General features: G+C 30.7%; 16 protein-coding genes and 2 non-coding genes across 26 annotated transcripts; 14 read left to right on the top strand and 4 right to left on the bottom strand.

Annotated features, from left to right (window-relative positions):
• The first annotated feature begins 57090 nt into the window (after positions 1-57090).
• Positions 57091-60610, top strand: LOC114181777 (cytokinin hydroxylase-like). Its single transcript, XM_028068327.1, has 4 exons — positions 57091-57424; positions 57553-57782; positions 58263-58877; positions 60012-60610. Exons 1-4 carry the CDS (start codon positions 57145-57147, stop codon positions 60438-60440), a joined length of 1554 nt encoding a protein of 517 aa, XP_027924128.1. The 5' UTR covers positions 57091-57144; the 3' UTR covers positions 60441-60610.
• A 25063-nt stretch (positions 60611-85673) lies between these two features.
• LOC114180988 (tripeptidyl-peptidase 2-like) lies at positions 85674-105085 on the bottom strand. 2 transcript variants are annotated; one of them, XM_028067295.1, is made up of 34 exons: positions 104707-105085; positions 103551-103629; positions 103380-103453; positions 102527-102636; positions 102342-102422; positions 101800-101886; positions 101318-101460; positions 100373-100523; positions 100173-100295; positions 99915-99998; positions 99627-99814; positions 99333-99507; positions 99114-99235; positions 98939-99018; positions 98155-98213; positions 97199-97353; positions 94235-94413; positions 93721-93833; positions 93484-93654; positions 92864-92989; positions 92646-92746; positions 92453-92570; positions 91915-91994; positions 91166-91238; positions 90614-90699; positions 90491-90542; positions 90280-90414; positions 90072-90143; positions 89356-89448; positions 89062-89157; positions 88816-88914; positions 87779-87871; positions 86894-87130; positions 85674-86114 (listed from the first exon to the last, which is right to left on the bottom strand). In XM_028067295.1, exons 1-34 carry the CDS (start codon positions 104918-104920, stop codon positions 85956-85958), a joined length of 4008 nt encoding a protein of 1335 aa, XP_027923096.1. In that variant the 5' UTR covers positions 104921-105085; the 3' UTR covers positions 85674-85955. The 2 variants fall into 2 exon arrangements, with proteins under 2 accessions (XP_027923096.1, XP_027923097.1); XM_028067296.1 differs by having other exon boundaries at positions 86894-87097.
• A 1613-nt stretch (positions 105086-106698) lies between these two features.
• On the bottom strand, positions 106699-106772 carry TRNAI-AAU. Its single transcript has one exon. It is a non-coding gene; the product is annotated as a tRNA-Ile (tRNA).
• Positions 106773-123326: 16554 nt separating this feature from the next.
• Positions 123327-128520, top strand: LOC114181756 (protein NLP6-like). Its single transcript, XM_028068302.1, has 5 exons — positions 123327-123692; positions 124431-125005; positions 125780-125827; positions 126002-126938; positions 127235-128520. Exons 1-5 carry the CDS (start codon positions 123452-123454, stop codon positions 128401-128403), a joined length of 2970 nt encoding a protein of 989 aa, XP_027924103.1. The 5' UTR covers positions 123327-123451; the 3' UTR covers positions 128404-128520.
• Positions 128521-129318: 798 nt separating this feature from the next.
• On the bottom strand, positions 129319-140116 carry LOC114182335 (cleavage and polyadenylation specificity factor subunit 2). The gene is made up of 18 exons (XM_028069195.1): positions 139859-140116; positions 139239-139407; positions 138952-139048; positions 137773-137899; positions 137574-137689; positions 137234-137328; positions 136987-137138; positions 136635-136692; positions 136454-136561; positions 135262-135511; positions 134531-134715; positions 133955-134047; positions 133154-133252; positions 130722-130853; positions 130596-130640; positions 130335-130502; positions 130069-130143; positions 129319-129936 (listed from the first exon to the last, which is right to left on the bottom strand). The coding sequence occupies exons 1-18, from the start codon at positions 140005-140007 to the stop codon at positions 129835-129837; spliced, it is 2220 nt and encodes a 739-aa protein (XP_027924996.1). The 5' UTR covers positions 140008-140116; the 3' UTR covers positions 129319-129834.
• A 15073-nt stretch (positions 140117-155189) lies between these two features.
• LOC114181821 lies at positions 155190-163140 on the top strand. 3 transcript variants are annotated; one of them, XM_028068398.1, is made up of 11 exons: positions 155191-155549; positions 156483-156569; positions 156706-156834; positions 156922-157766; positions 157887-157975; positions 158082-158185; positions 158274-158373; positions 158600-158675; positions 158780-158894; positions 159051-159582; positions 162220-163140. In XM_028068398.1, the coding sequence occupies exons 1-11, from the start codon at positions 155303-155305 to the stop codon at positions 162722-162724; spliced, it is 2829 nt and encodes a 942-aa protein (XP_027924199.1). In that variant the 5' UTR covers positions 155191-155302; the 3' UTR covers positions 162725-163140. The 3 variants fall into 3 exon arrangements, with proteins under 3 accessions (XP_027924198.1, XP_027924199.1, XP_027924200.1); XM_028068399.1 differs by having other exon boundaries at positions 155192-155549; positions 157189-157766; XM_028068397.1 differs by having other exon boundaries at positions 155190-155549; positions 156706-157766.
• A 5905-nt stretch (positions 163141-169045) lies between these two features.
• Positions 169046-173425, top strand: LOC114182240. Its single transcript, XM_028069054.1, has 5 exons — positions 169046-170603; positions 171481-171539; positions 171950-172078; positions 172258-172393; positions 172874-173425. Exons 1-5 carry the CDS (start codon positions 169899-169901, stop codon positions 173177-173179), a joined length of 1335 nt encoding a protein of 444 aa, XP_027924855.1. The 5' UTR covers positions 169046-169898; the 3' UTR covers positions 173180-173425.
• Positions 173426-174286: 861 nt separating this feature from the next.
• On the top strand, positions 174287-178108 carry LOC114181196 (probable prolyl 4-hydroxylase 12). 2 transcript variants are annotated; one of them, XM_028067573.1, is made up of 7 exons: positions 174287-174569; positions 175788-175901; positions 176060-176117; positions 176216-176272; positions 177037-177094; positions 177187-177359; positions 177436-178108. In XM_028067573.1, exons 1-7 carry the CDS (start codon positions 174502-174504, stop codon positions 177787-177789), a joined length of 882 nt encoding a protein of 293 aa, XP_027923374.1. In that variant the 5' UTR covers positions 174287-174501; the 3' UTR covers positions 177790-178108. The 2 variants fall into 2 exon arrangements, with proteins under 2 accessions (XP_027923374.1, XP_027923375.1); XM_028067574.1 differs by having other exon boundaries at positions 175788-175906; positions 176077-176117.
• Positions 178109-179578: 1470 nt separating this feature from the next.
• On the top strand, positions 179579-179651 carry TRNAR-UCU. The gene has a single exon. It is a non-coding gene; the product is annotated as a tRNA-Arg (tRNA).
• Positions 179652-195842: 16191 nt separating this feature from the next.
• Positions 195843-213439, top strand: LOC114181685 (protein MOR1-like). The gene is made up of 44 exons (XM_028068207.1): positions 195843-196132; positions 196299-196404; positions 196502-196625; positions 198118-198197; positions 198286-198463; positions 198557-198621; positions 198917-198999; positions 199114-199199; positions 199307-199420; positions 201426-201545; positions 201956-202058; positions 202361-202497; positions 203169-203234; positions 203328-203450; positions 204272-204343; positions 204427-204534; positions 204641-204746; positions 205146-205258; positions 205352-205439; positions 205525-205625; positions 206252-206359; positions 206446-206551; positions 206618-206697; positions 206776-206922; positions 208361-208436; positions 208563-208687; positions 208769-208879; positions 208959-209108; positions 209234-209308; positions 209400-209481; positions 209567-209676; positions 209756-209854; positions 209928-210002; positions 210070-210165; positions 210242-210343; positions 210447-210548; positions 210904-211098; positions 211170-211249; positions 211744-211803; positions 211916-212042; positions 212164-212286; positions 212366-212443; positions 212831-212986; positions 213084-213439. The coding sequence occupies exons 1-44, from the start codon at positions 195973-195975 to the stop codon at positions 213243-213245; spliced, it is 4758 nt and encodes a 1585-aa protein (XP_027924008.1). The 5' UTR covers positions 195843-195972; the 3' UTR covers positions 213246-213439.
• Positions 213440-215656: 2217 nt separating this feature from the next.
• Positions 215657-221126, top strand: LOC114181212 (kinesin-like protein KIN-10C). 3 transcript variants are annotated; one of them, XM_028067601.1, is made up of 18 exons: positions 215657-215735; positions 215894-216091; positions 217356-217512; positions 217645-217845; positions 217967-218138; positions 218244-218449; positions 218563-218753; positions 218842-218887; positions 219299-219331; positions 219410-219556; positions 219654-219710; positions 219845-219935; positions 220036-220262; positions 220341-220387; positions 220490-220511; positions 220588-220656; positions 220748-220786; positions 220900-221054. In XM_028067601.1, exons 2-18 carry the CDS (start codon positions 215916-215918, stop codon positions 220948-220950), a joined length of 1932 nt encoding a protein of 643 aa, XP_027923402.1. In that variant the 5' UTR covers positions 215657-215735; positions 215894-215915; the 3' UTR covers positions 220951-221054. The 3 variants fall into 3 exon arrangements, with proteins under 3 accessions (XP_027923402.1, XP_027923403.1, XP_027923404.1); XM_028067602.1 differs by having other exon boundaries at positions 215707-215768; XM_028067603.1 differs by lacking the exon at positions 215657-215735 and having other exon boundaries at positions 215785-216091; positions 220900-221126.
• A 4908-nt stretch (positions 221127-226034) lies between these two features.
• LOC114180860 lies at positions 226035-229460 on the top strand. The gene is made up of 3 exons (XM_028067152.1): positions 226035-226904; positions 227351-228236; positions 228319-229460. Exons 1-3 carry the CDS (start codon positions 226035-226037, stop codon positions 229458-229460), a joined length of 2898 nt encoding a protein of 965 aa, XP_027922953.1.
• A 2566-nt stretch (positions 229461-232026) lies between these two features.
• Positions 232027-235696, top strand: LOC114180859 (DNA ligase 1-like). Its single transcript, XM_028067151.1, has 9 exons — positions 232027-232159; positions 232553-232680; positions 232814-232864; positions 232948-233001; positions 233651-233755; positions 233859-234062; positions 234396-234481; positions 234699-235447; positions 235529-235696. The coding sequence occupies exons 1-9, from the start codon at positions 232027-232029 to the stop codon at positions 235618-235620; spliced, it is 1602 nt and encodes a 533-aa protein (XP_027922952.1). The 3' UTR covers positions 235621-235696.
• Positions 235697-238032: 2336 nt separating this feature from the next.
• Positions 238033-240352, top strand: LOC114182553. Its single transcript, XM_028069443.1, has one exon. It carries the CDS (start codon positions 238403-238405, stop codon positions 239147-239149), a length of 747 nt encoding a protein of 248 aa, XP_027925244.1. The 5' UTR covers positions 238033-238402; the 3' UTR covers positions 239150-240352.
• Positions 240353-241085: 733 nt separating this feature from the next.
• LOC114182318 (SKP1-like protein 21) lies at positions 241086-248941 on the bottom strand. Of its 3 annotated transcripts, none has more exons than XM_028069171.1 (11): positions 248736-248941; positions 246617-246840; positions 245495-245716; positions 245037-245228; positions 244833-244943; positions 244623-244701; positions 243733-243830; positions 243403-243584; positions 242041-242171; positions 241548-241743; positions 241086-241298 (listed from the first exon to the last, which is right to left on the bottom strand). In XM_028069171.1, the coding sequence occupies exons 2-10, from the start codon at positions 246635-246637 to the stop codon at positions 241733-241735; spliced, it is 1047 nt and encodes a 348-aa protein (XP_027924972.1). In that variant the 5' UTR covers positions 246638-246840; positions 248736-248941; the 3' UTR covers positions 241086-241298; positions 241548-241732. The 3 variants fall into 3 exon arrangements, with proteins under 3 accessions (XP_027924972.1, XP_027924971.1, XP_027924970.1); XM_028069170.1 differs by having other exon boundaries at positions 241388-241743; positions 246617-246854; positions 248736-248928; XM_028069169.1 differs by having other exon boundaries at positions 246617-246854; positions 248736-248928.
• A 5048-nt stretch (positions 248942-253989) lies between these two features.
• On the top strand, positions 253990-259212 carry LOC114181576 (short-chain dehydrogenase TIC 32, chloroplastic-like). The gene is made up of 8 exons (XM_028068067.1): positions 253990-254197; positions 256994-257225; positions 257460-257539; positions 257641-257794; positions 258142-258220; positions 258476-258569; positions 258734-258780; positions 258893-259212. The coding sequence occupies exons 1-8, from the start codon at positions 254110-254112 to the stop codon at positions 259049-259051; spliced, it is 933 nt and encodes a 310-aa protein (XP_027923868.1). The 5' UTR covers positions 253990-254109; the 3' UTR covers positions 259052-259212.
• Positions 259213-262917: 3705 nt separating this feature from the next.
• Positions 262918-269495, top strand: LOC114181011 (short-chain dehydrogenase TIC 32, chloroplastic-like). Its single transcript, XM_028067322.1, has 8 exons — positions 262918-263222; positions 263695-263926; positions 264011-264090; positions 266135-266282; positions 267154-267232; positions 268275-268359; positions 268898-268944; positions 269252-269495. Exons 1-8 carry the CDS (start codon positions 263114-263116, stop codon positions 269408-269410), a joined length of 939 nt encoding a protein of 312 aa, XP_027923123.1. The 5' UTR covers positions 262918-263113; the 3' UTR covers positions 269411-269495.
• A 5515-nt stretch (positions 269496-275010) lies between these two features.
• Positions 275011-280890, top strand: LOC114181231 (short-chain dehydrogenase TIC 32, chloroplastic-like). The gene is made up of 9 exons (XM_028067626.1): positions 275011-275121; positions 277898-278029; positions 278711-278942; positions 279107-279186; positions 279510-279663; positions 279750-279828; positions 279966-280047; positions 280168-280223; positions 280610-280890. The coding sequence occupies exons 2-9, from the start codon at positions 277933-277935 to the stop codon at positions 280766-280768; spliced, it is 939 nt and encodes a 312-aa protein (XP_027923427.1). The 5' UTR covers positions 275011-275121; positions 277898-277932; the 3' UTR covers positions 280769-280890.
• Positions 280891-288358: the final 7468 nt, after the last annotated feature.

Raw genomic sequence — 288358 nt, 5'->3', positions numbered from 1 at the left:
TTTTTCTTAGGTAGATATCTCTTCTTTAGAAGTTGAGGCAATGGCAATTTAATTTTTTTTTCTAACCTTTTGAAACAATGAAATCGTGAAGTTGTTATAGGTTCCAAAATAAATAATATTTCAGATGTGGTAATTGACTCTAATAATGTATCAACGTACTTGAAATCAAAACTTTAGTACTCGAGTTTCAAAGATGAACATTTATTCCCCTCTGATCTTGACTAAGAGTTTGTTTGTAATAGTTCTATATTGTTTAAAATTAAGGTCAAGGACAATTTACATCTTCTTTATCCAATTTTTGAGACTCTTTTTTAGAACAAAACCTTAACAAAATTTCAGACTTCAAAATAGACAATACCTCAAATATAGTAATTAACTTTGACGCTATATATTATCTCAATATACTTGAAGTCGGAACAAAAACAATTGCTCATGCATTTACAATATGTTTGCATCTTTTAAAAGCAAAGTTATATCTATGACTATAATTTAAAACCTTGGATCGAATCTATTCAATTCTTATGCAAAGATTTCATGATAGTTTCTTAACTAACATTGAAACGAAGATGTGTCATTATATAAACAACTCAAATGGTATCATGAAATGGTAAACGTTAAATAAACTTAACAAAATTTGATTAAAATGACTAAATTCATGCGATTATAAAATTAGGGAATTAAATTAGATAAAAGTTTCAAACAATGACTAATTTCAATTATGACCGGAAGTTGAAGGAGTAAAAATATATTTAATCATATAATTTAAAACCTCGCAATAGAACTATTGAATTCCCATGAGAGGTTTTGAAATACAAATAAGTTATTTTATATTTTTGTTATTTAATTAGTCTCTTTCAATTTCAAATGTCTGGATTTCAAATTTGTCACAATATTAACGTATATAAAGTGATGTGAGTTATGACTTATGAAATGAGAACCAGCTATTTTTTTTGTGGTCGTGCAAAGATCTGATACAGTTGCTGATGTGTGCAATGTAACCACCACCATGATTGGTATGAACCAGTCTATTCTTAAATTAAAGCTTTTCTGTCTTTCATCTCTCATTAATTCACTCAATTGTTCTACTTCATTATATACTTGTATCTGCAGTTTATAACCAACAAGTTTAATTTTGAAGTCAAACTTCTATTTACTATAGCTTCTCATCTAATAAATGTGTACATTTTTATAACAATTTTTTCATTGATTCTGTTAATTTTGTTCACCCAAACAATGAATATATTTTTTAATAACATGTTTTCTTCATGTAGATCAGCCCCTCTCAAAAACACATTTTTTGAAAGAAAAAAAAAACAAAATAGTACAAAAAAAAAAAAAACATGTCTTTTAAAACTAAATTTATGACACTAAACAATGGGTAGGAAACAAAACTAACTAGGATCAACTTTTGTTAATCATTTCATGAGTTCAGCAAAGTATACAGATGTTAGCATAATGGAAAAGTGAACAATAATTGGTTCTGGTAAAAATGAAAGATTTAAAATTGTGGGGACATGATGGTTTATCTTTGTGTTGAAAAGCAATTACACTATGATAAAGAGGGTGTAAATTGTTTTAAGAAAGATGAAAATCATGTTCGAGGTTGGAATTAAGGTTAGAGTATCGTGCAAGTAATTTGTTGCTTCGAAGTTGGTGTTTCTCATGCAAGAAAAATTATAGTAATACACAAAGCACAATTAGTAACAAAGGAAAAGTGCTTATAAGGAAAGGGAAAAGTGGGAACTTATGTTATTTCCTTCGAAAATTAACTTTTTTTAACTTTTTTTTTCCTAGTAGCCTTAGTTTCACCGACCTTTAATCAATAAAAAATAATTTATTTCAGTGACAACTCAACCCTTACACAAATTTAATGTATTCATTTTTTTTATTATTTAGGTTTGTATAGGTTATTAGGACATTAATTCAATTATTATTTATTTAAAATTATAAAAATATTTTACCATTTTATTATAACATCATAATATAAATAAATTTTAATTCATTTTTGTTTATATATTGATTTGTTTATATAAACAAGTTTTAAAAAAACCGGGGATTAACTGCCACAAAATAGTGTTGGTTAAAAAAGGAATTCTATTATTGTTGGTCAAACCTATAGATGTAATATAGGTATTATTGTTTATTATATAATTCTTTAAGTGTTAATATACTTCGTAGTAAATATATTACATATTATTAAGTTAAAACTTTATATAGATTGAAAGTATCTATAATAATACATGTAAGTTTTCTTCTAATGGTAGTCCTTCCAATTTAGGAAACAAAGGAAGAAGATGTAAATGGTGACCTATAAGTAAAATACTAAAATATGTTTCTTTACACGTTACTTTACTTTAACAAGAATATTTTTTATTTAACAATATCATATTACTTTTTTTTGGATAAATAATCCATAATGTCATTTCACTTTTTAATTTTTTTTTTTTTTTTACATTACTTTCGCTTTCTTTTTTTCTCAAACAAACATACATCACTAGTATTTGATGATGTTTCAAGAAAATATATATTTAAAGAACAAAAGATGTGAGAAGAAAGAAAGCATAATATTTATGGTGAAACTAATTTAATAAATACAGGAATTTAAAGGCAAAGTTATTGAAATGAATAAGCAAGCAAGCAACCCTAATGAATAGGGTTTGATGGTTAGTGGAAGTAGAGAGAATGGAGACACATGAGATGATGGAAGGAACAAAAATTTATGTGAGTGTTATCAACCGACATGTTAGATTGATGGGCTTGTCCATTGGGCCACTTGTGTTGGGGGTTGATGTGATCAAAATCTACCTCACACATGGGCCCCTCCCAACACACATTTTGTTTTTTCTCTCCCTAAAGGGAATCTCATGTCAATTCACTTCTCATATTTAATGTGTGTTTCCTTCCACATTTTCAATCTCAATTCATCCAAAACTTATATTACTTCAACTAATTTTAGTTATTATTTCTCATTTCTTAAATAAATTTGATTTGCAACAAAAAAAATCAAATTATATGGTCACATTCATTAAGACATGTTGGACAAAATAATATACAATTTATCTATTTTATTTGATTTTCTTACTAATTGTTCATTTTTTATACCTATTTATTGATAAGGCAAAAAAATATCTGTGTATTGTGAACAATAAATGAACCAACAGAATATGAATTTATATTAGTGACATTGAAAGATGGAGAGTGAAATTAATAAAAATAATAGTAGTAGTTAATTATATAAAGAGAAATAAAAAAAAATAAGTTTATTAAAATTGTAAAATATTTTATATTAAATATATTTCTTTCTTCAAAATTCTGCCTTATAATAATAGAGGTAGGAGGGAGTATAGATAGTACTAAGTTTGTTAATTTATATGATAATTACTTTAAAAAGTTACATGAAAATTAGTTTTTAGTTAGGATATTGGATTAACATTGACATTAAAGCATACAAATTTTATAACTTTTAAGAGACTTTATCTAAGTGATCGAGATATCTCTATAGAATGATCAAGTTGTATACTATTCTCACAAGTTTGATCGTATATTATGAATATTGTGAACCTTATATATTTAAATAAATAAAATTTAGCCTATTCTTCTGAAATGAAAATTTCTGTACCTTTTTTAAAAAAAATTAAATATATATTTGGAATATTGTGCTTTGACTTTTCTTGTTACAGTATAAGGACAATATATAATTTAATTACACATATACAAAATATTGGGCTAATTTAAAATGTTTGTGGAGACATCTTATAACTTGGATTTGTTCCTGGGTATTAGCCTATAGTTTTCGGAAGTAAAAAAAAGAAATCTAAAAGAATTTAAAGTGGGAACAAAAACTATAAATAAAGGAATATGAATATGAATAACAAATTCGTTTGAAAATAATATAATATTGTTGCACCGTTATTTAAAATAGTAAAATGATTGGACAATTGACAATTCCTAAGAGACTGAAACCTGCGGCAAACAACTGAGGCAAACCACGAGAACGTGATAACTTTAACCTAAAAATATAATTGCCGAGGAATTAATTAAGAACTTTATGCCATGTGCGTGAGAAGTTTCGTGCTTTTTTTTTTCCCACAATAAATCCATCATAATTTCTTTTTAAATTGACATGTGTTAATATTAACTAAATTTATTTATTATTTATGTTGAGAATTTAATTTGTCATCGGAAAATTAGTTTGGAAAACCAAGTACTCTCCAAAATTCAATTTTCTAAAGATTAAATTATAACCACCGATAACTTTTCAGATATTAAATATTAAATTTTCAGACACAGATAATGTTATTTTATACAGTAAATTTTATTATTTAAAAAGTAAATTTCTGATATTAGGTGAAATAAAATGTCTGTAAAATAAATTTTAATTTGTTAAAAGTCGATTTTAAAGTTTAATTCAATTCCATAAAATTAATTTTGTACTTATATATTATGAAATTGTCTTATGTTGTGAGACTTCTAACATAATGAAATGAAATGATGTATTTTAGTACATAATGTTAAAAAAAATTATAGAATTCTAAATTTCACAACTACAAAGTTTCGTGAATATTATCCCAAAGAAAGTTCCATGTGAAATTCATTGTTCAGTACAAAATGAATATGTAAGATATGTTCCTTCATGTGAACGTTAAAGCTCAAAGTTAAAGAGAAAAGGAAAGAAATTTATGAAGAAGGTCCAAATAAGGGTCCCCAGTATGGCCATCATCACTTTATTTTCCTTAATAATTCACTCTACACAAAATACTTTACGTCTCTTTTCAATAATATAGATTTAGCTTAAATAAGACACTACACTGAATATCAGTTTTACCAATATTTTTTTAAGAATAAATAACATATGTGTATTTATAGTACTTTTTCACTGTTATATAATTGTAAATAATCATATAATAAAACTATTAATTTTTTAAATAATTATCTTAGAAGTGTTAAAATACCAACTTTTTACTCATCAATAATATACATAATTTTATATTGAAACTGATGGTATATATGCAAATTAAATTCCTAAATGAATTATGTTTGCTAAGATATTAGTAACACAACATTTATCAAACAAATTACTTGTTTTTTTTTTCCTCTCTTGTGTATTTAACTTTCTACTGATTTTAAGTGGGAAAAAATGAAAATAGTCCTGAAATGGAGTTTTATTTATTTTAATTATGGAAATAAATAAGACATATATAGAGTGATATTACTTTTTGTTGGCAAGTATAGAACTACTGGGAATATGTATGTTTGCTACTGATAGTAATATAAATATTTTGCAACATCTATCAAACAAAATATTTACTTATTTTGCTTCTTCTGTGTATTTGCTTTTTATAGAATTCTTCTTTTTATTTTCTTCCAAGGATGTGACATATTTTCCATAATACATGCTTCAAAATACTCATTTATTGACTAAAAATTATTAAAAATTACAAAACTGTATAAATTTCACTGATGGTTTCAATAAACTTCACTTGTACTTTTATTTATACTTTAAATTTTCAAATAGAATAAGTATGATTCTATCTGTCAAACTTTCTGTAAATCCTAGATGAATCTTCCTTTCTGCTCCTTCTTCCCCGTGAATGAAAAGTTCATATTCTTACTTTTTTATTGAAAAAAAATTAATATTGCTGCGAAATGATATTATGCCATGCACAAAACTAAAGAAAGAACATAAGAAAGAACAAAGAGGAACATATATAATATGGATAGCTCTGCAAAAGCAAGATCTGACAGTAGAAACTGCAGAAAGCTGTTAGCTGTGATGAAATCAGCAAAATCAATGATTTAAGAAAGAACTTGTTAAGAACATCATCAACCATTACAATGACTACATATTTTTATGTCTAAGATTAATCAAGACATGAATATCATCATCTTCAAACCATGGACAAAGAAAAAAGCTAAGGCAGTTTAACATAAGTTACAAACCAAGCAGTGTCAGAAAACAAAAATCTAACAAACTTCAGATGATGAAACATATATTTCATCAGACAGAGAAGGAAGATGAAACATGTAGCTTGATGATTCAGTTTACCTCATCAAAAGGATGATGATGAACAAAAGTTAAAGTTAGAGTCGATGGAAAGTTCCTAAGGGATCGCATGATCTGATGATAAGGGAACCTGGGAAGCAAATTCTGCAGAATCTACCCACAAGAATCAGATCAATGCGATCCCTTTGGAACTCTCCACCCACAATAAGGCAGAGAAAAAGTTGATATTTTTGGTGTGAGGTTTAGAGGGGGTGGTTGTGGTGTGTGTGTGTGGGGTGGTCCAAAAAGTGGTTGTGGGTTGGTTTGTGATTTATAGAATGAGAAGAGAAAGGTGGGGTGAGCTATGTGATTGTGAAGTTTGTTTGGATTCACATATTCACATTCACTTGGTGTGACATGAAGAAAATGTAGATGAATGAGTATGCAATGTGTGTGTGAGTGTGTGTTTCTGAAATTACTGAAGTAGAGCTTTCAGTGGTATTTATGTGAATGTGAAACATTCTTCTACTGCGTGCTTTATCTTGTCTCTTCAGGCTTTGCTTAAATACCAACCATCTAACATATACCTCCACACTTACCACCTACTTTATCATTATTATCTTCAAATTAAACTCACTTTCATCTTTTTCTTTATTAATTAATTATATCACTAATCAAGTTTCTTTTGTTTGCTTATAGACATACTAGTTATTTGCATATTTTCTAGTCCTGTCTAGTTAAACACACAAAACTCTTATTCTGTTTAAATATACGATACAATTGCCTACTTAAAATATATATATATATATATATATATATATATATATATATATATATATTTAAGCTCAAATATGTAGAATTAGAATTCATCTCTATTTCAAATTTTGAAATAATTTGGTCTTTAAATTTTGAAAATTAGTGGATAGACATTTCAATCTAATTGCGTGAAACTTTTTGTATCTGTTAAATTGTACTTCAGATTATTTTAACTATTTCTACAATTTGACATGTTACAACTCAAATGTTAAAAAATGTCAACTTAAAATATTGTTTAAAATGTAAAAAAAATAAAAAATAATATTATTGGATTAAAAAGATAATATTTACCTATCAAAATTTGAAATATATACGAAATTTAATTTCATATCCACAAAAACACATATTCCTAAAGGTGAAAACTTAGATATATAATTGAAGATTTTGAGTGAAGTAAAAATAATGTATATTGTAATATATAAGTGGAGTTTAATTTTTGTAAATGAGTTATTAAATATTGAATATGTATAAACACATGTTCTCAAAATGATATTAAAGTTATTCAGAATTTATTCTAATAAATTGATTGAGACTATTGTACCATTAATATTGGACTCAAATAAAAATATAATTTATGTGTTGTATACATAAATTAAAATAAAAAGTATAACGTATGTATTACATATATTTAAATATTGAAATAATTAAATTTTAACTTTTTTGTATAAATCTAAGTATTTTTAATTACTACGTCTTTATTAATTTTTTTAACATACCAAATATTCAAGAATTATATATTTTTTATTTGAATATATGTATTGTTTAATATTTGTTTTCATTAATGAGTGATGTAATTCCTCTAACACAAATATCTGATTTCTCATTCATTTATGTTCATTATTCACCATATAATTTATGGTATGAATTTTCATAAATAATATATTCAATTTATGGTATGAAGTATATATAAGCTAAAAAAAAAGGTGTAGAATATTCTTTTGAAAAGCTTGGAGAAAACCTATATTTAAGGCATTGTTTCAACAACTTTTTATTTGTGTGGTGGATTCTTATGAGCCGTTGTGGAGGCATCAATCATCACATCCAACTGATTAAATACTAAACGTCTATTCAACGAATAATCTTCTCATTTCAAGAATAAAAGACAAGAACACACTCGTGTGGACCCAATTATACTCTTTTTAAAAAAAAAAATTAATATATTAATATTCTGTCTAAACAATGGTATAATATGTTATACATTGTACAGTATGATCTCGTAGATCGTGTTTAAAATTATGATATTTAAAACAAAAGTTTATGGTTGATACCGAGTTTAATACTACTCATTAAGTCTTACTTTAATTTTCTATGTTTAAATATATTTTTGTTCGTTAGTTTTCGGCGAATTTTAGAATTAGTCCATTTTAAAACTTTGAATCAATTTAGTCCTTCATCTTTCGAAATAAGTAAATTTAGTTTTTTTAATTAAATTTTGTTAAGTTTATTTGATGTTTCATACACATCTCAGGATTGTATTTGAGTTGTTTATACTATTTGACACATTTTTATTTTAATATTAAGTCAAATACTATTATGAAACGCATTTGAAATGTCAAATAAACTTATCAAAATTTGATTAAAATGACTAAATTCACGTATTTTGAGAGATGGATGACTAAATTGGTTCAAAAATGGATTAATTTCAAAATTCATTGAAAGTTAAGGAATCAAAATCATATTTAACCCATTTTCTATTTATGACATAATTTCAAACAAAACTATAAGTTTAATAATCGAATAGTTCTATATCAAAATTTCAATAGATAATCTAATTCATTTGATCTTAAAATATATACAATTAGTCTAAAAGATTAAGTGTCCAATAATAAATAATACCTAAAAAAAATCTAGAAGTAAAGAATACACAAATAGTTGTGATATGTCACAAAACTGACATTTTATAATGACACATCATATTGTAAGAGAAAGTTGTCAAAATTTAGTAGTCAAAATATCATTGTCCTTTATAATATAACTAAAGTAGAAACTTACTTCTTTATTGTAGGACCCAATGCACACTTAAATCTTAAAGTGGACCTTTAACTCTATTTGTGGCTACTTGCTAATACTATACACATATATATAAATATTCAAACTCTTATTATCATGGATTACTTAATTGAAAGCAAATATAATTATTGATTTACAATAGAAAATAGAAAAGAGAAACACTTTTGGTTTTGTTGACCTAATAGATAGGTCCATTAATAATGAGAAGGTTTAGCATTTAACCTAATTATATATTTTCCCACCAATCCACACATGATAGCCGACAAGAAGTTTTTGAATCTTTTTAAGATTCAACCCACAATCTAAATACTATAATTTTATATAAACATACTTCACAATTCCTTTTACTAAGGTTCCCTTGGTCTAGTCAGATCATAGATCGATGTGGAAATCCCACCCAAAGATTTCGTTCATATCTTAGATTTTTTTTTCTTAACTTTGAGTTTGTTTGATAGAAGATTTCCACTTTAACAATTTGACAATTTATTTGGATTTAAATCAATTTATTTTTTTAATTGAAATATAAACATACATTACAAATTTTGTTGAGAAAATTTTCTTTTTCAAGAAATTGCTACCAATTTTCTTGCAAAATATTTGTATAAAACACTTTTCACAACAAATTTTGTAAGAAATACTTGCAAATTTTATAATTTTATAAGAAATAATTACCCACGAAGGAATCACTTGCCAATTAAAATTCTTAGAAAAAATAGCAGAAAAAAGTATTTTCTTGCAAATTTTTTTAACAAATTTGAAAAAAAAATTCATGTAATATGAGAATTTATAGTAGTGTCTGACTCAGTTGCAAAATATCTCATATCTTTTTTTTTTTATAATTTTATATTCTTAATATGATTAGGACTTGAAGTATGAATTGGAAGTTTTATACAATGAGAAAGTTAAATAACATATTAAAAACTAATTCAAAATATATTTTAAGATTTTGATTAGAATTAATATCATAATTTTTAAATCGGTTTGATCATAATTTATTAGTGTAGAATTTCAATAGTATCAAGTTGGTATAAATCCGTTGTGATAAAAACTAACTCACATTTGGTCATAACCCGTTAATCTTAATTAAATCTCTCCAATATTTCCCATAGAAAACCGAGAAAATGTGTTAAGATAGTTAGAATTTCAAATCTAAATCAAAAGTTGAAGGATAAAAGTAATAATTTATTTAAGCCCGAAACGACCTTTAATTTAATATATATATATATATATATATATATATATATATATATATATATATATATATATATATATATATATATATATATATATATATATATAACTTTTTCATAACAACATCTCAAATGCACGTAGGCCCAATAAAAAAATTCATTTCTTGATGATAATTATACCCTTCTCCATAAAATGTGGGAGCACACTTGTGAGTTAAGCTATCAAGTAGTCAAATGGTCAGTAAAACTTCAGAGAAAAGTGAATTAAATTAAAAAAAAAATTAAGAACAAATTTGTAAATCATTAATAAATGTTATCTATGCATTTTGTGAGAGAACTTTAAATAATCACACTTCATGAACTTCAGTTATACTAGTTTTAGTTAAGTTTTAAATAAGTGGTACTTTTAGTTTGAGTTACAAAGTTATTATCTTATGTTTTTTAAGTTTGGAAGGTTTTGATTGAAGAATAATCTAAAAATAAGTTTACAATTCCTTTTTAATATAAAAAAAAATTAAAGATTTTGGAAGTTATCATGAAATAAATAAAAGAAAAATGAAAACTTTTTCTAAATATAAGCAATAATCTATTTGTAGACAACTTTGATATTATGCTGATAATTTTTGGAACATTAGAAACCCTGTACGTACATCTATATTATAAGATATTTTATGTTGATTAGAGATAAAGTGAACTTTCATTAAATAAGTCTGTATCAATTTTGTTTTACACATTGATTTTATAAGATTAAATTAACTTTTTCAAATAATTTCAGAATTATTTAAAATTTATTCTAATAAAATTGTTATTTATTGCACTTATCGTATGAATCGTTACTTGACCGTTATGAGATCATTATATAAACTTCATTTTCCAAATAATTTTATAAAAGCTTGAATTAGATAAAATTCACTTCTTTAATATATAATTAAAAATTCTTTCCATTGACAACACATATTTAATCAATAAAATAACCGCGCGAAATTCAAAGAAACATAGTAGAAAGATCAAAATCTAGAAAATAGTGTTCACCAAGATTTAGAGTAATTCATCTTCAAATTATAATTTACAAATGATTATAATATACTATATACACATCAACGATAAACTTATACAACCAAATTTTGCTTGATAATGAAAATACTTTTTTCATAGAAAACCAATAATTAAAAAAAGATATATTATATGTTTTTTCTAGATTAAAATATCTTATAAAAATCATGTTGCATTATCACATGCTAATCTAGAAAAATACAAATAGTTATGTTCTTAGAGATACATTTAAATAAAATAGAACAAAATATATGATATTGGAAAATAAATAATTGTCTAAATATATATATTATATTCATAACTAATTATATATCATGTATAATAGGGGTGAGCAAGGGTCGGTTTGGGTCAGATTCGGGTTCAATCATCTCGATCCGACTCGATCTGAATTTGAAAATTTAAAATCATAACTAACCGATTAATGTCTCGGATTTATCAGATTCGGATTATTCGGGTACGGTTATATTCGGATGCATGTATCGGGTTATCCAAATAAAAGAATTTTTTTTTAAAGAAAATGAAGAAGAACGATAACAGAGAACAACAAGCTCATGCAGTGTAGAGGTCATGATTGACTACATCTTTGTTGCACTCCTTCTCAGATCCTCAAAGTTTCATTCCTTAATCTATAATTTTCGTTTTTCCTAAACAAAAGAGGAACAAAGCAACCACATGTAGCCACACATTAAAGAAATAAACAGACAAAAAGGAACCAAAGCAACAATGGCCATCAAGTGGGGAAAACCCTAACGTCTTCCACCACGGCGGCACCGACAGCAGTAGCGTCACTACTGTCTCCCACAACATCAACAGTAACGACAACACCAATAACCAAAAAAATTCGACACCAAGAACATCCTTCAGAGTGACGAAGGGCGTGAAAGAAAAATGAAGGAGGAGAGGGAAGGAGTGAGGCCTGCCTTCAAAGTGACAAAGGGCATGAAAAAAAAAAACGAAGGAGGAGAAGGAAGCAGTGCGGCGGCATAGAATTAGGTTAAAATAAAAAGTTGAACTTTTATATGCAGCTGATTCGGGTCGGGTCGGGTATTATGAAATTAAAAATTAAAAATCATATCTGACCGTAACCGACCGTAACAATCCGTTTTTATCCGAATTTTGTTATTCATTATAACCCGACCCGTTTAAAACCAATCCATTAACATTTTTTTTTCGGGTCGGGCGGATTCGGACAGGCCCACATAATATGCTCAGGCCTAATGTATAAAGTGTTGGAAGTCCTACATCAACAATAGATATGATTAATTTATTGTATAAGTGTCTGCAAACCTTACTTTACAAGTCAATTTTATAAGGTTGAGTTAGACTTAAATACACTTTTTAACATGATATCAAAATCATGAGTTAAAACCTATCCTAGCAAAATATTGTAAATGAGTGCAAACCTTACTTTTCAAGCTTATTTTCTGAGCTTGAGTTAGACCTAAAATTCATTTTTTAAAGTACACTTTTTGACATGATATGAAAACCATAAAGTTAAAACCTATCTTAACAAAGTATTGCAAATGAGTGCAAGCATTACCTTTCAAGCAAGTTTATTTTTTGAGGTTGAGTTAGACCTAAAATTTATTTTTAATAAAGAAACTAAATAATTACCTTGGGAAAATATTTTGCATAACCATATAAATCAATATTTTTTTTCCATTTTGATCGATATTGATGGATCATTATTGCATGATTTTGAATATAAATTCCCTTATACATGTATAATCCCCATTGATCTTATGAAAGAAATTAAAGGATCATAGAATATCTTAGAGAATAAACAGAACATATCGAGTTACACTAACTATTACACCTACATTCTCAATAAAATATAAAATACGTTTTTATTGATGTAACTAAATTATATTTATATCTAATTATTTGTATTAAATTTATAAACAATGACAAAAACAATTAAAATAGTTCATGTTAAGGGTTGCAAAATGGGTCGTGATCCATGGATCAGTTTGTGAGCCCATCAAAACAGTCCAGGCTGAATTGAAATTTTCAACCTGTCAACCTATTGGGCCTAACTTGCCAAATTGGCAGGCCTGCTTATCTCGATTTGCTAACTCATTTTATTTTTTACTTTTTAATTTTTATTTTTTTAAATTATAAATTAAAATAAAATAATTTATATTGTAATTTCAGTTGTTAATATTTACAAATTAAATTTCAATTATTAGTTATAATACAGTAATTTAATATGTAAATATAATAATTATTTAAATTTATCTAATTAAAAATACTAATTAGTTGATAAAAAGTTTATAAAATATTTATATGATCAAATATACTTTTAATGTTTAATTATATATATAAAAAAGTTTAAAAGTTAAAAAATTAAAAAAAATAAAATAAAAGAGTGACATGACTTGTTCACCTTGTGATAGGATGAGTTGGAATATCTGATCCATTTTTTTTTTGAGTTAGACTGGCCTAACCCGACCCGTTTTGATAGGTAAGGGTCGGACGGGCTAAAACTTAGCCCATTTTGTCACTCTTCATGTCATTTTTAAATACATAAATATTGTGTGAAATAGTTTATAAGATCAATAAAATGTTCTACAATTGTGATGTAAATAAAAGAAAATATATATCAATAGATATTTGTTAAGAAGTGAATTTTAAATTTAACTCTGTCTCATACAATTACAAATATAATTTGTAGAGTGAAGTTTGCAAATATTTTGTAAATTGATTTTATTTATAGTTGATATTTTGTAACAATATTTATTTAAATTGAGATAATAACATATTTGGTAGGGATATATTTTTAATTTTTATTTTCATAGTTTGATAGTATAAGAGTTGGTACTAAATAAATTGACCTCACATCTTTGTGTGTCTATACTACACACATACTCAGCATGCAACAATGGGTCCTTTAATGTGCAGTGGAGATTGTTATTAATTATGGGGACCAACAAGATAAAGAAAGATTATATGTGTTTGAGGGAAGATGAAGGTTTCAATCAAACATAAAATGGTGTTGGAGACAACATAGACATCCTCTATTTCTGATTATGACATATTACTTATCATTAACGCTTTTAACATCACATTTAAACCCTAATTCACACCTTCTCGTTAGCTTTACTTCATTCGGTGCTTTCAAAACTTAAATCAAATCTTGTTTTCATTTGTATAAGGACCAAGATCTTTTTTTGGATCGATACTTGAAGCATGTACATCAATTGGGTCATATACTCTTCTTTAGGGTGTGGCAGGGGGAATTTATGGAGGTGCAGGAGGAAGAAGCACCCTAGAATGGGTTTCTTTTGGACCTTGATTTGGGTTTCTTTTGGACAAAGATTGAAAACTAGAGTAAGGTCTTTATTTTTGTATAGGGAAGAAATTATGAAAGAGAAAAACGAAAATGTTTGTAAGCTTCTATTGCAAAATTTTCTTTTCTGACTGATGATATGCTTATGACATTATTAATTAAGAATTATATTTTAAATATAATTTTAAATTATTTCATCTAAAATACTATTTTGAATTATAAAATTTAAAATGTAGCTAATTCAAAATAATATTCTATAATTATAACCATATTTCGAATTTCTTAAATTTTTTTATTTCTTAGTATAAAACTATATCCTTATTTCTTCATCTAGAATCTAAAAAGAAGAAGTGATGTTCTTTATTTAGATAGTAGATAGGCTGTTTTAATAAATGCAATAAATGACTTATAATTAGGCTTCTGCTTCCAGTACCATTAGAATTTTTAACTACACCCTCCAAATTTTTAAAATGCCTATTTATCCTTCATAATGGTAGTTTTTGGACTATTTATTCCAGAAATATTTTGTAACAACTTTTTCAGATTTTAAGAATATAATTTCTGGAATAAAATTTTTGGAAGCAAATTTCTAAAATATATATATATATGAAATGCGTTCTCGGAAAAAAGTTGTTTGGAATCAACTTTCCGAAATATAAGAGATATTTTCCAAAATGGACTTTCCGAATCGAGTTTTCCAAAACAAACTTTTCAATGTGTAATAGATCTATTTTGGAACAGTATTTGTAGAACAATATTTTCAGAATTAGCTTTCCAGAACTACTAGAATAACATTTTTGAAACAAAATTTTCCAAAAGACAATTTATGGAATGAAATTTTCAAAATAAGATTTTCGAAATAAATTTCCCAGAATACATATAGTAAATTCTGGAATGAATTTCTCAGAATACTTCTATATAAAATATGTTTCAGAATTTCCAGAACACGTGAAATATTTTCTGATTTTCTTTTTCTAGGATGAGTTCTTTTAACATTTTATTTTTTCTTCTTTGCGATCTGGTCGTAGTGGCATCAACGGCGACGATGAAAATGGTGATGTAATATTATGGTGAAAGATATTTGAGTATTTTTCTTAGTACTGTAAAATACAGGAAGAAATTTAATCAGGTACAAGAAGTAATTGGTTCTGAAAAATTGTCATACTTAATTTTTCAAACCATTTATTACGTCAATTTTGAACTTGTATACATTCATATTCTTGGCTACTAAAACTTTTAGATGCGTTAAACATCCTTAGGATATGTTTTTGTTGAGAATATTACTTAATATTTTTTTTTATTTAAATTAGTTTTTAGAAAATATTTCAGTTTTAGAGACATGTTTCAGTTGTAGAAATTTATTATTATTTTAGATTAGGAGTGAGATATTTTAAATATTTTATACTTGATATTTGTTATATTTTGCTCTATATATAGAGTATATCAATAAAATACAAAAACATGTTCCTCCGTATAACATATACATATATCTCTCATATATCTCATATCTCTCATCTCTTCAAAAACCCTAAAAATCCCAACAGTTTTGTCCCTTAGCATTTATTAAATTTTGGAATTAGTTCATTTCAAAACTTTAAATTAATTTAGTCATTCAAGTCATTTATCTTTCGATATACGTGGATTTAGTCATTTTAATCAAATTTTGTTAAGTTTATTTGACATTTTAAGCATGTTTCATGATAATATTTGACTTAGCATTAAAACAAAATGTGTTAAAGAGTATAAACAACTCAAATACAATCCTAAAATGCATACGAAACATCAAATAAACCTAATAAAATTTGATTAAAAGGACTAAAATCCACGTATTTCAAAAGATGAAGGACTAAATTGGTCCAAAGTTTCGAAATAGACTAATTTCAAAATTTACTGAAAATTAAGGGACAAAAACATATTTAACACATATCCTTTCACACAAATTATCGGTTCTTTCTAAAACTTCATTAAATTGTATATTTAGTTGTCAAATCTCATCACATTTTATGCACTAAAACATTTTCCTAACGAAACATAGTGCAATCAAGTATTAATTCACAAAAATATTCCACTTTAGTGTTCTTAGTGATAAGAGGTTTGAATTGTTTTCATGGTCATAAATGTAAACGTTGTTACTGTTGTGCATAAAAAAGTTTTAAAACATATTTAATACAACAGAAAGTTAAGAAAATTAGAAATTGACCCGGAAAAAATTGTTTAATTTATTTAGAAATTGACCTGATCACAAGTGTTAGCTTTAAAGAACAGAACCATTTCAAAATTGAAAATATTAGTGTAGAATATCTGCATGAAACAGAATTTTTCTAAAAGATAATATCTATTATTTTTTGAATTTAATCTAAAACGCCTTTAAGATAAATAAAGTACAAAGATTATGAATTTTGTGTCTGGTAGGAGGAGAGGGTTTAATAATTTCATTTGAAGTTAGGCTAAAAACTCTTTATACAATTGTTTTTTTTATTTCAATATGATGATTTTTTTCGTTAATCTCAACACACTTTTTAAACTGTGGAAATAACGAGGAAAAAAGTGAAAACAATCAAAAGCATTATTTTGACAAAAAAAATGCGAGAATAAAGATGAGTAACTTACCATTTTCTTCAAACAAATATGCACAAAAATTTATGAAATGTGTTTTTTCGACACAATATAATCAATTATTTCATGTTGCAAAACATGTTAATAGTTGTTTTAGCTCTTTCGAATCTATTCTATATGACTTTTCATAATTGGTTATGAGTATTTTTCATTTTTATTATTATAATAATTAATAATTAAAGTCATGATAATAAAAACATAATAATAAAATTTATACATTGTGTGAATTTTGTGTATTTTGTGATACATTGATGATATATTGAAGGCAGTTTTGTGAGTTGACACGTTGGTTAAGTGTATATATACAACATGAATATGAAGTCTGACCTTATTATATGGCCGGTTGGTCAACGTGTATATCATTTACCATATATAGATAAGAAAACACGATATACTTATGCCAAATAAAGAAATTAAATACATTGAATTTCCAAAAGATATTATATATATATATATATATATATATATATATATATATATGAAATTTAATTAAATGCAATTTTTTTTCTATATGTTTTAGATTACCATACATGATGTGATTTTGAGTTATGTAGCTTTTATTTAAAAAAAATAAACTTTGAAGGTGATTTTTTATATTTAATTTATTTTAATATTGTTATATTAAGTTAATTTTAGTTCTCTCATGTTCAGGTTTTCTTTTCTATAATTTTTTGTGATGACAATGCCCTATTAGTGTCAATGTGGATTGAGATTTGTTATTGTTTTTAGATTTAATTATGTTTCTAGTATTTAATTTTATGTGTGAAATTCAAATTTATTTTTTTAAAATATTTTAGTTTTTAAATTTTAAAAATGATTGAACATAGTTCTTTTAATCTAATGACGTCTTTAGAACTTTTTAAATCGTATTACAGACTAACATTGAATTGGAACGTGTCAAAATAGTATAAATAGTTGAAACACTATCATAAAATGTGTCAAATACGTCAACGAACTTTAATAAATTTGAGTTAAAAAGACTATATCTTATATATTTAAAGTTTAGAAATAAAAATAAATCAAAATTTAATACATATGAACAAATTTTATTTTCGCTAAGGATTGTTTCAAGACAATCGAGTTAATATAGGTACTTTTTCTCTCCAAATTTAAGTGGCATAAAATGAATGTTAGTTATGTTATGTTGTGATTAGTGGTAATATAATGCTAAAATGGTTCACATACGCTGAACATGTAGTTATTATTTATAGTTTTGGCTTAATTAAAATTTAAATTTGTTTAATTTAAATATTTCTAATTTAGTTCTTATTAAATTTTGATCTATAGAGTATTTAATTTTTTTTATTTTTAATTGAATTTTTGTCTTTTACTTCTTCATTAACTATTTTGTGTTCAATTATTGCTTGTCTTCATATATTTAGAAATACGAAATTTTATAATTAATATAAAAATATATTGCAGTTAATATGAAACAATTTCGAGTTAAAATAAAAATTTATGAAAATTTTATAACTTAATTAAACTTATAAATTTAATTATAAAAATATCTTACTAATTTATATTTATATTATTTTAGATAATTGTAAGAAGAAAATCTATGCTATAAGTACTGTTGCTACTATTACTTTTACATTTTTTTCTGGGAATTTATCGTACCTTCGATTTATTATATGTGTGATTAATTGCTAATTAATTAATATAAATTGCAATCGGTATAAATATTAGTTCATCACGAGAACTTTTATATCTTTATTACGTGTATGCTATATACACTTTCTTTGTATAATATGATAAATATAATTTTCATTTTCTTATAAATGAAAGTAATGTTAAGAGAGAACAAATCACACTCAAACAATACAAAGAAATTTTACTAGGGTTTCACTATAAGGTTATCAGAACACTTGTCTCAGACCCACTGAAAGTATATTTTCTAATAGCGAATATTGAATTAGATTGGGTGTTAATGAACAAATGTAATTAATTAATTAATTAATTAATTTTTATTTCAATCAAATTAAATTGAAGAGAAAAAAATTCAATTATCTAAATGGCTAGTCAGGATATGAATACCCATCTACCAGGTACAAGGTATTTATTAAGCAAAAGAGAAAAACAGTATTTTAGCATCCTCTTTTGACAAAAACAACAACATTACAATTACTTTCAATAAAATATTTTGTTAAAACATAAATTATATTATTTTAATAAAAAGATATTAAAAAATAGTTGTGAAGTGGGTGAAAAGAATTTGATAACGGTAAACAGGTCATCGCCCGATCCTGAAAGGACTAAAACAATTTATATATTGAAGTCTCACGGTGATCAGAGATAAGACAATTTTATAGTATGTTAGTGAGGTATAAATATTTTTTTATAAATTGATTTTGTAAGGTTGAATTAGACTTAAAATCCACTCCTAACAATATATTTGGATGTTCTAAAACACGTTAAACTCAATTTCTGAAATAAAAGATATATATATATATATATATATATATATATATATATATATATATATATATATATATATATATATATATATATATATATATAACGAAATATTCATCTACGTTTAACATTAAGAGTTTTAGGTATAGAAAGATTAAGATCATAAAAGAAAAATGATATACTTTCCTTAATCTTCCAATATTTAAAACAATTTATTTTTCAGACATCATCATCATTATTTAGGATGCAAAATGTCACTTTGGAGTCCTCAAGCTTAATTTATAAATTATAATGAGAAACCATTATTGAAAGAAAATGTACGAGTGCAAAATTCTAATCGTAAAATTGGAAATGTATCATAATTGTACTGATTACAGATTTATAAAATAGCAATACTTTAAAAATAGATGGATGAATAAATTAGTTTATGCTTTATTGATTTAACTCTAATTGAAATATAGTTGAATTTATGATAATTAAATGTATATTTTTAAACTTACATCTATAATTATTAATAAAGGAAATTGCTTTTACGTAATCGTTTTTTATTGTACATTTCGGTATCCATTTATTTCAGCATAAATTATCTTATAAATCATTCTATCCTTTTTATATTTTGTAACAATTTTTTTTATAATTTTTGTAACAATCTTATAAATCATTCTATCCTTCATAAATTAATTTTTATCTATTATCATTAGATAAATGGACATGTGGTTCCACTAATTAAATTAAATAATAAAATAAATATAAAAGAAGTTAGGTAAATTAATTTTCGCTATCACTTTTACCAATTTTGAATCAATTAAATGAACTATTTTTTGTCAATTTCCTTTTTTTAATATTTTTAGGTTGTTTGACCTAATTACTCATTTATATTTTTGTTGAACTAGCTACTCCAACAAGTCTACTTTTGCATCTATAAAAGGTAGCAAAACAAATGTCATGTCTTTCTCAAATATCAATATCATCCTCCATTGAAAATGGCTTGTCAAAAAAAATAAATAATAATAACAATAAAAAATTAATTCAAATTCTATTGAAAATGGTAATACGGAATGCATCAAGTTGAATGTCTTTTAACAACATATAATTGAATATACACCACAAAAGTTCTTTGAATTAACAGAAACAAAATTTGTCAATAAAATTTAATTACCAGACAGATTTTACTACAAATTTTAAAATTTAATTATTTTATCAGCGAATTTTAAAATTTTAATTATTGATAAATTTTTTATTTGGAGAAATTCATCAATAATTACATATCTTAAAATTCATTCCATTAATAATTGAAAATTTCTATTACCAACTATTCGTATATCGGTAAATCCATCAGTAACAAAAGTATCAAATTTCTCAACCAGATCTAACGATAAATATATTATATATTAAGTGGGTGGGTGATATGAAGAATAGAAGAAGAAGAAGGTGGAGGTAGAGAACGAACTTGAGTGTTTGCAGTGGTGTCACGTGATGTAGGTGGTTGTGCATGGTAATTGTCTATGGTGGGAGAAGGTTATGGCTTGTGAGGGGGAACAAGAAGATAAAATGAAGAAGAAGAAGGATGGAGGAGAAAGAAGATGAACTAGATCATAATATTTACTGACGAATTTTATCAATAAATTTTATTGATGATTTATTTTTTTGATAATTACTGACATAATTTCTATTTCGTCTGTAAAAAATACTGATGAGAATTTTATCAACAAATTTTTTATCGTTATTAGTCAATAATTTAAATTTACTAACATATTTTAAGTAATACTTATGAATTTTGATCTTTGGTAATATTGATTTTTCTTATAGTAATAGTATATTTGTAAAATAAAGATTCTCTACACCTATATACTTTAATTTAATTTTATTTCTAACTGATGTAAGATCTTTAACATATCATATCATGTCGAGACATTGATATTTAAAGTATGAGATTAAATTTTTTTTATGTAGACTAATAACACATGATACAATATTAAATCTAACAAACCTTGTTAAAATGAATTTTGATATTGTAATTGATATCTCTAATTAATATAGAATTCCCACCCGTCTCGATTAAAAGTCTTAAGTTGCAAACCAAAATTTAGCACTAATCATGACAAAAGAGTATTTTTATAACAAGATGTTCGATAGTTTGGATAAAACTAAAACGTCTGAAACTCATGAAATGAAACATAGAATGGACAGAGAAAACTCATGAAATAAAAGGTCTGAAACTCATGAAATGAAATGAACATAGAAACATAGGTGAATAATGAAATAAAATTTGAACAGCTCTTAAAAATTTCTCTTGTAATTAAAGCATCCTTTGGGCAAGTAATTTTTGCGTTAACCTAGGGTGATCGAACTATAATGAAAAAAAAAAAACATAAATGTCAAACTGATTTCTAACATAGTCAGTTCTGGATTGGTCGTATTCAGTTTCGTTGATTTTTGAAAGCACTACCTGACTAGTTCCTCCTTCAGCAGTCAAACTTATCGGTCTTCAAAAGTTTTCATGTTTATCATTCATATCACATATATATTATTGGGTTAAGATTTATATAGTGGTAAAAGAATCACATGTTACGTCTTTTACTCAGTAAATAAAACTTGGTTTTTAGTAAACATTTGAAGGCAGAATCCAGAGTTTTAAATCATGCAACTTTATTCAAGAAGCTTTATTAAATAAAATGATTATTCTGAAAAAACTATGAATGGTATGTTTTCTATTTAATGATGTGATGATAATTAATATATATAGTTGATATTATGGCAGGAGTAGATAAATTTAATGAAGCACGGTTTCCATATTTTAAAATTACAATGATTATAATGTATCTGTTCCAAGAACATGGGCAAGTTTAGTGGAGCTGAAAGGATTTAGAAGCATGCATTTGCATTTTGTGCAACACGATGAATCACGTTTAGGGATCATCATTATTAGACTTTGGGTTTGGACGTGCAAGAGAAGGCGGAAAATTGCGGCACGTAAGGAAAATTAAAACATAGGCAGCACAAAAAACTTTATAATCATAATATCATAATATTAATGAAAAACTAACTTTTGTGGAAGTCTTGGTTTCGGCCAACCCCACAATAGGATTTCACTGTTCTTAATTAAGATCCTCTCTCTCTCATAGGGAGGGGTGCATATGTTTCATGTCTATTGCATGTTTTGTAGGGTACCTTCTGGGCAGAGACCTAACGATACCTTACTGGCTCATATAGGACACACATATATATATATATATATATATATATATATATATATATATATATATATATATATATATATATTCTACTTTTTATTTTTTATAATTATTTGGTTTGTCATGAAACTCATTTGCATTTGTAATATATTTTTCAATTATGTAATTATGTTAAAATGGTGTATGTTAATTAAAAAAAATTATGTCTCACATTTGAATATTTCTATTATTTTTTAATATTTTTATTTATTGTATACTTTCCTTTCACAAGAAAATGTTTAATACTCTAAATTTAAGTATTTAATAGCATAAATCTTTCATTTACTAGGTAATATAAAAATAATATTTACTTATTATTATTAATTTTTGTTTTATTTGAATAATTCTTTTGTTTCGCTAAAACAATTTTTGTTATTTCTCAACCATTGAGTATATATGTTGGTATTTTAAAAATTTTCTTAGATTTCTAAGGTATTTTTCATCTTATCATACCCTTAATTATACATTTATTTTCTTTTGTGTGATTTCTTTCAATAGTCTCTCAAATTGTTCATAAGACTCACAGTTTTTAGTTTTTTAATATTTTTTTATTTGTTGTTTATTTTCATCATGTAAAATACTATTTCGATATATTTTATCTATTTTATATTTTATTTTCTAACTCATTATCAATCATACTATAATATTTTCATTATAATTGTATAAATAAATTTTATTTACTATAATATAAAAATTTTTAATGTAATTGTCATGAATATTTTTTATCACCATCCAACGAAATTCAAAAGATACAAGATTTATATTAAAATTTTATTATTATGTTTATTATTTGTTCTTTGCGTCATTTTGATCAAGTAATGTATTATAACTTTTATTAGTGTATAAAAAAGAGATTGATTAGAATTTAAAAACTTGAAATAAACAAACATTTAAAATATATTTTAATTTGAACATTTGTTTTCCTTTTATATTGTTTAAAAAATATTTTTAAATTTTATCAATTAGGTAACATTAATGTTTGCAAATTTAATAAATGTTTTGGTTCTTATGAAATTTTATTTGGTATTCTAATCTAAAATGTAAACAATTATAGTTTAGTTCAAAGTATTTGACATCGAAGAAACAACTATCCTTCTAATATTGAATATTTGATAATATTATGTTTCTTTTACCGTAATTTTTTAGTATTTTATAAAAATGAATTAAAATTAATATTGAAGTAGTAAGAAAACGGGTTCGGGTATGAGTACGATATTATACCCGTTACTCAGTAGGGATGAGGATGAGACAAAAGTTTGATATCCGTTAGATTTGGGTATAGGGATGGAGATGAATTTTTTTACGGATATGGGTATGGGATAGTGAAACTCGTCCCTGCCCCGCTTAGTTGTCAACCCTAATACCGTGTGTGGAGGGTGGGGTGGTGTTGCATGGATATTTGTGGGTTGTATTCTTCTTATGCTTTTTTTAGACAAGGTTTATAATTTATTAATAAAACTTCCATTAATTTGGAACTTCACTAATTTTCTTTTTAATTATTTTTATTCATTGATTTTTGTATTTTTTTTTATTTCCTTGCATCCGTGTTCGCAAGTTCTTGAACTCATCCTCCAATAGTCTATAAATTCGAAATGAAGACTTTCTTTTGTCTATACCTTATTCATTACATGTTTCTTATATGTTGGGTTGGGTCTTTTGAAAGAGGATTACTAGGGAAATACATCATCAATGAGACATATGAGTCCAAACCATAAAAGATTGATATCACATCTAACCAAAACTTTAAGGCGTTTCACTCGTTTTAGGAAGACTAAGCCAAAGGGGTCCAATCCAATGAGTTGCATAATGTTGGGTATATCAAGAGGGTTGGTTCTTTCGAGGAAGAATCACTAGAGAGATTCATCACCAATCAGACATGAGCCCAAACCACACATAAGGGATTGACACCACCTATAACATAAAATCTTAGGACAATAGGTTTATGGATATTTATTTTTATATAACACTCAACTTTTACATTTTTACTCGAGATTTAAACTCACATTTTATTCTCAACAACATATACTTATATTTACCATGTTTCTATTGGAATATGAAGTCATTACAACTTGCTTTCCCATTTATCATTGAAAAAAATATACATTAATGACAATGTTATAGCATTCATCAGTTGACAAAGAGTGAAGAAATGGAGTATGGTTTGAATGGCACCAAAAGAAAATAATAATAAAGTGAATATGAGAAGGTACATAATAAGACTAAAAAAAAGTTATTAAGACATTTTTGAAGCATCAATGCTTTTGGAGGAGCCGAGAAAGTGTACAAATAATGACAATGGTTATCATTTGATTACATTACATGACAAAACTAAGTGAAAGAGAAACTAAACTGTAATGTATTGAGCCTATGCTGAGTTATTAAAACGGTCCGTTTTACTGTTTTTGCAATTTAATAAAATCTTTTGTTTTTAACTATCCATTTAAACCGTATAGTTTTACTTCTTTTATAATTAGATGGATTCAAAATCTCAAATCTATTATTAGCAGCTAGTTTTTACTTATTTATATTTGAAGTTTTATTTTTTATTATATATTTTTTATGTTAATATATATTTTAATTATGTAAACTTTAATTGATTAATAATATTTTTATCTATACTTTTACATATCCTTTCTGTAACATCCCGTTTTCATAGTTTTTAAACTATTAAACAAAACATTTAAATTTTTAATAATTCAGAAGCAAATGATGATAGAGGCCAATATAATGTAATACAGTCATCCTCAAAATAACCATACATACCGCCTACGCTAAACCAAGGGTTACAAAACACCCTAAGTATCTACTATAGGAACATGTAACTACTACTGCTGGAAAACGTCCTGTAAACCCATTCAACGCCTGTCTAAGAAGGGTGTATCTTGGCCTGCATTTTTATCTGCTCACGCCATTCAATAAGGACGATCATAGCAAAAGTAGAAGACACACAGAACACCATAAAAACTAGAAGGGTAAGCTAACTTGAACAAAGAGCAAATCATGCAAATTTTTATTCTAAAACAGAAAACAGACTTTTATTACAAAATCGATTAAATCATCAAATTAATCCTGATCACAACACCACACATCATTCCAGACTCGATATCCGGATTATGTAAGCGGCATTGGAGCTCTTGGTGACTTGCACTTGAGATGGTTCCTAAACTCTGCAGAGTTTTAGGCACAAGGGGTATTCACCCAACCACTCTCAAGGTAAATCCCATCACCTCTATGATGGATCGGAATCATAGACCAGGACCTCCTGCTACTCCCCCCGACGTAATCCATCATACTCTACTTGAGTCTTAATGGTTACTAGGAGTGTCAGGATGCCACCAATCTAAACCCTAAACCCTAAACCCTAAACCCTAAACCCTAAGCCCTTACATTCCCTAAAACCACATTCCTTAGGATTCCCCTTGAAACCCTATCTCCAACATGTTCTTAATCATACCAATTTCACACTCAATTCCATCACACTGACCATCATGCATAAGAATTACATACAGAACTAGCCATTATCAGATTCATGCAAGTAGTACAGTATCAATTAGTAAAAAACAATGAAAGGAGCAAACTTCTGCAGGGAATCTCGCTTAGGCTAGAGAGTCTCGCCTAAGCCAGAGAGGTTGTCTCGCTTAGGCAGGCTACTCTCGCCTGGGCGAGAGCCCTTACAGTGGCAAAAATGAAATCCTGGACGAACTCTCGCTCAGGCTAAACTGGCTCGCCTAGACGAGAAGTTATCTCGCTCAGGCGACTCCAGCTCGCCTAGGCGAGATTTCGTGCAGTGGCAGAGGTGATCCTCTGGTATTTTCGCTCAGGCTAGAGCTGCTCGCCTAGGCAAAAATACCAGGATTCCTCATCTGTTCCACGCATGCATCCTCGCCCAGAATCATCTCATACTCAAAAATCACACCCAAACAGGTCCAAGCATCAATTAAACACAGAACAAACAATTCTACCACTCAAGAACACATCTCCTACGAAATTGAGCTAAATGTCATCTTCCCTTACCTAGTTAATGGAGAACGCCTTGGATGAGAGCAACGTAGAGAGGAGGAGCAGAATTCTTTAATTTAACCTAGCAATTTCATCATTCCGACATGGATGAGGGAGGAACACTCAATTAGACTCAGAATAGAAGCAAGATTTCTTTATGAAATCTGGAATTGGACCTCAAAACGAAATTGGAGCTTACCTGGAGGAAGAAAGGCTAGAGATGGAGGTAGCTTGAGGATTTGTCGGGGTCACTTCTCTAGCATCTGATTCAGAAGCAGAAGAAATTTGGTTAGGTGTGAAGGTAGCAGTGCAGGGGATGATGGTGGAGTAGAGAGAGTGGAGAGTTCAGTGTTGGAATGAGGGGAAGGAAGAAACTGAAAATAAAAGGGTTATCACAATCTCCCCAACTTCAAAAATTTTCGACCCGAAAATTGGGACTTACCAGAGAACAAGTGTGGATATGACTTCCTGACCTCTCCTTCCAATTTCCAAGTGGAATCACCTGTCCTCTTGTCCCAGATGACCTGGACTAGTCTGATGGATTTTCCTCTGAGCTGTCTCATCTGAACATCTCCTAAACCAACGGGCTGAACCTCTACTGTAAGATCTCCCATGATCTGTAGATCTTCCATCTCAAGTACATGGGAAGGGTCGGGAACATATTTCCTGAGCTGAGAAACATGGAACACTGAGTGGAGGTTGGCCAGAGGAGGAGGAGGTAGGGCAATCTCATATGCCACTGGTCCAACTCTTCTCAGAATCTGATATGGACCGACGAACCTAGGGGACAACTTCTTCTGGCGGATGGCTCTTCCCACACCAGTAGTCGGGGTAATTCTCAAGAAAACATGGTCCCCTGGTTCGAACTCTAAAGGTCGTCTCCTCTGATCAGCATATGATTTATGTTTGCTTTGAGATGCTTTCATCCTTTCTTGTATGAGTTTGACCTTTTCAGTAGTCTGTTTCAGAAGCTCTGGTCCCACTACCACTGATTCCCCATCCTGATACCAGCATAAAGGCATCCTACATCTCCTGCCATAGAGGGCCTCATAAGGTGCCATGCCAATACTGGTGTGAAAGTTGTTATTATATGTAAACTCTACCAAAGGTAGGACCTCATCCCACGCACCAGATGGTCTAGTACACACGTCCGTAAGAGGTCCTCAAGAGACTGGATGGTTCTCTCGGACTGCCCATCGGTCTGAGGGTGATACGCGGAGCTCATAGCCAACCTACTACTCATAGCATCCTGCAGCGTCTTCCAGAAGCAGGAGGTGAATCGTGGGTCTCTATCAGAGACTATACTCGATGGCACACCATGTAACCTCACGATCTCACTGATATACAACTGTGCTAGTTTCGCCATAGACATCCTCAAGTTTACTGCTACGAAGTGGGCACTCTTGGTGAGACGGTCTACTATCACCCATATAGCATCGTGGTTCTTCACGGTCCGAGGCAAATGGGTGACAAAATCCATAGCAATGCTATCTCATTTCCACTCGGGTATCTCAAGTTGCTGAAGCATTCCCCCCGGTCTCTGGTGTTCTATCTTAGCCTTCTGACAGGTTAAACATGACGATATATATCGAGCGACATCTTGCTTCATGCCCGACCACCAGAACGATTCTTTCAGATCATGATACATTTTAGTCATGCCTGGGTGCATGCTAAAACAGCTCTTGTGCCCTTCCTCAAATATCATACCTTTCAGCTCTAAATCTTCAGGTATGCAAACCCTGCCTCTGAATCTCAGTACCCCATCATCTCCCATCAAGAAATCTTTGGCCTTCTCATTGCCAAGTAACTCTACTGTCCTCTGTAGCTTGGGGTCCGATGGTTGTTTCTCCTTTATCAAATTAAGGAAATCATTAGACACAGTGAGATGGTTACACCTAATGACTCTTTCATCCAAAACCACCTGCAACTGCATATCTCTAAACTGCTCCACCAAATCCAACTCCCTGACCATCATGAGAGATGCGTGAACTGCCTTTCTGCTTAAGGCGTCAACCACCACGTTCGCCTTCCCCGGGTGATACAACAACTCAAAGTCAAAGTCTTTTAGAAACTCCATTCACCGCCTCTGCCTCATGTTTAACTCCTTCTGGTCAAACAGATACTTCAAAATCTTATGGTCACTGAAAACCTGAAATTGTGCACCATACAGATAGTGTCTCCAGATCTTTAGTGCGAACACCATTGCTGCTAACTCCAAGTCGTGCGTGGGGTAGTTCTTCTCATGATTCTTCAACTGTCGTGAGGCGTAGGCCACCACTCTCCGTTCTTGCATCAGAACACATCCCAATCCCTGATGAGAAGCATCACAGTAAACTTCAAAGGATTTACCGGTATCAGGAATCACTAACATTGGAGCGCTAGTCAACTTTTGCTTTAGCCTTAGAAAGCTCTCTTCATACCTGTCGGTCCAAGCAAAAGGTTGATCCTTGCGGGTTAACTGGGTCAAGGGTGCTGCTATCTTGGAGAATCCTTCAATGAATCTCCTATAGTAACCTGCCAACCCCAAAAAGCTCCTTATTTTAGTCACTGACTTAGGGCGCTCCCAACTTAGCACAGCTTCTACTTTGGACGGATCTACTGCTATGCCCTGAGCCGATATCATGTGCCCCAAGAACTGAACTGAAGTCATCCAGAACTCGCATTTTGACCGCTTTGCATACAATTGCTTCTCCCTCAGTATGCTCAGAACTATCTTCAGATGCTCCGCATGCTCCTCCGGAGTCCGTGAGTAAATCAAGATATCATCTATGAAAACCACCACGAACTTGTCCAGGAATTGCCTGAAGATTCGGTTCATGTAGTCCATGAACAAAGCGAGGGCGTTAGTCACACCAAACGGCATCACCACATACTCGTAGTGTATGTACCTAGATCTGAAAGCGGTCTTCTGTACATCATCAGACTTGACTCAAATCTGATGGTATCCTGATCTAAGATCAATCTTGGAGAACACTGCCGCACCGTGCAACTGATCCATCAAGTCGTCAATTATTGGCAGAGGGTACTTATTCTTGATGGTTAGCTTATTCAGCTGCCTGTAATCTACACAGAGTCTGGAACTACCGTCCTTCTTTTTAACCAGCAACACCGGCGCTCCCCAAGGCGACACACTCGGCCTGATGAACTGTTTCTCTAGCAGCTCTTCAATTTTTTTCTTCAACTCCACTAGTTCAGCAGGAGCCATTCTGTAGGGTGCTATGGACACTGGCCCTGCTCCTGGCACCAGGTCAATGGAGAACTCTATCTCCCTAGTAGGGGGTAGACCAGGCACATCCTCAGGAAACACATATGAGAAATCCCCCACTACTGGCGCCTCCAAGGGTCCAGTCTTAGTCTCAACAGACAACTGAGTCACAATCAAGAAGCATTGAGACCCTTCCTTCATTGCCTGGTCCACCTGCTGTGAGGACACCAATAGTTCTTCGTCTTCTAGGCTAGGAAACAACATTTTCCTTTCGTTGCAGTCAATGAGAATGTGATTGGCAGATAGCCAATCCATCCCCAAGATGACATCTAGTCCCACCAAGGGTAAACAGATGAGATTTACCCTGTTCTTGCGCCCCTCGACCTCGATCTTACACCTAGCACACACGGTCGAGGTTCTGACTAACCCAGAAGCAGGTGTGGACACCACCAGGTCATACTGGAGCTCCTTCACTGGAAGACCCAACTCCACCACTCTAGATTTCGACACAAAAGAATGTGTCGCCCCCGAATCAAACAGAACATGTAAGCTCCTACCAGCTATTGCACAAGACCCGATGATGAGGTTACCTGATCCAGCTGCCTCAGTACCAGTGACAGCGTACACCCGACCCGCCGCCTGTGGTCTCGCACCTCCCCTCGACGGCTGTGATTGAGGCTGTGATTGAGGCTGTGGCGAAGGCCTCGGTACTGTGCTCCTCTCAACTGGGCAATCCTTGATGAAGTGGCCCACCCGGTCGCACCTATGGCATGTCCTCCTGTCAGAAAGCTGGGCTCCTCAGATGGGGCCCCCTACAGTGGAAGCACTGTGGCCTAAAAGGCTGGGGCTGCTAGGACTGATGTGAGAACCTCCTGGGCCCCTGGGGCTGAGGCCTAGAATATGATTTCCTCCTGTCATCGTGTATGCTTGTGGACCTAGATGGTCCTCCCACCTTCAGCTGAGACCCTTGCTGAGCTTCAACTTCAGCCTTAAGCTTCTCCATCACTCTTACCTTCTCTACCAAGGCAGGGAATTCCTTGATAGAGAGCGGAGCCACCATGAGCTTGAGGTCACCTCTCAGCCCATTCTCAAGCTTTCTACACTGCCAGTCCTCTGCCATCTTCAGGGTGTGAAATATACCCAAGTGTTTGAACTTTTCAGCGTACTCCGACACTGACATATCTTTTTGCATCAGCTGCAAGAACTCAACCTCCTTCGCATACCTCACACTATCTGGGAAGAACTCAGCATAGAACTTCTTCTTAAACAGTTCCCAGGTGATGGTCTCGTGGTTATCCTCCAACATTATCTTCATGCTGGACCACCAATGCACGGCCTCTCCAGCAAGAAGATACTCAGTGTATGCAAGCCTGTTCTCTGCAGGACATCTCTTAGCATCAAAGATTCGTTCCATGTCCCGCATCCACTGATCAGCTCCATCCGGGCTAACCTCGCCATCAAATCGGGATGGATGGTGTTGTAGGAAATCCTCCAAATTCCACTCTTGCACTCGTGGCAGTGAAGCTTGGGAAGAGCCAGCGGCTGAACGGTTTTCCCCTATCTGATGCAGGGCTTCCAAGTGCCTCTGCTGAGTCGCTTCTGCTGCTAGTCTTGCAGACTCCATCTGTTGCAAGGCTAGATTCTGCTGATTCACCATGTTAGCATTCTGTTGCTGCATGGCTGCAATCATCGCCTCAATTGCTCCCACCAAATGAGGATTATCTGGGTTTGGAACAGGAGGTGGGGGAGGTCTAGGTGCCATAGCTCTGATCACACAAGAAGGAACCATAAAATTAGTCGACAGGTACAACAACTTATACCAAACACGCTACGAGAAACACACAACAGAAGCTAAGCAAGCTCACACCTACAGATCCTAAAGGAATCACTGCTCTGATACCAAAATTGTAACATCCCGTTTTCATAGTTTTTAAACTATTAAACAAAACATTTAAATTTTTAATAATTCAGAAGCAAATGATGACATAGGCCAGTATAATGTAATACAGTCATCCTCAAAATAACCATACATACCGCCTACGCTAAACCAAGGGTTACAAAACACCCTAAGTATCTACTATAGGAACATGTAACTACTACTGCTGGAAAACGTCCTGTAAACCCATTCAACGCCTGTCTAAGAAGGGTGTATCTTCGCCTGTATTTTTATCTGCTCACACCATTCAATAAGGACGATCATAGCAAAAGTAGAAGACACACAGAACACCATAAAAACTAGAAGGGTAAGCTAACTTGAACAAAGAGCAAATCATGCAAATTTTTATACTAAAACAGAAAATAGACTTTTATTACACAATCGATTAAATCATCAAATTAATCCTAATCACAACACCACACATCATTCTAGACTAGATATCCGGATTATGTAAGCGGCATTGGAGCTCTTGGTGACTTGCACTTGAGATGGTTCCTAAACTCTGCAGAGTTTTAGGCACAAGGGGTATTCATCCAACCACTCTCAAGGTAAATCCCATCACCTCTATGATGGATCGGAATCATAGACCAGGACCTCCTGCTACTCCCCCCGACGTAATCCATCATACTCTACTTGAGTCTTAATGGTTACTAGGAGCGTCAGGATGCCACCAATCTGAGTCCTCATGCCCTTACATTCCCTAAAACCACATTCCTTAGGATTCCCCTTGAAACCCTATCTCCAACATGTTCTTAATCATACCAATTTCACACTCAATTCCATCACACTGACCATCATGCATAAGAATTACATACAGAACTAGCCATTATCAGATTCATGCAAGTAGTACAATATCAATTAGTAAAAAACAATGAAAGGAGCAAACTTCTGCAGGGAATCTCGCTTAGGCTAGAGAGTCTCGCCTAAGCCAGAGAGGTTGTCTCGCTTAGGCGGGCTACTCTCGCCTGGGCGAGAGCCCTTACAGTGGCAAAAATGAAATCCTGGACGAACTCTCGCTCAGGCTAAACTGGCTCGCCTAGACGAGAAGTTATCTCGCTCAGGCAACTCCAGCTCGCCTATGCGAGATTTCGTGCAGTGGCAGAGGTGATCCTCTGGTATTTTCGCTCAGGCGAGAGCTGCTCGCCTAGGCGAAAATACCAGGATTCCTCATTTGTTCCACGCATGCATCCTCGCCCAGAATCATCTCATACTCAAAAATCACACCCAAATAGGTCCAAGCATCAATTAAACACAAAACAAACAATTCTACCACTCAAGAACACATCTCCTACGAAATTGAGCTAAAGGTCAGCTTCCCTTACCTAGTTAATGGAGAACGCCTTGGATGAGAGCAACGTAGAGAGGAGGAGCAGAATTCTTTAATTTATCCTAGCAATTTCATCATTCCGACATGGATGAGGGAGGAACACTCAATTAGACTCAGAATAGAAGCAAGATTTCTTGATGAAATCTGGAATTGGACCTCAAAACGAAATTGGAGCTTACCTGGAGGAAGAAAGGCTAGAGATGGAGGTAGCTTGAGGATTTGTCGGGGTCACTTCTCTAGCATCTGATTCAGAAGCAGAAGAAATTTGATTAGGTGTGAAGGTAGCAGTGCAGGGGATGATGGTTGAGTAGAGAGAGTGGAGAGTTCAGTGTTGGAATGAGGGGAAGGAAGAGACTGAAAATAAAAGGGTTATCACACTTTCATTAATATATACTTTTTAATTTTATGATAAAAATAGTTATCTTAGTCTTATTGATAAAATAAAACACATAATTTTTATTTTATTTATTTTTACAGTTAAATTCGTGTTTAAATGTAATAAATTTAATCATACATGTTATAAATATTTGTTATTTTTATTAAAATATTAATTTTTTTAAATATAGTTTTTTCTTTCTTTTATTGGAGGATTTATAATTAAGAGAACATATAATTTCTTTTTAATATTTTTAATTTTTATGTTTTAAAACTTGATGTTTGAATTTTAGTACTTGTTATTTAATATATTATTTTTAAATAAAATAAAAGTAAAATTTATTAACCGTCTTGTAATAATTAAAATAAATGTAATTTTTGTTTTAATAAAAAATCTTAAAGTTATAAAAAGCATCTATTTTAAAATTAGAGAAGGTGTGATCATGATCTTAGAATAAATAAATGTAGCATTTTTTAAAATTTATTAATTACTTTGTGAAATGGTTAGGCTGAAAGACCGACTCACGTCAAATTTGAATCATTCTAATTTTGTAATGTAATAGTAAAAATACAATTAATTATACAAATATTTTTTAGATTTAATATTATTAATTAAATAAATTATAAATTATTTTTTATATATTTTAAATTAATAATTTAAATCTTATTTAGTAATTGAAACCTAATTTTAAGTATTATCGATTGAAATTATAATTTATTATATAATGATAAAACAAAATTATTTTTATTCTATAAATTAGTTTTAATACTATATAATATAATATTACAAGAATAGTGACGGGACAAAAGAGACCGAAAATAAAACAATCGACTAAATAATAAAGAGGAATAGACTATGTCGTTTAAATGCATAGTTAAAAACAAAATATTTTTATTAAGTTGAAAAACAGGTATCGTGTTAATAATACAGCAGAGGCATGTTTATTCCAACAGGGAAACCACACTCATAGTTGTCTCTGTATAACCGCATAAAATAATTTTATAAACTTAAGTATCTTTTAAACTTTTTTATATTAAGTATTTTTTTTTTACCTTGGTTTTCAATAATATCTTTGTAATAATATACAAATATTATTAAGAGGTAAATTTTAAATTTAATTTCTAACATATTAATCTCATTTTCTAACACATTGATCTCATGTTAAAATATATATATATATTTTGAACATGAAATTAAATTGACGATGATTCGATAACAGATAAAATAATATATTTAATAAATAATAAACTTTATTAAGATAAATTTTAGATGATTTTTATATCATCTTAAAAGGAGAATTTGTAAATTAAAGTTTATATTTACTTAAATATTTTAGATTAACTTTATCATTAATCAATATAAAACTTTTGATGTATTATAAAACTTTTAACATACATTACAAGTATCTTGTAACTTGTAAGTTAGAGACTAATACTTTTTAACGTAAACATTAGTTATGAGTTTTGTCTATTTAATATTTTCTAAATACATACAAAAAAGAAAATGAAAGTTACGTATTTAAACAACACAGATATACCTAGCGTGGAATTTTAGCATATTTGTACATATTTGGATACTGAACTACGAAGATGTTATGAAACTACATTATGTGTGTTATTTGAGGATAGTGTCGTGTGAAAATCTACAAATATTTAATGTTTTGTCCAATGAAATGTTCACACCCGACATTTCTTACACGGAACATGTAACCTGTATTCTGAACAGGATGTTGTTACCTGTATTGCTACCAAAACTGATAAATACGAAAAAAAGTAAAAGAGTCAACTTATTTTCTTACTTCTTTTTCTGTCTTTAGAAAAAAAAAATAAGTAAAAGGTAGAAAAAACTAATGACAGACAAATACATTTTAAAAATTAAAGATAATATTGCAAAAAATAATTTAAAGATAGTAAAAAAGATTAATCTACCAAGAGTGATATAATAAGTTTTACTTTTTTATATAAAATTAAATTATTAGAGTTAAAATTGGATGAAAGAAATGAATGAATAAGATTAAAGACAAATTACGTCTTTAAAATTTAAAAAGAAAAAGTATATAAAAGTACACATTAAATTTTAAATCTAACTCAACCCTATAAAATTAATAAAATTAATTTGTAAGATAAAGATTATATTCTTATTTATAAATTGTAAATTAATATTATTAATAGTCGACGTGGACTTCCAACTGTATTTAAGCTTTTAATTATTTTTTTGTTTTTATTTTTATTTTACATATTCAATTTCTCGTCTTTAGTTTTCACTTGAATGTTCAGATTGTTTATATTTGCTTCCACAATGGGAAAAAGAACCATTGGACAATGAAAGTGTATGTAGGTTTATCAGAACACTATTTCAACATAAATGTGCCGCTAAATTAACTGGTTTCATACTGTGTTATATTTATAATTTTCTTTTCTTTTCAAAATTTGAATTCAAAGGATATACCTTATTATAAAAAAAAACTTTCAAATTTTTAAAATAAAAATAATTATTTTCATTTTGTTTTGTCCAAACAAACTATAAAAGAATACTAAAATATCTGTTTGTTTGTTGACGAGAAGATATAAGTATCAAGATATTTAATTCATGAATATTTACTATTCATCAATCATTATTAATACATTTTATTTAAATATTTTTAAAAAATCAAAGAATTAAATTAAAATTATTATTAAAATAAATATTATTCAAGAAAGAATTATTTAAAATTTAATTTTATATAATTATATTTTTTATTTAAATTTGAAATTATTTTTGAAATGTTAATTTTAAAAACTTTTACTTTAAGCATATTTTATTTACATTTTAAAATTAATTTTTTATCTGAATTTATATTTTAAAATTTTATTTCGAATACTTTCATTTAAAATTAAAAAATAAAAAACATTCATTCATGGTATAAATGAATACACACAAGCATGTTATGACATGTACGACTGGGGACGAATTTTCCTACATCGAATGCATAGCAGACACGCACTCTCCTCCGTTATTTATAAAAGGTTGTTGTAGGAAAATAAAAGGTTGTTGTACGGATACATGTATATTTTGTCTGTCTTTTAATACCTATTTAAATGTCCTGCTTTCATCTTTATTCCATCTAAATTATTAAATTATTTATAATTTATTATAATTTATTAAATAAACTAAAAGATTTATATATATATATATTTTTTTTTTTTTCTTTTTCACTGCATATTTTTTTATTGTATGTTTAAATATAATTATATCTTTAATGTATTCTCCCTTTTATCACATTTTAATTACATTTTTTGTGTAATTAATATTTAAATTATTTATTATCAATTTTTGTGAGTCTAAGTTTTGGATTCCAAATTCAATTATTTTAACTTCTTTTTAGTTTTTTTATTTATTATATTTTTTACTTGAAAATGTTTGACTCTTTCAAAGCGTTTAATCGTGTAAATCTTTCATTTACTTTATAATATAAAAATTTTATCTTCTTTGTTCTCTTTAATCCTTATTTATTTATTTTTCATTTAAATAACTTAATAAGTTATTGTTTTGTTCAAATAATTTTCATTATTTTACATGACTCTTTAAATATTTAAAAAATTTGATCAAATTCTTAAGATAATTTTCGTTTTATCAAACTCTTAATTATACATTTTTTTGCAATTTCGTTCAATTGTATCAAATCGTATTTGAGATATACATTTGATCATTTTATCATAAACCTTAAACCTTAAATGTAATTTCACCATCACAATTATATAAAGACATTTAATTTACTATAATGTACAAAATTTAATGTCATTGTGATGAAGTTCAAATGATAAAATATTTATGTCTAAATTCAAATTATTTGTAATTAAATATTTTTTCTAAGTGTAATTTAATTTAAGTAGTGTGTTATAATCTTTATTAGTAGATAAAAAAAGATTTTATTATAATTTAGAGAAAGAAAAAAATGAGATATTTGAAATATTTTTAAACTTCAACATTTTTTTTTTATAATTTAAAAAAAACATTGTAACTTTATCTACTTTGTTTCATTAATTTTGTTTCATTGACATTTTCAAAGTCAATAGATATTTTGATTTAATCTGATATTTTATTTATGTGTAATCGCATAATATTTTATATAATTTTTATTTTATTCGATTGTTACATAGTACTCCAATTTAAAATTATACCATTATCATTTCTTTAATAAATATTTGACATTAAACCTATTTTTTCATATTGAATTTTGGTAATTCTATATTTTCTTTTTTGTATTTTTTATTTCTTTATAAAAGTAAATTAATTAGTACTTTAACAATAAGTAAATAAGTATAAATATGAATATAAATATATCCTTTAGGAAGAATGAGATGAAATAACAAAATTTATACCACTAAATATAAAAGAAGAAAATGAGGCTTTATTTCAAAAATAAAATAGATAATAAAACCGTTGTCATCCCTATCCTGTCTTACTATTTTAGTAAATTTCTTTCTGATTACAAAAGTGAAAGGGAACAAGAACAACCTCCCCATGAGTACTAAATGCCTTTAATTTTTTATTTTTCTAAAGAGAAACAAATATGAAGAAAGTAATAGTGAATATAATACTTTATTTTAAAATAATAGTAAATATAGTTTTTGTTTCTCAATTCCAATGTGAACTCACCTTAAAAGAGCTAAATTTGCACTAATTTTAGTTATAAATTCTTAGTTCCATCAATAAAGTCTTTTTATTTTATAGTTTTGTATATCATTATTCCATAGAATGCTTCAGAAATTTTATTGAATGACATATACCCAATTAATTTTTGTTATTGAGAATTTTTGTCAAACCCAATATTAATTAATTTACAGAAAAATTGAAGACACAGTGAACAGTAAATTAAAGTAAGAAAGAAAAGTCCAAATTGATTTCTAACACAGAACAGTGTAATGGTTCTTTAACTACATTGCACTCAGAATAAAGTTATTTCACAGTAACTTTAAAGTTAAATTCGACCAATAATATGTTTTAACGTTCCATTCTGTTTATAAAACGAATAAGTTGAAAAAATTACAGAACAATTTTGACTTTCTCGATCTTATTAAGACTTTCAAGCTACTTTTATTTTAATTTTCAAAAGCTCTCGCAGAAAGAAAAATAAATAAAAAATTGCAACTTCCCCATTTTGATGCATTTTAAAGTTTAAACTTATACATATTCAAGGTTACATTAACGACCGTCAGAAGACGTTCATAAACCACCCTCCAATGTAGTTCGAGAGTATCTAGTGGGTTCTTTTACAAAAAGCGATGGTTTTGACCTATTTATTATAAAAATGGGTTAATTTATTAATTAATTATATAATAGAATCACCTTTTTTAATGATTTGATTAATTTTTTTACAAAATTAAATAATTTTAATTTATTTATTATAAAAATGGATCAGTTTACTAAATAATTATATCACAGATTTGACGATTTGATTTTTCTTTATTTTTTTAGTTTTTATAATAATTTCTAAAGTTATATATATATATATATATATATATAACTATATATTTAAATAATTTTTTAATAATTTGATTAAAAATATTTTAAATAAAATTTTATGATTGTAAATTTTATAATAAAATGAAATAATAAAATTTAAAATATAAGTTTTAAAATATCAAAATTTATATAAAATTTTATTTAAAATATTTTTAATCAAATTTTATTATTGTAATTTTTATAATAAAATGTAATAATAAAATCTAAAATATTAAGTTTTAAAATATCAAAATTTTAATAATTTTTTTAAATATTTTTAATCAAATTTTATAATAAAATGTAATAATAAAATTTAAAATATAAAGTTTTAAAATATCAAAATTTTAATAAAATTTTATTTAAAATATTTTTAATCAAATTATCAAAGATTTATTTTTTTAAAAATATATAAAACTTTAGAAATTATATAAAAATTAAAAATAAATAAAGAGAAGTCAAATCATTAATAAACTGATCATGTCATGTAATTAATTAGTAAACTGACCCATTTTTATAATAAAGAAGTCAAAATGACCCACTTTTGTAAAAGAACCGTATCTCAAAATAAATATTTGCTCTAAATATATTTTAAAATATTTTAAATAAATGAATATTTTTTAAAAATGTACAAAAATGATTTACGTTGACTTTCTCTCATTAATTTATTATTATTTTATATAATTTTTGATAAATAATTGATTTAGTATAATCAATATTGACGTATTTCATTTTCAATATAATAAAAAAAGTATTGCTTTAATACAACAAGTTTTTTCCTGTTAATTTTGTTTGAATTCCATCAATATTTAAGTTAATTTTTTTAATTCCATTAATATTTAAGTTAATGGAACATGTGTTTAATCTTTAGCAATTTCCATGCAGGTTAATGTTAACAATTCCTGAAATCATTATGAATTTTAAATTTACAAAGCAAAAGAGTAAAGAATAAAAATCTCAATTTACTTATTGATATTAATTTTTCTTCTAATTACAATTCTTAAAAGTCAAAATATATGTTCAATTACCTTAAATATTAATAAAAATGAATAAAATTAATTGTTTTGTACTAAGACTGTAAGTTTTTTCCTTATTGTATTAAAAATAAAATATGTCGATATTTGTTGTATTGAACCGGTTATTTTCTTATACTTTGCTTTTAGTATAGCATAAGTGTAACGTCCTAAAATAATTTAATTATCAACTATATTATAAACAAGGTATAATTATTCGCAACGTACCCAGTTTCGTTTCAATGTGTCTAAATGGTACCCGCTTTTAACTTTGCATCTATTTAGTACCCAAATTAGTTAATTTGCATCAATTTGGTCCCTTTTAGTTGACTCCGTTAAATGACTTAACGTCTGACCATGTTGACTACTTAAGTGGAAAAAAAAAAGGTTACGTGGCACTATCAGGTGTGTGATGTGGAACAGTGGTTAGAAAAATTGAAATTGAAAATTAAAAAGGGGACGTGAGAGGAACGAATCAGAAGAGTGTGTTGGAGTGAGAGGAGACGTGGTGAACTTAGGTTTTTATCGAATTGGTTCCTTCGAGCGTTGCAGAGGAAATTGAAGCTGAAATTGACATCAAAGTGGCAAGTTTTTTGGATTCCAGGTGCGCGAATCACGTAAATTTGGTGTTTCATTGATTTCATTGTTTTTTGAATGGTGGGGTTTAGGGTTTGGTTTATTTAATTGTTTTATGCGGTGATGTTTCAATTTTTTATTATGTCTTTGATGGTGGTTGTCCTTCTTTATGATTCCGTTGACGGTGGTGGTCCATGAAGTGTGTTTGTGGGCACGAGCAGTGGTCCCCCATTATGCTTTTGTCTTTTTACTCGCTTTTGTCTATTTTAATGGTTTTGTCGGTCTTATAGTGGTATGAAATTGTAATTTGTGTTGCTTTGTTTGGGTCAAATGGGATTTCGCAGGGTAGTATTTATATGTTATTGTTGGTATGGACGACCATTTCGAAGTTGTTTTTCATCATGGTGGGAGGTTTGAGAGCAATGGGTCACTGCAATATGTTGGACAATTAAGTACTTTGGCATGTGACCCAGATAGATGGAGCTATTTCGAGATTTTGGGTATTCTGAAGGAGATGGGTTATGCAAATGTGAAGGAGATGTGGTATGCAGTGGGTGGAGGATCTGTTTTGGAGGGTAGATTGGAATTGTTGTCTGATGACCGAGGGGTATGTCATATGGTGAATATTGCCACTCTTAATGGTCAAGTACATCTATATGTGGTTCACAAAGTAGATGAAGCTGAGGTAGTGAATCTGTTAGAATATCATCCTGTTGTGGAAGAGGATGATGTGAGGGAGGGTGTCCAGTTTCAAAATGAGGATGATGGAGGAGAGGTTGATGAGGGCGTACAGGTTCAAAGTGAAGAGGATGGAGGTCAGGTTGATGTGCCTGTAGAAGTTGTAATTGAGGAACATGGAGGTGAGGTTCATGTACCTGCAGAAATTATAATTGATGAACATGGAGGTCAGGTTCATGTGCAGGTGGATGTTGAACATGATGGAGGTGTTCAGAATGAAGTATAAAAAGTTGGAGGTGAGGTTGGTGGGCAGATGGAAGTTGAAAATGATGGAGGTGTTGAGAATGAATTAGAAAAAGATGGAGGTGAGGTTGGTGGGCAGGAGGAAGTTGAAAATGATGGAGGTGTTGAGAATGAATTAGACAAAGATGGAGGTGTACAAAATGAAGAACACAAAGATGGAGGTGAAGAAGATGTAGATAAGGATGATGTAAGTAGCTGTAGTGATATGCCCAGGTTATGTACTCAGCACATGATATTTAGTTCTATTGTAATGAATGTATTTTCATCCATCTTTACTGTTATGGTTCAGCATGTATATTCATCCAATTATTTACAGCAGATTAACTTTAAAAATGTATGACCACAATTTCAACACACTTTTCATCACCAACAATTTCACTTCCAATTCATTTAATAATCATTCATTACAACTTCATCGAACACAAAGTACATAGCCAAATACAAACCATATTTAACCATTGAAACAGTGAAGGATCACAATTAATAATACAAACAGACAATACAAACAGAAGGTCCATCCTATTTTTTTAACAATACAAACAGAAGAAGGATCACAATTAAACCCAACAACCCTATTATCCTAAACAAGTACATCATCCACTTCTCAGAATCAATCAAATCTTTCTCCAGTTGACGTATTCTTTGACTCTGTCTAGCAATGGTTGCATCTCTTTCATCCCCATTATCATCTGTGCACCATTTGAAGTAGTTGCAGGCTTTGAAATCTTCACCAACACTCCGCTATTCACAAAAAACAAAGCAAACATGATTTTCCACAAAAAAACTCAGCCCAAAAAAAAAATAGAAGGAGCAAATCAAACCTTGTAGTGAGGGCACCCCCAAAATTGTTTCCCACAATTCTTCGCTGTTCTTGCAACTCTTAACACTGCAATCTCCCCGCAATGGCAATGTGGTGTTCCACTCACTGACCCAGATACAGTACCAGGAGAAGAAACACTGTGATTACGTGACCCACACGAACAAGACGACAATGGATGACTAAAACCACGCGACATTTCCCTATGACCAAGCGACTTCACCACTGCAGCAACTCAGCTTCACGGTCACTGCAATAATGGACCAACGAAGAAGAAGATGAACATGGGAGTGGGAAATTAGGGTTTTTTTGGTGGGGAAAATGAATTGAAATAGGGCATGACACGTTACCCAGCCATTGCCACTGTACAATTTTCCTGATTGACACGTATCCATTCCACAATGCCAGATCACTGTTCCGTTAACGGCGTTTTTGAAAATTTAACGGGATGGACCAAATTGATGCAAATTAACTAATTTGGGTACTAAATAGATGCAAAGTTAAAAGCGGGTACCATTTAGACACATTGGAACGAAACTAAGTACGTTGCGAATAATTATACCTATAAACAAAGACAAAGTTTATATCAATACAAAATACAACCTAAAACATACAAAAATATATAAATGTAAATATTTAGTCAAGTAAAAAAAAAATGTTTTTAATCTCTTCCAAATGTTCTTTTCGCACTTGTACCTATATCTGTTTAGGTATATAATACGGTCATCACAATTCATAACATAAACAACACATGCAAGTTTGAAACAATTTTAAAAAAAATTTAAATTGATGAGGCAGTGCTGTGAAATCTTTTTTGTGTGTCACCTCTTTTTTTTTCGAAGATTAAATATAAAAAGTTTAATTATTAAAGTAAATGATATTTAAATGCTAAAATATTATTATAAAAAAATTATAATTTTATGGTAGATAATTTTGTTATCGTTTAAGTAAATTTTTATTCAAGATAGTAATTGACTTTAAAAAATTACAAAATATAAAAAATCACATGATAAGAATTTATCTACACAAAAAAATAATTAAGACGGAATTTTTTTTATTAAAGTTAAAAGTATTGGTAAGAAAATAATATTAATAATGATGATTACATTAGTAAATGATAATCACTCTTAATATTTATGTCTAATATGAGTTTTATTTATGCCTAATATGAGCTTTACCGGAAATCATTCTTAATATTGAGATAGTTTACTTTCATTTATTCTTTTTAATTTTAAAATATAATTAAAAATAAAATAAAAATATTGAATATGTATTTCTATTACAAATTATTATACAGTCTTATTTTTTAATTTTAAAATGTAATTAATTCTAAAATAAAAAAATTAATGTAAATAGTCCTTTGTGTATTGTTATATTATAGATAATATATTTTAATTTTAAAAGATTAAGAAAAACAAATAAATATTTAAGCATTGTTTTTCTTACGTACCAACGAAAATACAAGCGCGACAGGTGTGTTTGTATTTTGTAATTTTTATAAAAATTTGAGTTAATATTAATAAAGAATATATAATTAATTTTTAAAAAGTTGGTAAACGTAAAATTAAAAAAATAAAATATGAATATAAAAGAAATTTTCAAAATAATTATTAAAGACAAGAAAGTTTGTAGGATAAAAGAGGTTTGTGGAATAACGGTAAATGATAAAATATTTATAAAATAATTAATTTTTAAAATAATAATTAAATATAAAAATGAGAAAATAAGATGTGAACAAAAAAGATGTCATCTTTATATATAAAATAATAATTAAAAATAAAATTGGAAAAATAAAATGTAGACAAAATTAATAAACTCCAAATTTCTCTAATTCTCGATTTTTGTAAAAGATGTATTTTTTTGTTTTATTTATAAGAACTTATTCATACGTATAAATGACTTCTTGCAAATTATTATTTGTAACCGCAAACGTCATAGAAATCAAATTCATTATTTAAATCCTAAATCAATTCCTTTACGAATTAAATTTTGAATGTCCAATAAAAGTATGTTACCTCTTTTCACATTCACATGTATTTTTTAATGTTAGTTTTTTCTCAAATACATTATGTAATTCAAATACTAATATAATATAAATATTATTATTTTCTAAATCATAAAATATTTTTTATCATAAATATCCCTTATTTGATTCTAACTACTATTATCATTGGTTTGATTCACTATAGAAAGTATCATGGACTCAAATTTAATTGACCTAGAACGAGTCATCTTACTAAATAGTTATTGATTATTTATTTAGTTTCTTTTTATATGAAATTTATACACCCTTATTTCTTCTCTCTTTCTTTCTATATATTTATTACTTTTATCTTTTTAAAAAATATCACCTCTGTCTTAGATTCCTCTTGTAATGGAATCACCCTGGTTTCGGATTATGTTGAAAAATAAAATTATTGATGCATACTATTTTTTTTTTCTTTTCCCTTCTTCAATTAATTTAAGTTATTTAAATAAAAATAAATTAAATGAAAAAAATTAAATTTTATTCATTTGAATAAAAAATAGTGGAACATTTAGAGATGTAGACAATGAAGTTAATATTTAGATCAAAAGGTGTTAGAATTCCATGTATTTTGTAACGTCCCATTTAATTTAATACGTAAAATTAAAGGAAACGTCACGTGATGAAAGCATAACAACGTCGTCCTGGGGTCCTTAACATTACCCCTACAAAGCTAGGCACACCACGATGCCGATAACGGGAAACAGGATACGAATACATCGTAGAAAGAAGCGTAGAAATACGGAAAGAAATACATGGGCCGTGGCCCTAAATAAACACTAAGAAGGCTCCAGCCCAGATGGCTAAGCTACTGGATCACCGCTCCCTTGCTGACCACGAGGACCTCGCCCGTCTGCTCCCATCAACCGAGTTGATGATCATCGCAAGAAAAACAACCACATACAACATAGACATACAACAAACGGGTAAGCTAGAGCTAACAACATAAATCATGCAGCCAAACATATTTTTATCATCTCATATCCACATAGCAATCAAACGTGTTATGACTCTTCATTCAATACACTACGACTCGACTCGACTCATCCGGATACGTATAACTTGGTCGGATTCAGCGGATGCTTGCACTTGTGTGGTTACCCCTGCTCGAACCTGAGCTGCTCGATCCTGAGCCATGTATTACCAGTGTTACAATGAAACAAATCTCTCCCACCACAAGGTTAGCCCTTAGTGAGTTTCAGGCCTCCTGCTACTCCCACCACAGGAGTCAGTCCGCTCTAAGTGAGACTAACTGGCTCCTCGGAGTGTCAGAATACATCCTTACCTTGAATCCTTACCTAGTTATACAGATGGGGCACCACCATGAACACCCACTAACAGGGGCCATGGAATTACGTCCCGACCACTGAAGCGCGCCCTCGGAGGTCTCACCTAGAGACCCCAAGGAATTATACGCTGACACGGACTAACATTCAGAAATCAACAATTAAGAGGAAATTAAATTACGTCCTTCATTTTCACGTCAACCCATGAATTTAAGTCCTCATATGTGTCACCTCTCAATTCCATACCCCTGATCAATTACCACCCCAATGTGTCTAGGGTCTCATCTCATGACAACACCATGTTCCATTTAATTTCAAACCACCATTTATTCCTCATGCCAAGACCACACCCAACCCGTCATACGTCATTCATAATTCATGCCAAGCATACCAAGTACTCTTTACATACATGTTAATCATCACACGAACATTCTCAACCAAAACAGATCACTCGGGAACATCCAAAAGTCCAATACATAACCCACCCTCGCCCAGCATCTCGCCCAGGCTGAGGGGTCTCGCTCAGGCGAGATGTCTCGCTCAGGCGAGCCTCCCCTCGCCTAGGCGAGAGCACAAAAACCAGGGGTGTGGCAATTACGGGATCTCGCTTAAGCGAGATCCCTCTCGCCTGGGCGAGTGGCCAGCTCGCTCAAAAGGTGAGCGAGTCGCCTGGGCGAGATCTCGTGCAGAGATCTCCCTATTTCATCTCGCCTAGGCGAGATTGACTCGCCTGGGCGAGATTTACAGGCCTCGCCACTGTTCATCACTGTAACAGTAAGGAAAACGAACCAAACCACACATGCAAGCCATTTTTACACATCAAAACAACAGATTCAACCGCAAAATCAACAAATAACTCAACACAGTTCAGGAAACATGACTCGAAGCTAAAACCCTAACTTCCCGTACCTGGAAAGGAGCTAACGAAACTTTGACGCGGAACTTCGGGGGCACAGTAGCTCGAGTGATGGTCCTAGAACTGGCGGAACAACGGTGGATACAATTATTTTCGGACTTAAACGGTGGAAAACGAATGTAAAGCTTTAGGAGGTGAGCACGAGAGGTTTAAGTTACTTACGTGAGAGTCGAACGGAGCCCTGGCGGAAAGGGATGACGGCTGCAGCTCCAAGCAAGGACAATGTGCCTCTGAAAAGTAGGGTACCCTAGGGTTTTAGGGCAGACTCAAAGCTTATATAGGCTGGGCCAACCATCAGGCCCACTTAGGGGCAGCCCACTAAACTTTAGGGCTGGAAAATGGAAAATGGGGCCTTACATTCTCCCCAACAAGAAAATTTTCGACCTCGAAAATAAAGACTCACCAGGTAAACAGATGTGGATGTGATTTTCTCATGTCCTCCTCTAACTCCCAAGTCGAGTCACCTGTCCTCCGATCCCAGATGACCTTGACAAGACTGACGGTCTTTCCACGACGTTCCTCCACCTTGCTATCCTCAAGAGCGATGGGTGGTACTTCCACTGTGAGGTCTTCCCTGATCTGTATATCTTCGGCTTCCAACACATGAGCTGGGTCGAACACGTACTTCCTCAGCTGTGACACATGAAACACTGGATGAAGGTTCGCCAACTGCGGGGGTAAAGCTATCTCATAAGCCACTGGTCCAATCCTCCTCGTGATCTGATATGGGCCAAGGAATTTGGGTGAAAGCTTCCTTGAGCGGAGAGCCCTTCCCACGCCCGTGGTTCGGGTCACCCTCAAGAATACATGGTCTCCCGCTGCAAATTCCAAAGGCCTCCTCCTACGATCTGCATAGGCCTTCTGCCTACTCTGCGAAGCCAACATCCTATCTCTCACCATCCTCACCTTCTCGGTGGTCTGTGCTAACAACTCCGGTCCAACCAACACTGCCTCTCCATCCTGATACCAACAGAGAGGAGTCCTACACCTCCTGCCATAAAGAGCCTCGTATGGCGCCATGCCAATGCTCGCATGAAAGCTGTTGTTGTAGGTGAACTCTATCAAAGGCAATACTTCGTCCCAAGCACCCAGATGATCCAGTATGCAAGTCCTCAACAAATCCTCTAATGACTGGATCGTCCTCTCAGACTGACCGTCGGTCTGAGGGTGATAAGCTGAACTCATGGTGAGCTTGCTACCCATAGCACTCTGCAGTGTCTGCCAAAACCGGGATGTGAACCGTGGGTCTCTGTCGGAAACTATGCTCGAGGGCACTCCATGAAGTCTTACTATCTCCTTAATGTACAACTGGGCTAGCTTGGCCATAGACATCCTCAAGTTCATCGCCAAAAAGTGAGCACTCTTTGTCAACCGGTCCACTATCACCCAGATGGTGTCATGTCCCCTAAAAGTCCGTGGGAGATGAGTCACGAAATCCATGGAGATGCTGTCCCATTTCCACACCGGTACCTCCAACGACTGTAGAACGCCACCGGGTCTCTGATGCTCCACCTTCGCCTTCTGACACGTCAGACAAGCGGATACAAACTGAGCCACATCCTTCTTCATTCCCTGCCACCAGAAAGTTTCCTTGAGATCTTGGTACATCTTAGTCATGCCAGGATGCAAGCTAAGACGACTCTTGTGTCCTTCCTCAAGGATCAACTTTCTCAACCCAGCGTCATCCGGTATACATACTCTGCCTCGAAACCTCAGTATGCCATCATCACTCACAGCAAAGTCTCTAGCCTCATCTGTTCCAAGCTGTTCTCTAACCCTGTTCAGACTAGCATCCAACAACTGTCTCTCTCTGATCGAACCCAAGAAGTCACTAGATATAGTAAGGGCACTACACCTAATGGACTCGGACCCCAACTCCACTTGTATCCTCATATCTCTGAACTTCTCTAGTAGCTCTGCCTCTTTTATCATGAGATGTGCTGTGTGTACCGTCTTCCTACTCAAAGCATCTGCCACTACATTTGCCTTCCCTGGATGATATAGAAGCTCGAAGTCGTAGTCCTTCAGGAATTCCATCCACCTCCTTTGCCTCATATTCAGCTCCTTCTGATCAAACAAGTACTTTAAACTTTTGTGGTCGCTGAACACCCGAAACTGAGCACCATACAGATAGTGCCTCCAGATCTTCAAGGCAAAAACTATGGCCGCCAACTCCAGGTCATGAGTGGGATAGTTACGCTCATGCACCTTAAGCTGTCGCGAAGCATACGCCACTGCCTTCTTTTCTTGCATCAAAACACATCCAAGTCCAAGGCGGGAGGCGTCACAGTAGACCTCAAACGGCTTTCCGACATCCGGAATCACGAGTATCGGTGCACTGGTCAGTCTCTTCTTCAGTTCCTGGAAACTCTCCTCACACTTATCCGTCCAGATGAAGGGTTGATCCTTCCGAGTAAGCAAAGTCAAAGGTGCCACAATCTTGGAGAATCCCTCTATGAACCTCCTGTAGTATCCTGCTAACCCCACAAAGCTCCTGATCTCTGTGGCTGATTTAGGGCTTTCCCATTTCACCACTGCCTCAACCTTCGTCGGATCCACCGCAATCCCCTGTGCTGATATCACATGCCCCAAAAACTGAACTTCGTCCAACCAGAACTCACACTTGGATAGCTTGGCGTACAACTGCTTCTCCCTCAAAACACCGAGCACCAACCTCAGGTGTTCTGCATGTTCCTCCTGGGTCCTGGAATAGATAAGGATGTCGTCTATGAAGACCACGACAAACCTATCTAGGAAAGGTCGGAAGATCCTGTTCATGTAGTCCATGAACACTGCTGGAGCGTTGGTCACACCAAACGGCATAACCACATACTCATAGTGGCCATACCTCGACCTGAAGGCTGTCTTCTGTACATCATCATCCTTTACCAAAATCTGGTGGTACCCTGATCGCAGATCTATCTTCGAAAACACCGATGACCCATGCAACTGATCCATCAAGTCGTCAATCCTCGGGAGCGGGTACTTGTTCTTGATAGTCATCTTGTTCAGCTGCCTGTAATCCACACACAAGCGTGAACTCCCGTCCTTCTTCTTCACCAACAACACTGGTGCTCCCCAAGGTGAAGTGCTGGGTCGGATGAACTGTTTTTCCATCAGGTCTTCTATCTGTTTCTTGAGCTCTACCAACTCTGCCGGAGCCATGCGATATGGGGCCATCGAGACCGGGCCCGTTCCTGGGACTAGATCAATAGAGAACTCCACCTCTCTACTGGGAGGCAATCCTGGTACCTCCTCTGGAAACACATCCACGAAGTCCTGGACGACTGGTATCGCTGACGTCGTCTCTCCTCTCTCCACCCCCATGTGCGTGAAGATCACGTAGCACTGCGCGCCGTCCTTTAGCTCTCTCATAACTCCCTGGGAGGAAACCAACTCACGCTCCTCCGAGTCGGGAAACAACAGCTTCTTCTCCCGACAATCTATCAGAATGCGATTGGCAGAGAGCCAATCCATCCCTAAGATCACCTCCAACTCCTGTAGAGGTAGGCAGATTAAGTTCACCTTGTACCTGCGTCCCTCTACCTCCACTGAACACCGAGCACACAAGGACGACGTCGTGACCAATCTCGACGCCGGAGAAGACACCGCGAGCTCGCACTGTAGCTCGCTTACCGGCAAACCCAGACGTTCCACACAAGCAAAAGACACAAAAGAGTGTGTCGCTCCAGAATCATATAGCACACAACAAGCAGAACCAGCTATCATGCAACTACCCATAACCAAGTTACCTGAGCCTGATGCCTCCGTTCCTGACATGGCGTGCACTCTGCCCGTCGCCTGAGGCCTGTTGCCTCTGTCTCTCCCCTGATGCTGATGGGGTGCCTGAACTGGAGGGCGTGTCGCTGCCCTAGCAAGGTTGGGACAATCTCTCCCAAAGTGGCCTTCCTTGCCACAGTTGTTGCACCGACGGTAACCCTCCATACGCGGGCAAGCACTCCTCAGATGAGGGCCTCCACATATATAGCACTGTACTCGACCCTGCTGGCGAGGAAGACCCCTAGACCCCTGAGGCTGATGGTGAGGCCTGTCATATGGTCTCCTCCGCTCCTCATGTCTGGGTCTGGACCCAGATGGTCCACCAATCCTCTGCGACGGCTGTGGCTGCTGTGAGCGCTGGCTTTCCACCTCGCGCTTCATCTTCTCCATTACCCTGGCCTTCTCTACCAGAGTAGCAAAATCCTTGATGGACAAGGGTGCCACCATCAAGCGAAGGTCTCCCCTGAGGCCGTTCTCAAACTTACGGCATCTCCACTCCTCGTCAAGCGGCAGCGTGTAGAAACGGCTGAGGTGTTTAAACCTCTCAGCATACTCGGTGACAGTCTTCCCTCCCTGGGTCAGCTGGAGGAACTCCACCTCCTTGGCATATCGGATGCTGTCTGGGAAGTACTCGGAGAGGAATCTCTCCCTGAAGGTTTCCCACGTCACTAGCTCATCCCTCTCCTCCAGGATGGATCTGGTACTGCTCCACCAATGCTCTGCCTCTCCAGTAAGCATGTAAACCGAGAACGCCAACCTGTCCTCTGCAGGGCACATCTTGGCGTCGTAGATACGCTCCAGGTCCTTCAGCCATTGGTCTGCGGCGTCAGGACTAGCCTTCCCATCAAACTTTGCTGGGTGGTGCTTCAAAAAGTCCTCCAAGCTCCACTCCCTGACCGCAGGTCGTGGCTCAGGACCAACCACAGGTGTCGCCGTCCTGCTCTCCTCCATCTGGCGGAGGGCCTCCATATGCTGCCTATGAGCATCCTCAGCAGCTACCCTCGCAGCCTCCATCTGCTGCATCACTGCCTGCTGCTGCTCAAGCGATGCTGCCTGTCGCTGCATAGATGCCTCGTGCTGTTGCATCATCGCAGCACTCTGCTGCGTCATAGCTGCTACCATCGCCTCTATAGCTCTGGCGATATCTGATGGGTCCCCCTGAGATGACTGAGAAGCTCGGCGAGGAGGTGCCATAATCCACTGGCACACAGAAAATCACTTGGTTAGACTCGATAAAGGCATGAATTTAACTAAGAATACTCAGAAGACACACAGAGAAGCTAAGCGGACATCCAAGTCCACAGACCTAAGGAATGATCGCTCTGATACCATAAATGTAACGTCCCATTTAATTTAATACGTAAAATTAAAGGAAACGTCACGTGATGAAAGCATAACAACGTCGTCCTGGGGTCCTTAACATTACCCCTACAAAGCTAGGCACACCACGATGCCGATAACGGGAAACAGGATACGAATACATCGTAGAAAGAAGCGTAGAAATACGGAAAGAAATACATGGGCCGTGGCCCTAAATAAACACTAAGAAGGCTCCAGCCCAGATGGCTAAGCTACTGGATCACCGCTCCCTTGCTGACCACGAGGACCTCGCCCGTCTGCTCCCATCAACCGAGTTGATGATCATCGCAAGAAAAACAACCACATACAACATAGACATACAACAAACGGGTAAGCTAGAGCTAACAACATAAATCATGCAGCCAAACATATTTTTATCATCTCATATCCACATAGCAATCAAACGTGTTATGACTCTTCATTCAATACACTACGACTCGACTCGACTCATCCGGATACGTATAACTTGGTCGGATTCAGCGGATGCTTGCACTTGTGTGGTTACCCCTGCTCGAACCTGAGCTGCTCGATCCTGAGCCATGTATTACCAGTGTTACAATGAAACAAATCTCTCCCACCACAAGGTTAGCCCTTAGTGAGTTTCAGGCCTCCTGCTACTCCCACCACAGGAGTCAGTCCGCTCTAAGTGAGACTAACTGGCTCCTCGGAGTGTCAGAATACATCCTTACCTTGAATCCTTACCTAGTTATACAGATGGGGCACCACCATGAACACCCACTAACAGGGGCCATGGAATTACGTCCCGACCACTGAAGCGCGCCCTCGGAGGTCTCACCTAGAGACCCCAAGGAATTATACGCTGACACGGACTAACATTCAGAAATCAACAATTAAGAGGAAATTAAATTACGTCCTTCATTTTCACGTCAACCCATGAATTTAAGTCCTCATATGTGTCACCTCTCAATTCCATACCCCTGATCAATTACCACCCCAATGTGTCTAGGGTCTCATCTCATGACAACACCATGTTCCATTTAATTTCAAACCACCATTTATTCCTCATGCCAAGACCACACCCAACCCGTCATACGTCATTCATAATTCATGCCAAGCATACCAAGTACTCTTTACATACATGTTAATCATCACACGAACATTCTCAACCAAAACAGATCACTCGGGAACATCCAAAAGTCCAATACATAACCCACCCTCGCCCAGCATCTCGCCCAGGCTGAGGGGTCTCGCTCAGGCGAGATGTCTCGCTCAGGCGAGCCTCCCCTCGCCTAGGCGAGAGCACAAAAACCAGGGGTGTGGCAATTACGGGATCTCGCTTAAGCGAGATCCCTCTCGCCTGGGCGAGTGGCCAGCTCGCTCAAAAGGTGAGCGAGTCGCCTGGGCGAGATCTCGTGCAGAGATCTCCCTATTTCATCTCGCCTAGGCGAGATTGACTCGCCTGGGCGAGATTTACAGGCCTCGCCACTGTTCATCACTGTAACAGTAAGGAAAACGAACCAAACCACACATGCAAGCCATTTTTACACATCAAAACAACAGATTCAACCGCAAAATCAACAAATAACTCAACACAGTTCAGGAAACATGACTCGAAGCTAAAACCCTAACTTCCCGTACCTGGAAAGGAGCTAACGAAACTTTGACGCGGAACTTCGGGGGCACAGTAGCTCGAGTGATGGTCCTAGAACTGGCGGAACAACGGTGGATACAATTATTTTCGGACTTAAACGGTGGAAAACGAATGTAAAGCTTTAGGAGGTGAGCACGAGAGGTTTAAGTTACTTACGTGAGAGTCGAACGGAGCCCTGGCGGAAAGGGATGACGGCTGCAGCTCCAAGCAAGGACAATGTGCCTCTGAAAAGTAGGGTACCCTAGGGTTTTAGGGCAGACTCAAAGCTTATATAGGCTGGGCCAACCATCAGGCCCACTTAGGGGCAGCCCACTAAACTTTAGGGCTGGAAAATGGAAAATGGGGCCTTACATATTTGATTAAGGTTTAGCCATTAATCTATATATGAGTATGAAATAAGTTATATAAAAAATGTTTCATAATGACATTATAAATGAGTTATGATAATAAATAAGTATACTGCAATTTTAATTAAGAAAACATATTCTTATGATAGGGTGGTGAAATTTTGTTGGACAAAGTCTCATTTTTAAGTTAGTGGAGCTTTTAAAGTTGAATTCGAGTTGTCAAATCCAAATATCGAATAGAAGTCTACTTTGCCCTATACTCGATGCTAAGTTAATTAAAACTTTATAATAATAAAGAAAAAACATTAAGTGTATACTTTGGTAGACATAGAAAGCATTTCCAAAAATTAAATATTTAATTCAAATAATTTGAATACTACTATTCTTAATTTTTGTGATAAAATTTTAAGTGGGAAAGAGTAACTATCATCTTAAATTTGGCGGTTTTATTGGAAGCTAGCATGTTTGCAATTTATTTCCAATACAACAAAACGTGGTAGAGAATTATATGCTTATAAAAAATGTGATATTAATGTTATTTGGTATAGGCAAAAGGAGGACAAATATTCTATGATCTGTCTTGCCTTTTTAGGAGGAGACACTTTCTTTGTGTACTAAAACACATTTGTTCAATTACTAGGTCAACATTAATTTATGTATATAATTATTATACCTAAATTAAATTAACATTCAATAATATAATTTAAAGTTTTAAAATTTGTGTTTTTTATTTTATTTTATATATTTTTAAATTTCCAAAACAAATTGTTCTAACATAAAATCATACTAAAGCAAAAAATTACGGCATAAAAAGAATAAATGAGACCCATTTTATATAAATGTTTTAGGTAGTTTATTGGTGACTTGGACAACTCTAAGTTTGGAGCAACAACCCACATGGATGATCCAACTCAAAATTGTGGATACAAAGGTGCTTTGTTGCATATTCTTGTGCCTCACATTTGTCACTTATAAAAATATATAATACAATTCGACCAATTCATGCTTTTATTTATATAGCTACTTTTGTGGACACATTTTCTCCTTTAAAGTGCAAAATAATGTTGATTTAAAAATTAAAGGTGATTTCCAAAAGTTATCTAGAAGATAAAATATAATTTTAGATCGTGATAAAATGGAATACATATTTAACAAATCTAAAATTAATTATATCGTTAGTGATTAATAAAATAGTCAGGATAATCGTTATGGTATTTTATGTTAAGTATATTTTTCTTTAAATTATTATAAAAATTCGTGTTTCATCCCCTAAACTAAGTTACAAAGTATTCCATGAGGTAATGTCAATATAACATTATCGAGTTTATATTGTAATTTGTTATAGAACTCTATTATCTTTGTTTGGATAATATTCTCCTATGGATTCCTGAAAAATAAATAAATAATAAACATCAATTATTATGTACCAAGTATTTTTATTTTGATTTTCTAATTTGACAATGAGCATACCATAAACGTCACTACCTATATAGGGTTTGATGTATATGTTCAATTTCAAAGAAAGGAAAGAGAAGAATGTCAAAGGGTTTACCTAGAAAAAGACAAGGTACCAATACTTAAAATTGGAAGAATGAATACAGAAGACAAGACAAGATGTGCAGCTTAGAAAAAATTAGGTCAGAATGTTTTTTACTAATATATATATATATATGAGGGTATGTTTGTGAATTAAAGTTTAGCGGGTACGAGTATCCACAGGTACGAATATTATGATACCCGTACCTGCCCCGAAAACATGTAGGTATAAAAAATACCCGTACCCGCGAGTAGCAGGTATCCATTTTTAATATCTGTTTCCTACCTGTTACGAGTTTTATTCACGGATACCCGCATGTACGGATTTTGTTGACATCCCTAATTGAAACTTAAGGCAGATTAAATATTTTTTTTCTCACTCTTTGAGAGGTCATTTAAGGATAAAACCGACAAAGTATATATTTCAAAAACAAATAATACCTCGAATGTACATTGATTTGACCGTGATTCTATCATCGAATTTAATATCAAAACACTATTATATATATATCAAAACACTTTTATATATCAAAACATTTTATACCTTAATCATTCATTTCAATTATACACTTGATTTTCCTTTTCTCACTATTTCATATCTTGTCGATTACATTTTAGACACACATGGGTTTTAAAAACAATATGATACTTTTAAGTGATTAAGTAACTATAAAAACCTTTTTGATTTTGATCATTCATATAGTAGGTCTAAAATAAGTGAATATATTTTATGTGAAAATAAAACATAATTAAATCTACTTTGATCATTATATAACTAGATTTATTCTCTCATAGTTATATATATAAAAAACTCTCATATCACATTATAAATACATATGCATGCTATTTTATTTTATTATTGGTGATTATACTTTTAGTCACTCAAATATTGGGTGAGATTTTTCTAGAAAAAAAAACTTTTAGAAAATATAGTTATTAAGTTTTTTAAAATGCTCGTTCAAAATTTTCAAATGTTTGTTTATATTCTATATGTAATCGAGTTGTATCATAAAAAAATAAAATTAAAAAAATAGTAAAAAAAGTTAATATTTTAAATATAAACTATTTTCTAATAATTTATTTAATAACCAATTAATTAGAATTTATAAAATGATAGATTAAAAATGGAAAAATAGTATTGAAAAGAGAAATTAATATTTTAACTTTAAGGTATTATTTAATAATTTTGTTAAATGATTAAATAATTAGAAATTATAAAAAGATAAATTCAAAAATAAAAAAATAGTACAAAAAATTTAATACTTATAAGTCAAGAATTTATTAAATGATCAATTAATTAAAATTATAAAAAGATAAAATTAACACTAAAAAAATAATATAGAAATATATTTTCACTTTTTAGACAAATCAATTTAAAAATAAAATAACTTCTATGTTGATGTTACATAAATAAATATAAATACAAGGAAAATTAACTACGTTGCATTTACACTTCATATATATTAAATTTGTAAGATTAAAACGTTTTAATGGAAACTGAAATAAAATAAAAATCACGGGAAACAAACACAATAAAAATAAAAATAAAAAAGAGAAAACTCAAACGAAAAGTACTTTACATTAATTAATCACAAAAGTTATTTAATTATCGATATAATCACAAGTGTGTAAATGGAACAGTATTTTAGTGAAAGGGAATTAAACGAGCATTATTCTAAAATATTTTGTACTCCGACCAAGTTAGATGCGTCCAGAAAAGGACAAAGAGTGAGAAACACAAGATCAGTCTAAAAGGTCTAGCCGAGAATCCTCGGAAAATGTTCAAACTTAGCTTTGGTCTTCTTCATTGGTCAAAAAACCCAAAACCCACGCATTTTTTGCTTCTGCCACCCAACTTCGCACTATAAATACCACATTACTTTTGCATACCCATCATCACATACACAGATTCTGCCATAACCATTCATTCATAGCTTCACTTCCAAAACCTTAAAACACAAACCAAAACATGGAGATCTTGGGTTTACCTGGAACACTTGTTTTCTTCGCCATGTTACCTCTTCTTTTGCTCCTGAAACTCGCGTTTTCTTGGTGGATTTCTCCCATCCATACTCATTTTAAGCTCAAAAGATGTGGATTTGGAGGACCAACCCCAAGTTTTCCTCTTGGGAACATTCAAGAGATGAAAAACAACAACACTGTTAGTTCTTCACCGGTGCCCTCTAACCTCATCCATGATATACACTCCACTGTGTTCCCCTACTTTTCTCGCTGGCAAAACTCTCACGGTATGCATGCTTTTCATAGCACTATAATTCATAACTCTAGTCACGAACGAAAACTATAGCATAAACGTGTTTTTAATATATACATGAACTTACTTGTATATGTATGACTCTTACTTTTCTTTGTACAGGGAAGGTGTTTATCTACTGGTTGGGGACAGAACCGTTTTTGTACATTGCTGATCCCGAGTTTCTTAAAAAAATGTCCACAGAGGTTTTAGCCAAGAAATGGGGAAAACCTAGAGTGTTCAGACATGACAGAGACCCTTTGTTTGGAAATGGTTTGGTTATGGTTGAAGGCAATGAATGGGTTCGTCACCGACATGTTATAGCACCAGCATTTTCTCCTCTTAACCTCAAGGTTCAGTTCTCTCTCTGTTTCTGTAGCTTCTATATATAATACTAATTAACCTAATTTCAACATTCCATCGTTGCATGACTTCAATTTCAACAATCAATTTAGACCATTCTGGCATGCTAGGGAAAGTTGTCTACACGGAATCATGAAGTTTGAAATATTTGTATACGTTTTTACTTGGTGTTTCTCCTTCTTACGATCTTCATCATTTGCATGCTAAATATAGAAATGCTACCTAATTTCGTTGCTTAACTTTAAGACTGCTTTACCACAAACTTAAATAAATAACCTACCCACGACTACTAGGCCACACAGCTTTCAAGAAAAAAAAAAATTCCATTTTACCTCATCCCACCAAGTTATTCCCTTCTTTTATTTAATTAAATAAAATCAAAAAGAGAAATCATTGTAACAATCCATTTCATGCATTTTAGTTTTTAAATATAAGATAAAATAATTAATAACTATTTATATATGTGATAGGCAATGGCAAGCATGATGAGTGAGTCTACAAATGAAATGATAGAAAGGTGGATTGCACAAATAAACTCGGGTAACTCAGAAATCGATGTGGAAAAAGAGGTTGTCGAAACCGCCGGAGAAATCATTGCAAAAACAAGCTTTGGCATGAAGGGGAAATATGCAAAGGAAGTGTCTGAAAAACTACGTGCCCTACAAATGACACTTTTCAGGACAACAAGATACGTAGGGGTCCCATTTGGGGAGTGTTTCAACGTGAAAAAAACCCTAAAGGCCAAGGAACTTGGGAAAGAGATCGATGAACTTTTGTTGTCGGTCATAACATCTCGCATGAAATCGATCAAAAGACAAACTCAAGAAGACTTGTTGGGGTTGTTGTTGCAGGGAAATCATCATGAAGGTGATGGAAAGGTAGGGAAGACATTCACCACAAGAGATTTGTTGGATGAGTGCAAAACTTTCTTCTTTGCTGGCCATGAAACTACTGCATTGGCCATCTCATGGACCTTGTTGCTTCTTGCTATGCATCAAGATTGGCAAAACCAGTTACGAGATGAGATCAGAGAAGTGGTCGGTGATAGAGAACTTGATATCAACGTGCTTGCTGGCTTGAAAAAGGTAACACAAAAACTAAACCTAATCTCATTTCTTCATTCATTCATTCATCACTTTTTACACATCATAGAAAATGTTGATAATTTGGCAAGTTTTTACTTTTTTTTGGTTAATTACGTTTTGCATTTTAAAATTTAAAATACAATGGATAAAATTTTCTACCATTGACCACAAAAGTTATACATTTTTTTTTCGGCAACCCCCAAAAAATTATACTACTATGCCATTGTTTTATAAATCTAAATAGACTTATGCTCTTGGGTTAGATGACAATACATGCAAAGAACGAGAAGGGGTCTAATTGACTTAATATGGATTCTTACTTTGATCATTGACCATATATGTTTCAGACATGGAATTAATGTAAATTTAACATTAAATCCAGAATGTTCATAAACTGCTTGGATGACTGTGTTTAAAACGTTATGTTACATTCAAAGTCTTGTGTTAATTACCGGATAATGGGTTTATTAAATATTAAAATAAATTCAAACACTCGAATAAAAAATAAATAAACTATATGTTTTCAAAATTACTTAACCTAAATTACAACGAAATTAATAGCTGTAGAATTTGAATGTGTGTTTTACGATTTACATTTAGTACGTGTTTTGTTCGTGGGTTGAACGACACTAATAACTTGGTCAATGTTCATATCTGATATCTGAGTGGGTTATGTTGATGTGCCACGAGGCAATAACAACACAATAATTCAGATGTGTTAAATTAAAAAATTGGATGGCCCCACAATAAAAAAAAAAATGAAGTTGCAAAATCCGTGTCTTGTGCATGTTTTGCCAGGTGACTAAATCCTCGCCACTTTATATATAGATAGATGTACGTATAATTATGTAGCATGAAACAAAATATCACTTTACACATGGCACTTTGTCAATGTGTTGACTTTGAACCTTCTCTATTTCTTTTCATTTCTTTCATTTTTTTTATCATAAAAATAAATATATTAAATAGGGACAAATGGATTCTCCCAACCCATATAAAAAAGAAAAAAAAGTTCTTGATCATTTTTTTATTTATATATTGTTCCTCGAAGAGCAACCAAAGACAAGTTTTTAAGATTTGATTGTACTAAATAAATTCTTAATTAACATGAGGTTGTTATTGTGTGCCATGTAGATGAAGTGGGTGATGAATGAAGTTCTAAGGCTGTACCCAACAGCACCAAATGTGCAAAGACAAGCAAGAGAAGACATTCAAGTTGATAATTTAAGGATCCCCAATGGCACCAACATGTGGATCGATGTTGTCGCAATGCACCATGATGAAGCATTGTGGGGAAAAGATGCGAATGAGTTTAGACCAGAAAGGTTCATGAATGATGTCAATGGTGGATGCAACCACAAAATGGGGTATTTACCATTTGGGTTTGGAGGAAGAACCTGTGTCGGAAGAAACTTGAGCTTCATGGAGTATAAGATTGTCCTAACCCTACTTCTCTCTAGATTTAGCTTCAAAGTTTCACCTGGTTATAACCATTCACCCTCTATCATGCTCTCCCTTAGGCCAACCTATGGTCTTCATCTCTTAGTTCAACCCCTTAATTAAACCTTTGCTGCCTTCAAAAACTTTTATTTGTAATAAGGAAAAGAAAATAAATATTTTTTTCATAACTTAATATTAATTTATGGATAAGTTAAAAGAGAAATCAACTTATACATAAATTAATTTTAACTCAGGAAAAAAAAATCTTATTTTCTTTTCTTATAGACACCCACTTATATCCATACAAACTCTTATTTGTATTTAGAGTTTTGAATCTTAGTATCTCGATTTCGATGTTTGATATATAATTGATATGTACGATTACAATGTAAGAACATAATTGGCTATGATGTTTTGAACTTTATTCTATTTCACACATGGGTTGTTGTTGTCTGACATAATCAAAATCCTGCAACTTTCTAACCCTAGATTTTGAATTTGACGATCTGCATAACCAAAACGAGTAAGCTAGCTTGCAATGTGTGAAATCTGAAGCAAAATGAACAGCGTTCTACGGTTGTCTTTGTCGCATGTATCAAACTTCGAGACAAGTACATGATTCAGTACGAATATGTTGCAATGGAGTGTGTGGATTCACTGTTGTTAGTCTTGGATTCACATGATGGATAATTTGGTCACCAAGAGTGTGTGATTTTGACATTGTTGCACCATCTTCGACACCAATGGCTATTGCAGTTAGTGGCACCCCTAGAGTTAGATCACTTCACTTTCAATGTCTTTATAATTACGAAGACAAATTTTGCAACTTTATATTATTTATGAGGGGTTTTAATCAAAGGGTAATAAAATAACCTTAATCATTGTAAACATTAATGATGGGTAGATCAAGAAAAGTACTAGGAGTCATCTCTATAATTAACATCAAGTTCTTACTGGTCTTTAATTTGGTGAGGATTTATGGAACTTTAAGAGAATAATTAATTGGGTATGTATTATTAATTATTATTTCTTATTTTAGACAACCAAAAATTGATATTTGATTTCACGTTTTGCATGTTAGTGTATATAGACTCGTCTGGATGTAAGTTTTAATGTCTCCTATATAAAGTAGAGTTGTCAAAACGGGTAACTCGGGCTGACCCGGCTCGACCCACCACGGGTTGATGATTTAGTGAGTCAACCCAACCCGACTCACTTTTTAGCAAGCCAAAAACATTTGAATTTGGCCCGATCCACCACGAGTTGACGGGTTAAACGGGTTGGCTCATGGGTTCACTTAATTAAAAAAAAAAAATTTTTTTAATTTTTTTTCAGTCAAAACTAAATTGTAATTCTAATTAAAATCTAAATAAATTTTAATACAATCCAAATACAAACCAAAATAAAAAAATACAAATTATTTATGTGTTGGATAAAAAAACAACCTAACATGACCCAAATGTAAAGCCTAACTTAATAAAAAAAAATAAAAAACACTTGTGTGACCCTTTTATCTACGAGTTGATGAGCCAACCCGGCTCACCACGGGTTCAACTCGGGTGAGTCGGGTCAAAAATCAATCCATATTGAAATTTGTAAAAAAATTTCAACCCAACCCGAACCTGTGATAAGCCAGATTGGCTCGCAGATTTCAACCCATTTTGACAACTCCAATACAAAGTACGTGACTTGATAAATAAATTAGTAAATAAATAAAAAATAAAGTAGGACAATTCGATAAGATAATTACTATTTGATGAAAGCAGTTTTAAGGGTTAATATCTATCAAAAAAAGTCTCATTTTTTAATGGTAATTGATTCTCTCCAAATTCTGTCCGTTGAAAAAAAAAAGTAAAGAACAATTAAAAGAGAGTCACTCCAAAAAACAAAAAGATACATGCAGTAATTATTGATTATTTGTAGAATAGTTAATTTTAATATTTTATCAGTTTTTTTATTTTCATATGCGAATATGTGGTGCAAAAATCATACACCATTATCACCGTACCTTTTTTCTTTAATTAGATGAACCCTAATTTATAAAATTGGAATTTTTGTTCTTTCCCTGCGGTTATTATCAGTGTTACTGTATGACACTAGTGAAAAAGAAATTGCGGTGTGTTGATTGGACAGTGGAAAAGTTATTTGAATTATGGTTTTTGAATTGGATTTTACATTCCGTTTGTGCAATGTGATGTACACCGTTGCCTAAAATATTTATTCTTGTTTTCGTTGAAATTCAAGGACTCCTGTGGGAATTTCGCTCACGTTAACGTGTGTTGATAAAATAATTTATATAAACTCAAAAGATATTTAATGTGTTTTCCTTCGTCAGATAATAATTTTATGTTTGCTAGAATATTTTTACCATAATGGATGAAATTGATATATTAACTTTTGTGGGGTGTTCAAAAGTAAAATAGAGTCATAAGGAGTATTTAGAGTCAAAACGTCTCATTTTTCTTTTTATCTTTTTCTTGTACAACGTTAGAGCATTACAAATATTTTAATTAACACAATTCTTTGTCTATTGAAAAAAATAGTTGAGTTGTCACAATGAGATATATTTGTTTGAACACTAAATCAATTTTAGCTTTAATATAATTGTTCAATTTTTTTTATTTGGATTAACTTGAAAGATTGATCACTTTAAGGTATGAATTGTTTATATAATAGTTTTAACACCACTTCAACATAAAATTTTAAGATTTAATATTTATGGATCGTGTTGATTTTTTTTATGGATCATCTTGATTTTTTTTAAGCAAGTTCAAGATCGAGTATTACACAATTTTTTTTTAAAAATATCATAAGTTAAAATTACTTGTGTATTAATAAAAATACAAATTTGAAAAATTACAAAATAATTATATAGTATGGGTTATATCTACTGAGATGTCATACTCAAGATGAGGTTACAAAATGTTGGTACTTCCAATCCACCATAATGTTTTCATTAAACAAAAACTTCTTTTTACGTGTTTCAACGAGGTGATGCACTTAACAAGAACTTCCAAATATTTTACCATTATGTTTCCTTTTTCTTTTTGACCATGGGATGAAATGAATAATTCAAAACCTAAGAACAAAATATTATGATGGCATTTAATACAAACGTTACCTTCTAAGTTTTTTTATATTAAACATGCTGAACTTTTTAATATTAAATATGTTGAAATAATGAGTAGATTAGCATTGTTTGTAACTATCCTAAAAATTGTTATTGTTATTATTATATACAATTTACAATAATAATTATAACTTGTATATGATCTAGCATAGCTCTCTAAAGTAAATGCATATTGCAACTCTCCATATATCAAGAACTCACTAACACGTCTTAGTAGATTGTACATCAACTCTTGACTCTACTCAATCTTTCACACAACTAATAAATTATGAGCATCAACCCCTAATTTTACTTTTCCTCACATCATTTACCTTATAAGTACACAATTATCTAATAATGTTCAAAAATACCTAAAAAATCATATCTCTTTTTTTTTTTTTTATCGGCAAAGTATAAGTGTTATATATATAGTAGAGCATTTGGGGGTACTCCAACCCGTATAAAAAAATATATGTAGTGTTCCTGATCATTCAAGCCTTATATGTCAAGGTTAATGACTTCTACATTTGATATCAATGATCTAAAAAATCAGATTGATTTTCACTTGAAGGAGAGATTCTCGCTCGTGCATAAATAAATTCTAGAGTAAGTTGAATTTCTACTTTATTTTCACTAAAGCAAAAATTTCATTACTAAAGTGAAAATTTTATCATTAAAGCGAAAATTTCATTACTAAAGTGAAATTTCATCACTAGAGTGAATTCTATCACTACTTTCACTTAAACAAAAATTTGAAACACCAAAATTTTTGCTTCACTAGAAAACTCGCCACCTCATTGGGCCACATCAACACCATCACACTTTTGCTTGAGCGAAAATAGATTAAGGAGGAAAGGAAACCTTCATTTTCACCAAACAATGGTTTAAACATCCAAAATATTACAAAAATAATGTTTCACACAAACATAACACATTACAATCATTATAATATTTTCATAGCACACATCTCATTTATTATATTTGAATGTTAACTTTTCTAAGATGGATTATGTCATGGCCTAGAAAATGGCAGCAGAAGATTATGACAGTGCAGCAACCAAAGTGAGCAGCCCAATAGCAGGGAGCAGGCCCAAACGTAACAACACCAAACCTAAACATCTAAATGACTATGACTGCAGTGTTAAAGGCAGAAGGAAGTAAATGTTTTGAGTCTAAGGGCAAACTAGTATTTTCTCAGGTTGTTAGAATCTTTCATAGATATCTTTCTCTGTTATGGAAGCATATGGAGAGCACTATATGTATGATAGGTTCTTCATAAATAAAAGGGAGAATTATCCAGCATTGCTTTTTTCCTTATTTTGTTTTCTGCAGGAGGAAGCCTAACCTGCAAAATAGGCATTGCATTTGGTGCTTTCATTGAGAGCGCTCATGGCACCATCAAAGAGCGAGGAAAAAATGGATGCCATTCTTCAACTGCTTGAGAGCCAGAAAGCATTTCAGGAAGCAATGAGTATTCGTATGGCCAATTTGGAAGCACAAGTTGCGATTCGAAACGCATCTGGAGATTCCGCAACAAATGACTCTACCCTTCAACCCTTTACTCGAACCTCTCTGAAATTAGATATGCCCCGATTTGATGGCTCTGAACCATTAGCTTGGATCTTCAAAATCAAACAGTTTTTTGACTATCATAGGACTCCAGAAGATCAAAGACTTTAAATGGTTGCTTTTTCCATGGAAGGAGAAGCCCTTTCTTGGTTCCAGTGGATGCATGATAACAAACTCATATCAACTTGGCAGAATTTTCTTTATGCTTTGGAGGTTCGATTTGCATCGTCACATTACGAAGACCCAAGGGGAGCCTTGTTCAAGCTTTGCCAAACTTCTACTGTCCGTGAATATCAAAATCAGTTTGAATCTCTAGCAAACCGGATCGTGGGGTTACCCCCTCCGTTTTTCCTCAGTTGTTTTGTGTCGGGACTTAAACCTGAAATCCGACGAGAGGTGCAAGCCTTCCAACCGATTTCACTGTCTCAGGCCATAAGTCTGGCAAAATTGCAAGAAGAAAAGTTCATCGAAGCTTCACCCACAAACCGTTATTCCCAACCTTCCGCCTCCACCACGAAACCCACAACCAACACCAACCCATTCTCTTACACCACCCAGAGCGTAAACTCTTTACCCATCAAACCCAAATCGAACCCTAATTTAGTTGCCGTCAAACGACTCTCTCCTGCGGAGCTCCAAAGTCGTCGTGAGAAGAACCTATGTTATTATTGCGATGAGCGGTATCGACCTGGTCACAAATGCAAACGAGAATTCATGTTGTTGATTGCTGAACCGGACGACCCGGCAATGGATGAGCTTGACTTGAGTCTCCTCCATATAGATGACCCAACCCCTAATAACCCACCCGAACCTCCGGATACAACAGCGGCCCAAATCAGTTTACATGCATTGATGGGCCACTCAATTCCCCAAACTCTCAAAGTGTTGGGCCACGTTAATGCGTCCCAAATTGCAGTACTGGTGGATAGTGGAAGCACGCATAACTTCATCCAAGCTCGCATAGCAAAATTTTTGGGCCTCCAAGTGACTCCAGCTCAAGGATTTCACGTCTTGGTAGGAAATGGAGAGGAGCTAGCATGTTCAACCGTTTGTAAACGGGTATCATTACAATTGGGCCCTCACCAATTTTTGGTTGATTTGTTTGTGTTACCCTTAAGTGGAGCTGAGATCGTATTAGGGGTACAATGGCTCACGACATTGGGGCCAGTCTTGACTGATTATGAACATCTAACTATGAAGTTCATCAAAGAAGGGAAAGTAGTGGAACTAAAAGGCCAACACCGGACAACGCCACAAGAAGCAACTATACATCAAATCAAGAGGATGATTTCTACTGATGGCATAGTAGAATATTTTCAATTAAAATTGCTCTCCCAATCAGAGGGGCTTCCTAAACCTTCTGCTGTACCAGAAATTGAGAAAATGTTGAACAGATATTCCCAATTGTTCAAGGAACCACGAGGCCTTCCTCCTGTTCGAGCAACCGATCACCACATTCCCCTGTTGGAAGGGTCAAATCCGGTGAATGTCAGACCCTACAAATATCCATACTTTCAAAAACAGGAGATTGAACGTCAGATCAAAGAGATGATGGCTGAAGGAATTATACAACGAAGTAATAGTGCGTTCTCCTCCCCGGTCTTGCTAGTGCGAAAGAAAGATGGATCAAAGAGGTTCTGTGTTGATTATAGAGCTCTCAACGGAATTACAGTAAAAGATCGATTCCCTATTCCCTCCATTGAAGAACTGCTAGATGAGCTCTATGGGTCACAGTGGTTTTCAAAGCTAGACTTACGCTCTGGGTACCACCAGATCCGATTGAACGTAGGTGACATTTCAAAAACTGCCTTTCACACGCACGAGGGACACTATGAATTTTTAGTAATGCCCTTCGGGCTGTGTAATGCACCTGCTTCGTTTCAGTCGACTATGAACATACTGTTTCAGTCTTATTTGCGTAAGTTTGTGATAATCTTCTTTGATGACATACTAGTATATAGTAAGTCATTAGAAGATCATATTTCTCACTTGGATATTGTTTTTCAATGTCTCTTGACTAACCAATTTTTTCTCAAGCGAAACAAATGCTTCTTTGCCCAGGAATCAATAGAATATTTGGGCCATATAATATCCAGGGAGGGCGTTGGTCCAGATCCAGAAAAAATTCGTGCAATGCTTGCTTGGCCAAAACCTACCACTATTAAACAGTTGCGTGGGTTTTTGGGACTGACTGGTTTTTATAGAAAGTTTGTTCAGCACTATGCTTCAATAGCTGCTCCTCTCACCAACTTGCTCAAGAAAGATTCTTTTATTTGGTCCGAAGAAGCACAACAAGCTTTCGATAAATTAAAGAAAGCTATGACCCGTACTCCAGTGTTAACATTGCCTGACTTTCAGAAGGATTTCATAATAGAAACGGATGCGTCGGGTCAAGGAATGGGAGCTGTCTTGATGCAGAATAACCATCCCATTTGTTATTTTAGTAAAAAATTTTGCTCAAAGCTTCTCTCATCTTCGACTTATGTGAGAGAATTACATGCAATCATTGCTGCGGTAAAAAGGTGGCGCACTTACCTCTTGGGCAGAAAATTCATAATTCATACAGATCAGAGGAGCCTTCGAGAATTGATGACCCAAGTGGTGCAAACGCCTGAACAACAATATTACTTGTCAAAGTTACTCGGCTACACTTATGAAATTGTGTATAAACCCGGGGCAGCTAATAGGGTAGCCGACGCCTTGAGTAGGGTCAATGAAAGTTCACCACAGATGATGGGATTGACAGTACCACAATGTGAGTTGGTTGCAAAAATACAAGAGGCTTACAATTCAGATTCAACTCTTAAACAATTGTACCAAAGTGTGCTTTACTGGCCAGAGGAGCATCCAGGATTTAAAATTGTTAAAGGAATCCTACTCTATCACGACAAGATTTATATTTCTGACCATTCCCCTCTTAAACAAGTTCTTTTGGAGGAATTCCATGCCACACCAATTGCTGGTCATGTTGGAATACATAAAACCTATGGGCGCCTAAGTGATAATTTTTTTTGGAAAGGAATGAAGAAAGACGTGACTGAATTCGTTAAGGGGTGTGTCGTGTGCCAACAAATCAAGTCACCCACACAACTGCCATATGGATTACTACAACCTATTTCTCCTCCTACTGCCGTTTGGGAGGATATATCCCTTAATTTTGTCATAGGGCTCCCTTCTTTCCAAACGTATAGAGTGATTTTGGTGGTTGTTGACAGGTTCTCAAAAGCAGCACATTTTGGCATGCTTCCAACAAATTTTTCTGCTGTTAAGGTTGCTGAATTATTTGCTTCTATGGTGTGCAAGCTACATGGCATGCCTAAAAGCATAATTTCTGACAGGGATCCCATCTTTATGAGTAATTTTTGGAAAGAACTCTTCCGAATGAGTGGAACAAAGCTGAGAATGTCTTCCGCTTATCATCCACAAAGTGACGGACAAACGGAGGCAGTTAACAAGATGTTGGAGCAATACTTAAGAGCTTTTGTCCATGCTGAAACAAAGTTGTGGGGGAAATATTTACACTGGGCAGAATGGCACTATAATTCAGCCAAACATTCTTCTACTGGGGTGACTCCTTATGAGGTTGTGTACAGCCAGCCACCACCTTCGTTACCTCAATATGTCACAGGAGCTAGTCGCAATGAAGCTGTGAATGCAGATTTGACAAAACGCCAAGAAATATTGGATAAGTTGCGCTCTAAGTTGCGCTCTAAGTTGCTCAAAGCACAATCTGTTATGAAGTATTATGCTGATAAAAGAAGAATGCCTCATCCCTTCAAAATAGGCGATCAAGTTCTAATCAAGCTGCGACTGTATAGGCAAGTGACTGCACGCAACACTAGAATATCAAAGTTGTCCCAAAGATTTTATGGGCCTTTCCGCATCGTCAGACAAATTGGAGAAGTGGCTTTTGAACTAGATTTACCTCTAGGAGCTCAAATTCATCCAGTTTTCCATGCTTCGAAGTTGAAACCATTCAACAATCAAGCTGAGACACCTAAATTGGAACTGCCACCAACAACTTTCAATAATCAGCCAAAGTTGCAACCTCTAGCAGTACTTGATTGGCGTACTTCTGCAGATTCTGGTGCAGCAGAAGCACTTGTTCAATGGCAAGGACTATACCCCGAAGATGCAACTTGGGAGAACCTGGACACACTGTTAAAAGACTATCCAACACTGCACCTTGAGGACAAGGTGTTTGTTGATGGAGAAGGGGATGTCATGGCCCAGAAAATGGCAGCAGAAGATTATGACAGTGCAACAACCAAAGTGAGCAGCCCAATAGCAGGGAGCAGGCCCAAACATAACAACACCAAACCTAAACATCTAAATGACTATGACTGCAGTGTTAAAGGCAGAAGGAAGTAAATGTTTTGAGTCTAAGGGCAAACTAGTATTTTCTCAGGTTGTTAGAATCTTTCATAGATATCTTTCTCTGTTATGGAAGCATATGGAGAGCACTATATGTATGATAGGTTCTTCATAAATAAAAGGGAGAATTATCCAGCATTGCTTTTTTCCTTATTCTGTTTTCTGCAGGAGGAAGCCTAACCTGCAAAATAGGCATTGCAGATTATTTTGGCTCCTTCTCTCAAACAAGAAGTTGTGACCAAAATTTAGCTCCTTTTTATCCTAAAATCCTAGACAACATTACTACATATATAGAATCTATTAGGAAAATCTTTAGAATCCAAAAGTCCTTTGCAAAAAAGTTATTTGGGAATAATAAACTTTGGCTTATCCATTCACGAATATGATGACATAAAGTTTCTCCTTTTATTGTCAACTTCTCGATGGTTTTATTAGATCTAAAAATCGACGAAGTTTCAATTTGTTTATCTTAGAAAGAATTAAGGAAAAATTATGTTAGAAAAATTAATACTTTTTTAAATGAACTATCTAACTATCTTATTTACATAGTTTAATTATGTTTTGTAGAAAAAACACATTGAAATTTATGTTTGCCATTACAATTTATGTTGATTTCTTATGGATTTATATTAATAATTTAATATACTATATTATCACTTAAATTATAAAAATATATTTACTTTTTTAAATAAGTAAACTTATTCACTATCTATTAATATCACATAATGTTAATATCAAAATATAATTTGAAATAATATTTTAATTTTCATTAAACACTAAGATAAAATATATATTTAGTCTCAGTCAAAAGTTGATATTGACATTTATAAGTAAAAATTCACCCTAAATAATTGTTAATGTCGGACTTACATTGCATATGCATGTCACTCTAAATCATAGACGCAAATTTGTTAACATCGACCTATAAGTCCAAACTTAATCGGTGTTAACTCATCACTAATTTTTAAATTGTTTTTTTTTTATAAAATCAATTTAGCATCGGCTAATGACGATAAATTAAATAAAAATAATTCTCATACAGTACTTCCATATTCAATAAATATAAACAAACAAAAAAATAAATAGAAAAAGTTATAATAGATGAGAGTGTATTAGAAAGATGAATGTGGATGGAAGAAATGAGTATATGTGAAGGAAGTATATGAGGAGAAGAACGTGAAAAAGGAGATGAGGAAAAAATATAGATGAACATGTATAGATGAAAAATATAATATGGTTGAACGAGATGAATGTTGATGGAAGATATGACTATGAGAAAATTGATGAATACAAGTGAAGAAGATGAGTGTGATGAGATTTATATATAAAATAAAAGAAGAAAATTATAAATAAGAAATTTGTCATCTTTAAATTTGAGCTATTAGATTAAAAATAATATATGCTTTATATTTGATGAGAAAAACATATACGAATTCATAATTTATATATATATATATATATATATATATATATATATATATATATATATAATTTAGTGTAATAAATAAGATTAACAACTGCTAAGTTTACGCTAACTATCTTAGAGTTATTAAACTGACATTAATAATGTCACATTTTAGCCGATGCTAATTTTTATAATTTAAATTTATATTCTTATCCCACCGTGAAAACAAAAAATTGTGTAAGATATTTATTGGTCGCAGCGTATCTTTTACGATTTAATAAACATAGTTAGTAATATTATATAAAACTTTATATAGTTAAATGGTATCTACAATCAGTTTTTAAATTAAGTAAATTATATTAATTTCTCTGAAGTGTAACTTTTTTCGGTAGGTAAAAAATTTATTACATAAATTTTAAAATAATTTATTAAATAATAATAATAATAATAAGTAATAACAATAATACTATTACTAATAATAATAATAATGATAAATAAATAAATAAAAGGTAGGTAAACTATTTCTTACTTTTTCGTGTAAGACAGCATTGAACACTGTCGTCTATGATCAACACGCGGATCCAATGAGTTAACACTTTCCTTCCTACATGAAACACAACACAGACAAATCATAAATAAATCAATATATTCATTCAAAAATCAAGTTTACTTTCCTTAAACAAAACACCATTTGTTTAATAAAAACAAAACAATATTTAATAACGTTTTATTGATTCAAATAATTTTGGATTTACATATATTAAAATTATTACATTCAAATATTATATATAAAAAATACGTTTTAGAACAATTAAATAGATAATTAGTAAAAAACTTATAATATAAATTAGGATTAAATATGTTTTTGGTCCTTTAACTTTCAATGGATTTAAAATTAGTCTATTTTGAATCTTTGGACCAATTTAATCCTTCATCTTTCGAAATACATGGATTTAGTCCTTTTAATCAAATTTTGTTAAATTTATTTGACATTTCAAGCACGTTTTATAATAGTAGTTGACTTAATATTAAAACAAAAATATGTAAATAAAAATATAATATGATATGTGTACGAAATATCAAATAAACCTAACAAAATTTGATTAAAATGATTAAATTTATGTAATAACTAAATTGATTCAAAATTTTGAAATGGATTAATTTTAAATTTAACTTAAGGCACGAATAATATATTTAATCCTAGAAATTAATCATTATAAAACTGACAAACATGTCCTACCAATAATATCTTAACCATAGAATATTGTATCTAGCACACTATCACATAGACTTGGGTAATAATAACAAAATAATAAGATTTTATTATATAATTTTATTCATTTTTTTTTCTATTTTCGTCTGTTGTCAACATTTTTAATCAATTAATTTTATTATTATTTTATTTTCATTCTATTTTTATTTTTCCTACCTATTCTCAACAAAGTATAACCTTTCTTTCTTCTCTTTCGATCATTAAAGTCTCATAAATCAGTGATAATTATTTTATTGATAATTAATAATATATATATATATATATATATATATATATATTATTCAAGAAACATGTGTTTTAATTTTTTTTTTATAATTTAAATAGGATAAAAAATTTAATAAAATTTTATTCATTTTTAATATGTTTGGATAAATTATTAATAATATATAATGTGATCGATCGTAAAGACCTATGAAATAGTCTGGAAGTAGTAGTAGATTTTTAGGATTATATTCGAATATTTTTTAATAAAATACTAAGACTACGAATAAATTTTTTATTAATTGACTTTTATTTTATAAAAAACCAAAATCTCTCTATAACTTCTATCTAAACTTTCCTTCAACTTCTTTCTATAATTTTGACTTTATTTTTCATTCTTTTGAATACAATTGCTCCTAACAAGAGAATTTTACAAATTCATCTGATTAAAATTAAGAATAGAGTAACTTCAATTTTTGCTCTAATTTTAGGTTAATAAAAATTTTGGGTTGCATGTGATTTAAGAATCAACGCATATGACTCAAAATAGTTTAAAGTGAATATGTGTTTGTTTATGATCATAAGAATATATTTGGATCTTTTATTGGGTTTTAATTGTATAGTTAAATCATCATGTGAAAAATAAAGTTCTAAGAAGCAGTTGTGAACTGGAGAGTTTTCTATCTCAGATAAGGAAGCTAGTATTATTTTATTTTATTTTGATTTATATGGTCCAATGGAATGTATGTTAATCTATTATTGAATTATTGAGTTGTTAGAGTTTAAATTGTTTGATTTGGTTTATGTGTTGAACCTAGTTGTGTAGAATTTGTATATAAATTGTGAAGCTGAGAGTGAATATATTAGGTCGTATATCTGGCTTCTAATGTTAACTGAATTGGTATTGATTTTGATTTAGATAGAGGCTAAAAACACCCATTAGAGCCAAGGGTACCATTTGATATACAAATTTATGTGTAAGGTTTATGCATACCCGTTGGGTTATCCAAACTTTCGTTGAGCGAACGTCAAAAATAAAATCACAAAGAGCATCACGACCTTTCACTTGTTGGGTGAGTCAGAGCTCGTTATGTGAGCTTGATTAAATCAGCTCCCAAGGTCTGAGTTGCTAAGCGAGGGAATGAGTTGTTGAGTGAAGGTGAAATTCAAATTTGGTAGAGAGGCAAATGAGGTTGATCCTTGACTGAGTATATCCTCACTAGGCGTATTTATCTATATTTTGCTCCAGTGCCTTGCCCGTTGGGCAGGTCACCTAATCACTGAGGAAGTATATTCCTAGTATAGTAACTCGTTAAATGAGTAAGTGGACTCACTGAGCGAGTATGTGTTTTTAATTTATATGGTGCATTGTTTGAATTGTGGAAATTTTAGTGAAGATTATCAATGTTGTTGAATGGTTATAGTTTCAAGAGATTGAAAGTATATTAGAAATAATGAATTGATTGGGATATAGATAATGTGTGAATTGTATGAGTATGATTTTGTTAAGGAAGAATGTCATATTGTTACTATTATCCATTGAGTAGTAGTCAATATTGTGAAGTTATTCCAACTCTACTAAACTCACGAACTTATATAGAGAATAAAGTTTATGTGACGAGAGTTGAAGGAGATTCCTATATCGGGATTTGAGTAAGAGAACCCAATTTTTGTGATGCTATAAGTGAATTAATTTTGTCATTAGGGTTTGGAACCTGGTAAATTTTGGGTCAATCATGACAACTTTTATCACAATTACATAAAAGATGCATGACTTCAAGTACTTGACTCAATGCATAAATATTCCATATTTCAATCTAGAATAGACTATGCTAAAATTATACATGTGATGAATTGATAATGTATGTTATATTGTGAAATTTGTGGATTGACAACTCTTTTACATGACATGGTTTGATAATATTGTTGGATAAAATACTACTAGCTTATCCTGTTGTCACTGTTTGGTTTTATGCATGAGCATGAAATGGTTCAAGTGAGTGGAGACTAGCCGTAGGATGAACTTGTGAATAGAAGGTGAAATAATCTTAGTAGCTCATTTACTATTATTTTCAAAAAAAATAAATATTTTGAAAAATCACATTGCACGTTTAATTAAAGGTACCATCTTAGGACTCTCGGACCCAAAATCTAATTATTCCAAAATAAACTATGGTTACGACTTCATAGATTGTTTTTTTTTTTTAATTTCTTTTGATTCGTTGTCCCATCACATTTTGGAGAGTTGATATGATAACTCGACTAGAAGTACAATACTTTAAATCAGGATGTTACTTCGATTGTGGTTGAAAATTTGATTTAGTGAAAGCATGCAGGAGAAATAAAAAGGGAGAACATGAATGAAAGAATTGAAATTATAATATCAAAAAAACCTTCGAAATATTTTAATTTTTCATTTTTAAAAATACAAAAGAGATATTCCTTTTATAATACTCTTCCTGGTATTTTATTTTACTAACACCCAAATATTCTTTCTAAAATACTCGTATTATTAATCTCATTAAACGAAAAGCATAAATGATAATATACGATGTTAATTTAAATTAGAGTGTTTTAGAAAAAAAAAAAGAAGAAGACAACATTAAACGAAGTAGGAACTGAAATTTAGTTATATTTGATAATAAAAACGTGTATTTATTGTTTCTTATTGTAAATGAAAACAGAAAGTATTAGTTTTGGAAAACAGTCTCAAAAAACACTTTTATAAAGTAACTTTTCATTAAATCAATATAAAAAAAATTATTCATACCAAAACATTAAAAAAATTGCATAGTTTATATTTTAATTTTCAAAAAACTTAAAATTTAATTCACATCAAATATGAAATACCATGTTTATTCTGTCAATGGGTAAGAGTATATTTTAACAATTTCATATCGTTTTGTCAACTATATGTTTTCCAACAAAAATATTGTTAGAACTATGTTCTGTCAACTATGTTTCTATATCTTCTTAATTATAAAATTAAAACTGAAGAAAAGAAATAAAAATTGGTACCAAAAAAAGTTTAGGGGATCTCATACACGTGTGCATGTTCATTCTTTGTTTGCGGCACCACATTTGCTACGGTTTTTTAAACCAAAATTATTGAAATTAAATGATAATTGTCATTGTCGTGAAAACTGTGGTTTCAACATTTTCAGAATACACGTGAAAAGTTTAGGTGCCGTCCTTAGAAACTTGAGAAGAAACGTTGAAAAAAGAAGACAAGTTTTACATTTACAAATATTTTAAATAATATTGATCTTTAAGTCCTCTAATTAGAAATGGACATATATTTTAAAAACTAGTTTAGACATTAATTTAATCGAGACACAATGTTAATGAATAGACCTAATTATATATTAAAAATAAAAATATATTATATCTCATGTATTTTTATATATTTAATTTTTTCTATAGTAAAAATATTATTACTGTAAACTAGTATTTAAAATAAGTTTATGTGATAACAACATAAAGTTATAAGAAAAAAGTAAAGCATACAACTTCAAGTTTAGAAGAAACATATTATATTATATTATTATAAATTATATATTAAAAAATAGATTGACTAATTTTAGAAGACAGTATCGCAGCAAAAAGAGAATGATGTATATAATAAAAGAATAGGTATAGAAAAACACGACTTTAATTAAAATAAATGTAAAATATGAAAACGGCAATAGTTGAATCTTGATGTTTGTCTCTCGTGTTATTTATTTTATTTGTGTGTGTATCCCTTTGAGATTTTTGTTTAAAAAGTATCACGAAAAAATTGACCTGCATGTAAAGCAAATTCGATTTTTGAATTATAGCACAATAAAACTAGTTTTCCACATCATATCATCAAACATAAATTATTTTTTTTAAAAAAGCTATATTTGTTTTTTAGCATATCATTCAACTGTGTCATTCTCTTGCACATGGTCCCATTAGCGAATCAATGTATATTCTTTTATCATAATTTAATCATTTTTTTTCTTAGTGAAAAATCAAAGATTTTGACTAAGAATGTACTAAATAAATGCTAATAATAATTTTTTATTAGTTTAAATTCATTAAAATTCATGAAAATCGTGATAATAATCCATGACACCTATTTAGGAACTTATGCATAAGATTTAGAATTATGATGTAAAATTTTGGGGTTAAGATGATGTTTGATATTATGATAAGACATAATGTATTTTTTTATTTTTCTGTGTATATATTCTGTATTGAATAAATTAAAATAATTTAATTATTCTTATTTAATGTATTTGTTATTATTAATAAAAGAATTTTTTATATAAAAAAGTAAATTCGCTAAAGTTAATAATATTTCACTAGCTTATTCATATTAAAAGAAATATACATATCTTTATTATCTCTCATTTTTATCATATTATGTCATAATCTTCTTCAATAAATTAAATAACTAGTATAAATCTGACTTTCCTTTTTTAAAAGTCAAAATATATGTTTACTCTCAATATTAGTGGATATGAAATTTATATCAACATGATATAAACAAAATTTCAATGTCAAAGATTATATTTTTTTTCAAAAATCATAAAAATTTAAAACCAAATATCAACTAAACTGAAAAATATTTCAAAATAATTCCAAAAAGAAGTGGCATAAAGTCAACTATTATCTACAGCATACTGGTACCAATTATTTCGGATCTATTTTTCATGAGTTTGAAGAATATTTTTAAATATACATATTTTTGCAGCCTTCGTCCTTATTTATTATTATTTTATGATTTTTTTCTTTTTACATTCAACCGCCATTAATCTTGAACAATGGAATCTGCAGTGCTCTTTTTTATAAACATTACGTCACTTTGACTTTCTGTACACTTCATATTATGAAATGAAATTTCACACTGATCACAATTATTTGTTATAACTTACACGTAATATATAATAATAATAATAATAATAATGAGTCATTCTTAAAATATAAAATATGCAAGGTTTAATGTTTAGGTAATGATGTTGGAATTTAAAAATTATAGAAAGCTGTGATCTAAACAGAATATAAAAGTGTTTTCAAAAAGAACAAATTTAAAATTGTGATGAGTTGGTGCAGCTTTGAAGAAAGAGATTAAGCAGCCACTTTTCTTGCTAAATCTCTCGTCACTGTTCAAACTCCACAATGTAAACATCCACACTTCCCAAAACATATATAAGCTCCACAATAAATAAATACAATTTTATACGTCTAATTTATCTCTTTTCAACTCTCTTTTACACTTAATATATTTATACAGTTTTATTCATAAAATATTAACTATAGGCTTAATACTTTTTTCATTTATAGTAATTATTTAATGTTTTTATTCAATTTGTATTCAATGTGATCCTAATATTTATTATGAAAATTAATATTATCTCTTTTATTAGATTAACATTAAATCGTTAAATATGATGATTTAATAGAATTATATGAACATTTTTTTCTCAAATATAGAAGTATTATTTTGTTAAAGAATCACATTGACTTCTTTTTTAACAAATAACAGGATCAAATTAGATATAAAAAATTAAAAAATTGTTATAAAAATTAAGATAAAAAATGGTATTAAACTTTAACTGTATGTTAAATTTTTGTGCGTGTTATAAATATGTTAAATTTAAATTTTCTTTAGTAGGTCAAGTTTTTCTCTTCGTGATTAAGCCAAACTTCAATTCAGTATAAAAAAATATTTAAATTATTTTAGTGATGAAAATTATTAATTATTACAGTAACTAATTTAAATAATAATTTATAAAATAAAATGGTTATTAAAATAGTTATTATTATGAATTAAAAATTATAATCGATCAATTGATCAATAATTGATTAGAAATTAATTTTTTTGATAACAAAAATATTGGTAATTAACGTTTAGTGATCAATTTATAAACTAATTTTTTTAGTTAAAACTTTGATGATTAAATTTTAAAGACTAATTTAAAAGTTAATTATAATTTTTTATTCATAATAAAAATTATTTTAGTAATTAATAATTTTTATATTGTGAAATTGACTATCGTAACTAATAATTTTTGTAATTAAAATTAGTTGACAAGGAGATATGTTTTTTGTAGTGATTTATGTGATAGATTTGTAAAGACTCCAATGCTTTAAGGCATTGCCTTGAAAACAAAAGTAAGATTACAAAAGTTAAAAGTTAACATTCTTACTGTTAATGTTTGCTATTAATGTTGTGTTTTAAAGTATTATTAGTTCTGATCTTTTTAACAAAAATCCAATTATTGTTGCACACAAATATCAAATTAATGTTGCATTAATACATGATACCATACTTTACATGAAACAAAGTCTTAGATCTACACCTCAATGTAATTTTTTAGGTTAAGTCATATACAAGCTACGACTTTAACGTAATTATCTTTTAATTAAGATCGTGGATCTAATCATGAATTCAACCTTTACTTTAATTATAGGTACACATCTAAGCTCGATTTTTATATAATTTTCTTGACAATTAAAATTGTACATTCTAACACGCCATCTTATGTAACTTTAAAATTTAATTATAGTAAAATCATATTTTATAATATAACTTTGATTTACTTGTTAAAGGAAGTTAAAAGTCATGACTTAAAAAAGGACTTCTACTCTCAACATGTGCAATAAATTTTTAAGACGATATTTTCGTAAGTTTGATGTAGATTATTCTAATTGATATGGTAAATTTTGTTGGATTTTATTTTATAAGACATGGAAACGTGTGCAAGTGAATATCGAGATTTTCATTATATGTTTCTTAAGATGTTGATGTCAAATAATATCTCCTTCTCATACCGCTAGATATTTAAATTTAATTTATATGAATTAAGAAATATTGTTTTTATATTTGATGATTGTATATCACTAGTTATGAGTATTAGTTGTAAATATTAAATAAAAGATGTATTTAGAAGAATGAATGCAATGTCCAAAAAATAAAACTTTCATATAAAGGAGTTAGATTTAGATTATATATAACATAAGGTCTTGCTCTTATGCCATTTCAAACGTTCTTCTCAATGTGAATCAAGAGTTTGTATCTACTTTTTGCTCATATTTAACACATTTATAAATACAAAATGGTAAACTATCACATATAATTGAAATGAAATTCATAATATATTAATTAGTGATTAATTTGAACACTAATTTCTTTGATAGTCAAAACTTTGATAGCTAGTATTAGTGACCAATTTAGAGTCTAATTAATCAATAATTATAATTTTATATTCGTGCTAGTGACTATTTTTTAGACCAATAATTTTTATTTTATAAATTAGTATCTAAATTAATCACTATAGTGACCAATTATTTTTTGTCTCTAAAATTAATTGTTATTTAAGAATTTTCTAACTACGTAAACATTCTTGACTAGAGATTTATACCTGATCCATTTTAGGACTTTGGGTAAATGTAACCTTGACGACATGGATCAATGTGGGTTTAAAGTATATCATTAACCAGATTACAACATGTGTTCAAATTCACTCTTTCAAACTCTAATGTGTGATCAATCAATATAATAAATCTTTCTTTGGTCTCTCACCACTAGAAGTTTTACTCTACTTCACTTAGACGATTAGGGAAGTTATGGAATCTTTATTGCAACATAGATTCTCTACTTAATATTGGAATGACTCAAATGATGCATTCGCTTAAATGCATTTGTTTTCGCTTGAGCGAGGGTGTCAAAGGATCACTAATGCATATTTTACTTTCTAACTCAGACTTTATGCCTCGGTCATAGAGGAAATAAGGCATTTAAACAAGCGGTAGCAATTTTGAAATTTACACATCCTTTTATGCCTCGATTACCTTTACACTCGAGGCAGAAACTCGGTTCCTACACACCCGAGTCCTGATGGCTCTCAGAATTTTCCCCATTTCTACTATTTTGAATTTCTAAATTTGAACGAAAAGAGTTTTGCCTTGGTTGGGGAGGACCCGAGGCATAAACTGGTTATCTACTTCGATTTTGTGTGAACTTGAGATAGATAAACTTATGCAGTCAAAAAAGTAATTTGTTTTTTAATTTTTTTATACACTTTATGGCCTCAATTTTCTTGGAACCGAGGCAAAATAGGGTGTTATGCCTTAGTCATGTGTTAATCGAGGCAGAAAAATTTGTTATGCCTTAGTTTTTAATTCAACCGAGGCAGAATGGTTAGGGTAGAAAAACCCTAAATCAGAAATAAACTGCACTTAGTCTCCTTCCTTGCGCAAGAGGGACTTCTTCTTCTCCATTTTCTCTGCACTTTGTCTTCGTCTTTCACCACCACAACACATAATGGGTCTTCTTCCTCCCGTCTTCTTCTTCTCCCTCGAGCCAGCCACTACATTGTGTGTCCGCCATTGCTTCTACGCGTCTTCTTCCTCGTATCATGTCTGCCATTGTGTGTCTTCTTCCTCGTATCACGTCTGCCATTGTGTGTCTTCTTCCTTGCATCAAGTCCGTCAATCTGCACTTGTGCCTAGTGTCGTCGCTGCTCTTATTGTGGCATCATGTTGTAGCCGCTGCTACACTCGAAGACCACCATTGGTGCATCGACATTGGTGAGAAGGAGGGAGGTTGTTGTAGTTGTGCCACTATTGTCGTTGTAGTTAATGCTGGTTGCCCCCATAATTGAGGCGGAAAGATGATTCCACTTTATTTATTTTTTAAAATTTTTAATGCCTTTTAGGCCTCGATTGTCACTAAAATCGAAGCAGTAAAGGATGAATATGCTTCGGTTCATAACCAAGACAGAAAGGTCAACCTTTTTTACTTCGACGGGATATACCTCAAGTCTTAAAACGAAGCAAAATAGTTTAAATAATAGCAGCCAAAACTCTTTCCTACACTGGTGTCTCACTTAAACGACTCAAATTAAACCATCATTTAAGTGAATTTGTTTGACATAAAACACTTATTGAAGCAACTTAAATGATACTCTCATAAACAGAGGTTCCAGACTTAACCTGCTCAAAAGAAATGTCAGAAACATGTGTAAGTGACGTTACCTAACCTCTATGTTTTACTAGAGAACATTAAATGAACAGAAAAAAAAATCTTCAATTTTGCATTGACTAGAGAACATGTCAATGCAACAAATTGTTTTCGCTAACATGTCTCTGAAGAACACTAGACACAATTGAACTTGACATCCTTCAAATTCTATAAATGATGTTCTTCGATTTTTCATTGAGAACTTTAATCTTGCATGCAACCTCAAAACCTCAAACATAAGACTAAACATGCAAACCAAAAGCCCTAAAATCAACATGCAATGGAAGATAATGCAATGAAATCCCCCCAAAAATGCAGAATTCTACTATAAACCTACTAACTAAAGCTTCATCTTACTTTAATTATTCTTTTCCTCTGATATGCTTTCCGTTCACATAAGAGGTTGCTAGACACTTGAAGCTCCATTTGGAGAACAATTCTACTAAAAACAATACTGGGCTGGTAAAGAAGGGTGAGATTAAGCCGGTAAAGATAAAGAGAAGATAAAGAATTTTTTTTAGAAAGAAGGAAATAGAATTATTTATAATGTTAAAATGTCTAAAATTATAAAAAAAGCTCGCATTTGATGACTTGGCATTGGCATGCAACGAGAACTTATTGACCCTATGAGTCTTATAGACCAATTATTTGATAAGTGTATTGTCTTTATTTTTTAGTTTGAAGTGAAGTATACTTAAACAAACCTTTTTTTAATAAGGATATTTATAATATTAAAATAAAAGAAAACAAATATAATGATTTACTATAAATTAAAATTTCTTTATACATAAAGTTTAAAAAATATTAATTTAAAAAAGTTATACGATAAAGTTTTTATAAACTAATTTATGCATAAATTATTTTTAATTTATAGAGAAACTCATTTATTTATATATTAAATTTTTGTATTTTTCTCTAAACATACCTTAAATTTTCTAGGAGGTACGTAGAATAAATAAACCAAAATTTATGTTAAATTTATTAATATTTACATCCAATTTAAGTTGGAAATAGAGTGTAAATGATGTTTTGATCTATGCATTGTTCTAATTAAAGTGTAAAACCTTAGGATTAGATCCAATTATCTTTTCTTTTTTTCACATTCTTCGTCTAGATTTTTATCTCTTTTCATACATCCTTTCTCTTTTACTTTCCTTCGCTCTTGTTCTTTTAAATTTTAATTCATTTTTTTTATCTTTTTAAGAATCAAATATTCTGAACAATTTTTTTTAGTGTTTTGAACTCTTTATGGTTTAGATAATAGAGAAAAGTGATTTTTCCAACTAGTTTAACCTATGACTCAAGTTTGATCAATTTAGAAGCTTGAGTTATATTTCTTCTCACTTAAGTTAAGAGTCAAAATTTGAGGAAAAGAGAGGTATGAAAACTCCTCTCTTATATGAAAGCTTCTCGCACAAGTAATGAAGTTATACTGTTTATGTTAGTCTCCTATTTATTTTTTTAAGTAAGGTAAATGAGTATGTTCAATTATTACTATGAAATATATTGCTTGAGAAACCTAAGCTCAACACTACACAAGTTGAGTGAGGAGACTCCAATAACATATTTTCATTATATTAAATGTTATGGTTTAAAGTGAATGTTTCTGGGTAATATTCATAAATGATATGAATTTAGTGGAGGTCACAAACCTACAATGATATGTGAATTATTGTTTGGACGTGTGTATTAAGTACAAACACATTTGTTTAAATTATGTAGATTAAAATATTAGGTGGTGAGAAATTGATTCATAATTTATTGCATATTAGAAGAAACGCATGTGTCTAAATATTTGATCACTTAAACATACCATGATTTAGGAGTTGAGGTTATATTCTCCATGATGTTAGTTGAATTTTTGAGATACTTGGATCCATATGTTGATCTATAGTTAAAAATAATATATTAGATGGTGAAATGTGTTTTTATTATAATCATGTGTATTTTTGTGAGTTTTACTTATGAATAATTATTTTATAATTGGTGGTACTTTTATATATATATATATATATATATATATATATATATATATATATATATATATATATAAATGAAAAGATCCTCTTTTTTTTAAATTGCTATGAACTTTTGTAAACTTTCTTTTAAATCACAATAATTTTATTATAATTATATGTGTGTAAAAATTTGTTTAATAAAATCTAGTTTTGGTTATTAAGTCATCTAACTTTATCAAATTGTTCGCTTGAAGATATGCGTGCATTTACTTAGTGAGTTGAGTAAAATTCATTATGTAAGATAAAAGCTTTGGTTTGATCAAAAAATTTAGAGGGTCCAAAATAATATAATTCTTTGATCATTAGATTGTTGAATCATTAATATAATGTTTCCAAAAATGGTTTTAACTAAACAATTTGATCATTAGTATAATGTTGTGAAGAAATATACTTTATATGTTTTCATCTTCACGAATAGCTTCCCTATTATCACTTGTAAACAATGAATCCATTCTTTCATTCTTCATCAATATGTCTATTTTTTTAAATAATATTAAAAATAATTTATCATAATCTAATAAAAGATTAAGAAATGTAATTATTAAAAGAAAAATATATTATAATTAAGTCACAATTAAAAATTAGTTATGAAAAAACACATAATAAATTATTTTTTCTTCTATATCCATAAAAACTGAATATACAAAAGGTTCATGAGATAAGAAAAAAAAAACAATGTTAACTATTAAATTAATATTTCATTATGAAATAAGATAAAAGAAAGTTGCCTTTTTTGCTTAAAAAAAATAGGACAAATGAGAAATAAGAGTAAAAATAATAAGTTTATATCTAATTTCCTTTTTTTTTCTTTTAAAAAGAAAAAAAAATATGAGAGTGAGAGATGAGTACAATTTGTATAAAACTAACAAAGACAATGTGAAAGAAAAAAAATTATTAATAAGTATTTGGTTTAATTACTCTTGTGGTGTTCAAAAATGTTAAGTTGGTCATCTAATTTTTTTTAGTCTGAATTTGATTCTAAATTTTGAAAACTGATACAATTTGATCATTTTCGTTAAATTTCGATGATTTATTTTGCTCGTGTAATTAACATAATCCTAATGTCAATTTTGACGAAAAGTCTTGATCTTGCTTCAATAAATTTAACGAAAATGACCAAATTACATCAAATTTTCAAAAGTTTGAAAAAACTTGAGGATCAACTTGACATTTTTGGATGAAAAAAGTGACCAAAAGATTAGTTAAACCTAAATATTTTTATTCTTTATTATATTTAATTTTATGTTTTATTATCTATTAAACATTAAATTGTATTTTATAAAATAATAGAAAGACAAACAATTTAATTTTCATTAATTTCTAAAATATACTACCTATAATTTAAAAAAATTCAAAATTTTTAAAAAATTTCAAAACTATATATATAATTTAAAAAAAAATTCAAAAATATTTGGGGGTCCATGCCTCCCTGCCTTATAATGATCGACCGATGGTTATAATGTATGCATGCATAATGAATTTTATTGTATATATAAATTGAAATTCTGTAATACCTAAATTAAATCATGTTACTTTTTCAAATGATTCTTTTATTTTGTTTTTTTTTACCTTCATTTATCCTCTACCGTTTCATTTGGAGTCGCACTTTCATAAATTTTTGTTTCAAAATTTATAATTTCAATTATAATTTTTATATTTAAAATTCTACATTTCAAAATACAAAAAATTGTATATTAAATTGTACATTTTAAAATACAAAATAAAAAATGAATTTTTAATTATACATTCTAAAACGCAAAATTTATATTTTAAATTGTTCAATCTAAAATATAATTAAATTATTCAATCTAAAATAAAATAATTTATGGGTATGTAGGAAAAAATCTTCGTAGATGTACAAGAAGAAATTGCCCCAGTTTAATATGCAAACTCAGCTACAACCATTGAGGCCATAGACCAGTTTCTGATTGGCCATGGTTGACTCTGGCTGGACATAGACCACCAATGTGAGCGTAAAGACTCACAAAGTATAGAATAAAGATGCACAATTATTAATAATATAAACTAAAATAGTAGTTTTTTATTTTTGTTTAACCATATAGTTTTAAACTCCATTTCTTCTTCTGTGCATTAACCACTTCTATTTCTACCATTTTTCATTTATTTCCTTGCTCTCTCTATCAATCACAGCATGAAGGGGGCCATAAGGAAAAATGGGTCATCTGTGTTTGCTTTTCTTCAGTGACCCCAAAGTATAAAAACCATTAAACCCAACAAAAATGATAGTAGATGGAAGTAAGATTCCATCCTCCTGGCTCTACAATTTTGTTGAGAACTCCATCAATTTCAGATTGAACTTTTTAGAATGCAAAGGCGAAGAAATAAATACTCTCCAAGAAAACTACTAATAGTTCCAGATTGAAAAGAAAAAGGTATAGGGAACAAAATCAACAGGATATGCAAAAACTCTTTATTTAGTTATTATAAGTAAATCGGATATACGGTACCTTTGATATGGCAGCAACATTGAAGACATGGCAATAAACTTAAATGGCAAAGCTCCCGTGTCATGTTTGAAATACCCAATGTCCACATGGCCACAAAAAGAAAAAAGATAGGTCACACAGTGAAAGGAGTAATGTTACATAAATTATCCTCAAATGCTAAATATTGAGGGAAAGGACATAGTTCCAAACTCCTAACATTGCTGTTGAGAACCCTACATAAGGGAATGTCCTAGAAAAGAGGCAAGCTTGGAGGGAAACGCACATGCATCCACTGTCTCTCATATGTAGCTAAATGTGTCCACCCAATCTCATCAAGCAAAGAAAGTTTCAGATCGAAGAATTTCTTTTTGGCAGGCTCTGCATCATCTTGAATTATGTCACACAGTACCTGAATCGAGGGGACAAGAGATTCAGAAGCTGTTAGTGATTTACCAGTCCCTTTACCCTTTTAACCTATGATCAACAAAATAAAACCACACTTGCATTGAAGACACGCAAGAGTTACTTCATGATTTTAGATTCCCTAATTATAAATTATAATGAGCTATCTCATTAAGTTTTTGTGACTTGGAATCATTAATCACGTTACAATACGAAATGATGAAAAGGACTGATCATACCAGTCAATTTCACCCAAGACCTATAAACTGAGTCTCCTGAGTGTCCGATTCATACCATCAAAAAAACAGACGACATCCTTTTGAGCTTTTATTTTTTTTTCTCTTTTCAAAGGATATCGTCCGTAAAATCAGAAGACATTCTTTCTACTTTTTGCCTTTTTTTTTTCAAAAGGACTGGCTAATATCGTTTTAAAACATGTTTGAACTCATTTTAAGGTATGTTCCTGTTCATGATTAAATATAAATGTGTTCCTTTATTAATATATCAGTTTATTATTGTAATATAAAATAAAATTAAAAATATTTATATTGCACTAGTTTAACTATGGTTAAACCATTGATATCCCTTTGCTATTCGACAACTAGTCCAGTTTTAAAATACTGATAATGCGTGACTGACTACTTAATAAATCTCACCTAGGATCAAACAATAGTGCCGGGTCTACGCACCCAAGTAGACACAGTCCATAAGATATTATTAGTTAGCTAGTAATTAATAAATTGACGAGTTATATGCAGCAACCAATGCAAGACTTGCAAAAAATACCTTCAATGCTGTCCCAAGTCTTTGAGCTCGCCTCTCTCGTGTTACTAAGAGGATTCCATATTTAGGTGACTTCACATCAACCCATTTCTTCAGTTCTTTAAAATTCTCTTCAAACAAATCTCTGCGATCATCTGAGGATTGTTTTTTGTCCAAGCCTCCTTTTGCCCCTTCTGTTGCAGCCGAAGTTGGGGACTTATCTCCGTCCTTTGACAATATACACCAAGTCAAGTCTGCCAACTTTTATTGGTAAAAAAATAATTAAATGTTACCACTATCATAATGGAACTGTGACGCATTTAAGGAGGGTCTCCACATTTTCATCACAAGAATAGTGCGGATGACTCAACGTAAACTTACCAAGAAGAATGTATGTGAAAATGCGGGTAATAAAATTCCATAAATATCATGCCCGTGAGTATTGTAGTCATACAAAAGATAATGAATTTAACTAGTATCCATAGAAAGTGAAAAGTTTTACATAGACATTCCATGGGATTTAATCATTTTATTCGACCATAATGTCCTATATTAATATGTCCTATATTAATATGATGCGGCGGTGACACAGGGAAATACAACTGGATATCTAAATATTTGATACGCACAAAAGAAAAATACTGAAGTTGTCACCTCACATTAAAGGATATTTCCAATTCTTGGGTATATTTTCAATAATTGTATAAGATAGCACTATTGCTTCAAATAGCTACTGGGATAAAATAAAACAACCTCTCCATTAGCCTAATATGACAAATGGAACAGATTTCTGTAATAATATCTGGCATGTTTCTTCACTTAGTTTAGCGTGTATTTAAATTATTGATGAAAATGTACAATAATTGCTTTAAAGAGCCTGACCAGAAAAAATAATAAAGAAGCACAAACCTTTAAAGACTCAATCTCTGCCAGCGCAAGCCCCTTTTGGTATAGTGCCTCTGCCAATTGGTCTCGGGTTAACTCCATCTTTTTTCGGATATTCTGCAGCGAGAATGAAAGATCATTAAATGCCAACAAGTTGCAAATAGACACTGATGGAAATGATAATATATATACTTAGGAAATAATAGGAATTTATCAAGCATTGACTATTAGAAAAAAACCCACATCTTTTTTATTCTTGTAAATATAAGCTATATTATTTTTGTTCACGCATGCAAATATCAGGATGCTGAGTGCTATGTGCACTCGAGCATTCACAGAAACCTCTCTTGAAATGTAGCTTCAGTACCACAATGCAGAGTGAAATAGTGAAGAATTTATTTATCAACATAGAATAAACTTCCCTCGAGCATTCACTGAAATCTCTCTTGAAATGTATTCTTCAGTACCACAATGCAGAGTGGAGGTAGTGAAGAATTTATTTATCAACATAGATAGAATAAACTTCCATAATAAATTTGGTAAAGAACAATGTTAACATTTGATTCCATCACTGTATTGAAATTACACCATAAAAATTTATACAATGTTTGCGTTTAAAGTAATCTACAGAAATGTATCTATTTAGAGTCTTTTCAACAGAGTCCCCATATCATACTATTTGAGAACTTCCGAGTATGAACACATTTCATATGTAATTATATATCCATACTTAATTAAACAGTTAACATAAATAACAGTATTTTGAAGTTCCATAAAGTAGAACCCAGTGTAACCGAAGGATTTAGCACATGTTAATAATTGTTGGTTTCAGTATATATAAAGTAGCTGTAGGACAACTGTCCTCAAGACACTGTAATTAGCTGATGGGCTACAATTAGTTCATTGAGACCTGTAATTGCTCCCTTAATTTACTGTCCTTGTTGTATTAATATATTATATGCATGCAATAACATACAGGATTTCTGCCTGTCTTCTATTCTTTAGGAACAATTTCAGAATGGGCGATGGAAATAGCAATTATTAAAGACAAGATTGTGAACCTCTGCTTCTTCCTCTTCAGGATCATTTTTTAGTGCAAAAAATTTTGCCAGCTCTTCTTTATCAATACTGTCAATCACCTCATCGGCAGCGCCAATCACCTGAAAATTGCAATCATATTTATAGTTTTATTGACAACAGCACAAACTTCAATAGGATAAATTTTCCATATAAGCCTATTAGGATTCAAACCATTACCAAGATAACTAAGGTAGCAAATGGGATTATGAAGTGACATAGTCAAGTACCTCTTCATCATGATTAATTTTGTCTTTGACATTACTCCTAGAAACTAGACCTTCCAAAATGGTTGCAAGTAATGGAGTGTACTTTGGATATTCTGACTGCAAGAAATTATAACATATTCATGTACTAGTTAATGGACAACTGATGAAATTTATCAGAAAATATAGAAACAATTACAATTTGAAAAACATAAAAGAAAAAAAAAATCTTGCAAAAGAATATAATCCAATTACTGTGGGACTACAAAAATATAATGAAGGCAAAAAACAAATTTGGACAAAATTGTATGTACTGACTTTGAGCAAGGCAGATAGCTCTTTCCACTCCGAGCGCTCTTCACAAGTTTCTTGTTTTAAGCTTGCTAGAACTTTTATTTTAGTATCTCTTACCTGATGGACAAGTAAAATTAAAGAACCACCAAAACATGAGATAAACATTCTATCAAATTTGAGGCATAATTAAAGTATAAAGGATTTTTACAATCATCTGTTTCATAACTTGTATAATATACAATATAAATACATGCTCCACTTAAATGGTAAAGGCATTTAAATGACCATAAAAGAAAGAAGTGTATATATCATTCACTCATTTCAGTCAAGATTTTTCATTTTTATAATTATTAAATAAACTGGGTGAATAACCAATTTATAATTTAATATTTAAGATAATGGAATATTCTAAAATACGGGCTTTCAAATACAGTATCAACAAGTAGAAAATACTCTATAAAATGCCATTGATTTGAATCAAGAAAGGGGAACTTCAGTAATAAAATAGTCAGTCATAGGCGTACTAGTAAACTTCAGTTCTAGAAGAAACTGAGAAATCCTCGTTCACATCCATTTACTAATATTTCAAATGCTGAATTTTGAAAAGGTGCAAATATGGAATAGAACACAATTGCCTTAAGAAAAGTTATTCAAAAAGAGCATGAATTGAACCTTAGGTAAAAACAGGAAACAAATAACCAAAGGAAGTTCTTCTGCTAATGTATGACTTTTCTTAGTACCTCTTCGTTTAAGCGTTCTGAAACATTCTTCTTGGAAGATAAGGAAGAACCTTTTCCCTTGTCCTCGTCAATCTTTCAAAAGAAAACATGTAATTAGACATTAGCTTTAGTTACATATGATATGATAGTTGATTCAACAACAGCACAGTTCAATGCTTGCTCAAATAGTTATGAGGATGGGATGTGAAAGTAACTTTAAGGCAGACACCTTATTTGGGGGAACTATATAAGAAATTGTATACGAAGCAGGGTGCTTTTCAGGATTTGTATTTTCTCCCTGACCAGCAAATGATAGCTTCCCATATGAAATTGTCCCTAGCAATACAGATCCGAGTGGAGAATTCTGCAGAAATTTTACAAACACCGTTATATACTGTCAGTAGCAATATCCGAAATGTTGACAGGGGATACTAATGTACCTTGGGAAGCTTTTCTTTTTGTGGTGGACCAATATACAGTCCTTCTTTTATACTGCCAATAAGAAAAAGTCAACACAATTACACGAAGAAATTTAAACCAAGGCTACAAAACTACTCACATACCCTGGAACTAGTGATGAGGACTTAAAGGAACCATTTCCCATCAGGGGGCCATCAGGTTGAGAGAAAAAGCTTAACCGAATTACATCCTAAAACAATCAAAACATAAAAAAGAAAATCAGTAAACAGATAGAAAGAATACTTATAATCTAAATTCTAGTGGTCCATACAGAATTTTTTACAGTTAGACAGCAGAAGCACTCTTTGATAAAGGCATCTACAAACAAATTATTCTCAAACACAAAGTGTCAAACATTTGGAGAATTACAAATCTTCGAGAATCCAGGCAAAAGCTTCTTCAATTTGGGTATGTCTAACCCAACAGCATCATCTGATTTGTGTAATACAGCTGCCACGTGATTTATTAAAATACCATTTAGTAATATTTTCAAAACTCTCCCTTCGATAAGATTTATGATGCCTCGACCCCAATTTTATCATAAGTTACATTCTCAAAGCTACTTCAAAAACCTTCAATCATAGTTGAAAAGCTCTTCTAGACTTCAGTAGCAATTGTCCATTTGTGAAATACTTTTAATTGATATGATAAACTACCTTCTCTTCCAAATTTCGCTCAATGAATAACACCAAATGCCTCATCTTTTCCAAAATCTGCACATTGTCATGCCTGAAACAAATAAATTATAAACTATTATGAATGCAAGTGATGGGAACCAATAAGAACAATCGTGAAAACTAATGTTTTATTAGATACAACAAGTGTAATGATAACTCTCATTTTTGCATTTATTGGTAGAAAATAGGAGCTAATTTATTATTAGAATAGGTTTAATCATAAGTATCATAGCAGCTATGTATTGTTAGAATATGTTCAATAATAACCGTCATGTTGACAATGTACGACAAAGTAAGTTGAAGTTCAATGCTATTAAATGTATGTATAAGGGGGAATATAGATAAAAGTGCCTGTTTTGTTTGCTCATACTTCAGATAGTAAATACTGCCGTATTGTATGTATTTTGTGAGATTTAAGAATTCAGCTCAACTGGTATTCTATCAGTAAGGGACTAAGTTGAATGATCTTTTATGCATAAATATTTTATGAATCAAGAAACATTCAAATTGTGCTATGCTGGTTTCTTATTAGAAGTATAATAAATAAATCAAACTTTCAAGTTCTCTTACCAGTATTAGTTCACTACTAGCATTCAACCGCCACCAATGAATTGAAATATATTTCAAAATTTACAAAGTAATGCCATCAGGTCTATTCAAAGCATCAACGGGAACAAAGAAGTATGTCCATTCTCATCACGGGTTTATGCTAAGAAAAAGACATGTACCTCAAATATAACTGTAAAGTATATTCTCCTTTGGGAAGATTAGAAGAACTTGGATAGACATCTCCACTTGAATATATGCGCTATAAATCAGAACAGAAAAAGCAAGAGATATAAAATATATCATGAACAGACATGGTATACATTATTTTAGAGAAATGAACATTTTTTTTCCCATCTTTCTCCAGGAGCTAAAGAAAAATATGCGATAATTTCCTTGGAGAAAAGTATTTCGAAACATGTGAAAGAGCTACCCAAATAGAAAAGATGTTGGAATACACCCAAAAAAAAAAAATATCATGTAGCAAAGCCCATTACAGACTTACACTGGCATTCTCACCCAATAGGTTATAAATCCCACTACTTTATAACCTGACTATTAGTAAATTGTAATTAGTCCGAAAAAATTGCAAAAATTAAAACTCATAATTTCTATATAAGAACCCAAGCTAAATGCATCTTATTATTCATAATAATGAGCAAAAGAATATCTAACCTAAATAATTTATACTTTCTAGAAGGTAATTAAATATTAATATACCTTGTTTGAGTCAGAAATCATGTAAAATTGGGACTCAAATTTAGTGTCATATATCCGGTCATTTAACAATGGTATGTGAGGTTTTATTTGAGCTCCATCTTCCAATTTGATCTTGTAGCTGCAAAATCAGGATACTGAGAAAAGGCCATTCACATTATCTAAAGACAAATGACACAAAATTTATATAGCTCACGTCAAAGTCAGTGCCAGTATCTGCTGTCCAGAAGGAAGTTTGTCACGATCTGTTGAAAGTGCACTAATCTTAGAATCTATTGGTCGATATGGTACCCTAATCTGAAAGTTTCGTACACATTGGGAAACAAGTAAATCTTATTTGTATTTCAAATCAACAGCATAGCATAACAGGATATTATAAATATAAGGACAGAAAAGTAGCTTTAAAAAGATAACCTTGTTCAGAATTGCCACAGGTGCAAGTTCCTCAGATACCAGTAGTGTTTCAGTGTCAATCCTAACTGGTGCATCACTACCATCAAGTATAACATCCTGATTGACTTTTATCCCGTGAAACACAACCTGGAATTTTGTGTACACAGTAGAATTGTATCTTCAGTGCAGAATGAAATAACTCACCATCATATCCCATTTTATAAAAGAAATCACACATGAAGCCCAAACAATCATTCATGAAAGAGATCCAATTATGCTTTCTTCATAGACTTCAATATATGAAAGGGCAAAAGAAATACTGTATCAAGACGAAGGAAAAAAGTCATGTTTATTCATGAGATATTTCAACAGCCTTCACCTTTTAACTGTTGTTAATTAAGTTCCTGATTTGTTGTATAGATGAAAAATGAAAAATATCAACCATCATCACACAAATACAAGCAAGGTGATATTAAAGAAATGAAATGCATCTAACATCAACTACCAAAAGTAATAGGAAAAATCATCATGTGTCATACAATTCAAAATGTAGAAGATTACTCATTTTCTCATAAAAGAAACAGCTAGTCTATCCAAATATCAGAGAGCGGGAAAATTCATCTTCATAAGGATTCTATTACCTCAAAATCCACACTCGCAGACTCATGACTTCCTATGCCACTTGACCAAAACTGAGAAATGACTAGTTCCAATGTCTGACCACTTACTACCCTAAAGGCAAAGCTTTTCGCAGCAGGAGAAGGAAAAATTACAGCACTCTCCCATTTCAAAGGTCTTTGCAGTGGGCACAGCTGGGATAGAATTATGTGTCAACAAGATTACCATAATCTGACGAAGTTTCAAGCCACAAGTCATACCTGAACAGCATCCACATAAAATCTTCTTGCTGTGTCGAAATCTGATGTTTTCATTGTTGCTTCAGCCCAAGTTGCACCATGCGGCACTTCGATGTATCTTCTTTCTATATGGCCTAGTAAAGCAAGAAACAAAAAGTAAATAACTGAAAGTTTTATGCACTTCCTTTTTTGGTCTACGATTAGTTTATGGATTAGGCCATTGTGTGTAGGAGCATCTCCTTCCTAAGTCTCGCCCACTGGTGGCTATGCATTATGTAAAACTATAGGGAAAAAGGAATCAATACCATTAATAGTGGAAATTTAATATCCTCTAATTAACAAAAGCATGATAAGAGACTAAATAAAAATGTTCGAAATAATACATATATAATCTAGATATTCCTTATTATATAGGATCAACTCCTTATTTTATTTTTATAATTATAACACATTACATGTAGATCCCAGATTTAAAACCTTAGTAGGACACCAACGAAGAGAAGCATGAAGATAAAGTTGATCAACTAATGCCCACCTGGCTGGAATAATAACTTTGAAAAAGAAATTTGTGGAGGCAGGTTAGTTACAGCCTTAGGCTTTGTTATGGTGATTGGAATTCTGAAAAGAGGACCACGCCATGGAGCTTTGTAGTCAATACCATAGACCTCAAAATAATGAAGACCATCCGAAAGATTGGAAGGATCGACCAATACACTGAAAACGGGAGGAAAAAAATTTTCATTAAGAAAACAGAACTACAAATTAACATTATAAAACAAAAACTCAGCCAAATAACCATTAAAAAAAGGATATCTGTCCTAATTATATTTTAGTTCAACACAGTTAATTTTCCTTCAGGATGAAGTTGTAAACATGATATTGTCTTTTTGAAGTTGTTGTAAACTACTTTTAACAGACTGCTAATTCTATAGTTTCAATTGAATTTCTATTGTTTGGTTAAACTTTAGACCTTTTTAATTAAAAAATAATTATTTTCCATTAAAACACTCATGGATTGCTTGTCCTGTGCCAATTATACTAAGTAGAAATTAGTAACTTCTACATCGCAAGCACTTTTTGCTTTCAGGTAATCAACGTGTTAGTAACTATGCGTTTTCGCTCTCCAATATTCTTCATGCTCTCTGTTAAAAGTGAGCTTTAAGCCTAACTCAACCCCACAAAACCGGCTTGTAAGATGAGGTTTGCACCTCACTTGTATATTATGAATTGACCTTATCTCTAATCGATGTGGGACTTCCAACACACCCCCTCATGCCGAGGTATATTCATCTCGTGCGTGGGACAAGAAATTAGTGGGTGGTCCGTTAGCAGCCCGATATCGGGTGGAACAAAATGTCCAAGAAAGTTCGTTAGGATAGGCTCTAACTTAGCTCTGATACCATGTTAGAAGTGGGCTTTAAGCCTAACTCAACCCCACAAAACCGGCTTGTAAGGTGAGGTTTGCACCTCACTTATATATTGTGAATTGGCCTTATCTCTAATCGATGTGGGACTTCCAACACCCTCCGACTATTTTTAACATGTTTGACTCAATAATATGTTCCAGCTTAAGGGAGGGTGTTAAAAACATGATTTGAAAGGACAAAACTTATTGAAGATTGATTGTCAATTTGACCAAGACAAAGTCATGTCCAGGAAATGTCTACTAATTTTGCCATTATTTATTTTGTCAGCTCCAGCAACTAATTAGCTGACAAGTTTACTATGTCCTCAAGGTCTCATGTTGATGACAATAGTAAAAAGCTTGTCTCATATGATACGTATACTTCAACTTGAGGGGGATTTGATGAGATATGATTTGATTATGTTGAATATATGATTTAATACATTAAATAAGGAGATATGAAATGATTTGATATAGAAATATCTTGCAAATATTTCACATTATTATATATCAATTTTGTTCCTTGTTATGATATCTCTTCTCTATTATAATAAGAAAGCTCGTGTATATAGACCTCACAGAATTCATCATATGCTGTCTTAATTTCTCTTTTCTCAACATGGTACCAAAAAGTACCATCTTCCATGACTTGTTTTGCACCAATTCTTTTAGCATATCTCTTAGAATTTACTTTATTTTTTATATCTTTCTTATTTAATTAGATCTTTGTAGTTACAGGAATACCTTATTAGAATATGATTTTTAAGTATACCATATCATGTATTTATTGTCATCTGCGTATAGAAAATGGAATTTTTTTGTTTAGTAATACACAATTTTCAGCATCTCTTCCATCTATGTCTCTCCCTTTCAACAATGTTCACATGGGAAACTTCAATATTTAGGTTGCACTAACATTTTAGAAGTTCTATAAGCTAGTACTTCTAGAAGTGTACCACTATTTTGGAAAAGGTATAAAATCAATTAAATGTTGCTAAAAGAGGAATGCTAGTAACAAACTTTTATAATTGACTGAAACTTCTTGAAAATCACAAAACTGTGTGCCTATCATTGTATTTTACAAAACCCACTTATAGTTTCATAGTTTCTAATAAATTTTCAACCAATACTAGTGAGTTAGAACGTGCTGCTAACACTTCTCTCGTTGAAATCCTAGGAAATTTTAAGGGGCCTCTTTTTCACTCCCAAGTTAGTTGGGTGCTGGTTATTGATCTTTGAAGCTCGCATTATTTGGATGAGCTTGTGGTCATCTTGGTTAGATGAAAATCACAACTAAGATTGTGCAAGGAAGTAAAGTGACCACTTCAAAATCATTATACAAGTACTTGAGATTAAAACAGAGAAATATGTTTTCAGAAGGCTTGAAAGATCCTTCTCATGTTCATATATTTATATTGAGTAGGAGCTAGTACAATAGAAAGATGAAAAGCTAAGAGACTGGCCTAGACTGCTGTACAATGATTAGAGATAACTCAACACTCAACTCCCTACTAAAGTCCTACTGACTACACTAGCAGAAATAATTATTTCAACACAAGTAATGTTGTACATGAAATGGTTATAATTGATTGATTGAGCAACATGCCGTGAACAAAATTATGATAACAAAAACACAATTGCTTCACAAATGCAAAGGAAGTGTTTCCAAGCGAGCAGGAAGGATTGACAGAACACAGGCAAAGTAAGAAAATCATTTCAATTTCTCACAGAATCCATACATCAAATTATTAGCATAGAGATAAACCAAGAGAAAGAAAGGTGTTTACATCTTGTTCAAAAAACTTTGCTCACAACTTCATTAAGGAAAAGCAGTACAAAATTTAAATATTAACACATAAAGCTAAAGACACAGAACGGAAACAATTTAATCAACAGAAACATTAGTACATATCTCATAAATTATATTAATTAATATTGAAATAACAAATCAGGAGTGTATTAATTTCTGTTTATCACAAAAAACAGAAGACAAGAGCAAAGACCATTCTATCAATACATTCAATGCAAAATTACGTAAAATTATGGCAATATGTGCAAACAAATGAAAATAACGGCAAAGTAGAGGACACTAACTTGAAGCTGCGACCATTATTAGTGAGCAAAAGATAGTCGGGGGACTTCACAACTGTTTCTTCTGTAGAATGTAATTCAATGTACTCCTCAAATGGAACCAAATCCTCTAAGTTGTCAGCATCTTCATGAAATTTTGGATTAACTTGCACTGTCCACTGTGAATATGTTCAACCAAAAGTTTAAAACAATTACTTACTGAAATCAGAGGACCAGAAGTAAAACATACAAGTAGCTAATGAGAATATTAGAAATTTAGGAAATAGAAATGACATAAGAAGTAGAAATGACAAGAGAAGACATTTGCAAAAGTTGCAGGATGTAATATATCGGTCAAAAACTTATTCCACGGTAAGTCAGCCAAATTAATTGGGTGACAATTATGTTTGGCATATTGACAACTGTAAAAGCTGATAGGTCATTATTATTGTTTTCAAAAACAATTCTGAGCTTTCTAACATTTGTTAATAAGTCTGTATCCTGACTTGAAGAAAACAGAAAGAGAATAACAAGACATGTCTCTAGGTGTTTCTACTTTCTGTTTGTGAAAAAAGAAACTGTTAGCTTTGAAAACAACTTTCAAAACTTAAGACATTTTTCAATACGAAATTGATAGCAACATATTGTGGAATTGTATTAAAAAATAAATTTATACAAAAAAAAAAAAACTCAGAGGGGTATCAGACGTACAATTCCTCATCAACTTTTTACCAACAGACAAGACACAGACAATAATTTTTTATTTCATTTTCATTTACTAGTATAGTATCATTGTTAACTCTTCAATTTCTCATCATTGGTACAATTCCTGTATCAGTTAATCAATATTGGATCGAAGTACAAATCATCAGTAATTGGTTTTCCCGTCTTTAATTTCACTCTACAACTTTCAAAAGATCTGACTCAATAATTGTGATCAACAATGCAGTGATGCACAACAAATTGATCAATGATCTCACCTCGGTAGATTGAGTGCAAGCACTAGCCTCCCTAAGGTAGATGCCCCTTGATGAAGGATCTGCCATTAGTAATCATAAAAAAGTATCAGATATTTGTCTACCATCTAGCTTTTCCTCCAAGCCAAGTTTTGTGTAAACTTTCTTAATTTCAATTCAAATTTCTTTAATCCTAATAGAGCATCAAGTTGTCTAAGTAATTAGATTATTTATCCATGGGCATGAACCAACAATCTATTAGGTGAAAGCATGCGAATGATTCTATGTTAACACACCCCTCACTTGAGAACCCTTAGTCACACATGGTAGGCTAGGCCCCAGACTCTTATTAAAAGAATGACAATTGAACTCAGATCTGATATCATTTAATGAGCGACCCATTGGGAAGTCCCACATCACCTGCCTCAAGTCTTGGAACGTGGCTTATATACATGTTAGGCTACTTCACTAAATGACAATTGGTTTTAAGAGGAAATCCAACATGGTGTCATAGTCTATAGCTAACCTTGGAGGGGAAGTGTTGGAAAAGTAACTTCGCCTGCCCCAGGTCTTGAAGTGCCAGCTTATATATTTGTCAGACAACTTTACTTAATGTCAATTGGTCTTAAAATGAAATCTGACACCAACTATCCCGTAAGCTTAAGACGCATGAATGATTTTAATCTTATGTACACAAATGACACACTACACTTTCTACGGTCACAAATATAAGGGAAAAACAATAGATAATATATTTCCTTTATTTGGTCAAATAAGGAGAAGGTAAAATGTAATGATAGAGACTCACTACTTTTTCCAGATTGCTGGATTTTTATTTGATACCAAACACATGGAACATTTTGACACTTCTGTATATATTCAAAAGCCCTGTCAAGGAGTGTATGATTGAAGTCAATAAATGTCAAATAACTACCATTTTAATAAAATGTCCATTGAAGTAAAAATTGGGAAAATTATTTAACTTGTCAACTTGCATAAGCCCTTGTCCAGTGGATAATTTATCCTCGGGTAGATCACCTATGGGGACTGCAGTATTTTCAAGTGCTATCCTCACACTGTATGGACTCACAGGAATTCCCTCAGCCTGCGTGCAAATCAATTCACATTCCAAAAACTAGAGATATATGTGCAAATAAAGACAACTACATAAGAAAAGCTACAAAAGAACCACATGCAAGAACCTTCATTGCACTTATGACCAATGCAATTCCTCCACAGGCTGATGGTGATGCCATTGATGTCCCATTCATGAGCATACGCCGTTGCAGAGTCCATGTGGGAACAGGAGCAACAGCACCACCCGGAGCACTCACACAAACACCAAGGTCTCCATCAGCTGTTGGTCCTCTGCTAGACCTGTATCCATAAAAAATATACAATGATAATGATGCTAAAAAATAAGTAACAGCAGTAAAGATGAAGGATATAAGAAGTCATCCAATTAGGAAGATTTCAGGGAACCGAAGCAAATATACCAAGTGTATTCAAGCCCATCAGAAGGAGGCTCAACAACACAATGAGCACCAGCAGCCATAGCAGGAGATACATATGCGCCAACACCTATGATACTTGAGGAAGTACCACCAGGTGCACCAACGGTGCTCAATCCCGGTCCACTGTTACCAGCACTGCTCACAAATATCAAACGATGCTTGTTCACCACCTAGAAGAAATCAACCAGAATATCAAATACTTAAGAAAATACAAAAGTGACATGCAAATGATATCGATGGGCAACTAAAATCACAAGTCTAAGAAAATACTTCATTCACAAGGTCAACAAAGCGCCCATAGTCTGGTAGTAATGTTCCTTCACCATAACTCATGTTGATAAGGTCACACTTATGCTGAAAAGGAAACGTAGAACGTCCATCATTAAAACTCTTCTTTATGCAAGATGTTATGTTATAACATCCAAAAACAAACTCAGTTCATCAAAAACGCAAAAATCAAAGGCAAATCATATTTCTCTTGTCAGAATATCCAGGATAATCAGCTAAAGAAAGAAACTTTTGAAGCACCTCCACAGCTGCTATCAGTGCGCGAGTTAAGCCGGTTCCTGTTTCCATTGAACCTAAGCGAGAATCCCCAATTTTACAAGATATTATTTGTGCGCCAGGTGCAACTCCATTCAACAAGGGCTCCTAAAAACAATTTGTATATCAAAAGGCTATTCTTCGTAAGAATATTGCACTATGTGGATAAAATTATATATCTGTACCTTTGGGTGGAAAGCAGTAGCTATACCAGCAACATGGGTGGCATGTGGAGAACTGTCTGTTACGATACTCAAGACATTCCCATCATTATAGACATTAGCAACAAATGTACAAGCATCTAATTTGCTGAAGACACCATACTTCCTCTCTATTCTGAAAAAATGGGCGGTCACAATTAGCATTGGAACCATATATGAATTCAATGTGTACCCCACTTAATAGAAACAAAAATGACAATAATTGCTTCAATAGATAAACAGCATAAGTTTATTTTCTTCAATGACAAAGAAAATTAACTCAAAAACATATTAAATATAGTCAAGGTGGGAACCAAGCTCTTCCAATTCACTTGTTAAGTTGCTCCTTTTTTAGTTTCTAGGAAAATTGTCTATTTGACATTTTTTTCTGTAAGACATAAACAGTAAAACATGTATAAACCCCAAAAGAAGAACCAAATATATTTAGAAGCAGTATTTGCAGAATGGAATCTAAATTGTTTTAATGTAAAAAAAAAATATTGTTTTAATATGATCACATAAAAGTAAAGGGTCAAACTGTTTTAAAATAAATTTCCAAAACAGAACATGGAAACTTCAACCCCATTCACCAACTCATTTCACATTTTACTTTATATTTAAAGGATGACATCATTTTTTCATATATACAACATTTGTAGTAGCATTTTGTTGTAGTAGAAATATATCAGGAAATCAAGGTTGGAATCAATAGAACAAGGTTTCCAAACCAAGGGCTGCATGCAGTGACAATCAAACAGAGGGTCCTTTGTGGTAGGAAATTTGTTGCCAAAAAAAAAAATTATCTGCCAATTTCATGAGACATCTCCAGACAAAAGCTATCAAATTAGATTAAGATTTATATTATAATAAATATTAACACAACTAAGGTTAAGATTTATAATAAATATTAACACTGGGAACTAAATGTACCTATAATTAGTTAAAGGCACAAAATCAACAAGCTTTCCACTATTTGGATCATCCTCCAGACTCTGTGTGTCAAGGGCAACCCTCCAAACCTCTCCGTCATGCCAGACAACGGCGTCTATGACAGGCCCTCTATCATCATAGCTCTAAAACATGAAACAGCATCACCTTTTTCAAATCCAGGAATTTCAATTGACAAAAATCACGGTGGGAGCACAAATACAATACAAGTATAAATGTTTCTCTTTATTTGAGTAGACAAGTGAGATAGAGAACAATAAGAGTTTCATTATCTGTGAGCAGGGTGAAAAAGATTTTTCCAATATTATTTCATACAGTAACAATCATTGTATCATCCTCATTCCACCATTTATGAGTGTCCTATAACACTTTAAAATCAAATCAATCATTTATTTTCTATTTCAAGCACAGGAAAAGGCAGATTACCAAAGAGAAACAAGAAAGATTACGTGCTCAGCACTCACCTCAGATTGTTTTCTCAGAATATCAAGTCTATTTTGGATATCTTCCCTGGCCCTTTTAAGACGTACATCCTCTACCTTGATGTGTTGCTAGAAAACGTATCATGTTTGAGTTATATAGAAAGAAAATGATATACAAAAATAAAAACAAACATATCATATCTAGCGTAGCAAGATAGCTATCCATAAAATTAACAGTATCATCTATAAAGTCATCTAGTTATTAGAAAAAAACAGCAGCCACTCAACAGATTTCAATCATTAAATAAGCATCCAGAAGGAAAAAAAAATTAAAGCATCATCTGTTCATAATAGACAATGGCACACAAAAGCACTACTGATGAGTACATCCAGTAGAAACATTAAGAGAATACATCAATGCAGCACACAAGTAGGAAGGTGCAATAACAAAAGGAGAAGATGTAAACAGCTTGACCCTACAATATGCATTGCCTACTAAACAAAATGTTTAAGTCTTTTGAGTACATCATACGTAATTAAAGGTTCTACAGTCCTGGTAAGAATCAATAAAATTTCCAATGAACCTGATCAAAGTCAGCAAGTTGTTTTACAGTCTTAGCAATTTCCTCCTGGTTTTTCTCATCCCATATTTTCTTTCTTTCTTTCTGCCAATAGAAAATTCAAAAGAAGAAAACAGAAATTAGATCTAATAACCAGAGGCATGAAGCCTAAAGAAAAACTAAAATATTTCATAAAATTGCAATACAACCTTCAAACGAGAAGTCAAAGTTTCCGTGAATAGCTCATAAACCAATTTATAGCCCACATGCCATTCACCAGAAGGATTCTTCCATGATGTATTGATAACCAATGATGCCCCTGTAAAATATTTTTTCATAAAGATTGAACCATAGACACGAGCTTAATAATTCAATGGTTCATTTCCCTTGAGTAACACGATTGATTAAACAGAAAAGGGAAGAAACAAGCACCAGAGTAGGGGATCCATGCATTCACACAAAAACAGCAATCAGAAAACAGAAGAAAACAAGAAAAACAAAATGCTTCATCAGATTTGTTGGAGCAGGAAACTTTAAGGGCATGTTTGGTTTCTGTTTTCAGTAAGAGTCTTTTGACTGAAATAATAAAGAATCAATGAAACATCACAGACAAGTGTTTACTTATTTTAATATATGACAAGGTAGGAACTTCAAAACCAAGAAAACAAAAGAGTTCAAAGATAGTATTCAAATTATTATTCTGTAAGCATAAAAAAAATCATTATCCTGTAAATAATAAAAAAAAATGGAACACTGCCTCATCAACAGAAGGCTGTAATTAAACATGATATTCTATAACTACTCTAGGAAAAAATTATCTAAACAGATTTTTATGATTACTATTTTCTTCAAAACGGTTTCAGAATAATATTTTACAGAACTGAAATCCAAATCAATAGAACAAGATCAAAACCAATCCGGCCATTGTATTCGAACTTTGTCTCTTAGCTAGGGTATCCTATAAATCATTTCGTTAATGTATATGCAATCAAGAGTATCAAATTGCTTTCAGGCTGACCTAGTCACTGTAATAATTGTCTAGCTTCATCCAAAAGCACTAACCTGAAGCCCCACAAATATGACCGTCAGCATCAGCCTTCACCACCTTTGAGGTATCAATATCACCACTCCCTGTGCTGAGGAAACAAAAAGTACCGGTATATGTATTGAGAAACCAGTACACAATTAAAAGAATTATCAGATAAAATCTAACATGAAGTACTTTCTGTTTACCAATCAATGACATCGAGAACTTTTGGCTTCCCATCTGAGGTAATCTGTAATCCATCAGCAGCTGGGTCTACACCAGAATCTGTAAACATGCAAATCTAATTATTGAACAAATTTGGCATATATAGAGTTAACACATGCAGTCATAGTATAAGAAAAACATGCATAAGAATACAAGCAACATAATCATTTTCTAAAAGGCATTCTAGTAGCATCAGCAGATTAGATGGGCAGCTAGCCAACAAAAAAACAAAGTGCAGGTTACTTTCATTACTTTGCAGTCTAGACGGAACATCGAAGAAGTAACGCACTTTCCATTAAAAAACAAGAAAAGTGGATCCAGACATAACCAAAATAGAAAATATGCAAACATAGCTTGGGACGAACACAGCGTTTATCTTCATCACTAAATCCTAGCAAAAAAACAATTAAAGATTCAAAGACAACAACAAATCCCCGACATATAAATGCTGACCCAACACAAAATCTTAATCACCAACACTCCTTACAAACAAAACATTCTTAAAGCACTGAAAAACACTTCATTAGCCCAACCAATCCAACATGGTTACCACAACAGGTTCTCTCGTCAGTCAGCAGTCTTCAACGGGTTCTCTGTGGGTTTTTCAAGAGGATTGAGATTCAATAGCAATGAGACACAAGTCAAACCCATATAAAGGATAGACACCAACTTCAACTCATAACGTATGGATTTACGAGTTTTCTTCTAAGTTGTTCAACGTTCTCATTTCTATCAAAATCGCACATGGATTCCTAACACTACCTAACCAAAAGCCAAACCACAGAAATGAACATAACTAAATCCAATCGCTTCCATTCCAAAACAAACAAATTCCAACAATTTCAGCATCTCTTCAATTTATTTTCATCAAGTCCACGACAAATGCAAACCAAACACAAAATTAATCCGAAAACAAAACTCCGAAACGCATCTTAGTTTTTATTAGCTCCACTCTCAAAACTTCAATATAATATAATACATACTAATCACACAAGAAAACTCAAACACAGTCCTCAACTCGAGATTATTTCCGATTGTTCACTTCCAAACATTTCAACATCCGAATTTTAAAACAGTTCAAAAAAAAAAATCGACGAAGAACGCATAGTGGAGCAAAAGTCAACGGCGCAAGAGTACCGAAGATGGCGATGAGAGCGCCGCGACCGTCGTACTCGGGATGAGCGTCGAGGAAACGATCGACGCCAATCTCCTTCTTAGGCATGAGCGAAGCAAGGAAAGTGGATTCGTTCAGCTTGAACTCGCGCAGAGAGGAAGAACCATCTCTATTCTTGTTACTGCTGTTGCTGCTTTTATCGCCGGTGATGGTGGAAATGGATGAAGAGCACGGCATTGACCTGTGCAAGATACGGCGGCGTTTCGATGCAAAGCTCTCCAAGCTCGAAGCTCTTCGTGTATCTGAGTATGCGAGAGCGATCGGTATATGTATTGTATGAGAGTCAGAGCCTCAGGAGTGATGAAAATGGAGATGGTGATGAGAGTGTTGATTGCGTCGTGTCGGGCGTTGGTTTTGTTGCGATGAAGAGACAGTGAGGGTGTTTGGGTAATTTTGCATAAATATCTGACGTGGCGTATTTTGTGCAATACAGAAACATAAGAAACATGTATACGGGTATATTTTCACCAAGTGTTACATTTAGGATAATACAGTGCAAACTCAATAAGCACTCTCATGAAAGTAAAAAATTCAGATTTATTAAATAAATAAGAATATTAAAAGTTGAAATTTTTGAATTGTTGTTGTGTATATAATGTTGGTAGAATAGAATTATGGTGATCTCAACAGAACGTTTTTTTTACATTAAATAAAAGTAAATTAAATTAAATATTTACAGAATAGATTAAGGTGGTTAGAGATATAGAATCATGATGATTCTATAATGGTATAATTGAATCATGGTAATCTCAACTGAACCGATCATTAAATAAAAATAAATCAAATTAAACATTTTTACAAAATAGATTAAAGTGGTTAGAGACATAGAATCAAATCAGATGGATTCCATAATTATAAAATGAATTGTTATCGTCTCAACATTAATTTAAATCATTATAATGCATCTAGTGGATGAGATTAAAAGACAAATTGTCATGAAAAGTAAAAAATTCAGAGTTACTAAATAAAAAAAGAGTATTAAAGGTTGAAATTTTTGAAATTGAAAAAGAAATGGATAAATAAGTTAATTTTACACTTTCAATTATTGCTTTGTGTATTATGTTGGTAGAATATAATCATGGTGATCTCAACTGAACCAATATTTTTGGCATTAAATAAAAGTAAATTAAATTAAATATTTTTACAAAATAGATTAAAGTGGTTAGAGACATAGAATCAAATCAGATGGATTCCATAACTATAAAGTGAAGTGTTATGGTTTCAACATTAATTTATATCATTATAACGCATCTGGTGAATGAGATTAAGAGACAAATTCTCATGAATAGTAAAAAATTCAGAGTAACTAATTAAAAAAAGTATTAAAAGTTGAAATTTTTGAAATTGAAAAGAAAATGGATAAATAAGTTAATTTTACACATTCAATTATTGTTTTGCATATTATATTGGTAAAATAGAATTATGGTGATCTCAATCGAACGTTATTTTTTGGCATTAAATAAAAGTAAATTAAATTAAACATTTACAAAATAGATTAAAGTGGTCTGAGTAATCAAATCAGATGGATTACATAATTATATAATGAAGTATTATTGTTTTAATAATAATTTAAATCATTATAACCCATTTAATGGATGAGATTAAATGAAAAATTAATATAAAAAAATTAAAAGGATATATTTCGATTTAAGCTATTACAAATTGTAAGACAAAAATAACATCAGATGTACAAATTCCAAACATGAAATGTAATTATACAGTGAAGTATTATTGTTTTAATAATAATTTAAATCATTATAACCCATTTAGTGGATGAGATTAAATGACAAATTTATATAAAAATAATAAAAAACGTACCCATGCTGGTCTCGAACGTGCAACCTTGATGTATTAAGGTCAAACTTTAAACAACTGAGCTAATGTATCACTATTAACTCTACATTGTAAGTAAAATATAAAACAAAATGTTCACATTGCAAAACAAGAAAAATTCTTGGCCCATGCAGGTCTCGAACCTGCGACCTTGGCGTTATTAGCACCACGCTCTAACCAACTGAGCTAATAGGCCTTTGTTGATTATTGTTCATTTTAATGTTATATAAAATAATGAAGAATGTTTACTAATTCATTTTAGTTTAATTTGTGCTTCGAATATTTTCACTACCTTGATTTATGCAAAAAAAAAAAAAAGCGTTAACTTTGAGACATTTTGTCATTAGACTCACCAATAAAATTTACTTTAGCTAGTTTTCATTTTAATTTTCAATTTATATACCACATGAAAGGAAAGTAAATCTAAGAAAAATATTTATCATTTATAAAAAACAAAATACTACATTAATAGTTCAAAACAATCACTTCGTATTAATATATTAACATCTTATATTAAAGATAACACTTCATATCAATACATTAATGTTTATATTTTAATAAAAAAAATTAAAAAACCATATTTGAAACAGTTTAAACTTCAAAATATTAAATCATGAATAATTTAGTTTTTTTTAATAATATATTATTAATTGAATGATTATAAAAATTCATAATTTTAAACATTTCAATACAAAATTTAAATTTTAAATATAAAAAATCGCTAATTTGTAAACACTATAAAATATTTATAATGTTCTACCTTATAATGTAAAGCATGAAGAGATAAACTCAAAGTAGATATTTAGTTCACTACTTTTGTCACTTCCATCATCACCGTTGCTGCAAAGGAAGAAAAAAAAAGAAAAATAAAATGTGTAAAGGAAGAAGACAAGAAAAAAGGCAGAAAAAAACTCGTTCAAGTTTTTCTCAAAACACATTTCACGAATTCTGCCAAACTTTTTCTATAACATATTTCATGTATGAATATTTCAAAAAAACTCATTTCGGAAGGCATTATACTATATACATTTCAGAATGTTTGTTGCGAAAATTTTGTTCCAAAAGTTTTATTCCAGAAATTTCGTTCCAATCTGGTATTTTCAGTAATAATGCCATTTTAAAAATGGTTTAATTAATTGAATCGTAGCTATTTTTGTTTAAATGTGTCGGTATTTGATTTTAAAAAGGTGTTAATTGAATTTTAATTTTTTAAAATGTGTTTCAATTATATTATTTTAAAAAAAATATTAATATCATTAAAGGTATGGATATTTAAAATAATTTACAAAATTAAGTATTGATATTTATATTAAAATTTAGTAATAAAAGTCATGAATAAAGCTAACAGTGTTAATAATTTTTGTCTGAAAGGAACTCAATTGAAACACTTATTTAAAAGTTGAGACTCGATTGACATTTTCTTAAAAATAGATATCAAACTTACACAACGAAAATGAATATCATCCGACTAATTAAACTTTAAAATTTGGGGGTTTGTGAAAAAATTGTAGGGTGCAGGAAGTAAACACTCGGTTAGTTTTGTCCAACTTTTATTTCACCCACGCCCAAATTATCTCATTTTCAATTAACGATTATATATAATGTTTTAGTTTGAAGTTATATTTTACTACTGTGAGATATTTTAAGAATACTTTTATATTAAATTGTTTTGCTTAATCATACAATATATAGGCTTTCTAACCTTTTCTGGGCATTTTTCAAAACCGTTTTAACTTTATTTTTCATTTTCTCAAAGTATTCATTATTTTATTATTATATATATAGCTTTAAATGAATTTAAATATATGGGATGTAAAAAATGATTCAGTGGAAATATTAATATAAAAAATATCAAAATTATTCATTTAAATTTATGAATACATAATAAATTGTTAATATAAAAAAAATTACTGCATCGTTTAATCATAAAGTGTCCTTTATAGTTTATTCGCTCTTATAATAATTATCTTTAAAAATTATATGAGAAAAAAATTTGTGTTTAGCGACTATGAAATTCCGAATTTATTATCATTAGTAATTTGTGTTGTAAGACGAATAATTTAGCATGTATGTTTTAATACAGTTAATAGAATATTTGTATTTTATTTAATAATTGATCAATGTTTTTCAAAAAATATATTTTTCATTGTATATTTTTGTTAACTTTTCTTACAATGACGAGTTTTTTAAAATATTATAATTTAAAATATTTTACTAAAAATCCAAAAAAAATAAAATATAGAGTTTTTATAACATAGTCATACGTTCAAGGTGTTAGGCAAACCATAAAGATGTTATAGCAAAAAAGAATGGAAAAAGAATGGACAGCATTCAAAAGTGCTCTATCATCTTCCTCCTCCCCCAAGGTTTTCATTTATATCCATTTTTTTTATCTCTTGATTTCCTTTCTTTCTTTCGATCTTTATCAAATTTCTTTATTTAATTTATGTCTCTTATTATGTCTTAAATAGTTACCTGAATTATCAACTTTAAACTCCTCATTTGTTAATTCATATCCTATAAAAATGGTAATTCGGGGTGGACCAAGCGGGCTCGCAAAAAAAAAAAACACAGGACAAAATGGAAAGTTAGATCTAATGGCCCGCATAGGCCTGTCTTGCACATGCCCGTAACCCGAACGGGCTTAAGGCGGGATGAGACGGGTTGGCTCGCTGGCCCGTTTACAAAATTAAATATTCTCCTTTTTCAATCCCCACACCATTCATCACGATGTTTTTATAAATTCCTTGTAAGTTCATTTTATTATTATTATTATTATTATTATTATTATTATTATTATTATTATTATTATTATTATTATTATGTATAATCATTGTATATAAGATAATGATGTTAGTTATTGAACATGGGATATTTTTTTACACAATTTTAGGTTAACAAATTTGTACATGTCTTGTAAAGTGACATGTTACTATTGTACTTTAACTATAATTATGGTTGTTATTGTTTATTGTCTTTGGTTAATTAAACTAATTGGAATTATTTTGATAGGAAATGAATGTCAATCATTATGGAAAAATAAAAAGTTTTTATTTTGCTCATTACAAATGCATGCCAACCAGCGAGCTAGGTCGGACTAGAAAAGTAAACATGTTTTTGAACTGTGGGGCGGGCCAAATCGGGTGGGGTTGGCCCGCTTTGTCATCCCTACTTATAATGATCCCATGACATTAGGTTAAAGACTAGATATGCCTCGGGCCTAACAACTAATCAGGCTTTGGGTAGTTAAAGACTAGATTGGCCTTGAGCAATTAAAGATTGCATAATATGTTATGTTATATACATTCAACCATCACTTAAAAGCTTCTGCTAAGACCATCCACCCTATGGTCTACCCTCGTTCCTACCTATAGGCTCATCTGCTCACGATATTATGGCATTCATTGCAAAAGAAAGACATGAACAAATATAGGATGTCAAAACAGGTCAGCCCGACCCATTTCTAACTTGTCAAAATCGGGTCGGTTGGGTCAACCCGACATCTGAAAGAGAGCACAAGAGACAACAAGATTTATACTGGTTTGATTCAGATGAATCTACATTCAGTCTCTAGTTTTCCTCACTAGAAATTTCACTATATCAACAAGAGAAGGAATAAACACCTATGCAATTCCTAAACTCTAAAACCACACTTTCTTGAAAACACCCATTCAAGAAATGTGCAAATTGTAATGCTCCAAGCAATTACACACAATTACCACAATCACAGTGATAACACACAAAATTTTCATATTCAAGAAACTACAAGAAACTGATACAAAAACAGTGACAGTAATGGAACAATAACACCTAATTTAGTACACAACTTTAGTGTCAATATTACACTTTCTTCATTTGATATTGATGATCATTCTTGATGAACACTTAAGCCCTTGCTGCAGAATTTGCTCCAAGAAGATTTTCAGCACTCTTTTCTCTTTCTTTTTGGTTGAAAACGTTGCTTTCAGAAGGTGCAAGGATCTGTTTTTATCCAGCAGCTGCTGTCAGGACGAGTCTAGTCGACTAGATTAGTTGGCTAGTCAACTACATTATGACAAGACCCAAATCCAAGTTCCAGAACTAACCTAGTTAACTAGATTAGTAGCCTAGTCGACTATCAAGACAACATATTAACATTTTCAGATTATCACATACATATATTTATGTCTTGTTCTAATTCCAATCATTTTCATGTTAGTATGGACATAATAAAAAACATTACAGATACACTTAATCAACAACAATTCTGAATGTTGGTATTTTTTTGGAGTTAAAAATGATTAAATAACATCATTCTTTTTCACAATATCAGTGAAACATATCTTATGTATGAGATTGTGCTTAATAAATTATATCAAGATTTCATAGTTAGTTGGAATAAAAAATCAACCTTTGACAATACTTGAATCCTTCTTATATTTTCTCGTGTCAAATTGAATATGGATGGAGTCTTGCAAACTATGATATAACAAAGGCAATTAGATATTTGTCTTTTATAAATTTGTAAACCTGGGAATGCTTGTTGTTAATGGAATTGGAAACTATAAGAATATTTTTTCATGAAATTTGATATTTGGTGGATTCTACGATTTTGTGGTGGACCCTATAGGGAGCCTTTGCTGGAGCCTATGATTCAGCCTATTATGGTACATTCTCTTGTGATGCCATATATTGCTAAGTCCCAACTTAAGCCAAATCATGATAATGATTTTATTGTGCATAGATCTTATATTATTAATTAAGAATCTTGATGTTTTTACTAGTGGTGGTGTACCAATGGATTTTTATTCCTTGCATGATATGTCTTTTTTGGAGGATGTCATTTCTATTGTTGATAGTTTACAGAGTTTACAATACTTAGATGTACCTCGTTGTAGTTATAAGACAATTCCTAATATTTGACATCTAAAAGAAATCATTTTGTAGAGGAACCGAAAATAGTCTCTAAATTGGCTAATATACTTAATAAGAGGGAAGATTCTAATTTTGAGGAAGATGATGAGTTCGTTGAAACTACAAGGAAACTTTGTCAAGCTATGCAACAAAAAGTTAATACTAAATCTTCCAAAGCAAAGATTTCTAAAAAACAATAATGATTTTTAAATTTTGTGGATTGTAAGTGTGTCAGTTAATGATAAATATCTTAGTATGATGAGGAATTTGATTATTAAGCTTTAGTTTCCTATTGGTGTTGCATTGATTTACTTTTTTCCATTTGTGTAATTACTTAATTTTTTTCATAATATGTATTTTGTGCCTATGTACGATGTATTTTAATCATGGATTTGATATAGTATCCCATGTTTTTTTTTCTCTTAATAAAATCTTCATGTTTTGGTAGTGATGTATAACATGAGCATATTTAGAAATTTGATATTTCGTAGGTCATTTACTTTAAGCTATTGAGGCATAGGAAGAAAATATGGATGTGTAGGAAGAAATAGCCTATTATTATTATTGGCAGACCTAAAAAGACCCGATAAATATGAGATCCAAACATGATATTTGTATGAATTATTAACACTCCTACAATCAGGAAAGGATGATATTTATGATAATATAACCAACATCTAGGTTATGGTAAATTGGGTCCATTTATTATATAACGGAAGATGAATATTTTGAATCAAATGTATGTTAATAAAACGGAAGATGAATATTTTGCAGATAATATGATTATTTACATCGAAAAAAGTTAACTGAAAAATCTAATTATAATCAATTTCCATGAGTTCAAAAATATGACAAAAACGATAGACATTCCTTTAGATTGTGTAATTTCTTTGATAATTATATATGTACTAGATTATGTATTCATTTTTATTGAATTAGTCACAAAAATATTAAATATATAAATTTTGAGTATATTATTTTGGCTCCCCCAAAAATTTTGGTGAAGATCCGTCATTGCAAACCGGCTCATTTTTCGGTAAGAACAAAACTTAATCTTACTCCATATGTGTTCTCTTCATCCAACTCCTAAAACCTTCTATTGCAAGACTGAAGAAACTTCTAATGAAGATTGTGTTAGAACCTAGTATGTTCACAAGGCAAGATTTTAGAATAAGAGAAATTTACTATGTATTCACGAGTCATATTATCTATAACAATATATAAAGAGGATATAATCTTTTGTGTTTATATTTTATTATTCCAGTTTTACCTTTATTTATTATTTTAAAAATTCAGTTTTACCCTTAATTATTATTTTAAAAATTAATTATTTTATAAATAGTTTATCTTTAATCGTTATTTTAAAAACATCTTTTGTTTTTAACAATTATTTAAAAAAATTTATTTTGTGTATATATCTTATTTTTCTAATCTTATATTTAATAACTATTTTAAAATTTGTTATGAAAATTAAAAAATGCGACAGTTGACATTACCATATTATTACGATATTTATTTTATGACAGTTTTTTTTACAATGATAGTGTTCATTATCATTATAATTTGACTATGGTGCTCGTCACTGTCACCTTACAACAACATGCCTGATCTTACTTAAAAGAAAGAAAGAAGAAAAAAAGATTCGGAAATATGATGACAAAGTCTCACTGTCGAATCGATACACAAATGTTTAAATATTTACAGACTCATTAATGTCTATATTGTTAAATTTGACTTAGAGTTCATAATTTTTAATCAATTAAATATTTATTTTGTCGTTGATTAATCGGTGGGATTCCTTTATCAGAAAACCATATTGTCCTGCACATAACCGTGGTTAGGTGAGAACTGTTTAATGTTGACGAAGCCTTGATTATTTACACAACAATGTAACTAGTATAGTAGTATGTACCAGTGTAGTTTATTATTGAAAATGTCTCCAATTTATTTAACTTATATATTAAATATATTACGTGCAATTACAATTTTGAATATTTTAATAATTAATTTACGATTTTAGTTTCTTTATATTTTTGTCATTTTAGTTTTATCGTTTTTCCGTTTTAGATATGTTTTAGTCATGTATGACATTGTGTAATGTATTTTAGTTTTTCTAACATCCTATATATATATATATATATATATATATATATATATATATATATATATATATATATATATATATATATGTATGTATATATATATATATATATATACATATATATATATATATAAAATAAGAAAAAGATTAATTAATAATTTATTTTAATTATTAATTTAGAGAACAATTATAATTTTTTGAAATTATTTTAATCATCAATAAATTTTAATTTATAAATTGATATTTAAATTGATCACTATAATAACTAACTATTTTTAGTCATTAAATTTTATCACCATTCAAATATTTTTTTGTAGTGATATATGTAACATTCCATTTAATAGTTTTTATACTACTAAATAAAATATTCACATTATGATTCAACAAAGCAGGCAATATGGATAAACAGTTATAAAGTGCTGATACAGTCATCCAAAACTAACCATATTAAAAACTCTAAGGTAGAAGTGCAGCTTATACAAAATAGAGTCAGTTAATACAACTTAAAACTTCAAAGATCTAACTCAAAAAGGCACTACTACTACTATTCCAAGTCAAGCTCAGCTCCTGTCTAGGAGAGGGGTGTCTGCATCTGGATTTGGCTTTACTCACACCAATAATAAGTGATCATTGCAAAGGAGACCACACAAGGAAACAAACATAAACAAGGAGGGTAAGCTAACTGAAATGAACGAAAAGTAATACAGTTCACAGAGTAAAATCATTCACAACATATAACTCAAACAGATAATTCTAGACTCGATATCCGGATTGTGTAAGTGAGATTGGAGCTCTTGGTGGTTTGCACCTGTGAAGGTTCCCAAACTCTGCAAAGTTTGAGCACAAGGGGTTATCACCCAACCACTCATAGGGTAAGTCCCCTTCGCGTCTAAGACTTAATCAAGTCCAAAGACTAGGACCTCCTGCTACTCCTCACGACATAATCCATTCTACTCTATCTGAGCATGAATGATTATTGGAGTTTCAGGATACCAACCAATACGGATTCCTCATGTCCTTACACACACACACACACACACACACACACTAACATTCTCTTCAGAATTTCCCTTGAAATTCTATCTCAACCACATCTTCTCATAGTTCATGTTCATCATATTCACCATAAATAGCATTAGCAACACATACCATTCACAAAGGAAGTTAATTGCACATAATCTCTTTCAAACATGTAAATTCATCCTTTAAAGTATAACATCACATACCCCACTACAGGATCTTTCGCTCAAGCTAGTCAATCTAGCTTAGGCGAGAGACCATCTCGCTTAGGCGAGTCAATCTCGCCTGGGCGAGGCCCTAACAGTGGCAAAACTCAAAAACCTGGGCGAACTCTCGCTCAGGCTAAAATGGGTCGCTTAGACGAAGATGTCTCTCGCTTAAGTGACCTCAGCTCGCCTAAGCAAGGCTTTGCGCATGAACAACAGTGGGTTTCCTGGTAGTTTCGCTCAGGCGAGAGCCACTCACCCAGGCGAAAATACCAGGTTACAAACCTGTTCCCACATGCAAAAACCCAGATTTTTCCACACAAACAATTGTACAGTTCAAGCATCAATTCATCACTTAATCAAGCCATCTAAAGTCATCCGAACAGATTTCTTTACGAATTTAAGACAATGGTTAGCTTCCCTTACCTTTCTATGGTGTTTGAGCTTGGTAAGATACTTTCTCAACAATTGGGGCTCAGGATTTCAGTTCAACCTAGAGAATTTAGCCATTACAACACAAGATTACAAGGACGTTTGATTAATTCCAGAAAAGAGGTTGAATTTTGAATTCAGAGCAAAACAAGATTAGACTTGGAAGGATTGACTTACTGTGAGGGAGAGAGTTGGAAGCAAAGTCAGTGGGGAGCTCTGCAAGGATTTCTCTTCCAGGAACTGAATTTGCAGAAGAAAAGGGGATTAGAATTTTGGAGAGTGTGGGGGTTTGAGAGGAGAAGACTGAAGAGAATTTGTGAAGTGTGTTTTGTTCAGTGTGGTGAGCTAATGCACTTAAACTTGGCGAGGAGAGATAACTTAGAGAAATAAGAGAAAGTGGGTTTCACAAAATATATATATATATATATATATATATATATATATATATATATATATATATATATATATATATATATATATATATATAACACATTTATATATATTTTTGTTATTTTATGAAAATTTTCCACTTTTGAATTATTTTTTAGAATCAGCTGCTTGTAATATTTTATTAATAATAAAAATTATATTAAATATCAATAACTTTTAATTTATAGAGTGATGTCTGACTTAGATATAATGGTTAACTATTATTGGTCTTTATATTTAGTTATTATTTAATAATTTTCTTATATGATGAAATATATGATGTAAGCAGTGGCGGAACCCAATTACTTTTTAATACAAAAAAATATTTATAAATAATATATATATATATATATATATATATATATATATATATATATATTATATGCATTTGAAATTTAATTTAATATTTTCTTATGTTGGTATATTTTATCCCAATAAATTTTACTATTTGGAATCCTTGGCAAGATTTATAATAATTTTGAAAGTCCACTTCTACCACGAGAGCCCAAATAAACACGGGTGAATTTGTTTTTCACAGTTTTTTGCTTATGGTTTGAAGCCTCTAACGCAAAAGAAGTTCAATCATTTAATCTATTCAATTCCTTATTTTTTAAAAATAAAAACAATTAGATAAACATTTGTAGTGCAATTTGATAAATTATTTTTTAATGTTAAACTTTATTTTCTTAAAATATATATATATATATATATATATATATATATATATATATTCATGAAAAATAAAATAATAAATTATCTTTTAAAAGTAATATAAAGAAAATTACACGTTAAGATGAAAATAAAATAAATTCAATTTCTTCACATATTTTTAACTTCACATATCTTTTAAATATGATATTAATAATTCAATTGTTTTATTACATAATCTTTTATAAATTCAAAAAGTTATAAATGAAAATTTTCATATTAATTACGTAATCAAATATTTTCTAAAAGATTAGAAAATAATCACCCAAATTGTTTTAAAACTTTTGTTTTCTTAAATAATGAATCAACTATAATATATATATTTGGTATAAGTTATTCTTAGTTGATAATATATGTTGATTATGAGTTCTCTATAATGATGTTCTAAATGTATTTTATAACTTAATTATATGTTTTATTATATTAGTTCACTTTTAAAAAAAGAGTCTTCTTTAACCCTGTTGATGAAAAGGTACTTTTATTTGTTAAATTATTTATTAACATTTTTCCTCTTTTTTAATTCATGTATTAACAATATAAACTACTTTTATAGTATCGTATGTAATTATAAGTTATATATATATATATATATATATATATATATATATATATATATATATATAGTTTCAGTAGTTATTATCTTAAAAAATATATCATACACAAATTTTCATCGACTAAAATTTTCATCAACTAAAAGTTTTATCCTTATAATATATTTATTAAAAAAAATCCTAAAGTTGATGGTAAATACTTCTCATTCTCTCTATCCTCCTTTTTAATGTACAATGTGCTGAAAAACACAACAAAAGTTTGAGATTGATGGTCGCTGCTGGTTGGACACTAATTTTTGCTCCTCGCCACCACCCAACACTCACATCAATGTTTGTGGATAATGATGAATTAAAAATTAGAAGAAACAAACTATAAAAGATAAAAAGGTTAACTTTTTTACTCGTTCAATACAGTATAAGCATATACACAATCAACTATATATTGTTACTTAAAATCATCTCAATTGTTAAATCCTTGAAGTGTTATATTAGGGTTACAATCTTTTTTTTCCAACTTGAAATGGAAGGTACTAATATATAATAGACATATAACATATATCATCCCTTTAGATTTAATATTTTATTATAATTGGTTATTCAATAGATGCACATCATGTAAATTATTTTTGGTTAAAATATTTTTTATCTTAATTTTCGTTAAGTTTTGTCAAATCAATCATAATTTTGTTTTTTACTCAAATAGGTCTCAATTTTCGTTAATTTTATTCAATTTGATTTTATTTTGCAAATACCCTTTAAATCATTAAATTGTAATGAACAGTGATCACGTGTCACTTCTTTGTTTTTTTTTAATATTTATTTTTTTAATTTTTTTAAATATTCATGTGTCAACCTAGTCATGTGCCACGTATCAGACTCACTGTTTTATATTCGATTTAATATCTATATTTATTTATTTTTATTTAATGTAGTCATAATAATTTTGTTTAAAATTGAGCAATTATGTACCTTTCGAAATTGAGACCAAAATTAATTTTTATATTAAAGTTATAATTATGTTTTTGTTAAAATTCACATTTTTATTAAATATTTTGGTTTAAGGTTACAATTAGTTTAAGGTTATAAAAACTAAATTTTGTCACAATTTCTACATAAACGAAATTGCTAAATTTTAAACAAAATTAGAACTAAATTGAATAAAATTAACGAATATAAGAACTAAATTGAATATAAAACATTAACTCGTGACACGCTGCTGGATGATACATGGATATTTAAATATATATATATATATATATATATATATATATATATATATATATATATATAAATTAAAAAAATAAAAATCACTGAGTGACATATAATAGTCGTAGTTCATTACCATTAATGAGTCAGATGTTAGAAAAAAAAAAAACTAAATTGAATAAAATTGAAAAAAAATTGGATCAATTTAAGTAAAAAAATAAAATTAGGACTAATTTAACAAAATTAACAAAATTGAGGAAAAAAATTAGCCATTATTTTTATATATTGCAAGGTTCTTAGATATAATTGAAATAATATCATTGTTTTTAAGGGTGAGAACAATGACGATGTTGAGAAGAACACCGACAATCACACCAAAGAAAGAGAAGACCAAAAGTTTGCATACATTCTTATGAGTTTGTTTTTTGCTCTCATGATTGTGTATTCTTTATTATTTTTTATATTTTAATAATATTTGTTATGTGATAACAAATAATAAATGTGATCTGAAATGTTTGTTGAGACGTCAAATTATATAGAAATGTCTAACCTAAGTATTGAAAAACAAAGGACTATTTGAATTCAATATCAATTAATCTTTAAACCAGGTAGAAGACAAATTATTTGAATATATTGAAACTCATTATATCCTCTTTATAATATGAAATATAAAAACAAAACACTTTTTTATTTATTTTAACTTATCAAAAGTCATCATATTGCTAGAAAAAAAAGAGGATAAATACGGTACGTTATAGGGACTCTTAACGAAACCAAGAGTGAAGGTGTAAAATGAGAATATAGTGTATTAACAAAAAATTGTTTCTTCATGTGCTATTACCATATATGATGTGGCTCCAAGAAATATTCATTCCTTTACAAATAATATTCATGTGCTATTACCATATATGGATGTGGCTTCAAGAAATCTTCATTCCTTTATATTAATATAGAAATAATATAGGATTAAATATGTTTATGTCCATGACTTGCAGTGAAAATTAAAGTTAGTTTCTGTTGAAATTTTGGACTAATTTAGTCTCTCAATATTAGAAATTCGTGAATTTAATACTTTTAACCAAATTTTGAAGTTTATTTGACATTTTCAACGTATTTTATGATAGTAGTTGAACTATTTACAATGTTTCACACATTTATATTTCAATGTTAGTTGGAAAACACGTTTAAAACGTTAGATAAACTTAATAAAATTTAGTTAAAATGACTAAATTCACGTATTTATAATTATGAATGACTAAATTGGTTCAAAGTTTAAAAGGGGCACTGATTCTAATTCTTACTATAAGAAAAGAGACTAAAAACATATTTAACTCAATGATATATTTTAGTAGGATGAAGTATATATTTATTTTTTTATTTTTCTTTGGGTTAATTTATTTTAAAAAATTCAATTTAATTTTATGTTTTAAAAGTGTTCAAATGATCATTTCTGATTTGTAAATTGTGTTTTGATTAGGGATGACAACTGGTCGGGTTGAGCACAGATAGTGCCTACCCGCAACCCGATTCGCAAAAAAAATATCCACCCGCTACCTGTCCATTTACTCGCTAGGTACTCGTTTAAAAAATATCGGCAGATTTTTTTAAAATCCACAAATACCCATGGATACTCACATACCCGCAAATATTTAAAAAAAAATTATAATTTTTTAAATAAAATTTAAATAAAAATATAAACAAATAAAATATAAATTAAATTTTAATTTTAATTAAATCTAACCTAATAAAATATAAATTTATTTTTATTTTTATTTTTTTCGGGTAACGAATATCTGTAGAGACGAATAGTATGATACCCGCATTCGACTTGTTTATAAGCAAATATTAAAATATCTGTTATCCACTAGTACTAATCATTTGTCTGTTCCAAATTTTTTATACGCAAATATACCCACGAGTGCGGATATATTTGTCATCCTAGTTTTGGTGGGGTTTGATATATATTACAAAAATTAGTTACGCATTTATTAGTCACTCTTTTATACCCTAAATTCGTCCTAGTAAATTTGTTTCATTGCCGACCTCTGAATTTATCCATCCTTTTCCCTATCATGAGTTGATAAAGATTCCACTAATGTATCAATAGAATATGAATTGGATTTTCACTACCATCACAAAGTTTTTCAATGATAGATTTTATTACTAGTGATTATATTAAGTCTTAAAATGAACGTAGAATGAATTATTAACGTTATTTATATCAAATACTGACAGAATTAGTCAAAAGAATCAACGTAAAATTAAAAAAGAAGAAGATAAAAATCAATTGTAAGAAAATATTCTGGAATTTTAAATAAATATAAGTAGGAGTATAGTTTTTATTATAAATTATTTCTCTATCGAAAGCATGGAAGGAACGTTGAAACAAGTAATGACAACAAATTTTGTAATAATAAAAGAGACAATTAATTGAATAATATTTTCTGACAGATTTGGTGATGAGGACAATTGTTTATTCCAAATTAAGTAATTAAGAAACTTACTTTTGAATAAACAAATTACTAATTAGTGTCACTAATGACCCATTAAACCATAATGAAACAAGAATTGCCATATCTGACTCGTTTTTTTTTTCTTCTTTTCATGTTTTGAATGTGCAATCCATAAAATAATCCTTCAGTTGCATGTCGTAAGCAAACATTGTTCTTAATTAAACAAAAAACTATCCACTTATTTGGATGCATTGTAGTATCACATTGACTTTCATATATGTTGTATTATTATTTCATTGAACAAAATATATTTTTTTGTTCTTAAAGTAAATTTGTTGAATCAAAATATGAGATTAACTTTTACTAGTCATGTGTATTTCCCATATTACATGAATATTTTAAAATACTTAAAACTAAAATATGTAAGAAAAATATTTTACTAACAATAAAAATAGTAATTATAACATATAACGTGTATGGAATTCTTAACTCTAAATTAGATTAAAAACTATTTTAGTTGATGAAATATTGCTTTAATGACGATTTATGAACATTTCACTACATTCCATATTGATTGAAAAAAAATCCGCTATTAATAGAAATAGTTAAAGAAATCATTTTGCTCAACTAGTCAATTAAAAAAAAATGCTACTTTGATGTGATATATAGGTTCATACATTTGTCTTATAAATAACATATGAAACATATTATCAATTAATAAGAAAATAAATTGTCTTATTTAAAAAAAATTGAAGTACAATTTATAATACAAAAATGAATTGGAAAATAACTTGTGATTGTAGATACATTACAAACTTAATGTGAATATCTTTTGTAGGTGATATTAATAGTTTAAGTAGGTCAAATCACAAATAAATTATGATATTTAGACCGTTATACCATTATATAAAAATAATTAAATGCCTATAGTTTTTATCTTAGTGATAATGATTGTTCTCACGATTGATATGAGACTCAAAATTATTGGTTTGATTTCCAATAAAACAATTGTTTAAAAGATATTTAAATCTTTCAATGAAATTCAAATCAATATTTATTTTATGTTGTAAAAGACTAAATCCTTTCTCTTGATACAATTTTTTTTTTGGCATATACCATAAATGTTGAGGATGAATATGAATGAGTAAAGTTACAACTTTTAAAGGACAACCAATAGATGATTGATCATGCACCAGAATCTAATCTTTGACTTGAAACAATGTTGAATCTCATACACTCAACTATGTCCTCTCAAGTGATAGAGGAACAGTTACTTATCCACTCACCATATACAGAAAAAAAGCACTTGTGGACCAACATTCCTTTCTTATTGAAGAAAGATTCCTATCCATTTTTATCTGCAAAGTTACATTTGATTCACCACCTTAATCTCCGTATCTCGCTCCAATGTCTTTATCTCTTCTGCAACACTCAACAAGGTCAAGTCCACTCCTTCCGGAATGAGATTCCTACACAAAGTTTCTTACCATATATATATATTTCGGTATATCCAATAAGCTCCACATCGCTTAAGAGTCGAGGTCAAACGAAATTTAAATACTCCTACCTCCTTCTACCCTCTTATATGTCTTTTAAAAACAAAATCGTAACAGAGTTCAAACGCTATAAAGCGGACAATGCCTCAGAAATGCACAGAAATGCACAGCTAATGATAGTAACTAACATCTAATATTTGCAGATAAAATAAAAACATAATTTGATTTAGACTTTTTTGGATATGCCCTGCACATAAAATTTAGACTTCCTATAATTGTTGTATTCTCAGAGTTAGGGCATCCCCAACTACCTTTGATGCCTGCATAATAAACAATACATGGTTGACAAAAAAACTGAAGAACACTGCAAAAGAAAATGAATAACTGTCAAGTTTTTGCTTTGACAATATCAAAGCCCTTGTTTAATTCAAATGTTTTTGGATTTGAATTTTTGCCTGGTAGTTCTTGAAATATCATTTATAAATTTATGAATGCCACAACTAGTCACTGTTAGGACTAGTAGAATATGGTGATTTTGGATATGCATAAACCCATGATTTTTCTTTGATCTTTTCATAAAGTAAATTAATTAAAAGGCAGATTTTGATGGAAAGCTATTTTATTTCATCCACAATGATACAACTACGAGACAAAAAAATTACTAGTTACACAGCAACATACGAAGATTATCTTAATTTTTTTATGCCAGTATCTTCTTTAATTATCTTGCATAAATTTTCTCTTACATAATTTGTCTTATTGTAACAAGACAAAAAACAATAATAAATTTGTAACTAACCTCACCTTGATAAAAATCTAGCACCATGTTGTTATTTTCTTAACCCCAACATGTTATTTTCTCAGTACAAAATAGTAAAAGATGTGTCAATAATATCATAGAAAAAGACAAGTACCTAGGGACCATCTTTTTTGGCAACTGGCATTTGGTCCAACAACAAAAAATTGTTATATTTATTTTTTTTAGAAAAAAAATTATTTGACACAATAACTGTTTCACAGTTTATTATAGGAATAAAATGGTTCTAATAAAAGTGGATTTTTGTATTTATAAAGAAAAAAATAAAATGAATGGTAGTGTGAAGAGTAAAAACTATGTTGATGTGAAAGTATCATTATTTTCTTTTTAACACTGTTTATTCAACATTCAATTATCTTTTCTCTCAACAAGCAAGTGGCATATCCATAGTAAAATTTTCATTTTGTTACATATTCTTATATTCTCCACCTTGTGCAGTTTTACTCAACCATCGTTATCTATTGTTTAGTTTTTTCAACTCTCTTCATTCTTCTCATCATTACAAAGTTCCAAACTTTATCACTCTGTACACCCAGTTTTCAAGGAAAAACATCCTTGTGAAAATGTCAGAATCCAAGGAAGAAAATTCTGACCTTCTTCCCAAGTCAAAGCCACAGGAGGAACATGGGTTTTCCATGGATTTTGACATTGGCTTTGAAAGTCTATGGCCCTTGGATCATATATCTTTGATCTCCAATCCCATGTCTCCTTTTCTCTTATCCACTATCTCTGAACAACCTTTTTCTCCTGTCTGGGCTTTTTCTGATGTTGAAGATGAGAGACAAATCAGAATTGCAACTGCAGGTATCATTCTTTGTTTGCCACAGTTTCCTATTTTGTCATGTTTTTTTTGTTTTGGTTTGTTTAAGTTTGGATTTTGAATTGGATTTTGGAGTTTTCTTCAACTTTCATGACTTGATTCATTTCAAGTTGACTCTAACTTGATAACAGCCACTGAACTTGCTTCAATTGATTGTGAAATTTAAGATTTAGAATTGTATTTTTCAACAGTTTTTCTTTGGAGTTTCTTTCTCTATTTCCCTTGCCGTTCGTGAGGCTCTATTTCATAGATGATAAAGTAGCATTTCCAAATCTAAAGATGAAATTTCTTTTCATCTCCATCTTATAAATTGAACAGTTAAATTTTAAGGCTTCATTATGTGCACTCATTTCCTTATTCTTTTGTCAACAATTCCAACTTTCTTGGGATGTTGACTATGGCATGTGTATGTAAGATGAGTTTATGGCTTTTGTAGTTATGTATAATATAAACACAGAAATGCTGGATATAACATGAAATTGAGCTCAAAAATGTCATCAGCATAATTGTACAAATTTTCATAGACTGTTCCAGTGACACCTGAGCCTAAAAGTAAATCTCAATGTAGTTATTTCTAAATGTAGAAGTACTAGATATAATAATATTGAGCCAAGAATAAGTTTTCATAGTTCATTCATTCCAAAGACATCTATGCTAAACATGAACGCTATAGTTTTCTATGGACCTGCAGTTGTTGTTCTGACTGAAGCTACTACTTTCAGGTAACACAAAAGCAGTAACTGAAAATCCGGTTGAAAATTATGACACCAAGAAAACTGTGTCACCATCTCCTGTAACTGTGCCACCTTCAGAAAACCCAGATGGCTATTGTCTAATCAAGGAAAGAATGACACAAGCACTTCGCCACTTCAAAGAGTTGACTGAACAGAATGTTCTTGCTCAGGTTTGGGCACCTGTGAGGAATGGAAACCGGTATGCACTCACAACTTCAGGCCAACCATTTGTTCTTGATCCACATAGTAATGGACTTTATCAGTATAGAACAGTGTCTCTGAGGTATATGTTTTCTGTGGATGGAGAGAATGATGAAATACTGGGACTTCCCGGTAGAGTTTTTCAGCAAAAAATTCCAGAATGGACTCCAAATGTTCAGTACTATTCTAGCAAAGAGTATCAGCGCCTAAACCATGCACAACATTACAATGTTCGTGGAACCTTGGCTCTACCTGTGTTTGAACCTGCAGGGCAGTCATGTGTAGCTGTACTGGAGTTGATAATGACTTCACCGAAGATTAACTATGCTCCTGAGGTTGACAAAATCTGCAAAGCCCTTGAGGTTGGATTTCTTTTGCACTGTACTATTTATTATAGGAGAAAACTTGAAGGGTTAAATGTGCTTTTAAATTTTAGTCCCAAAACTTCGATGCAAAATTGGAATTTGTTCATATCTCAAACTTTGATACATTTTGGTTCCCAAACTTTAAAAATGAATGGATGTAGTTCTTTTAACCCAACATGGTAAAGTTTTTAGGCTTAATAAATGGTGTTCCAAGTTGAGGTTTGAGCTGAAACATGTCAAATGCGGTAAACAATTCAAACGTCATCCTGAAAAAGGAATTAACACAATTAGATTAGGAGGACTATATCTATTATTTTTAAAGTTTGGGAACAAAATTGTGTTAAAGTTTGAGAAAAGGAAAATTTTCAATTTTGCGTTAAGTTTAGGGACTAAAAACATACTTAACCAAAATTTTAATACGATACTCTAGGTGTTATTTTCACTATATGAAATTTCAATTCTGGTTGAATAACATTGAAACAAACAACACTTAGAGTATTGTATCTAAGTTTTGTTCTTCATTATAACTTATAATTGCATGTTTTGCTCATGCTAGATTCGTTCCCTAGTGTTACTTTTTGAGGGTTATTATCACATGATAATTGTAAGTTTAACTTCACTTCTAAAGCATGAATATATAATTCTTAATTCAATTCTGCAGTGTCACAATGTTCCATTAGTGATGTCATGTGACCCTGTTGTTTGCAGTGTCGGAATTGATTAATATGTTCTTAAAAATTCCTGAGTCACCTGCTGTCAGTTTCTTTGCAGGCAGTTAATTTAAGGAGTTCAGAAATTTCGGAGCATCCATACAATCAGGTCGTTTTCTACTATCATGCATGATGCTTCCCTTGTCTTGTTTATTTTCTCCAAAGATATATATACATATGTATATATATGTATGTATATACATGTATATGCGTATGTTGTTCTGTGACTTCTATCTTACCCCTCTGTTATCACAGATATAACTTGGCAATTCTTTTAAACCAGATTTGTAATGAAGATCGCCAGCACGCATTAGCCGAGATTTTGGAGATACTGACAGTTGTGTGTGAGACTCATAGTTTGCCTCTAGCACAAACATGGGTTCCATGTAAGCATCGGAGTGTCTTGGCACATGGTGGTGGTCATAAGAAAAGTTGCTCAAGTTTTGATGGTTGTTGCATGGGGCAAGTATGCATGTCTATAACTGAGGTAGCATTCTATGTCATAGATGCTCATACATGGGGTTTCCATGAGGCTTGTGTTGAGCATCACTTACAACAAGGTCAAGGGGTAGCTGGGAGGGCCTTTTTGTCTCACAACATGTGCTTCTGTGGGAACATTACTCAATTCTGCAAAACTGAATATCCATTAGTACATTATGCTCTCATGTTTGGTTTAAACAGCTCTTTTGCAGTATGCTTACAAAGCTCTCACACAGGAAATGATGAATATGTGCTAGAGTTTTTTCTTCCTCCAAGGGTCACAGATTTTAATGAACAAAAGAGCTTGTTGGGGTCAATATTGGCCACAATGAAGCCACATTTTCAGAGTCTTAAGATTGCTGCTGGTGTTGAACTTGAGCAGAATTGTTCCATTGAAATTATAGAAGCAAGAAAAGAAAGAGTTCATTTGTGGTTTGAATCAATTCCAATTACTCAATCTTCTAAGTCCTCACCTAGACATGCCTCACCAAATATGGGGGAGAGGCTGCCACTGGAGCCATCTGAGCAGCAAATAACAACAGACTTTGATGACCTAAATGATGGAAGGAATCTTGGTGACAATACAGGTGGCCACATTGATCAGAACACTTCCTTGGAACCCAGAAGCAAAAAGAAACCCTCAGAGAGAAAACGTGGAAAAGCTGAGAAATCTATTAGTCTTGATGTTTTGCAACATTACTTCACTGGAAGCCTTAAGGATGCTGCAAAGAGCCTTGGTGGTATGTTTCATTCTCTGATTTAGCAGTTAAACGAAATACTTTTGTGTCTCTGCTAAGATACAATTTTGCTCTACAGCAATGAAGAGCTCATGAAATATAGTAGTTATATGGCAACAATTCTTCTCTTACAATATCTAAGTTTTCTTGCTACTTTCTAGAAACACAAAGTTACATACAAAATACTTAATCATCAAAAACACAAAAAAAGTGGTCATTGTTTATTGCTAGTAGCTTTCATTTTTACTAGTAGCAGCTCAAACATGAAATTCTTAGATATATTATTGATGTGCATGCAGTTTGCCCTACCACAATGAAACGCATCTGTAGGCAACATGGGATATCGCGTTGGCCATCTCGAAAGATCAAAAAGGTTAACCGTTCCCTATCCAAGCTAAAGTGTGTTATTGAATCAGTCCATGGTGCTGAAGGTGCATTTGGTTTGAACTCTCTAAGTACTGGTTCACTTCCCATTGCTGCTGGTTCCTTTTCTGAGCCCTCCACTTCAAACAAGTTCAACCGCCAAACCTCATTGACCATTAGGCCATCAGAACCTAAGATCAATGGAAATGATTTTGATAATTCTAGAGCACCAGAATCAAACAGACAAACTGGGGTGGAAGGTCACTTCCTAAGTACAAGGACACAAAATCCTGAGAAAGTGATGAATGAAAAAGTTGTGGTGGCCATTCAGGAGATTGGCACTAAAGGCACAACCAGGTTTAGAACTGGCAGTGGCTCAAGTGAAGAAAGTGCAAATCCTTCTCCCCATGGTTCATGCCAAGGTAGTCCCCCAAATGAAATGTCCCCTCCAAAAGATATATTTGTAACAGGCATCAGTGAGCAATGTCTTGTTTTAAGGGGATCACTGGGGTCAACACTGCACTCAACTAGTACACCAAACCATGCAACTGCATACCCTATGCCTAACTTCGTGGAAACCACAGAACCTCAAGAACCATTTGGAGGACAACTACTTGAGGGTGTTGGTAGTTCTAAGGACTTGAGGAATCTGTGTCCTTCAGCCGATGCTGTTTTGGAGGATCAGGTTCCAGAACCTTGCAGGATGAATCCTCAATGTTCTGACTTGGGTCCTCTGCAACACATGGATACTGTCAATAATAATAACATGACACCTTTTGCAGTCAGGAAAGAGGTGAAGATTGTGACCATTAAGGCAACTTACAAAGAAGATATCATAAGGTTTAAGATCTCTTTGAACTGTGGCATTGTGGAATTGAAAGAAGAAATTGCCAAAAGGCTGAAACTAGAGGAGGGAACATTTGATATCAAGTATCTGGATGATGATCATGAATGGGTTTTGATAGCCTGTGATGCAGACCTGCAGGAGTGCATGGACATCTCAAGATCATCAGGCAGCAACATAATCAGGCTTGTGGTGCATGATATTCTGCCCATTCTTGGAAGCTCTTGTGAGAGCTCAGGAGATTGGAAAGGTTGTATATAGTTTGGTTTGTACTTAGCTATTCAGAATCTATAGTTGTAAGGGATAGGGTTTCTCATAAAAAAAAATATGGTTTTAGATTTGTGCATAAAGCAAAAAACGTAACGTTGGATTTAAGCACTTCAAGTTTCAACAATCACTATCTTCCAGTATTAGTTGATTATCAGCCACAGAAAGAAATGGAAAAAAAAAAAAAAAGAAGTTTCGATTCATTTGTGGCACACTTGACGTGGTTTGACAGTTTTCTTTTTTTTTTTTAACAAAATTTACTTTTCAACATATATCAAATTTTTTTATTTCTTTCTAAGTCACACCAAATTTTTCTTTTTATCCATCGTGGTTGTTAAAAGTTTGTTAATAAAATTTTGTTAAAATTAATTTTCCCTGATTTTAACATTGAACTGTTTTGTTTATGACACTTAAAAGTTGTAAATAATGTTATTTTACTGCTAAAATGTGTAACTCAGCATCAATTTAACAAATTTTTAGGACAAAATGATTGTTACCTTGAAATTCTTTTGACATCAATCTGAGTTCTTGAAGTCAACTCAATTGGACTATTTTTCACCGGTGTTACCCTTCTCTTTCTTTTATGTTAAAAAGGTTCAATTTGCATTTATAATAGTACAGTTACAATAAAAAATCATGTTCAATACGACTTTCACAATGATTATTATAAAATTAATGAAAAAAAAGTCGTTCATAGCAACTTGCAATTAAATCAGGGCAAAAGCCAATTATACTGTCATTGTTCACACTATTTATTCAATTTAATGGGTAAACGGCATTGCATTTGGCTGAACAGCAAGTGTCTTAATTCAGTCCAACAAAAGTTATTTCCACAAACTAATTCAAAGCAGCAAAAATTTTCAGCAAGTGCTTGTAAATCAAAGTTCAGCACAAACGTAGAGACAGATGTGATTAAGCTCTAATTTTGTTCAGTGATATTAGCCACAAATTAACAAGGACAATTTTGTTCATTTTGTCAGTCTAATTTCACGTTAGTGTGAAAACCGAATGTGACAAATGAATAACCTAACAATATCCGAAGCCTACACATGAGCAACAAATTACATTTCCTTTTCTATAATTGTACAAAGGTCAAACACACTTGAAAAGTATCTATCTGCAGAGAAGTTCACACCCACCAGAAACAGCGATGGTCGGCGTAAATCAGAGATACAAAGACGAAAATGATTTGGCGTGATTTCAGCAAGGGGCCCTGGGAATCTTGTGTCAAATGGCTACCTAAATGAACCAGTTTGTAACTGTCCCAGCATTGCTACTCAGACATATTTAGTCTTGAATCCTTGCGCATTCACCGAGCAATTTTGTGTTCTCTATCTTATCAGAAAAACAGCTCTAGATTGTTGTGTCAGAAAATAGGGCAAGGAAAGAAATCCATGATCAGCCATTCCACTAGTCCAACCAAATCTAAAGCAAATAAAATTGTGAATAGAGATAGTCACGAATTTTATAGTAATCTTCACACAGAGGACCTTCAATAACAATTTGCTGAGCACCAGAACCACCACCCTATAAGAATAAAGAAAAAATCATCTTAACAGATCAGAATCATGACCCAACAACTGAATAAACTCGTCTATATTAAAAATTACCAGTTTTCTAAGATTACAGAAATAACAGATGTTCAGAAGAAGCACTTACCTTCTGAGTTGCATCCCCAACTTTCCGAAGAGTTACGTATTCACCACAACGTAAAGCCCCACCAGCAAACTCCACCTATGAAGTTACTTGAGTTAGGATACATATTTTCATAGTCAGTGTTCTCTAATTTTCTTTTACTCGGATTTCAGTTAAAGAACACAGTAAACGACATTTTCAATAACTTTAATTGGCTGATCATGAAATAGAAATCACTTCATGTGCCAATCGAAAATCAGAGGAACCGGAAACTAAAACTGAACAAGTACCTGAACACCCTTGCCGGAGAGAAACTGTTTGATATCTGCCAATTTCAAATCACCAACAAGAACAGACTTATGCGGAGGAGCTGCTTCAGAAACAGGGAGCAGAGAAAGCGTGTCGCTTTCTGTCTTCCCTACTACAGCATCTACCCAAGCTACTTCATAATCTCCCAGCTGCAGTTGAATTCATTTTCATTATTCAAAATAATGAATTCCAACATTGTGGAAAAAGGTTGGTTGTAGATATTCAACATGATATACTTTTACCTTTTTGAAGAGTACATTACTCATTAGCTTCTCAGATAGTTGAACCTATACCCAGAAAAGCACATGATTAATTTTGACATCGTGTAAAGCTATTTTGGGAATGTATGAAACTTGACATCATTGTACCTTGTAAGCACATAAATCAGAGGTCACATCAATTGTCTCGTCAATTTGGGGAGCATAAACGTGAGGGCAAACATGCTTGAGGCAGTGCTGCTTCAGATGCTCTGTAGCTTCTGCTGATCCATGCACCAAAACCTTTTGGAAAAATCAAGTATTCATCATCATGCATGACAATAAACCAAGTAAATGATAATAATGATAGTATCATTAGTTCATCGCTTCAACCAATATCATGTGCCAGTGAGCTAGACCATAATAGCTAAAATGTTAAATAGTAATACTTGGGAAGTTGGGAGGCAATCAGAATAATACATGCACAGATTTGTTGCATGTCTCGTGATATACAGTTCCTTATTCCTAGTTTAGCCATTGATTGTTCAAGATAATTCTCAGTTAAGTAGGTATTCAACTTTTAATTTCGAGTAAACAGTCTGTCAAATATTAGTCCATTAAATTTTTAGCGAACATAATTAGTCCGTCAAGTAAACTAATTTGACAAGCACAAATAGATATAAGGGAATTAGTTGTCCCCTTGTTCCCAAATGTTAAATTTATGCAACAAAACTTGACATTCGTGAGGGATTAATATGTATCACAGACATTTTTTACAGGGATTAATTTCAAGGGACTTTAATAACACTTAAGGACCATAGTACGAGTTAATATTACTCAAGGGAAGATTGTTCCACCAAGGCAACAGAATCTTTCTGGGCAATTTGATATAGGCCTAAATCCACTTTTGATTTCTATATTTTGGCAAATGTCTTATTTTGGTTCCTATAAAGTTTTAATTGCAAATTTGGTAATCGAATTTTGCAAATTAAGCAATTTTAGTCCACTGTTAATATTTCATCCTGCTTACAAAAAATGCTACATGTTTATAAGTGATAATAGTCAATTACTCATTTACGTAAGATATTAACATTAAGGTTTGACAATTAACTTTAACTTTAAATACATATTAATCTGACATATATGTTAACATATTTTCTTAACAGTTGAATGATACAGTAGTTGAATTGCTTAATTTTGGAAAACTGGAGGACCAAATCTTCAATTATGACTTCATAGGGATCAAAACTGCACATTTGCGAAACTGACTAAAAGTAGATTTAAGCCTTTAGTTTACCAAATTAGGATTTTAGGTATATTTTAATATCTAGATTCTAGGGATAAATGTGTTTATGTGCAATTTTTAGTAACCATTAGGAAGAAGGGGAAAAAGAAAAATGTTAGAGAGAAATTGCATTTCCGAAGAAAATTCACCTGATTGGGAATTGGATAAATCAGGAGATAAAACTTGAGGTGGGACCATTGTGAAAAGGTTTTCTCTACTAGCTCGAGAAGAAAATAGAAAGGGAAAAAAACCAAACGAATAGTCCCTTATATTGTACAAGATATGAATATTTTAAGAAATAAGGGCTTCTTTATTGTTTGTTTTCAAAGTTGTCCAAATTCTTAGTATAGTTACCTTAAATGTATATTAGAAAATTAATCTTAATTGTTCTCTTGTAAATTGTTTTGCCATTCTGGGTGAAGAAATACACTCAAGCACATTCACGAAATTTCCCTCCACTTTTTCTCACATATTGTTACTATTTAAAAGTCGTCTTAATTGCAATCACCCCTAGCTTGCCTTAGCTGCAGCCTCTATTGGGGTTTGCCATGATTGCAGCCTCAATGATAGAGTTTAGACCCACATCAAATAGAGAGATATGACTTAAGTCGAACTTATAAAGCTAGGATCATCTTGACCTTACAAGTCAATTTTGTGGAATTAATATAGATCCTATGTTTGAATTCTTATGGTATTAAAGTCTATACAAGATCTATTGTTCCACTTGCATTTGACACACTTTTTGGCACAAGTGTGCTGGAAAGCTAGTTGCAGCCTCTTTGGAAAATGTCTTAATGGCAACTTGAAGGGTGGAGCTATTAATATCAGATAGTGCTCACCTTACAAGTTAGTTTTGCGGGTTGAATTAGACACTAAACAAAAATTCTAAGAGTTCCTATTAAAAGGTCTCTCATTGGCAAAAAAATATGGCTGAAATACCCCTTGTCTTGGGTAATCTTCCCTCATTGTGCTAGGTTTGATGGCTGATTAGGCCTAGCCCACCAAGTAAGCCTTGGGTTATTCAGCTTTCCAAACCATAAAAAGCCCGCCGAGTAAGCCTACAATATCAATATATTTTCCTGCACCTTTATCTACCCATTATAATACTATCCCGCTAAATCATAATTCCTTGCCACCACACAATTGTAGCCAGAAGATCAAAATGTTCCCTCACTTAAGATACCATAGTTTTTAAAGGTCGCAAAATAAACAACCTGGTTGAGGCAGTTCCCATTCCAAAAAAGACAAATCCAAATATAATTTACGAAAGATTTAATGATGTGCTTGGTTAACCGAAGAGCATTAAAGACATGCATACCAGCTTCAAGGGAGCCACATGAGATAGAATATTTTTAATGGATCTTCCATCTGAACGTCCTTCAAAATCCATGTAAACCAATAAACACTTAACTTGCACCTGGAAAAAAAAAATAATGTCAATACCTTACACCATTATATGTAGATTTGGCAGATTTAAGATTCACACAAGTAGAGTGATACATACTAGATATTCAAAGCATAAGAAATGCATCTGTCTGTACAACAATAACTAAAAGAAGCTTCCATGTAATGCTCCCTATCTGATCTGATGTGTTTAAATCCAAATTAAAGGAATGGATAACAAGAGCTGAAGAGCATGATAAAATTCAAAATGAACACAACAAAATTTTGTATGAAAAAAACCACGAATGTGGTTCCAACTCAATATTATGCTTGATTTCTTTGGGGATAAAAACATAAGATTCCTGAGACATAAATAGAAACAGAGACACACGCACGACTATGGAACAAATAACAGATATGAAGAAAATTCAGTTGTAGGATTACTATGACTACAGGAAAAACAGACATAATACCATCTTTTGTAAATCTCAAGAACTGATAGATGTAAAACATTTGTGAAAGTCGTAGAATTTAATAATATTCAAAGTGCAAAAGTGCTGATAAAAAAAAATTCAAAGTGCCAAAGTGGAAGGCAAAATTAAAAAAATTTAACCTGGTTCATCTATTCAATTTCTGAATACAACGGTAACATGTCCAAATTCAAATACAACGTAATAAATTTACTATTCATAAAAAGCAGAAACACTAAAAATAAGAAATAAATACTGCTACTTACAGTCCTTTCATCAGATACAACTTTTGATGGCTTTGTATCAAGTATCAAACTTGCAGCACCTTCATCAAGTTTTCCATTTATATCACCACCTCCCTGACAGAAAATAGGAAAAATGATAATCAAGTAATAGTATTAATAACATGTTGCAGCATAGATGCGAGCAAAACTCTCCATTCTTCTATATCAGAACTCATAAAATAGTAAATGAGTAAAAAATATTAGTTAGAAGTTGCATCTGTTACTCGCCATCCAAATGTCTATGAAAAAGAGAGTTAAAGACAGAAGCAACCAAACCAAATGCAAAATAGACCATAACATATTACTAAGCTTAAGATTCTTGTATCATAGTTTTTCCTTTATAAAGTCTCCTTATGCTTTGTGATCCATTAATGCAATTGACCTTATGTGTCGCAAGTCTGAACTTTGTACATACTTATATTCATTATATTCTACCCATTGAACCTTCTTTGTTCTAATTCAGAAAACAAACATGGCATAAACAGCAAGGTAGATTTTTTTAAAAATAAAAATTACAAGCTGAAACTGGGAAGTAGATGTTTTAAAAAAGAAACTCACGTGCATTGCAATCTGATTCATGTCTTCATCCTTAATTACATAATCATCTGGATTTATGACTTCACCAAAATCATCCCATTCTGATGTATTCTCATAACAGGGAAACATTGGAGCAACACTCGTGGAAGGGGGAACAAATCCATCAATAAATATATCCCGGTATCCTCCACCTCGTGGACCAGCCACTGCAAGTACAAATCAAATTAGCGAAGGAAGTTTAAACAATTGTAGAAACTTAAAAAACATTACAAAAAATTTCCAAAAAAATTCAAAATATGCATAATAACAGACAAATTCAATATATGCAGAAAGTAAATATGCCATAACATGATTTATATTAAATACAGATTAAATTAAATAGCAGTCACATTAGAAAGTTCATAAAATGATGAATAATGTTCCAAAGACAATTCAACATCATGTTATTTGTTGAAATGGTAGTCTTTTATTTTAAAACTCTTAATGTTCAGTACACATTAAGACACACACAACCAATTGAAGACAAAAAGTTCAGTTCTATAATCATTGAAAATTTCAAATATATAAAACACAACTCTGAATGAGGAAGTTAAGTAGAAGAGGTACTTATTACAGAAATCTGAAATGGACAATTTTGTTTGTCCAATTACATTTCACAAGAGAACAGTGCCAAATTTATATTTTATACTTAAAATGAAAAAAATATGAACGTTTCATAAGAATAGCTCCAAAATAATTTATACTACACATACCTTCTGGTGGTACATGATTATTGCCAGAATCAATGACCATTGGATCACTATTATTATTATCAGACCCATGAGATGTTTTCAATTCTTCCTCTTTCATAAGACTGGCTTTTAAAGCTTCTTTTTTTATTCGATCTTGCTCTTCTTCGTAAGCAATTAGCTCTTCCCCAACCAAAGGAACACGCTTGGACACAACAACTTTGACAGCTTTTGGTGGTGGATCAGCTTGGAGCATACGAGCTAGTGTGGCAAACTACATATCCAAACACATGAGAATCAGTTGAAACGAATAATAGCTATCATCAGTTTTAAGCTGTTAAAGAAAACACATGACAGGAAATATTACATGACTAACTGCTCCATTCTCGTTGCTTAAACAAGAGAAAACATCATTACCACAAATATAAAGCATTCTTTTAATAAAGATAAATCTTCAACAGTATTCTGTAAGGCTAGTAGGAGAGAAAATACAACATCCTAAGCTAGAATTTAAATACACGACAGCAATACATGACAAAAGATGGAAAATTAGCAGTATTTGCATTTGTGCATGTGTTGTTGAAAATATTATGCAAGATGGAAACAAAATGATTGGTGAGAAGATTGTAAGGGCGGAAACCAGGATTGTATCATCTTGAATGCAACAGTGAAAAGATATATCCCCACGGATACAAAGAAAGGTTGCTTTCATTACACCTTTTACAGCCAAGAAGACAACAAAGAGAAATCAACGTATATTACAAATGGGTAAGCAATAAACTCAAGCACTCTCCCAACAACCAACATAAGAAACCCCATTAAAAAGTTTGAATTAGATGCTGTTTTCACAGCAAAAAAATCCATGCACATGTCAGATTACTTTTAGAACCAACTTACGAACATTATTACTTTATTTATTCACAGGGAACAGTGTCAAGGTAGGTCATCAGTAAATGCAAAAAAGAATACTTTGTAGAGCATTAAAGTAACTAGCAACAGCAAACATAATCATAACTTTTCTGACTTATCTAATCTTTGGTGCCTTGGGAAAAGCTAAAACAATATTCATATTGAAAATTAAAATACAAATGCAACTGTGGCATCAACACTTACAAGCTGTTAATAGATTTGCAGATAAACTTAGAGAAACATGCTACAATTTATGGTGATTCTCATGAATACAGAAACACAAAGGAAAAAAATTCTCAGTATATACCTGGCCTCTTTCAGTAAAAAGCATAAGATTTTTCGAATCATTGGCCCACTCAACAAATATATCATGAGAAAAGCCTGCTTCCAAACTTGCCATGGATGCTAGAACCACCTATGAAAGGTATACATGTCAGAGTCAGTAAGGAAGTTGATCTGACGAAAAATAAGTATACAAATTATTCAACCTTTGGACCCTCTGGAGCATTCTCAAGGTCAGTCTTGTTAATCAGAAGGGTAACATACCTACAGGTACAAGAATTGCAATCTAGTTTTAGACACAAGATAATAGCAATCATAACAACATATTAATGATTTGTTTGATATCCTTAAACTGAGGTTATCAAAGCCACTTTTCACTTATTATTGAAGAAATCATTTGCTTGATATAATAGATATCTCAAGAAACTCATAGTAATCATAGGTTTAATATGCCATGCACTAATTAGGTGTTAAAAGTATTCCTAAAGACAGCATAAAATTAAACTTTGACAAAAGAATATCTTACTTCAACTATAAGTGAAAGATGAGGTCACTTACTTCAGAAGAAAAATATTTTCACGAGTTTTTTCAAAAGACTTTGCTATGGAATCACTCATCCACTCAAGGAAACTCTTCACGTAATCAATTGTGCTGGAAGCAACATATGTAAGAAAGTATATAGGGTAGTTCAAGTTTTCATCAGACCAATACTGCACGAACAAAGATCTGAGATATTAATTCAGACATAACACCATAAGGGAAAAAAAAGGGAGAAAGAGAGTAGAAGCACATGTCTCGTACTGACCGATTCCAACAACAGAATAAGTTCCAACACTCGTCCAGCAGTGTCAACAGGTAGTAATACATTGCCACCTGCTCTTAGAGTCTTCTTTAAGATATCTATATAGACAACAAGATATATGATCATCAGAAATTTAGAAAAGCCAAAGCATATATGAATCCTAAACAATTTTTTTCATTTCTTGGTCAAGATTAAAAGTACATGCTTGCCTCATAAGTGAATGTACCAGACATAAAATATTACAGCTTACTCTTAATGGCTATTGCGAAAACAAACAAAAAATGGAAAAACCCTGCTTAGCTCAGTCACATTGCAGAAGTTACAGGATTAAAAAGATGGTTACCTCCAAATTCTTTGTCCTTTTGCCGTCTGTAAGGCTGATTGTTCAAAGCATTGTAAGCATCAGTTATTAGAACAGCAGGCCGCACAAAAGAACCAAGAGCAGTTCCATTCAAATGCCTAGAAAAAAAATATATTGATGAGAAGATTCCTTGTTGCTCTCTAAAGGTATAAAAGATAAAATTGAACCATGAGTAATTTACCTTTCTTTCCTATGATTAAAATCAACAGCATATATTACATCCTCACCATCCTTTGTAATTTTCCAAACAGTACCTCCCAAAAGATGTCCAGCAACATGAGGCGCAATCACAATTCCTTCTCCTTTGCCTAAAAGAAGTTAAAAATTAAAATGCCATTAAAGATAACACAACCCAAATGAGGGAATATTAAGTACAGAAACATCAAGGCATATCAGAATCAGAGAGGAACTCTAAAAAAGATTAAACAATACTGGTCGAGAAGGTTATATGCAAGGTTTGGGAGACTGTACAGATTTCTTTCAAGTGTGGACAACTTTTTGTCTCACACCAAAAGCTTTATTTTTATGAATTGATAATGCATGCTTTAATTTCACATCACTAATTAATGTACACTTTTATATCATAACTTCTACAGCACGGACAAATATTTCACACGGTGAAAATAAGTAAACTGTTACTACAAAAAAACGTATTAACTTCTGAAAATAAAATTTTAAACTAATCTCATACTTTGAATTAGTGGATTCACATTATTACTAAATTTAGGGCAATTCAAAGCTCCAAAACATTTGAAAATAAGGTGTATTCACAGATAAACTAAACTTTCAAATCAATTTTTTCTAGTTAATAAAAATCTTCCATTGCTCATGCAAATAATTCTAGACACTAGAGACCGGAAACATGTGAAGTTGTTATCATTCAGGCCTCTTCTATTTGCCAAATAACCATGAAAGGTCACATAAAAATATTTTTTCACTGTATAGCATGACAAACATAAAAAATTAGGTGAAAACCTTCAGCATTGACCATTGATCCTTTAAAAGGCTATACTATGTGACTTAAACTTTGGCCATTTAGCCCCACTAAATATTTCAACATGAGGCAAATATATCTTTTTAACTTGGCTCAAAACAAAGCGATTTTCATATTTGACTCCTTTGTGAGAAATATCCTTAGCTTCAAGAGACCTGTTGCCAAGACAAAGGTTTCCAGTTTGGAGGAAACTTTGGATTTCCTAATGATCTTTAATTTCATGCAATAAATAAAGGTATGAATGGGATTATGATCCAGATACTAACCTATATTATATACAAATAGAATGGTGGAGTGGAAGAAGAGAAACAAAATACATGCCACCACTTCAATGCATGACATGCTAACAAAAGTTGAAACACCTACCTGACAGATGATGATTCTGAGAATATGTTAGCCTCGTTACACTCTGGAAAGCAGAATCAATATCATCCAGTGTGAACAGATCGAACTCCGACACTTGCTACAAAAGAGCAGAATATTTTAATATAACCATCCAGCTATGAAACACACACATTTTCCAAATTCTATCTAGTGATTAAAAAGACAAGTGAACATATAAGAATATGAGAGATCCAACATCCTACAAACCAAGAAGCACAAAAAATCTTCTTCTCAACAGCAAAACCAGACAAACCAGTGCGTAATTTCACCTTTCTTGAGAGGTACTGGTCATACATAGTGAGAAGGCCTAATCTGTAGACAGGCTCAGTTGAATAAACAGGGGCAGAGAGTCCAAGCTGCTTCATGGCATATGGGAGGGCACCAAGGTGAAGTGTATCAGCATGTGAAAGCAAGACAGCATCAATGGTTGATGCTACCCTACATGCCAGTCATAAAACCTCAATAAGAAATCAAAGGTAACAAAACAAACACGCCCAAAAGGGAAAAAAAACACAAATTTCATTGTCATTCAAATACAATCCCACAAAAAAAAAAAAAGTTTTCTCCTTTCTTATTCAAAACTCTAGTTCCCCGACAACAAACAAGGTATAAAGGAAAATAACTCGTAAAAATCAATACTATGGAGTTGAAATTCATATCATGTTAGGAAGCAAAGAAGGCAGACGGATTGAAACAAAGATACCCACATAAAAAGTATTCAATCTTATTCGCCACAAACATGCCTAAAACACAATTCCATTGTCATTCATAATCACAACCCCACCCCACATAAAAAAAAAAAAAAAAAACATTATTCTTCTTCTTTCTGGTTCTAGTGCCTCTCAACATGAAAAAAAAAAAATTGAAGCAGTGAGAGAAAGAAAAAGACCTGGACAGGGGTTGAAGGAGGGAGGGGTCAAAGTGGTCGTTCCAGCCACAGTCGACGAGGAAGTTGAAGCCATCAATGGAGACCAAATACGAGAGAGGGTTCTCATTGTACACTCCACACAGTGGCGTTACCTGCACTGATGTTCCCATTTTCCTCTCTCAACTTCGTCCTCACACACACACACACAAACCCTTTCGTGTCTCAAACCAGAAGGGGTTTATGGGAAAGATGGTGGAGGGAGAAGGGGGAAAATGCAAATCTTTTCTTTAATAAAAAAAAATGGTAATAATTAGAACACGATTAATTTTAATACAATTAATTATAATTATTAATCAGTAGTAACTATATATATTAAGAAAAGTGTGTGAAATACATTAATTAATTAATACATTTAAAAGAAAATATAGATGAACTAATTTGACCTACCCCAACTTACACTGGTAATGAAAATTGAATTGGGATCTCATATGTTTTGTTTATACCGCATTCAATTACTCATGGTCGATTCATGGTTAAAATATTTTATTGATTCATGTTTATTTAAAAATTTTAAATAGGTTTTAAGATTTTCTTAGTTTTAAGTTTACATTTTTTAAAATGTGTAAGAATTATATTTATTATGTTAATATGGAATTAATGTATTAAAATGTGTCACGTGTTAGCTTCTATTTTTTAAATTTTTTTGAATTATTTTTACTTTTTTAATTTTATTTTTAATTTTTAAATGTTTTTTTGAAAATTATTCATGTCATGTCAATATTGTGTCACGTGAGGTCAGTAAGGTCACACGTGTCAAGTCTCGATCTCAATTTAGTTTATATATTTGTTATTTTGATTATATTTTAATCTTTTTTTTTATTTTCAATTTCATCATCTCCAAATTGACACCAAATTTAACTTTTATATAAATTTTATAATGATATTTTTATTAAACATTTTAATAATATTAAGTTTATTTAAATTTATTTTACATTAAACTTTACTTATATTTTGTTTTAAAATTTTAAACTGTTTATTTTAACTTGTTACAAAATTCTTTTAAATAATTTATATACAAATGTTAGAGTTTGTTTAAAAATAACAATTTTATAAATTTAAATATAAAATTTTAAAATAATTATGTAAAAAGTTAAAATAAATATATTTAAAATTTTAAAATAAATAAATAGTTTAATGTAAAATTTAAATTTAAATAAACTTAATATTGTTAAAAATATGTCATAAAAATATCATTATGATATTTATATAAAAGTTAAATTTGGTCCCAATTTAGAGAGGATGAAATTGAAAATTAAAAAAGATGGACTGAAATATAATCAAATAACAAATATATGGACTAATTTGAAATTCAAATAATGATTTATCTTACTAACTTAACATGTGACACATGACATGAATAATTTTCAAAAACTTTAATAAAATTCAAAAAAATAGAAGCTAACATGTGGCACATTTTTATCACCGTTGACATCATACTAACGAAATTGACCTAATTATTATGCATTTTCAAAATTATAGACCTAATTGAGACTTAAAAAAACCTCTTATAACCTATTTGAAATTTTGGAACAAAATGTTGACTCATGCATTCTAATATCTTAATTAATAAGTATAACTATAAATAGTTCAAATTAGTTTTTACTCTTATAAGAAAAAAAAAGATGTTACTGTTCAAAATGTAGTTTTAGTGCACTAAAAATAAATATAGTTCTTGTTTTATTTTTAATTATTATAAAATAATTTGACTCCTTTTCTTTAAAAATGAATTAGTTTTGTCCTTGTTATTTTGCTTTAGACTTACAAATATAAATATTTTTATTTCAATTCCTAGGATACGTAGATAATTTTTGTTTTATTTTCAACCAAATACTTTCTAAAGGGAATAACTCAAAGTAACAAAATATTATATATTTGAACAAAATTTATAAATATCGGAAGTAATATTAAACATATGATTATTCGACCACTAAAACGTATCAAAATTATTATTATTATTATTTAATAGAAAATACAATTATATATTTTGTTTCTTGTCTTTTATAATTTTCAAAAAATGCTATGTAACTTTTTTATATATTTTTTTCAATTATACTCTTATTTGATACTTTATAGAATAATAAATATTGTTATTAAATAATCTGATATACAAATTATATTTTAATTATTAATAAATGATAACCAATCTAAATTCATATATAAGACAATGTATGAGACTCTTTTTTCCTTTAACTCTTTTCTGAAGTATACAAAACAGTCTCACCTAAGTCATCTTCCTTTTCTCATATTTCTCTATGCTTCCTCCACTTCTCCAAAATCTTAAGCTCTGCCCATCGTCTAAACTGCCCCTTTCTTGTCTTGTGGCAGCAAGCAAGCTTAAAGCCAATGCAGGATCCTCCCTCCAAGCTGAGCATCCTCCCCTTCGTGTAAGTCAGTTCCAGTTTCCAATTCCCATTAATTCCCAATTTCTGGAATTTTGTCCCTTTCTGAGATAAATCTAGGATCTCATCCTTCTATGTGGTTCTGTATTCCAATTCATTAGGTGTTATGCGGTTGTGAAACTCTTTCTGTTATGGGTTTTTCTTCTCTGCAATCCAGTGTTGTCTAGAGGTAAGGGAAGATATATTGTTTTCTTGAATTTCGTACGAGAATCATTTCTAGTTCTTTTAATTGCATGATTGGGTGTTGAATAGGTGCTTGAATTGTGAATTTGAGTGTGTGATTGAAATTGTGCATAATTATATGCTTCTCCATGTGAGAACAGATTGGGAATGTGGTGTTTTCGCCTAGGCGAGCAACTTTGGCCTGAGCAAAAACATCAGAAACTCATCCCTGTTATTGCGCGAATTGTCAGCTAGGCGAGCAAGTTTTGCTTGAGCAAGAGACAATTTCGTCTAAGTGAGACAACTTAGCCTAAGTGAGAATTCACTCAGAGTTTGGGTTGTTCGCTGTTTCGAGTCTTGCTTAGGCGAGAATGATCCGCCTAAGCGAGAGAACCCTTTTGTCTGGGCGAAACCTTCTAGCTTGAGTGATAACTACTGCAGCTAAGTGATTATTTTCTGTTTATGCTAGATGAAATTATAACTGAAATGTTAAAGTGTGGCTTTGATAATGATATGTTTGGACTGGTGATTTTGGCAATGTGTGTGTGGCAGAAATGTATGAATTTGATTATGAGAAGGTGCGGTTGAACTAGAATTTCAAGGAAAATCCTAGAAGGAGAATGTTTTTAGTGAATGTAAGGTCATAAGGACTCATTATTGGAGGTATCCTGAAACTCCAATAATCATTCAAGCTCAGATAGAGCATAATGGATTATGTCGTGAGGAGTAGCAGGAGGTCCTAGTCTTTGGAATTGATCAAGTCTTAGATGAGAAGGGAACTTACCCTATGAGTGGTTGGGTGATAACCCCTTGAGGCCAAACTCTGTAGAGTTTAGGAACCATCACAGGTGCGTGCCACCAAGAGGTCCAATGTCGCTTACATAATCCGGATATTGAGTCTAGAGTCATATATATGTGTTGTGTTGTGGTGGTTTAAGTGATTATGGTGAAAATGAGAAAAATTGCATGGTATTTATAATTGAGCTACATGTTTCTTTTAATGAGATTAGCTTACCCTTTCATTTTCTCTGTGTGTCCTGTGTCTGGTTCTTTTCTTGCAATGATCATTGTGATGTGAGCAAATAAAGATGCAGGTGAAGATATTCCCCTCTTGGATAGGAGTAGACAGTAGAATGGGACTTCGATAGTAGTCCCTGTTTGCGTTTTGCTCATGGAATTTTTGTTAGCTTTTTCTTAGAATATGATGTACGTGTAGTTGGTATTTCCTACGGTTATGTGGATGACTGTACTAATACACTATCTTGACTTATTCCTGCTTTATGTTTTGTCCTATCATATCCTATCATGATATGATATTTTATTTAGGAGTTGAAAACTATTAAATGGGATGTTACACAATGTGTATATTATATAATTTTATATTAATTAATAATATTTAATTTAATAAATTTATATATATATATATATATATATATATATATATATATATATAAAAGGTGTTTTTGTAAGAAATTAACTGTAAAATTTACTTAAAAAAAGTGAAGTATATAGTTCAATTATTATTTTTTTTTCTTTCAAAGGACTTCTAATCAGCGTTCATTAATGAGTTATGTGATAAGACACTTTATTTAGGATAAAGTTTCACAAAAAGACTTAAATTCAATTTGAATTATCAATTTGTCAAAACGTCTTAAAAGAAACTATCAATAAGTTTATTCATATCTCAAAGTTTCCCTTATGTTTGTACTAACTCTGGTTCTCTTACAAAATTGTTTGCAAAAAAAATGTTTTAAGAGCATTTTTTTCAATTAATAGATGATCATATACCCAGACCATCTTATGAAAGGCTTCAAAAATATTTTTAATATGAATTATTCAAGAACTTGGTTTATTTACCCGTCATAATAGACTTAGTTTACTCACAAATCAATATGAATTGTTTAATATGGAACAAAGTGATATTATACAAGTTAGGTTTACAAACCATATTGAATGTGGTTTACTCCTTAGACAAACATCATGAAAAATATGATCCTATTGATAAAATATTGAGAAGTTTTGTAATCAATGAAAATCTCATATGATCAGTTTAAGAATATGTAAATGTTTTAATAACGTGTCACTTGAAGAGCTCATAAAGCTTTAATTAGATGAATTATTAAAGAAAATAAAATATCTTTCATTTTAACCCAGTAATAAAACAATAAAATGAATATTCCTACTGTAACTTTGAAGGTTGAAGACATCGGACAAATATCACTACTATTTATTTGATTTGTAGTAAAAAGTAAAAAATGTTAATAAATTATAAAAAAATATTACTAATATAATTAGTAACATTATATCACATGTTACATTTTTACATATCAATTGAGATATTTATAGAAATATTACTAAACCTTTTTAAAACTAATTTTGTTATAAACAAGTAACATTATAAAAACGTTACTACGAACTTTTATTAACATTTTTTTAAAACAGAGGGACATTTTCAAATTGTTATTAAAAAAAAAATATTGATATTCCTTTTTAATGAAACAACAATATAAAAATATAGGAATATCGCACACCAACATTTATTGTGACCAATTGATTTTTGTTTTCGTAAAAAAAAAAATATTATAGTTTTTATAAATCAATTATTTTTAACCTCTACAACTATTTGTGTATATTTTCCCGTTATTTTTATTATTTTTAGTTCTTACTACAAATAATTGAAGAAAATGATGAGAATGGGTTGGTCAATTATCTTCATTAATGTTAGTAAACCAGAATACGTTTTTTGAACCATTGTTACTTAATGATAATGCCAAAGCAGAGTAGAAGTAAAAAACAAATAGTATACCATGTTTTTGAAAAATTATCTCAAATGAAACAAATACACGCACTTATTCTTCAAACTTGATAATAATTTAGATGTAGAAAAGGAGGAAAAAAACTAATAATCTCTAATGATATGTTCTGATCATTTTCTTAGTATTAACTGTTATTATCATACACAAATAGATAAAACATCAAATCATCCGGATTTTAATAAAATTTGTCTACCACATTCCATATAATTGACTTTCTTGGCAATGACTTTTATGACCACAACTAAAGAAGTCCTAAGATTATTCTTGACTCCTCCATGAGATTACATATACTTACAACTAAAATTGTTATTTTCAAAACAACCAACCATGTAAGATAAAAGTCAATTATTATAATACAATCTAGTTATTTTTCACGGCCGAAAAAGACAATATGTTTATCATAATGTAAAAATGAAATATGAAGAAACTCATATAAGTGACTTTAAATCTCATTCTTTTTCCTTCTTGTATACTCAAAATCAAATTATTTTGTAAAATATCATTTGAAATAGAATCCTATGACAATTTGTTGTATCTAATAAAAAACATTCACACCTTAATCAAACCGCTATTCTTCAACTCACAATTTCCATGTAAAAACGTATATGTACTATCTAACAACTGAATAAAGATAACTAATATTGATAAATTGGTATAACAAATACATAAATATTTTTAACCAAACCATTACTATCATTTATTAAAAGACTTATTAAACTTACACTTCTTGTGAAATTTTTCGTGTTTCAAATGACACATTGTTTCATCCATGGAGATTCTTAATATGTAGCGATTGAACAACAATTTAGAACTTGGAGAAATTTGTGCAACGAGAGTATACTTCTCGGTGTACACTGTGTATTAACTTGGTAAACCTATTTGTTTCGGTGTCAAACTCACCACTACCAAGTATAATTATAAGTTTCACATTAGCTAGATATGAGAAAGTGGACCACTATACTAGGATAAAGATCCATAAACTCGTTATCTTAAAGTTTTGGATTGAGAGTGATGTTAATGTCTTATGTAGTTGAGCTCAGGTTTCGTTGGTATTATATCCCCAGTGAAATTCTCTCTGTAAACCTAACAAGTGGTATCAGAGTCGATTGTTAAAACTGACTCAAACGAGTGCAGACCTCTATAGACCTAACAAAATCACCATCTGAAAATGCAAAATGTTTAAATAAAGACGAAGAGAAACCAAAAACAAAATAAGGTTATGGCACCTTTTGAAATTCAAATGGGAGCTTCTGGAACTTAAAGTGGAGCACTGATAAACTTGTCATGTGTTTCTAAGAAGACCGTGTGTTGTGGGTAGAGTTCTATTCATGAGTTTAGAAGATTTTGTTTATAAAGATCTATGATACATAGATACGATACGTGTATCGGATACGACACGTATCCAATATGTCGATACATTTATTATCAAAATAATAGGATACAATATGTGATATATGAATATTGAAAAGTGTGTAATAATTCTTACAAACATAGTAAATATATGATTGTTAGTGTTTGAATCCAAATTTTCGAATTAGAGACCAATTATTTTGGTAGCCAAAACTTGGTAATTTATGTTAGTGACCAATTTTAAAACCAATTCATAATTGAAACTATTTTAATTATCAATTTAGAGACCAAATATAATTTTTTGGAACTATTTTAGTTGTCAATTTGATCACTATTTAGTGACTAATAATTTTGTGTTACTAAAATTGGTCATTACTCAAAGATTTTATTGTAGTGTACTACGGCTTTATAAATTAAATACTTCATTGATAAATATCCTTCAAGTATCCTAAAGTCACGATAGGTGTCAGACACATACATAAGATCCAAGTTGAAGTATCGGTGCATCATAAATAAGGATAATAGAATACGTTTTATTTCTTTTTTTCATTACTGATTTCTTTTTTCTTTTCAAAATTTACATGTAATTAAAAGTGGACAGTAAAAAAATCATCATCAATGCATTGAAAGATAGAACTTAAGCGTGCCAATTTAATTTATGGAAAAATAATGAGAAAAGATATTAGTCTTTAATAATATTAATAATACATTTTATAAAAATAAGTCTATAAATAATATTAATACGACGTTTTTTTAAAAATTTTAATAATACATAATGTTTATGAATAATGTTATTAATATGTTTTTTTACAAATATTAGTATTTAATGTTTAATAAAATTTTCTTGAAATAATAATATAATAAATTATTTTTATTAATAGTAACATTTATTTTAAAATATTATCATATAATATTAATATAATTTATATTAATATTTGTTTACAATAAAATATATTTAAGAAATGGTCCTATAATTTAAAATATTAGTCTATAATAACATTTTTAATAATTAATAAAAAATATTTTACTAAAAGTGGAAACAAATGTAATAATCTATGATGATATTTTTAAAAATGTTACAATATTATTATTAATATTCTTTATAGTAACACTTTTAATATATATATATATATATATATATATATATATATATATATATATATATATTAACATTTTTAATAAATGTCACTAAGGAAATGTCATCATTGTTGGCAAATGTTGTACCGTATGTATGAGTTTGTCCTTATCAATTGAATTTTTTTTGTTAATGTAAGGTCAAAAAACATATAATTTACTTAGAATTAAGTGAATCGATAAAATATTTGTTTTAACAAACACCTATGTATATTAAATAGTAATGATGAAATTGCCAATTTTTTTCTTCTAAGAGACAAAGTAACATTATTTTAGTGAAATATCATATCAAAATATATTTTGCTTTGTATAATTAAAGAAAAATTAATGTGTATAATACAAGAAGTATGGTCATAGCAACTTAAAATTATACTACTAACTTTTATCACTTTTCATAAGCTATTTGTAAAAATATTTTCAATCATTTTTTTAACTAGTTGACATTCATCCAAAATTCTACAACCAAATGTCTTCAAAAATTTCACGAATACTTTTTTTTAAAAAATTTATTCAACCCATAAATGAGCAATGATGATTTTTTTAAAATACTATAATATTTTAATAATAAAATGTTCAAACTATAAATATATTTCTAATAAATTAATTACATTTCTATTAAATTATTATCTCTAAATTTTACTTTTATCCTTTATTTTAATTTATGACCTCAATATTCACTTCTTTGAAGACAAAAAGCCAACGAATTATTCTTAATGAACTTTAGGCAATCATTCGATCAAAGTTATCATTTCACCTACTTTTAAGTACTTTTAAGTCTTCGAATTTATACAATCTATAGGGTTATATATATGATTTAAAAATGTTGATAATTTGCTTTAAACTAAAATAGTATATCATTACTTTTACTCTTTAGGTAATTGTTAATTTAAATTTATTTATTTTTAAAATTATAATAATTATCTTACATTTTATTATTTATTTAAATTTAACTATTTCTACAGAGTAAGTTAATTATTTTTAATTATTTTATCATAATGTATCATGATAAAGTATTATAATATGATAAAACACTACTAGAATCAGAATTTTTTATATTTAATGAAATTTTTCTTACAATTTTTTTATAAAATTTATAAAAATCAACTTTTTTTTGCGATTTTTTGTAACAATTTTAATTGAAAAGTAAGAAAATGATTATATATATATATATATATATATATATATATATATATATATAAATGGAAAATGGTACCGTGACTATCCAATTTGACTACCCAAGTTACTACCTTACATGGAATATAATATTTCATTTTTTTTAATTGAAACAAATGGAGTGGCACGTGAGTGATGGAAATCTGAAATTAAGTTACCCTTTCACGTGTTGCCGTCAATTAACAGCCATCCCGTGAAATTGAAAAAAGAGGGAAAAAGTGAAACTGCAGAAACTTCGCAGGCAATGTTTCAGCTTCCATACCAACAGTTTTCTTCTCCACCGCACCTCTGAACTGCCACACCCCTTTGAAGTCCACCGCGCAGGCACGAAGTCCATTGTCCGTTTCGAAAATCCATCAGCACGACGAAGTCCATTGTCCTTGCGAAGACCACCGTGCCTGCGAAGTCCCCCGTCTCTGCGAGGTCCCCCGTCCGTGCGCAGTCCACCGTTTTGGTGGTCTCCTTCAAAAATCCACAGCCCCGAAACACAGAAAGGTAACTTCTTTGTGCTGTTGTGTGTATGGTAAGTGTTTAGGGTTTTCCAGTGAAAGGGGGGTTTTTAACATCGCAGTGCTCTCCATTTGCAGGGTATTCTTCCATTTGGTTCAAGGTATGATTTTTTTTGTTTTCCCCAAACCATTGACGTCGTGGTTGTATCGTTTTGGTGTGGCATTGAAAAATGTATGTCTAATAATGGTGGATTTTATCAAAAATGTCTCTCTAATATCACTGTTTACTTACTTTTTTAAGATTTGCATGATAATCATTGTGTTAAATCTAGGTTTTGATTGGTAGTGTGTTATTTAATTGTAATATTGACTGGATGATTTGTTATGAATTTATGGTGACCTCATATATGTTTTCAGGTGAGAATTATGAGTGAAGTTAGTGAAGGAAGCGATTTTAGTGTTGACCGGAAGGTATGATATGTTTTTAATTCATTTTATTTTGAATGTGTGTTTGATTAAAATTGCTATAACTTTATTTTTTGTGTTGATCCATATTTGTTTTAGGCATTCATGCCGAACCAAATTTATTGGTAGTTTGAATAAGAAGTTAACAAACGATCAAAAGTCATTTATTGAGGCAACACCATTTGCATGGTTGGTTGAGTTGAAAGAGTCTGTGAAGATATCTAGGATTCTGTTGAGTCTGTTAATTAGTCGGTGGATTGAAAGGCTGGGGGGGTTTGACATGGATACAAAAGTTGTTGCTTTTAGCTTATTAGACGTATGTGTTGGTCTTGGTTTGAGGGTAGTTGGTCAGAACATTGATTTAACCCGAGAAGGCCTAGATAGTCATTGCAAGAAGTTATATGGACCTAAAAAAGTTGTTGATGTTGAAATGGTATATGACTACCTATTAAAACATAGTAAACATCTAGAAGTTAATGATTTTTGTAAGTTTTATCTTTTGTTAGGAATTTCTGAGTTTTTGTTGGCCAATCGTAGTGGCAGAGTCTTTTCTATTTTGTTCAACATTGTTGATGACGTTTGTAGTATTGGGAAATATAATTGGGGTGGTGTGGTGTATGAGTATTTGGTTGGAAGCATTTGTGAAGCTAAAATGTTGATGAGAGACAAACCAGGTTCAAAAAACTTCCATGTTATGGGATGTGTTTACTTGTTACAAGTACCGTATCTTTAATTTGGTTGATTTTACATTTCATGAGATAAAAGTAAGTGGTGAAGAGTTGTGACTAATTTTCCTTTAAAATGTTCTAGTTATGGTCGTTCGACCATTTTCTGATGTCTAACTCAAAGGAACGGCGTCCAACCACCAATTCCCTAGAATCTTGCATTGGATGGAAGTGAAAGTATGGGACTATGTAATTAAAAGGAGTGTGCATAGAAACATGGTAGGCTGTTTGACATGATTAATATTAAGCTTTTCTTAATTATGTGATTAGTACTTGTTGAGAGTTTTTTTGAATTTCTTGCAGGTTGTTTTAGATGTTGCTGCCTCTGCAGAAGAGCTCAGCAATACCTTTGTGAAAGAAGGTTTTGAGGAATTTGGACGTGGAAGTAAGGGTGTCAGAAAAGATGAGCTAATGGAAGTTGTAGAACGTCAAGAACAAATGTTGGGTGAAATTCAAAAAGAACTTTATGAGTTGAAAGCAAATATGAGTGACAGGAAGAAACAAGGCCATGATAAGGTTGAAGATAATTATTATCAATGGGATGAATCTAGTGTTGCTGACATAGGTGAAGAAAAATTCAGTGAGATTGCTCAACATAAATCTGGGGATATTGATGAAGGTAATTTTGTTGAGACATCGACGGATCAACATGGCAAAGAAGAAGATGGTCTACATCAGGATGGCAAGGAAATACAACAAAGCAATATGTATGTAAGACGCATGGATGATCAAAGGAAATGTTTCAAGAGTATTTCATTAAGAACTTCTTTTGCAACATATAGCAGGAGGAAACGCAGTCAATACTTGATTTAGATGACTGTTGATTTGTGTTATTAAGAGTTCAGCTTGGATTATGTTAAATTCACATTTACATATGGTAGTTGTGAAACAATTCTATTTCATACAACTTTGTTGAAATTGTTAGTGAAGACTTGTTACTGATATTCAACTGTTTTGTTTAGGATACATATTTTGGTTTGTAAAATAATATTGAAGTGAATACAGCATATTGTATTTTATAATAAGATTTTGAAAGGCATAGTGTTCACGGTCCTAGAAGTCCTAGGAAAATAAAAGATAGAGAAACAAAGTAACAAGTACAACCTACAAACACTTTGTACATCATCATCATCATCACTACTAACATAGTTCTTAATCTTGTTACTTATATCTCGGACCGAAATATGTTTGTTCTCAAAAAGTGAACCTACTAACCCACTAACTTCACTATCATATATTGATAAGCGAACTAAGTGCGGGCCAACACGAATGAATTCCCCATCTACAACCCACCGATTCAAAACTTCCCTAATCAAAGGGCAATTTATTTCCAACACCTTGTCCAGAGACAAACACCATTTAAATGGTGTTCCTTCAATCCGCGTACGGTGGGTTGCTTTGACTACATTGTTTACTTCAACAATGTATTTCGTATCACAACGATGCAAGATCCTCACCTATAATACATGATAGTACAATTTAGTTGAACAATTAGTAAACATAATTTCATTTAAATGGTCCTAAGGGGTGAAAATTGACATAGGCATCCTTCTCCATCTTGGTCTTCTTACCCTTATTCCATGAATGCGGAGAAGATTTCACTTCCCTTTTCCCTGCCATATAACTAATTCAACTATTAATCAATTGTAATAACTAAGACCAAAATAAATAAGTAAGCACGAAAAAATGTTACATAATACTTTTAATTATCAATAATATCCATACTACTGAATTCATTCAAGTAAATTCATGGGATCAAAAACTTATAATCTAAAGTGAAAACCCACAAACATTACAACGGTATACTTATACAACACTAATAATTGAGATTTTGTATCAAAGTTAAAATTAGATTATCTTCTTTATAAAAGCTATTGCATTATGAATGACTAAATTAGATTAAGTACAAGGTACTTCATTATGAATGAATAAATAATAGTTTTAAACTAGTTCTATTTGGGAGAATTAAAATCAGTATTTTCTTTTTCATTCAAAACTACATATATTAAGTGATGGCATACATATGGATTTCAATTCTCTGATGATTCATGAATTGGTATGATTTCCTATCACTGACAATGGTCTAAGGCTTAGAACAACAAAAAATGAGTAAATTACTTGCTAGTCACAGCCCCTACTATTTATTCTATTATAGATTCGTGAACTGCATGAATTATGAAGGTATTAGGATAAGGATGCTAAGTCCAAAAGTAAAATACTTCTCAACACAAATGCACTGATCAAAATTCATAACAAATCATCCAGTCAATATTACAATTAAATAACACACTACCAATCAAAACCTAGATTCAACACAATGATTATCATGCAAATCTTAAAAAAGTAAGTAAACAATGATATTAGAGAGACATTTTTGATAAAATCCACCATTATTAGACATACATTTTTCAATGCCACACCAAAACGATACAACCACGACGTCAATGGTTTGGGGAAAACAAAAAAAATCATACCTTGAACCAAATGGAAGAATACCCTGCAAATGGAGAACACTGTGATGTTAAAAACCCCATTTCACTGAAAAACCCTAAACACTTACCATACACACAACAACACAAAGAAGTTACCTTTCCGTGTTTCGGGGCGGTGGATTTTTGAAGGAGACCACCAAAACGGTGGACTGCGCACGGACGGGGGACCTCGCAGGGACGGGGGACTTCGCATGCACGGTGGACTTTGTCGTGCTGGTGGATTTTCGAAACGGACAGTGGACTTCGTGCCTGTGCGGTGGACTTTGAAGGGGTGTGGCAGTTCAGAGGTGCAGTGGAGCGGTGGAGAAGAAAACCGTTGGTATGGAAGCCGAAACACTGCTTGCGAAGTTTCTGCAGTTTCACTTTTTCTCTCTTTTTTCAATTTCACGAGATGGCTGTTAATTGACGGCAACACGTGAAAGGGTAACTTAATTTCAGATTTCCATCACTCACGTGCCACTCCATTTGTTTCAATTAAAATAAAATGAAATATTATATTTCACTTAAGGTAGTAACTTGGATAGTCAAATTGGGTAGTCACCGTACCATTTTCCTATATAAATCTACTTCAACCATTTTATTCTCCTATCTTCACAATATTACAAATTTTGTTTTCGTGTTTTTACATTGTTACACATTTTTTTTTGTTCAATTTTAACAAGGAGCAATTTTTGTTTTCCAACAAAATGCTTATTTTAACGGCTCGGTAATTACTTTTTGTGTATACATCTTACTACCTTAATACTGATTAGTATAAATTATTTTATTGATTATTTTACTTTTTAAGTTTTGTAGCTGTTTTTTAATAACTATTGTTTGATTTTCTTTTTACAAATTTAATATATTTGATTTTAATAATAATTAAAATAATTAATATTTATTTTTTATTATACAATTTTATGATTCTGGTGGTCACATATTTTATTCTTTCTTCCTGTGTCTCTTAACAACTTCTAAGGGTCAGCTGTATAGCCAATGCAAAAGGAAAAAAAAATACTTTTTTTAAATAGACTTAAATATTTTTTTTGGCAATTCCAACATTTTTCTAATACTACAATATTTAATATTCAATAAATATACTAATTTGATTTAAAAAGTTATTCTGTTATTCTTAAATCAACAAGGTTGATATGTTAATGAATCTACTTGTTTACACTTTTTAATAAAATAAATTAATTGAATAATCATTTATTATGATTATTAACACGAATAAACTTATTATAAAAAAAGAGTAGAAGCAGAAAAATCAGTTTTTCTACTTTTTTTTAATACGCAACACATGGAGTGGTTTCTCATGCTATTATTATTGCATTAAAAAAGTTTCGCTCTCATCTTCTCTTCTAAGTATTTTTTTTGTTCTGTTTTTTCTCCGAGTTATAGTGTAAGATGGTAAATAAAAAATAACAATAGAAAAAAGAAATTGTTTAATAAGAAAAAACATTTTTATTGTAAACCAAACATTTCAGTTTTTGTTCATATAAAAATCACTTAAAAGCACAAATAAACAGATTAATAAATTATTTTATTACTCTTAAACCAATTGTATCAATTATTATTCGTAAGACAATAGTGTCATTCATATTTAATACTCAATAAATATGTTAATTTGGTATTTGTGTTATTATTAATTAATTGTTAACTTAATGAAGTTATCTTACTGTGTATTTAACTTATTGATGAAGTGTTAACAAATAAAATAATTTTGGTTTAATTAACATAATAAATTTGAGATTTTTTTTATTTTAAAAAAAATAAGATCTTTTCAATTAATTATGTGAAGTGTTTTATCATCTCTCTATATGTTTTAACATACTCTTGTGCAACAAAATATAATGACATATAAGATATTATAACTTTTAGATGACATAATTAATACAAAATTTTAGCGATACATATTCAATTACAAAATTTTAAATTTTTGAAGAGTAAAAAGATCACAAAAATTTAATAAAAAATCTATTAAAATATCTCAAATTTATGGTGAAGTTAAAATTGAATTAAGTCAAAAGTTTTGGCGAAATCTATTTTCCTGTTAACCTAAAAATCTATTTACTTTCACACTCCGAAAACTAATCGATGAAATCAAAATTCCCCTTACTACAGAAGACAGAGAAGAGGATCACAGTCACAAATCCCAAAATTCCAACGCAAAAGCTATTTTGTTTCACTCTTCACACCCTCCTTTTATCCATCTCCCTCTCTCTCTAACCACTTTCTCTCTCTTTCATCGTCGCAACGGAATGGCTTCCTTCACGTGCTCCCCCACCTCCCTCCAGCTTCGATTGGCCTTCGCCGCACCCAAATTTCCCCTTACTCCGCACTTGCGAATGCGCAACCTCAACAAGAATCGCGTTCGCCCTTTACGCGCCGAGCGGGACGGCGCCGCCTCGGAGTGGACCGGGTCCGGACCCAACCTCGACGGCTTCTCCGGCTGGTCCGACACCGACGCCGAGCAACAGACCGACAAGAAGAAGGAGTCCTATGGAGGTGAGTGCGTTCTCCAAAATTGTACTCATCGTTCGCAATTCGTCACTGTTTAATTTAGTTATCCGTTTTTATTTTGCAAGAAAAGTGAAATAACTTGAAGTATTCCCATTGATAATACTTATGATGCATGGATGTTTTGATTACCGATATGGATGTTTTGAAGGCTTATGTTAAAACCTGTTAACCTACTCTCTCTTTTTTCTTTTCTTTTTTTTAATTTTGAGTAATGAAGGTATGTTTGACATAACTTGGATATAACATTTTTTATTTAAATTTAAAGTTTTCAAGAATGGTCAGTGTTAGTGATGATTCGATGATGATGCAAACTAGTAAAAATATTTGCTACGTTAAGTAAAGTAAGGTGAAAAATTTATAAATATTAGGTTAGAATACATTGGTGGTGTAACAGTTTTTACAATATTGGCCAATCTTGAATTGCATCATGTATGGTAGAACACTGTTGACTGTTTGTAACAATTTGTAAGTCATGGAACGTAGTTTGAAACTATTATTATTTGAGTAAAAAGTGTATGCACGGACAACATGAAATTATTTTGTGAATTTTTACATTGTCGTATAATCACAAATAACTGTGCATGATAAATTGGTTGACTTTGTAGTAATTATTTTAGAAGGCATGCCAACATTGACATTGCATTAAATTAAACTCATTATTTGGCCGTTGTTGCGGAGGATAGTTTGAATTTACGTGTGGTTTTTGCTACATATTAAACATGATGGACTTTTTCGTTTCGTTCATGATTGCACTTGAATTTGATTGGTTAATTGACTTGATGCATTCGGATTGCATGTAAGTAATAATAAACATGGTTGCGACTGTGGGATGTGAATTACTGAAATGTCAATTGTGTTTTGTGAAGTGTTAGCAATTTCACATTACTTAATAACACTTTTGAAGTAGCTTGCTTTCAGGAGTTGTGGGAGTAGGAGTGGCTGGAGTGCTTCTTCTTTCAGGGCTTACCTTTGCTGCCTTATCTCTTGGCAAACAAACCGGTTCCAGTAAGTTGTCTTTGCTTGCTTATCTCATGTCATAATCATTGAGTTACGTGAAATGCTTTCATTTGAGTGAATTAATTTGTCTTCTGTTTAACTAAACTTCTCCGTTGGAAACTGGAATGTGTATGGCTGGATACAGGACCAGAGCAGCACATGAAGCCCTTGACTACCCAGCAGGAGGAAATTTTGTCTTCTGATGATCATAATAATGAAACAACAGAACCAGAAAATGTTGATAAGGTGGAGCAAGGAAATGATAAAATAGAAGGTCAGATAGATATGTCCAACGATTATTCATCTTCTGAGTCTCGTAATGTTTACCGTGACAATAGTATTGTTGATGATTCTGATATAGGATCCCAGTTGATATATGATAGTAAAAACTCCTCCGTTGATGTTGATGATGCCACTAAACATATATTTGTTCAAGAAGACTTACAGCATGAGTCAGCTTTTGATAACAAGTTAGTTTTTGCCAGTAAAAGCCCAGTATCACTTGAATCTGAAAACACTGTTGATTCTTTTAATGCTTATGGATTTAGAGATTTTGATAGCAACCCTACTGTAGATACAGCAGAATCTACTGCCAATCTTAAAGAAAACCTATTCAATGTTGATCCAGGAGATCTGCCCAACTACGATGGTGCTAAACCACCCCACCTTAATGCTGTTCAGCATGATGAAATAACCAGTTCAAGTGGAAGTGTTAGTTTTGGTTTTAGCGAAACCTATTCTAGTTCAGGTGCTGATAACGAGACTGAAATTGTTAGTGTTGTGGTCAGTCCTGAGTCAAATAACACGATTTCAGATCATAAGTTTTTCAATGAAGCTGTTGAAGAAAATATTCTGTCAGCTTCAAAGAAAGAAAGCCTTGATCTGAACAAAATTCCGCAGGTCTCTGCTGAGGGAAATGAGCCATCCCTTGAAGAGTGGAGCATTCCTGGAAATGACGTGTTTGAAAAATCATCTGTTTTATTATCAGCCAATGCACTGGTAGATGAGAAGGTTATAAATGATAGTTATGAGGTTGATGAAGTTAAATCTGAATCTCCAAATTTTGGATCCTTTTTCTCTGTTCCTGGTATTCCCGCTCCATCCGTAGTTTCTGCAACTGCACAAGTGTTTCCTGGAAAGGTTTTAGTTCCTGCAGCTGTTGATCAAGTCCAAGGGCAAGCACTAGCTGCATTGCAAGTTTTAAAGGTAGTTCTTTGTTTTTTATTTTCATGTTTCAAGGTGATTATAATACACTTTGCATTTATAATTTAATTCTACTTTTTTATCCACTTGTTATTGTTCACTTGGATATTTTTACATTCTTAGGTCATTGAGCCTGATGTTCAACCTAGTGATTTATGTACTCGTCGTGAATATGCTCGCTGGTTGGTGTCTGCTAGCAGCACACTTTCAAGGTAGTACTTTATTTGTTCCTTTTACATTTGTTGTGAATGACAAAATGTGTTATATATGTAATACTTAATACTTGACATTACATGTGTTTTTCTGGTAATTTGTTAGGAGCACTGTTTCGAAAGTGTATCCGGCCATGTACATAGACAATGTTACTGAGCTTGCATTTGACGATGTCACCCCTGAGGACCCTGATTTTTCTTCCATTCAAGGTCAGTACGTGACTTCATAATTTTTTAACATTACAACATGTTGCCATATTCATATTTTGTCTAAAGAAGATCCAATATTAATTTTCAGGCTTGGCAGAAGCTGGACTTATTGAGAGCAGGCTTTCAAGACAAGATATACGGTTATCTGGTGATGAAGATGATAGTCCATTTTACTTCTCCCCTGGAAGGTATGTTCTTTCTGAATTTGGATATGTAATCTGTGGGTACATTTTTTTGTATCTCTGCAATGTACAATCATCATACAAAATTATTGCAATTGAACTTTTAGACTTAATATTTCATCTATTTTTTTCCTAGTACGCAGTTGCACAACCTTCTGTTTGAGATGTGGTTTTAATTTTGTATGCTGTAGGCTACCATTGTGATCTCCTTCTTTTATGTTATTTTCTGCAGTCCTTTATCACGTCAAGATCTTGTCAGTTGGAAAATGGCTCTGGAGAAAAGGCAGCTTCCAGAAGCTGACAGAAAGGTTACTCAACTTGTTTCTCTGTCTGATATGTTTAAGCTATCTTCTCAATTCCAACTTAATTGAACTAATGAATGTGTTGATCTAATTCGTTGACTGATGAACAGACACTGTACCAACTTTCTGGTTTTCTGGACGCTGATAAGATACATCCTAATGCATGCCCTGCCCTAGTAGCTGATCTATCTGCTGGCGAGCATGGAATAATAGCTCTTGCTTTTGGTAATTCTAAAAATATGCTTAATCATATGCTTGATAGTGAATTTTGATTCACTTTCATATAATTTATTTACTGTTTCTTTTCTCCAAGTTATTTCTAATCTGATTTTGGTTTTTAATTTTCAATATTCTTGTATTTTTGGGGCTGTGATATTCCAGGTTATACAAGATTATTCCAGCCAGATAAGCCTGTAACAAAAGCCCAAGCAGCTATGGCTCTAGCTACTGGAGAAGCTTCTGAAATAGTTAGTGAAGAGCTTGCACGCATTGAAGCAGAATCTATTGCTGAAAATGCTGTTGCTGCTCATAGTGCTTTAGTAGCTCAGGTAGAGAAGGATATCAATGCAAGTTTTGAGCTGGAGCTTTTATTAGAGAGGGAAAAGATCAATGCTGTTGAAAAAATGGCTGAGGAGGCAAGACTCGAGTTGGAAAGGTTAAGAGCTGAGAGAGAAAAGGATAACCTTGCATTGACAAAAGAACGAGCTGCTATTGACTCAGAAATGGAGGTTTTTTCAAAGTTAAGGCATGAGGCTGAGGATCAATTACAAATCCTTATGAATGACAAGGTAGAAATAGCACACGAAAAAGAGAGGATTAACAAACTCCGGGAACAAGCAGAAGTTGAAAACAAGGAGATTGCTCGTTTACAATATGAGCTAGAGGTAGAACGTAAAGCCCTGTCTATGGCCAGGTAAAATCATGAAACTTTTATGGGCAGCTAAATATGTTATACCAGCTTTCAATTTTAGTTTTGTAGGATTGGTAAAAGTAGATATGATATGGGGGTGAGAAGCAGTGACAAATGTATTGTATTTTCCTTTTATTTTTGCCTTGGGCTAGGATTAATCAAGCAATTACTCTCCATCTCGTGTATGAAGTCACATTGAAGGGACTTAAATCCCACCAATAGATAACATGATTAAAATGAAATCTGATAGATTCTTCTATGTTCTTTTCAAAAATAAGAAAATCAAGCCAATGAGCTAATAGATTACAGGAAGCAACTGCAATTGTTTCTTTGATATGCTTGGCCCATTATTGTTCATGATGAATTAATGAAGTACGCAAATTAAAGATTCAAATATATATTTTTGGTACCTATATGTCACACTTCAATATTTGTATGAAACTATGTCATAATGAAGTATGTAACTTCAATTGCTTTGTGAAAAAGTTTTATTTAGTTTCTACCGAGCAATTGCTCTCAATTTTTTCCTTGCCATTTGTAGACCTTCTTCTAACACTAGAAGTTTTGTATGGAGTTACTGTGCAGCATAGAGAGCAAATTGAAAATGGCTGTCGTGTATATTATAAATTCCAAAATGTGGGTTATTTAGCAGTAGCATGTAGCAAGGACTAAATTGAAAACAGTTATACTGTCTGGTTCCTCTTTGTTGGATAAGAAAAATAGAACCTACTAGGGAAAAATCACACACATTAGAAAATAATTCTGAAAATACTTCTTTATTGCTTAAAGGAAAGTAACCCACGGATCAAGTTACTAAGGTCTACACCAAAGGAGCTTCCTCCATTTACACAGGAAATCTCCCATTAAACAATATATTCTCAATATGCCCCTTTTACTATAAAGAGGGCTTATTTATAGGTTATAAGATTTACAACAACTATTCAAATACGGACCACTAACCCCAAATAAGGACCACTAACCCTACTTCTCAGTAACAGTTTGTTACAACTTTGCCACTTTCCTCTTCCTATAGCAAACCTGCAGACACTTTTTTATATAATTTAGAAAGGGTCAAATCTAATTTTGGGTTTTCTTCGTAATCTTTATTATGTTTTTTAATTAAGAGATAAAGACATTAAAACAGAGAGCAAATATATAGAGATAAAGAGAGAATTTTTTATGAGTATTGGAAAAGAGATGCAGTAATTGTAATGATGAGAGAGATAGAGATGGAGAAAAAGAAAAAGAGAGCTAGTAGAAACGAAAATTAGAGAAGAAAAGGAAATAAAAGAAAAAGAGTTCATGGAAAAATTAAAAAAAAGGACTTGAGAGAAAAAGAAATAAAAGAGGACTTGAGAGGAAAAGAAATAAAAGAAAAGAAGTTAAGGGAAAAGTAAAGTGAAGAAAAAGAGATAAAAGAATAAAAAGTAAAGGAGAAATAAAAAAAAAAGTGACAAAGAGGAAGGAAAAAAATAATAGTAGAGATATTTTTTCTAATTGTGAAAATGTTTTGTCCATTCAACAATGTGAGAAAGTTTTTTTCATTATATGGCTCAACAAACAACGCGTTATTTGAAGGGATTCCAGTTCTAGAATGGAAAACGAATAAAGTGATGGTTTTTTTATCCTGATATTGGCTTAATTGTTTTTGTTGAAGGAAGTGTGGAATTTAGTCTGCCTTATTATGATTGTCTAGAGTGATACATAATTTAGCATATAAAAGGATGACATGTAAGGGAGAAATATAAGAATTCTGAAGGAAAATTAAGTTTTCTTTGTGAGAACTTTATGGAGTTAAGTTAAATGAATTCAAATTTTGATCTTATCATGGTAATTTGTAGTAGTAATCAATCCCATGACTTATCATTTATCTTCTTTCTTAAACTCGGTGTCAGTAACTTCATAAACTGAATATCAAAATGGTTCCCTTTATGTTTCTCATCACCTTTCCTCTTATAGGTTGTTGCTCGCTCTTATCCAGCCTTAACTATACTTTATATGGATAAACTGGAGCATATTTTGTTCAAGTACTGTGATATTTTGACAAAGTTTGACAAAATTTGCTTTTCAACACGCACTAAACATTTTTCTTCTTTTTCCAAGTCACATCAAACATTTTTTTCATTCATTAAGGTAATGTCACATGTGCATTACCTTAATGAAGTTTATCACATGTGCATTGTCAAAAGTTTGTCAATAAAATTTTGTCAAAAATTAATTTTCCTTTATACAATACCAAATCGAAAATGAGCGGTACCTGAAGGGATCAGAAATATATTTTAACCCAACTAAAACTAATTATAAAACTTCCTTATACAGGTACACTAATTAGACGAATGATCACCGTACATGCTCTCCTTTCTGACATCATTCCTCTGTGCGACTGTAATTTTCTCTAGTAACTATTTAACTGCTTCCAATTGTACTTGCTGTACGGAATTAACACAGATGTGCTTGAATTTATGAAATGTTACTAGCACTACCAGTATATTATATTTAGTCCAGCCAGACAAATGCCTTATTGGCAATTGTTTATTGTAGTTAAATGAAACAGTTTAGATAAACTCATTTTTTGTATAAAATGATGATTATTACCCAATTAGCATCTGAATAAATTGTTATGTTAATTCTTGGATTCAGGGCTTGGGCAGAGGATGAGGCTAAACGAGTGAGAGAGCAAGCAATAGCCTTAGAGGAGGCTAGAGATCGTTGGGAGAGGCATGGGATCAAAGTGGTGGTTGACGATGACCTCCGCAAGGAGGCCTCCGCCGGAGTTACATGGCTCAATGCCTCAGAGCAGATTTCGGTTCAAGGAACAGTTGACAGGGCCGAAAACTTATTGGACAAGCTCAAACTAATGGCATCAGATATCAGAGGAAAATCTAGAGACATACTTGACAAAATCATCCACCTGGTCTCCCAATTTATATCAAAATTGAGGGAATGGGCATCCAGAACAGGAAAACAAGCTGAAGAATTTGGAGAAGCTGCCATATCAAAGGTAGGTAAGTCAGCCAGTGAGTTGCAACAAAGTGCTATCGAAGTTGGATTTGGTTTCAAAGAAGGTGCAAAGCGTGTTGCTGGTGATTGTAGAGAAGGGGTTGAGAAAATCACTCAAAAATTCACACAGAAGTTCAAGACCTGATATCTATTACCCTCAACATTTTTCAACCTTATTGGCTGTTGAGTGGCCGGTTACCTTTGATTTATTTTCAGTGCTTCAATAGAGATGTGTACCAGACACAGATGCAGGGACATTGGCGGTTCTAATGACTGCCTTTTGAAGATCACAACATGTTCACATGAAGCCCTGTTTGTATAATTGATACTAGTAAGAATTGTAGTTGAGGAATAACCAGGTGTAATTCAAGATTTTGTCATGCCTGCATCGCATCAGAGGCATGGATATTTTTCTTTTGAAGCATGTTTTGTGTAAGTTGTCATGAATCATGACCATTACTCACTCAAACGCCCTCTTTATTAGGAATCGTTGCAATAAGGGTGTTAGTATAATAAGAGATTTCATTTTTAAACTATATAAAGATATTGGATTGTGATTCACTGCTACCATGATTAAAATGAAGGTGGAATATATATTATAACGTTTTATTTATGTCCGAGGTAGGTGAAACTTTAAAACAGTATAGAAGATATATAGTTTAATAATTGTATTTTTAGATTTTGAGGTATAAAACGTGTGTTATATATGTTTTAATCTCGTCAAGGACTTGCACAGTTGGACATACAATAATTTTTGACAATATGATAGAATAAAAAATAGATACTAATATCATTTAATGTTTGGAGTTTGTTATTATAAAGACAGGATAATAATAAGTTTGTGAGGATGTTTGTGATGATAATGATAATATTAATAAGATGGTTGAAGTGACAATAATGAAAAAATAATAATTATAATAAAAATACTTGTTGTAACAAAGATGTGATGATGTAAGAGTAAGAATGTGAAGAAAAAAAAATCGTAAGATTTAATTTGTTTATTAACACTCCTGGCATTGTGCTATATTACTACTACCACTTGTCTAACTAGTCATTATATAATTAATCATCTAACAAATTGTTTAGAAATATTGCTACAGAAAACTTCTACACATATTCAAATATTTACATTTCACATGAATTAAAACTTTTAAAATAATTTACTTCAACATATTTCTTCATAGGAGTATAACAAAAGAACACATATACATTTTATAAAAAAAATAAAGGCTTAATTAGTGATCTATCATCTATTGAGTTTGGTTTTGTTCATTTTGATCCTCTCATTTTTTATTGGACTCAATTTAATCCTTTAATTTCTTAAAAATGTTCAATTTAGCTCTTTAAAGTTTATTTTTTTAAATTTTTAATTTAGTCCCTCTATTTAAAATTTTGATTCAATTTAATTCTCTTATGTCTTAAAACAATCCGACATTGTCCTCTCGAATTCAAGGTCAAATTAGTAATTAAGTTTAACTGCAATTTATATATACATGTTATTTTTGTTTAGAATTTATACATCAAAATACTCCATCTATATGTAAGAGATTTGAGTATTTAGGTGGAGTGCAAAAAATGAAAAAATAAAATAATTTGAGTCTTTAGGTGGGATGATTTGGTGTATAAATTATAAAAAATATTTTAACATGTATGTATAAGTTGTAATTAACCTTAATTATTAATCTGGTCTTAAATGGGAGAGAACACAATTGGATCATTTAAAAAAAATACGAGAACAAAATTGAATCAACATTTTAGATAGAGCGACTAAATTGAAATTTTTTAAAAATAACCTTTTTAAACAATTGGAGGACCAAATTAAATATTTTTAAAAAATTGGAGGACTAATTTGAAAAAATAAATAATAAGATGACCAAAATGAATCAAACCAATAAATTATTAGACTAAATTACTAATTAAGCCAAGAATAAAATAAACTATATTTTTCATACTGTTCCTACCCGACCCAAGTCTATCCAACAACATCGTTAGGAACAACTACCTCGTTTTCGAGTCAGAACACACACAATACACATTCAACCATGTCATGCACATAATTACTCCTCAACATGTTCATGATTACATAATCTACTTTTAGAAGATTTATGTGTTCAATGAAATATCACATAATATGCAGGTTATATGCTCACAACAATATATTTTGACAAAACAACTTAGGCTCAATTAGGCCTAAGGAACTAAGTCCAAGTCTTGCTCATATGACCTACCGGACACGATCATTTTACATGCTTAGGAAAACACTTTAGAGATCACTAACATGCAGAGATTTATCTTGAATCCAAAAGAGTCATGCAAACAAGTTTTCTCCATATAAGCATATCACCAAACTGACTCAAAAGAAATTTTAAAAATAAACTTACTCTGATTCAGTTTCTAATCGGTTTGGATGATAACCTTCTACACCGAAACTCCTATGATACTCTCGATTCTTCAAATAAATAATTTAAATTTTAATTCGTTTTAATTATTATATTTAATTTAAATTAATTTAACATAAAAATGACAAAATACATATTGAGAATATTACATATCATAGAACATTAAAACAAAAAGTTTATTAGACTCAAAATCTATTCCACGTAATAATCTCATATGATAAAACTGAAAATAAATATAATTTATTTAAATAAATATTAATTAAAAATATATAGAATATAGTTTAAGAAAATATACTTTCCATGAATATGTCATCGTAATTTTATATTATTAACCCTTTAGATATAAAAGAATACATACTGATAAAAATGTGCGTTAATTATTTTTTAAAAAATAAGTTACTGTAGTTTGCGTTTGATTTAGTACGGAATAAGAAAAGAAAATATATTTATTTAATGTGGAAGTCTAGCAAACCCAAATGCAGCTTCATGTTTATTTAACATACCTTTTATATTAAAATATTGTAATAAATACCTCTCCATTTTCATCTTTTAATTATTTCTATCCAATAATACTAATAAATGTATTATTTCTATCCAATGATACCTTTTAATACTAATACACTATTTGCTATCATCCAATAAATGTACCAAATATTATACATAAATCTAAAACCGATGCATCACTATCACATAAAGTTTACTTATTTTTAAATTAGGTTAAATTATCTTATTGGTTTTCGTATTGGTAAGAAAATATTGATTTGGTCACTTTATTTTTATTTATCTCAATTTAGTCTCTATTTTAATAAATTTGATCTAATCAAGGCTTTTCTATTAGTATTAGACTAACACGGTTAAAGAGGTCTCACGTGTCAGTTCATAGTTTTTTTTTAAATTACTTATTTTTTAAAATTAAAAATTTGCAGCATGTCAAGCTGACATCGTGCCACGTGTAGTGACAATGTTATGTAACATGTCAGTGTCGTGTCAGTACCACGTGTTACTATTGCGTCAGGTATCATCTTCTCATCCTCAATTTGATCATCATATTTTTGTTTTGTAATTTAGTCTTAGCTTTTGTAAAAATTGAACAATTTTCTCACTTTTCAAATTGGAACTAAATTTAATTTATATATAAATGGTATATAAATATTTTTATTAAAATTGATATTGTATTAAATATTTTTCACAAGATTAAGGTTATTTAAATTTATATTCGACATTAAACGTTATTTTTTTTAAGTTGTCAATATAAAAAAATTCAAATAATTATATTGATATTTTATTACATCATATTTTAATATTGTTTTTATTTGAGTTTATATTTCAAATAATTGTATATTTTTAAAATGTGTAAAGTTCAATAATTTCTATACAAATATTTGAGTTAGTGTAAAAATAGAAATTATAAAAATTCAAATCTAAACTTTTAAAATAATTTTTATAACAATTTAAAACAAATAAATTTAAAATTTGTAAATAATTTGAAATAAAGTTGGATGTGAAATACAAATTTAAATAAACTAGTTTTGTTAAAAATATATAATAAAAATATCAATTTGAATAAAAATATCAAATTCAATAAAAATATTTGTATAACATTTATATAAAAATTAAGTTTTGTTTTAAGTTGGAGAGAGTCAAAATTGTTCAATTTTAAAAGAAAATTAAGACTAAATTGAGACAATAAAAATGCAGAAACAAGATTGACAATGAGTAAATGACACTTGACACAAGAATGACACATGACAAATTTTGAATTTTATTTAAGACATTAAGAAAAATAAAAAACTAGGAACTGATACGATACCTATTTAACATTGTTACTAAAGTACTAATGAAACACACTTGATTGTAACAAAATTTTCAAAATAGGGATAAAATTGAAATAAATAAAAATAGAAAAGACTAAATTGATATTCTCCTAAATGGGAACCAAACACATAATTTAACCTTTAAATAATTTACACCTTTTATAAAAATATGAAACACTCAACAAGTTTTTATTTTAAAAAGTATTCTAAAAAATGTATATTAATTTATAATTATTCTAAAGTTAAAATAAATTTTGAAGAAATAATCGATTTAAAACTCAATGTCAAATTAATTTATAAATATCTAAACTATTCTTTTAAATATAAATATCAGAAATCACTACTCAACTAAAAATAAAATAATTTTATAATATGTAAGTGAGCGTAAATTTTATCTTAAAAATTAATTTTATGAAAAATTAAACTTAAACTTCACTTCTTCTCACAAATTTTAAATTTAATATAATTATTTAAATTTAAATCTACAAAATATTTTTTTTTATGAAATATAAATTTAATTCCAACCTTAAAGGTTATAATCGTGTTTACCCTCAGAGGAAAGACAACTATTCTATAATGTATTTTCTAACGGTCTCTAAAAGTAAAAAAAAAAATCATAATAATGAAAGAAATTACATCTTATTAATATATCAAAATATCAAAATATTTATTACAATATATTAAAATAGTTATCACATCACATCTTACTATATGTCTGTCATCAAACAAGTCCTAGATCTTTGCTATTAGAAAATGTGTCATATTAATAATATGTGCTAACTATATTTTCCCTAGATATCTTGTTTTATTTCAGCTTTTATAGATTTTAATTTGATTTATAACAAAACTTTATATTAAATTAAACATTTTAATATTTAATATAAAAGTTAATTGTATAAAAAATAAAATTTCATAAAGTTACCACACCCGAAATAAAATTTTCTGATATACATAATATAATCTATAACTATTAAGTGAAATTCTCTTAATAACATTTTTTTTATCTGCTTTTCATATATAATTTATCAATTTTACCCATATTATTATAACTCATTTATTATTTTATTTTTAAAATTTTGTAATTATTTTTTAATTGAATTAAATAATTATACTAAAATAATTTATTTTATAATTATTTTTTATTAACATATATTTTTAATAAAATTAATAATATTTTTTACTGTATTATTATTATAAGAAAAAAAAGTAAACACTTACTAGTAAGCCTAATGGCAGTTAAACCCAGTATAATAACTATCCAAATCAACACCACTATATCATAAGGAAAATATATTCATATGACAATTTATTAGTCCTTCCATGATGTTGTAATTTTTTTTTTTACATTATATATATTTTTTTACATTATGTTATAATTTTATTAAAGAATAAGAGATCATTTAACTTTGACATTTTGTGAGCTACATAACCCATGTTTGATTTATATATTATTTATTTATTTTTATTAATTTCATAAGATTTTTTTTTAAATCTGTATTTTTTGATATTTGGAAAAAAAATCTGTACTAAACATGTAATTAATACAATATAAAGATATAAGTAACTTTAATATATGTTGAGTTGATCTTTAGTTTATTAAAAAGTAACTACTCATTTATAGAAAAATATTTTCAATAAATCCAAAGAAATATGTTACTTCCCTAACATAAAGTAATTGAACGTATTGAATTATAATATATGCTATTAATACTTGCAATATGCTATGCATATTTTTAAAATTTGACTAATTTATCATATTACTTTATTTATTTATTACCATGTTAGTTTATACCATATATAGAAAAAATATATATTTCATATATCTATTTTTTTATAAATAAAAAATTTTAAATATAGGATGTATACTATAGTTAAAAATTTCTTATAAATATTTTCTAAAATATAATTGATATTTTAAATTGATAATATGCAAAGTGAAACATATTTTTTAACCATTAATAGTTTCATTTTAAAACATTAAAATTTAATTTAGAAGTAAAGATAAAATTATATATAACAAACAAATATAATTTAAAAAAAATTAAAAAGAAAATTAACCACTTTAAAAACACATTCATGTAAGATAATTATTATGATTTATATATAAAGAATGTAAGGACACTTTTTAAAAAATATTGGGAGTCTCTCCATTTTGTTAGGGTCTTACTACTACAACTTAAAGAAAAAGAATACTTTTATTTTGAGGAAAAAAAAAGATAATATCTTTTTATTCATTCATATGGTTGTTTTCTTCAATTCACACTTTAGTGGGATGAAAGAATAGAACAGAAGGTTCCGGGTTTGAATCTTTCATCCAATGGTGTCAGCAAAATGCAAAACCCAATCTTTTGTCTGAGTTTGAATTGTAGGTTTGGCTACCCTTCTGCCCTTTTCTTCCATTCTTCTTCATCCTAAAATTTGCAGCAATAATATCATAGTACAAAGTTTACAACGCACCCCACGACCAATTATAAATCTAGGAAAATCCGCTGTCTCTTTTTCCCACACCGTGACCACATATGATTAAACCCCATTAAATAAAGTTTCCTCTTTGGAGTTCTGGGTACTTTAATTCTTCATCCCCACTGATTTTTGGAACTGAGTGACTTTCCTTCACTGTTCTCTGGTGGGTCCTTTAACCAGTGCAGAATTTGTGATTTTGATCAATGATCACCTGTGAGTCATAGTTTTGATGTGTTTTGAGTCACTCTGCGTGTGAGATTTTTGTGAGTTTACTGGATTCGGCATATTGTGTACTGATTTTCACCCTCTTCTTGTGATGTTTGTCTCTTGTTCTAGAGGATTCAATAACTGGAGCTGGGAAATTACAGTTTTTGTTTATTGTCTCTAGTTACTTTGTTGGTCACTGTGGCTGTGGCAGTTAGTTAATTGTGTACATCTGCTGCTACAGTAAGTCAGCACTAGATCCATGATTGTTTACAATCTGTATTTATATTGAATTATGTTTTGTTCGAGACCCCTTTTGTGAGTTCAAGCTTCAGATTCCATTTTTTGTGTTCATATTTGTCAGTGTGAGAAATTCATTGCACTTGAGAGAAAATTGGTACAAAATCTCCATTTGTTTGCAGCTTACGCTGTAGGCATAATGTCATTCCTGTGTGGCCTTCCTCTTCTTGAGTGTGTGTACTGTCTAGCTTGTGCTCGTTGGGCTTGGAAAAGATGTCTTCATTCTGCTGGCCATGACAGTGAGAATTGGGGTTTTGCCACAGTGGAAGAATTTGAGCCTATACCACGCCTTTGTCGCTATATTTTATCTGTGTATGAAGAAGATCTTCGGCAACCCCTTTGGGCACCTCCTGGTGGCTATGGAATTATCCCTGATTTTTTACTTCTCAAAAAGACATATGAAGATACATGTGGAAGGGCACCACCCTATGTTCTGTATCTCGATCACGAGCATGAGGATATAGTTCTTGCCATCAGGGGTCTAAATTTGGCAAAGGAGAGTGATTATGCGGTTCTGTTGGACAATAGATTGGGGAAGAGAAAGTTTGATGGTGGGTATGTTCACAATGGGTTGTTGAAAGCTGCTGGTTGGGTTTTGGATGCAGAATGTGAAATTTTGAAGGATTTGGTGGAAAAGCATCCAAATTACACGCTGACTTTTGTTGGACATTCCCTTGGATCTGGTGTTGCAGCTATGCTGACAATGCTGGTGGTGCAGAATAGTCATAGACTGGGAAATATTGATCGGAAGAGGGTCAGGTGTTATGCCATTGCACCTGCTAGGTGCATGTCACTGAATTTGGCAGTCAGATATGCAGATGTCATCAACTCTGTTGTATTGCAGGCAAGTTTTCGTTTAATTTTGTTTCTGTTTAATTGGTTGATTTAGTGTAGAATGCTGTGTCAACAAATCTTGAACACCTAAAGGATATATAAAATAATTGGGACTGGATTACTAATTACAAATTATCAGTCTTTGAGATTACAATGTAACCGATTCTATAAACCAAGCATTTTGTGGATGTTTGTAGAATGTAGTTTGTTTTACAATACCTTCTTTTTTGATGTGTTTATAAACAGTTTTTGCTTTGTGTATAGAAAGATAACATTCTGCAAAGAGTAGTGAATTTTTAACGTGATGAATTTATTTTTGGAAGACTACTCATTTGTATTACTTTCAAAACAAGTTAAAGGGATGAAAAATGAATAGAGTCCGAATCCAATAACTTCTAACTAGGATCCATAGCTTTGTTGCCAGTTTATCTCAGGTTCAGGGCTACAGATTTGTGTACATGAAATTTTATGTTTCTTGAATGATGGTTTGCATATTCAGGTTTCATAAGCATTCTACTAACTTCATGTGAGGTAAGGTTACAGTCTTATTGATGTCTCGGTGTGTTGAAAACAATTATATCCATAGTAACAACTTTCAGTGTGAGATGAATTAACACATTTAAGTGTTTGGAGATAAAAAAAATATTTGGAGAGCTTTCTTGAGTGTTATTCTGCCCGATACAGGCCAAATATCTGGATAAAGATTTTTTCATGTGGAGCATAATGAATTAGTAGATGATTTATTCTTATAAGTAGTATATCGCTTAAAGTTCCAATATATGTTATGATGCATTACAAATCTTTTCTTTCTTCATGCTTCATTATACTTGATGCCATGATTGATGAATCTGATATTTTGAAGTTGACCACTCTTTACCTTTGATCAGGACGACTTCTTACCAAGAACAGCCACCCCATTGGAAGATATATTCAAGTCTGTTTTCTGGTATGTCTTAAGGACTAGTGTAATTATGCCTTTTTTGTTATCAATACTCTTAGAAAGTAGATTTAGACTTAACCCTAAAAAATCAACTTGCATGAGGTTTGCATCCACTTATATTTTATAATTTGGTCATCAATGTGAGATCTCCAACATACTCTTTCCTACTGAGGACTGAATGTTTTTAGTGTGAGACTAACTATCTCTGGTTGAGCCGATAGTAGCTCGATAGTAGCTCGATAAAATACGACGCAACAAACTTTTTACAATACCATATAAGAATCTGTTTTGCAAAGTAAGATTTTTACCTATTTATATACTGTAATATAATCATATATCACTGAAACAAATAATTGAGTGTTTGTTCATGGTGAGATAATTTTACTTGTAATAATTTATTTTTCTGTTTCTGGCAGTTTGCCATGCCTATTGTGCATGAGGTGCATGAGGGATACATGCATTCCAGAAGAGAAGATGCTCAAAGATCCAAGAAGACTCTATGCACCCGGTCGCCTTTATCACATTGTTGAGAGGAAACCTTTTAAGTATGGTTAAGAAAAAAGAATTCATGCCTTATGCCGAATTCTATCTCTCTTTCTGGAAATCTCGTTTGTGTTTCTTCTAGTTTCTTGCAGAATAAAAAATGTTAACAAAGATCAAGCCGAAAGTATTTTATACTGCCTTTTCTTGTGGTGTTATCTAAACTTCTAAACATTTTATGCAGAATGGGAAGGTTTCCCCCAGTAGTGAGAACAGCAGTGCCGGTAGATGGAAGGTTTGAGCATATAGTTCTTTCATGTAATGCCACATCTGATCATGCCATCATTTGGATTGAGAAAGAAGCCCAAAGGGCTCTGGATGTAAGTGTAATTGTTTATTGGGATAAGTAAAGTTTTATTCTTTGTCTTTCTTCTTTGTGATAACCATAATTAACTGTGGCTGTGAATATATGGTTCTCTTTTCTAGGACCTGTTTTTCCGGTGCCCTTAAAAATATGCTAAGATTACACATGAACTAGAGATACAAAAAATCTAGTCCATACTAGTTGGTTTTACTTGAGTTTGTGTTATGATCTATGTAGCCTATGATAATCTTGAACAATTCTCATCTCACGAGTCAATTTTATAGGATTTTTTTTTCTTCTGTAAAACTCACGATAGATATCATTATGTACTTTGACATCTCAGTTAGACCGACATCTCAAAGTATATCATGTTGGGTTTATTAAATATGTAGGTGCCATAAAACTAGCAGGACCCACATGAACAAAACTCAGTCTTTACCTGAAGATTTTGATGAACAAAACTTAACCTTTACCCTATGGTTTATGTCAACTGCAGTTGATGCTGGAGAAGGTTGAACCAATGGAAGCTCCTGCCAAGCAAAAAATGGAGCGTCAGGAAACCCTAACAAGACACAAGGTTGAATATAAAGCAGCATTACATAGGGCAAAAACATTACATGTTCCACATGCTTACACACCACCATCAGAGTATGGCACTTTTGATGAAGAGGGAGATGCCAGTTCAACAAGATCTCAGGGTGAGTCTTCTAATAAAAGTTCTGTGGATGAAAGCTGGGATGCTTTGATTGAGCGTCATTTGGACAAGGATGAACATGGCCACACTGTGCTCAAGAAACAATGATCAAGTCCTTCTACGAGACTTCATAATATGCTTTGTTTAGTGTAAAAAAGTAAAATTCCTTCATTCTTGAGCTTCACTAGGGGAATAATGAATTTTTTAGGTGTTAATGGGATTCAGGATTCCAGTGTACTTAGCATTTGAAGTTCAGATTCATAAAGCTGATAGTTACGGGAATTCATGGAACATTCTTAGTCTTGTAAATTCAAATTTTGAAAGAGTTTCCTTAATATTCAACAGATTCACTCATGGTGCGGTTTCATTCGCAGGAGATTTTACTATTTAAAATATATTACCAAAAAAAAATTATTTTATTAAATAATTTTATATCTACTAAAACATTTTTTTATCTTAATTATATTAAGGGCACTTTGGTAGTTTTAATTTTATATCTATTATTTTTTTTTTCATATATCACTTCAATCAAATCACTCACAAATTTTATTTCTAAATTTACTCATCATCACTTTTAAATCTCTTAAAAAAAAACAACACATATTTTATTTTGAAATTCATTATCTCATTCTTTCTTGAATCCATCCACTAAAGTAAACATACCTTAAAGTCTTCCCACGATTTAATCATTTTTTTTAAGAACTTAATGAACATGTATCTAATACTACTTGGACTTAGTTGAAAAACTAATGGTTGGAAACATATTATGAAAGCATTATTTTTTTTACCACCTATAACATCGATTTAAAATTTAGGCACAAGTTGAAAGGGGTAAAAAACTTACCTTTCAACAACTTTAACTAAATTAGTAATGTACTAACGGTTGGAATCCATTTATGAATCAATTTAATACTTTAAACAACAATTCAAAATTTAGACAAGGGAAAAAAGTTACATTTAAACTACTACAACTAAATTGGTTATGTAATAATAACACCTTCATGTATAAGTAGTTTATATGTTATAAAAATAATTATGTATGTAAGATTTTAGTAATTTTAAAATTTTCTTCTCATAGAAAAGATATACCAAGGATATTGTATTGAAAAGTTATGTTTATATATACGAAAATATTAAGTGAAGTAAAGTAATTACTAATTTTTTTTTTTTTTTTATAAATGAGAGAGATAACAATAAACAAAAGAGAGTAATGGGAGTGTGAAATTAGGTGAAGAATAACAGAGAAGAAAAGCAAACTGCGAAGAGAAGCAAATTCACGATGAATCGCGTCATGTCTCATCACTGTCAATTGGAAATTAACAATTACACATTATCGATGCACACAGAAATCGCGTTTGAATAAGCACTTTTTTTTATTGTTTTCATTTCCGATTTCATTTCTCAACGCTTCTTCCTATTGACCGATCTCAATGGCTTCTGTTACCCTTCTTCTCGCCCTGCTCGTCTTCTTCGTAATTGGCACTTCTCTTTCAAACAGGTAAATTGCTCAAACACTCCGTCTCTATATTTTTTTACCGTTTTTGCTGTAGTTTTGTTACAACCAAGTGCTTTGAAAATCATTTTTACTTTTTGGATTTGTTACTCGTTCAATCCAATAAAATCTGGCTTGTAAAGTATCAGTTATATTCTTTAATTTGATTATATTAATATGTATGAGAAATCTCCAAAACAAGACAACATGTAACGTATAACTGTTTTTGCTATTTGCTATTATTCTGTTACGATTTAGTCCTGTTGAAGTTTAATGAGAATTCTTATGATACTAGACATTTGAGGGCTATGATAATAATAGTTCAAATATGGTTCCACCATAATAATAGTTAAGATGAACTCTGATATAAGTTTAGAATTTAGATTTAGACTTAACCCATCTTACAAGATTGGTTTTTAAGGCAAGGGTTGATGTGGGATCTTCAATAACGAGAATAACAAATCAAAGATCTGGTTTGACAAAAAGGCTATTCAGTTTTATATTGGTATACGAATTAAGAAAAGTTGTTACGGTGAACAAAAAAGAAGAGATATAGTGTGAAATTCAATTAAATCTCTTGTGACTGTAATTTGTTCTAATGTTAATAACAGTTAGTAACAGTATTGTGGATGCTAATTAGCAATGGAAATTATGCCAAAGGTTTCGGAAGCTACTACAAGGGTGACTAGTTCGAGAAACTTTCATTTCCATTTCCTTTTGTTTTTTTGTTTTGTGAATAATTAGGTGTGATCCTTCCCCCTTAAGAGTTTAACTTCACAAATAGTTTAGATCAACAAAAATCGTGATGTGTGGTTGAAGAATAATCATACCCCTTAGAGTATAGAGTTCGATTTCCAGGTGTGTGTGCAGGAAATACATCCTTCAGAGAAATTATCTCCTTTTACTCATTATCTTGAGTTGGTAGTCTCTAGCTAGGTTCATCCAAAAATTTTTTATATCAGAAACAAAGTAAAAATAAAGCAACAACAGTTTTGTAGTTGTCTGTAAAAATTAATGAAAGAAGACATTTTCTCAAATAACCGGCCTTTATGTTTTTGTTGCCATTTGTTTTCCCCTAATCGATCTTGTGGACTTATTTTTGAAAGCTACATAACCATTGCAAGGATTTAATTTCCATTATTCATGACTGATGTAGTATTTGATTATTTACTAGTTACTAATCAGAATGTTTATGTTGTTCACGTTGTTAATTTGCATAAGCAGTAGAAAGGAATTAAGGGACAAGGAGAAAACTGCATTACAGATATTAGAGGGCTCAGTTCATTATTCCAACAGTATTAATCCATCACGTGTTGTCCAAATCTCTTGGCAACCAAGGTCAGGTACTTTCTAGAACTTTCCCTTATATCATCAGTGATTGTATTACTGCTGAAGATATGCGAATTTTCTATTATATATATTTTTATTTGTTTGCTTGTTTGCTAGCCTCTTTTTCTTTTAATTTTTCGAACTCTGATGTATTGTTGCCACTGTAGGGTTTTTCTATACAAAGGATTTTTGTCTGATAAGGAGTGTGAGTACCTTATTTCTGTGGTAAGATGTGTTTCTGTTTGAGATGTTTTCTTTTTTTGTGTTTCTAGTACTCGGCTAATTTTTAATTTTAACCAACTGTTTTGTTTTTTTTTTCTCAGGCATATGGTGAGAAAGAAAAATCCTCAGGGAATGGTGGAACTTCCTTGGAGATGGAAGTGAGTTTGAATTTTTTCCGGACCAAGTACTGCAAACTAGCATTTAGCAAAATTAGGTTCTGTTCGTAGTTGATTTATATTTGAACTTTCTTGGTTTAAGACCTAATTGTGTTTCTAAATATTGTTATTACTAATTAGCATCCCACAATAAAAGCCTTTCCCTTTATTATTATTATTATTATTCTAAATTAGTTTGATTTAATTGAATACCAAAAGCTTTTTGACCAAGTGGTCCCAAGTCTGACATGTTATTGCATTACTTTGTTCATGCACATTTTCCTGTTAGTTCATAGCCTTCGGAACTCAATCAATCAAACATGTAGTGACTTATGTTTCGCCACAATAATGTCTATTTTACCGTTTTCTCAAAAGAATAATATCAGTTTCGGGTAAAATCCTATACACTCTTTCTCAGCAGGAGTTTATTCTGAAATTGGGGAAAAAACCAAGCATATCCTTTAGAGTGCATCTATTCCTATATAGTTCAAGGTTCTATTTGCTCACAGTTCTGCTGATTGTTACTGTGACTTTAAAAGTTCAAAAAAGTATTCGTATTGGTATAAAAGAATTGTGATCATTTTACGTATCACCGATACTGAACTAGAAAGCTTGGAGCCTTTTTTTTTTTTTCCCATTATAAGGAGATTGATTAGCCAATGCATTCGTTTAAAGCTTGTTGCTTGACCTGAACAGTTTATTACTATATTGACATGGTGTTCTGGACATCGTCATGACTTGTAATGATGTTTTACATTATGTGTTAGGATGATATTCTTGCAAGGATTGAAGAAAGACTTTCAATTTGGACTTTACTTCCTAAAGGTAGCTATTGGTCAGTTCAGGCCATTATTGTCAGATTATGATACTCAGACTAATATATTATTGTCTTGCTTGTTGATAATCTTTTCCACCAGAGAACAGCAAGCCTTTGCAAGTCATGCAATATGAGTCGGAGCAGAATGATCAAACCCTAGATTATTTTACAAACAAAACCAATTTGGAATTGAGTGGACCTCTAATGGCAACAGTTATTTTATATCTCTCAGACTCTACTAAAGGGGGTCAAATTCTCTTTCCTGAATCAGTGGTAAGGCCATTTGAGTTTTTTCTTCAATGTGCTGTTCACTTTTCACCTCTTTCTGAATATGTCCTATTATTCTCAGCCAAGGAGTAGCAGTTGGTCAAGTTGCAGTAACAGTAACAAGACCATCCAACCAGTAAAAGGGAATGCAATTCTGTTTTTCTCTCTTCACCCAAGTGCTACTCCTGACAGGAGTAGTTTTCATTCTAGATGCCCTGTGCTTGAAGGGGACATGTGGTCTGCAATTAAATACTTCTATGCGAAACCAATTAGCAGGGGCAAGGTCTCAGCCATATCAGAAGACGATGAATGTACTGATCAAGATGACAGTTGTCCTGCATGGGCATCCATGGGAGAATGTCAAAGAAACCCTGTGTTCATGGTTGGATCTCCTGATTATTATGGTACGTGTAGGAAAAGTTGTAATGCATGCTGATCACAACTTGACTTTTACACTTTCTGTTAGTATAAATATTCACCCTCAAGTTCTTTACCCCTTCCTATTGCTATAGAGAAATACATGTGGAATTATCAAGTTTTTTTCTTAAAATTTTGTCATGTTCTTCTGGGTTGCGCACCAAAAGGTGCTCAAAACAGTGTATAGGAAATTGGGACTTTGACAGGGTTTGGATTTCAATTTTGATGTATTTTTTCTTTTTAAATATCCTTAGTGATGATTGAGTGTTGTTGACGTTACATGAAGACACTAGGTGCTGTCCAATTACATGAATAAAAGAAAAGTTCCGTTACCTTTATTATAATGAACAGTATAGTTTTTAAGTAAAATAATAAAGTAATAATCAATTAGGAATTTTATAAAGTTGTCAACTCCCAAGTTTAGGTAATACTTTTAATTTATTTTTTCATTTCTTCTTCTTTCATTTTAGAGTTTAGGTAATACTTTTAATTTATTTTTTCATTTCTTCTTCTTTCATTTTAATTAATTAATTAATCAACATTAATGTATTTGTTTGGCTTATAAAGACGTTTGGATATGTATGATATGTGTATGACCGCACGTGTCTTCTCATGTAATGTTTTATAAATTAAATGTTTTCTTAGTTTATACTACCTTCATTACATGATAAAAGGGTCATTTGGATATAGGTACGACTGCATGTGTCATCTTAGAATTGAAAATAAATTGGCCGCATGCATTGTCCAAAATTCGACACTCTTTCTTAAAAATCTTAATAATTTTTTGCGTTACTGTTTTTATGAATAAGTATGAGTACTCGTGTGATAGTTAAGGTTGTTTTAGTATTTTATCTTTCTTTTTTTTATATTATAAAAGTAAAAATGTTAAATTATTCTTTTGGTCACTCTATTTATCAAATAATATTAGTTTGGTTCTTAAGATGTTCATTGTTTCAATTTAATTTGGTCATCATTTTCTTAACTATGATTTAATTTGGTTCTTGCCGTTAATTTTGATCAAACGATATTGAGGGACAAAAAAAATATTTAACCCTATAAAATTGCGGTCAATCATCAATATAACATTTAATCCTAATGACGTTAAATTTAAATTTATCTACATTTAATAAACTTAAAAACTAATAACATTACAAATATAAACAAAATAAAAAAAACATAATATATAACAATAATTAGTTCTACTTAATTATATCAAAATTATATTTTCTTAATAAATGTAATCATTACATATACTAAAATTAACAAATAAAGTCTTTAAAATTATTTAATTACAAATAATTGATTTATACACACTAACATTAAATAAAAATATATAGTAGAAAAAATAAAAATATATATTACGAATATATTTTATAGTATATAAATGTTTTATTATTTTTAATTTTATTTTATGTATTATTAATTAAAAATATGTAACGACAAATAAAAATAATAATTCAAAAATAGTTACATCTATAGATGGTAAAATAAATTTTAATTCATTAGTTGATTTATCTTATCACAAATTCATCATTCAAATGTACTTATAAAATACATAACATATAATAATAATTAATTTTACAAAATTATATCAGTTATATATTTATTAAATCAATATAATAAGTACATAATATATTTAAATTAACAATTAAAATTTTCAAAATCATTTAAAATAACAAAATTTTAAAAACAAAAAACACGACCTTGCCTCCTACTAGTTCTAAGGTAAGGAAGGTGGAAACTTATTATGACACATGTTAAAATATTAATTGATTAATATTAATAATGTTCAAAAATAGAATTAAAAAGCGCCTATGGCCTAATGGATAAGGCGCCTGACTTCTAATCAGGCGATTGTGGGTTCGAGTCCCACTGGGTGTGTTTTTGTCTATTTTCTTTCATTTATAATTCTATTTTCTACTTTTCTTTATTTTTTTTTTATTTTTTCTTCATGTATTTACATTCATATCATATTTTATGTATAAATTTATAATTAAAATTTACGTATAAATATATATATATATATATATATATATATATATGTATATTTAAAAGTTATAAATTACATATCTAACTCACTAATAAACCTCAACACTTTTAATCTAACCAAATTTTGATCTTTCAACCTTTATAGAGAATTTTAATGAAATATACAATGAAACTTTTGTGAGATAGTTGTGTCATGCATATATCCTATGTGAATGATAAGTTTGACTGAAAATTTAGGTGGAATTTATAATGGTTTGTTTACTCATATATTTGGGATTCTATATGTTTTTGTGTTTTAGATTGTTTTATAAACCATGTGTATATGTTGGTTGAGATTGTGGCACACATTCCTCATTTTATTAAATTATATTTATTTATTACCTATAAAACAAGAAAAAATGAATCTGAACTAATAATGAAATAAAAAAATATAACATGGCTATATATATACATATATATATATATATATATATATATATATAATATTAATTATATTAATTACTTTTTAAAAACTTTAAAATAATTTAGTGAGCTTATTTTAAAGGGTTAAATATGTTTTTGGTCCCTCAAGTTTGAGTGAAATTTGGGTTTAGTCCCTCATCAAAACTTTTGACCAATTTAGTCCTTCATCTTCCAAAATGCGTGAATTTAGTCCTTTTAACCAAATTTTGTTAAGTTTATCTGACATTTCAAGCGTATTTTATGATAGTATTTAAATTATTTATACTGTTTGACACATTTTTGCTTCAATGTTAACTTAAATACTATCATGAAATGCGCTTGAAACGTCAGATAAACTTAACAAAATTTGGTTAAAAGGACTAAATTCATGCATTTTGAAAGATGGAGGACTAAATTGGTCAAAAGTTTTGATGAGGGACTAATTCCAAATTTCGCTGAAACTTGAGGGACCAAAAACATATTTAACCCTATTTTAAAACTAGTATACTATAAATTTGGAAAATATATCTATTAATGTTATCCATGGATTTGAATAAAAACATAACAATATATTTATTACAACAATTTCAATTGCAAAAAAATATAATTACATGAATTAAAATATATTTTTATACAAATAATAATTATTAAAATAATATTATCTTCATTAATTATAATGTTTTATAAATTAGTGATATATATTTGTACCTATATACAAAGGATTTTATATTTTGGTGTATATTTTATTTTCCATTTTTATCTTTTAAATATATTTTTTAAATTGAAATAATTATTATCTACAAAATAAATAAGAACTAGTTACAATAAATTTGTAAAAGTTAATTATATTTAATTTTATAATAATAATAATAATAATAATAATTTTTATTATTATTTTATTATCATAAAAAGAGTTTTATTGAAATATACTTTATAAAATAAATATACTTTGTGTATAGGTGTAAGTTTTATTGAAATTAGATCATATCGCTATTCAAGAGAGGAGATGGACTTTTTTTTCTAAATTTTCTGCTAAATATATAAGAAAAAAATTTAATATAATTTATATGATAAATTTTTAAAGAAAAATCAAATTTATATAAATTTAATGTGGATTGAATTATATTTTAATAATATTAACAATAAATTTGGAGTCAATTTTAATTATTTAAATTCATTATTTTTTTAATATAATAATAAGGTTTAATTATTATTTTGGTCTTATATTTTGGGTTTGATTCACTTTTGTCCCAATATTTGTTTTTTTCTTCAAATTAATTTGGTTCATGTAACATCCCATCTAATAGTTTTTACACTACCAAATAAAACATCATATCATGATAAAACAAAACAGATAATATAAATAAGTCAATATAGAGTATTAATACAGTCATCCAAATAACTATAGAAAAACCAACTATGTGTACAACCTTTACTAGAAAAGAGTTAACAAAAAGTTCCAACTTGCAAACAAAAACATGAAACAGAGACTACTATCAGATATTCCATGTTACTGTCTCAACTCCTATCCAAGAGGGGGTATCTTCACCTGTATCTTTCTCTGCTCACACCAATTAATTGATGACCATTGCACAAAGGAAAACCACTCAAGAAAATAGACAAAAGCAAGAAGGGTAAGCTAATCTGATTAAAAGAAACATACAATTGAATTATAAACATAATATTCATTTTCACATTTCCAACAAAATCACTTAAATCACCATAACACAGGAAAGATAGATGACTCTATACTCAATTATTCGGATTATGTAAGCGACATTGGACCTCTTGGTGGCATGCACTTGTGATGGTTCCCAAACTCTGCAGAGTTTGGCCTCAAGGGATTATCACCCAACCACTCACAAGGTAAGTCCCTTTCTCGTCTAAGACTTAATCAAGTCCAAAGACTAGGACCTCCTACTACTCCTCACGACATAATCCATTCTGCTCTACCTGAGTGTGAATGATTATTGAAGTTTCAGGATACCCCCAATAGTGAGTCCTCATGTCCTTACATACACTAAGAACATACCCTTTAGAATTTGCCCTTGGAATTCTAGGTCAACCATATCTCTCATCATCCAATTCATACATTTAAAACCACACATGTTTGTCAAAAGCACCAATTCATGCGTATCATTATCTCAATTCACACTTTAACATTGAAGGTATTAATTCATCCATCACTAACATGGAAACTGTAAGACCTGTGGAATTTAGTTAATTAAATAAATAATGAATTAATAAATGCGGGTAGTGGGAGCCTTTATGCCATTAAATTCTGTTTTGTCTGACATGGAAAAGTACTAGCTCAAGTGGTTGAAAGTACTCGATTGTGCAGGAGGACTTGAGTGGTTGTGCATTGAATTGACTTTGGCAAGTTTGTGGGTTCAAACCTTGGTGAAGCTAAATTTGACTTCCTTTTTTTGTTAACAATTAGTTGTGGCTTGAATTTGATAGGGCATAAAAAACCCTAAGAGAAGGTTGGGCATTGATTCAAATTATAAGCGAAGGAAAGTCCAGGTTAGGGGAGTTGAACTGAATTTTTAGTAATTGTTGTTTTACGTGTATAATTTTGGTGAATGTATGCCATAAAAAAATCGTGTTAATGCATGATAATAAGCTCTGTGCACTTCTTTCAATTGCGTGGTTTGGTTTTGGGATGTGATTTGTGCATGTGTTGCTGGTGTCTGTAAGTGTCACAGTACAAAAGTCTGCAATTCTCGCTCAAACGAGCTAGGCTCGCCTAGGAGAGGTTAACAAAAAGTTGCATCTGTGTTTGCGCGAGCGTCTCGCTTAGGCGGGAAGTTTTGGTCTTGGGCAACAAACCATCTCGCTTAGGCGAGTGTGTCTCGCCTAAGCGAGAACTTGAGAGTGTTGGGAGCCCTTGCTTGAGCATCTCACTCAGGCGTCAAGTTTCAAATCTTGGGCGAAAACTCGTCTCGCTCAGGCGAGAGACCCTCGCCTAAGTGAGAATTCGATGGTTGATTGGTTTTGTTTAAACTCGTCGCCTAGGCGAGGTGTAACATCTTAAAATTTGTACCACAATATTTTCAGTGTGTCAATACCTAAAAGTTTATGATACATTATTTTTTTTAGGTATTGTGACTAGTATAATAAATTTTGAACATATGATATAAAAATTATAATTATTCAAGAAATCAAAATTTAAGTGTTTGCAACTAAAATAATAAAAATATTACTACAAAATAATATACTTCAATAATAAAATAAGTTATAATACTTATAACATTATAGCTACATTTCAGATTCATAAAAACATATGTTTTGCCTTTATAACAATAATAATAATAATAATAATATTATTATTATTATTATTATTATTATGAATATGAATACATTTATAATACATATTACACAATAATTTTATAATATTGTTCCATTATACACCATTGTCCTGTTTATTGAAGTAATTTTAAATATCATGGATATATTTAATAAAATAATAATAATAATAATAATATTTATAGTCTTCTCCAAATTGAACCTTAATGATATATGTATAGACACTTTATATATTATGATAAGGTAAACAAAAGAATTTTTTTTAGATTGAATCTCCACCACCACGTCACAATTCATGCACATGCACTGTCAAAATGGCAAATCACAATTAATGCCATGATAAGTTAATATTAACGTCAGATTGGATAAACAAAAAAAATCTGGATAGGCCAATCTTTAACTCTTGAAGAGATTTCAGATAAATGAAACAGTGAAAACTTGTCACTATTACTGTTTTACTACTGTTTATATAAGAAAATAATAAGCAAAATACAAAGAGTCAAGGCCCAGTCCTAACCCTAACCCTAACCCTAAAGAAGGGATCCCATACATGATAAATAAAATATTACATCTCAACACTACCCCTCAAGCTGTAGCATATAGATCATATGCTCCAAGCTTGGAACATATAAATTGAATTCTAGGCCCTTTTAAAGATTTAGTCAGAATGTCTGCAAGTTGTTCATTAGAGCCGACAAACTCTGTAACAAGATCCTTGGATAGTAATTTCTCTCTAACAAAATGACAATCAATTTCTATATGCTTTGTTCTCTCATGAAACACCGGATTGGAGGTAATGTGAAGGGCTGCTTGGTTGTCACAATATAACTTCATCTGCTCATTTTCACAAAATTTCAACTCTTGAAGGAGTTGTTTAATCCATACTAGTTCACATGTAGCTAGAGCCATAGATTGATATTCCGCCTCTGCACTAGATTGAGCAACAACACTTTGTTTCTTACTTTTCCAAGATACAAGGTTCCCTCCAAGGAATACACAATACCCTGTGGTAGATCTTCTATCAATTGGACAACCAGCCCAATCTGCATCACAATACGCTTCAACTTGAGTACTTCCCTTGTTCTCATACAACAATCCTTGTCCTGGGTAGGGGTGTCAAAACGGGCCAGCCCGACCCGTTTTGACCCGACCCGTTTTTGGCCCGTATTAAACGGGTCGGGCCGGGCTGGTCCGACATGGTAAAACGGGTTGCATTTCTGAGCCCGGCCCGCGGGCTGGCGGGCCGGCCCGCCAGTTTTTTCTCATCTGTATAATTTGTGGCCCAATCAGATTTTAATTTTTTTCATTTCAAATTTAGTTGACTGAATAATGTCCCAATTTTATATTACCAAAAGAAATTCTCCTGCAATTAAGAATACAACAACAATGATCTATTAAACAAGAAAATTATCACAACACAAACAGCCCTGCAATGGAACCAGAACGCTACGAAGTTGAAATGGAACCAGAACGCTGCAAGTGATTAACGGCAGCAACTACGAAGTTGAAATTGGGGAAGATTTAAGGATGAACATCGATTAAGGGGTCGTGTTGCTGCCAGCGACGTGGTGGATGTCACGGTGGAGGAGAAGCGGGTATGGCCAGCGGCGACGTGGTGGCCAGCGTGGTTCGTGGTGGCCAGCGACGCCGTGGGTGGAGGAGAAGTGAGCGTAGAGAAGAGTCGAGAAGAAGAGACACAATCACAGAGTGTATGTGAGGGAGGGATACTGAAAAAAATGTGCACGTGTTGTTTTTTTTATTAAGTGATACGGGCCGCAGGCTGACTCGTTTTGGCCCACGGGTTGGCCCGACGGGCCAGCGGGCTTGACGGGCCGGGCTGTCTCGGGTTGGCGGGCTGAATTTCTAGACCCGGCCCATGTATTTACTGACGGGCTGGCGACCCAGCCCTTCGGGCCCGACCCATTTTGCCATCCCTAGTCCTGGGTTCCCTTTTACATATCTGAGAATGCGAATCACAACATTCCAATGATCAATGTGGGGATTTTGCATAAATTGACTAACAACTCCCATTGGGTAAGAAAGATCAGGTCTTGTTATAGTAAGGTAGATGAGTTTTCTAACCAACCTTCTATATCTCTCTGGATCTGAGAAAAGTTCACCTTGATCTCTTGTTAATTTTTGATTTGAGTCCATAGGGCTATCAATGGGCTTGCAATTTGTCAGACCTGTTTCTTCCAAAATATCAAGAGCATATTTTCTCTGTGCAATGATGACACCTTCTTTTGATTGTGCCACTTAAATACCAAGGAAATATTTAAGACGACCCAAATCTTTGGTCTGAAAGTGGCTAAACAAATGGTTCTTCAATTGAGCAATTCTAGTGATATCATTTCCTGTGATAACAATATCATCAACATAAACCATAAGATAAACACATTTGTCAGGAGAAGTATGACCATAAAATACTGAATGATCCGCTTCACAAAGTTTCAATCCAAAATTCTGCACAACACGACTAAATTTACCAAACCAAGCTCGAGGAGATTGCTTCAAGCCATAGAGAGAACGATGTAACTTACAAACTAACCCAGACTCCCCCTGAGCAACAAACCTAGGAGGTTGCTCCATGTATATCTCCTCTTCCAGATCACCATGAAGAAAGGCATTTTTAATGTCCAACTGATACAGAGGCCATTGGCGAATGGCAGCCATAGCAGGGAAAAGACGAACATAACTGATTTTAGCCACAGGAGAAAAAGTATCACAACAGTCAAGGCCGTAAACCTGAGTATACCCCTTAGTGACGAGACGGGCTTTGAGTCGGTCTACAGCACCAGTCGGACCAACCTTAATAGCATAGACCCATCTACAACCCACAGACTTCTTACCAGGAGGAAGAGAGACAAGTTCCCAAGTCCCACTATGTTCAAGTGCCTGCATTTCATCAATCATGGCTTGTCGCCATCCAGGATGACCAAGTGCCTCATCAACATTCTTAGGAACCTTAATGGTAGACAAGGAAAGTATCACAGAGATATAATATTTTATTTTCAATACAAGAAGAAGGCATCCTATTAATTAGAAAACAAGCAGTGAGGACTGCATCTCCCCAATGATGAATAGGAATATTGGTGTTCAACATGAGAGAGCATGCAATTTCGATAAGGTGTCTATTCTTTCTTTCGGTTATGCCATTTTGTTGTGGAGTATGAGGACATGTTGACTGATGTAAAATTCCTTGGGAAGATAAAGATGAGGAAAACGCAGCAGAAAAATATTCCTTAGCATTATCACTTCTGAGAATTTTAATTGTCTTCCCAAATTGGTTCTTAATTTCATTAAAGAAGGACACAAATATGGATAAAAGTTCCGATCTTTCTTTCATTAGATAAACCCAAGTACATCGAGAGAATTCATCAATGAGCGTTACAAAGTAGTTAAAACCAAAAGAAGTGACACGACTTGGTCCCCAAACATCAGAATGAACAGTAGAAAAAAGCAAAATTACATCGTGTCTCAGACTTTTTAGGGAAGGAAGATCTAACATGCTTTCCTAACTGACACGATTCACAATCTAAGGCTTGAATGTGTTTGAGACTCGGAACCATCATCTTCAACTTGGACAAACTTGGGTGACCTAAACGATCATGCAAAAGTTTTGGGGATGAAGTTGCAAAACAAGATACTGAGGAGCTTGGTTTTAGGAAATAAAGTCCTCGTGACTCATGTCCTTCTCTAATTAGACGACCCGTACCATGTTCCTCTATAGCAAAGGAATTAGCAGTAAAGGTTACCGAACAATTTAAGGAACGAGTCAATTGACTCAAAGAGATTAAATTGTAAGGACAATGAGGAATGTACAAAACAGAGTTTAAATTTAGTGAAGGTGATAAAGAAACTTTGCCAATTCCTTGAGATGCCACTTTGGATCCATTTGCAACAGTAATAAAATGAGGACTTTTGGGAGAGGAAATGGAGGAAAATGAGGAAATGTTACCAGAGACATGATCTGAGGCACCTGAGTCAAGAATCCATGGACTAAGACCTTCCACAGATTGAGAGATGCATGCAGTTGACATTGAAGAGGATGGGCCAGGATTGTTGGATTTCTCAGATTTGTACCTCAAGAATTCTTGGTACTCTTCATCAAAAATTCTAGATTCTGAATGATCAGACTTGGACACATGAGCAGCTTTATCGGGAAACCCATGTAAGGAATAACACTTGTCTTAGGTATGGCCCATTCTATTACAATATGAGCACTAAGGACGCCCACTTGGACCACCACGTCCTCCACGGTTGCTCCGACCTCCTCCTCTTCCTCGTGGTGCTACCATTGCTGATGTTTCAAAAACATCAGTTGAACTTTCATCTTTGACCAATGTAGGTACACGAAGAAGTCCAGTAACTAAGTTGTCCATCGAAGGGATTTGATCACCAGCTAAAACTTGATCACGCACATGATCAAAAGTCGAGTGCAGGCTCCTCAGAATTAAGACCATGTAAAACTTATCAAGTTTTTTGTTGATATCTTCTAATGAATCAGCCACAAAAAAACTCTTCAATTCTTCTACTGCAGCCCTAGCCTTTCCTATATGAGAAACCATATCATGATTGATTTGTTTGAGTGAGGCTACTCTTTGAGTTGCATCAAAGAGGCGTTGAACGTCATTAGCAAAAATATCTTGTGCTCTTTTCCAAAAAGAGAAGCATGTCTTGTAAGGTCTCAAAATGTCTAAGACCCCTTGCTCAACTGATTGCCATAAAACAGCACACAACTGAAAATCCAATTTCTGCCATTTAGGTTTCTCTTCCTCTGAAATAGTAGAGACCTCTTTTTCAAGATGATCATGATAGCCTTGACCAAGAAACCACAACTCCACCGAAGCTGACCAAGAAGAGTAATTTTTCCAGTTCAGTTTCGCAGAGGTAATAATAGGAGTAGCTGATAGAGAGGGAGACATTCCACCCGTAGAAGCCATTAAAAAAACTTAATTTTTGAGAAGAAATCCTAGGTTCAAGATATGGTCTCCGATACAGAGAACCAAGAGCAGATATAAGACCAGGAGGCTCCAGCGAGACGAACGACGGTGGCGCGGCGCGATTCCGGCGCCGGGAAGGCGGCGCGTGGTGTACACGCACTTGAAGGTCGCCGGAGAGAGGCGGAGAGTGGCGGCGCGTGCGGAGGTTTTTGGGGACGTGACTTGTGGGGATGGGTTGCGCTCCTCGAGGCGCACCTAACCCTGACTTCACCGGAGTATACACGCTGGCGGCGACGGCGGACAACACGACGGACGGCGGCGAACGGCAGCAGACGGCGGCGGACAGTGGCGGGAGATGGCAGACGATGACAGTCACTGTGACAAACATTGAAGATGAACCAGACTCATGTTCTGGCTCTTGATACCATCTTGAAGAGATTTTAGATAAATGAAACAGTGAAAACTTGTCACTGTTACTATTTTACTATTGTTTATATAAGAAAATAATAAGCAGAATACAAAGAGTCAAGGCCCAGTCCTAACCCTAACCCTAAAGAAGGGATCCCATACATGATAAATAAAATATTACATCTCAACATTAACAAACTAAACTAAACCAAGGAAGCATTGAAACAGAAACAAGATAGTGCAATTTAAACTAAGTGTAATCATTACAAAATGTAGTATAAATATGGATGAAGTGAATCAAAGGAGGGAAAGAAAGAGAGACAGTGAAGAAAAAAAAGAGAGGGAGGAGAAGCAAAGAGTCTTTGCAAGCGTGAGAAAAGAAAGAGAAGAAAAATAAAATACAAAGATCATCTTTAAAAGTATATCTTCCATAACTAAGGTAAGGGAAGGAGACATCTATCATTTTATCTTTTTACTTTAATTATTTTTTATTTGTTCATAATTATTTTTATCTCTATATTTACCTTAAGTGAGGTGTCCCTAACCTGATTCTAATTTATATTTAGTTCCCATTTCTATTTATTTATTTATTTATATTCATCTCTAGTTGAGTACTGATCCTATTTATATTTACTCTTATTTACTTATTTATATCTCCAGTTACATATTGGTCCTTTTTATTTATTTATATATATATTTTTTTAATTATGCATCGATCATGTTTATTTAATTATATAATTAAATGGTTTAATACTGAAATAAAATTTATGATAAATGAAGATTTGATTATTGTAGTTGGAGGTATGACCTTGGGAATTTAAACGAGTTAGTATTACTCAAGATGAGATCTTCTTGAGTTACTTTGTTGGCCATGAGCTCATTTATCCTGACTAGTCACTAAAAAATTAATCAATATCTTTATAAAAGTATAATAAAAATCCAATTTTATGGATTTGGGAGAACTTTCATTTTATTTTATTTTATTATGATATGTTGTTTTCTTTTGTGATATTTGTCTCACTTCCCTATTTTTTTATTGTGTGTAAAAAACAAAGTTTTATAGCCTTATCATAGATGGATGCTCCCAACATGCCTGGTCCCTTCTTCGCCGACATTGTGGCTGTTTTTCCGGGGAATGCATGGCAAACCAATGCAGTAAATAATTCTGTAACATTTCAGGGAATGGGAAACTCTACTATTACTTTTCTCTCTGCTCCAAACGCGCCGATTGTCATCGAAGGACAAATCGGAGTTACCTTCTATTTACCCCCAACAGTCCAAGTGAATCCTATCCATAACCTTTTCCCTCCACCTGTTTGATAACCCGTATATGAAGGAGAAACTGTAAATAAATAACACTTCTTCCTCTTCTAGTGTAGGAAATATAAGATGTACTAAACAATGTAGATATAGGATGCATACAATATTGTAAATACACACACACACACACACATATATATATATATATGTATATATATGTATATATATATATATACATATATATACATATATATATATATGTGTGTGTGTGTGTGTGTGTGTGTGTGTGTGAATATTTTAAGTATGATTTTGCCCTTAAATTTTATAAGTATATGGTAGGAAATAATAATATTAATTAAAAAAATTATCGTCATACGAGGCACATCAGTTCTGGGCGAAGGATGGTCTCGCCCAAGCGAGACTTCGTGGGCTGCTGTTGTACTATGGGCTCGCTCAGGCTAGTGAGCCTAGCTTAAGCGAGGTGGGTTTGGATGTTTGGATGAAGGCTCTTTAGCCTAAGCAAAGAAAAGTACAATGGTATGTTTCCAGGAAATTGATAATGCGCTATCAGATTGGTTGTGGTTGAATCGTGATGTGTTGTCTACAAGGCTTCTAAGATATCTCATAGATGGGCTTGCTGGTGTTCCTGGAGTTGTGGCTCGGAACATATCCCTTGAGGAGTTGTGGCTCGGGATATGGGTTAAGCACTTGGCATTCTTTGAGTTGTGGCTCGGAATGACGTCCCATGAGTTGTGGATCAAGATAGCGGATGAACACGATGAACTCTTGAGTTGTCGGTGTGAGTGTGCTGGTTGTGGCTAGTACGGATTGGTCCAGATAGATTGTCCTCCTCAGTAATTAGCTGACGAGTTTGGTAGTCTTGGGACGTTACATACTATGTTCGTATTGGGAACTCCACCTGGCGTTACAGTGTGTGATCCGTAACATGGTTTTCCGCACGTGCTCTATCGGTTGTGGCCGATAGGTGTGGCAGCAAGACATTTGGAGGTACTCACTAGAAGATGTAGAACACGGTTAACGTGGTTGTGGCCATGTTGGAGGAAAGGATGAGAGTCCCTTGATGAAATTGGATATTAAACCATGGTTGTGGCCATGAGGGGTCAGAGGATGGAATTCCTTTGGACTGAATTGGATATCAAGCATGGCTGTGGCCATGTGAGATGAAAGGATGTAATTGTCTTTGATGAGTTTTGTTTATATATGTATTTGAATTATATACATGTTTATTGTGTTAGCTCACCCTATCTGCTTGTGTTTGACGATGATCGTGTACGCGGTACACGGAAGCAGATGATGTTGCAGGTGGATCTGGTGAGGCTTAGAGCCGAAGTGGGGCTAGACTTGGGATAAAGATTTTCATTAGAGAATTTCTTTTTTATGATTTTGAATAAATTGTAATCATTTACATTACCAGACTTTTGGATAATTATAATGGTATTTATAATTATGGATTTTTGGACTATTGTTGGTGTAATAAAAGTTAAAATTTCCCGCGTTTTTGGGAAATGATATTTTATTAAATACAGTTTAAGTATATTTCTTTATTTTATTTATTTAAATTCGTAATATCCTATCGGGATGTTACAGAAACAAACACTCTACTGTAGTGATTTTCGCTCAAGTTAGAAGGTTTTGCCTAAGCGAAAGAGTTCTCTCGCCTAAGCAGATCATTCTCGCCTGAGCGAGACTCAAAATAGAGAGTAACCCAAGAACTGAGCGAATTCTCGCTTAGGCTGAGCTTTCTTGTTTAGGCGAGACTTTCTCTCGCTCAGGCGAGAATCACTCGCCTAGACGACAATTCACGCAGAGGCAGAGTGGAGGTTCTGGTGTTTTCACTCAGGCGAGAGTTGCTCGCTTGGGCGAAAACATCAGATTCCCAATCTGTTTTCACATGCAAAGCCTAGAAATTCAAACCAAAAACTCCAATTCAGCACAAACAGGTGATACAAGCATCAATCAAGCACAAATTCATGCAATCAAAGTCATTAGAATGGTTTCTATACGAAATTCAAGAAAATCAGTTAGCTCCCATTACCTTTTTACTGATGTTAAGATTGGTGAAATCAACATCAACCAGTAAGGGCAAAAACCTCAATTCAACCTAAGAATTGCAACATAAGGTCATGGAAAAAATGTGTTTTCTGATTAATATCAAAACTTGGGTCAGAATTTCAAATTGAACATTAGAAAGGAGATAAAACAGCATTGTTGACTTACTTGGAGGAAGGAAGCTACAGTGAAATCAACATAGTTATGGAAAGAACAGAAAGACAACTGTTTGGAAGAAAAACTAAGAGAAAAACTATGTGGGTGGAAAAGTGTTTTGTTTGAGTGTGGGATGGATTGGTATACTTAGACCAGAAGAATAGGAGAGAGTGATCTCACAGTTCATTCCGTTAATGTCGCTCGGAAGATAACCACAATTTAATAAAAAGTTTAGTTATTAATTTAATTCTGTTAATGTCACTCAAAAGATAACCACAATCTAATAAAAAAAGTTAGTTATTAATTTAATATATATATATACATATATATATATATATATATATATATATATATATATATATATATATATATATATATATATATATATATATATATATATATATATATATATATTGGACTTAATTGATCTCTTTTTTAAATATGGACAATGTCACAATTTTAGTGAAATCAATTTGAACATTGTTATGAGACCACTATGTGTGAATTGAAATTCCTTTGTTATTTTTTAACTCACTCTTCTCTGACGACACAATTCCACTAAAATTATTTCCTTCGAATATAACATCGTATCCTCTACATCCAAAATCACATATATAAGATTCTAGCCATAAGAAATGAACACGTATCTGTTATTTGTTCAATTTTAAAAAAAATTGTCTTGTTATTCATTGGATATGTGTGAAAAAAATAATTGTGAAAATTTTATATAAATTATACCCGTAAATATTTACGAATATATATATATATATATATATATATATATATATATATATATATATATATAATTTCAAATAAAATTATTAAAAACAACTTTTAAAATATAAAATTAAAAAATTCAAGTACAATTCAAATCACTTTATTGAATAAAATATTAATGCAAATAAATTTGATTATTTTTTAAAAAATTAAATGAATTATCCAAAATATAAATTTTAAAAATTCATAAACTAATTCCAGTTTTGCAGATATAAATGTACAAATATAAATATATAATTCAAATTTCAAAATAATTATTTCATAATTAATATTTTTTTACTAATAATTATATTTTACATTTAAATTTAAAAATTATACTCAAATAAAATTCACTAAAATACTTGTACATCCTATCAATATATAATGCTAACATATATTTTTCACAGCCTACATATATCTCTCAACGACAATCAATCACCGATGATCCTCAAAACACCTAATTAAGTGTTAATTCACAAAATTATTCATTATGGATTTTAATTACAATATAAATGATATATTTCAAAAAAAATATTTATTATAAATTGCAGTTATATAAACAAATATGTATTCTATACTACAAATAATATATATATATATATATATATATATATATATATATATATAATTTTCTGATTTATTTAGAAGATAATTTTTTTTGAACTATAAGAACAGAATAAAATATTATAGACGATCCGGAAAGACGAACCATATCGCTCCCGCCAAAATCTGTTTATGTTGGAATGCCGTTGGATAAGGAAAGGATTTTTAAAAAATTGTTTTACATATTAAAATAAAATATAAAAATGAAATATACATAAGTTTTTCAATATAATAATTTATCAGATTTTATAATTTGGAAAGGAATTACTTAAAATATTTTATATTATTTTTTTAAAATTATTAAATTACTATTATTTGAAAATTAAGGAGCTAGTAAATTAATTAATAAATTTATTACTATTATTGAATTTAATTTATTATCAAAGTAAATTAGAAGAAATAAATTATTAGTACTAATTTCAAGATTTTAGTATCATTATTAATTAAAATTTAAAGACTCGATTTAAAAGTATTAATTTAATTATTTTATGTGACAAAAATAGTTTTATTATTGTATTAAAATGAATGATGATCAAAATGAAAAAAATAGACATATAAATATAAATGAAACAGATTATTTTGTTTGTTATTTTATTTAAAATAATTTTTTCATATCAGTTTTCTGCTATTGTTATTTAAGTTTTAATTTATTTTCATGTTCCTATCATTGTGTGTAATTTTGTGTTATGTAGGTTTTAATTTAACTTTTATATAATAAACGTGTTTTTAAGTTTTTTAATGATGACTTGTATTTAGTAATTATCCATATTTATATAAAGAGATATACTTTTACTTCTTATATTTTATCTTTACTATAATTTTTAACTTATTTGTTGAAGGCGGTTATAAAATTGTAAAAAGTTTTTATTTTACATTGTTTTATATTCCAAGTTATCTTTATTTTTTTAAAATTTTATTTTTCATTATTGTTCATCTAAGTTGAAAACATGGAAAAAAATATTTATATATAAACAGAAAGCTAAAAATAAAGTAACTTTATTTTAATTTAGTGAGAATTCAAAAATCAAACATCATCAAATCAAACGACACTGAAATGCATGATAAATGATGTTTAATTTTTAATTACAAGAATTGCAAAGATGAAAATATAAATGACAAGTTAAAAATGTATTGTTAAAGAACTATTATTGTATGATGGATAGCCAACAGGCAGAAACAGTTAAAAAAAAAAATGAAAAAAGAGTGAACAATTATGATTTGTTGTATTAAAACTTTTACTAAAAGTTATTTACATTTTATTTATATTTGATGTGAAAATACTTTGCAGTGGTACTTTCAGATTTAGATTAAATTTTTACTATTTTTTTATATTTTAATTTTTTAATATTTCCATGACTCACATCTTTCACCAGTATAATTCGGTTACTTCTACTAATTTAAAATTTGTAACCTACATCCTCTCTTCTAAATGCTTATGTTGTAATTAAATAAATTTGTATTAATTTTTTTTAATAATTTTATTAATTTTCATTACTTTTAAATACTTTTAGCACCATAACCTATCATTTATGAATCAAATTAACTAAATTTAAAAAATTACAATAACAGAATATTTAAAAATACATACATACATGACAAGTTTTTGATTTTTTTTAAGTAAATAATATTTAAAATTAGCAGCATTTTTTAAATATATATAATATTATATTTGTAGATGATGATGTAATGTTTTTAAATTAATATATAAAATAAAATTATATTTATTAAAAGTAAAATAAAATATATCACAAAAGATGAGATAATAACTGTTAATAAATAGAAAAAAATTGAAAAAACAAAAATAGATAATTTTTTTTTAAATTTATAAAATATCGGTTAATTTTACTAAGTAATTATATTTTAAAAGATAAATTTAGTATTTGAAAATATAAACACAAAAGGAATATTTTGTATATTGTTATAGATTAAAATTTGATATTAAATTAAAAATGTATTCAAAAGTAATTTTTTGTTAAAAAAAATTTAAAAATTATCAAATTACGAATTATTTCGGCATGAATATTTTTAATTAGTTTATTGGAGAAAAAATATATTGTATATTTGAAGAATAAACCCCATCTTTCATGTTTGTATATTTGAAGAATATAAAAGTCTCTTGCGCGCTCTTTCAGTTTTCTTTCTCTTCCTTCATTTGCTAGCATCACAATCTCATCACAGAGAGACAACCAAACAATCTCTTTGTTTTGTGGTTAGAATTCGTGGTGTAGGGTTGGTAGGTGAGATTGTACTTTTCTCAGAGAGAAACAGCAATGTCGGAGGAAGAGAAGTTGTTGAAGGAGGCAAAGAAATTGCCATGGGAGAATCGTCTCTTTCACAAGAATTGGAAGGTGCGCAGCGAAGCAAACATTGATTTGGCTTCGTTATGCAACTCAATAACCGATCCTAAAGACTCTCGCATCCGCGAATTTGGTTGGTGTTTCGGTTTCTATTGGATAGTGTAATTACATTGTTTGACTCGCTTATAATTTCTGTATGGGGATCTGGATGAAGTTCTCTGACGAGGCTGTATTTTTTAAGGTGTAATTTCGTTTGAATTTTTATGCCTGGCTTTGCTCTGTGTGTTTTTATTTGGCAGGCCGTTTTTTCAAGAAGACCGTGGTTGATTCGAATGCGCCGGTGCAGGAGAAGGCTCTGGACGCGTTGATTGCGTACTTGCGAGCCGCAGATGCTGACGCCGGGAGGTGAATTTCGTTACTTTTGTTGGTTGGGTTTGTAATTCATTTGCATGTTTTTGTTTTGAGGAAATTACCGTTTGTATGAATTTGAATTTCGGAGTAGGTATGGGAAGGAGGTATGTGATGCCGTTGTGGCTAAATGTCTGACAGGAAGGCCGAAGACGGTGGAAAAAGCTCAGATAGTGTTTTTGCTATGGGTGGAATTAGAGGCCGTGGATGCATTTCTGGTAATATTTTTCTGGCTTCTTAATTATTGAATGGTTTTCTACCTTATGATTCTTTTGAATTTTGTCTTTCTTTTCAGTCGCTGGGCAATGCCAAAATTTCTCCCTCTTTCTCTCAATAATTTGTGTTTGTGGGCAAAGTGTGCTGTTATAGCAATATTTGACAGAGTACTTTCGTTATAATTTTCATGTAGTGTTTTTACCAAATATTGAACATTTCTAGCGGAGTAATCAATGAGGTGAAAACTCTGATATCTAAAGTTGAGGACTGGATAATATTGAGGAAAAAACTTTACCTCAATGAGGTAGAACCAAGAACCTAATCGAGAGGGTCAGCTAAGAACGATAGTTGGTTCTCAAGTTAGTAAAATAATAAGAATAGTAAGTGTAGAGTAGATTAGAAGTGAGAACTATGGTAGGTTTGTTATTATACATGCTTCAATATGTTTTATGTTTGGGATTATTGATATAAATGAAATAATAATAATAATAACAATAATAAAGAATTACCTTTTTCATAGATTAACTATGATTAATATTATATTAAAATTATAATAAAAGATAATCTTCATTTATATGGATACTAACTAATTTAATGATAAACATTGATTTGTCGAATTATATTCCAAATATATTGGGTAAACACAGAAATTGTATTGGGGATGTTTTTTTCTTTGTTTTGCTTGAATGAATGGTTTACCTTGGGCTTCCTTTTGCAGAACTTTTTATTCTGTATTTCATAATGTCTACTGAAATAATTTTTTGACTTTTACTGTGGTTAGTATTATTTTTGTTATTGTTTTAAATACACTTTTGCCAGTTATCCTATTCCAAAAATGAGTGTTAGACTTCTTTTTTTTTTTCAAATTTATCAAGGGTTTGCATATGCAAAAAATATTAATTAATAATAATAGGAAATATCATTTTGATAAAATATATATTATTTAGAGTTCCGTTTCTATTTTATGTTTTCATGGTATGATCTTTCATACTATTTTTTTTATTTCAAGTAGCCTTGTTTCCATTTTCTTTGTCACCAATCCCGGAAATGTCGTACATGGTGAATTCTCTATGGATTTGATGTAAATAACAGTGCATTTACTATATATTCTTAATTTTTCTGTTTCTTCCTTATTGCTCTTGGGGCTTTTTGTATGCAAAAAGTTTAATCCAAGAAGTCCTTCCACAAATGAGTATCTAGAAGTATTGTAATTTTAATTTTTTAATTGCTCTAAAGAATAAACTAATGATATGATACATTATAAAAAGTGCCAATTGTTGGTAGGAAACCCTTTTTAATGTAACAGTGTTATATAGGTCCAAATATATGTTTTAATATTTGTTTTACTTCTAACTTTTGATACAGTTGATTTCAAATAGTTTTGATTGGTTTATAACGTGGTAAATTCTTTGGAAGTTTGCACATAAATAACTTTGGGTCTACTTGTCATGTTATTCCTTTCTAATATTTTCTGATGGCTTTTATTAATTTTAGGATGCAATGGAGAAAGCAATAAAAAATAAAGTTGCTAAAGCTGTGGTACCAGCAATAGATGTTATGTTTCAAGCTTTAAGGTTTAGATTTTCTTTGTTGCAAGATCTATGATAGATGTTTTCTTTAAATGAATTTTTTAAAATTATTATTTTCTATGTTGATATATAGTGAATTTGGAGTGAAAATTGTACCCGCAAAAAGAATTTTGAAGATGCTTGCGGAACTTTTTGATCATCAAGATCAAAATGTTCGTGAGTCTGCTAAAGGGTTGACTATTGAACTTTGTCGTTGGATTGGTAAAGATAGTGTGAAGTCAATTTTGTTTGAAAAAATGAGAGACACAATGGTAAGTTAAATTGATTGTTCATCTTTTTGTAGCTTATTTGTTTTATTATTTTCTTCTAGTAATAAAATCAGAGTATTTTTGTCATTTCTGTAGAAGAAAGAGCTAGAAGCAGAACTTGTAAATATTAACCGTACAACACAACCAACCCGTAAAATAAGGTGGATGTCCAATTTTGGATTCTTTAGTTTTTGAATTTATCCATATTAAGTATTCAATAGAATCTTACTTACTCGGACATGAATAACTTATGTGCATCCATGTTCATTTTACTAAATCCTTTTATTTTGTTTCTAGTCGTTAATTTTCTGAAGTGAAATATTTGATATAATTTTAGGATGTATTTTGTTGATTTTAACCTGCTTTATGATCTGGACTTCTTTTAGATATGATGAGATGCTTTATATGACTTCTGTCTTCACCATCGCCGTAATAAAACATTCTGTCATGTTTTAGATCTGAGCAAGGAAAAGAATCCCAACCAGAAGTTATGTCAGATGATTTGGGTTCTGGTCCTATTGAAAATGCTGAGAACAATGGTATGTAAAATTATGTGTATGGAGTAATGATTTTTGTTCTCTCAGACATTGTTGTCTTTCTTCAGTATTACTAATTAATGCCTTCACTTGGTTGTCAAATGTTTTGATGATTAGTTTCCCAAGAAATTGATGAATTTGAACTTGTTGATCCTGTTGATATATTGACTCCATTGGAGAAGTCAGGATTTTGGAAGGGAGTGGTCAGTTTTCTACTCCATCTTCTTAGTAACTGTGGCACCTTTAGGTTTGTTATATGTTTTGAGTCTGTGTAAGTTAGTTCTTTACTTATTGTCATATTAATCTTCAGAAAAGCACCAAATGGTCTGAAAGGAAGGAAGCTATTGCTCAGCTAACAAAGCTTGCATCAACTAAAAGAATTTCTCCTGGTGATTTCTCAGAAGTTTGTCGGACCTTAAGGAAGGTATTATCTACGTGTTTGTTTTGGTCTTAATGTGTTTGCTCAAATGTTGTCTGTTTCCTAGAGACTCTTAGGATATATCTTATATTGTTGAAAAGTTGACATTAAGGTCAGGTATAATAACTTAAGATTAAAGCTTATCAAGTGAAGAGTTACTTCCTTTATTAATTTGTGCACCCTTTCTTTCAAACTTATATATATTTATTGTTGGTCAATTTTTCATCCAAGCTTTCTCCCGGTTTCTGTAGAGGTTCGAATTTACTTATGTATATGCAATGTACAAATATTTTTTAACATTTTTGTGCTTGGATGCATATGGTTGCATTGTATTGTTTACTTAAACTAAGTAAGGAAATAAAAAATTATTTTATTGATAACAATCACACTAATTACAAATTCGTAACCTTTGATCATCTTAACCAGATAACATCCTCCATTGATGAAAAAGATCATTATCGATGGTTGAAAGTTGATGGTCAAGTATGCAATGTTCTTAAGTTGACTATTCTTGCTTCTTGAAGTAGATCTTTTGCACCCTTGACACATGGGGTTTAAGAACAAGCCCAACTGTTGTACATGAATGATACTAACCATTGCCTTAGATGCCTTGATAGCCCAATGGCTGAATACTTGGACAAAGTCCATGGTCTACTACATGAGTTCACTTGAACAAAATGGCTAGAAAACCACTGCTGTTTCTTATTGATGTAAATATATAGGATACAAAAGGGGGCAAGACACACAAAAGAAAATATTAATAAAATAACATTACATTTCAACAACTTCAATGAATTATTGCCCTTGCTGCTACTCCTATCTAGGAAATGGAGCAACACCAAACTGTCTTCAGGTTGATGGCGTTTAGTTTAGGGATACCGAAATGCATATGCTCCCATTCACAGGAGATCCACTTTAAATTAATGTGTCTTTATTAGTAACAACATGATTTCTTGGAAAAACAATAGTGACAAGATCTAATGCAAAAGTAGAGTACAAAGCTATGTGTTTTGCAACTTATGAACTTATTTTGCAATGACTCTGTTTAGCAGTTACATTGCTACTAACATGCAACTAATCACCATCATAAGCAGATAAATTTACTTTCTTCAAAATTCTAATTAGGTACGACCATAGCACTCTTCACAAGGACTCCTATGGTGAACTCTAATCTTCAAATAGATAAGTAGCTTGGTCAGAAACTTAAAGAGAGTGTAAAGGAGGAAAAGAGATTACTTTTTAGAGATAGTAGTTTTTATAAAATGAAACTCGATGAATTAATTTCTATTTGTAGCTGGACCTTTTTAATAATAAAATAATTTAGTATCTATTATAAAAACTATTTCTACTCTTTAGTATTTTCAAGGTCCTTACATATTTGGCTCAAAGAACTACTTAAAGAACTTAGAGTTGGAGAACTTACACAAATGTCTCATTTGTGATAACCAAATTGCCCTTCATATTGGCTCAAAGATTGTATCTAGAGACATTAATACTCGATTTGCTAACTTGATTGAGAGGAAATGATTTATGTGGTGCATATGATTTATGTGCACTAACTTGAGAGGAAATGTTAGATGTATTTTTAATACGTGAGCCTAGGCCCATCACTATGTAATGTATTGTACAATCCATGTAAATTACGTTCCATTGTTCATAATATACAAGGATTCATTTGTATGAATATCTATTTTATGTGTTGAAATAAACAAGAATTTTTTAAAAACATTTTCTCCTAATCACTATGGAGATATTGAAAATATTTTTTATCCTAATAATTCACTATTTACAACATGTATCATAAGACTGACTATATGGTAAAGGGCAAATATTGCTTATATGTCAAATTGGTAGTGGTGCATTTTGTTTTTTCCCCTTACTCTAATATCTGATTGTTTCTGTCATGGTCTATTTTCATGACCATGGACATAGTTGACTTAACAATTTTTTTATCCTTGTTACTGATGTATTTATGGGCGACAAAAGTTGAACTAGTGGTTTTTGTTTGCAGCTTATTTCAGATGTGAATATTGCTGTTGCAGTTGAAGCTGTTCAGGCTATTGGCAATCTTTCTCGTGGATTAAGAACTCATTTTTCTGCGAGTTCTCGTTTTCTATTGCCTGTTTTGCTTGTAATAAGTTCTATCCTACAGACAATGTACAAGGGGTTTATTAACTTGATTGTCTTAACTAGTTATTTGTTATGTACAAGTAAAAGTTCATGTGTATTCCTTCCATTTAAATGCAACCAGGTCATTCTCTGTTTTATTTAAATTAGTTGATCAACAGAATTTGTTGAGACTATGATCTTTCTCATTTTGAACTTCTGATCACCTTACATTTCTCTTACTGGTGGGTTTTTAATAATTGATTTTGGTAAGAAGGTTGATTATCTTCTGGTTTGAATGTTTTTAGAAGTGTTAACATGATAATTTTGCTTTTAGTTTACAGGGAAAGTCTTGTTAAAGTAAATAATTAATTGTATTTATACACATAAAATAATAATTTATTCTTTCTTCTAATATTGCTTTTCGATGAATAGGAAAAATTGAAGGAGAAAAAACCTGCTTTGGCTGAGGCATTGTCACAGACTCTTCAAGCGATGCATAAAGCTGGATGCATCAGCCTCATAGATATTGTTGAAGGCAGGTTTCCCATTTTCTTTATTGAACTTAGTAGTCTTTTATTTGAAGGGCTTTCAATACTGGACTTACAGAATCTTAGAATCTCTTTCATCCTTTTACATCACTAACTACAGATGTCAGAACAAAAGTGTTTTGGTGTCATTTTCCCTCTAGAATCTGTATCCTAAGTAGTTTATATTTCTTTTTTATTTATTTGTATGATATATCCACGATTTAAATTGGTTTTTCATAATGTGTAGCTGCTTGTCATTAGTGTTTTGTATTTGCTTCTTGTTGAGTGAACTATGTTTAATCTGTTGCAGAAATCAAGACAGCCACCAAAAACAAAGTCCCTCTTGTGCGATCGTTAACCTTGACCTGGGTGACATTTTGTATCGAAACAAGTAACAAAGGTGTTATTGCAAAGGTGCACAAGGATTATGTGCCAATCTGTATGGAGGTCAGTTTGTTCTTGCTGTTTAATTTTGTCTAGCACACATGCATTGATTTTTGGGTGGAATTTAAAAGCAACTTTAGAGTCTTTGGCTTATATATATAGGATTCAACAGTTTTAGTTCTTTTTAGTTAAATATCAGTTTAATCACCTTCTTTCCCTGGTGTAGGACCACTAGAAACATGATTTAATTAATAAATCATTTATTTTGAATTGCGTTTCTGTGTGTTAAGAAATGAATTTTAAGTCTTACTTAACCTCACAAAACCGGCTTGTAAGGCTAGGTTTGCATCCACTTATATATTGTGAATTGTCCTTATATGTAGTCAATATGAGACTTCCAACACACCCCTTCACGTCGAGGCTATACATCTCATGCGTGAGACTAAATATTAATGAGTGGTCCGATAACAGGTGAAACAATAAACACGAATAACAACAATTCGCTAGGATAGGTCCTAACCATGACTTTAATATCATCTTAAGAAATGGACTTTAAGTCTAACTCAGTCCCTTACAACCGGCTTGTAAGTTGAGGTTTGCACTCACTTATATAGTGTGAATTGTCCTCATCTCTAGTCAATGTGAAACTTCTAACACTGTGAAACGCGCATTATGAGTGCTGATCTTATATTTATTTATTAGTATTTTAAAAAGCTAAAATTTGGATATTGCAGTGCCTAAAGGACGGCACTCCTGAAGTCAGGGATGCTGCCTTTTCAGCATTGGCAGCAATAGCTAAGGTAAAATATGTTTCAACCGCATATGTTTGTGTGTTTGAGGATATGCTTTTGCTGTTGAGGGTATAAACCTCATTTCATTCACCCTTTTAATAGTCGGTTGGCATGAGACCTCTGGAAAGGTCTTTGGAGAAACTTGATGATGTTAGGAGAAAGAAGCTTTCGGAAATGATTTCAGGATCTGAAGATGCTGTGCCTGGTCGTTCTTCTGCAGGTTTTGTACTTTTTATTTATTATAGAAACAAATATATTATTAGATGTCAAGGGGAAAATGTAAGTTTTGGGCTAGACGGTGCAATCTTTGTAGTTGATGTGTATCAGAAGTTTGGATATGATCTTTTAAAGGTGATCTTGATAATTAAAATCAGCAGACCATGGTTTTTTAAAATTACAAGTTTTCACACTGGCTCATGCTGATCATTCCTTTCAAATTATCCTCAACCAGGCATTAAATTTCTGTAACTATGATTGGCAGTACTCAAATTATTTGTTTCACTGATGTTTGAATTTTCCTAAATCCTGCTATGTTTCTGCCTTCCTAATTCAAGTCATTCTCTAAATTGTTCTTTGATTTATGTTTGATTTCTAAATATGGGGTTGTTTTATGCTGACATTCGATAATGATTTCCCAGCTTCTGTGCAAAATACACGTGCAAGAGCATCTTCTGCAGAGGTGGATTTACTTTTCTTTCATTTTGGTTTTCGTTTAATAATTTTAACACGAGTTTCATTTGAATCAGTAGATTTGATTGGTTACTTTGTTGAATGGTTACTTTTTTTTCAAATGATTTCTTTTATATATTACTTTTTTAAGAGAAATTATGTGAATTTTTTCCACTGAATCCGTCCCCTAAAACATGTTATTCCAATATTTAACTTAGATGTAACATGGCAATGTAATGCTATATTGCTAATGGGTTTTGCACAGGAGTTTGAGAACAATGTTAAATATAGAGAATACAAATTTATCAATGATTTAATATTAAAGTTTAAATGTAATATTGGATGTCCAACATCAATGTCACTTGATTTGCATACAGACCTCTGAAAGTGCATTTGTCAAAAGATCAGCTGCAAGCATGCTTAGTGGAAAGAGACCTGTTCAGTCACTTGTAAGATTGTACTTTCTTGCTTTTAACTAATATGTGATTGTGATGAACGGAAGTTGATTAGTTAAATAATTTGTATATTCTAGCCTGTCACTAAGAAAAAGGGTGCTGTAAAGTCTGGGACAAAGAAAAAAACAGATGTAGTTGCACGAGTGAAGGCTTCGAAATCAGTTGAACAACATGAGGATGTTGAGGTGAATTGATATCTGTTTGTCTTGTCTCTTTTTTTTCGGAATCTTCCATCTCAGTTTCTTTTATAACTAATTATAGTTATTTCAATCTGTGTCCAACACTATGCAGCCTACTGAGATGAGTCTAGAAGAGATTGAAAGCCGAGTAGGTTCTCTCATACAGTCAGATACTATAAATCTACTAAAAAGTGCGGCGTGGAAAGAGCGTTTGGAAGGTTGGCGGTTTGCTGTTTGTTTTTTTTTTTTTATCGGTAATGTGAGTGATTAGTATTTGTTAGTGGGGGGAGTTGAACCTCTCCCATCCTCCCTTTCAAATCCATCAAACCAACCTATATCCCCGAGTGTTAGTGGAGGAGTTCAACCCACAGCCCCTCCCATCATCCCTTACAAATTTGCTGATTGTGATGCGTTACTCTTCTAAAATTTTTATATTAGAAAGAAGTATAAAAGTTGAGAATTCTATTCTGTGACGAAACATGGCCTGCTATTCCCTGTAATAAAAAATGATTGTGTAAAAGATAATAAATATAGTTTTTTTCCTTCTAATTTTCTGGTAATAAATGCTTTTTGAAAATGCTTGATAGAATGTGGCTGCTGAAGTTAGAATTTTGCAGCCATTTCTTCACTGAAAGAGCAAGTAGAAGGCTTACAGGACCTCGACCAATCAGCAGAAATTTTGATTCATTTACTCTGCACTTTACCTGGATGGGGCGAGAAAAATGTTCAGGTTCTTATTTTCTTTAGAATTTAAAATGTTTTTTTTTTCAAATATGGGTTGGATATTATTAAAGGTTCCTAAACTTGTATTTTCCTTGCGCAGGTTCAGCTTCAGGTTATTGAAGTTGTCACTCTTATAGGTTCAACTGTGGCTAAATTTCCAAAGAAGTGTGTAGTACTTTGCCTTTCAGGTAGGTATTTTAGTTATTAATATTTTTAAACCCAGTTTACTTCTTGAAGGGCTGGTTTGATTTGCTACTTGTTTTTCATTGTTAGGACTAAGTGAACGTGTAGCGGATATTAAGACACGTGCACATGCAATGCGATGCCTGAGTACATTGTGTGAAGTAGTTGGTCCAGGATTCATTTTTGAAAGAGTAAGCACGGTTATAAGCATATATTCTAAATATTAACAAAACTATTGTGCTTCTAGCTTGTGAATCCTGTAAATATATGCACATGGAAAGGGTGCTTACAATTTTTCTTTTGGAATATGGTAAAAATATGATCAATTAGCACTATTGTGTCTGCATCACTAGTGTTCATTATATCAACATTTACACAAGGTGAATCTTGATTTTCCATTATTAATCATCTGAAGTTTAAGAGGTGAGCTTACGTCAAATCTATGCAGTTTTGTGAATGATAGTTCGCTTGACAAAATTATATCTCCTTAACAATTTGTTGACTTAGTAGAGGTTAAGTTATATATATTTCATTGTAGAATTTCATAATTTGTTAGGTTTTTAAATAATATTTTTTTAAAACTTGACAAAAGGTAAGACTTAAAAAAGTTGGCAGTAAATAGTTTTAGTTTGTGACTGCAATCAGCCAAACTCTCTTAGCGTAGCAGTTTACATTTTGTAGTTAATTTGTTATTAGGTTTAGGCCTATGTCTGGATTCATATGAAATGTAGGTTGTTCGTTTTTTGCTGTATATTATTGAGTTTGTTTATCTTGATGCATTAAACAAATCATGCTTGAAAAACTGTATTTACTGTAGCTTTACAAGATCGTGAAGGAACATAAGAATCCTAAGGTTCTTAGTGAGGGGATTTTGTGGATGGTTTCTGCTGTTGAGGATTTTGGTGTCTCACAAATAAATCTTAAGGTGCACCATGGATATTTTATTTCTGTATTTTTTTATTATAGAATGATTTGGTTAAAGTATCTATGTATAATGCAAATCTTCTGCAGGATTTAATTGATTTTCTTAAAGACATTGGGTTGCATTCAAGTGCTGCTGCTACTAGAAATGCATCAATTAAGCTTTTGGGTGTTCTGCACAGATTTGTTGGTCCAGGTGACTTTGCGTTTCAAATTCCATCTCAATTTTGTATTCAAGGGTCTAAGCCTTTTCTTTTTGCAGAAATTAGAGGGTTTCTTACTGATGTAAAGCCTGCACTGCTAAGTGCCCTTGATACAGAATATGAGAAGAATCCATTTGAGGTATGTTATGTTTACTGAGGTTAGTTCTGTGTTATGTTTTGGTTTCCTAATGTTGTCATTATATTTCCACTGTGCTAGGGAGCATCTGCAATTACCAAAAGAACTGTCAGAACATTAGACTCTTCATCTGATGTTACTGGAGGACTTGATGGGTTGCCTCGCGAAGACATCAGTGGAAAGATCACTCCGACTCTCCTGAAGAGCTTGGGAAGCCCTGATTGGAAGGTTTGTTTGATAAATCTAGCTGTTGCTATTGTTTTTTAATCAGCAATGTTAGTTGTTATCCATTAGTCTTATGCTCGATTTGTATATACCTCAACACGAGGAAGTGTGTTGGAAGTCTCACATCAATTAGAGATAAAGTCAATTTAGAATATATAATTGGATGCAAACTTTACCTTACAAACCAAGTTTGTAGGGTTGAATTAAGCCTAAAGTCCATCTCTTTGTACTTAAAGTAGTTTTCTGCTTTCACTTTCAGTTATTAAGGAGAAGTATGTTACTGTGATGTTGTTTCTAACTTTGTTGCACAATTTTATTTAGGTTAAATCATTCCAGAGGTCCCCACTTTTGTAGCGAAATCTCAAGTAGGTCCCCCCATTTTTATTTGACTCAATTGAGTCCCTATTTTTGAAAATTCGTTGTAATCGGTTCCTTTCTGTTAGTTGTCCAGTAATGGTGTTAATTATGTGCCACGTGTTAGCACGTGGTTTTTTTTAATTTTTTTAATTTTTTTAATAATTTATATTTTTTTTAAAAAAATTAAAATTGTCACGTGTCAATCTGACATTGTGCCACGTGTCACTGTTGGATGTGAAAAGTCTTAATGTAGTCCCTATATTTGTTATTTTGTCTCAATTTGGTCCCAATTTTGTTAAAACTGAATCAATTTCATCATGTATCAAATTTAAATTTTATATAAATTTTACAATGGTATTTTTATTATAGTTGATATTTTTAACAAAATTAAATTTATTTAAATGTATATTTTGCACTGATATTTATTTAAATTTTATTTTAAATATTTATATATCCATAATTTATAGATAAATGTTAGAGTTGCTTTAAAAATAAAAACTTTATAAATTCAAATATAAAATTTAAAAAAAAAATTATAACAATTCTAACATTTGTCTATAAATTATTAATATAGAAATATTTGAAACAATATTTAAATAAAGTTCAATGCAAAATATACATTTAAATAAACTTAATTTTGTTAAAAATATCAATTATAATAAAAATACCATTGTAAATTTATATAAAAATTAAATTTGATATAGTTTTGAAATTGATTCAGTTTTAAACAAAGTTGGGACCAAATTGAGACAAAATAACAAATACAGGGATTATATTGAGACTTTTGACATTCAATAGTGACACGTGGCACTGCCACATCACATTGTCTCTGTCACGTGGCACAATGTCAGATTGACACGTGACAATTTTTTTTTTAAAAAAAATTAAAAATTAAAAAAAATCAGGTGTTGACACGTGACACATAATTAGCACCATTACTGGACAACTAACGGAAAGGAACCAATTGCAATGAATTTTCAAAAATAGGGACTCAAATGAGTCAAATAAAAATAGGGGGACCTACTTGAGATTTCACTACAAAAATTAGGACTTCTGAAATGATTTAACCTTTTATTTACTATAGGTTCGTGTGGTTTCTGTTCATGCTGTAGACAAAATATTGGAAGAGGCAAATAATCGCATTCAAGCGACTGGAACTGGTACTCCATATTCTTTGTTCAACTTTTACCCATTTAGTAAAATGCATTCCATATTTTACCAATTGTTCTAGTTTATTATAAACTTTGTCAATCCTTTTAATTTTTTCCTAACTGTTTTGTTACCAGTTGAGTTGTTTGGAGCTCTTAGGGGAAGGCTCTTTGATAGCAACAAAAACATCGTCACGGCTACCTTGGTGACAGTTGGCAATGTTGCATCAGCAATGGGACAAGCTGCTGAGAAGGCAAGCAAGGTAAGAGGATTCTGTTATGTTTTCTTAATTATGCCCAGTTGGTGTTTGCTATTTGAACTTAATTTAAATGGTATGTTACAGGGTATTCTGTCTGATATATTGAAATGTCTTGGTGACAAGAATAAGCACACTAGAGAATGTGCGCTGAATACTTTAGATTCTTGGGTGGCTGCTGTTCATCTTGATAAAATGGTTTGTCCTTATCCTGTGTAAATTGTAATGTTATTCTGTGTTCTTAGTATTGCTGTCCTAAGTATGGTTATTACTTTAGGTGCCATATATTGCAACGGCTTTGATGGACTCTAGAATTGGTGCGGTTGGCCGTAGAGATCTTTTCGATTGGTTATCTAAGCAACTTTCTGGGTTAAGTAGTTTTGCTGAAGCTGCAGAACTTCTTAAGCCTGCTTCTTCTGCATTGACAGTAAAATCCGGTTACTCAGCTTTCTAATTTTTTGCGGTTTTTTTAATCTGCAAATGTTAATTGTAATTATTTTTGTTTTAATTCACACTATTCTCTGAACAAAATTTATGATGGCTTCTTCTTAGGATAAATCTTTGGATGTTCGTAAAGCAGGAGAGGCTTGCATTAATGAGATGCTGAGAATTGGTAGACCTGACATAGTATGTGTGTGAGAAAAATAAAAATGCTTTTTTCTTCTCCAGTTTCTTCAATAATATTGTGATACAAAGCATCTTTGAATCGTTTATTCAGATTGAAAAGGTGGTTAAAGACATTCACGGACCGGCACTGACACTAATTCTGGAGAAGTTAAAACCATATGGAGATTTTCAAGGTAAGTTCTCATTCTTCTTTGCGAATCATGTTGAATTTTTGCTTCTTGTTTTCTTTCTCTTACCTTCACAATTTTTATCTTTCAGAGTCATTTGAGTCAGCTAAATCAATTTCAGTGGAAGCACCACCAAAATTGAAGGTGCAGAAATCAACTGCCAGTGGTGTTTCAAAACAGGGAAATAGAGTTGCATCTTTGGTATGTTGTTTTTATGTTAATATGTTAATTACTTCTAAAATTGTTTGGACTCCTAACTATTTGTTTCATCATCTAAAAGAGAGCTGTGGTAACAAAAGACGCTAAATCTAAATCAGTATCTGTTCAAGATACAGTGGTTCGGTCTCAATCCTTGTTGAATATCAAGCATTCAAATAAGGTATATTGAATGTTACTTATGATCTCAAAAGTATCCGTAGGTGGATTGATCTTGATGGTTGTCTTACATGCAGGAAGAAAGAGAGAGAAGAGTGCTTCAAAGAAGCAAGTTTGAGGACCAACGCGCTAAACAGATTCAAGATCTTAAGGTGGGAATGTTTGTTGAGGAATAATCATACATAACTCCAACTTGTTAAATGCGATTGCAATTTGCAGAGTGATATGATGAAGTATTTCAGAGAGGATTTATGTAGGAGACTCTTGAGTGCAGATTTTAGGAAGCAAGTTGAAGGACTTGAAATGCTGCAGAAGGTGTTGTTCTTTAACTTTCATACTTTTGAAGTGTTGAATGTACCGGAACTTATACAAACTGCAATTGCAAATTCAGGCACTTCCGTCCATTGCTAAGGAAGTCATAGAAGTTTTGGACATTCTTCTGAGGTGGTTTGTGTTACAGTTTTGCCAATCAAACACAACATATCTATTAAAGGTTTGATTTATTATTGTTTATTTTCTGATTTCAATTTCTTTGTTTTCCTTTCTTTTGGAAATGTATGGTGTCGGTTGTAACTTTATTCGGTTTAATTGCACAGTTGCTAGAATTTCTTCAAGAGCTTCTTGACACCTTGAAGGATGAGGGGTACTCTCTGACAGAATCTGAAATGGCGGTGTTTCTTCCATTCCTAGTAGAGAAGGTTAATTTTAACAACTGTATTTGGAACACATTATGATTTCTGTTGTTGGAAGGCTTACGTGGATTAGAAATAAGATAAATTTAGAATATATAAATGAGTACAAACCTTCGTTTATAAGTCGATTTTGTGAAATTGAGTTAGGTTTAAAATTCACTCCTTAATATATATATATATATATATATATATATATATATATATATATATATATATATATATATATATATATATATATATATGAATCCTAGTTTAGTTTATTTATGCTAATGTTTGGTTATAGGGCTAGGTTTGAGTAATGTATTTACTTTGGTGTGACAGATGGGGAAGTAGAATTTAATTTCTTATTTTAATGTTGTAGTTAGGGCATAACATTGAGAAAGTACGAGAAAAGGTGCGGGAGCTGACCAAACAATTTGTTGTCATGTATTCTGGGTCTAGATGTTTCCGATATATATTGGAGGGTTTGCGCTCCAAGAATAACGACATATGGAAATCTATTGTTAAGCCAACAGATGCTGAGAAAAGGATTTTAGATGATAGATTAAAGTGCAAGGTCAGTACATACTTACTCATGTCTGTTTGATATATTGAATTCTTGATGATGTTGGTCGTGTAATTTATTAGGTCTCAAAGATAAAAAGAAAGGAGGAAGGGAATAATGGAGAACCAAGGGCCATTTTAAGGAGCTCAGTCAAGGGGAATAGGTGCGTTTATTATTTATTTTTTGGTTTAATTACAGATTTGGTTTTTGTTTTTGTTCAAAAATATTAAATTGGTCTTCTAATTTTTTCAATCTCAATTTATTTCTGATATGCAAAAGTTGATACAATTTAGTACTGATTTTTAAAAAATGATACAATTTAGTTATTTTTTTTAAATTTCTTGAAATGGATAAAAACTTCTTCATCAAAATTGATACTAAAAATATGTTAATTAAATCAACAAAACAAATTATTCTTATAGAGAAGTTTCAACTTTTATGAAAAATCCTTTACTCATTTCAAAAAATTTAATGAAAAGACCAAATTATATCAACTTTTCACAAATCAGAATCAAATGATATCAATTTTCACAAATTAGGATTAAAATGAGAATAAAAAAAAAGTGGAGAAAAAACTTAACATTTTTGAGCGAAAACAGAAAATGTTAAATTTGATGTTTAACGGTGAATATTTTCTGTTATTGCTTCTATTACCAGGTCTAATGTTGCAGAGCAAAGTGGAGAGATGTCTAGATCTCTTAGTGATCCTGTATTGCGGTATGATAAAAGTTTTATTCAAATTCATTCTTTTATCTCCTTGTTAAAGGGAAATTGACCCTGTACCACATTACTCTCTATTATTGTTCCTTATCACTCATGTTGATGTCAGGAAATGTTATGGTCAACCTGATAGTAACATTGACAGACAGTTGATTTCCCATTCTTCAGCTTTTGCCAATGTACCCAAAGATTGGAATGAAGTACTTGATATGATTTCTTTTGGTTCTCCTGAACAGGTGAATTAAACTGAATAATTTGCTGTTAGATGCAAATGTATTTTTGAGATTCCCCTATTCTCATTCTGGATTTTGGTAATTGGAGTTTGAAATCTGATTTTCAATTTATTTTCTTTTGCAGTCTATTGATGGAATGAAAGTTGTTTGTTGTAAGTTACATCAAGCCACTAAAGATCCAGAAGGTATTGTTATGGATGAACTTGTGAAAGATGCAGATAGGCTAGTTTTAGACCTTGCAAATAAGGTCAGAGTTTTCTAAACTGCTTCCCTCTTTTGGGGAAAGATCTTCATATTTTAATTATTCTCCTATTTATTTCAAATAGGCTGGGAGAACTTTTCACTCTATTTTGACTGGGGCTTCGTCACGATGTTGTCAACATGTGCTTAACACTCTCATGCAGGTAGATGTTTTTTGGCAGTGGGGATGGGAATTTTTATCATCTTTTTCTATTTTTTTCTTTTTTATCGACAATGTTAGTCGACTCTCATGCAGGTAGATTTCTTTTGGTGGTGGGGATGGGAATTTGTATCATTTTCTTTTTATCGGCAATGTTAGTTAATATTTGTTATTAGGAGAGTTGAACTCATAATCTTTTTTATTCTTCCTTCCAAACTCATCAAACCAATCTTATATTTCCAAATTATTAGTGGTGAGAGTCGAAGTAGCAACCTCTCCCACCTTCTCTTCCAACTTTATCACTAAGTCATTCCAACTTTATCACTAAGTCATCCTTATATATCTGAAATTTGTATCATCCCATTGCTGTAATTTGTTTTGGTCTATACAGATATTTCAGAATAAAAGATTAGCGCATGCTGTGAAGGAGAGCACTCTTGAAAGTCTCATTACCGAGCTGCTTCTGTGGCTCTTGGATGACAGGGTTCCTCGTATGGAAGATGGAACCTTGTTGAAAGCATTGAATGTATTGATTCTTAAGATTCTGGTTAGAAACTTTGTCAATCTCTATTGTTGAACTGATATGTCAGGCATTATGAAAATGTATTATTGTGCAAATTTAGTAACTATTATTGTCAATACAGGCTAATGCAGATCGTACATCATCCTTTGTTGTCTTGATCATTCTTTTACGGCCTTTAGATTCATCCAGGTGGTCAAATGGATCACTTGCTTCCAGAAATCAAAAGTTTTCTGATCTGGTCGTGAAATGCCTTATCAAGCTTACAGAGTTAACATCTTCGTAGAAACAAACTTGTAGATTTTTCAATTGACAGAAAGAAGACCAGAAGCAAAACAGGTTTTGTGAGTTTTGAACTTCAAGAGATTTGTACAAAATTGTTAATATACTACTTTACCAACATTATTAAGAATTTATCAAATATTCAAAGTCACTTGTATTTTTTTTTTCTCTATTGCGCTAAATAGTAAATACCCAAAGTCCTGTAAATACAATGAGATAAATTTAGCGGCTTATGCGGTATCCTAATTTAGCATCTTAAAATGAATAATTTATATTCACTAAACAGCATATTACTCACGGGCATGATTCGTTGGTACTAGAACAAATATGTTGGTAAACTTTATCAATGGTTACAAAATCTGGAGGCCATTATTACTGGTGACAAATCCCTCTATGATTGGCCGTTAGTAACATTTTTTTTGGTAAAATACGTAATTAGTTCTCCTTCTTTATCCGATCCTTCCTCTCCTTTTTTTTTCTTTTATTTCTTCATCTTCTTTCTTCTTTCCTTCTTGTCTTCGTCGAGCCCCTGTACCACGGTCTCCTCCTTCTATTTGTCTTCTTCCTTCACCTCCTCTAATTTTGACATCTTTGACAATGTTTTTCACTTAAATGTCATCAGCGATCATTAGTGTCCTTGGTGTGTGTCACCATCGATCATTAGCGTCATTGATGCACATCATCATTGTGTCACCATCGAACTACCATCATCACATCTCTTTCTCCTCTTCTAGTATTTGTGATTATATGTTATTGACAAATTTTTCTATTAGATTTTGTAAATAGATTTTGTACCGACAAAAATATTCATTAATAAATTAAAATGTGAAATTGTTAAAAAAATTAGTTGATAAATGACTTTATCGACAGATTTGTTATTCGTGATATTCTGTTGATAATTGAGAAAATTTCCTGTAGTAATTTCTGATCTCCAAATTTTACGTAGATTGGAATGTGAGTTGATAAGACAAACTTGATAAATTCAATTAGTTGGTTAGTTACAAGCTACGATTAAAGGACAACGTAATTTTTAAAAGGTTATTCATTAAACTCACTGGGAATAGGGGAAGCCAGATGTAAATAAACAAATATGGACCTTTATATAAGTAGCAATTTCTTACTAAGGACAGATGAAGAAACAAATTACATGAAAGTAGATCAGTACTCCCTTGAAAGAGAACAAAAGATGAAACTAAACTCCTATGACTTACTTCCTCCAAATATTAACCAGTAAAATTTCTAACACCTGACATTTTTTTTTTAATTTTTTTTTTCAAAAAGGAAATTAAAAAAATCAGGTATGACATGTGACATGATATTAATGGTGTTAGTCATTTTTGTCTGAAAGAGACTTAATTAAAATATTTTTTTAAAAATTAGGTACAATTGACATTCTTTTTTAGAAGGAGTATCTGATACATCTCTATGAAAGTAAGTAGATATCATCCAAGTAATTAAACCATCTATTTTTGTATCATTCACGTTATCAACTCTTCTTTAAAAGTAACATTATTACTTGGCTTCACTCCATCATTATCATTAATTATTTTTATTTAATTTTTCAATAATATTGGTTATTATGTTTTTAGAACTTTGTAAAATCTCACCACTAAATGAAGAGAACTTTGATGTTGAGTCTGATTAGCTATGATCAGAATTTTTTTTTTTTACAATATATATTTCATTTATAAAGAAATAAAATAAAATGTGAAAATTAAAGTTTAAGTGATGATTTTTTATTTTCAATAGGTTATTAAATATTTAACATTATTATTCTATTAGTTTACTATTTCATTGTGTTTATTATATTTTAAGTAACATATTTTTTTTTGTTATATTTTAATTTAAAAGATGAAAATAAATAGTTAATCTTTAATAAAAGAAAAATATATAACTAGATATTAAAAACCACAAAAGTCAATCTAAACCACAAATAAGTGAACATTCAATTCAAAATAGTTTCATATTCACATATATCATTTTTTTCTAATTTATGCTCTTTGTATACGTATTATTACGTCATAATTATTATTTACAAACAATAAATGAAAATAAAATTTATCATACTTAACTTTTTTTAGTACAAAATTTATTCATTTTAAAATATAATTAATCATTTCATTGAATTTAAATTTATTACACCGATACATTTTAAATATTTTAAAAATTAAAAAATTTATCTGTTTATATATTTCAAACAAATATAATAGAATACATAATTTAAGCATATATTAGTCATGTGTTATATTATTTTTTTTTCCTCTTATTTTTAATATCCACACAAAAACGCACAGCTTAAGAGCTTACTTGGTTACTACTAGAGAGCGTGCTCGAGAAGTTTTGTAATGTTGTAATTTTTTTTTTCCTCTTATTTTTAATATTCACACCAAAACGCACAGCTTAAGAACTTACATGGTTACTTACAGAGCGTGCTAGAGAAGTTTTGTAATGTTGTAAATAAAAAAGTCTTTATCTGAGGAGCGTTAGTCAGAGAGTAAGAGGGAGAACTATTTTTGAAATATCTATTGTAAATTTTAACGGCTACTTCCTAATCTGCTTCTATCTCTTCTATATTTATTTTCTTCTTTCTCCATTCGAAATCAAAATACTTTCTTTCCTCTCTCAACTTCTAGTGTTTTCTCTGTTTCATAGATTCTACCGCTTTAGCACTTCAATGGTTTCAAAGCAAATCGATCGCGTGGGTGGTAAGGTTCGGGTCGTGGCCAGGATCCGCGGGTTTTCGGGTCCTGAGGCTAATTCGGAGTCTGGCACTGCAAGGACTGTGGAATGGATTTCGGTGAATGGCGAAAATTCTGATGATGTGTCCATCTCCTTCAGAGACCATCCTAGGTACGTTTTAGGGTTTGAGTTGTGTGGCTTCTGCTTTTGTGAATTTTGTTGATGGATGAGAACTGTAATGAAAAGAAATTGATTGAATTCCAAGTTTTTGAGGGCATCTTGAAATATGTAATGTTTTGGTGATTAGAGTTTTCATTAGTCATGGCATAGTAATACATCCTCTAAATCTTTTGAGGGTTTTTGTGGTTACTGAGTTCTGTGATGTTTGGATGATTGGAATTTTGTTAGCATGGCTGAATAGTATGTACCTAGATGTTGAGGGTTTCTGGTACTTCAATTGTGTAATGTTTGGACTTTGGAGAATTGGACTTTTCGCGAGTCATAATAGCTGAACAATTATACATCTCGTGAATCTTAATATGAATTTATATATTTTTTTAATTTGGTATCCTGGAGTCAGAAGGTTCCTCACTAGTTGAAGGTATGGGACCAAGACAAAACTATACCGTTCTACACTTGAGGCTTTGTGGTTTTTCAGGTGTTTGATGTTTGGGCAATTAGAGTTTTCATGTGCCATAGCTGAATAGTAGTAATCCTTTCCCGAAACCTTGCTAATGCAGTATTATCCTCACATACCCTTGCATATGCAAATCGACCTTTTCCGGATTTGAACTCCTGATCACCAAGATACTACTTTACCATTGTGCTCTTGAGTGTTTTTGGTTCTTAAGTTGTATAATGTTTGGGCATTTAGAGTTTTCTTGAGCCATAGCTAGATAGTACACATCCCCAAAATCTCAAGGGTCTGTGATTCTTGAATTGTGATGCTGCAAAATTGGAGCTTGAGTTATAGCTGAATAATACAACCTAAAGGTTAGGTTGAGTGGAGTAAGACTTAGGTATCATCTCTAATAATTGTAGATTTGTTAGTACTCTTCAAACCTGTAAGTTTTCCCTGCCTTGAAAACACTGGGGCACCATTTCCTCTTCCTAAATTTTGTTGTTAAAAATTAGCTAAATATGCAGCCCAAGAATCTTGAAGGTTTGTGGTTCTTGGATTGTGTAATGTTTGGAGGAATAGAATTTTCTTGATTCATACATCTTTTAAATATTAAGCTTAGGATGAAGAATAAAAATTAGAAAGTGTATTTACAATCTTGAAATTTGTGGTCTGTTGGGTCTGGCAAGTTGAATTGTCTTGTCTTTATTTTCTTTTCATTTTTTTTTTCCAAATTATTATGAATATTTTTCTTGTTCGAGTGAATTGATGAACATGGGGTCATGGTACTCATTTGAGTTAATTTTTGTTGAGTAGTCGTTATTTGGTGGACTATTGCTATAAGGAAGATGAAGACAGTGAAATGATATATTCAAGGGAGGTAAAGCCTTTTGTGTCTGCAGCTTTTGAAGGTCATAACAGCACTGTTATTGCACATGGAGCTAGGGGTAGTGGAAAGACCCACATAATTCAGGTTTGACATATTGTGCTTGTTTTCTTTTTTACTTTATTGGTTGGAAGAGTGCTTTTTATGAATTTTGATTATTGATTTCTCTATGAAATTGTACCTTTTTTTATGCTAACAATTACTCCTTTGTTGTTTAAGGGCTCTGTTGAGAGTCCGGGTTTGGCAGTGCTTGCTGTTGCTGAGTTTCTTTCAATTGCTGAGAAAAATGGGAAATCCATAAATGTTTCTCTCTATGAGATTGATCATCAGGAACGGGCCATGGATTTATTAAATCCAGAAAACCCGCCAATCTCTGTTTTTGAAGATCGTGGTAGAATTCAGTTTAAAGGATTGACTCAGGTAGAAATCTATTTGACTATTTCTGCTGTCTCACTTTTTTAGTCTAGCAGAGAAGAGAACATTTCTAAAGATGGGTCGCAGACAAGTTGTATGAAGCTTTGCGTAATGTTTCCATCTGCAGGTTCCTGTGAGATCAGTTAGTGAATTTCAGAATTTGTACTCCACTGCATGTTTTAGCTTTAAGGGAGCTCCCAAAAAAGGTGTTCATAGAAGTCATATGGGATTGATTGTGCATGTCGTTTCCCAGAATGTAGGAAGTATTGTCAGCAAAATGAATTTTGTTGACTTGGCAGGTTATAATCTTTGTTGTGAAAGATGCCAAATAATCTTCTATTTTTCTTTTCTCGTTCCTTGAAAACATTTTTAAAATTTGACTAACAATATTATGCTGTTATCAGGGTATGAAGATACTAGAAAGAAAACTAGTGATGGCTCCTGCCTAACTGAGATTAGCAAAATTAACAAGTCAATATATGCATTATTGAATATTTGCCATGCTTTGAGTACAAATGAAAGTCATATTCCCTACCGGGAAAGCAAGCTTACACGCATACTGCAGGATTCTTTGAGGGGAACTAGCAGAATTTTACTGGTTTCATGCTTGGTTAGTATGACTGATTTTGAGTTTAAAATTTCTTTTCTTATTCCTTATAAGTAATTTTCCAAATTTAACTTTGATTTGTAATTAACTTTTTTTTTTCTGTATTTTGAACTTAGAACCCATCATTTTGCCAAGACACTATTTACATGCTAAGCTTGGCATCACGGTCATGTCATCGGATTCATCATCAGACATTCTTAGATTCCACCAAGAAAAGTGTAAGTTCAGCAAATATGAGACAGATACCTAAAAGCGTTTCTGGGACAGCAAAGAAATTACACGGTTCTTCTAAACCAATGAAAGGAAGGTTTGTACTAAGGTTATGTGCATATTTTATTAGGTTTGGTATGTTGTACTTTTTTCAAATTATTGATATTGACTTTGTCTTATTAAAGGAAATTGTTTGATGAAGCTAGTCATTCCACACCTAAGGTTAAGAAGGTAACTTTCTTCTTTTCTATTTACTATATTGTTCTTTCCTCACTATCTTTTCTAGAGGACATGGAAGGGCAAGTATGTAGAGGGGATAAATATATTCTGTCTGACACGATTTGAAATTAAACTTGGAAGTCATAATAATCAATTATTTTCTCTTGCTAGAAATATTCTAGTTGTAAGGAATTAAAAGCTAAATTTATGTTAGAACTTCATTTATCCGATCATAAATGGTTTTTATATAAGTAAGGTCATTCTTATCACATAAGAGTTCGACCATTGAAAAGGTAAACATTAAAATTTTATTACTTATTGGTAAATTAGGTCTCTTTGAAGTGGAAAAAAAATTGTATTACTGTTCATTTGTACGAACTATATGAGGTGTTACCAATAGAAAGTTGTATTTTCTTTTTGCAGGAAATGGTGACTGAAGCATCAAAGCCTTTGATGGTAATACATCTGTCATATTTTGTATACTGTTGACCAACAGATTAGGAAGCTCAGTGCATGATTTGGTGTCTAACACAGGATAACTCATTACCTGAGACTGGAAATCATGACAACTCTGGAGTGGAAACGATAGTGAATAATTTAGCATTGACAAATGTTTCATTTACGGAGGATGACTTTGCAAAAGCTAGTCAGGACATGAAACTTGATCCGACGTTAGAAAATGTAATCATAACACATATAGTATTGAAATATGTTTAAATTTTCTTTCAACCAATAAAATTTGTGGAGTTAGTCACGACATGTGTTCTCTGCCATACAGGGTGATTCGTCCTTGAACGCCAGCAGTGAAGTGGAATTCAGTTCCCTAGCAGCTAAGGTAATTTTTTAAGTGCTATCACAACCTTTTTTTTTTTCAGTGGGACATTATTAAAATATACTGAAACGAAACCTTTCTGGTACTTAAATGTTAATTTTATGTTTAATATTTTTCTTATTTTTGTGGTCACATAGGATATTTTAGTGGATGGAGATGACGGTAAAAAGGAGCATACCCCTTGTATCAATCATTCCTCTGAACCATTGTCAATAATAGTTCACGAAGGTAGAGCAGTTGATACATATATAAAAGTGATAAATTTTTTGACTAACGTATGATACATGTCTTGATTAACTTTCAATTCCCATCTTTTTGTCATTTCCAGGTCATAATTCACCACCCATTAGTTCACAGTTGCGCGATCTTTCCAATAGTCTTAAAATGCTATGCTCTTCAACTTCATCATGCTTGCAAAATTCAGAAAAACAACCCATTTCAGTTCTAGAACCAAAAACTCCTATAAATAAACAAAACATGAACATTAACCAATGGAATGAAATGAATGGAAAAAGTCCTTGGGAGACATTCAGCATGCGAGGCTCTGGGATGAAGGTTTGATATATAGTTAAATGGCTGTATTTTATGTAATGTTTTTCAGTTATAAATATAATTTATTTATTTTGAGTACAGAGTTCCATCGTTCAAGAATATCTTAGATTTTTGAACACTGCTGACAAGTAAGTTTCTGCTGTTATATGTATTTTCTTTTTTGTTTTTATAACTGAGAATCTCACTGATTTACTTTTTCTTTTCTTTTCAAAATACTCGAATACAAATAGGGAAGAATTAAAAAGATTAAAGGTCAGTAATATTTCACCTTTCATCAAAACCTTGTGATGATCTTGTCTTATAACTAGTTTAATTTTTGTTCTTACAGGGAATTGGAGACAAGAGGGCTAACTTTATACTTGAACTCAGACAAGAATCTCCAGAACCTTTCAAAAGTGTATGTCTCTAAAAAAATTCATAAATTTTTATATTGTTTGATAAGTGTACATATCTAACAACTTCTGTTGAAACCCATTTTTTTCAAATAGCTAAACGATTTAAAGGACATTGGGCTTTCTGCAAAGCAGGTAACATAATCCCTAAGCATATGTCACAATATTTACGAGTTTATTTTTTATTTGATTCGATGGTTAATGTAAGAGAATATCAACAATCATTATAATTGTGTTTTCTTACACAGATTAAGGGAATGATGAAGAAGGAAGTTGGAGAGCTTTTCAGTGAATTATAAATGCATTATTGAAATCTATGCAAGCCTTTGAACTATAATGTAAGGATAACTTGTATTGGTAACCAAAGTTGCCCTTTATTTGTAAATCATGAGATATCTAGATAGATATTTGAATGTAATGATCGATGATTTTAAAATTAAAAAATTATATATTTTGTGAAAAAATATTATGCAAATAATTTTTCTCCATGCTTATTATCAAAATCAAATTATAGTTTCAAGTAAAATAATAAATGATTCAAATAATTTTAACAAAAATACCAACCTATTTATTTATAAGTATAATCAAGCATACTATGCATATAAAGGTTGGAACATTTTACATTTTCAACCTATTTATGTTTGGATAATTATTATCTATGATGTACGGATATTTTAATTTGTATCATGTATTCGTGTCTGACACGTATTCGTATTTAACATGTATATGTATCTGACATTTTAAGATATTTTACAGATATTTATCAATGAAGTATTTTTTTTAATATATAAATCAATAATGTCTTTATAATGACTATAATTTATAAATTATTATGTTGAAAATATTTAATACATTTTGATTTTAATTTAGATTTACACAAAAATAGTTATATATTTCTCATGTTTTTCTTTAAAAAAAATCGTATATATTACATGTCGTGTTTTATTATTTTCAAACTTAGTATATCGGTATATTAGATATGTGTTGTATCCGATACATGTATCATATATGTATATCATAAATTATTATCAAAGGTCGTAATTGGCTGAGAATATATAATAATAATAATAATGAATTTGCTTTAAAAATTTTGATATGTTATTTATTTAAAATTATTTCTTGGAAAATCTACTATTTTGAATGATAATAGTAATGTAGCCGGTATTAATATTTAGGTTAAATTATTTATTTGGTCCCAATTTTCGTAAGTAAATTTGAATTTAGTCCCTTAATTTTTAAAAGTGTTACCTAGGTCCCTTTGTATCAATGAAGCCCTTTCCGTTTAAATGGGAGAAACAGCGTTAGGAGCACAGTGATATGGAGATATGAAAGTGAACTGAACAGTGAAGTGGCATAGTAAATAATATACACGTAGAATTAAAATGCTGTAGTAAATCATTAATTCATTAATGTTCTTTCTGCCTTATTCATGTTCTACAACCCGTGCAACAATCTTATTCATATTCTACAACCAACACTTACTGCCTGCTTGGCAAAACTAATAATAATATTTGACAGCAGAGTGCGGCTAAATTCCTATGATACTAATGCTCTCCATGGGTGAGAGGAAAAGAGAAATAGAAAGGAGGGGAAACCATAAATAAGGCAGATCAAATTAAGACATGTAATTGGAACAGATGCAAATGCAATCAACAGTTGCTTCATAATCCACAAGAATCCATAAATTCGCAAGGGATCTTCTGAATTCAATCAAGAATTGAACCATCCCCATATAAGCATTCCCAGCAAATAACTGACAATAGATCCAACACCAGAAGGTATAAAATCATGGACTCGTCACAGAGCTATTTATGTTGCAACGATGAGTAACATGGGCAGTCAAACGCGAACTTTCCATCAATGTGATTCCACGAACTCGTGATTCTTTTACAAACCCCTCGTTCCCCAATTTTGTCGACGAACCTAAACCCTAAATCCAGCTCGAAGTGTAATTCCCAATTTGGTCGATAGACTGTATTGCAAACCCTAATTCCATTTTATTACATATTAAATACAAAGCATTACAGCTTTTATTCGTCATCAATGAATTATTACAACATTTGTAATTCCACGTGTACACCATTTATTGTGTCACTTCATTGTTTAGTTCACTTTCATATCTCCAAATCACTATGCTTTTAACGTCGTTTCTCCCATTTAAACGGAAGTGGCTTCATTGATACAAAATATCAAAATTAAGGACCTAGGTAACACTTGTAAAAATTAAGGGACCAAATTCAAATTTAGTTACGAAAATTGGGACCAAATGAATAATTTAACCTAATATTTAAAATAAAAGAAAATCACAGGAGACATACACAACACGTGAGCTTGTAAAATCAAATTAAATATAAACTTATATTTCATAAGGTTGAAAATGGCCTTACATTGCTAGTGAAGATGGCCTTACATTGCTAGTGAAGATGGCCTTACATTGCTCTTTGGGGTTGGCTTCAGTGTTGGCGGAAAAAGAACTTCCTCGTTGATCAGCCAATTGCTTGGCTAATTGTCCCACTTGCACCTCCAAGTTTTTTTATTGATGCATCAGTGTTCTTTTGATTTTGAATTGACATCTGCAAGAACTGTTGCAATCATGTCCTCAAGCTTTGAGGTTCTGTCAGTCAAAGAGGGATGTTGGTAAGTTTGTTGATGTGGGGTCCTATTGGAAGGTCCTGCTTGGCCCATGTTTTGGTGAGGTTTCCATCCTTGATTATAGTTCCCTGGTCGGCCTTGATTGCCCATATAACTAACTTCCTCTTGAGATGTGCTTGGCATAGCACATTCCCCATTGGTATGGTTTCCTCCACATAACTCACAACTTTGCACTTGTTGGAGTTGAGCTATAGAGGCATTTTGAAGCTCTTGAGGAAGTTGTGACAATTTCTTCATCAGGGTCTCCAGCTGCTGAGTCATAATCTTGTTTTGAGCCAATAAAGCATCTTGAGATTGAAGTTCTAGAATACCCTTCTTTTGAGAATGGGCTCTCTCAGTATAGGCTTCATTATCACTAGCTGCCATGTTCTCTATTAACTCATACGCTTCCTCTGGCGTCTTCCATTTGATACTCCCACCGGCAGACCTGCCAAGAAAAGAGTAAGTTGTGTAGGTTGATCAAACTCATGAATGGGAGTTTTCCTCATCAGTCATTTGAATCTATCCCATGCTTGGCCTAAAGACTCATCCATATCTTGTTGAAATGCCGAGATTTCCTGTTTTCCCTTATTAACCTTGGACTAGGGAAAATATTTGCTCAGGAACTTTGCAATCACATCATCCCAGTTAGTGAGACTATTTTCAGGAAAGGAATTCAGCCAGGCTTTTGCAGGTCCAGCTAGTGAGAACGGGAAGAGACTCAGTCGTATGGCTTCATCAGGAACTTGATGGATCTTCACAGTATTGCATATCTCTAAGAATGTGGCCAGATGAGTGTAAGGATTCTCACGAGACAGACCGTTGAACTGATTACTCTACACCAGATGAATAAGAGCTGGCTTCATCTCCATGTTGGTGGCATTGACAGTTGGCCTAGCAATACTGTTGAAGTTAATATGGCCTGTGAATGCTACATAATCTTCCAAAGTGCGTCTTTCACGAACTCTACCATCACCATGAGGATTGTCTGCCATTTCTTCTTCTGGATAAGAATCAAGATTCTGAGGAGTAGATGAAAGAGTGTCTGAAGCAGAAGAATGATGGACAACTTGTTGTGCTTGAGCTCGTCTTCTCCTTGTGGCAATGTTGTTTCTACGGGCAGTTTTCTCTATCTCAGGATCGGCAAGGAGTGGTTCTGAAGATGCAGTCCTCCTTGTACGGATCCTACCCTGCATAAACTATAGAGCAACAACAAAAGCAAGCTCGAACTACAAGTTAGCCAAACAATAATGTGCGTATATAAGTAAACAAAAATAGTAAATATGAACAAAAGAATTTAAGTCTAAATAAGTCAAACATCACACAAAAGTCTAGTATTAGACACGGGTCCCCGGCAACGGCGCCAAAAACTTGTTAAGACTTTGGCAAGTGTACCAAGTCGCGCAAGTAGTAACCGGTAAGATCGGTATATCGTTTCCCAAGAGACTCGTGTATACTAAATAATTGTGTAATTAGTGACTAATTTAAACTAATGAATAAATTCATAATTTGGGTTTTTGTATGCAAGAAAGTAAATATTTCATAAACAAGTAAAATTGAATTTGGATATTTGAAGACTCTAAAAAATGGTAAAGACTAGAAATGCAATGGATTAATATTGTTGGAGTTAGACTTCACCTACTTCACTCTCATGTATATTAAGCAATAAAACTCTTCTCCATTAATTACAAATGTCAACCCACAAGTCTACTCAAACTCTAATCCCTTAGTTGAATGAGCCTAGGTTTCCTTATTTAGAGTCAATTCCTTGAATCCCTAAATAAACAAACCCGCTTTACAAATTAGGGTTTAAGATAAATAATGGGTCAAGTTCCATTCCTAGTTACAAGTTCCATTAGGTATCTTGTTCCAATTCTAGGTTTCAAGAGATATTTTCCAATACCTAATGACCCAAATATCATGCAATGAATAGTCAAAACAAAGCAAGCTTTAAGCACATAAACAAAGATACTAGCAATCAATGGAATAAGCATTTATATATTCAAATCATTCAAAAATACATGAAAGTTCAGTGGCTACATCTAACCCCAACAAAAATGGGTTTAGCTCTACATTGTCATGGAGAGCTCAAGCTTACAAAATGAAATGGAAGAGGGAGGAGATACAAAGAGGAAGAAAGGGTAGTTTCCACTAGCCCTAGCAGACCTCCAAGCGCTCCAAGAGGTGTTGCTCGAGCTCCAAAGTGTCCAAGATGAGTTTCCCTTCGCAAAAACAGAAGAAAAAGGGCCATTTGACACATCAGCGAAAATTGGCGCCTGGCGGAAGCCTCTCAGCGCCAGGCGCTAGCCATCAAACAGGGGCCAAAATTTTCATCTACCGCCAGGCAGTGAGCAGCAGTGGCGCCTGGCTGGCGCTTGTCTGGTACTTGGCGCTGGCGGCCTGTTGCGCCTGCCGCTGGCTCTGTGTCGCCGAGCGCTTCCTGTTGACAATTTTGCTTTTCTCCTTGCTATTCTGGGTCACTCATTTGTCTGGACTTTTGGAGCAAAGCTTCCAATTTACAAAAAGGACACAAAAATGGGATTAGTGGTATATTTAGATCAATGTAACCCAAAATGTATTTATTTACAAAAGTAAGGTAAAATTAAGGATTAAGTAGGTTAAAAGCTTTGGAAGAGATTATTTTGCTAATGAAATATAGCTTGGATAATGGTAAAAATTAACATTATCATGTTTTAGGTCAAACTCTAAGGAATCTGTTCTAGATGAATCATTGATTGCTGATTTAATTGAAATGATTGACAATAACAATGTTCTTGCCAAATCTTTTCGAAGAGTTAGAGATTTGTTACTGCAAAGTACTAAATCAGATTTCACACTAAGACTATTTAGAGGCAGAAACAAAGACCCTAGAGTCTATAACACACCTTCATGTGATGAAATAATTGCACTAATAGTTGGTGATTTTGACAATTTGGATGTAGGCAGAGATATAATTGTCAAAAAATGTTCTGGTGAATTGATAAGATTGCATGAAACTCACACTGCTTTCATTCCACTGCAATATCCTCTCATGTTTCCATATGGAGAAGATGGTTATCAAGAAGATATTCCAATAAGAGAATCTCATTCAAAAAGTAAATCAAGAGTGAGAATTCGAATTTCTTTGAGAGAATTTATTGCATTCAAAATACAACAAAGATGTATAGAATATGGTAATATTGTCAATGCATGCCGATTGTTCCAACAATTTTTAGTTGATTGTTATACAATGGTTGAAGCACAAAGGTTGTCTTTCATTAGAGCTAATCAGAAATTAATTCGTTGTGATATTCTTAATGGATTAAAAGAGGTTGTTAATAGAGGAAAAACAAATCCTTCTTCAATTGGAAGACGTATTGTCTTGCCTGCTTCATTCACTAGTGGTACCAGATATATGTTCAACAATTGTAAAGATGATATGACCATTTGTAAAAAAATTGGATATCCTGATTTGTTCATTACTATAACATGCAATGTCAATTGGAGTGAAATCAAAGAGTTTATTTTGGCCAAAGGATTATCTACATCAGACAGACCTGATATTGTATGTAGAGTGTTGAAAATGAAGCTTGATCAAATGATGACAGATTTTAAGAAGAAGGATTTCTTTGGAAAAACCACTGCAGGTATGTTTTGTATCAAATAATATACATTATATGCATATTCATTAAATGAAATTGTTACAACTAAATGTGTCAAAATAATATAAATAATAACATTTTTTTATATATCCAGGAATGTACACAATAGAATTCCAAAAAAGAGGATTACCTCATGCCCATATACTTTTGTGGTTGGATGGAGAATGCAAATTGAAAAAATGCAACTGATAATGATAAAGTAATATCAGCTGAATTTCCCAATGCGGATTTGTACCCAAAATTGGAAAAAGTTGTTTCAAGTTACATGATCCATGGTCCATGCGGACCTGCAAGATATAATTCTCCGTGCATGAAAGAAGGTAGATGTTCTAAATTTTATCCAAAAAATTTCAAATCTTCAACTTCAATTGATGAAGAAGGATATCCTTCCTACAGAAGACTTGATAATGGTACATTTGTTGAGAAGAATGGAATTAAGCTTGACAATAAAAGTGTTGTTCCTTACAATCCACCTCTTCTAATGAGGTATCAAGCTCATGTAAATACAGAGTATTGCAACAAGACCAATTCAATCAAGTATTTGTTTAAATATGTGAACAAAGGTCCTGACAAAGCTACTCTTAAAATAAGCAATAACTCTGCAAAATCAGACAAATCAATCATTATTGATGAGATTAAGAGGTATTATGATTATAGCTATCTATCACCATGTGAAGCAGCTTGGCGAATATTTGCTTTTGACATTCATCACAGATGGCCTCTTGTTCAAAGATTGACATTCCATATTCCTGGCCAACAATCTGCTTTGTTTAAAGATGATGATGATATTAATGTGGTGTTCAATAGATACGAAAATGGTAACACAATGTTTCTAGCTTGGTTTGAGGTTAACAAAATTTATATAGAAGGAAAACAATTGACTTATTATGAATTTCCCAGCAAATTTGTGTGGTTTGCTAAAGAAAAAGAATGGAAACTAAGGAAGAAAGGCTACAACATTGGTAGACTTACTTATATTCCTTTTGGGTCTGGAGACCTTTATTATTTGAGGATCTTACTGACCATTCAAAAATGTTGTATTGATTATGACAGCATAAAGACCATTGATGGTAAATTTTATGAAACCTACGAAGAAGCTTGCTATGCTTTGGGATTGTTGGCTGACGACAAAGAATACATTGATGCAATCAAAGAAGCAAGCGAATTTGCTCCTGGCTATCAAATTAGAAGATTATTTGTCACTTTGTTGTCCATGAATACAATTTCTAAACCTGATGTAGTTTGGAATTCTACTTGGAGTCTCTTATGTGATGGAATTTTGTACCCAAAAAGAAAGGAGATGAACTTACCAGGTATTTCTTAAAATGACACGAAATATAATTTCTTAAAATGAATAGAAATATAATTTCTGATTCCATAACCTTTTTCATGTAGGTCTTCAAATTGAAGATGCTGAATTACAGAAAATGTGTCTGCTTCAAATACAAGAAATGCTAATGTCAAATGGTAGATGTCTAAAAGATTATCCTTCATTACCGCAACTTGATATTTCATATCTAAATACATTCCAAAATAGATTTATTGTTGATGAGCTGCAGTATAATAAAGAAGACATGGCCAAAGAACATGACATTTACTTTCAAGCACTCAATGATGAACAAGTACAAGTGTATGAGGATATCATGACAACAATTCTTTCAAAAAAGGGAGGATTCTTCTTTTTATATGGCTATGGTGGTATAGGTAAAACATTTATGTGGAAGACATTGTCAGCTGCTCTAAGAAGCAAGGGTATGATTGTTTTGAATGTAGCATCAAGTGGAATTGCTTCTTTACTACTTCTTGGTGGAAAAACAACACACTCAACCTTCTGCATCCCACTATTAATTAATGATGATTCAACTTGCAACATACCTCAAGGTAGTCTACGTGCTAAACTTTTGATGGCAACCAATCTTATTATCTGGGATGAAGCACCAATGATGAATAGAATATGCTTTGAGTCATTTGATAGAACACTAAGAGATATTATGAAAAATGTTGATGATGCCAATAATGAAAAACCCTTTGGTGGTAAAGCAGTGGTTTTGGGAGGTGACTTCAGGCAAATTTTACCTGTTATCAAGAAAGGATCTAGGTTTGATATCATCAAAGCAACAATCAATTATTCTAAGTTATGGAAGTGTTGTAAAGTGCTAAAACTATCAAAGAACATGAGATTAAGTACTGCAACAGATACTAAAACAGCAAATGATATCAAAGAATTTGCTGATCGGATATTGAAGATTGGAGACGGAGACATGGATTTAAATGAGAATGGTGAGTGCATGGTTGAGATTCCAAAACAGTTGCTCATTGAAAATATAGAATTACCTTTAATGTCATTGGTTGAATTTGTCTATCCTAAATTTGTGGTTAACATGATGAAGCCTGGTTATTTTGATGATGGAACAATCTTGTGCCTAACAAATGATTTTGTAGAAGAAGTAAATGAATTTATGTTGTCTTTATTAGGTGGTGAAGATGTCACTTATTTAAGTTCTGATACACCTTGCCAATCTGATGGACAAAGATAAAGTTCAATCTGAATGGTTTACATATGAATTCTTAAATGATATCAAATGTTCAGGGATACCAAATCATGAACTGAAGTTGAAAACAGGTGTCCCAATCATGCTCTTGAGAAATATTGATCAAGCAAAAGGTCTTTGCAATGGCACACGATTGCAAGTTAACCATTTAGAAAAAAATGTAATCTCTGCAACTGTAATTACTGGAAAAAATATTGGTGACAGAATTTGTATACCAAGAATGGATTTAGTTCCATCTGATTCAGGATTGCCTTTCAAATTTCAAAGAAGACAGTTTCCGATATCCTTATGCTTTGCCATGACGATTAACAAAAGTCAAGGACAAACCCTTTCTAGAGTCAGACTTTACCTTCCACGTCCTGTATTCACACATGGTCAGTTATATGTTGCTATTTCTAAAGTCAAAACAAAAAAGGGATTGAAAATACTTATACTGGATGAAGATGGAAATGTCACAAACACAACAAAAAATGTTGTGTACAAAGAAATTTTTGAAACTCTTTAATAAATAAGAGATTATAGGTATGTAATTTAGTATTTTTCATTTCTAATTTAACTTATTAGTTTGTAAAAACATACATGAACTTATTTATCTTTTTGCTTCTTCTTCAATTGTTATGTTTCAAACTACAACATGTTCTATTGTATATTGGACGAAAATCATTGTCTTCTAAAGAAATCATATTTTCAGCATAACTTAACATTTCTATCAGTGATTTTTTTTTTTTTTTGTGTTTGTTATTGCAGATAAAAGAATAGACAACCAAATGACATACAACAATAATGCTTCTCAAAGCAACAACAATATGTATTTTATTATTTGTTTAATTCATTTCTACACTTCAAAATTTTTTTAAGACATCATATTTTCATATATAGGTTATTGCATAGCACTCATTGTTCATTACCATTTACAAAAAAATATAATCTAAAAAACCCCGTGCGTTGCATGGATACAAAAACTAGTAATATATATAAAATGATTATTATTATTAATTAATTAAAGTATATAATAATTAATAATAATTATAATATTGTTAAAAACTAATAATATATGTAGTTATTATTATTAATTTATATTTATATATATAATTAATATATAAAAATAAATTAAAATATTCTTAAATTTTAATTTTTTTTTATTTAATAAATTGTAATTTTATTAAATTTTTATTATGACGGATATTTTAGTAAATTTTAAATTTTATCTATTATAACTTTTTTTTTTAATTTATTATATCAATCAAATCATTCATTAAATTTCACAAAATTTATTTTCAAATTCTTTCACTCTATTATCTAAATCTACTAAAAAAAACACTATATTCATCTTCTTAAATCCACACAAATCTATCCTCACACTCTCTTCCAAATCTATATCTATATTATCATAGGAACAGAGTCTAAGTCTACGAAAGGTCGCCAATGCATGCGATTGGTTAAGTTAAACGATATTTTTATAAATAAAAAAATATGAATATAAAATTTATGAATTTAGAATATTTAAATTCTATACAGATAATTTTTGAAGTTAAAAGTTAGTTAGTTTTTGAGGGAGAGGAAACTCAGTCTAGGCCGTTTCGGACTGCTCTTCATTTTATTTATTGTTTTCTGAAAAAAAGAAAAAGTCACATCAAAAGAAACAGCAAGTCGTGCGGTGTTGATATCGATGCAGTGTTTAATTCTTATAAATATATAGCATTTGAAACTTCTTTTTTGGAGAAAAGTCATAAGAATGAATTGAGCAATGAAGTGAGTAGTACTACCAGTCTGTGCGTTGAACTCTGTAAACGGGTAGGTTGTTCTTTTTACGTGCAGTGACTTTGTTATGGTGTTGTTCTTTTTGGTTTAGTTCATTGCATCCTAAATTTGTTATGGTGTTACGTGAAATTGTGGGTAAATGCAGCTGCAATTGCGATTGCGGCATGTTTTCTTGAAACAACGAAGGAAAAATGAGATTCTTTTTTGCTTAATTCCTTTTCTTTATCCATTCTGTTTCCGAGAAGGCAAGAACTAGTAGCTTCCGAGTTTTCTTTTTTGTTTTCTTGTCTTGTAATTTAGCCTGTAATGTTTCTTGTGATGTGTGAATAAGATATTCTAAAATGGACATAGCTGTGCCACCCAACTTGAACAGCTGGGAGTTCTTTGTTTCTTTATCCACCCTAATCAAGTCCCATTGTATCTGTTTTGTGTGTTCAGTAGTTGTGGCAGGTAATGGCTAAGAAAGACCTTTCGTCTTGAGGTAGACGAATTTTGGGTTAGCGAAATAAAACTATTTGCCAAAGTCTTCAATACTAAACTATTGGTTTCTGGGAGATTTATCACATCAAAACTAAATCAGAAGTGTTTTTTCTTTCTTTCCCTCTTAAAGCATGTCTTGGCAGCATTAACTTGATTATTAAAATTTCAATTTCTCGTGATATCATGTTCAATCTATTTACATGTATTTCTTTATACTTTATGCAGGTAGTCTTGGGAGATTTCTTGATAAACAGTTCAAGTGAATAGATAGGCAAAACTTAAAGCCTCTAGCTCGCCTGATTTCATGACGATGGGCGGAGAATCTTCCCTTTATTTTCCCACGGGCGATGACAACTCTGATGATTTGCTTCGATTACTTGAGGCTTTAGATTCACAAGGTGTTAACAATTCTTTTTCAAGTTTGAATGTTCATATCTTTGGAGGTTCATTTTCAACAGCATTAAGGTGATAACATTTTTTTTTACATTGATGTAAATGAATTCAAGTATGTACTAATCATGTGATATTATAGCATAGGTAACTTGGGCTTGTCATGACAGACACATTTAATTTTGAAAAGCCATTTAGGTCCTAATTAGATAAACTTTTTAATAGGAGCTCATTGGAGAAAATAGGGTAAAATCAATTAAACTACTCATATAAACTAAAATCAACTTATGTGCTCTACTTTAATGGAAACTTTTTTATTTAGCTTGTCCTAAAACTCAATCCATTTCACCTTGTTATTTTCTTGTCCTATAAGTATGTATAGAGAAATTTATCCAAAAGAAAACCTTATTCGATATCACTTCTCACTCATTTGACATCATTTCCAGGTTGGCCTTTGCTCTCTCCTATGAAGCTTCAGTTGGAGCATTGTGACAAATGTTCTCAAGTGTTTTGCTCCACCCTTAACTATAGAAGACATATTCGTGTACATCATCGGCTGCAAAAGCTTGACAAGGTATTTTTTTTGGATCTAAAAAATAATTATATCATGTTAGTTCTTTGTTCACACATTAACCCTTTTATATTTTCTAATAGATATAAGCTTGTTTGTTTCTTTTCCTAAAGTTTTCCCATGCTGTTTCTAATAGGTTCAGGATTTTACAAAAAGCAGGGATCTTGTAGGAGCATATTGGGATAAGGTGATATTTCATTATTGTGAATCAACATATATGAATAAGACAACTTTTTTTAATGTTTTTATTTTTATTCGTGGTTTGAATAGCTCTCTGCAGAAGAGGCAAAGGAAGTTGTATCATTGGAAAATGTTCTGCTGGAGGTAAAATCTTGTTCCTTCATATATAAGTTATTTGAACATGAAATTATTTTAATGTTAAATCACCCTGCATGCATGTTGCTATATACCATATATGATATATATTAGGCTGAGAATTGGGAGATGAGACCATGAGGAGTGCAGTGAAATTAAGTCACATCTCTGGTGTACTTCATCATATTGTATGGAAACGGGGACAAATGAACTCCCTTAAGTGATGCATATCCAGTTAGGGAACCACATAACATGTAAACTTCATAAAATTTGTGTCCTTACTTTTTACCAGAAGCATTGTAGTGACGCAATGCTCCCCATAACTTTAAAGGTTGTCCCAGGAAATTAATCACCTTACACTGAGAGATACTTTGAACCTGTTTTCTTTATACTGAATTTTTAAAGAGGAGCAAGTAAGGAAGAATTCAAAACATATATGACTCCAGACTCCAATAGGAAAGCTGGATAAGGCATAAACTGCAGAATGCAGAGAGGCAAAACATCCCACATGATTTCTCATCTTTTCATCTCTTACTTTTTTCGCATGCTGCACATCCCTTGTGGTGTCTCATCTTTTCATCTCTGACTGTTTTCACATATCTATTTTCTATAAATTAATCTAAATATCTTGTTTTTCCTTATTGACAATGCTTTCTAGGAAGTTCCGGCTGCTTCAATTTTAAAATCATTGACAACTCTTATTCAAAACCAAAGATTGTATTCATTTCCTCCGCATTATATGATGTCTGGCGCTGTCCTTTTGGTAAGCAGTTTTGCAGTCTGACTTTCTAATTAGTTTTTCGTGTTAACTTTTGTTAAATTTGTATCTTTGGTATATTAATGCAATATACCTTAATTGTTTGCAGGGTATTGCTCAATCTAGACCTTCCAGCTTTCCCATATCTTCCCAATTGTTGTTCGGTTTTCTTGATGATGCCAGTGAAAAAACATGGTTATGCGGAACAACAGAGTCAGTGAAAAAATATGTATTTGATGGAGATGCGGGAAAAATTTGTCTTGAACTGAAAAACCTAGTTGCTTGCACAGGTTTCTTGATAGAACAAAAATTGGTAAGTGTCTTAAATTTCAAAGTTTGTTCATATAACACCCCCCTCCCCTTCTTCTTCATGCAGCGTGCCTTTTGAATTTGGTTTCAAGCTGTGTTTTCTTCAGCATCTAAGGCTGCAGAATAAACCAATGCAATTCAAATGTCTTTTCTTTTTTAATAATTGACTCATGAGGTCCAGCTCATGTCATTTTGTAATATTTGAATTTGTTTAAATACCTTGCATGTAAAATACATTATATGAAGCCCAAATTGTATTTTATAACACTAATATTCTCACTTTCCCAATTAGTTATTTTTTTCTGTCATGATGAAGTGTGAGCTTTTGTTCTCTAAGGTGAAGGCGTGGCTTACTGACCAGGATGCCGAAGCACTTAGGTGTCAGGAGCAATTGGTGGAGGAGGAAAAAGCTGCTCAAAAAAGGTATTTTTCTATAGAAATCATCTGATTTGAATGACATTTAGAATGAAGTCTGAACAAAACACTTTTTTTGTTACTGCTTTGTTTTGCAATACTATATATATTGAAATCTACTACGTCATTTCAAGTTATTCTTTATGCTTCTGTTGAGCAAAAATTACGAGAGATACTGCTGAAAAATCTTAAAAGTGTTATTAAATAATTCACTCTAATTTTATAGACAAGCTGAGATTTTGGGGAAGAAACGCCAGAAGAAGCTCAGACAAAAAGAACAGAAAGCTAGGGAACGAAGAGAGAAAGCTGAGGCAGAAATTAAAGGCTATATTGACCGTGGTGTAAAGGCTTTATCACTGACTGAAGCATCTTCAGATACGCACAATCTCGAAGCTCATAATCCAAATGCATTTTCAGATAACGTAGCTTCACCTGTACCTCCCCAATATATTGACACCAATGAGGAAATAAAGGTGGATACTCCTTCAGAGTATGATACCATCCCTGATCAGAATCTTGAGAGCAAATCGGCTGAACCTAATGTCTTGCATACAGACCATATTTCTCCTCTGCCAAAAGTTGAAGTCAATCAGAAAGCTGAAGCCAAGCATGATAACAAGGTATTGAGTCCAAAGTCTGAAGAAAAAACTGACAAGGGAGTTTTAAAAACCACACAAGAAAAACAAGCAGACCAACTTAAGAGCCAAGAAATTTTGATAGGATCTATACCTGTTAATATTGACACTTGCAAACAATCAGAGGGTAATACGGTGGCTTCTCAAAAGGATTCTATGGTTGAGAATGTGGGTAAGCCAATGGAAACTGAAGATGAAGTTCCAATTCAAAGTGACGAGACAGAAGGTGATGCAGTTCATCGAAATGTTCCAAGTTTAAGCACGGGTAGAACACAGGGTAGAATGGACTCTAGAAGCTTGCAGTCCTTCTTCCAGGATGCAAGAGCTTTCTTAGACAGAAGTAAGCTTTGTGACTTTATCCCTTTGTCATGTTTTTTCCATTTAGTGTGGTGTGATCGAATCAAAAACTATTTTCATGCAGGATGGGGTGAAACTATTTCATCAGAACATGTGATATTGAATATTAGCTCTGACTCAGAAGAATCTTCTTCGTCCCAAGAGACGCAGGATTGATGAAGTCTGAAAAGTGAACCAAGAATCTTCCCAAACGGAAGAAAAATAGACAAATACCTCTGTGAAAAGTTATACATTTCCAATTAGTTTGTTACACGTTTTAGCTGATTTTTTTTACATGTTATAGTTACCATTTTTTCTAATAAACATCTTTTCTTTCTGTACAAGTTTACTTTTACTTTTTGTTCCATTGTGCTAGAGATTCTCTTCCTTATTTTTTAGCATAATTGTCTAAATTTTGTTTGTAGCTGTAATTCGAAAATGTCCATGTTACCAGCATTTATACCCGTGCAACGCGGGAATTTTAAAAGTTTAAAATTATTATATATTTATTAAATTAATTTAAAGTTATTAAAAGATAATTAAATTTAATATAAATATTTTATTTTATAAAATTAAATAATATTTTTTTAATTAATTTTATAATAAAATTGTATTAAATTATTTTTGTACTTTTTTAATAAAATGTATTGTATATAATTATTTTAAATATTATATTAAGATTGAATTAATTAAAATTAAGAATTAAACTTAATTTTAAATAATTTACTGAATAGACAATGTTTAAATATTATATTTTATAACATATTATTATATAATTATAATCATCAAGTTTTTTAAAATTTTTGAATTTATATATTTTTTATCAGAAATATTAAATATGTTTATTAAAAAAAAGTTTTTGTATATTTATTTTATTTAAATGTTAAATTTAAGTTTTGTTCTCACATATTTTTTGTTTTTATTTAAATCTAAACTTTATTATTATTATTATTATTATTATTATTATATATATATATTATGAGATATTTCTCATAATTTAAAATCAGAGAAAACATTTTAATTTTCAATGAATTATTTTTGAAATTTATTCTGAAAAGAATAAATATATTACATAATATTACCTATTATCTAATGTTTGAAAAATGGACTATAAGATGTAGAGATCATCTTTCAAGGATATTAAATAAAAAAAAAGTTTTCAATATAAATTCAATATAATGTAAAATTATATAAAATTATAAAATGATAATATCACATTAATTTTATATAAATTTAAATTTAAATTTAATTATAAATTGATATAAATTTGAGAATATAAGTATAATAATAGATCAATCAGTTTCAAAGACATTAATGGAAGAAAATTTTGGATTCTGATGCAATATTTTTAAACTGTTCTTTTAGTTTTATTAATTCTAATTAATAATTAATATTATTGAACAACAATAAAAGATTAAATATTAATGATTAATGATAAATAAACAACAGATAATATTTTTAAAAAGACAACATCATGATATAAAATTTGTATATTTTATATATGCTTAAAATTGATAAATGACACTTTTTGAAATATCTTATACCCTAATTATATGTTAATTTAGTTTTAAAGAATACTCCTATAAATAAGTTATTCATCATCTATTAAGAGAATAATATTAAGAAATAATGTAATCGAAATATATATAGTCAAAAACTAACAAACTAACTTTCTAACATCCAACAATACAAATCCAGTTTACTTTTTGTACCCACCCAAGCCTAAATGTCGAAACCAATAAATTTACTTTCTAACATCCAACAACACAGCTGCAGTTCGCATTTTGTACCCACCCAAGCATCACTGTCGAAACACTTCTTCTTCAAAAGCATTTGCACATTCGAAGCATTTTTGCTCAGACAAACCCGTTCACATTTCGAATTAATAGTCCACAACAACATTTAAGATTGAGAGAGCATAGATTTGGCAAACAACAACACATAAAACTGACATTTCAATTGGGAAACAAGAACATACGACAATAGGGTTTCATTTTGGGAAGAACAACACAAAAATACGGGATTGCAATCGGGGAAATAAAACATACCAAATTGACCTTTGATTTGGAGAAGAACAACACCAAAATTAGGGCTTGCAATTGTGGAGGAAGCTGCAGTAGCGATTAGCAGCGATTGTGGAGGAAGCTGCAATAGCCACAAAGCCTGCCTCTGTTTTCCTTTCCCAAAACCGCACTCTATTTTTTCATTTTCACTTGTTTTTTTCTCAATTTTTCTGTGCGAACACTACAAACCATTCTTAACCTCACGCGTAAGTTCTTTTTTCATATTTAACAAAACATTAAAATAACCCATGTCACTTAGATGAGTAAAATTGGGATAAAAAACTGAAGCATTGTATCATTATCTTTATGTTTTACTATTTCATGTAGACTTTTCGTTAGGTCTATAATATAAGCATTACTTTAAAATAAAATATAGTACTTTATAATAATTTAAAATGAAAAATATATTTAATTCAACAAAAAATATTTTTATCATAAAATAAAAGTATACCGCCGTATTAATCATTAATTAAAGTTAAACTATTTAAAAGAATATCATAAAATAAAAGTTGAAAAAATGTGCAATTTGAACATATGAGATGACTTGAAGGATTGATATATAATTTAGACAAAGCATTATCACATTTCACAACTTGGAACTAACAAAACAGGTGTTTCAACTTTCCATATTTCTCGTATACTTATCTCACCTTCTTTCTGATCCATTGGGAAACCTACCCATCAATAAATACCCCAAACCCCATTTACTTTCTTTCTTTTCCTTTGCATGCATTTACCACCACAAAACGAAATCACAGTTCAACAAAAACCCATCAATTTCTCCATACCAAAAAGACCGAGTTTTCATTTTCATTTTCCTTCTGAAGACAACCAAAGAGAAACAAACTCAGCCTAGTCCTTGGATCCAGCAAAAAGGACATTCCCATTGCAGAAACATGTCAGGTGGTATTGGTGCAACTGCCTGTGACATTAGCCTCCCAAAAGAAGAGGAAATTGATTACAAAGAAGAAGAAGACAAACCAGCCAAAACATTCAACAAATCCACCCCACAAAACAAAGTGGGTTTTCTCTCATTCACTCAGCTCAATTCCCTTGCAGTGGTAATTATCTTATCTGCCAGTGGCATGGTGAGTCCTGAAGACTTTGCCTTTGTGTTCTTCTCCCTATTTTACATGTACTTCATATCCAAGGTGGCTTTTCCCACTCTTAACCCTTCAAAAGATCCTCAAGTTTTCAACCCCCAAAGCAAGCTCCTTCAACTTTATGCACTCACAGGTGCCACCATTGGCCTTTTCACTCCAATAGCCTATATATTAGAGGGTGTTTTTGAGGGTGACAAAGAAGGGATCAAAGCAGCAACACCCCATGTTTTTCTCTTGGCCAGCCAAGTTTTCATGGAAGGTGTGGCCACTTCACAAAAATTTTCTGCTCCAATTAGAGCCCTTGTTCCTGCATTCTACAACGCAAGAAGGATTTTCACCATTGTGGATTGGGTTAGGAGTGAGGTGTACAAGATGAATCAGGAGCACAGTGGATCTGCTTGGAGGGTCACTGTTGGAAGAGCACTTGCTGTGACTAACATGGCTTTTTGGTCTTTCAATCTGTTTGGATTCATGTTGCCACTCTATATTCCTAAAGTTTTGAAGGCTTATTACACACAGAACAATGACAAAGAGCAATGAAGATGCATTTAGTTTTGATGTATAAGGTCTTGAACCACAACTTACCAGCTTTTGCTTTATAATTTTTACAGACTCAAAAATGTATTTGTAGAGACATATATATTATGTATACTTCCTATTTCTTTTCTTTTCTTTTCTTTTTCCTTTTGCAGTAGACATTCATTTTAAGTAAAAAGGGATAAGGTGTGGAATGAAAATTAAATTAAAAACTATAATTTATTCCTCACATTACACAAACACAAACACTAATTAATATATTTTTTTAAGTTAATGAAATAAAGTTTGTATTATTTATGAAGCCGTTAAGTATTTTACTTATCATGGCCAAAAGGGTTGAGAAAAATAATTTAAGTTGAATTCATTATAGAAGACCAGACAATTACCCCAGACTTCAATAACCATCAAAGTAGACATGCTCATAGCTTCTTCCTGCACCTCTATACATTTCAATTTGCACCAATGGATTAGTGAATTGGTTTATTTATCTTTATTTTATTCTTCTTCTACATTTCAATTTGTACCAATGGATTAGTGAATTGGTTTATTTATCTTTATTTTCTTCTTCTTCTTCCCTCCACCGCTCCATCCATTTTTGTTTCAGACGGAACACTTTATCATTGTCAGGAACTCTGAAATTGGTTTATTTTGTATACAAGATTGTGCATTCTAGAAGTCAAACTGAAAATTCTAAGAAGTAAAATTGAAATTTTAAGAAAGTTGAAATTATGGAGGTATGGGAAGAAACTGCTTAATTAAGTTTTGTATACATTTTATATTCTTCAGAGTTCATGCTCATGCTGTTAAATTTATGTTAACCGAGTCTTTGTCACATGGTTTAGTTGTGGCCTCATCCGATGTTATTTTATAAATTTATATTTTTTTAATTTTTTTATGAAAGAATTAAACTCTTATTTTATAAATTTATAATTTTTTAATTTTTTTAATGAAATAATTAAACTTCTATTTTATAAATCTATAATATTATTTAATAAAAAAAAACTCAAATTTCACTCCTTGTAAATGCACATTGCACAGCATAGAAAAATAAAAGATAAAATATAATAACTGAACCAAAAAACTGATTCTACAAGCGTAGATGAAGACTGAACCAAAAAGCTGAATCTACGAGCAAAAACACCTAAAATAATTCTCATAGTAAGGTTGGTGAAAGAATTTTTTTATTGAAGAGATTCGAGCGAGATTAAAAACTCATTGATGGATTGAGAGAATTATAATTAAGATTATTAATTCAAATCATAAGTAATGATTATAAAATTGTAAAATTATAATATTGAGAGAATTATAATTAAGATTATTAATTCAAATCATAAGTAATGATTATAAAATTGTAAAATTATAATATTTAACTTTTAAAATAAAAGATGAACTTAGGGTAAATTTATACATGTTTATCCGTGTACCCATCCATTTTAAAAAATCACATTAACTTTTAATTAATCTTAAATTTCATAATTTATTACAACAACTTACATTTAATCATTTTTAATTTTTTTATAATGATTTAAACATTATTTAATTTCTTTAATAAATTATTATTTGATACTCTTTTATATAATTATAATTTATTTCTTATTATTTATTTTAAATTAAAAAATTATTTAATTAATATTCATAACCTCTACAAAAAATATAGATATACCCATTTCCAATGAATATGAAACAACAATTTGATTCCTAAAAAAAATAGATAAATTTTTAACTTAATAAATAAAATTTTACTTTAAAGAAACTGATATTTATCTTATTATATTCCTACATTACGCTTACATACGAGAGACTCCTAGAATTGTTTATGTTAAAAATAATACTTTGCATAAAATAAGTATTTCCTACTCTTTTTCATTAGCATGTTCAATCCACTTATTTTAAAGATAAGTAATTTCCCTAACAAATCTCACCTACTTTTAGAAAAATATATTTCAAAAAACTTATTTTAAGTTTAAATAAAACATGTCCATAATTTCCCACTTATTTCTTTGCAATACCTATCCTCTATATTTCAAAAACAGGCTAAAAGCAGTAAATAAAGATAGCAGGGAGAAATTGAAATAGTTGAGAAATGGATATGAATCAACAGTATATAGCGTTTAGAAACCATAAAAGCCCATTTCCTTCCAATCGCTCGAACCTGTTTAAATAAATTTTTCAACACGTAAGCAGAAGAAGATACAAAATGAATAAGAGGTGAAAACAAGGAAACAAGGGTAAGGATTATACTCAAATTGCTTTTCAAGATTCTTTTTATTCATCATTTTTTCACACACTCTCTCTCTCTGTAGTCCCTCTCCCCTTGTTCGCGGAATTCAAAAAAGCTCAAATTTAAAAAACAAAGCCACATTTGATTATAAGATATAAGGAACAAATAAATATTACTCACATGGTGTTTATCAAGAGACTTTCAAACCCTGAGCTGCCATCCTTTCAGATCACTTCAACTTTCTCTCAACTTGGAAATTGAATTATCAACCAGTGGCTGTACTATCATCAAAAGCCTATATGTACCATAAGTTAAATGCTCAATGATAGACTTGCAATCATGAACTCAGCTGCAACTCCTCACCCTCAACACAAACCTAGTCAATTATCAGTTATCAATTCAAATTATTTTCAGATTCAAAACTTATAGTCAGCATGATGCACAGATGATAAAAAAGGGTGAGACAGAGACTAAAAACATACACAATGATCAAGCCCTAGGAAATAACACAAGCCTTTGAAAACAATTAACATATGCAACAATACATCACTGCTTCTTTAGCCTCAGTTCAGAATCACAACTAACAGAATCACAGAACCAGACCAGAATGTCTAGATGCTTCTAATAAAAATCAGGACAGCATGTCGGAATATATTAAGAAAGAAAGATATACTTGTGTACAGGTGCGTTGAACCATTGCCATTCACAGAGATTGGTACCAGTCTTCTGCCTTGACCCAAAGATAAAATTTGCATCCTTTCAGGCCAATCTGAATTCAATCTTCGTGCAAAATCTTCCACTTCCCTACAGGAAAAGAAACAGTCAATAAATGCAAGGTACAATAGAATACAATAAAATAACCTCGCAAGAATTAGCTGATAAGGCTATCCTCTTTCATAAGTTATATATGATATAAGCATTCCACTAGTTATCTACTCATAAAGTATGAGTGCACTACTAAGACAACTGCATCACATTCCACACCAAATTCAATTGTGCAGGAATCCTCGAGTAATTATAATTTTAGAGGAATGAATCCATAAAAATAACCACTAAACCAACCAACCAGAAAGATTCTATGGTCCATAGAATCTTGTGAGGAGGAAAAATATATTCTACAGCCAACTGATGTTCTTAACCCATTAAAAATATCCTTCCCAACTTAACCTTTACAAAGGCAATCCAAAATGATTCCTCTACATAATCTTAGGCAGCAGAATCATTTACACAAGATTATCCACAAAATCAAAACTACAGACACAAGATCGAAACCCTTTAGCTCTCGGTGGTTGAAAACATCAAATCTTCTAGTTTCAAGCTTTTGAACCAACAAACTCATTTGATGATGACAAGTGGTCATCCTTATTTGCGCAATAGTTTGATCCTGAAGATGTTTTAATTCCTGAAATCATAAAACACAAAAGACCTTTCTCACCTTGTGAAAGGGGATTCACTAATCTTTGTGACAATCTTTGTGACAAGAATCAAGTCATCAAAGATCAAATTAATGAGATGCATCTCCACACATGAAAATAGGCTTCTTTTATATGTTTTCTTTGTCTTTTCACCGAGTGTCTTTATAGTTACTTGTTGGTTTGATAAGTTGTATTTTCTCTCCATATGGGAAAATAGACTTGTTTTTGTGTTTTCTGTCTTTTCATTGAGTGTCTTCATAGTTACTTGTTGGTTTGATAGTTGTATTTTCTTCTGATTCGTGTGTTATTACCTTTTGTTAATTTCTAATGTATTCTCTCTAATATTTTATCCAATGACTTGTATTCCAGCTTGCCTTATCAATGAATAAGTCTTTGTTATCTACTTTCCTCTCTTTTCATGTGATTTTATTGCATTTGATAATGACAAAAGGGGAGAAAGATATCATGTGATTTATGATTTCAGGAATTACAACATCTTTCAAGGTCGAACTATTGCACAAATAAGAAAAACATCAAATCTTCAAGCTTCAAGCTTTTGAACCATCAGTTTTGAACTTATTCCTCATCAATTGAAGAACTAGCAGAAGCATGTATCTAACCTGTCAAGCTCCTCCTTCACAGCAGGATCTAAATCATCGTCAACATCACCATCAATAAATTCAAATTTTGGAGAAAAATTAACATCTGGAAGGGTTTGCATCCTTGAGTGTTTACTTGAAGAGGCCTCTAAGGCCTTGTCAAAATTGACATTGTGATATGCAGAAGGAAGAAGATTCAACCCCTAATATAAAAGCATATTGAATGAGAAACAATACTTTTTTAAAAACAGGTATTGTGAATATAAACAATGCAAATGAGGACACAAGTCTAATAAAATATGTTGTGTAATAGATGCTCAACAAGTGTTTTATTAGGTGGCAGAGTCTAACCTTATTGTTTTCATTTGCATTTTTTGAAGAAAGATCCTTTGTCTGGTCTTTCCTTCTATTCTTCTTTTTATTTTTATTTGCTCTAGTTCCCTTTATTTCTGCCAAAACATTCATATCTCCAAAGTAAGCTAACGAAAAATCAAGACAAGATAGGGTGCATTAGAAATATTATAATAACTAAAAGAAATATGATTGAACAAATGTAGAAAATTTTATGTGATTATCCATGACAAGAAATCAACCTAATTGCTCTAGGATCTATCACAAACAAGAGAGCAACTTCACGCATCAAAATAGTAATAACAAAACTAAATAATATCAGTAGTAGCATAAAGTAGCTGGTCTTTGTCCCATTTGTCATCTCCCCAGACTAACCCCATATCCAGTCCCAAACACTGGAAATCATTGTCCCAAATGCAGTCTCCTAGAAAATCTAAAAATTATAGCATTGTATCATTATTGTACTATAACATAAGCTAGAATAAACTATATGATCAGATCAATTTTAGATATTCTAAAGTAATGAAAATAATAATAATAATAATAATAACAATTATAATAAACAATAGCAGCAGGCAAATCTTATATTCCAAGCAACTTCCAAAACTAAAATTTAATCAGCATTATTAGATTTAAATAATTTATGATGTATATAGTTTACACCAATAAAACTCAAAGCTAAGCAAACAAGTCTCATTGCAGTATGGCATAGAAAAACAAAATAAATTAATGCAATATACTTTTCCTTTAACAATACAAGATTATCATCGTTCATCTGCATCACCCCTCTCCAAAAATAAAATGAAAGATCTGATAAGATAGCCGCAAGGAAACAGAAGTACTGATTAATCGAATTTATAGAAGAGGTCAGGGTGAATGACATGACATACCTCCATCTGCGCCATTAATAAATGATAGAAGATCTTCAACCGAACGCTCATCCTTTGGTTCCTCCTCAACTGCAACATCCTGAAACAGGTGAAACATTTTAGTGTGCTTGCAACACAATCTGACAAGAAGTTTGTCATAACCAAGAATCATATGAACATTCAATATGCAAGGTTCAAGAACATTGATGAAATTAAAATGGTAGAAAATACCTTCGGTTTCTTTCTCTCTTGTAGTTCTTTCCTCTTTCTAGCATACAATCTGTTTAGAAGTCGAATCCGTGGATCATCAGTTATGTTTCTCAGAGGCTCCAGCTTCTCTTCCTGTGAGAGATAGATGTAAATCAAGAAACGTGTTTGCAGAGGTCATCTATGCAAATGAGAACATATGACCTCACTTTTGCTTTTATCACATACCTCAGTTAGGTCATCAGGCAAATGAAATGTTTCACGAATCTCCTCAGGAGTTTTTCCTTCAATAATCCTAGCAAGGGCTCGACTGGTCAGATCAACCATAGGCTTCAGTTGGAGGCTGTCAGCAGCAGATGTCAACTCACATAACTTCTTTGTATCGATCCGAACAAACTTTTCATTGAAAAGTTTGAGCTCCTACAATAGTAGCACAACCAAATACTGGTTAATCTATAAATCATGTGATTTCCCCAGTATTTCAGCTGGTAAAAGCAATGGTACAGATAATACTTTGATAGCGCAGACAAGTTACCAAATGTTGCCCAGATGGGATTAGTTTAAAATAAAAATATACTTTTAAACAAAGAAGCATGAAATCTTTAAATAATGAAGGAATACCGAAAAATATATATTCCTAAAATCAAAGTAAAAACGAATCACATGAAAGTTGGATTATTCCATACCTTGTTAGAATGTCCTGGTACTTGGTGAAACCGACAGTAATCAAGTATCATATCCAAGATTGCAGGATTGACATGATGTGGAAGAGATATAGCACAAGTTTTGGAAGATCCCATGCCTGTTTGAAGTACTTCCTGGCAAATCATGGGGCAAAACATGGCTACCTCTTCCTCTACTTGATGAATAGAACCATCCACAGTTTGAAGCCAGATGTAGGATTTCATCTAAGCATGTCAAAGGCAAGGTGAAATCAACAAACTACTCATGGGACAACAATAAACCTGACTTTACTACCATGTTCTAAATTTCAAAAACAACTCAGTAACCTCGTTATTGTTTCTTCATTTAAAGTAATAGAAAAATAACTATACTTGGAGAAGAAGAAAAAAATGAGTTTATTTATTTATGTGATATCATATTATTTAGTTGTCCCAGCTGAAAAAAAATTCTTGCATCTGAACCTAACTGATATTCATTTGTATTAAAGATGTAACAGAATATGTAATATTAGAAAAACCCTACAATGTTAAGGTGATCTTATCTACAAATTCAAAGATCTGATACAAGCAATTTCTTCCCATCCTAATATTATACAGCTTCAACACCAAGTAATTTTCCTTCTTATGTCTTCATTTAATCATCCTATATGGGTAATGAGCCTTGTGTGAGAAAATGAATGGCCCATAAGTGCTACATATGGGCCTAAAACATAGAAATGATTGAATAAAAGGACATATCCTTTGTGATCTCTCAGAAAAAAAATCATCTGCAAAAACCATAATGGCAGATAATTTGAACAGAAAAATAATATTTATTTACATAAAGAATAGAAGCAAGAAACAGAAAAAGAAGGAAAAGGAGAGACCAAGCTTTATATCTGAACAATTTTCTTACTTACATAATCTAAAATATTTAAGACACGTAAAAGAAGAAAACGAATTAACAGTGGTAACTAGAAGTATTGGCCAACTCGTTACCCAGCCATTAGGACTGGCTGTTATAAGATGAGAATGCAATTTCAAATACAATAGTTTAATATGCATTGAGCCAACACACAAGACCAAAACAACAGATAACTCATGAAATAAAAGAAAAAGAATAGATAGAATATAATGACACCATACCTCAGGTTTCACAACTGCCATAGTTGCGCCAGACAATGAAAACACAGAGGTTGGTAGCAAGGAAATTAAAACACAAAGGGAACTTTCACTCCTTCAAAGACCTTGGTTTGCAAAACGAGATTGCTCAGGACGCCAATGACAGGTTTAACAGCATTCTCATGAGAGAAGTGTTTCCACAAGTCCTGTACTAAATGATAAAGCAGGAGGTGCTATAGCAATAAACCCTGTGATGTGCAGCCTAAACATATCAAAAGAAGGTGAAGGTCGCAACATTACAACATTTACAAATATTTTATCAATTCAAGTTTTTTATCACAATGATAATTTTATGCATGCACGAATATGTTGAGAATCAAGAAAACAAAGAAGTGACCACAATTTTGAGAAATATTTATCAATGCAATAACATTGAATATTCAATAACTGCACTTCCAGAGGGAAACAACCATATTGTTAGACAATGATTTTAAAATCAGTATGATAAAGTAACAAAGTTTCATCTCAAAAACTGCTATCTAGTCTTACTCTATGCAGAAAAAACCTGAATTAATCTATTTTAAAGGTGATTAAAGTAAAAAGATTTTCTTTTTCATTTCAAACTTCCTCATAACTATAAAATTTTGTACTCCGCTTTCCACAATAGCCAGTAACTGATGTTTCAACTTAATTTAAATTACAGAAATAAAAATGCAAATCCTTTCTAAGTTTCTCTATTATAAATGGTGAAGCAGAAACTTACCCTGAGATCTATGCGGCATACATTTATATTCATCAAGAAAACACAACCTAGTCTATGAAATTAAGTTAATCATCGTGATTTCAACCACGAAGTTGTGGCATATTTTTCTGTTAGAGGATTAAAAAGTGGGTGCAGCGGGTGCAGCCATATGTTCCATAACTGGTGAGATCTTTCAAGACAAAGGGGTAGCAGGGGCAAATTTTGTTGCTGTCCACAAGCTTGCAACAGTAAATACTTTGGGGGGCTGTCGTGTAGTTATTTATCTCCCTTTTTCTGTACCCTTGTAGCAAACACTGACACAGCTTGTGTTTGTTTGGGTGCTTATAATAATACTTTTTTTGCTGATAAAAAAACAAAATCAGAACTTTAAGTTGAAACAGTTTATTCTGTATATTCAATCTGTGTTGTTTAATGTTGCTTGTTCGGTATACCATGCAACAGCTTCCTCAATTCCACTACCGACCACAATTATATTTTACAATCCAACATTATTGCAAGTGATAACAAAAAAAATATGGTATGTCTTATTACCTTACCACCGCACTACTATATATCAATGAATGCTACTGCTAGAAAACCCGAGGTAAACATTAGTAACGGGAGTTGCTTGGTTTATGTTTGCCACAATTAATCACAAAAGTGACAAATTGTTTTTACCTTGTACACTAATTTCACGATTTTGTGAACCCAAAACCATGCATCTTGTTTTAACCATCTACTTCAAAAAATCATAAAACCAAATAATGGGACTCAAACAATGTGCCATTTCTGTTACTATTATCAAAATAGCTTGCTGCCATTAAATGGATTTAGATTCATGGCTGACGGAATCAAAAGTAGCCAACTTTTATTAAAAATATCTAACATTTAGTGTTAACTGAAAAGACTTCTATAAAAGCTTTCCAATTTAAACATCTAACCATTCATACCAACCATAGTTTCCAAATTCCATTGCGAGATATGCATTTACTAGTTTCTAAAACTGTCAATTGAAAATACACACACAAATCAAAATCAGAACGCACTCTACAATTCAAACAAAAATACACCGAAATACATTCCAAAACCTCGAGTGTGTTACCAATGGACAAACACACAAGCCGTAGCCTAAACACTCTAACTTACACAAATCGAAGTTTAAACCATTCATTTCCAGGAACTTCAGAATAAAGTAAACAAAGACCACTCCGACAAGTCAAGCTACCAAAGGCAACACCGACATGAAACCAAAAAGCAAAACTCAAGTTTTCACCAAATTAAGCTAAACTCACAACACCAAACCAATATCAACTCCGTAATCACCGCCGTAACCAGTAGAGTTCAAATTCAATGTCAAAACCGTAAATTGAAATGCACACAGCGATATACACAGATAAGTACCTCGAAGAAGATGAGAAAATGGAGGAAAGCATGCACGAAGCGAAGGTGGAAGCTGGAAGAAACAGTTATATAAAGTGAATAACATGGAAACAGACCATATTGTTAGGGTTTTCCGATGTTTATCGGCTTTGTGTACCGTCGTTGAGTGTAGGCACGTGAGTCTACCAAACCAAGGAGATATGGCACGTGTTGCTACGTATCCTTAATTTTAAGAGCGGATAAGGAAAACGAAAGTGACACTTGTGGTGAGGTAGGTGCAAACTAAAAATGTAAATCATAATCTTAATAATAATATTTTGTGAAAAAGAAATTTAGATATAGGAGATATTTTTGTAATGTAGCCCTAAATAATATTTATAATTTAGAAAGAGAATTTTATTCTCTAATATATTTTCTATTTATCTTTTCCCATGATCTAAGCCTTATCCATAGGATTGTTGATTTTCTAATTTAGAAGGAGAAATATTTGGTTGATCATGCATGGAAGAAAAAAGTATGAGAATGGTTATTTTGATTTTGTAATATATATATATATATATATATATATATATATATATATATATATATATATATATGTATTTGGAAGGTGGTTTGTGATGTCATCAATTATTTCCAATTTAATAGTGATTGATGCAATTTATAAAAATGGTTTTAATCTAGTGATGATTATTAGATTAGAATGACATTAAAATTAATTCTCTTTCTTCACATCCTACTAAAGGTATAATAGTCTTTTAATAAATAGTTCAAAATTTAAATTATTTAGATAAAATATTAAAATTTTAAGGGGAGTTGTTAAAAGAGGTATTTTTTTTTTATCTCTCAAAAGAAGGAACTCTTTACAAGATTTCATATAGTCACTAGAAAGGAAAGTCACTAGAAAGAAAATAAGAGAAATAATATAATAATTATTAGCCATATGGACATTTTTAAGAATTTTAAAATGGAATGGGATAAGTTATTAGATCTTTCAAAAAAAAAAAAGTATGGAACAATTTATAATAGAAAATATATTATATAAGTGTTGAAATTTTACGTCAATTATAAATTAAATCAATTTAATATATATATATATATATATATATATATTTAATTAATTAATTTTATAAATCAAGTTATTCTTGTAATTTAATATATTAATTTATTGATTGTGTTTAATTTGTTAACCTCTTTAATGGATTAAAAGAATCTTGGAATAGAACATGAAAATCACAAATAACTATTAGCATATAATAGTTATAATTGAATAGTGAAATAAAAGGAATTGAATGTGTATATAAAACTTTTGTTTTTTGGTAAAACATTTCTTTTAATCAAATTACCAAAATATTATGGTGCAAGTCTCATGATTGAGTTTTTTTTTTTTTTCTAAAAAGTCTAATTATTAGACTTGTGAAATATGATATCAGATTAAATATAAATTTTAAGTATATTTTAATTTTACAAAATTAATTTATAAAGTGAATTTTGTAGTTACTTATATATTATTATTAATTGATTTTATTTATAACCTAAATAAACTTTCAACAATTTAACTTTTCACTTTTTGTCTGGTTTAAATGATGTCTAAACCCTCTTAATTCTACCTCTACTTTTCATAGTTTCATATGAGACAACATAGTTCATTACAAAAATGAACGCTCTTGAATAACATTGTTCTTGAATTTGTTAAAATAAAAAAAGAATATTTGTTAAGACCAGTTTACAACAAGAGACATTGTCCAAGAACAAATTATTATTGAAAAATTATTTGTAGTGAGTTGTATACTATAGTTACGTTCTTCATTTGAATCTTCTACCGTTTTTTATATATATATATATATATATATATATATATATATATATATATATATATATATTTATTTATTTATTTATTTATTTATTTATTTATTTATTGGTGGTGAGTGCATGAAAGGTATACATCAAAATTCTAGGTCTTCCATCAATAAAAAAACACAAGAGGATATTTAATTTTGTAACAAAAAGGATAACTATAATTTTTATAATTATCATTGGTGATATTTTTTTTGTTAATTTTTATAATAATTACATTAAATTTGTATTTATTATAGATTTTAAATAATGTAAAAATTTACATTCCTAATGTGTACAAAATATTTGTTAAAGATTTCAAAAGTTATATTTAAGATGAATGTGAAGTAATTAATAATATGAAGTATTTACAATAATTATGTACAAAAGTTAAATTTAAAACTTATTTCCTATTATCTAAAATGTTTCATAATCATATACATTCACATCATCAAATCATTGAATTCAATTCAATTATTTATTTTTAAGTTTTAAAAGACTCCTAGGTTGAATTAATTAAATTCAGAGATTATTATGTATATATCATATTACCTACCTTCAATGTGTATTTGTTTGTTATGATCTAATGAAAACATGTGTTAATGTGTTATACAAATGTGTATTTATTTTTTTATGATAAATAAAAAATAATAAAATTATAGTTGATATTATTGTTATCGTTATAATTATGAAATTAAATATGAATTATATTTATCACTTTATTGAAATATTATTTATTCATTATATAGGTAGTTTTCTAATTGAAAAGCATGGTTAAGTTTAAAAAAGCAATTCAATTAAGAAAAAATGATTAAATTTAAAGAAATAGTAAAATTTATAAAATAATTATTTTAATTTAAAATCAATTTATTTGAAGGGTAACTTTGAAAAAAAAATATGAATACTAAAAAAATCCCTTTATATATAGCTAAAAATTAGATATAACTTTTTTACATCAAAGTTTGGTAGCAAGAATCTCTATCAACTCTCACTATCATTTTATTTTTTTTTATGTGAATCAAGTATTAATATAATCAAAATGATCGTTTCAAAATTCTAATCCAACACACAATTGTAGCTTCTTACATATTATTTCCTAAAAATCACATCCCAACCATTCATCACATTTTTATATGAATTTTAAATAATCACATATATTTCATCTTAATTTAAATGTTAATAAATCACAATTAATTTTTCATTAAATTAATAAAATATTCAAATACAATATATTAATCAAATATAACAAAATAATACAAAATAAATAAATTTTAACATTTAAAAATATTTTCTCTCGACTAACACTTGATTCACCTAACAAATTAAACAAATATTAAAATTCTTTTAATTAGAATTTTACTTGTTCAACCAAAGTGTCGGCAAGACAAGTAAATTTTGGCTCATCCACAACAAATTTTGCTCACCTGGCAAAATTATTTAAATTATTATTGTTTAATTTAATACTTAATAATATAATTTAAAATATAAATACATACAGGATATGTGAAATATTTGTATATTTTTGATTTTAAACAATTTTTTATATAAATAATTATTTAAATATAAAAGTAATTATTAAAATGATATAATAGTAAAATAATGAAATTTGGATTAATGATAAAAAATAAAAATGAAAATATAATTATTTAGAAAGTAAAAATTGCAAAAGCAATATGTTACCAAACAAACTATCCTCTCTTGATATGTAGACGAATCATATATATATATATATATATATATATATATATATATATATATATATTATAAAAGATTTTTATATATAAATAGAATAGAGAAAGAGATATCGTCACCAACTATAATAAAATAAATGACAAAACAATATTATAATATTATACTGATGTAACATTTATTATATTATAATCGGATGTAACAGTTATTATATGTTATATCTGTCACTGAATGGTCCTTCTTTGATTTGGACAATCCAAAAGATTATTTTAATTATTGAAAAACTATTTAAGTCGGTAAAAACAGAAATTGTTAAAAAAAAAAAAAAACAGATTGGTGGGCTTGTGCCGGCCATGGCACAACCATGAAGACAAATGTTAAAATACTATTTTAATAATTATTTTCATTAGTTAAAATTTATGATTTTCATTTTTTATTTAAAAATCTTGTTCATAACTTAATTTTTTTTTCTTAATGCCAATTGTTAGGAACTTTTATTTTTTTAAGATAACTTTAATTACTTTTTCTATCAGTTATCTTTACTCTTATTTATTTTTAATTGATCTGACTTGCATTATGGAGTAAAAAGGAAAAAAAAAAAACAAAATAAACAATCTCATAAATAAATTACATAATATCTAAAATATTATTGACATAACTAAAAATTGAGAGAAAAAAAAATATGCACTACCTTAGTTCTATAAGAAATTTTTGTATGTTCTTATATCGGTTACTTTAATTAGTTTTAAACAATTCAGTCTCATAAAATTCATAATTTATAATTTTTTAAACATGCTACCCTATTTTAAAATCCACAAATATAATCAAAATATTATAACTAAATATTACTTTAGTGTTGGTGTTATAAAAAATAATTTTCACTTCTGCCTTAATTTTCAGATCTTATAATTTAAGATTACCATGCTCACTAGTTTATAAAACCAAAGTGTTAAATTAAAACAAGACTCCTTCATGGGATATACTCTATAATCAAGCATATGCTATATAATATTTGAGGATGAACTAAAAAGTATAATTAAGCCAATTTATTTTAAGAAACTAGAAACTAGATTGACATGTAAGATAAAATTCGTTTAAATTCATCTTATTTTTAATTAATGTGAGATTTTTAATATATTTTTTACATACTGAAACATATATATATATATATATATATATATATATATATATATATCAAATATGAAACTAGATATTAATGAGACATATAAATACTAAGTATGAAACTAGATACTTATGAATGGTTCTATACATGTCTACTATACCCAATAAATAATAAATCTCATTATAATAAATTTCAGATAACTTTGATATTATTTTAATAAATGAAATTTAAGCATAATTCAACTATATAAAATAAACTTATAAAATAAAGGAAAATAATATTTTAACCCACTTTTTTTGACCCACTTTTAACCCATTGCTTTAATCACCATTAGATCATCTTTTTTTATTCTTTTTAGTGATGTGATGTGATGATCTAGTGGTGATTGAAATAGTGGGTTAAAAGTGGGTCAAAAAAAGTAGGTTAAAGTATCATTGTCCTAAAATAAAATTTACATTCATTTATACTCTAAATTCATGTTATCTTAATCGACATCACATAGGATCTCCAAGGAAAAAATATTATTTTTTATTACCTAAAACACTTTAAAGAATTAACAAGAAAGAAAAGATAAACATTATTCCTTGATAAGTCGAAGAAGGAGACAAAGAATGAGGTGGGTTGGAATAAATTGGAATCAATAAGACGGCAACTAACACATTTAAGTAGAAAACAAACCTCTCACCCACCAACCCTCACACCACAAACTCACACACAGCAAAAGAGAAAAAGAGAAAGAGTGAGTTAGTGATGTGTTCTTCTGGGTTTTCATCATCTTCCACTGCAGAAGAAGTTACTCTTGGAATCCATGGTCATGCTCTCACTGCAATTGTCACAGGTCACATATTACTATGTTTTTTCCATTTCCAACAACACAACCTACGAATATGTTTGTGTTCTCTCTTTTCATCACTTTCATTGCCAACTATTATTATAGTTATTGCAGTTTTTGGTACAAGGATTTTGTCCACACAACCACCACACATGCTTATCCTTTTCCTCAATACATCATTACATTGCCTTTTACTATATATATGCACACAGCACAAATCCAGTTTTGGTACACTTGTTAATATCATATATATACCTCCAATGATTTAGCTTAAGTCTAAGTACTGTACATGCAAAAATTTAATCACATACACGTTTCTTTTTTCAAAGTTAAATACTTTTAACTCATAATTAATATATCATCTCATTCTTAACATCAAATTGTATATAGCAGTAGTAGTAGGAAAACCAGATATTAGTTTTTAGCTTTATATATATATATATATATATATATATATATATATATATATATATATATATATATATATATAGTGGCGAATCTTAACCACAAGTTTTGGAGGGGCCAAATAGTATAATTATTTGATCATTAAATTGTTGGATCATTAGTATAATGTTTTAAAAATTGGTTATTCTAACTCAATAACTTGATCTTTAGTTTAATGTTGTGAAAAATATAATTTACCTTGTTTCCATTTTCACGAATAACTTTACTTTTATCATTTTTTAATAATGAATCTATTCATTTATTCTTCATCCATATACCTATTTTAAAAATAATATTAAAAATAATTTATCATACCTTACTAAAAAAATTGAGAAGCATAAATATTAAAGAAAAAATATAGTATAGTTAAGTCATAATTAAAATTCGGTTATGAAAAAACACATAATATACTATTTTTTCTTCTATATTCATAAACAATGAATATACCAAAGGCTCATGAGATAAAAAAACAATGTTAACTATTAAATTAATATTTCATTATCAAATAAGATGAAAGAGAATTATTTTTCTTTTCTTCAAAAAAGAAATAAGACAAATGAGAACTGAGAGAAAAAATAATTACATTTTTTCTTAATATTTATATATATATATATATATATATATATATATATATATATATATATATATATATATATATATATATATATATATATATGAGAGTGAGAAATTAGTACAATTTTTGTAAAATTAACAAGACAACAAAAAACGACATAAAAAATATCTTAATAAATATTTGGTTTAATTATTCTTTTGATTATTGATTTAGTTCAAAAATGTTAAGTTGGTCCTTCAATTTTGTTTAATTTCAATTTGGTTATGAATTTTGAAAAACTAATGCAATTTCGTTATTTTTATTAAATTTCTTAAAACAGATCAATGTTTTTTCATTAAATTTAGAGTTAAAAATAAAGATAGTTTATTTTGTTGGTATAATTAACACAATCTCACTATTAATTTTGATGAAAATCTTTGATCCGCTTTAATAAATTTAACAAGAATGACCAAATTACATCAATTTTTCAAAAATTGGGATCAAATTGAGACTAGAAAAAACTTGAGAACCAACTTGATATTTTTAGATGAAAATAGTGACTAAAGATTAATTAAACCTAAATATTTTTATTCTTTATATATTTAATTTTATATTTTATTATCTATTAATATTAATTGGTTGTATTTTATAAAAAAAATAAAAAGAAGAATAATTTAATTTTCATCCATTTATAAAATATATTACCTATAATTTAAAAAATTTAAAAAAATTCAAAATTTTCAAAATATATATATATTTTAAAAAAATCAAAAATCTTTGGGGGCCATGGCCCCTCCCAGCACCCACTATGCTCCGCCATTATATATATATAAAAGCAACTTTCATTTATTATAACTGACTCAGGTATATAACAGTGTTTTTTTTTAACAATTGAATAAATTAGTAAACTTGCTTATTTTCTTTTTAAAAATAGGCAACTAAGTTGATGATTAATTAAACTTTTAGAGAGGACTATAATTACCTAAAAATAGAAATTTAATTTAAGGTAATACTTTTACTATTATTATTCACTCAGTCCATCCTAAATTATGGGGATGCACTTCTGATTTAAGAAGATAAAATAATACCATAAAAAGAGCACAAAAATCTTTAAATTGGAGTTTTTTTGAAGTTTATTTTGTAATTATTAAGTTTATAAGTACTGAACTTTTGGACAAATTTTAATAAAGTTCTTAAATTAAAAAAAAACTTGATCATATAATAAAAAAAAAACTGAACTTTTGGACAAAATTTTAATTCAAGGACGTAGTTTTTTTTTTTAATATTACACATTGACTGACATATTAAATATTTTATTTATAATTTGCTACTGTGTATTTTTTTTCTAGAGTTTTAACGCCCACAAGTCTATTTTCAATTTCTTAAAAATTTTGTTTGGTTTATCCTTTTTTAACAGCCATTTAGTTTTTTGTTTGTTATTTTTCCTTATATCATACTAGTAGGAGCAAAAGTAACTTTGATAACTCGTCAAGAGTCAATATTCTAATTCAAACATTGGAAGTGTTAACCTTTAGTTCTTAAAAAATTATTAAACTTACATACACAATTTACTTACACTTTTAGTATAATATTTATTTTTTAATAGTAAAGTAATAACTACCTTTTTATTGCAGTAAAAGGTGTAGATTTAAGAATTTGAATTTTTCATTGGGTTTTTCTATGCTGTTTCTTTCTGGTGTTTCTTCAAAATGCACGGATAAACATTTAAAAAAAAAATTGTATATGTTTAAGTATGTATGTGGTACACTAAACATATTTATGTTGGTGGACACAAATAATAACAGGAACAACACATGGTATTGGAATTGAGACTGCAAGAGTTCTTGCTTTGCGTGGTGTTCATGTGATTATGGCAGTGAGAAATGTGGTTGCTGCAAAATCTGTCAAAGAAGAAATACTCAAAGAGATTCAAACAGCCAAAATTGATGTCATGGAGTTAGACCTCAGTTCAATGGCATCTGTTACAAAATTTGCATCAGAGTTCATTTCATCTGGTTTTCCATTGAACATCTTGATGTAAGTAAACTACATGGTTTACATAGTTCATGTTTCAACTTATGTTCTTTTAACCACAAATTATTACATGCTACACATGGTTCAAACCAGTTTTTGTATAATATATAATTAACTTTCTTGTGAAATAAAAAAACAATGCATAATTGAAAACTTGTCGAAAATCTTAAATGCAAATTCATTTTACAAGCTAATTGAAGTAATAATGTTCTTAGGGTTTGTTTGTTGTAATTCTAGAAACAACGCAGGGATAACTGCAACCCCTTTCTCACTGTCCAGAGACAACATTGAACTACAATTTGCCACGAATCACTTGGGTATGTACGAGAAAAAATGTCTGATATTTCATAACAGTAACAGTGTAAAACTTGTTTAGACAGTGAAACTAAAAAAGTGAACTTTGGTTCTTTTTCCACAGGGCATTTTCTTTTAACACATCTTTTATTGGATACTATGAAGAAAACTGCAAGTGTAAGCAAGAGAGAGGGAAGAATTGTGAATGTCTCCTCTGATGGTCACCAATATACATATCCTGAAGGAATTCGTTTTGATAAAATTAATGATGAATCCAGGTAATTAAGTTCTACCCTGAAGAAATATTACTCTTATATTTGTTCAATTATTACAGAACAAATGTTTATTCATTTGTTTTGCACACAGATGTGGTCGGTTTAAGGTATCGTATAATAATGCATTTAAAACGTCAAATAAACTTAAAAAAAAGTTGATTAAAAAGACTAAATGTACACATTTCCAAAACTGAGATTATTTTCTAGGAAGAACTAATTTCCAATTTCCACCAAAAATTAAGCTAAAAACATATTTAACAACATATTTAACTCTATGTAGAAATTAGAATTATTAGAATTAACCATGAAAAGTGATGATTCCTATGTTAATTTTGCTTCCTTGTGAACAGTTTCCAGCTGTGGCATGCATATGGGCAATCAAAGCTTGCTAACATTTTACATGCAAACGAACTTGCAAGACGTCTTAAAGTATGCTGACATTTATTGTTTTGTAAAATGATTAATATGGAGTATTGTTTTTACCATAATGTTTTTTTTGTAGCTGATTATGTTATTGATATGGCCATTAAGAGTTGGCTTGGCATTATTATCTTCAATTAATTTCTCTAAACTTTTTAGTGATTACTGAGGAAAACATTATTTAATATGGTCACTGTTTTCTCTTTCTTTTCCTGTTCTTCTGTTTGTAATAAGTAAAGATTTCTGATTTTTCATCATGGTCAGGAAGATAGGGTAGATATTACTGCAAATTCTCTTCATCCAGGAGCAATTTTAACCAATATTTATAAGCCAGAGATTAGTGGTGCTGTGCCAACAGGTACTTATTACCACATTGCAGATTCATAGATGAATTTATGGTTTTCCTAGAATTCATATTATAATTAATGCAGAACTTGAATTTTGGGATTCAATTATAAGAATGTTGACATGTATAAGAAAAGAAAATCCATAAATCATCATGATTTTGTCTGTTTCATGCAGATTTAATTAACATGCTTGGCAATTACGAGATGAAAAGTATTCAGCAGGTAATTCAAACCCCTGTTGAGGGAAATTTTTCATTTCTTAAGAATCTGAAAATTCATTATTTAATTAACTTGGTACTCTTGTAATCTTTCATTCTCTCCTTTTTCAATGTAGGGAGCAGCAACAACATGCTATGTAGCGTTGCATCCACAAGTGAAGGGAATCAGTGGCGAGTACTTTTCAGATAATAATGTGGCTGAAGCAAGTTCACTTGCAAAGGACACCGATTTGGCTAAAAAACTTTGGGATTTCAGCATGAAAATAATTTATTAGAATAGCCATGAACAATTGTGAATGCGTTTTCTATGCGACTTGAAAGAACCATTGTTGTCACACTTTCATTGAGCTTATAATTAATGTAGAATCCCATAAAATGCTCATGAAAGATATTTATGTAGTTCTAGTCAGAGTGAGATAGAGTTTGGTTTTTTTTTTGAGTGTTTGTTGCGTACCGTGATAAAGATGAGAAAGCCATACATTAAGAAGATGATGATCACAACACAATAACAACGATGAAGATAGCATTAATAATGATAATAATAAATATGTTTTTGATCTTTGAAATTTTAGTAAAGATTAGAATTAGTTCATCTCAGAAATTTTGAATGAATTTAGTCTCTCATCTTTAGAAATGCATGGATTTAGTCATTTAAATCAATTTTTTCTTTAAGTTTATTTGATGTTTCAAACACATTTATAAGTTAACATTGAAACAAAAATATGTTAAACAGTGTAAACAAACTAAAATATTTTAATGAAATGGGTTTTAAACGTGAAGTAAATTTAATAAAATTTGATTAAAATGATTAAATCTACGCATTTAAAAAGAGTTGAATGACTAAATTGGTTTAAAATTTTAAAAAATGATTAATTTTAATTTTTTTTTAAAGTTGAATGACCAAAATCAAATTTAACACTAATAAGAAAGTCGTTTGGTTTTAAAACTCATTTAAATAAAAGATTATGTTTGACCAAACTTTTCTTATTGTAACTATGATAAGTGTTTATAAGATCATTTTTCAAAAAGAATAAATGCAGATAAGAACAAAATAAGATGACGAAAACATGTTCCATACGGATTTTATATATTTTTGAACTTAAATAAATCTCACAAAAATTGATTTCATGTATTTTTCAAATGTAATTTTCGCAAGAGGCTTGACACTTATGCAAGGAATGTTACAATCAAGAAGAGTACCCAACAACGACGAACAAAACATGTTTTTAGAAGAAAGAAATTATAAGTATATGAACATAAAATTAATTAAACTAATGATTATATTTTACTAATCTTAAGTTTAACATTTAGTTAATTTAATCTAATCTAATTTAATACATTGGTGTTCCTTGATTTTAGGAAGAACACATGGTATTTTCTTGATTTAAGAAGCACATGGAAGTACTTACATGAGTAACATGGGTGCCTCTTAAAAGAAGGAAAAAAAATGTGAATCACTTTAAATTATTTTTTTAAAGTAACTTGAGATCTGTTTAGAGGTTGTTAACCAGGCCTAAGAGGAAAGTCAACGAGTGAATTAAGAGAGTTTTAAGAGAGTTAAGCCTTAAAATATTTACTAATTGTAAATTAGTTTAGTTTAGTTTTATGTCTAATTTAGTGGTAGGCTAAATTAAGACCAAATTAATCCCTATTTTGATATATTCTGAAGGTGTTGAATCAGTTTGGGATTGAGGGTAACCAATAACACCTCCGTTTCTTAGTTGGTATTGTTTCAAGAAAGCAATGTCCCTTAAGAGCTTAATTGTGTGTTTCAATGGAAATTTTCAAAGAGTAATTATTTTTTGGGTTAATTATGTTTGTAATTCTTGAATTTATATGAGAAATTGGAATTTGTCAAATTTGTTTTATACTTTAATTTTATAAATGAATAAATATAATCCTTTTAACCTAATGACATTAATTTATTTGAGCTTGTTAAATGGTATTATGGGCTGATATTTGAACTGAAATCTATCGAAATCGTACAAATAACTCAAACGTTATCCAACACATCTAACACGTTCAAAAAATTTAATGAAATTGGATTAAAAGAACTACATTTATTTATCTTTAACATTTGGAGACTATAATGTATCAGAGTATGAAGCAAACCAATGATAACTTCACATATAAAGTTAGGGACTAAAAATATATTTAACTCTAATTTTTTTTTATAAAAAATTAAATATTTATAATGTGTGTGATATAGGATAAAATACTATATATATACTAATTAATATTCATTAAGCATATTTTTCTGCGTATTAATACAATGTTAATTATTTTTTTAAAATATATTAAAAGGATAAAAATAAAAATGTAAATAAACAATTAAGAAGTAACTGAAAAATAAGAAATAAATAATTTTAAACATAAAATTTTAAATATATTGGAAGAAAATACAGGGAAATGTAAGGTGTATGCTGTATTTTAAGTGTGACTGCCATGCTAGATCCATAACTTTTCCATAATGAAGATAAGATAGTAGTATCTCTTACATCAGATAACGATAAGATTTAATAAAGAAGTGTAAAAATATATATTTAATATATTTTCTTAATTTTAATTAAAATTTTAAGAATATTTATTATTCTTTTATCACAATAGTAGTCTTATAACAAGGTGTCTTGCTATTTTTATAAAAAATCATAATAATGATACTATAATAGGTGTAAAAAATTTAAAGAAACAGAAATAAACACAAAAAGAAACGACAAATATCAAAATTGTAATAAAACATAGCGAAGAGAAGGTCCCACAAAGATGAAATAAGACGTAACTACCCCATTTAATTCGTTTGATGATAAGTCCATATCTTATTATAGTACATCTTCAATAATTTTTTAGATTAATCAAGAATTAATTATTTTAGAAATTTAAATATTTTTAATGATGAATTGCTATTAAAATTTTATTGGATCCAACCTTTAAAGTATTTTTTACTTTTTTTTTAATATTATGTGATTTAATTTTGTTGATGTGGCTGCTATTTATTTTTTTCATCTTTAACTCATTTATCAACATGCTCATTCATTCTTTAATCTCTTATAATTTGTGAGTTAATTTACTCTTTCACTCTTCTATCTCTCCAAGTCTCTAGTTAAATTTTCCTAATCAACTTTGTCTTTCATTCTATAGGAGTGAGTTGAATAAGAATAAAGAAAAAAAAAATGAACTAGTTGATAAAAGAATTGGAGACATAAAGACCAAAGTAAAGATCATTTTATACGTTGATAAAAAAATTAATAGAGAAAAATAAAAAATTCGAACATTTTTTCTAATGCGAATTTCACTAAAATTAATTTAAAACTTAATTAATTAATTTATAATAAATGGTATATTAAGGATATGTTTTTATACAATAAAAAGGTGAGATAAATAAAAAATTAATATGTATATATTTATTTAATAATATAATTTTAATGTAGACATTAAACTTTAAGTAATTAAAATAAGACAAGGTAATTAAAACAATTATATACGGGTGATTTTCACTATTTTATGATGTAAAGTGTTTTTCTTTATTGAGTATTAAAAACATTAGTATATTATAATTTCTTTTTAATATATTTTAAAAATCAGTATGAATATATTTTAAAGACATAATAGACAGATAAAATAAAATATCTAATAAATAATCTAAATTGGTGAAAACATAGTAAAAAGACATCACAAAACACCCAACAAAGAATTCACAATAGTGTTTTTATCTCATGTATTTTAGCTTCAAAATGAGCATTAAAAATGATGTTGGTATATTATAAAATTTTTTAATATATTTTAAAACATAAAAATTAGTGTGAATAAATATATTTTGGTGACATAACATAAAAAACTAATAAAAAACTAATAAAATCTAAATTGGTGAAAACATATCAGAAAGACAGTACAAAACATCCAGCAAAATTCAAATTCGTGTTTTATCTCGTGTAATTTAGCTTTTAAATCTTGTCATTAATAACTTTGAATTTTTTTATAATTTTATAAAGAACGTTGATACAAAATGATCAAAATTAGAAAACACAATTTCTGTTGATAGTCATTTGATATTTGTACGTTAAATTAATATTATCTTGAATAAATCAATAAAACTAATATTGCATTTGTTAATATAAGTATCTTCCGTGTTTGTGGACGTAACACTCTGAACAATAAATGTGAAGGAGAGGAACCATTCATAGAATCATGAGTGAACCTTAAGTGCACGCAGAAAGGATCATGTCCATCGGTAAGTGTGATCATAAATACTACAGATTAGTATAGAAAAAAAAAATAAAATCCCTGTCTATTTATTTGGTGGGATAACTCTATTGGTTTCTGAGTTCAACAAATCAACGATGTGGTGGCTGTTTGGGAGAAAAAACGGTTCTGGTTTTTCATCTTCTTCTACTGCTGAGCAAGTTACTGAAGGGATCGATGGCAGCAACCTTACTGCTATTGTTACAGGTTACTCTCTGTTTTTTCTTTCTTTTGTTCTTCTTTTTCACAATTTCATGTTTTACTATGATATTTTAAATCGGTGCAAACCTCATCTTACAAGTTATAAGTTAATTTTGTGAGATTGAGTTAAATTTAAAATCTATTCATGTTAGATTTAAAGTTTAACTCAATCTCACAAAACCAGTCAGGTGAAAATTGCAGCCACTTATATATTATGAGGTGGTCTTATCTCTAGTTGATGTGGAACTTCTAACACCACATACTATTGGATTATCTATTGATATTTAATGTCACGCACGAGATTAATATATCTCAACACCGCGTAAGATATATTAAAAATTTCAGATCGACTAAAGATAAAACTAATGAGATGCACTTAAAATATGCACAAGAGTGTGTATATTAGGTTGCAGATTGCGGAATCTGTTTCTCATTTTGTATGTAAATTTGTGTTGTTGTTGACGATGAGAACAAACAGGTGCAACCAGTGGTATTGGCACTGAAACTGCTCGTGTTCTTGCGATGCGTGGTGTTCATGTGATAATGGGGGTTAGAAATTTGGTTACTGCAAAAGATGTTAAAGAAGCGATACTTAAGGAGATTCCTTCTGCTAAAGTTGATTACATGGAGTTAGACCTTAGTTCAATGGCATCTGTTAGAAAGTTTGCATCAGACTTCATTTCATCTGGCCTTCCATTGAACATTCTTATGTAAGTGTAGTTACTTCCAAAATTTTTACTTGCATTAATTCATAGAGTAACAATGTGTTTTTGTTTATTTGTTGCAATTGTAAGAAACAACGCAGGAATATTCGCAACCCCTTTCGCTCTGTCCGAAGACAACATTGAACTGCAATTTGCCACAAATCACATGGGTAAGAAATCGATGCTGCCGAAGAAAATAAGGATGTGTTTGTCCTTATATTCTTATGTTTGTCTCAGCATATATATTTGAACATTAAATAACTCATCTGATATTTATTTAAGAATTAAATATCTTTGTAGTTTTTTAATTTTAAATTAAAATTATTCATTCATCAAAATTTTGGATTAATTTAGTATTGCATCTTTAAAAATACTTAGATTTAATTTTTTAATCAAATTTTGTTAAATTTATGAGATATTTCAAATATGTTTCTCAACTAACATTGAAGCAAAAATATATCAAATTGTGTAAACAATTCAAATGTTATCATAAAAATATGTTTGAAACATTAACTAAACTTAATAAAATTTGGTTAAAAGAATTCATTAGTGCAGTAAGGCCTTATGGCCTCGGTTATTTTTAATATTTTGCCCCGGTTCCAGAACCGAGACATATTGAGGTGAGGCAAAAAGGGTTAACTTTTGGTCCCGGGTGTCAATCGAAGCAAAAATACCCTCTTTTCGGCTCCGGTTGTGGTCGAACCGAAGCCATATACTCGGAACGCTGCAACCAATCCAGAAACAACCACATTTCACAGTAGCACAAGATGGTGTAGGGACACACAGAACAATCCAAGCAGCAGTGAATGCACTTGCCGCAATGGGAAACAATCATCCTGCAAGAGCAATCATATATGTAAAATCAAGGATCTATAACGAGAAGGTGAACATTGGACAGAATCTGCATAACGTGATGTTCGTAGCAGATGGCATAGACAAAATTGTCGTCACTGGCAACAGAAACGAGGTTCAAGGATCCACCACTCTCGGCTCAGCCACATTCGGTAAACACAAAATAACATACATGCTTCCCCTTTCAAAACCCCATCAGAGTCCCCAAAATGCAGCGAGCAACAAATAGAATGAATAAAACACTAGAACAACACCAATGGAGTTGAGTTAGGATGAAACCAGTTTGTCGTAGCTCCAACTTGACTTACGAGAACGGAGAGTGAAACCTTCGTCGGAAATTGCAGCGGAAGACAAGGGTTCCGAAGTGGCAGAGTAGTGATAAGATGCGGGAGTTGAGCGAGAGCGGCAATCGCAGCGGACCACGGTGGGCTTAAAGACGCTCGAGGTGGAGGCTCGTCGACGCCGACAACTATGGGATGCTAGAGATGGCAGCTTAGGGCTTAGGTGCTGAGTTATGCGCGAGAGAAAGAGACGGAGGAGCAAGCCGTTCAGAGGCGGCGCAACGGTTGTGATGGAGGAGGTTCCAGGGGGCTGAGGCAAGGCGGCTCCGATGAAAAACCCTAGCCGCTGGCACAGCCGCTGGATGAAGCTCGCCGGAGACCAGAAATTGGAGGGTTCGCGCAGAGGGAAGAGAGTTGTGGGAGACAATGAACAGTGAGAGTTTGCGAATTGGGAATTATGAGAGGCTTTATGGCCTCGGTTCAATTAATAACCGAGGCATAAAGCCCTTTATTGCCTCGTTCAATAAAAACCCGAGACCAATAATACTGACGTTGGTGGTATTTTTGAAATTAGGGTTACTAGGTTGCCTTATAGGCTTCGGTTCTTTTGTAACCGAAGCCTAAAACCCCTTACTGCACCGGTTTTTAGTGGACCCGAGGCAATATAGTTGGACGAAATTGCAAAAATGTCACTGCCTCCTTATAGACTTCGGTTCCTCTATAACCGAGGCCTATAAGGCGAAGTAAAATGTTAAATCTGCACTAGTGATTATATTTACGCATTTTTAAAATTGATGACTAAATTGAAACAAAATGTTCAAGATAAATTAATTCTAATTTTTATTTAAAGTTAATGAATAAAAATATATTTCACCCTTTTAATAAAGCACAATCTAAAAAGATGTGTATTAATATTGATTTTTTGTTGTAAGATGAAATTAATTTAAAAAGAAATATTATTTGGTTTCTAAAAAAAAAAGCTATAATCTTTTACTTATACATTTATACTTAAGTCAATTTTAATCCATAGGATTTTTGTCTTATTTTCTTATGAAAATTAACCTTCAACACAATTCCACAGGTCATTTCCTATTAACAAATCTGTTGTTGGATACTATGAAGAAAACAACTCATGAAAGCAAGAAAGAAGGAAGAATCGTTAATGTCTCCTCTATAACTCATCATTTGTCTAGAGGAATCCGTTTTGATCAAATTAATGATCCATCAAGGTAAAAAAAAATGTATTATGATGACAATTTATTTTCATAAGATTGAGCTATATTTAAATATCATTCTTTAAAATATTATTAGAGTTATTCAAAATTTATTTTAACAATATTCATTAATGTTAGTCTTTTAATAATTTTTGATGTTAAAAGGTGAAATTTTATATATTCTTTAAGAATTTTATCTATAAAAACAAATGGGACGGAGAGATCAACTTTATTATCATTATTTAACTCTAAGATTTGTTTGTCTATGGATAAGATAAATATGATTCTGAACCATTAGTTTGTGAACTTTATTTTTATATATCCGTGAAATAAGGTGTCAATCATATCATAATGGTACCTTTATAGTGGTTGTGATAGTATTGGTGATGACTTAGGTGTTTAATCATGATAAAGATGTTAAAAGGAGAACAAAAAAAGGAAAAGAAGAAGAACACGTGTTTGAAAAACGAATTTAGATTTTCTGTGTTGAGTTTTTTTTGTGTTCTATTATGTTTTTAAAATAATTTAATGGTGATTTTGAAATTTAAAAATATATTAAAAAAATATTTAAAGTACTAACATAATATATTTTTAATAATATATTTTTAATGTTAAAAAAAACAATACTAAAAATTTCAATAAAAAATTTAGACTCGTAAAAAGCATATTATTAACACTAAATCAGAAAAGAAAGTTACAACAAAAAAAACTTTTATATATATATAAAAGCTCAAATATGCAAGAAAATTACTTATACTCATCTGTTTGAGACATAATTATTAACTATTATAGAATTTGAGACTAAAACCTCTATAAACAAAAATTTTTAAATAAAATGTAGTGTGTTGCTAATTACAAGTATTTTATGGTATTTCCTTATGCGCAGTTACCATATGTGGTTTACATATGGACAATCAAAGCTGGCTAACGTTTTGCATGCCAACGAACTTGCAAGACGATTCAAGGTATGTATATAATTAATTATTCATAATAAATTTTTATATTTTATTATTTATCATCACATAAAATATTGTTAAAATAAAAATAAAAAAGTATAAAAAATAAATTATAATAAAAATCACACTACATAAAATATAGACAAGCTATATCTATTATAAAATAAAAAAATTTAATACATTTTTTATCTATATTTTCGTGAAAAAAATCTCAAATTGATTCTTCAATTTCTTTCCTCAATTAAATCTCAATTTTTAAAAAATAATTAAATTTTTTTCTTTTGATTAGTATTATTTGATTAGCATTAAAAATATAACACACTCTTTTTAAACTTTAGCAATTTCTTTCATGTATTACCTAATCTTTTTCTTTTCTTTTTCTATTTTTTCATTAACAAATATTAGTTGGTAATTTTTATTAATAGATAAATTTGAACTCACGACCTTTTCTTTTTATTTAATCACTAAATCCCCACCTTATATTTCATATTCAAAATCTAATCTTATTCAAAACTAAAGACTAGGTAGGTGGATTAATGCATCAATATGAAGGCACGACCTATATTTCCAAGTCTTTTTAATGCATGCTTCGGTATTGTTGGTCATCTTGCATGGACTTGTATTTAATAAGTGGTGATTTCAGTTCAATTATACATTTCAATTATTTCAACTACAACTAGATGTCATTAATTAGCCTAATAGAATGTCATATTTTTCCCCTTTTGTTTTGGTGACATTTTCTTATAATTTGTCAAGGAAAAATGGCTCTGTGGGTTTATTGAAATAAATAGAATTAGAGATAAATATAAGCGCTTATGTGTGTTTGATAAGAGAAAAGAAGACACAGATTTAAAGATATGAAGAAATTTATTGTATTTGTAATCTTCAAAGAAATTAAAAACGAATAAAATGATAAAAAATAGATTTAATGTAATATGGGAAACAAGTTTAATGGTGTATATTATTCTTAAACAAAACTCTTTAATTAATTGTCTCTGTTTTATTACAGTGAAATAAGTTGTTTTTGTTATTGCATGTTGTTGATGATCAGGAAGAAGGGGTAGATATTACAGCTAATTCTCTTCATCCAGGAGCTGTTATCACCAATATTTTTCGTCACACCAATATACTGTCTGGTAATTAATTTTTCTACATATTCAACTATTTTTATATAATATGAAATAGTCCAGAAATAGATGATCCGTTAGCGGATGAAATAGAACGTCTAAGAAAATTTGTTAGGATAATAGATTTTAATTTGACTCTGATACTACGTTAGGAAGTAGGTTTTAAAGTCTAACTCAATCCCACAAAACCGTTTGTAAGGTAAAGTTTGCATCCCACTTTATATAATATAAAATAATTTTATCTTTAATCGATATGAGATTTCCAATAATATCTCATTTCTAATTTGGGAATTACTGAGATTAAGAGATTGAAATTTAGGGGAGTTATGATATTGAGTTACATCTCATGAATTCTAATATGATAGGTTAGAAATTCAAGTTGAGACAACAGTTTGGTAAAAATTGAATAACATATTTAAAAAAGACATTATTATTTAAAGATTTTGGATTAAAGATAATATTTTTCTTATTTTATGTGAATTTGTTCAAGATTCATTAATATAAAATCTCTGGTGTTTCATCTCCAATAATTCATTTTTTTATGCAGGTTTAATTAATACGGTGGGTAGATTTGTCTTTAAAAATGTCCAGCAGGTAAGTTAAACAAATATGATCTACATAAAAAAAAAAAAGACAAGTAATTGACATGAGTTATTAATGAAAACATTTGAGTTTTACTCGTTACAATGTTGTTGAAGAAGATTGTTTGTTTACTTATTATATAAGCTTTTTCTGGGAAAACCAATCCATGAGCTGAGGAAAAAGTAATAAAACCATTTTTTTATTGAGATCTTTACATTCTAAATTAAAAAAAAAAAATCTTTAATATATAGTCTTAAAATACTTGAACTAACAAATCCTTAATATGAGATTTTGTTTTAATTGCCCATTATTAATGTAGGGAGCTGCAACAACATGCTATGTAGCATTGCATCCACAAGTGAAGGGAATGAGTGGCCACTATTTTGAAGATTGTAATGTTTCCACAGAAAACTCAAAAGCAAGGGACACCGAGTTGGCCAAGAAATTATGGGATTTTAGCTTAAATTTGATAAAGTAGAATACCCAAAAGGGTGTGTGGAATAGGTTGAGACCTTTTCAATAATGAAAACCCAATGGGTATGATTCAATCTTCTAACATTTAATTCTATTCAAACAATTTCCAACATAATTAATTATTCACTAAAATTTATTAGAATTCACAAATTAAACTATAGATTGTCATTATAGTGTTTTTTTAATGTGAATTGGTATAATAGTTAAGTTTAGTTGTCTGTTTTTTTCCTCATTCATGTAAAAATTATTAATTTTTGTTTGAAAATTTTGAGACTAAGAATGTGTCATAGGTAATTTGATCTAATTTTACTATAAAAGTTTTGAATATTAGTTTTAATAAGAGTCTAAAAGTACATTTATATATAAAATATAGTAATAATAAGATCATGACACTTGTGTGTACATACTTGATTTTAACTATGTTGCATTCTAATGTTTCATTATGTATATTGTTTTATAAGACAACGAATTCTTTTTTAAGACTTAGATAATTTAGAAGTTAAAGAAAAAGTTAATTAATCTAGAAAAAAAATTGTATTAAATAATATAATCTAAAATATATTTCAAGATTGTGGACTTCATAATTATGAGGATGATGATGTGAGGTGAGCTATGTAGGCTGGTCCACAGACTTATAACAAAAAGTGTGAGACAAAGTGAGTATTTGAATTTTGGTATGTTAACTCGCTTAAGTTAGTCTTGCATAATCCATATCCTGTACAGGCCAATGACATAGTGTGACGAGTTGAGCTGCATAGTCTGCATTGACTTGAATCTCTAAAATCTAGAAGCACAAATACAACATGTCCTGTGTTTCTTCTAAACACCTCATTCATTTGCATTTCTTCTCTAGTTAATTTAAAAGCAACTCACTCATTCATGTTTCTTCCCTTGTTTTAATTTAGTCCAAAACAATTTCTATTTTCAACAATGTACTCTAATTTTCATCTTTTTCACGATTTCTATTTTCTTGCTTTTGGTTTTGTGCATATTATTTATTTTAAATCTATACTAATTTAATTAAATAAAAATATGATTATTAATATTATGTACCATATTATTTTACATGCTATAATTGGAGAACAATTATGAAATAAATAATTCTTTACGTGGGTTAGCGAGTCAACCAATTTTATACAGGACGAATCAAAAAATTAACCAAAATTTGTTGTGCAAGGTAGACTGGTCTAATATACTTTTCATAGACAAAATGTAAAGTAATCCAAGAATGAGTAGTTAGAAAAAAAAAAGATAAAAAGACAAACCGGCTAACATTGTAATTTCTACAAAAGTAAAATAATTTAAAAATTTAAAAAAATTAAAATGTATTTCCTTTCATATTATAAATTAAAAGGTGAAAAAATTAATTCATATTTATATAATCAATAATAATATACCTCTAAATTGTAAAATTTAATTACAAATTGTACTATTACTAGTGAACACAAGGTGCATGTGTTCACATTTTTTTAATTATTACAAAAATTTAAGTCGAAATCAATAATAAATATATAATTAATTTTTAAAATAGTTATTTATGTAAAATTGAAAAATAAAATATGTAAATTCTTTTTTAAAATAATAGGATTAAAAGTAAATTATTTTTAAAATAATTAAGGTTAAAACTGTAATAATAAAATATAAACGCAAAAAGATATTTTCTTTATATTATATATATATATATATATATATATTTAATTCAAAATTTTAAAACTATTTTGGTCACTTATAAATTGTCTAATTCTTAATATGATCCTAATTTTTTAACTTCCATAACTCAGCTTTACTTTTAAATAATTCAATTCAGAATTTCAAAAAGAAAGAAATTGAGGTATCCAATGCAATTGGGTCATAAGATTCCTTGCACCCAACCATGACTCAATTTTTAAATCTTAAGTTCGGACAGGACTGTGCCGTTCATTTGTAGTAACACCAATTATTTTCTTAATATTTGAAGTATGTAAAATATTAAAATATATACTATGAGTAGTCATTTCTCATATAATTATATAATTAAATTTATGTGGCAGTTGTTGTTTGATGGATAAATATCTCGGAGGGTTTGATTTTAGGTCCAACACCTAAATTCATTTTTAATTAAATTTTTATTTTACTTTATATATATATAATGAGTGGATTAAGATATTTGAATTACTTTTAATAATATTGAAGAAATATCTCTATTAATAAATATAATAAATTTAGTAGACAGAAAATATTTATATAAAATTAATTTCTAAAGATGAGGTTAAATAAGAGGGGCAATGAAGATAAAAAGAGAGCACATTGAATTGAATGATTATAGTTTAGAGATATTTGTATATTTTTAGCTAAACATAAGCAAGTAAAATTGGTCACATGCCACACTTCTTTATTTGTCTATTATCTTTTTAAAGACAGGACATTATTTTTTAACGAGTAGTTAGGAGTTATCCTAAAAATCTTTATCTTGAATATTTTGAACTTTCGTTTTTATTAATTTTTTTTTATACATAGTATTGGGTTATAAAGGAGGTCTATTTTGAAGTTCATAATCATCAAGAGACGTTTAGGAGTCAAACACTTTTTAGCTATAAATAAATATAAGTAAAACTCACTTTAAACGTTATTATAATGAGTTATTAAACTCTGCATAAATTAAACATAACTTAATTTTCCAATTATAATCTGAACATACATCATTTAATGTTGAACACATCTAACTAGAAACTGCCAACTTCTAAATATCACGACATTGAAACCATCCACACAATTTTTGTGGACAAATATGAATCGAAAGCAATGATTGAGAAATGTGAAAAATACTATGGGCTGTATCCAGTGTTTGACTTCTGTCTTTTTGATATGGATATAAGAACAAAATAATCCCAACCAAAATAATTTTTTTGTAAGAAAAGAAAAAGAAAATGATAGTTAAAGGTCAAATAAAAGTAAAAAAAAAAGAAAAAAATTGTGTCAAAGTATATTTTCCTATTAAAATCACGGTACTTTTAAGTTGTGCATAACTTTAGAAATTGTAATTTGAGAAAAGTTTCTCCAAGTCATCTAAATTATATCTATAGTTTTCTAGTACCTTTACCAAATCACTAACTCACTAATTTAATTTACTAATATGATGTAATAATTACCTCATAATGATATTTCTAAGAATTTTTCTTCTAGCTTAGAGATAAAGCCGACACTTGAAAAGATACATTTGTTTTTCGTTTTTTTCTCTCCGGCTGAATAGATTCCTTTCCTAATATTTTATTTTTTCATTTTCATTTTTTTATGAAGAACCATCCCCCTTCTAAAAACGTTTTCTCTTCTCCGTTGAAAAATAATAAGATATTTTTAAATTCGGACAAGTCCGAAGCCCAGACGACCCGATGATCCGAACGAGCTCTACAATCCGGACGGGTCCGAAGACACGAACTGGCCCAACAATCTGGACGGGCATGAAGACCTAGATGTACTTGATGACCCAGACGGGTTCAACGAAACAGACGAGGTCGAAAACCCGGACAGACCTAACGATCTGAACGAGCTCGATGATCAGGACATGCACGATGACACAGACGGAACTGACGATTAGGACTGGCCAGACGACTCGGACAAACACAACGATCTAGACGACCCCAACGATTCGGACAGTCCCGACGAGCCCGACAAGACGGACAGATACAACGAGATTGACAGGCCCAACCAGCCCAACAACCTGGACAAGTATAACGACTCAAACGGGCACAACGACCCAGACCTGCCAAACAACCCAGACAAGCACAGAGATTCGGACAGACTCGATGACCCAAACGAGTCCGACGACACGAACGAGCTCGATGATTCGGACGAGCCTAACGACCTAGACTGGCTCGACAATCAGGACGAGCTCGACTATCCAGACGGGCCCGACTATCCAAATAGGTCCAACGATCTGAACGGGTCTGACGATCTAGACGATCTAGACGAGTCTAACGATTTGGACGAACCAAAGACCATGACAAACATGACGATTTGGATGTGTCGGACGTCCCTAACAATCCGGACAGTCCCGATGAGGCGAATGGGCCCGACATGCCCTACGAGACGAATAGGCCCAACGAGTCGGACAGACACAACGAGACAGACGGGCCCGATGAGCCCAACGATATGGATAAACACAACGACTTGAGCAATCTCGACGACTCGGACAAGCACGAAGACGAGACGAGCCCGATGACTAGACGGGTTCGACCTCCTGAACGGTCCCGACTGACCCAATGATCTGGACGGGCCTGACGACTTGAACGCGCCTGACGACCTGGACGGGCCTGACGACCCAGACGGACCCAATAACCCAGACGGGCTCGTCTATCCCGACAGGAATGTCGATTCAGACAGGCCCGACTATCCAAATGGGTTCAATGATATGAACGGACCCGACGATTCAGACTGGCCCAATGGTTTATTAGTTTTTTACTGGTGTAACGCATGGGACATTTTAAATTTTAAATTGTATTCTTTTTTATTATAAATGTAAGTTTTTGATATAATGAAAAGAAAAGCAATACTACATATTATAAGTTTAATATTTTAATTATATCTAATATCATCATCATATTTAAACAATTTTTATAATCTTTTTCTAAGTGATTTGAAGTTTATTTTTTAATTTTTTTTTGCAAAAAATTTTGCTGCAACGTGTCAAGTTCCTAGTATGACACATGACATTGTCAGTGTCACATGGTAGGATAATGTCACGTGTCAATGACTATATTGCTCTATTAGTGTAACATGTATACAAATAACAAAATTGGTTTGAATTTGGAAAGAAACAATATTGCTCTATTTTGAAAAAAAGAATTGGGTAACTATAATGCTTTATTAGTATAACATTTTTTTTACAACTAAATTTTAATATAAATATTAGTACTTTTTTTAAAAATATTTACACTTAATTAGTTTTAATCTCATAAAAAGGATTAAAATATATATTTCAATTATTAAAAAAATGGAACAAAATTGAATCAAAGGGACAAAAATATAGACTAAATTGAAGAGACAAATATGAGGACTAAATTGAAATCAAGACAATAACATTTGGTAGTGACACTAACACATGATATTGTCCTGCCACGTGACATTGACAGTGCCACATGTCACATCAGAGACCTGGCATGTGGTAACCAAATTTTTTGTTAAAAAAAATAAAAAAATAAAAAATTAGAAAAAATTAAAAAACCAGAGTTTGACATGTGTCACAACATTAACGCGTTAATAATTTTTTTTTCTGAAATATACGAATTGATGCACTTTTCAAACTTTGGGATACAATTGATACTTTTTTAGAAGTAGAAACCAAATTGACATACCCCTATTAAAATGAAGATGATCCAAATAATTAAACCTATTATTTTATGGTAATACTAAATTTAATAATCAATGAATTATAGTATTAATAATATAAAACACTAATTAATTTTGAAACTAAAATTATATTGAAACTGACGTTTTCTAAATGTACATTTAATGTAATTATTATTACACTTGACGTTTTCTAAATGTACATTTAATGTAATTATTATTACACTTGAGAAAAGCATTCATTTCGCATCTCACTGTATCTTTCTTCTAGAGGCTTCTTTCTTGGAGTTCATCCACTTTGGTGCTTTGGTCATTCTGAGGAAGATTTCATCCATGCTTCATAGTTTCCATTCCTTTTTTCCAGAATTCTATCTCTTTACTTAATCAGATAAGGTAAGTCAAATTTTATTTGGGTTCCATGTTCAGGTGGATTTCAATAATCCCTTCTTGATACTTATTTTCTAATTTGTGATTAATTTTCTAAATTGATTTGGATTTTGAGTTTGTTTTATGAATATCGATAGTGATAGAAGGACTGGTTTTATTATAAATAGAATGATTATTGGTGAAATGGTAAAAATGATTGTAACCCTAATTTTTTGAATTTGATAATTTTTAGATGAATTATTTTACATGTTGAAATATATATTTGATTTGAGTATTTGATTGTTAATATGTATTTGATTTGAATGTTAAAAAATCATTTTACACATAGCATAAGTCTAATAGAACAATGAATTCGACATCCCAAAAATACTCAATAACCAAAACATGTTTTGAATATAAGGTTCTAATGTTCATAAAAAATAGAAGTAAAAATTTAAATGCATATTATTTCTTTGTCGTGAATAACCAACTCCGTCGAAAATGAACATTAGGAGTGTCTTCATCGATAATTATATAAAAAATGTATGTATACTTACACATGTGTTAAATCATTTTGAATTTCTACATGTTTAATTTCTTCGTCATTGACAGTGTGACGTGACCATAATTAAGCTTGAGGTCACATATAATTATACAGCATATATATAACACTATAAAGTAATGTATGACATTTACTAATAGTTTTAGCTACCGAAGTATATGATGTAATATTTTTGCAATGAATAGGAATATAGTTAAAGAACAATTATGATTATTCCTGATGGATGGACCCAGTTGTTGGTCTTAGCCTTCCCATTAGAATGATGAATATATATAAATAATTGTTGGTGTTAGTTGGATGTCTTTATGTCTCATTAATCACCGTCGAAATTTGTGGTTCACATTTTACATTATCTAATCTATTTACTGATTTACTTTGCATCTTTTTATTATTTTGGCTTCAATATTGATTTACTCCTAATATTCCTTCAATTTTTTAATTTAATTGTAATAATTTTTTTAATTTGTTAATTTTTGTTCAATTTAATTTTCATGTCAACATCATTAAAATAGTTGATAAATTATAAACAGTGACGGTCACATATTATTTTTTAGTTTTTTAAATTTTTTAAATTTTTTTATTGAAAACAATGTTCAGGTGTCAGGTCAATATCATGTCATGTGTCGCAGTAAGTTTTTTATATTCAATTTGGTCTTTATATTTGTTATTTTTGTCAATTTGGTCTCACTTTTTTTTAAACTGAGCAATTTTGTCTCACTCTAAATTAAGACAAAATTTAATTTTATATAAATATTATACTGATTTCTTATTAATTTAGAGTTAGAGTTGATTTAAAATTAAAATGAAAATTTTAAAAGTAGAGAATAACACCATTGATTTAAAATTTTAAGAGATTAAAAATAATATAAAGTAATATAATTGATTAATATAAATTTTATGTGATTTTTAATAGTTGATGTGATTTTTAACCTCCTAAATTTTTGAACCAATGGTGTTAGTATTTAATTTTAAAATTTTCCTTCTAATTTTAAACCAACTAACCCTAAACAAAAAACATTTAATAAAAATGTAAATTTTAATAAAAATATCAGTATACTATTTATATAAAAATTAAATTTGGTCTCAATTTAGAGAGAGATTAAATTGCTCAATTAAAAAAAAAATCGGACCAAATTAAAAGAAAATAAATGAATACCAGAACCACATTGAATATAAAAAATTGACAACGACACATGGCATGATATTGGCGTGACAAACGAACATTTATTTTTTAAAAAGTCATAAAATTACACGTGGTAGTAACCATTCACAATCCATTAATTATTTTAATGACGTTTGCAAAAATGATCAAATTGAACAAAATTAACGAATATTAGAACCAAATTGAAAAAAAAAAAAATATTAGGACCAAATTGAAAAAACTGAACGAATATTAAGACCAAATCAATATTTAAGCCTTTATCTTTAACATGATGTAAGTTTGCCTTATCATCATTTCTAGGGTTATAACTTTAAAAGTAATGTTACAAAGTAAATTTCAAGTTCAACTCAACTTCACACAAATCGATTTGTAACATGAGATTTGCATCTATTTATATATTATAAAATCATATTATCTTTAGTTAATGTAAGAACTCCAACACATCTCTCTCATGCCGAGACATATATACCTTGAGTATGAGACTGACATTAATAGATTACCCAATAACTTTTTGATAGTAGGTGGAACAATAAACTCGACAAATAACAAGGATAATTTTTACTTAATAACTCTATACCATATTAAGAAGTGGACTTTAAGTTTAATCTCAATATTACATAACTGATTTTGTAAGATAAGATTTTCATCCACTTATATACTATGAAATTATCTTATTTTTCCTGTATGAAAACTCGAACGCATATAATTCTTGTACTTTTTTGCAAACAAATGCACTTTTCTTAATTCAATTTCAAACTCAAGTTAGCTAATAAGGTTAAGAGTATATATGACTTTGAGATTTTCTAAAAAAAATAGAGATTTTGTTTCCAAATATCACAAGAATTTTGTTTTAAAAAAATGAAACAAATAATTCATTTTAGATTACGGTATTTCAGCTCCAACTTCCAATTTTGTAATAACTCAGCTGAGAAATTTGTTGAAGTGTCGTTATCGTCAACATAAGTACATGTTCAATCACTATTTATAGTAAATTTATTACTTGTTTATTATATATATATATATATATAGTGAAGATTAAAGAGAAGAGGCAATAACTGAGTTTTATATTCTTTGCTTAGACTTTTCATTCAGAGAAAGAAGAAAATAACACAGAATGAGCAGAAGAAAGGGTTCTTCGTTTTCGTCTGCTTCAACTGCTGAACAAGTTACTGAAGGAATCGATGGCACTGCCCTCACTGCTATTGTTACAGGTGATCACTTCTTTTTCTTAATGAAAAATAAAATCATTGTTTTTCTTCTGTTTAACGAATCGATGCTTCAATTTTCTCTTCCTCCTGTTAAGAAAATAATTTTTATTTATTTATTGCTCTGAGTGAGTGGTAGTGAAAGCTATAACAAAAGTGACAGTGATTATGCATACATAATAGTGATGGCTAACAGTTTGATGAACCAGTTTGATTTCGATTTTCCAATAAAAGAGTGTTTATATTTAATGTTCATCTCATAGTTTCAATATCAAGATTCTTATTTTACTAATTAAGAAAGACATTCTTGTAAACCTTTCTTTTCTTGGTTAAAATTATCATAAAATTATAAAATTTTATACAATCAGGTTTAGTTTTTAATAAATTAATAAATTTAAATAAAAACAGTGTATTAGTAGTGTCTTGTTAGCATTCATGTATAAAACCAAAAACACAAAAACTAAAGAAAGTGCTAACCCTCATTTTGTAACACTCCAACCAACACCGGGCCTTCTCAAGCCCAATAGAAACTCTACTAGACTAGTATAGGGAAATTGTTTTTTGCACCCCTATATATATATATTAGTTTAAAATTTTTTTAAATACCTGCTTAAACCTAGTCTAAACACATTGACTTACAAGTTGAACATAGAACAATTTTTTAAAGTTGACGATGAGAACAAACAGGTGCAACGAGTGGTATTGGCGCTGAAACTGCTCGTGTTCTTGCGATGCGTGGTGTTCATGTAATAATGGGGGTTAGAAATTTGGTTACTGCAAAAGATGTTAAAGAAGAAATACTTGAGGAATATCCTTCTGCTAAAGTTGATGCTATGGAATTAGACCTTAGTTCAATGGCATCTGTTCGAAAATTTGCGTCAGACTTCATTTCTTCTGCTCTTCCATTAAACATTCTCATGTAAGTGTATACAACTTCTCAATAATTTTCACATGAAATGGAAATTGAGACTTGTTCAAGTTATTTTACTTAGAAAAAACTAGTTGTTCAGTATGAGTTAATGATATTTATTGTAAGAAAACAATGGAGTACTAATGTTTATGATTTATTTTTTGTAATTTAAGAAACAATGCAGGAATATTTGGAACCCCTTTCATGCTGTCTGAGGACAATATTGAACTGCAATTTGCCACCAATCACGTAGGTATGTAGAAACTATCGAATGTTTCACAACATGATACTGTTGTAGTGAGTCTAAGTCTCATATTGAGTAAAAAATAAGAAAGTTGAATATTATATAAGAATGTAGATTCATAAACCTATTGTTTTAATGTTTTGGGTCAAGAATGGTATCAGTCTATTATGTGTGAGTATGACTCATATTTTCTTAGTGTTGTATCTCTTCGGTGATTATCTTTCTCGATACTCCTAGAACATCGAAATATATAGATCGGGGATAGTTTAAAGCATCATGTGATTCTTCTAATTTGTGTTGTTTATATCTGACATAAAATGCCGCATATGCAGGTCATTTTCTTCTAACCAATCTGCTGTTAGATACTATGAAGAAAACAACACATGAAAGTAAGAGAGAAGGAAGAATTGTTATTGTCACATCTTGCGCTCATCGATTATCCTATCGTGGAGGAATCCGTTTCGATAAAATTAATGATGAATCAAGGTAAGAAGTCAACGTGATTTTGTGTAGTGTTAGGCAGGACAATAAGGGTTTTGTGTTGTTCATTATTTTTGCTTTTTTGTGTACAGTTATCGGAAATTTTGTGCATATGCTCAGTCAAAGCTTGCCAATGTTTTACATGCCAATGAACTTGCAAGACGTTTTAAGGTACATTAATATCTATGGTATAACATCATCGTGTTTTTTCCTATTTTACGACATGAAGCTATTGATAACAATTGTTGTTCAATGCATCACTTCTCTGATATATGTAATTAATATTACTTCTTTGATATGGTGAGCAGGAAGAAGAAGTAGATATTACTGTTAATTCTGTTCATCCAGGAACCATTATCACCAATATTGATCGTTACTACGTTAACCCTGGTAATTAACTACATGCTACATCGATTCACGTTGTCTTTAGTTTTCTCTTTTTCGTTTTTTCTTTTGTCCAGCAATTGTATATATTTCCATCAATTACAGTTGCATGCATGTTTTATGCAGGACTTGCGGCTGTACTTAAGAAGTTTATAAGTTTTGCATTTAAAAATGCTGAACAGGTGAGTTAGTTAAACTAATACGATATACCTGATATTATAATTCTCATTATTTTTATTTATATATTTTATTCGTCGACGTAATTTAATATAGGTCATTAATTCTCATTTTTTTTATTTATATATTTTATTCGTCGACGTAATTTAATATAGGTCGTTGATTAATATATCAATATCTTTTCTTCTGAAATAATTAATGACGCATATTAAGTCATGTCACAAAATAAAAATAAAGAATGAGATCAGTCAAAGTATAATTTTCTTTTATGCATAACATATGTCTGTGTAAAAATTTTTTAAATTATATTTTAAAGTAGTATGTAATCTATTTGAATATACTTTTATATTAATCAAAAGGCATTCCCTTTTTCTTTATCTTGTTACTACAGGGAGCATCAACAACATGTTACGTAGCATTGCACCCTGAAGTTAAGGGACTTAGTGGAGAGTATTTTGCAGATAATAAAATGGCCAAAGTAGGGTCAAGAGGAAGGGATATTGAGTTGGCTAAGAAACTTTGGGATTTCAGTATGAATTTGATCAAGTGAAAACTTTGTGTTGCGCCAATGTTAACTAGAGTGCACATTTCTGCCCTAAAACGTTTTGAATTCATGCTTCAAATTTGAATGCATGAGGAACGAGGTACAAGAAAACAACACATTTGTCATTACTTCTAGCCTTTAAGCTTCTTCAGATCTCAGATGCCGAAAAAAATGAAGTATTTGTTGTTATATAGCTTTACTGTGTGTTTGAACTTGAACGAGGAATTTCAAAAATTTCAAGAAATTAAAATACATAATATTTGAACTTATAATTGGATTTCTTTGGTTTATTAAATAGTTTGTTTGTATAGAATAATTAAAATTTCTTAGATTTTAATTTTCTTAGATAAAGTAATTTAATATCTATTTTAAGACAAGCTCAATTGTTTCCTTAAGTCTGAGTTGAGTTAGTTTGACCTTCGATTTGGGATGACTCGTTTTGACTTTCGATTTAGGTTGACTCACGAAGATTCAACCTAGACCGACTCGGCTCGGCCTTTAGTCTGAAACAACTCGACTTGACCTTTGGTTCAGTTAACTTGATTCAATATTCGGTACAGACCGACTCGACTCCAAATTCGATCCGGGTCGACTCGACTCTACCTTCTATTCGAACTAACTCGACTCTACCTTCGATTTGGACTGACTCGACTTCACCTTCAACCTAGGCCGACTCGCTCATAAGCTCAGCTTGGTTTTATTTTTGAATGTTAGTTTTATTTTGGTTTTTATTTATTTTTCAATTATCTATTTTTCTTAATACATTTTCTTAAAATAGAAATATATATATATATATATATATATATATATTCTAATTTTGTTTGTAGACAATGTATCAGAAAAATATATAAAATTAAAAAATTAATTAAACTTTAAACAAAATGAAAAAAATAAAAAATATAAAAAAGGGATATATATATATATATATATATATTTTGAAATTCGTTAATTATATTTATTAGATATTGAAATCCAATAATTTCCTTAAATAAATTTAGAAATTCGGTAATCTTTTCAAATGAGTTTCGAAATTTAATTTTCTCTTAAACACGTTTTTTTTTTTTAAATTCGTTTGAGGAGTGCATGTTGGTGTATTAAATTGAGAAAGTAAAAGTCAAAAGGTCATTTTAGATGTTTTCAAAAATATAGGAGTGTTGAAGAAATGGTTGGGGTGGAGGAAGAAGCCCACTAGATAGATACCCAGCTGCTTCACTGGGAAACTATTTGACTAATTTTCTATACCCAAACAAGGTCCTTTCTTCCTGCACCTCCCTTTTTTCCTTCCTGCATCCCATAAAACCTAATAACCTAATTTACCCCTCATTAAAATTATATACCTAACCCTTTCCTCCTGTGCATGTGTCATTGGTCTGTCTCATTTCAAAGGTAATGTCCAAATTAAAGTATTGTTTTAGCTAGTTGTGTTTTGGTAGTTAGTCTTAAAAAGTTATATGTAGTAAATAAATGTTAAACTTTAAATTGTGATAATGCACTATGCTGAGTATTGGCTTAAATTGAAATTGTGTACTTGATAAGACTATCAACAACCAGAATTCTTATATCAATTTCAGCTATCAACAACCAGAATTAAATTATAATAGTAGTTTCAGAATTTTCTAGTTGAAAACATTTATTTGGATTATAATAAAAAAATATGTTGTGGTTAGATATAAAATTTATTTGGTATTGTAATTGAAAATTCTGTCGGGCCTTTTGAAATTTGCAGCGTGGACGAGCCAACAAGTAAAGTTAACCATTAACCCATTTTTTTTATAATTATATTTTACCCCTTTTTTTTTACTTAAACTTTTTTATTCACATTTAACTCACTACTCTAATCACCATTCAATTATATATTTTGATTTTTTTTACAGTGGTGTGATGTGATGATTTAAGAACGATTGGAGTGGTGAATTAAAAAACAAGAAAAAAAAGTAGGGTCAAAATATCATTATCCTTTTCTTTTTTATACTCAAATAGTGTCGGTCATGCCATATCTGATATTAATTTAAAATCCATTAATTTAGTTTATAAATTGTAATCTAAATTATAGAAATTAATTATTTTTTGTTTCTAAAATTTGATTAATATTTAAAGATTTTTCTTGTAATGATATAATATGTATATGTAATGATTTTCTAAATTAGTTGATAATACGGGCAATATATTATTTTTATATAAGCTTTTGTGTTTAGCTTTTTAACAACTTTGATAATTATAGTTTGGAAAATGATTGAATGATTATCCATTTTGATTACTTTCTTATTCCCTGACGTGGAAAATGAGTTTAGAATTTTATTTTATTTTACTCTGCAAAGAGGCAGTGGCACGTGATTGAAGGTAAATGAAAGTTAACTTACTATTAAGCCGTGAGAGTGAAAAGAGTAGAAGCGGTGAGAGTGGAAAAAGAAAACCAAAAGCGGTTTTTGAAAAAAATCCCCTCGCAAACCCTCAGATACCATTCACATTGGCACCGAAATACTTCCAACCTCTCCACTGTGCTTGCGAAATCCACTGTGTCGGTTGTCTTCTTCGAAAATCCACCTTCCCAGCAAAAGGCACCTTCTTTGTTCCGTTCCATGAATGGTAATTGTTCCCTGCGAAATCCGTTGAAAGGGGGTTTTGAACACGTAGGGATTGGTGCAACATTTGGTCTCTACATCCCTTCTTCTTGGTTCAAAGTCTTCTTGGGCGTTATCACAATGTTACCCTATGAAGTAACAGTTGGTGACCTTCCTTGTACTTTTTGCACAACAGTTTCACCCATGCTCTGTTGTAAGGAAGTTCACAACTAAAACATTGATAGTGTACTAGAATACCTTAGTAACATGTATAAAAGGTATATTTACTCCTATCAGAAATTGGTGAGGAATAATTTGCCCACAATAGCCACATCACACATATGATAATAAGGGTTGCATTAACTGGTGATGCCTGATGCATTACATGGTGACCTACCCATTACTTTTTGCACAAAAAGATCAACTAGGGTCTGGTTTTTGGGGTACTCAAATTGTTCACCATTAACAACGACTCACATGACCTTCAAAGTATGGGTGTAAGGTATATTGAACCTAATAAATATTGTTAGAGATAATTGGTCCATAAAATGTACCTCACATATATTAATTTTGGATGGAACATCTGGTGACCTATGAATTAATAAATGGTGACCTTCCTTGACCTTTTTGCACAACATTTTCACCCCTGCTCTGTTGTAACTTCCACAACTAAAACCTTGATAATGTCATGGAATACCTCAACAACATGTATAAAAGGTTTATTTACTCCTAACAGAAATTGGTGAGGAATAATTAGCCCACAAGATGACTGACACGGTGGATTTCGCAGGCACAATGGAGAGGTTAGAAGTATTTTGACGCTGGTGTGAATGATATGCGAGGGTCTGCGAGGATTTTTTTTCAAAAACCACTTTTGGTTTTCTTTTTCCACTCTCACCGCTTCTTCTTTTTTCACTCTCACGGCTCAATGGTAAGTTAACTTTCATTAACCTTCAATCACATGCCACTACGTCTTTTCAAAGTAAAAAAAAAAATCTAAACCCATTTTCCACATCAGGGAGTAAGAAAGTAGTCAAAATGGGTAGTCATTCAATCATTTTCCTTATGGTTTTATAATAATCAAAAGGGATTATGTTTTATTATGTTGTCCAATGTTACTGCAGGGAGTAGCAACGACATGTTATGTAGCATTGCACCTGAAGTTAAGGGAATTAATTAGTGGGGAGTATTTTGAACATAATAAAATCACCATAGTAGGGTAAAAAAGGAAGGGACATTGAGTTGGCTAAGAAACTATGGGATTTCAGCTTGAATTTGATCAAGTGAATTGTTTGTGCTAATTCACAGTGTTATATGAATTAGAAATTGTTAAATAATTTTTTAAAAATCACTTGGATTTCAGCATGAATTTGATCAAGTGAATACTTTGTGCCATCTTATAGGAATTCTTAAATAATGTATTATTACATATGTCCTAATGATGTTGCCGGACAGATTTGGGTCACGTTGGAACATTGGCGTCGTCTGTGGGGACTGGCAACTCCCCTTCTCGACTGGTAGTCTTGTTCCGCTACATCCAATAAGCCTCACATTGCTTATGAGTTGAGATCAAGCACAGTTCAAATACCCTTTCCTCCCTCCTCCCTCCACCCTTTGATGCGTATTTTAAGAACAAAACTGTAATGGATATAGGAAAGTTAGTCAAAAGACTTTGTTTCTAACGATGGATACCAAAATGACTTTAGTTTCTAAATTGGTATCTAAATTGGTTAGTACTAAGAATGACAAAAATACTCGTGCCCGTGGATAAAATTCGTTATGGATAGTTGGTACCCACGGGTATTTGCTACCCGCGATTAGCAGGTAGCGGGTATTTTAATACCTAGTTATGAATGGGTCAGGTGTAGGTATCTAAATTTTAATTTTGTTTTATTAAGTTAAATTTAAATTTAAATTATATTTTATTAGATTAAATTAAATTATAATTAAAAATTTAATTTATATTTAATTTTACATATTTTTGTAATTTTCTTTAAATTTAATGTTAAATATTTATACAATATTTTTTTTTAATATTTGTGAGTATCCGCGGGTTTTAAAATACCTGCGAGTATTTTTTAAACAGGTACCTGCACATGTAGTGGGACGGATAGTAGACGAATTTTTTGTTGCGGGTCGAGTTGCGGGTAGACACTATCCGTACCCGATCTAACATGTTGTCATTCTTAATTACTATAATGATCAATTATTTTTTGTTTCTAAAATTGATTTTTAACCGTGACATTTTCATAACTATTTTTCTGAGGCTTTAGTCTCACCCTATGTTTTCTTTATTATGATAGGAGTAACTATGGCTTTGTATTAGGGTTTAGGCAACCCTTTTATCCCCTTTGAATTTATTAAATTTGTAATTGTTGATAAAATAAAAAATCAATTCGGAATCTTTCATAATTTATGTATCTGAAGTGACATTACAACTTAAGTTACATTGGTTGTATGAATAAAATACTTTAAAAGTTGTTATTCCTAGTAGATTGAAAAAGGAAATACATATTCTTAGGATTGTCTTCCCTTAAAGTAGGTATTTGTTTTAGATGGTGTTCTCTTTGCAAATGCAACAAATATCACATGTCTAGTTTGAAAGTGATTGATTTAGGGTTTAAGTGTTGGAATATACTCTTTAACAGTTTTTTACGCTTATTCTTTAGTGAAAATCATAAAATTTAGTAGATCTTACAACTTATAAATTTTAATTAATAGAGAATGTGATCCAAAAACATTCCCTTATATAAGGAGGTAATGCAACTTTTAACTTTTTGTTTGAAATAGAAAATTTCATAAATTTTATGATATTCAAATACATTACATTCAAATTGTTTGGATAAAATAATTCAAATTTAATAAATTGTAATTCTTTTTATCTCAATTAAGTATTTATAAAATTGTAGTTTATATATTGTCAGAAATTATAAAACCGTCACCGTATTTTTTTAACTTATGTTTTTTTTTTTTTAAGTGTGATATAGCATAGTTTAGTGTGATATTTGCACTACTTATACCAAAAATATTATTATTTCATTCATACCATGTTGTCTTCTATCTCTCCTCGTATAAACTAACATTTAATCGCTTTCAGAATATCAGTAATTCAAAATGAAAGCGAAGGCTAACAACATTCTTTAAGCATTATTATTTTCATATTGTGATGTATTTCCGAGAGGTGAGTTATAAACATTAATTTTAATTTGTTTCTTAGCTGTTGTACTCAATTTTGCAGCACAACTTATGTCATAATTATATTTTTTATTAAATTTATATGTTGAAATTCCTACTTAATTAAAAATAAAATAATTTTATAATATATAAATGAATGCACATTGAAATACCAATTTTAAAATATGGTCTCTCAAAAACAATTTATAAAGTTAAAATTATCGATCTTTAAACTACTAGATAAATTGTTAACATATATTCAGCAAAGAATAATACTTATTATATTATAGTTACTAATTTTGTAAGTATTTACATTTGAGTAGGGTTTGTAGCCATTTTCAGGTCTTCCGAAAATGACCAAATACTATGCATTATTTATTTGAAGCAGTTAATCTTGCAACTTCCAACAACCATCATAATGGCAAATTTATATTCTTGTACAGGTCATTTAAATTTAAAAAAAAAAAACACAATTTTTTTATATTTTTAATTATTAACATACCATTTTATTTTCATTTTGTTTTTAAAAGAATGTATGAAACTATAAAAAAAAAAGATAAAAAGGATATTTCATTGCTTCTTATACAAACATTTTGAAAATACAAAATAAAGTAAAACTAATGTGATGCTTTGTAATTCAAAAGTAAAATAGTTAAACTTTTTTTTTCATTATTAATTAGTTGTGTTGATATTATTACAAATCACGTGTTTTTTATTGGAACTTTATCATGAAAATGGAATAAATATAATTGCTAACTCACTTAATTTTCATCTGGGAGCCACTTTTCCCCAATATTTTCACTTACAGTTGGATTTTATCAGGTAATACCACATTTGTGTAAGTGTGAATATATGGTCTATTAATTAATTATGTAAATGATGGGATTTTATTTAATTATTTCTACAAATTTCTCCCTTTTTTTTTCAAAAGATTCAATCCATTTACAGTGCTGCATAAAATTCAAGTATAAATTAGAATGAGAATGTAAACCATGATAATCATCTAGTATTCAACCTCTAAAAAATATCATTATTTATAGTCAAGATTATATATATATATATATATATATATATATATATATATATTTTGATAAATCTAACATTTATACGGGTTAATGAAAAATCAAGGAAAAAACATAACCATAATTAACAATAAATTTATTTTAAAAAATCCATATATATAGAGTAAATATTTACGGTGGGGTTAGAAAACGGAGAAGTCTCACTTCTGTTAACATCGGAATTAACTGGAATTAATTATAATGAAATAAGGTTTTGTTCTGATACTAAATTTGTCGAGTGACATCGTTTAAGGTTAATCACTATGCATTCAAATGGATCATTCTAATGATTGGAAAGTTTAAGGGATCGATGATTCATATGTAGAACCTCGATATCAGTCTCATGATGGATGTCTATGTTCTGATCTCAAGTTCGCCAAGTGATATCGTTTAGGGTCAATCATGATGCATCCAAAGTATTGTCTACTTTGGAGTGAGACTCCATCACAGTTTTATCCTTAAAAGACGTCTTGGTGGATGAAATAAGGAAAGAGTATGTAAACTGTCTTAGACCTCAACTTCTAAACGGTATTGAACAAGTATTATATGAATATTAATAAAACATTATACAACATAAAAAAATTATGACTCTTGTTTCTTGGATTTTTATTTTATCTTGTTGATGCAATGGATTTAATTAACGACGAATAAACGTAGAATTAAATAAAATAAAATATTTTATTATTAATTATTCTAAATTCTTGTAATTTTTTGTTTAAACTTAGGGGTAGCAATACAAAAAGTAGAATAAGTGTCTATTGTGTGAGGTTGAAAACCAAAGTATTAGTCATTTATTCTTC

The sequence above is a fragment of the Vigna unguiculata genome, chromosome 4 (assembly GCF_004118075.2).
Source record: "Vigna unguiculata cultivar IT97K-499-35 chromosome 4, ASM411807v1, whole genome shotgun sequence".
NCBI classification, from domain to species: Eukaryota; Viridiplantae; Streptophyta; class Magnoliopsida; order Fabales; family Fabaceae; genus Vigna; species Vigna unguiculata.
The sequence above is the reverse complement of the archived record's forward strand: the minus strand, read 5'-3'. Positions and strand labels throughout refer to the sequence as shown.

Bases quoted from the DNA above. Each gene is read 5' to 3' on its own strand.
- LOC114181777 (XM_028068327.1), top strand. From the start codon at position 57,145: ATGGAGATCTTGGGTTTACCTGGAACACTTGTTTTCTTCGCCATGTTA. The intron at 57,425-57,552 runs GTATGCATGCTT...TTCTTTGTACAG, and splicing joins TCGCTGGCAAAACTCTCACG to GGAAGGTGTTTATCTACTGG. The intron at 57,783-58,262 runs GTTCAGTTCTCT...TATATGTGATAG, and splicing joins TTTCTCCTCTTAACCTCAAG to GCAATGGCAAGCATGATGAG.
- LOC114180988 (XM_028067295.1), bottom strand. From the start codon at position 104,920: ATGCCGTGCTCTTCATCCATTTCCACCATCACCGGCGATAAAAGCAGC. The intron at 100,524-101,317 runs GTACATTTAGTT...CCATTTTTTCAG, and splicing joins GTGCCTTTAACTAATTATAG to AATAGAGAGGAAGTATGGTG. The intron at 99,999-100,172 runs GTGCTTCAAAAG...TTTCCTTTTCAG, and splicing joins CACTGATAGCAGCTGTGGAG to CATAAGTGTGACCTTATCAA.
- LOC114181756 (XM_028068302.1), top strand. From the start codon at position 123,452: ATGTCAGAATCCAAGGAAGAAAATTCTGACCTTCTTCCCAAGTCAAAG. The intron at 125,006-125,779 runs GTTGGATTTCTT...GTTTCTTTGCAG, and splicing joins AAATCTGCAAAGCCCTTGAG to GCAGTTAATTTAAGGAGTTC. The intron at 125,828-126,001 runs GTCGTTTTCTAC...CTTTTAAACCAG, and splicing joins CGGAGCATCCATACAATCAG to ATTTGTAATGAAGATCGCCA.
- LOC114182335 (XM_028069195.1), bottom strand. From the start codon at position 140,007: ATGGGAACATCAGTGCAGGTAACGCCACTGTGTGGAGTGTACAATGAG. The intron at 130,854-133,153 runs GTATGCATGTCT...TTTTTCCAAAAG, and splicing joins ATGTGGCTCCCTTGAAGCTG to GTTTTGGTGCATGGATCAGC. The intron at 129,937-130,068 runs GTAAGTGCTTCT...TTATTCTTATAG, and splicing joins TTGGGGATGCAACTCAGAAG to GGTGGTGGTTCTGGTGCTCA.
- LOC114181821 (XM_028068397.1), top strand. From the start codon at position 155,303: ATGGCTTCCTTCACGTGCTCCCCCACCTCCCTCCAGCTTCGATTGGCC. The intron at 158,186-158,273 runs GTCAGTACGTGA...ATTAATTTTCAG, and splicing joins TGATTTTTCTTCCATTCAAG to GCTTGGCAGAAGCTGGACTT. The intron at 158,676-158,779 runs GTTACTCAACTT...ACTGATGAACAG, and splicing joins TTCCAGAAGCTGACAGAAAG to ACACTGTACCAACTTTCTGG.
- LOC114182240 (XM_028069054.1), top strand. From the start codon at position 169,899: ATGTCATTCCTGTGTGGCCTTCCTCTTCTTGAGTGTGTGTACTGTCTA. The intron at 171,540-171,949 runs GTATGTCTTAAG...TGTTTCTGGCAG, and splicing joins ATATTCAAGTCTGTTTTCTG to TTTGCCATGCCTATTGTGCA. The intron at 172,079-172,257 runs GTATGGTTAAGA...CATTTTATGCAG, and splicing joins GTTGAGAGGAAACCTTTTAA to AATGGGAAGGTTTCCCCCAG.
- LOC114181196 (XM_028067573.1), top strand. From the start codon at position 174,502: ATGGCTTCTGTTACCCTTCTTCTCGCCCTGCTCGTCTTCTTCGTAATT. The intron at 175,902-176,059 runs GTCAGGTACTTT...TTGCCACTGTAG, and splicing joins CAAATCTCTTGGCAACCAAG to GGTTTTTCTATACAAAGGAT. The intron at 176,273-177,036 runs GTGAGTTTGAAT...ATTATGTGTTAG, and splicing joins GAACTTCCTTGGAGATGGAA to GATGATATTCTTGCAAGGAT.
- LOC114181685 (XM_028068207.1), top strand. From the start codon at position 195,973: ATGTCGGAGGAAGAGAAGTTGTTGAAGGAGGCAAAGAAATTGCCATGG. The intron at 199,000-199,113 runs GTATGTAAAATT...TTTGATGATTAG, and splicing joins TGAAAATGCTGAGAACAATG to TTTCCCAAGAAATTGATGAA. The intron at 204,747-205,145 runs GTTGGCGGTTTG...AGAATTTTGCAG, and splicing joins GTGGAAAGAGCGTTTGGAAG to CCATTTCTTCACTGAAAGAG.
- LOC114181212 (XM_028067603.1), top strand. From the start codon at position 215,916: ATGGTTTCAAAGCAAATCGATCGCGTGGGTGGTAAGGTTCGGGTCGTG. The intron at 218,139-218,243 runs GTTATAATCTTT...TGCTGTTATCAG, and splicing joins GAATTTTGTTGACTTGGCAG to GGTATGAAGATACTAGAAAG. The intron at 220,512-220,587 runs GTCAGTAATATT...TTGTTCTTACAG, and splicing joins AAGAATTAAAAAGATTAAAG to GGAATTGGAGACAAGAGGGC.
- LOC114180860 (XM_028067152.1), top strand. From the start codon at position 226,035: ATGATTGACAATAACAATGTTCTTGCCAAATCTTTTCGAAGAGTTAGA. The intron at 226,905-227,350 runs GCAGGTATGTTT...TTTGTTGAGAAG, and splicing joins ATTTCTTTGGAAAAACCACT to AATGGAATTAAGCTTGACAA. The intron at 228,237-228,318 runs GTATTTCTTAAA...TTTTTCATGTAG, and splicing joins AAAGGAGATGAACTTACCAG to GTCTTCAAATTGAAGATGCT.
- LOC114180859 (XM_028067151.1), top strand. From the start codon at position 232,027: ATGGGCGGAGAATCTTCCCTTTATTTTCCCACGGGCGATGACAACTCT. The intron at 233,756-233,858 runs GTAAGCAGTTTT...AATTGTTTGCAG, and splicing joins TGTCTGGCGCTGTCCTTTTG to GGTATTGCTCAATCTAGACC. The intron at 234,482-234,698 runs GTATTTTTCTAT...CTAATTTTATAG, and splicing joins GAAAAAGCTGCTCAAAAAAG to ACAAGCTGAGATTTTGGGGA.
- LOC114182553 (XM_028069443.1), top strand. From the start codon at position 238,403: ATGTCAGGTGGTATTGGTGCAACTGCCTGTGACATTAGCCTCCCAAAA.
- LOC114182318 (XM_028069171.1), bottom strand. From the start codon at position 246,637: ATGGCAGTTGTGAAACCTGAG. The intron at 245,717-246,616 runs GTATGGTGTCAT...TGACATGCTTAG, and splicing joins TGGCAGTTGTGAAACCTGAG to ATGAAATCCTACATCTGGCT. The intron at 243,585-243,732 runs GTTAGACTCTGC...CTTTTATATTAG, and splicing joins ATGCAAATGAAAACAATAAG to GGGTTGAATCTTCTTCCTTC.
- LOC114181576 (XM_028068067.1), top strand. From the start codon at position 254,110: ATGTGTTCTTCTGGGTTTTCATCATCTTCCACTGCAGAAGAAGTTACT. The intron at 257,226-257,459 runs GTAAGTAAACTA...TTGTAATTCTAG, and splicing joins TTTCCATTGAACATCTTGAT to AAACAACGCAGGGATAACTG. The intron at 258,570-258,733 runs GTACTTATTACC...TGTTTCATGCAG, and splicing joins TAGTGGTGCTGTGCCAACAG to ATTTAATTAACATGCTTGGC.
- LOC114181011 (XM_028067322.1), top strand. From the start codon at position 263,114: ATGTGGTGGCTGTTTGGGAGAAAAAACGGTTCTGGTTTTTCATCTTCT. The intron at 263,223-263,694 runs GTTACTCTCTGT...GAGAACAAACAG, and splicing joins CCTTACTGCTATTGTTACAG to GTGCAACCAGTGGTATTGGC. The intron at 263,927-264,010 runs GTAAGTGTAGTT...TGCAATTGTAAG, and splicing joins CTTCCATTGAACATTCTTAT to AAACAACGCAGGAATATTCG.
- LOC114181231 (XM_028067626.1), top strand. From the start codon at position 277,933: ATGAGCAGAAGAAAGGGTTCTTCGTTTTCGTCTGCTTCAACTGCTGAA. The intron at 279,664-279,749 runs GTAAGAAGTCAA...TTTTGTGTACAG, and splicing joins AAAATTAATGATGAATCAAG to TTATCGGAAATTTTGTGCAT. The intron at 280,048-280,167 runs GTAATTAACTAC...TGTTTTATGCAG, and splicing joins TCGTTACTACGTTAACCCTG to GACTTGCGGCTGTACTTAAG.